Consider the following 214,476-nt stretch of genomic DNA (forward strand, 5'->3'; position numbering starts at 1 on the left):
GTTATGCTGGATGAACCCCAAGCTAGCTCAAATCAGAAGATCAAAGGAACAATTGGGACCTAATCACCAATTACATGTAAGCATCATAAGTGACATAATTGAGTTTGCAAATCATGGAGTGCCAGCAAAACAGTATTCATGCTGGAGAATAGCTCCATGGATGCCAGTCGTTCTCTGGTACCTTATTCAAGTGGTTATCCTTCACTTGTAAGCCTGGATAGCAAGTATCTGACTGTGACGACTATCATAAAATAGCCTGAAATAAAAACAGAAAATGCTGGAAAAGCTCAGCAAGTGAGACAGCATCTGTGGAGAAAGAAACAGAGTTAACCTTTCAGGTCAAAGACCTTTCGTCAGAACTGCCTAGCCTGATCCCATCTTCTCTTGACATCCAGAAATGTACTTTCAACACTAGTCACTAGATAGTGATCAGGAGTGGGAACATTGGCTGATTTTTGCCCATGTATGCTGAGTCAAATTATGGTATCTCGGATACCCTTTTGATTCATAAAACTCTTAAGTTGACTAAGAGAATTGTGTATATCCAATGCTGTTGCCTTGAAAATCTGCCAGCCGATCTCTATATCCACCTGTACCTGAAGCCTTTGATGCCTCCAACCTAAAATCTTGTTCCTCCATTATACTCTATGTGCCAGATAAGTACTTATATGGTGGTGATACAGTAGAAAGTGTTGATACAGATGCCACAATCTTTGTGGTGCTGTTTGCAATAGTAGTGGTTGTGCATTGTAGCGCTGAGTTGTGTGGTGTGTGTTTGAACTCCAGATGGTACAGGTTTACATGCAGTAAAATATCAAATTAGGATTGTATCACACCACCTACATAACCATATGCACAGCGAAGATAATTTATGTTTATTGGCAGGAAGTTACTGTATCAAATAATGAGCAACACATGCAGTCTCTACTTTTTGAATTTTGTTAATAGATCACAACTATCAAATGTTGATATATGTTCTGCACGCATCCTTTGCATACATTTTTTCCCCGTCATGCGCATATTTAAAGAACTTATGCATTTTTGTTTGTTCTGGAGATACCATTCATTCACCACAGAGCCTTCTCCAGGCCTTCTTCCCTAAGTAAGGATTTGGTTTCAAATCTGAAGTGCTCCTGATCATTGCTTCCTCCATCATGAGGCTAATCTCCCATAATGCTGATCTCATGTTCGTTAAATCAGAGCTTTCTTGATTTTTTTTGCTCTTCATTCTATGAGCTTTGCTATCAGTATTATTGTGGGGTTACATATAGTGGCCATGACTCTTATTTCTATCCCATTCAGGTGTTTAATTGTGATGATTACTAAAGTATGATAATTGAATAGTTTAAGTTATTGATTGTGATATATTAAAGCAATGAATTTGAATTTTGTTAATAGCTCAGTAGCTGTTGAATATGATTCAGGTCAAATTGCCACCCAAAGAGGACTATGTTGGTCTCCATTATGCTCTGGAAATGGGAGCCATTAGGGTGTAACAAAGAGAAATTGGAGGGAGATCAGTCTTAAATGATCTCCGCCCATTTAGCCTATTGTTTCATTTCCAATAGGGCCTGGGGAGGATAGCAGAAGCTCCTGGTCAAAACAGTTGGGAGCTCCATAAATGTGTTACAATTAGCAGGAAGTGATGATATTTAGATGTCAATGTAATTTTGCAATATTTAACATACCCAGATAACTTGGGAATCCACAATCCAAGGCTATTGTTTCAATACAAAACCAGGAGCATTTGGATTGGGTTCTTTTTTTGCTATTCTGAATAAATTTTAGTAACTGTTCTGCACTGTGTGTGTGAAAGGAGTTGGCAGAAGGGATTTTTGAAAGCATCCCAGTACTTTGATCTTTGGCTGTCCCTTTGAGAATCCATCTTGGAGGAAGAAGAGAAAGAAGGATAATTCAATGATGCTAATGGAGAAACACACTTACTCTTTCAACTGAGTATATAGGTCAACTTGCATCATCAGAAGAGGTTATGCTTCATCAGGATGGCAGTGACAGAATTGTGTTGTATGCTGAATGAAGACCTGCAGCCAATCTGTATGGCAAGCATGGCATTCCTGCACTGCAGCCAGGTCATTGGAACAATACTGTTAGCATATATATAGTTCGCTATCTCTGCTGGGTATCCTGATTAACTCTCCATGAGATACAGCAACCCACCGACAGGGAAGAGGGCTTGCCTACTCTGTCGAACTTGCTCTAATAAAATGTCCACTGGCCCTTTGGTGATAAGAATACCAATGCCCCTTTAAGTTGCAGTTGGTCTTTAAGACCTACAGCCCTACGTAAAGGGAAAAAAATGTCAGCATGAATGGGGGAAGGGGAGTTGGGGGGGGGAGGGAAGATAATGGGGCAGCATTTTGATGGAATGTGTACACTTTTAATTTGTTGCCTACAGCCTTGACCAGAATGATCCAGCGGTCATCAAAACCGTCTTCAATTCCCCAATTTGCTATTAAGCATACTTTTTTAAAAAAGAAAGTTACTTAAAACCCTTTTCTCCTAGTAATAGATTATTTGCTGTAACTGGAAGAAAAAAAGTATTAAAATATGCAGACAAATAATTACTGTCCAAATGGTAAATAGAGACATTTTCATTAAAATTAATCAAATGTCCATCCTTTTTAGATTTAAAAAAAAATGCCCATGTTCATTGTATACTCAGAAATGTTCAAAAATACACTCAGTAACGTCAGAAATCAGAATTTTCTTGGCGGCATGTATCTAGATACACCATTGAAAGACAAATCTTGTGCCTTCAACACTTGTATCATCCTTCAGGTCCCATGTACTTTTGGGGGCCAATAGTACCACGGTGGAGTGGCCTCTCTAAAAATTGGGCATGCAGGCATGAGGTCCACAACGTGCCTGAGATGCTCAGTGCACCCCAGTTCAGGCAGTAAATACAAATTGGGCTGGAAGCCAAGCTCATTAGTTTTACATTGAGTTCATTAGACCTCTGAATTGTATTTAAATGAGACACTCCATAATATGTCTGGGGCAACTCAGCAGCTACACACTGCTTGTTTGAAACAGGCGTTGAAGAGGAAAACATCTTCAAATTAAAAAAATAATGTGGGGCCCTCTTAACTTTAATCCCCTGGCATCAGTGTCCCCTACACCCCCCACTTCCCCCTTCACTGGCAAAGTGCCTGATATATGTGCCCTTCACTGACTGCCACCGTTCCTGGTGCGTCATAGAGCAGATGAATGTGTGGCTGGAGAGATGGTGCAGGAGGGAGGACTTTAGATTCCTGGGACATCGGGAACAGTTCTGGGGGAGGTGGGACCTGTACAGGCCGGATGGGTTGCACCTCAACGGAGCTGGGACCAATATCCTCGCAGGGAAGTTTGTTAGCACTGTGGGGGAAGGTTTAAACTAATTTGGCAGGGGGATTGGGCACAAGGATGTAGCAATGGAAAGGACAAACAAGGTGCACAAGGGATTGGGAGAGATAGATAGCACTAGAGTAAGAAATAGTATGGTATTAGATGGGAACGGACTAAGAGAGAATACAAGAAGGTGTAAGATAGGTTTACAGTGCATGTGTGTTAACACACGCAGCGTAAACAAGTGAGCTGCAGGCGCAATTAGCCACATGGGAATATGATGTTGTGGCTCAACGGAGACCTGGCTCAAAAAAGGGCAGGATTGGGTACTAAATATTCCTGGATACAAGGTGTCCAGGAAAGACAGGGAAGGAAAGAAAGTGGGGGGGGGGGGGTGCGGGGGTGGCAGTATTGATTAAGTAAAATATTGCAGTGCTGGAGAGAGGGAATGTTCTGGAGGGGTCAATGACAGAATCTATTTGGTTAGAGTTAAGAAACAATAGAGGTGCCATTACACTACTGGGTGTATTCTATAATCCACCAACTAGTGTGAAGGATATAGAGGAACAAATTTGCAGGGAAATTACAGAGAGGTGCAAGAGCCATAGAGGAGTGATAATGGGGGACTTCAACTATCCTAATATAGACTGGGATAGTAGTAGTGCAAGGGGCAAAGAGGGGGAGAAATTTTTGAAGTGTGTTCAGGAGAACTTTATTGACAAGTACGTTTCCGGCCCAACGAGGAAGGAGGCATTGCTGGACTTGGTTCTGGGGAATGAGGTGGGTCAAGTGGAGCAAGTGTCAGTAGGGGAACATTTAGGGAACAGCGATCATAGTATCATAAGGTTTAGATTAGCTATGGAAAAGGACAAGGAGCACTCTAGAGTAAAAATACTCAATTGGAGGAGGGCCAATTTCAGTGGGTTGAGAACAGATCTGGCCCGGGTAAAATGGAATCAAAGATTGGCAGGTAAAACTGTAATCGAACAATGGCTGGCCTTTAAAGAGGAGATAGTTCAGGTACAGTCTAGGTACATTCACACGAGGGGGAAAGGTAGGACAACTAAAGCTCTCTGGATGGCGAAAGAGATAGACATGTCAGGTTGTTAATACAAGTGAGAACCAGGCTGAATATAGAAAGTTCAGAGGGGAAGTGAAAAAGGAAATAAGAGAGGCAAAGAGAGAGTATGAGACTAGACTGGCGGCCAACATAAAAGGGAATCCAAAAGTCTTCTACAGGCATGTAAACAGTAAACAGATAGTAAGAGGAGGGGTGGGACCGATTAGGCACCAAAAAATGAGATCATGGAGGCAGAGGGCACGGCTGAGGTACTAAATGAGTACTTTGCATCTGTCTTTACCAAGGAAGAAGATGCTGCCAAAGTCACAGTAACAGAAGAGGTAGTTGAGATACTGGATGGACTAAAAATTGAAAAAGAGGATGTACTAGAAAGGCTAACTGTACTTAAAGTAGATAAATCACCCAGTCCGGATGGGATGCATCCAAGGTTGCTGAGGAAAGGATGGAAATTGTGGAGATACTGGCCATAATCTTCCAATCATCCTTGGATACGGGGGTGGTGCCAGAGGACTGGAGAATTGCAAATGTTACATCATTGTTCAAAAAAGGGTGTAAGGATAAACCTTTTAACTCAGTGATGGGGATACTTTGAGAAACGATAATCCGGGACAAAATTAACAGTCATTTGGACAAGTGGGGATTAATTAAGGAAACCCAACACGGATTTGTTAAAGGCAAATCGTGTTTAACCATCTTGATTGAGTTTTTTGATGAGGTGACAGAGAGGGTCAATAAAGGTAATGTGGCTGATGTGGTGTATATGGACTTCCAAAAGATGTTTCATAAAGTGCCATATAATAGGCTTGTCATTAAAGTTGAAGCCCTTGGAATAGAAGGGACAATGGCAGCATGGATACAAAATTGCCTAAGTGACAGGAAACAGAGAGTAGTGTGAACAGTTGCTTTTCAGACTGGAGGGAGGTATACAGTGTTGTTCCCCAGGGGTCAGTACTAGGACCAATGCTTTTTTTGATATATAGTAATGACATGGACTTGGGTGTACAGGGCATAATTTCAAAATGTGCAGATGACACAAAACTTGGAAGTGTAGTGAACAGTGAGGAGGATTGTGATAGACTTCAAGGGGACATAGACAGACTGGTGGATGAAATTTAATGTAGAAAAGTGGTACATTTTGGTAGGAAGAATGAGGAAAGGCAATATAAACTAAAGGGTACAATTCTAAAAGGGGTGCAGGAACAGAGAGATCTGGGGGTATATGTGCACAAATCATTGAAGGTGGCAGGGCAGGTTGAGAAAGCGGTTAAAAAAGCACACGGAATCATGGGCTTTATAAATAGAGGCATAGAGTACAAAAGTAAGGATGTCATGATGAACCTTTATAAAACACTGGTTCGGTCACAACTGGAGTATTGTGTCCAGTTCTGGGCACTGCATTTTAGGAAAGATATAGGAACATAGGAACAGGAGTAGGCCATTCAGCCCCTCGTGCCTGCTCCGCCATTTGATAAGATCATGGCTGATCTGTGATCTAACTCCATAAACCCTCCTTTGGCCCATATTCCTTAATACCTTTGATTGCCAAAAAGCTATCTATCTCACATTTAAATTTAGCAATTGAGCTAGTATCAATTGCCGTTTGCGGAAGAGAGTTCCAAACTTCTACAACCTTTGTGTGTAGAAATGTTTTTTAATCTCGCTCCTGAAAGGTCTGGCTCTAATTTTTAGACTGTGCCCCCTACTCCTAGAATCCCCAACCAACGGAAATAGTTTCTCTCTATCCACCCTATCCGTTCCCCTTAATATCTTCTAAACTTCGATCAGATCACCCCTTAACCTTAGAGAGCATGCAGAAGAGGTTTACTAGACTGGTTCCAGGGATGAAGGACTTCAGTTACATGGATAGACTGGAGAAGCTGGGGTTGTTCTCCTTAGAGCAGAGAAGGTTGAGATGAGATTTGATAGAAGTATTCAAAATCATGAAAGGTCTAGACAGAGAGCAACTGTTCCGATTGGCGGAGGGTCAAGAACTAGAAGATATAGATTTAAGGTGGTTGGCAAAAGAACCAAAGGCGACATGAGGAAAAACTTTTTTACACAGTGAGTGGTTATGACCTGGAATGCACTGCCTGAGGGGATGGTGGTGGTGGCAGATTCAATCATGGCCTTCAAAAGGGAATTGGAAAAGTACTTGAAGGGGGAAAATTTGCAGGGCTACGGGAAAGGGCAGGGGAGTGGGACCATCTGGATTGCTCTTGCAGAGAGCTGGCATGGACTCGACAGGCCAAATGGCCTCCTTCCGTACTGTAACAATTCTATGATTCTCTGAGACATATCCAGCGCATCAGTAAATTATGCACATGGACCAACTTTGGATTATATGGACTGACCTATGGTGATGAAAGCCCATTTGCACTGGTGGTGTGGTGATTGGGTCACTTTATCAGTCCCCTGGTTTATTTATTCCAACAGCAGTGAAAGAAGGTTGAGTATACCTACAACTCAAGTTACAAGCCCAAGTTCTATTGTACTTTCAGTGTAATTACGCCCTACCCCTAGTCAGGGCCGTTTTTTGAGTTGTCAGCTTTTGCTCATGCTCCAAGTTGGAATGTCATTTTTCAAATTTATTTCCAGGAGAAACGTTCCAAGCTCTACACTGTACATTTGCATACTGACCTCGAGAATATTAGAGCATTTAATGTAAGACCAGAGCCGGTAACCAATGCCGCCCTTCACCTTGAACAGCCCCACTCCAACTACAATCCGACACGATCAGTGCGCGCCGAGGCTGCGTGGGTCCTTGCGTCACCCGCTTTACGTGTTACGTACCGTACTGGGAAAACAATTACGAAACGGGGATCGCAGCAATGTCTGAGAACGTGGATCAGCTCGCTGTCGTGGGAGAGGATCCGGAAAGGACCATCTCCAGGTCAGACAGGTATTAACGAAGAGCACGGTGTCCGATGGAAGGGACTGTGTACTCGACAACAGTTGTCGGAGTTACGGGAACCTGGCGGCTTTTCATTCCTACCCTGGGTAGGGAGCACGGCGAATGATGGAAATAAGCAGGCCTGGAGCCGTTACCATGGGTAACCCGGTTACCAGGGGCAGCCGGGGAACGGGACGTCTCGTTCTTCCAGGGACAATGCGCGCACGTGGGGGGCGGGGGTGGATGGATGGGGGATGGATGGATGGGGGTGCAGTGCACCCCTTTGTTGCAGTAGAAGTATTTCTCCCCCCCCCCCCCCAGCGGTGCTTTGGGGAGTGGCAGTAAACCTGAACTCCACTGTTAAACCCTTAAATTGCTGCAGTTTATTCCTGGATATGGATTTATGTAATTCATCTTGCCTGAAGAAAAATTGTGCGTTGTACAGTTTGTTTTCCAAATGCACCTGTCTGCATGATAGGCTGGCACTATTTCAGTCAACCAAAAGCTGGGGAAGGTCCGTCAATGTGAACGGTAAAACGCATGACATTGGAAGTCGCACGGATTCTGCTGCTTAAAGCGATTACAAGTAAAATAAGCAAGTTGAATCATCGGTTTATATTGGGAAAATTCGTTTTCTTCTTAAGGGAAATATTGGAGCTTTTCTCCTGAAAATGAAGTTGAAATTGAGCCGCGATGCCGGAAGTGCTTACAAAATGCTAGGGACCTTTTGCATCGCTCATTTTTAGACATTCTCTTTTTACTTTTTAATGCACATACCAATATGAAATTAGTTAAATCAAAAATATATGTTTTTTTTAAATCAAACGCATTAAAGCATTCTGAACCGTAAAGCAGCCCTTGAGTTAGTTTGTCTACAGATCGGCCTTCGCTTGGCCGACACTTCACTTTCGTAAAATGCTCACGAGGTTGGAGAGACTGTAATAAGTTTTTAACAAGTCTTTAAAGGTGCGATGAGGTGACTCACCCAGAATTGGAAAAATCTTTCTAAAATCATTTTCATTAAGGGACGTGATGTTTAAGTAGGGAACTGGCCCTTATGATCTAACTTTAATTTGTGTTGTGACCCTCGGCCTGCAGTTTGGACACCATGCTCTACAACATATACTCCACTAAGCAGAGGGAGTAGCTACCTTGATCCACAAAATAAGAACATAAGAAATAGGAGCAGGGGTAGGCCTTAAGGCCCCTTGAGCCTGCTCCCCCATTCAATCAGATCATGACTGATCTTTGACCTCAACTCCACTTTCCCGCCCAATCCCTATATCCCTTGATTCCCGCCCAATCCCGATATCCCTTGATTCCCCTAGAGTCCAAAAATCTATCTATCTCAGCCTTGAATATATTCAATGACTCAGTATCCACAGCCCTCTCGTAGAGAATTCCAAAGATTCACAACCATCTGCGTGAAGAAATTCCTCCTCATCTCAGTCTTAAATGGCCGACCCCTTATGCTGCGACTATACCCCCTAGTTCTAGACTCTCTAGTCAGGGGAAACAATCTCTCAGCATCTACCCTGTCAAGCCCCCTTATAATCTTATATGTTTAAATGAGATTGCTGCTTCTTCTTCTAAACTCCAGAGAATATAGGCCCATTCTACTCAACCTCTCTGCATAGGACAACCCTCTCATCCCAGGAATTAATCTAGTGAACCTTTGTTGCACCGCCTCTAAGGCAAGTATATCCTTCCTTAGATAAGGAGACCAAAACCGTATGCAGTACTCCAGGTGAGGACTCACTAAAGCCCTGTGCAACTGTAGTAAGACTTTCTTACTGTTGTACTTCAACCTCCTTGTGATAAAGGCCAACATGCCATTTGCCTTCCTAATTGCCTGTAGTACCTGCATACTAACTTTTTGTGTTTCTTGTACGAGGAAACCCAAGTCTCTCTGAACACCAACATTGAATAGTTTCTCACCATTTAAAAAAATTCTGTTTTTCTATTCTACTTTTCTATTCCTACCAAAGTGAATAACCTCACATTTCCCCACATTGTACTCCATCTGCCACCTTCTTGCCCACTCACTTAACCAGTTTAAATCCCTTTGCAGACTCTTCATGACCTCACTGCTTACTTTCCCACCTAGTTTTGTATCATCAGCAAACTTGGATACATTACACTCGGTCCCTTCATCTAAGTCATTAATATAGATTGTAAATAGCTGAGGTCCAAACACCTCTAACTTCTGATCCGCCACGCACACTGGTTGAAGTACATTAAAAAAAATACCCCACCTAGATGCAGAAGAAGTCATCTTCCCTGGTACATTTACTCCAAATGTGGACACCCCAGCTTTAATCACCAATCTGTTACTCATTATCACACACCTTGCTTCTGATGCAACAACTGGGGTCTGGGACTTTTAACTAAAAACTCCCTGAAATTGCATATAGACAGAATTCCTGCATCTGGAACTTAAATCACCACGACTACTGAGCCAGCAAAATTCTAAAATTTCCCCCCACCCTCCTTTAGAGAGGGATTGAAGCGGTGCTTAGAAGGAACATCTAACAATTTGCCTACATAATAGTCATTGCAATCTGAAACTAATTTACTTTACGAAGCACTTTGAGACATTTTGATGATCAGATGAGGCACTATATAAATGCAAGAATTTTCTGTGCACAGCGGAAGAGAGAAGCCTTACCCAAAAAAATACTAGAAGAGTTAACTGAAAAGTAAAGTAACAATGAATTCCTTGCACAAGTCAAAGTCCTTCACAGCCAACACAGGGGTATCTCTGTTTTATAAAGCATGATACTAAATCTCAGCAGGCAGACTGCACCTCTTGACTTTAAAGTCCCTGATTTTTTTTAAAAAAGGAAAATTAAGATGTTCTATTAAAAACCTTTGTCAGTCTGAATTTATTGTATTGCCTGAAGTGGTACAGGAATACGTCCACAGCTAAGCAATGAAAACATTTTTCCATGAATGAAGTGAGTTGAGGAAATCGGTGCTGTCTGAGGAAGACATCCTGGCATGTCAGAAAGGAGGGAATGGAGAAAAATGATGCAGCTTGCCTCCTTACAGCTCAGGCCAAGCACCATCTTGCTCTTAACATTTTGTCCATCTTCTCTCCTACTCACACAGGTATACGTATAAACACACAAACACTGCACTTGCAAGGTACCATACCTAATATCTGTTTGAAGTGTGTTAGCGAGTCAGAATTCTGTCACTGTAAGCCTGGAAAAGCAGCCTGTGAGCACTGTCTGTGGCCTAGAGCAAGGCAGGACCACACAGTGTCCTCTCTCCCATGCAAGTATCAACACAGCTGTGCACATCACAGGGTGCAGTTACTGAGCAGGAAGAGCAAGTGGTAATGCCAGAAATGGAACAAGAACCTGCACTCTTGTGCAAATTTGCCACCTGGGAAAAGTACTGTGCCCTGTCGAGCTGATGCCTCCTTTAATAGAAGGAAAGTGATTACTGTGTTGTGCCTTGCAACAAAAAGACCTGTGTCACTTGCTTGATACATCTGTGGATAGCCAACTGACTGATTTGGCTTATGTCGCGGGTAATGGCTTGGCCGCATTCAGTGGTGTAACGTTTAGTGCAGTAGTGAAGTTTACAACCACAGGAAGAGCTGTCTCTGAACCAGATCGTGCAAAACTTGACATCCTGCTTGATGCAGAGCTGAGCTTGAAATATCACCTCCTTTCGATCACCAAGTCCACTTCCACAAAATTGCCTGGCTATGCCCATTCACCGCTGAAACCCACATCCATGCTTTTCTCACCTCCAGACTTGAATTCTTCTACGTCCTTCTTGCTGGCCTCCCAATCGACAACCTCCAAAAAGTCTAAATTTCGGCTATCCATATTGTGTCTGCACTATTCCCACCTTGCCCTGGCCTTGCTTATTCACACTGGATCCCTGTCCCCATTGCATTAAATTTAAAATCCTCCACCTCCTCCTCTTCATATCTCTCAATCTCATATCTGCAATCTCGAACAGTATTACTGCAGTCTTCTGACTCCGGCCTCCTGTGCCTCCGTCACTCCTTCCCCCTCCCTTTCTCAAATCAAGTTTGATACCTAAAAAAACATAATTAACGTTCGAACAAAACTTTTCTAAAGTATGAGAAAAAAATGATTTTAGTAAGAATGAACTGTACAACATTTTTATAACAATTTTTTAAAATATTGATTGAACAACATACAAAGATCTGTAATGGGAAGTTGACATTTAAACCTCAACTTTCTTTTTGCCAAATTCAGGACACTTCTTGGAATGACATTGGTGCAAGTTGTGTGTGCCTAAATTTCCTAACAGAATGGTCTTCTTTTGCTTCATTTATCTGATTTATTCATGCAAAGTTGTGAGGCTTTCAACTAAAAACCAGTCCCTTTAACTGCCGCCACTCTATTCTGGAAATCCTTCCCTAAATGCCTCAGTCTCTACTTTTCTCTCCACCTTTTAAAAAAATTTCCTACCTTTTCGACCAATCTTTTGGATACCTATCCTAATCTCTTTCACCACCCCCTCCATCCAATCGTTTGATCTGTTTTTTTTCCTCCTCTGTGTAAAGTGCCTTGGGATGTTTGCTATATTAAACATGCTGTGTAAATGCAAGTCCATTTTTTCTTTCCTTTTCAATGGTCAAGATCTCCTTACATTGCAGCTTAGGTAGTTGGTATGGTTGTTTCAAGTCAGTTGAAACCACTATGCTGAATTGTGACGCACCCTTAACATCAGAGAGAATTAAAAGATGGTGTTTGATGCCAAGGATAAGCTACACCATTTTATCCAGTTGAGTCTACCTTTTCAGCAAATATACTTCATGCCCAAAGCCTTTTCTGCAAATAATTTTGGACTGATCTCATCAACCAGCTGTTTGAAGATTGCTTTATATAATTCTTCAATACTGTGCTCTTTAATTCAAAAACTAGGAAGCACCAACAGAAACAGCATGATATAAATTATGGTACTTGGCTTTTGCTTAAGATCTTGGGCTCGATTTTAGGGTCGGGTTTCCTGCGGGTTTCCAGCGGGGGGGCCCCGAAAATCCCGATATGCGGTCACGTGACCAGATCGCGCCGCGATCCCGACCACTTCCGGGTTCCCCGATGACATGCGGGGCTGTGTGCGTGGCCCCCGCTGGTGGGAATCCCGCAGGCAATTAAAGCCAGCGGGGTTCCACTTGAGAGTACTTACCTTGCTTGTTGAGGTCAGTTAATGAGCTGAATCAGCTGTCAAAAGAGGAAGTGTGGGATTTCACCTGCATTGCAGAGTGTTTCCCACACTGGGGGAAACAGTCTCTCTCCAACCAGGTGTGTTGCAGCCAGCAGCCTGTGGCAGGTGCCAAGGTGCACCCCACGGGGGAGAGCCCTCACCCACGCAGGAGGCCACCGCGTCACATAGGGCAACCCCTGCCCCCACCACCCCCCGCCAAGCCAGAGGACAGACCGACACGAAACTGCAGCCCCAGTCCGAGGACCCACCCACCTACCCTGCACAACCCCTCAGACCAACACCTGCCAGATGGGTGGTGCGTGGACACCCTCGGAGGACGAACAGCATGACCAGCCTCGCAGTCCACGCCGTCCGCCGCAGAGACGTGGAGCCCCCCAACACGGTGTTGTTGCACGCCCACCTGCACAGCAGGAGGGAGGGCTACCGCAGAGAGAGACGCATCGCAGAGGGCACTACCCTCGCCACAGGGTCCACAGACCGAGGCGCAGCTCCCCGGACCTCTCCGAGCAGCAGTGCACACGGAGGCGCAGATTCGCTCGACATGTAGTCGTGGAGACCTGCAGGCTCTTTCATGCCGAGCGGCTCCTGGCTGGCCCCAGCACCAACTGCTTACCTGTCGCTGTCAAAGTCACCACTGCCCTCCACAACTTCTCCTCCGCACCCTTCCAGGGTGCAGCCGGCTACACCTCGGATGTCTCTCAGTCGTCTGCGCGGAAGAGCCCTGCAAATACACCTGCACCTACTCTGCAGTAACACGATGGGTGGCATCAGTGGTGGGTCCTCATAGTGATACCCAGGAGCGGGCATTATTGGACACAACAGACAGGATTCGCGGAGACATGGCAGTGGTGGTGCCAATATAATGTGTGCTGTTTGTTGCTCTGAAATTCAATATAGGTAACACCCATGGCAAACCCTCCGACACCCTTGTGCACCCCCTTCATGCTCACGAAACATTTGCCTTACGCTGCCTACTGCACATATGTGATGCATGCCCTGTGGCTGCAGCACAGGTGGTGGCAGGTTGAGTGAGGCTGGCCGTGAGGGAGATGCACGAGAGGGTGAGTATGGGATAGAGCCATGAGATTGTATGAGGATTGGGTCGCGTGTTAGTGGCAGGATGAGTACTGGCGAGGTGAGTAGGTGGAGGTAAGATGAGGATGGGGTTTGAGTGGGTATGAGGGGTGATGTGACAGAGTAGTGTTGGCGGTGCCGAAGGAGATGTGGGGTTGGGGCAGTGTTGTGGCAGATGGAGTGTAGGGGAAAGACTTCGTGTTCTCACTGTGGCTGATCTACTGAGGTCATTGCAGCGCCTCCTGCACTGTATGCAGGTGGGCGATATGTTGGTTGCGCAGGTGACCCCCTCTGCCACCTCGAGCCAGGCCTTCTTGGTGGCAGAGGCTGACTGCTTCCTCCCGCCCGCCAGGTGCAAGATCTCTGTCTTCGCCCTCCTCCTCACCCCATCTGATGATACCTGGGGTGAGGCATCATTAACCTGGGAGCAGCCTTCCCCCTGGGCTGCTCCATGCTGTAATTTGTTCCATTGGTTGCAGCATCTGTCAGTGGAGGACTGCCCCTTTAACTAGAGAGCCTCCAGCTGACAGATCGTACTGCGCATGCGCAGCCCGCCCGACGCGCAGACCAGCAGCGCGGACCCCGGAGGAGCAGGTAATTGATTCCTATTAGTGTGTTGCCTGCTACGATCGCGCGGGCAACCCACTAATTTCACCGAGCGTGTTGACCACGCTCCCGAAACCCAACCCGCCGGAAACCCGCAGGCCTGGTAAAATCGAGCCCCTTCTGTCTGAATGAGAAGCAATATAGTATTATCTCTCCTGTTCACAATCTCTTCGAATGGCCCTTTTAACATTGAAAGTAGTAACATTGAGCTTAATACCATCCTTTTTACTTTTTCCCTTTTAGCAAAAAGTATACAGTCACAAACACAGAATTGGTAAAATTTTACAGCACGGAAGGTTCTGAAAGAGCTATCAATTCAGCCTCTTTCCCCTGCTGTTTCCTATACTATTTAAAATTTTAGTTTTCAAATACTTATTCACTTCCCCCTTTAAAAACATATAATGGATTCTGCTTTCACTACTGTTTCTAGTAGAACATTCCATGTTCTAACAACCTGTGTGTGTGGGGGGAAAAAAAACCCCAGATATCTGCTACAACTCCCTTCATTTTTTTGGTGTTCTTAAACTTGTGCACTCTAGTTACTGACTATTGACCAATGTAAATAACTTTTTCTCATTTACCTTATCAAAACTTTGTATAATTTTAAACACAACTATTCGATCTCCCCTTAACCTTCTTTGTTCTAACAAAAAGAATCCCAGTTTTTCTAGCCTCTTATTCCTGGTATGATCTTGGTGAATCTCTTATCCACCCTCTCCTTGGCATGATGTCTTTCCTGAAGTAAGGTGCTCAAAACTGAACACAGTAATCAATGGCTCATGGTCTCTTTAATTGCCCTTTTAAAATTGAAACTAGTATCATTGAGCTTAATACCATAATTTTTATGTTTTCCCTTTTGGCAAAAAAAATACACAGTCACAGACTTGGAGTCATACAATTTTACAGCACAGAAAGCTTAACAAATATTTTGTATAGGTTTAATATTACCCCTTAGCTTTTGTACTCTATACTGCTAATGATAAAACTTAGGAATCCCGGAGCTTTTATAATGGCTTTATCAACATGTCCTTCCACTTTTAAAGATGTGTATCAGAACCCCTAAGTCTGCCTGGTCCTCTACTCCTTTTAAAGTGTTACCATTTAGTGCACATATCCTCCCCTCCTTCTCAAAATGCATCCCCTCCCATTTCCCTGCATTAAATTTCATTTGCCAAGGCTATTAACCTATCTGTCCTCCTGAGTCCTCTTTACAGTTAACCATGCTCCTATTTTTTGTCATCTGCAAATTGCGCTCTCTGCACCCAAGTTTAGATCATTTACATATATATGACAAGAGCCATGGTTCCAACACTGATCCCTGGGGGACAGCACTGTATACATCCCACTAGTCTGTAAAACATCCATTATTCATTACTCTCTGTTTTCTGTCCTTTAACTTCCTATCCATACTGCCATACACTCTTTAATATCATTGAATGGTTACAGCACAGAAGGAGGCCATTTGGCCCGTTGAGCCCGTGGCGGCTCTCTGCAGGAGCAATCCAGCTAGTCCCCCCCCCCCCCCCCACTCCCCCTCCCCCTCCGCCCTTTCCCTGTAGCCCGTCAAATTTTTTTCCCTTCAAGTACTTATCCAATTCCCTTTTGAAAGCCATGATTGAATCTGCCTCCACCACCCTTTCAGGCAGTGCGTTCCAGATCATAATCACTCGCTGCGTTTAAAAAAAAAAAAATTTCCTCATGTCACCTTGGGCTTTTTTGCCAAACACCTTAAACCTGTGTCCTCTGGCTCTCAACCCTTCTGCCAATGGGAACAGTTTTTCTCTTATCTACAGTGTCTAGACCCCTCATGCTTTTGAACACCTCTATCAAATCTCCTCTCAACCTTCTCTGCTTTAAGGAGAACAACCCCAACTTCTCCAGTCTATCCACGTAACTGAAGTCCCTCATCCCTGGAACCATTCTAGTACACCTCTTCTGCACCCTCTCTAAGGCCTTCACATCCTTCTTAGAGTGTGGTGCCCAGAATTAGACAAAATACTTCAGTTGTGACCGAACCAGTGTTTTATAAAGGTTCATCATAACCTCCTTGCTTTTGTACTCTATGCCCCTATTTATAAAGCCAGGATCCTGTATGCTTTTTTAACCGCTTTCTCAACCTGCCCTACCACCTTCAACAATTTGTGCACATATACCCCCAGGTCGCTCTGTCCCTGCACCCCTTGTAGAATTGTACCCTTTACTTTATATTGCCTCTCCTTGTTCTTCCTACCAAAATATATCACTTTGCGCTTCTCTGCGTTAAATTTCATTTGCCATATATCCGCCCATTCCACCAGACTGTTTTATATCCACTTGAAGTCTATCGCTATCCTCCTCACTGTTCAGTGTACTTCCAAGTTTTGTGTCACCTGCAAATTTTGAAACTGTGCCCTGTACACCCAAGTCCAAGTCATTAATATATATCAAGAAAAGTTTTGGTCCTAGTACCTACCCCTGGGGAACACCACTGTATACCTTCCTCCAGTCCAAAAAACAATCATTCACCACTATTCCCTGTTTCCTGTCACTTAGCCAATTTCGTATCCATGCTGCCACTGCCCCTTTTATTCCATGGGCTTCAACTTTGCTGACAAGCCTATTATGTGGCACTTTATCAAACGCCTTTTGGAAGTGTGCCTTAATTTTATCAACAAGGCTCTTGCAGGGCATTCTTATCAAAAGCCTTTTGAAAATCCATATACATAACATCCACTGCCTTTCCTTTATCAGTCAATTAGTATTTCCTTAAAGAACTCTTGTTAAATTTTGAACTCCACTTCAGACAAACCACATTTTAAAGGGATCAGATATATGATTCTGGAGCCTGATATTCCAGGCCAGCTGTTGTCAATTTTTATTTTACTGATAGCAGATTCCTTTGGTATAGGAAGTATAGCACTGCCTGCAGCATAGCACAGAGTTCACATGCAGCTCAGTACGACAGTAAACACTATCTTTTTCTAATTTCAGTGACTTTTATTTTCTATTTAGACTCATCCCTAGTTGCCCTGAGTGGAGGGGGCCACCTTCTTGAGATGCTGAAGTCCTTGAGGTGACGGTGATCCCACAGTGCTGTTAGTTAGGGACTTCCAGGACTTTTAACAGTGACGATGAAGCAACCACGATATATGTCCCAAGTCAGGATGGTGTGTGACTTAGAGAGGAATTTTGAGGTGATGGTATTCTAATGCACCTGATGTCTTGCCTTCTTTGTGGTGGAGATCGTGGGTTTGGGAGGTGCTGCCGAAGAAGCCTTGGCAAGGTGCGGCAGTGCATCCTCCTGAAGTATACAATGCAGCGATGATATGCCGGTGGTGGATGTTTAGGCTGGTGGAGTTCTAAAATAGTTCTAAAAGTAGTGGTGTATTATAAACATCAATTTTTCCTAAAATTCTTGATCCAGAATGCAATAGCATGATACAAACTGGAATATATTATAAAGTTTAGAGTAATTACAATTCCATCATTAGTTAGGCATAATAAGACTTTTAATCTTGTGGAAATCAGTATGTAGTGGACAAGGGGTCAAGGTAGATGGCACTTCAAATATTGACCAAAATGTTTTAAAATTTGAAAACTTGGATAGACAGCTAAGATCCATAGTGCAGGATATTATTAAGGTTGAAAAGAGTAGAAAAGATGGGTGGGAGTCAATAGGATAACAGGGAGAGAGTAAAAAAAAAAGTTTGAGTACCAACTCATAACACTGGAACATCCCTATGGGACTTAACAGCTTTTGTGAGGTGATGAGGGTTCTACCTCGGATGATCCATGAACCACTTAACTCTGTGGAACATAGGAACAGGAGTAGGCCAATCAGCCCCTTGTGCCTGCTCCGCCATTTGATAAGATCATGGCTGATCTGCGATCTAACTCCATATACCTGCCTTTGGCCCATATCCCTTAATACCTTTGCTTGGCAAAAAGCTATCTATCTCAGATTTAAATTTAGCAATTGAGCTAGTATCAATTGCCGTATGCGGAAGAGAGTTCCAAACTTCTACCATCCTTTGTGTGTAGAAATGTTTTCTAATCTCACTCCTGAAAGGTCTGGCTCTAATTTTTAGACTGTGCCCCCTACTTCTAAAATGCCCAACCAGCGGAAATAGTTTCTCTCTATCCACCCTATCTGTTCCCCTTAATATCTTATAAACTTTGATCAGATCACCCCTTAACCTTCGAAACTCTAGAGAATACAACCCCAATTTGTGTAATCTCTCCTCATAACTTAACCCTTGAAGTCCGGGTATCATTCTAGTAAACCTACGCTGCACTCCCTCCAAGGCCAATATGTCCTTCTGAAGGTGCGGTGCCCAGAACTGCTCACAGTACTCCAGGTGCGGTCCAACCTGGGTTTTGTATAGCTGCAGCATAACTTCTGCCCCCTTGTACTCTAGAAAATTCTGTCTTTCTCGGGACTGGGAAAGGATGGTCCTATGCCTGGCTTACAGTGGCCAGACACAGGACTTTCGATGCAATCCAGAATGTTTGCCTTAAAGAAATTGTAATGAGGGAAGAATATTGAAGGCTTGACTGTTTTCTACACCGCAGTCCGTGGCATACATGGAGTTGAAGTTCACATTAACTGATAATCCTTGCTTGTGTGTCACAGCTATTGCAATCCGAATATCTTGGAACTGTTATATCATTCATTCTTAATGTGAGTTAAGTGTAGGAATCATCAGTGTTGGGGTATAAAAAAGCACGCAGGGTCTGGTAAAATGATATTGGGTCCAGTAAAATGGTATTGTTTACAAAGAGGATATTGCAATAAAATATTCATGTATATCCCTGGTTATTGGTATTGCAGCAATAAACTGTACTCTTTAGCTCAATCGAGTATGTAAAATTATTGCTCTTTGAAAGAAGCACAAACATGTTTGGGTGTTTAGCCAGACTATAAGTGTTATGCGTTTCTAAGACTACATTAAGATAAAGGATTGTGTATGTAATTCTTAAAAAGCATGTGTCTAACATAGTATGTATTCTATCCTAGTGGCAGTGGTGAGGATTCCTTGGATAGTTTGTTCTCCAGACTGCCATTAACTCCATCTCTTTCTCCACGGAAGAGAACAACAAGCCAAAGTAAGTCTGAGCCACCACTTCTGAGGACTAGCAAGCGCACCATCTACACTGCAGGGCGACCTCCCTGGTACACTGAGTCAGGAACTCCATTTAAAGAAGCCTTTGTCATTGGTAAGTGATACTTCTGTTTTACACGGCATTAATGGTAAGTACAATGAAACGTGCATTGAAACTTGCCAGCAGTAATGCACAATGTAATGGAACATAGGAACAGGAGTGGGCCTTTCAGCCCCTCAAGCTTGTTTCGCCATTCAATTAGATCATGGCTTATCTGTATCTCAACTCCATTTACCTGCCTTGGTTCCATACCCCTTAATACCCATACCTAACAAAAATCTTAGCAATCTCCGTTTTGAAATTTTTAATTGGCCTAGTCTCAACAGCTTTATGGGGTGAGGGAGTTCCAGATTTCCACTACCCTTTGTGTGACTAAGTGTGTCCTGACATTATCCCTGAACAACTTAGCTCTAATTTTAATGTTATGCCCCCTTGTTCTGGACTCCCCCACCAGAGGAAATAGTTTCTCTCTATCTACCCTATCAAATCCTTTAATCATCTTAAACACCTCAATTAGATCACCCCTTAATCTTCTATACAAGCCTGGTCTATGCAAACTGTCCTCATAATTTAACCTTTTTAGCCCCGGTATCATTCTGGTGAATCTGTGCTGTACCCCATCCAAGGCAAATGTATTCTTCCTGAGGTGCGGTGCCTAGAACTGAACACACTCTCGTCTAACCAGAGCTTTATACAACTGTAGCATGACTTCCACCATTTTGTATTCCAGCCCCCTTGATTAACATTCCATTAGCCATTTAAATTATTTTTTTTACATGTCTGTTAGCTTTTAGTGATTTCTGTACTTGGACCCCTAAATCTCTGTTCCTCCACAGTTCCTAGCTTCTTACCATTTAGAAAATACTCTGATCTATCTTTCTTCGGTCCAAAGTAAATGGCCTCACACTTCCTCACAATAAACTCCATCTGCCACAGTGGCAGGTTACTTTGCAAGTTAGGTCAATACGGTTATTATATCTAACTAGTTAGCACAAGTCTTTGTTCCTCGGGTACATAGAAAAATGTTACTTCAGTTGTACGAGTCATATTATACACAACTAATTAGGTGCTGTGGCTTCCTTTTGAACATTTTTCATAACACTGTGGCAGTCATGTCTGTCTGCGCATGTGCTTCAACTTTGAGTAAGCCAGTATGCCAAGTTGCATACCACATTTATTTTCTTTGCAGCTATCTTGATGACTTGGGTGAGGGGAGGGGGAAATATTAATAGCCCCAAATTTCCCTTTAGATCAAAAGAAAATATTCCTGTAAAAGTAAGTAGAGATTGATTCATACTGAGAGAACTTTTAATCTTGGCCACAAAAAATCTAAACAAAGTGGCTTGACAAGTTTTATTTCACTTTTTTGTAGTTACTGGCTATAAGGAGGCCCTACAGGAAAAGAGGGAAAATCAATGGGGAGTTAGTCCTAGTCCATGCTTGCTCACCTCTTAGTACCAGACTCTGAGCACTGTTAAGGCTTTTGGTGGGTTGGCCATAATTAGGGTGGGGAAATGAGAGAAAGGAATAGAATGTAACCCCTTTTTTTAAAAAAATGCTAAAAATGAAAGAACCAAAAATGGGAAAATTGGATGAGAATAATTATGAAGACTTAGGGGGAGTGAGAAAGTTGCTCACTCCAGCATTACAGCCAACTAGTTTATCTTTTTGTGATTACAGCATCTGAGCCAGATGGCCTGAATGTTTAAATGGTCCAGTAACCTAGATAAATAGCTTTTGACCCCTAACTGTTGGCAAAAGATGATCATGCAGTTAAGCAAATTACAGTAAATGAAGCCCTTTAAATAAATGCAAGTACTCCTCAAAACTAATGCTGTGAATGATTTGTACTCATTGCCTCTGACTTAAAAATGACAAACAAGAATCATCGCTGAGTGCTTGGGCCAGTCTGAGCATAATTTCACAATCCTTTTGGCCTGATGGAGTTACTGTGCATACATATCTTTAGTAAAGACTATGCTTTGGACTCTAGACGAAAAGGCTAGCCATTTGAATGTGAAAAGCAATAGGAAACATGATTTAGGACAACTTCTTGTAAATCAACACCATTGTATGATGTTGAGAAAGGATATTGTGTACTTCTTGTCAAGTTTTCAACTCCATAATGTGCTCACGGATGATTTTTTTCAGGTTTGTGTGGAGGAAGTTCTTCTGGCAAAACTACAGTGGCTAACAAGATCATTGAGGCTTTGGATGTTCCCTGGGTGGTCCTGCTTTCTATGGATTCCTTCTATAAGGTAGAGTAGTTTTGCTTGCAGTGATGGTTTTAAAAATAAAAGGTATTTTGTATGTTCGAAACAAACATCCAAGTCTTGAAATTACATTGTGGGATACTAATCTACCCGACAATGTGGAAAATTGCCCAGGTATGTCCTGTCCACAAAAAGCAAGACAAATCCAATCCGGCTAATTACCGCCCCATCAGTCTACTCTCAATCATCAGCAAAGTGATGGAAGGTGTCGTCGACTTACTCACCAATAACCTGCTCACCGATGCTCAGTTTGGGTTCCGCCAGGACCACTCGGCTCCAGACCTCATTACAGCCTTGGTCCAAACATGGACAAAAGAGCTGAATTCCAGAAGTGAGGTGAGAGTGACTGCCCTTGACATCAAGGCAGCATTTGACCGAGTGTGGCACCAAGGAGCCCCAGTAAAATTGAAGTCAATGGGAATCAGGGGGAAAACTCTCCAGTGGCTGGAGTCATACCTAACACAAAGGAAGATGGTAGTGGTTGTTGGAGGCCAATCATCTCAGCCGCAGGACATTGCTGCAGGAGTTCCTCAGGGCAGTGTCCTAGGCCCAAACATCTTCAGCTGCTTCATCAATGACCTTCCCTCCATCATAAAGTCAGAAATGGGGATGTTCGCTGATGACTGCACAGTGTTCAGTTCCATTCGCAACCCCTCAAATAATGAAGCAGTCCGAGCCCGCATGCAGCAAGACCTGGACAAAATCCAGGCTTGGGCTCATAGTAACATTCGTGCCAGATAAGTGCCAGGCAATGACCATCTCCAACAAGAGAGAGTCTAACCACCTCCCCTTGACATTCAACAGCATTATCATCGCCGAATCCCCCACCATCAACATCCTGGGGGTCACCATTGACCAGAAACCTAACTGGACCAGCCATATAAATACTGTGGCTACAAAAGCAGGTCAGAGGCTGGGTATTTTGCGGCGAGTGACTCACCTCCTGACTCCCCAAAGCCTTTCCACCATCTACAAGGCACAAGTCAGGAGTGTGATGGAATACTCTCCACTTGCTTGGATGAGTGCAGCTCCAACAACACTCAAGAAGCTCGACACCATCCAAGATAAAGCAGCCCGCTTGATTGGCACCCCATCCACCACCCTAAACATTCACTCCCTTCATCACCGGTGCACTGTGGCTGCAGTGTGTACCATCCACAGGATGCATTGCAGCAACTCGCCAAGGCTTCTTCGACAGCGCCTCCCAAACCCGCGACCTCTACCATCTAGAAGGACAGGAGCAGCAGGCGCATGGGAACAACACCACCTGCACGTTCCCCTCCAAGTCACACACCATCCCTTTCTTGGAAATATATCGCTGTTCCTTCATTGTCGCTGGGTCAAAATCCTGGAACTCCCTTCCTAACGGCACTGTGGGAGAACCGTCACCACACGGACTGCAGCGGTTCAAGAAGGTGGCTCACCACCACCTTCTCGAGGGCAATTAGGGATGGGCAATAAATGCTGGCCTTGCCAGCGACGCCCACATCCCGTGAAAGAATTAAAAAAAACTAATGTATTAGTATGAAATTCTTTCCTTTGCTATTTTGATGGAGCTGATAATGTGTTAATGGCTTCATTAAAATGGCAAACAGAGGAATTTCATAATTGTCTAAGTGTTTGTATGGTTATGTTACTTGGTATAATTTCAAGAACATAGATCTATCACTTCATCCAAAAATCTGGGAGTGGGAGAGGAGTGAAAATGTTGTGCAAATTTCATTATAAAAATTTGTTCATTTGTTGCCCATAATGGATATAGAATTTTACATCATTACACAGTTTCTGCATTTGCCTAGATCTGAAACGATTTTGAAGTGAGTCTGAATTTGCCACTCCAACAACACTGACAGGACAATACAATCCTGTTGTGACGATAACTTTCCAAAGTGCGCTGTATCTGTCCAGGTCTTCGTATGTCCAAATTTAGTGGGCAGGTCATTCCTGTGGTCTGGTTGTACCTGCGGCAGGACCTAGAGCCCAAGAATAGGGAGGGAAAGTCAACTGTTGCTGCAGATCACTTGGGCCTGCATTAACAACAATGGCTGCCATGGTCAGGGCCTTCAGGCCGCTGTCCAAAAACATCAGCCAGAAGGCCCCTACATGGTGCCTGGTCTGATGCTCCTAAAGGGAAAAGAAGGGACTTGCCTGCAGAACCTTTGCCTGTAGCACTCTGATCCTGAAATCAGAGGGGGCTGGTGTCCGGGCGCAAGATCTTAAGGCCTGCTTCTTCTAGCATCTTGTTGGTGAAACTACAAGAAAATGAGGCGGGAGGAGTGGGAATGCTCCTGCCTCATTTTACATGGCAACACAATGCCTACGCCTGTTGCAGGTGCAGGCGCTCTGCATCCACTCACCCTTGGGGAATCCTGAGAATCCAGGACTCCACCCCATTTACGTAGGCCTGAAGTCCCAGATCTCTACCCCATTCCCTGTTGTGAGCAGCCATGAAATAAGCCTTCCAAGGGTACTAATGAAAGGAAAACTCTCTATATGTTTAAAATAAAATTATATAGATCCAGTATTGTTTTTTTATTATGACTACAAATACTTTGAATCAGTAGTGCTACTTTGAAATTTGTAGTACTTCTGAAATGATCTAGAAAAATATGAGCTGAATTTTTAGGAAGCTATTTTGTTTTCAGGAGTGTTATTACAATTTGTGAGATTGTAATGTTTCTTTCATACTGATGTTGGAGACCAGTATTTGTTTGGGGGGGGGGGCGGTGGGTGGGAGGGGAGGAGGAGAATGGATTGACGATTGTGGAAGGGTTGTAGTGCTCATTAGAAATTTCCCATTTTATTGAGTCCCTAATCAACTAGATCTATTGGGGATTCTTAGGGAGTGTTCTAATTGTAGTATTGCATTTTGATGCTACTGCATTCTGTAATTACACGGTTATAGGAAGCTTTTAACGTTATAAGAAATGGATACCCAGCAAACTTGTCCCTTTTTGGTTGATCTCAATGTGAGCTGTCCCCACATGTATCCCTCTTCCTTTCAAAACATATCAAGTTGTCTCTTACTGTTTTATGCTATTGGCTATTCCTGGTAACTTATTCCATATATTGTCTTCCCTTTTGAATGAAAAATTTAGCTGAAATTGCCCTAAGTTTTGAACCTGTCATCAGGATGAACAATTTGGCTGGTTCAACTTTATCATCCACTTAATTTGTAAAGTTTCCATTAGATCACATCAAAGTTTTTTCTGAAACAAGCCCAACTTCCTAAACTTTCCTTAATTTAGATTCCTGAGACCTGCTAGCATATTGGTTGTCCTAATATTCCTGGTCTGGTCTCCAGTACTGCATTCCAGACAGGGGCCCAATTAATGTCTTAATGTCTTAAGAGTAACAAACATCACCTCTTTTGGTTTGTTTTCTGTCTTTCTGCTAATGCAACCTAGTACCTGCTTTGCTCTTTTCATTGCAGTTGTAAGCTGGGCTAATGATTTGCATAATATTTTTCCACAACCTCCAAATTCCTTTCCTGATCATTATGCTACAAACTGATACACATATTTTAGTTCATTTGCTTTCATATTAATTTGACTTCTCAACTGTGTTTGCCATTTTCTGGCCCAGCTTTCTAATATATTCAAATCCTTCTTAATTTGGTTGCATCATGCCTCACTTTGTTATTTGTGATCTTAATGATCTTGTTTTGACCCCTTTATCCAAGTTTTATTTGTATAAATTGTAATTAACAGAGATCCCAGGAGCTTTGGTGCCCAACTCATTACTACTTTCCAACTTGAAAAGTTGTTACTAATGGCTGCCCTATGTTTCTTGTTTTTATAATTTTTGTATCTGAGCACTACAGTCATTCCTTTCTGAATCCATGACTGTACCTTAGCCATTATCTCCAATATGGAATCTTGTCAAATGCTTTTTCAACATCTAAGTATATAACATCTATTGTGTTTCCCTGGCTTTAAGAAACTTCAAATTAATCATGACCACCCCTGCTCCATACAATGTTGTCTGTACTTTGCCAAGTTGTGAATCAAGACTGAGGCTCTGATTTTATTACTTGTAATCATAAGTATAGTAATGGCTTAGTTGTGTTCTTTCCACCATCAGGTCTTAAACAAGGATGAGCAAGAACTAGCTGCCAAAAATGAATACAACTTTGACCACCCTGATGCCTTTGATTTTGACCTGATTATACATACATTGAGGAAGCTGAAGAAAGGAAAAAGTGTGAAGGTTCCAGTTTATGACTTCACCACACACAGTCGACGAAAGGATTGGGTATGCTTAAGAGTTTTGATTCCTTATTTTTCAAGAAACTTCAGCTTGGAATTACAATATACCTAGCTATTAATACAGCATTTTGGCTAATAAAACAACTTTGGTGTCAGGAATCAAATACCCATTTTTTTTTTAGTTAATTGTCAGATGTATGGAGTTGCCCAGAAGGCTCAAAGGGTAAATGTTATTTGTACTGAGCCATACAAACCCAAGCAAATGCTATAATTCCTGGCCTGTGATCTTGACGTGGCATCCCTCGGCAAAAAAATGAAAAAATCACTGCCTATTCTTTGTTGAGTTCTGGTAGCTACTGCTGGAAAGAGTGGGTGTAAAGGCAGGCTGAGGCTCAGCTGCAATACCCCCCCTGGTTAAATAACAACTTGCATTTATATTGTGTCTTTAACGTAGGAAAAATCCCAAGGTACTTTTCAGCGCAGGGAGAAAAAAAATAATGGAAGGGATCAAGCAGTGGGAAAAAGTGGGTGACTGAAAGTTTGTCCAAAAAGATGGGCTCCAAGAAGTTTTGGAAAGGTGGAGGGTTTAGGGAGGGAATTCCAGAGAGTAGGACTGAGAGTGCTGAAAGCTCTGCCTCCGAAGGCGGGGCAAAGGAAGGGGCGAATTCATAAAACCAGTGCCTGAGGCCCGAAGTGTGCAGGAGGGAATGTAAGGTAGGAGGCAGTTGCAAAGGTACTTTGGGGCGAGGACATGGAGAGATTTGCGGATGATGATTTTAAATTCGATACGTTGGGAGATACGGAACTAATGCTGCTGCCTTAGCAGATATATCCCAGCATGAGAGAGGCCCTATTGAGAGAAGGGGGTAGGGGATATACAATAACGTTTTTACAATGACGGTGTAAAAAAAAAACACTTTTTTATGTAAGCTATTGCACATCAATGATGGATGTTTTAGAAGACATAAAGGAATGCATTAGAATATAGAGAATAAAAATTCTAATATGCATGAATGGTCCTGTCTGCACTAGACGTGAGAGCAAGGATGGAAAAATGTTCAATTGTGAAATCGCTGGGTCCATGTCCCAAATTTGTTCCATACTATTTCTAAGACGGCATTTTACACTGGTAGGTACAGCGCTCTCATACGATGCGCAAGACTTTCATTATGCATGCTTAATGCATGTTTCTGTTTGTACATTCTATGTAATTTAAATGAGAGCATTGATATTCAGCCCTCCATTTTCTGTGCTTTGGGCAGAAGTGCTACCCAACATTAAGTCCATCTATTCAAAGTAGACATTAAAGTCAATCTGCCGATCTGCTGCCCACAGGTGAACGTAAAAGAGTCCATGGCACTATTTCAAAGAAGCAAAGGGGAATTTTCCCCAGTGTCCTGGCCAATATTTACCTTAACAAACATCACTTTTTTTAGGGGGAAAAAAAATTGTCTGATCATTTTCACTTTGCTGTTTGTGAGACCTTGCTGTGCACAAGTTGGCTGCTGTGTTTCCTACGTTACAACAGTGACTACACTTCAAAAGAGTCCATTGGCTTTAAAATGCTTTGGGATGTCCTGAGATCGTGAAAGCTGCTATATAAATGCAAGTTCTTTCTTCACAGTTACATAAAACAAGTGACTCATGCATTATTAATCAAGACCAACAGTTGCAACTCCTTTCTTACTGAATAGCAACAACAGTCTCATTTTGTAGCATTGCTGGATTCCACAAAGCCCAGGCAGTCATTGATGGCACCCAGATGGCCAACCAGACCCTAATGATGACTTGCATAAACCGAAAGGCAGTCCACACTATCGATATTTAGCTGGTCAGTGATCAGGAACACCGCATCATACATGCTTCCCAGGCAGCAATCAGAATTCTTTTATTCTAAGGCAATCCTCTGTGCCTCCCTTAATTGAGGTCAGCACAGCCTATGAGGATGGCTTCTTAACAGACTAAGGGCTCGATTTTCGCACCCGCGATCGGGTGCGTTGGTGGCGGGGGGGCTGCGAAAATAGGGGATTCCCGGGGCGGGTCGGGAGCCCGGCTCCAACCTGCCCACTTCCGGGTTTCCCACTGACGCGCTAACATGTGCGCGCAGGCCCCGCATGTGGGACTCCCGCCAGCAATTAAAGCCAGCGGGGTGCCACTTAAAGTAATTGAACAGGTACTTCAGGTTGTTTACAGACCTGATTGACCTGTTATTTTAGCAGGGATGGGATTTTGCAACTGACTGGGATTGTTTCCCGTACTGGGGGAGGCACTCCCAGTTGAAATGGATGTGTTGCAGCCATCAGCCTGTGGCAGCTGCAAAGGTCCATTTGACAGGTGAGGGGTGGGGGAGACCCTCACTCATTGCAGGAGGCCACTCTGTCACTTTGGACAAAGTTTGGCCTCCACCACCCTCCTCCTAACAATAAAATTCACCAACTTGCACACTTACCCCGGCGTCCAGACACATGTACCTATCTTGCGGACCCCCTCAGATGTACATTTTCCGGATGGGGACCGCCGTAGCTGCAGTCATGACCTCCTCGGAGGATGAACAGCATCACCAGCCACGCCGTCCACCTCTGACACGTGGAGCTCCACAACACAGTGCTGTGACACATCCACCTGCACAGCAGGAGGGAGGGCAACCGCAGAGAGAGATGCGTCACAGAGGGCACTACCCTCGCCACAGGGTCCACAGACCAAGGCTCAGCTTCCTGGACCTCTCTGAGCAGCAGTGCACACGGAGACTCAGAGTCACTCGACATGTAGTCGTGGACATCTGCAGCCTCCTTCATGCTGAGCTGCTCCCGGCTGGCCCGAGCACCATCTTCTTACCTGTCGCTGTCAGTCACCACTGCCGTCAACAACTTCTCCTCCGCATCCTTCCAGGGTGCCACCGGGGACATCGCCGACATCTCTGTCGTCTGCACAAAAGAGCCCTGCAAATACACCTACACCCACTCTGCAGTGACACAATGGGTGGCATCAGTTGTGGGTCTTCATTGTGATCCTCCGGAAAGGGCATTATTGCACAAACCAGACAAGATTCGTAAAGACGTGGCAGTAGTGGTGCCAATTTAATATGTAATGTGAGTTGATCAGAAATTAAAAATAAGTAAAAACCATGACCAACCCTCAAACACCCTTGTGCATCCCCTTCATGCTCACGACACGTTTGCCTTACGCTTCCTACGGCACATATGTGATGCATGCCCTGTGGCTGCAGCACAGGTAGTGGCAGGGTGAGTGAGGCTGACCGTGAAAGAGATGCATGAGAGAGTGAGTATATGATAGAGCCATGAGATTGTATGAGGATTGGGTTGAGTGCTAGTGGCGGGATGAGTACTGACGAGGTGAGTAAGTGCAGGTAAGATGAGGATGAGGTTTGAGTGGGTGTGAGGAGTGATGTGACAGAGTAGTGTTGGCTGTGCAGAAGGAGATGTGGGGTGGGGGCGGTGATGTAGCAGACTGAGTGTAGGGGAATGAGTAAGTGCACTCACTTTGGCTGATGTACTTAGGTCATTGCAGCGCCTCCTGCACTGTGTGCAGGTGGGCGATATGTTGGTGGTGGAGGTGACCTCTGCCACCTTGAGCCAGGCCTTGGTGGCAGAGGCAGGCCGCTTCCTCCCGCCCGCCAGGGGGAAGATCTCTGTCCTCCCCCTCCTCCTCACCCCATCCACTAAGAGCTGGAGTGAGGCATCATTAAACCTGGCAGCAGCCTTCCACCTGGGCTGCTCCATGCTGTAATTTTTCCAATTTCTTGCAGCATCAGTCAGTGGAGGACTGCCCCTTTAAATAGAGCTCCTCCAGCTGACCGACCTTAATGCACAGCTTAGCAGCGGGGAACCCGGAAGAACAGGTAAGTGGATCCAATCAGCCTGTGATTGCGTTCGGGGCAGACTGATTTCACCGGCCGCGTTACCCACGCGCCCAATCTACCCCCCCGCCGCGAACCCGCCACCATGGTAATATCAGGCCCTAAGTCTACTCTCTTCTGGCTGATCACATCTTTTGGTCAGCCACATACAGAAGCAGAATGCAGATACAATGAGGCCAATGCAGCCACCAAGATTGTTATAGAACATACATTGGTATGATGAAGCAAAGTTTCAGGTTTCTTGATACATCATGGGGAACCTTTTTAAGTCACCCTACCCACCACAGTCTCCAAGACCACTGACTTCTGCATGTTTCACAACTTTGCACTGCAAAAAGCCCTAACCATGAGGGATGGGAACACCCTGCAAGCAAGGTTAGAATGATGCAGGCAGTGATCAGGAGGATATTGTTGCAAAAGTGCCACTTCAGCCAGGAAGATTATAATGTCAATTGCTCGTATAAAGCATATTCAGCCAAGTAACAGGACTGGTAGTTTGAACCCTCCTGTTCATATGTATTTAATCAAGTTGCCCAAAATATTGTCCCTGGCATTGCCCTCTGCATTACCTCAATTGCCATCCATATTTATCCTTTGCAGTAGCCCATTGTTATACTGCACCTTCTGAAGAAAACTCTGAGCAAAGGTCAAATGAAGTGTTCATAATTTATTTCTTCACTGCGTATATGATGGTTACTTTTTTTGGGGGCCTGGTGCTTCCCTGTAAGGAAAGCGTTTTGTGGGCCTCTTCTAAGTGACTCCCCAGTGGAAGGAATAAATGTTTTTGCTAACATTTTTTTATTCATTCATTCATGGGATGTAGGCATCGCTGGCAAGGCCAGCATTTATTGCCCACCCCTAATTGCTGATGGTGAGCAGCCTTCTTGAATCGCATTTGTCGTGGGATTGTACAACTGAGTGGCTTGCTGGGCCATTTCAGAGGGCAGTTAAGAATCAAACACATTGCTGTGGGTCTGGAGTCACGTATAAGCCCGGCCGGATAAGGACGGCAGATTTCCTTCGCTAAAGGACATTAGTGAACCAGATGGGTTTTTATGACAATCTGGTAATTTCATGGTCACCATTACTGATACTAGCTTTTTTTATTCCAGATTTTATTTAATTAACTGAATTTAAATTTCTCAGCTGCCGTGGCAAGATTTGAACTCATGTCTCTGGATTATTAGTCCAGGCCTCTGGATTACTAGTCCGGTAACATAACCACTATGTTACCGTACCCACTGTTGGCTGTCATAAGAAGCCTCTTGGGATTGAGGTGGCCTTGTACCTTCATGCGCTGGTTCTTGAGATGGTGCTGCTACTTTGTCGGCCGCATCTGCTGCTATGATATCATTTGGGTGCGAGGGAAACTGGGTGGATGAGACAACAGTCTCATCTGCGCCTATTGCAGTCATTGCCCTGCTGCTGGGCACTCCATTAGCATAACTATGTATGTGTGGGAGTGGACCTGAAGTAGCAAAGTGGTCTGTGGAACTCTGTCATTATTCTGTCCATTTGATGTCCCTGCATGTTGAATCCAGAAAAGAGAGCCTGTTGTAGATTGGAGCCTAAGTCCTCTGGAGGGGGGGGGGCTTGCCCTGCCGTGCCAAACAGGGCAGCTCTTGAACCCACCCCATGCACATTCCTCCAGTTCTGCCATCTTAAAATGGGAGTTTGATTGCTATGATGCTTCATTAGAGACTGCTGGCGGAAAATTTTCTCTGGTTTGCAGTGGCTATTTCTCTTTAAATTGCTGCTGCGGCCCTTTAAAGAGCACATTAAATGCTGGTTGTTTTTGTATCTTCACGCTCTTCACTTGGAGAATAGTGTGAAGTAGTGGAAGGATTTGCAGGCTGATTAACAGTCTGACAGGCCGTGACATGAATGCTCCATCCATAGCCACAACCATCTTTATACCAGCCAAGAGGGTGATTGGTCCTATATGGCGGGAGGGTTTTATGGGTTCACACAACCTATACGATGAGGGAGGGGGCACCCACACCCACCAGGCGCGAGTATCCCACTGGAAGTCAACCTCGCTGGGACTGTCTGGAGTGGGGTTTGCACCCTACACTTTCTGACTGTGACGGGAATGATTCCAGAGGATATTGATATCCAGACTCAGGAAAGAATAAGGTACAAACTAGGAAACCAAGTTTTGAAGAGGTTGCCAAAGAAGCAAGAGCATGCAGCGATTGATGACAAAGTGGTGAGGATTTTGAAATTGATGTGCTGAAACTAAGGAGCCAGCAGAAGTCAGCAAGGAGCGGGGTAATGGTTGAATGGGACTTTGTTCGGGATAGGATGTAGGCAACAGATTTCTGGATCAGTTGGGAGTTCAATCAGTTAAAACTACTTTCATCTGATTCTCATTTTAATTACTTGTTTTGTGGTGTACAAGAAATGTGCTCAGATGTAGGATATGATTTAAATCCCACAGCTCTTCATCATGCATGCTCTTATGTGTAAGGCAGGAGTACTCTGTAAGATTTGGCTACAGGCCAGAATTCCAAGCAGCTACTTGCTCAAGGGTCATTCTCTCAAACTCATCACAGAATTATTTTTAACAATGGGGCCAATGTCCTTTCCTTCCCCAAATGCACCCATGCTTTTCCTCTTCTTCCTCAAGTATGACCACATACCATACTATCCCTAAATCTGACCATATATTTTGTGGTGTTCTAATGATGAAAAATTCACAAAATATAGGGCTCAATTTTGCACCCCCAATCGGGTGCGTTCATGGCGGTGGGCGGGGGCTGCGAAAATCGAGGATTCCCGGGGCGGGTCTGGAGTCTGGCTCCAACCCGCCCACTTCCTGGTTCTCCAGTGATGCGCTGATATGCACGCGCAGCCCCCGCATGTGGGACTCCCGCAGGCAATTAAAGCCAGCGAGGTGCCACTTAAAGTACTTTAATAGGTACTTCAGGTCGTTTACAGACCTGATTTACCTGATATTTTAGGAGGGCTGGGATTTTGAAATGAACTGAGACTGTTTCCCGTACTAGGGGAAACACTCCCAGTTGAAATGGACGTGTTGCAGCCATCAGCCTGTGGCAGCTGCAAAGGTCCATTTGACAGGTGGTGGGGGGGGGAGACCCTCACTCATTGCAGGAGGCCACTCTGTCACTTTGGACAAAGTTTGGCCTCCACCACCCTCCTCCTAACAATAAAATGCATAAACTTGCACACTTACCCCGGTGTCCAGACACATGTACCTACCTTGCGGACCCCCTCAGATGTACATCTTGCGGATGGGGGCTGCCGTAGCTACAGTCATGACCTCGGAGGGCGAACAGCATCACCAGCCTCGCCGGCCACGCTGTCCACATCTGACACGTGGAGCCCCACAACACAGTGCTGTGACACATCCACCTGCACAGCAGGAGGGAGGGCAACCGCAGAGAGAGATGCGTCGCAGAAGGCATTACCCTCGCCACAGGGTCTACAGACCGAGGCTCAGCTTCCTGGACCTCTCTGAGCAGCAGTGCACATGGAGGCTCAGAGTCACTTGACATGTAGTCGTGGACATCTGCCGCCTCCTTCATGCTGAGCTGCTCCCGGCTGGCCCGAGCACCATCTTCTTACCTGTTGCTGTCAAAGTCACCACTGCCCTCAACAACTTCTTCTCCGCATCCTTCCAGGGTGCCGCCGGTGACATCGTCGACATCTCTCAGTCGTCTGCACAAAAGAGCCCTGCAAATACACCTGCACCCACTCTGCAGTGACACAGTGGGTGGCATCATTTGTGGGTCCTCATGGTGATCCTCAGGAAAGGGCATTATTGCACAAACCAGACAAGATTCGCAAAGACGTGGCAGTAGTGGTGACAATATAATATGTTATGTCAGTTGATCAGAAATTAAATATAGGTAAACACCATGACAAATCCTCAAACACCCTTGTGCATCCCCTTCATGCTCATGACACGTTTGCCGTACGCTTCCAACTGCATATATGTGATGCATGCCCTGTGGCTGCAGCACAGGTAGTGGCAGGTTGAGTGAGGCTGAGTGTGAAAGAGATGCACGAGAGGGTGAGTATGAGATAGAGCCATGAGATTGTATGAGGATTGGGTTGAGTGGTAGTGGCGGGATGAGTACTGGCGAGGTGAGTAAGTGCAGGCAAGATGAGGATGAGCTTTGAGTGGGTGTGAGGGGTGATGTGATAGAGTAGTGTTGGCTGTGCAGAAGGAGATGTGGGGTGGGGGCGGTGATGTGGCAGACGGAGTGTAGGGGAATGAGTAAGTATACTCGCTTCGGCTGACCTACTTCGGTGATTGAAGCGCCTCCTGCAATGTATGCAGGTGGGCGATATGTTGGTGGTGGAGGTGACCTCCTCTGCCACCTCGAGCCAGACCTTCTTGGTGGCAGAGGCAGGCCGCTTCCTCCCGCCCGCCGGGGGGAAGATCTCTGTCCTCCCGCTCCTCCTCACCCCATCCAATGATACCTGGAGTGAGGCATCATTAAACCTGGGAGCAGCCTTCCCCCTGGGCTGCTCCATGCTGTAATTTTCCTATTTCTTGCAGCATCAGTCAGTGGAGGACTGCCCCTTTAAATAGGGCTCCTCCAGCTGACAGACCTTCCTGTGCATGCGCAGCCCGCCCGCCGCGCAGCTTACCAGCGGGAAACCCGGAAGCACAGGTAAGTGGCTCCAATTAGCCTGCGATTCCGTGCGGAGCACACTGATTTCACCGGGCGCGTTACCCACGCGACCAGTCGACCCCACGCTGAGAACCCGCCGCCCTGCTAATATTGAGCCCCTGGTGTCTGTTTCCATTTGAAAAATATCAGAAAGCAAGTGGCTGTTTCAGTTTCAAATGATCAAACACAGGCACCTGCTTTTTGATTGACTTTTGAGCAGCTCTGTACAGACATGCATGGCATTTCACACCAGGTTGCAGAAACACAATACAACTGCGTAGACTTGTAATTAATAGCAGTCAAATGACTGCGTATGAACAGACATCCACCATTATTTTAAGCTTCTGCTTATTCCTCTCTGCATATAAGTAGTTTTTTTTTCTCTGAAAAGGTTTGCATTTAAATTTGATCTTACACAGCCAAAGCACGAATCTTGTGGGTGTAGGATTGGGACTTACGACAGAAAAGTGTTACTGCCTTGAATTTTGCCATTAACAAGGGCTGCAACAGATGCTTGTGAGGGCTGCATTTGGCCCTCAGGCTGTATTACAAATACCCCTGCTGTGATTTTTTTTCCTTGTTCAGATTTATTGGTCTAAGACATAACTATGACATTGTTAAATGTACTCAAATCGAGTTTTTGTTATGACCCAAATTCAGCAGAATTTGGTTTACAGTGATTGAATAAGTCAAATTCTGTTTTCATTGCACAGGAAATCTGGAATTTATACAAATATTTTGAGGATTGCATTCTGAATTCCAGCTGAGCAAAGGGCACCACCTCTTTGCCAGTGTGACTTTACCTTTTCCCAATTTGCTTATCCTTGTGGCTTTGGTGAGAATGATTTATTCCCATTTTGTCCAAACCCCATGGTATGCTGTGAGTTACAGTCTGCTGATAATAGAATTGAAATTGCTCTATGTCCTTTCACTAATAATTTTTTTTGAAGAAAATGCTGTCTGAACTTGACTTTAACATCATAGGCTACTAAATGGGATTTTAATGCTCTTTGCCAGCAAATTCAACTGAAATCCCACCGGTGAATGGAAAAACAACTTGCTAAGTTTTACACTCGCGGGTGGCGATTGGATTAAGCACAGTGACGCTTGTATTAATCTGCCATGCAATAAGCAATATTAACATGCCTATATTCTATGCTCTAAATTTATCCCAGCAAAAGGAACTCTTGGGTTTCGTGGTGAGGTTTAATTTTGATGAATTGTAAAACTAATTGTTGATTTGTTGCTGAATTTGAGGTATTTTATTCTGAGGATCTTATTTTTCAACTTTCTGTAGCATTAGAAAATCCTGAAGCTTGGTAGCATGTTTTTAGTTGTTGCTAATGCCTAAACAATAACATACTAACTCTAATTTTTTTTATGTATGCGGGGGTAAGGGATCAACCACTAATGACAACAATAATTGTGTCTAACAATTTAAATTGTTTGTTTAGTGTTTAGTACATAATGTTACTGTATATACCAATAAACCTTTATGTAGATTTTAATTGTTCATATGTGTGAGCATAAGGGAAATTAACAGTATTTGTAAAGGTGGTCTGATACTTTATGATATACATTTTTTTCCACATTTGGCAACTTTATTGACCTTTTTAGATTTCAAATGGCCCTGCTGAACAGAATGATTTTCATGATTGATTCTATGTCAACAAATTTTTCAAGCAGTGGCTAGATCTATTCTGGCTGCACAATGTTAGCATTAATATCAGGTCTGTAGTTCATAGTTTTCTTTTTGTGTATTTTAATAAAGCAGTTTGTGCTTTAATAGTAGAAAATAATTTAGTATTCTATTTAAATCTTAACTTGTTAAATTCTCATTTGTGGATTCTGGAATATTGGATCAAATGAGGATAAATTCTTATGAAATTTTCTGACTCTAAGAGGAAACAGGTTTGGAAGGGAATGGCTTTTTTGACTACAGTAGTATTTAGCTTAGAAGGAAGCATCACAAACATTAAAGCAATATCCTGTATAATGACATTTGTATTTATACGTGGTTAGCATGGCAGAGATTGGAATTTCAGTCATTGTTTAATATTTTAAGTAACAAAACATTTTCAATTTTATTTAGTAAAAATTGCATGCTTACAGGTTTAGTGTAATGGGCGTTTAGCCTAGAATCAGAAAAACCATCAACATAGAACAATTTATCCTTTGTGGATTAATGTGAATGAATTATAGTGGGATACTTTTTCCATTTTCTTGAACCCAGTTTTAGATGCAGGGCAAAGAACCTTCTACTCTGTCACAATAATATGCCTTAATCTCTGAAGTCACACTAGTGCATTAATGTAGATTCATTTCTGTTTCCCATACTGACCATCTCTCTGGTCCCTCAGTCCTACTGTAAACTGTGGGTAGTTTTGTGTTATGCATTCATGTTCAATGGAAAATGAGTACAAACTAAGTAAAATAATTTTGTGCAAGACCCTTGCAGCCAATAAAGCAAGCAGATTTTCTTGTCCCTCATTTTACATTAGATTTGATTCCATGTCAGAGGTAGAAAGGTGATGTTCTAACCCCCCATGACAGCCAGTGCTTGCCAGTCTTTTTTTAAAATAGGTACATCAGCATTTATGGTAGAATTATGGTAGTATTGAACAGAATCTATAATGTTGCAATATGTTAATTTTGCATGTTGTTGATTACCTTTGTTTGATTTACAGAAAACTGTGTATGGAGCAAATGTTGTGATCTTTGAAGGAATTCTTGCGTTTGCCAACAAGGAACTTCTAAAGGTGCACGACTGTTTTTTTGTTACAGTATTTGAACAAAAACTGTTTAAGCAGCCCATTAAAAGCTACTGAGTCTATTTATGGTAGCAAGTTGGATTTAATAATACAGATTTTTTTTAATAAGTTGTCTGGAACTTAATGCAATGAATTCCTTAAGTAGATATGTAATACTTGATGGAGATCTGTTGAATACAGAATTGATTCCACATGAGGCAGACCTAGTAATTGATGATACATTGGGAAGTATGTAAATTCTGTATTTCAGACACAGGTTACAGTTGTCAACATGAAATATCTTTCCACTGAGCTCTTTGTCATCCCACTTGAGTAGTGAAGGGCTTCTTCAGTCATAACAGTCTTTAATACAAAACAAAAAGGTAAAATAAAAAAACTTCCAATTTGATCACTGCATCGAAGCATATTGCTGTTTCAGTTCTGCACAGGAGCTGAATTCTTATTTTTAAAAGTAGTCTGCAGTCTTTTTTTGTCACAGAGTTGAAACTCTGTTATATCTTTGTGACTTAATGGCGGAATATGATCCAATACTGCCCAAGAACATTGTGAATTGTGTTATTGATCCTCACTGAGAATTTTTATGCTGATAACCAAAGAATTGCTGAGGAAGATGGGCAGTAACGGGTATTATGGGCAATAAAATACATTGTAATTTAAATGACTGAATCTTTTTCAAATCAAATCTGTCAGATTTCTTTTTCACAGTGTCTAATTGTGTGTTTGTGGTATAATGTAGTTTCATATTTCCATTGGCATTGAAACATGTTCACCATAGTCGCCAAAGATGAAGCGTACACCAGTGATACATCACTGTGACCGATTATTTTTTGCAATATTAATAATAATGGGAAAGTGAAATCACTTGGCATGTACATATTATGACATATCAGGTACTAGAAAACATACAGAAATGAAACAGGAGTGCTATCCATTGTGTATAATTGATTAACATAAGTAGTAGGTGCTTTAGGTGAAATATACTGTTATTTTACTGGGGCGATAGCCAACAAGGATTTTAAAAGTGAGAGGGTTGGAACAAGGTTAGATGCTTGATGTAGGAGAAAATATCAGAAGACTAGGGGGAGAGATGAAGATGTGACTTGGTGATAAGGGTCATACCACCATTGTGGCGGTTTAGGCGGGGAATGTAGTGAAAAGTATAGCCAGGTGGGGAGACACTAGTAAGGGGCAAGGTGTCTGCACCCGTGGACCAAGTTTAAGTCAGAACCAGAGAGTCAGTGCAGTCATTCACAATAACGTCAAGGATGGTAAGGGCTTTATTCATGAATGAATGGACATTTTAGGGGGAAGTGCGGAGATAGATGATGATTGGCATAGTCCAAAGGGGTAGTGGTTGATTGGGTGAACCAGATGGGAAGGGGATTGCCGAGGTCAGCCCCCAGAAGGCTTGCTGAATGGAAAGGTCGGGGAGAGAGGAGGATGGGGGATTTGGGGTTACTGCTCATAAAGAGGGAGCAACAGGTGCCTTGATGAGCCCTTTGGAGAATGCTGAGGGGCACAAAGGGTAGCTGTGGGCTTATTGAAGGAATCCGAAGATTAGGAAGGCAGTCAAAAGCAAAATACTGCGGATGCTGGAAATCTGAACTAAAAACAGAAGATGCTGGAAATACTCAGCAAGTCAGGCAGCATCTGTGGAGAAAGAAAGAGTTAATGTTTCAGGTTGATGACCCTTCATCAGAACTGGAAGAAGTTGAAGATTAGACAGTTTTTAAGCAAGTACAGAGCCAGGGAAAGGGGGGAGAAAGGGGAGGGGAGGGAAGGTCTCTGATAGGGTGGAGGGCAGGAGTGATTAAATGACAAAAAGGATGATGTGCAAGGCAAGGAGGGTGGTAATGGGACAAGTAAAGAAATAAAAGATTGGCCTAGAGGAGCCATAAATGGCAATATCGCTTCTATCACCAGCACTTACTGTCTGAAAAAATGGGAGCAGTGGTTATGATCTGAAGTCATTGAAATCATTGTTGAGTCCAGAATGTTGTAAAGTGCCTAATCGAAAGATGAGGTGCTGTTCCTCGAGCTTCCGTTGAGCTTCGTTGGAACAGTGCAAGAGGCCGAGGACAGAGTGGGAGTGGGACGGGGAATTAAAATGGCAAGCAACTGGCAGGTCAGGGTCACGCTTCCACTCTGACCTCTCTGTCCTCAGCCTCTTCCACTGTTCCAATGATGCTCAACATAAGCTCGAGGAACAGCACCTCATCTTTCGATCTTCCTATTTTTTCAGACAGCAAGTGCTGGTAATAGTTCCGATGTTGCCATTTATGGCTCCTCTAGACCAATCTTTTGTTTCTTTACTTGTCCCATTATTACTCTCTTTGCCTTGCTCCATCATCCCTTTTGTCATTTAATCACTCCTGCACTCCACCCTATCAGAGACCTTCCCTCCCCTCCCCTTTCTCCCCCCTTTCCCTGGCTCTGTACTTGCTTAAAAACTGTTTAATCTTCAACTTCTCCCAGTTCTGACGCAGGGTCATTGACCTGAAACGTTAACTCTGTTTCTTTCTCCACAGATGCCGCCTGACTTGCTGAGCATTTCCAGCATTTTCTGTTTTTTAACAAATTATTATACCAAGGAAGGCAGTGGTGGGTTGGGGGGTGGATTTTGGGAGGCACGGGGGTCAAAGTACCTGTTGGGGGGGGGGGGGGGTGGAGAAATGAAAGGTGGCGTGATTGGCAACAGGAAGGGGAGAGGACAGGAGAGAATGGCCTGAGAGGGGCTGTAAGAGAAATAAAAGGGAGATAGAAGTAATGGGCTCAGATATGGAGTGGCAGCCAAAATGTGTACATGATTGGACATCGGGAATTTTGCTTACGTCAAAAGACATCAATTTCTTTACGATATCAAAATAGCTGCATATGACAAAGTTATTACTTTAAACCTGGTTAACTTAACCGATGATGGTTAAGTAAAATGCCTGAGTTTGTATTTTAACGTTAAACACCGTTCTGAGGACGTTTACTTCTCAGTTCTCTTAAAATGAAATAATTTTCACGAGGGAAGCACTCCTTTCACACATTGCGGGTGATTTTAGGAGGCAAATGCGGGCGCGTTGGAGGCAGGGGGGGTTCCGAAAATCGGGGAAATCCAGTTCGGGTTCGGAAGCCGGCTCCAACTCGCCGGTTTCCGAGTTTCCCAGGGACCCACCTGTGTGCGCGTGGACAGCCTGAAACTGGAAGTCCCGCCAGCAATTAAAGCCGGCAGGATGACAGTTAAAAAGCTAAATGTAGTTAATGGACTTAAGGCACTTTACCTGTGATAGAGTCAATCAATCACATTGCTGTGGGTCTGGAGTCACATAAAGGCCAGTCTGGGTAAGGATGGCAGGTTTCCTTCCCTAAAAGGCATTAGTGAACCAGATGGATTTTTACAACAATCTGGTAGTTTTATGGCCACCGTTACTGATACTAGTTTTTTTTAATTCCAGATTTTTAAATTTAATTAATTGAATTTAATTTCCCCAGCTGCCGTGGCTGGATCTGAACTCGTGAGTCCGGATTATTAGTCCTGGCCTCTGGATTACTAGTCCAGTAACATAACCACTATGCTACCGTACCTGGTATTGATGCTAGTTGCCTCAACTACACCTTGTGGTGGCGAGTTCCACATTCTAACCACTCTCTGGATAAAGCAGTTTCTCCTGAATTTCCTGTTGTGTTTATTAGTGACTGTCTTACACCATAACCCTAATCCTAACCCTAGTTCTGGTTTCCCCCACAAGTGGAAATATCTTCTCTACGTCGACCCTACCGAACCCTTTCATAATCTTAAAGACCTCTATCAGGTCACCCCTCCGTCTTCTGTTTTCCAGAGAAAAGAGCCCCAGCCTGTTCAGTCTTTCCTGATGGGTATAAACTCTCAGTTCAGGTATCATCCTAGTAAATCTTTTTTGCACCTTCTGCAGTGCCTTTGTATTCTTTTTATAATATGGAGTCCTGAACTGTTCACAGTACTGTAAGTGTGGTCTAACCAAGGTTCTATACAAGTTTAACATAACTTCCCTGCTTTTCAGTTCTATCCATTTAGAAATGAATCCCAGTGCTTTTATTGCCTTTTTTATGACCTTATAACCTGCTTATAGTGATTTGTGTATCTGTACCCCCAGATCCTTGTGCTCCTGTAACCCATTTAGACTCTTATTTTCCAAGGAGTATGTGGCCTCCTTACCCTATCTACCAAAATGTACCACCTCACACTATTGTATATTGAAATTCATTTGCCAATTACACGCCCATTCTGCAAGTTTATTAATGTCTTCCTGTATTTTTTAAACAGTCCTCCTCTATATTAATTATATCCCCCAATTTGGTGTCATCCCCAAATTTTGAAATTGTACTTCGGATTCCCGAGTCCACATCATTTATATAAATGGTGAACAACAGTGGTCCCAGCACAGATCCTTGTGGAACACCACTTCCCACTTTTTGCCAATCTGAGTAACTACCTTTAACCCCTACTCTCTGTTTTCTGTTTTGTAGCCAGCTTGCTATCCATTCTGCTACTTGTCCCCTGACTTTGCATGCTCTGACCTTAGTCATGAGTAAACTATGCGGTACCATATCGAAGACCATTAGAAAAATCCAAATATATTATATCTACTGCATACTCTTGTCTAACCTTTCTGTTATTACTTCTAAGAATTCAGTAAAGTTGGTCAAGCATGACCTTCCCTTTTGAAATCCATGCTGATTATTGTTTATTATATTTTCAGTTTTAGATGTTTTTCTATTACATCTTTGAATAAGGATTCCATTATCTTTCCTACCACCGACGTTGAGCTAATTGGTCTATATTTCCCTGGACTTGTTCTATCTTCCTTTTTAAATATGGGAATCACATTAGCTGTCCACCAGTCCTCTGTCACTATTCCCTTATCTAATGAATTTTTATAGACACGTAATAGTGCCACTGCTTTCTCTTCCCTAACTTCTTTTAATATGCGGTGATGAAATCCATCCAGACCAGGGGTTTTATCCTTGCTAAATTTGATTAATTTATCAATTATCTTTCTCCCCCCCCCTTTCCATCTTTAAATGTCTTTTTTATAATCTCTTCTTCCAATGTCATGCCCTCCATGTTAATCTCCCTGGTAATCACTGAGGCAAAGTAATTATTTAATATTTCTGCCATTTTGCTGTTATTACCTGTGAGTTTATATTGTGTATAGGACGGGAAAGTGGAGTTGAGGTTGAAGATCAGCCATGATCTTATTGAATGGCTGACCAAGCTCGAGGGGCCCTATGGCCTACTTCTGCTCCTATTTCTTATGTTCTTATGTATCCCTTTCAAGGGATTCTTTCAAAGGAAGAATTTCAAGACAAGGGCAAGAATTCATGATATTTGGGGGTCCAGAAGCCTATGTAGGTCAGCAAAGATGAGGATAATGGGCTAGCGGGACATAATCTGGGAGAGGATACAAGCATCAGAGCTTTGGATGAGCTGGAGTTCGTGGAGGGTGGAGGATAGAATATTGACAAGGAAAGTGTTGAAGGAATTGAATCTGGAACTGACGTTGGCATGTATGAAAGTTTCAGCGGTGGATGGGTTGAGATAGAAGTGGAGGCAGATGATGTTATGGGGGTAGTCTTTCTGATGCAGAGGACATGAGGTCATAAAGTTAGCTTGAAGTCAAACAAGACCCCGAGTTTGTGAACTGTTTGATTTAGCTTCGCGACAATGACTGGGGAAAGAATCAGAGGTAGTTGAGTGGAGTATGTGGTGGTGGTTGAAGATCTATGGCTTTGGTACTCCCAATGTTTTGCTGGAGAAAATGAGAATCATTAAAGAGTGGATGTTTGACAAGCAATCTGAAGGCACAGAGCAGTAGAAGGGCTGAGAGCCATGGTGGAGAAGTAGAGCTGGGTGTCATTGGCATATTTATAAAACTGACCAGGTGTCTGCAGATGATGTCGCCAAGGGGCAATGTGTAAAGGAGGGGGCCAACCTCCCAACCTCCACACATGGCGGTGTGGAGGTTGGGAAGAGATCCCTGTTTATGGTAAAAGTAGAGCTAAGTAAGGGTACTCCGACAGAGATGGACAACGGGGGAGAGGCATTGGAGAGTAATGTTGTGGTTGACCGTGCCAAAGGCCGCAGAGAGGTTGAGGAGGTCTAGGGTCACAGTCAGAGAATGTAATTTGAGACTGGTTAGGACCATTTTGGTGGCGGGGGAGGGGTGGAAGCCAAATTGGAGTGATTCAAACAGACATGTGGCAGAGTTGGCCATGGAGCTGGCAGGCCACATCCTGTTGAAGAGCCTCGGAGGGGAAAGGAGGTTGGAGATGAGGCAGTAGTTGGAGGAGTCTAGGGTGGGTTGTTTGAGGAGGGGGTTGATCATGGTGGTTATGGTGGGTACAGTGCTTGGAGAGGGAGCCATTTGAAATGTTAGCTAGCATGGGGCTAGGAAGGGAAGTTGGGTGGTCATGTTTAGTGGGAATGGGGTCGAGGGAGGGTCTTATTAATGAGATGAACTTGAAGAGCGTAGGGGAGAAAGTAGAGAGAAACTGGTTTAGGGTTAAAATGGGAGGGGTCTGGGGCTTTGGCTTCAGGGACACGGGGAAACATTGAAGACAGCTGACTAGATGGCCTTATCTTGATGACAAAAAAATCCATGCGCTTCTTGTACTTGTTAGAAGTAAGGAGAGGGGTGTCAGGAGTCCCTTCAGTCGTAGAGAAAAGAAGCTTTGCATTATCTTTGTTGTCCAAAATGGTCCTAGAGTAATGGATAGTTATAAGAGGGCATTGAGGCCTGGTAGAGCTTGTAATGGCCAAGCCAGACCTGGCAATGAATGGCTAACCAGTTGTGCAGTGCGTATGCTCAAGTTTGCACCCCTTGGACTTGAGGGCGCAAAGATGGCAGCCAAACCAGGAGAAGCATTAGCGATGGGAGACGGTGAAGGTTTTGCTGTGGACGAGGGCATTAAAAATAGAGCGAGTAGTTGAGCAAATCAACAGCTACAGAAGTATCATGAATAGAGAGCTCACAGCTAGGAAGTGGGAGTTTCAAAGTGCAGTTTTAAGTGACCTGGGGGAAAGTTTTTTTTTCCACTCATGGGTAGGACGCTGAAATAAGTGAGATTGAAGGGGATGTGGGAGGTGAGGGCTACAAAGATGGTTGGAAATTTTGCCAGAACCACTCTGCTCCAGACCTCATTCCAGCCTCGGTCCAAACATGGACAAAAGAGCTGAATTCCAGAGGTGAGGTGAGAGTGACTGCCCTTGACATCAAGGCAGCATTTGACCGAATGTGGCACCAAGGAGCCCTAGTAAAATTGAAGTCAATGGGAATCAGAGGGAAAATTGTTCAGTGGCTGGAGTCATACCTAACACAAAGGAAGATGGTAGTGGTTGTTGGAGGCCAATCATCTCAGCCCCAGGTCATTGCTGCAGGGGTTCCTCAGGGCAGTCTCCTAGACCCAACCATCTTCAGCTGCTTCATCAATGACCTTCCCTCCATCATAAGGTCAGAAATGGGGATGTTCGCTGATGATTGCACAATGTTCAGTTCCATTTGCAATCCCTCAGTTAATGAAGCAGTCCGTGCCCGCATGCAGCAAGACCTGGACAACATCCAGGCTTGGGCTGATAAGTGGCAAGTAACATTCGCGCCAGACAAGTTCCAGGCAATGACTATCTCCAACAAGAGAGAGTCTAACCACTTCCCCTTGACATTCAACAGCATTACCATGGCTGAATCCCCCACCATCAACATCCTGGGGGTCACCATTGACCAGAAACTTAACTGGACTAGCCACATAAATACTGTGGCTACAAGAGCAGGTCAGAGGCTGGGTATTCTGCGGCGAGTGACTCACCTCCTGATTCCCCAAAGCCTTTCCACCATCTACAAGGCACAAGTCAGGAGTGTGATGGAATGCTCTCCACTTGCCTGGATGAGTGCAGCTCCAGCAACACTCAAGAAGCTCGACAACATCCAGGACAAAGCAGCCCGCTTGATTGGCACCCCATCCACCACCCTAAACATTCAATCCTTTCACCACTGGTGCACGTGGCTGCAGTGTGTACCATTTGCAGGATGCACTGCAGCAACTCGCCAAGGCTTCTTCGACAGCACCTACCAAACCCGCGACCTCTACCACCTAGAAAGACAAGGGTAGCAGGCACATGGGAACACCACCACCTGCATGTTCCCCTCCAAGTCACAAACCATCCCGACTTGGAAATATATCGCCGTTCCTTCATCGTCACTGGGTCAAAACTCTGTAACTCCCTACCTAACAGCACTGTGGGAGAACCTTCACCACACAGACTGCAGCGGTTCAAGAAGGCACCACCACCTTCTCGAGGGCAATTAGGGATAGGCAATGAATGCTAGCCTTGCCAGCGACGCCCACATCCCATGAACGAATAAAAAAAAATAGCCTTGTCAGTGATCGGAACCACAAGAGTAGAGAGTGTCTGATTGATTGTGAGGTCAAAAGGATGGCTGTAAATATGGATAGTAGAGTTCATATGGTGAGAGAGGTTTAGATAGGACCAGAGGGCAGTGAATTCAAATGAGTGGCCAAGCGGAGCTGAGGTGAAAATTGAAATCGCCGATGATGGGTAATCACAATGTAGAGGCTATGGGAGAACAAAAGGGAGGTATCTCGGGGAGGAACTTGGGGTAGGGCAGAGAGGTCGACAAGAGTGGAGGATGGGGAGATTGGTGTTGCTGCTCCTAAGGCCATGACAAATGATACAATGGGTCTATCAGAATAGCGCCTTTAACATCTTAAGCGCCTTGGGACGTTTTACTGAGGGACATAGAAGGTAACCATGGGCTCTTTCAAAGGGAATTCAAGTCGGAGACGGCAGCAGGAGAAAAAGTAGGCGGTGTCTGTGTCAGTAGAAACAATAATAGTGGTAATGTAAAATAAAACGTATGACTTTTTTTCACTTGTTTAGAATGATGGAACTTCTTTTTGAATTATATATTTAAATTTTTGTCTTTGTCTAGCTTTTGGATATGAAAGTTTTTGTGGATACTGACTCTGACATAAGACTTGTCCGACGCTTAAAGAGAGATATATCTGAGAGGGGTCGTGATATTGTTGGTGTCATCAAACAGTACAACAAGTTTGTCAAACCTGCCTTTGAGCAGTACATAGAGCCGACCGTACAGCTGTCAGACATTGTAGTTCCTCGAGGTAAGAATCGCCTTTACAATTATCTGGGCTTTAGTTGTTTAAATGGCTGAACTGAAAAATATAAGAATTTTAAAAATCTACCTGGTTTCTTTTACGTAGTGTTTATCTTTTCTTTAAAGTTAGTGTGCTCTACATATGTAAGTTATAATTGGGGATCAGGGAAAGGGAGTAGAGAACAGATCAGAATTTTAACCATGACATGTGTGAACTCTGGGTCATAAAATTAAAAACTGATGACATCTGGCAAATGGACCACCTTCAACTTCAGGGGCAATCAAACATCTGCATGGAGACCTTTTGTTAAGTTAGTTTTTCTGTGATGACTTGCCTGCTTCTGGTTATTGGGGATGCCACTGATAATGGATCTACCCTGTCATAGTAACTACTACTTTGGTGATGCATGGGCAAAATTGTGGACTGTGATCTCCAAAGCACTATTAAAAAATCACACAATTCCATGTTACAAAAATAGAATTTGACTTTATTCATTCACCATAAATTAGTGGTCTTGAAGTTAAAAACAGAGAATTCCTTTCAGCTTTGTTTAAGCATTTCTGGGTCAGTTCTTTTGTCCCAAAAGAGGGATCAATTGTTACTATCTCCACAGTGCTGCTTTCGCAGTTGGCAGGAAGCTTTAACCCAGTGACTTTTCAGAGTATTATGCTAGTTGTAGTGTATACAACTTCTCCTTAGGGTAACATTGTGTTGGAAGATTGTTAGCGATGGAAAATCTCCTTCAAGGCTACAAGAGAAACTGACTTTATTCTTGATACTTCATAGGAGACAGGAGGGACCCATCTTTGACCTCATAAAATTGTTCTGTGAATTATAAATGCGATTTCATTTCGAGGATTTCATTTTCACATCGTTCACCTGACGAAGGAGGAAGCCTCCGAAAGCTTGTGAATTTAAAATAAAATTGCTGGACTATAACTTGGTGTTGTAAAATTGTTTACAAAACTCATAAAATCAAACAAGCTTTCAAAAGAGAAAAATTGTCTGCCTTCCCCACTGTCCCTTGCACTACAGCTGACAGTTACATTGTTGTCTATTTTAAAGTTGACCAATAGAGAGTACAGCAGAATTTACAGTATTTTTAAGTGTCAGGTAGTTACCCTTTGACCTCCTCTTTACACTCCATTTCTTTACCAAGTGCCCATTGACACTAGAAATGATATAATACCCTAAAATCTTGGAGAGTTCATTTAGAAATGAAGATCATGATCCCAGTCTGAATCTATGTGGCACTACGTCAGCAACTGATCTTTCTGGGCAAGTTGATAAGAGAATCACTAGAGTAGTTTCTTAGTTAGTGTAAATACTTATTAAGCTATATTTAATAAATCTGTAAAAGTTTCACGACTGACCTCCTTTCTGCACCTTTCACACACTGGTGGAGTATGGACTAGCTTGATTGATTCTAGAAAAAGCATGCACTGGGCAAGCACAGAAAGTGGCCTTGTAGACAGGTAGTACTGCAAGTGGTCTTTTACTCCTGTATCACATAAAGCCCTAGTATAAGCCACTGTGCTAGTTCATTTTCCCCCCCACCTAAAGTTTCTTTGTTCCTCGTGTCAGATTTCTGTTGCCAAGCTTTCTTTAGGAATTGAGTATCAAAACATTCTATCTGGTTGTTGCATTTTCTTTTTGGATTACTCAGGAGTTTCATGGTGCTGATACTGGAAGACAAACCTCCAGGAAATATGCTATCTTTTAGGACAAGCATACAAAAAAAAATCTATTGTCTATGGGTTGTATGTTAACACCATCAATTCGATGGCCATAGAGTGCAAATAAAGCACAAAAAATGAGCAAAAGCATTGGTGTACAAGAGCTAAGGCAGCTATTCAAATTTTACACTCAGCACTGGGAGGGTGCCCCAGTTGGGGTTTGGTGTGCACTAGTTCTCCCTTTGGCAGTGTCTTGTGCAAAATATGTCCTGCTTTGGAAACAGTGTTTTGATAGTTGGATTAGCATGTATGCTCTAATATCTGCCAAAGGCTTTATGTACTGTACAAATGAAATAGTACATCCGTAATTGCTGACCCTCGTGATCATTGCCTAAAATGATTACCAGCTAAATATAATACTGTGACATAACAAATTTTTCAGAACACACTTATAAGGAATGGCTGCACCCTGTTTCCTGCATTATTCAGAGCAAGATAAAGCACAGTAGTCTAAGAAATCCAGACATGCCCACCCAGTTGGGCGTCAGCCATGGCTCAGTGGGAAGCACTTTCTCCTCTAAGTAAGAAGGTTGTGGGTTCAAGTCCTACTGTAGGGACTTGAGCACAGAATCTAGGCTGACACTCCAGTGCAGTACTGAGGGAGTACTGCACTGTCTGAGGTGCTGCCTTTCAGATGAAACGTTAAACCGAGCCCCATCTGCCCTTTCATGTGGACGTAAAATATCCCACGGCACTTATTTCGAAGAAGAGCAGGGAAGTTCTACCTGATCATCACATTTTTAGTGATGTTGGTTATCCCTCAACCAACATCACTAAAAACAGAGGATCAGGTCATTATTACATTGCTGTTTGTGGAACCTTGCTGTGTGCAAATTGGCTGCTGCGTTTCCTACATTACAACAGTGACTACACTTCAAAAATACTTCATTGGCTGTAAAGCGCTTTGGGTCGTCCTGAGATTGTGAAAGGCGCTATATAAATGTAAGTCTTCTTTCTTTATTGTTAAATGTACATCAGGGGTCATTTCAGTCAGCAGCGGGGATACACCAAATTACATCCTGTTACACCCATACAGTGCTGCGAGATCATTGGTACAAACCAATACCAAATGTTAGCACTGAGGTGTCATTGGCACTTAATGCTACTGAATTCTGTATAAAACAAAACGAAAACACAGTTACTCATCCATATAGGTATAATATCTATCCAATAACACTGTACTCTCAGGGACATTTCATGTTGACGGTCCCGATATGCCTTGGTCTTTCTCCCTGAAACAGCCTTGATGGTAGTCCAAAGGGTACCCGGTGACCATTATCATCCCATAAGGATAATCAAAACAAAAGGTATTTTCCTAAGGGACATTGGATGACCTTGCAAATGATAATTTTGAAAAAGTACCTCAGAACAAGTCCAGCATTGTACTCCAAACCCTCTGTTGTGGGGGTGGATAACCCACATCTACATGCAGGGCATGATCCCTGTCTGCACTGTTTGTATTCTCAATAACGCTTCCTCTGATGACACAGAGAAGCTGGCAAATTTGCCCAGACAATATACTGGGAAATCACTGGGTATACTGGATGACTGATTTGACTCCCTGGGGAGAATTTTAACCCACGCTGCCTGGTGGGAATGGGACATGCGAGGGGTTAAAATCGGGTGAGTGTACTTGTCGTTCTGATCCCGTTCCACTCCTGTCTGGCGCCACTTTAACCAACCGGACTTTCCAGGTGGCCGAGGCTCCCACTACAAGCAGGCGGGAGCCTCACGACTCTTGTGCAAATCAGGGTTCTATGATGCAAGTAGGACCTTGACGCAATTCTAACCAGAACAGAGTTAGGCTGCCAATCAGAGGCTGGTCATTTGCACATGAAAGGCTTATCTATAGTGGTTGAGGTTTTGCAGTTGACTGAAGCTGTAATTACTTGTGGTTCATGAAGGGGTACAAGTCGAGCAGTCACTCTGCTCTGATAAGCTGCCCGCCTCTCCACCTCCAGTGATAGATGAAAAGAATTATGAACTCAGTGAATGCAAGCTCCCTTTAGAGATGCATTTTCCCTTTAAATATCCTAACTCGTTAGTGCTGCTAAAACTCGCATGGTACAATGGAGCTGGCAGCCTGCTGCCGTCACAATCAGCCAGCGAGCCCACCAATCATATAACGAGGCCTGGCTGTTAAAATCAGCTTAATTTAATGATTTGGCTGAACCAGACCATTCGCAACCTTAGCATCCTGTTTGACCCTGAGATGAGCTTCCGACCACATATCTGCTCCTTCACCAAGACCGCCTACTTCCACCTCCGTAACCTTGCCCGTCTCCGCCCCTGCCTCAACTCATCTGCTGCTGAAACCCTCATCCATGCCTTTGCTATCTCCTAGACTCGACTATTCCAATGCTGTCTTGACTGGCGTCCCATCTTCACCCTCCATAAACTTGAGCTCATCCAAAACTCTGCTGCCCATATCATAACTCGCACCAAGTCCCGTTCACCCATCACTCCTGTGCTCGCTGACCTACATTGGCTCCTGGTCCGGGAATGCCTTAATTTTAAAATTCTCACCCTCGTCTTCAAATCCTTCCATGGCCTCGCTTCTGCCTGTCTCTGCAACTCTCTCCAGCCCTACAACCCTCTGAGATCTCTACGCTCCTCCAATTCTTGCCTCCTGCGCATCCCTGATTTTAATTGCTCCTGCATTGACAGCCTTGCCTTCATCTGTCTAGGCCCTAAGTTCTGGAATTCCCTCCCCAAACTGCTCCCCTCACTACCCCTCTCTCCTTTAAGACGTTCCTTAAAACCTACCTCTTTGACCAAGCTTTTGGTTACCAGTCCTAATGCCTCCTTATGTGGCTCGGTGTCAAATTTTGTTTGATAATCGGTCCTGTGAAGCGCCTTGCGATGTTTTACTACATTAAAGGCGCTATAAAAATGCAAGTTGTTATTGTTTTTGGCAGAATCGAAAAGCGTCATAATCTTTCCCCAGAGCTCCACAGCTAGCAGAGACTAACGAGCCCACCTTCCTACGGCAATTTATTCCAGAATACTGTGAGAGACGAGGGAGGCGATTTGTGAGATTCTGACAACCATTATGAGGTGGCAGTAAATACTAGGCAGGTTCCAGTGGATTCGAAATGGGCCAATATGGTGACCATATTCAAAAAGGGTGAAACAACAGACACAAGCATTTCGATTTCTTCTAAAAATAATGGAATCGATTATTGGGAGTAAACATCAGTATTATCTGTACAAAATAAGTAGTAGCTGATGTGGATTCAGAAGGGGGCGATCCTCTCTGGCCAACTTCCCCAATTTCTTTGAGGAAGTGATGTGGGAAAAAGCAGATTTTCCCACTGAACAGTGTGGCACAGCTGCTCAATATAATCACACTGGTGCATTTCCCAAAGTATATAGAGTCATTGATGACTGCTGTACGACCAACTTGAAGGCCATCTTCAGTGTTTGTGTTGAAATGGTTTGATTGAATCGTAGAAATTTACGGCACAAAAGGAGGTCATTCGATCCACCGTGTCAGTGCTGGCCGAAAAAGAGCCATCCAGCCTAATCCCACGTAGCCTTGTAGGTTACAGCACTTCAAGTGCATATCCAAATACTTTTTAAATGCAATGAGGGTTTCTGCCTCTACTACCCTTTCAGGCAGTGAGTTCCAGACCCCCACCACCCTCTGAGTGAAAACATTTCTCCTCAGCTCCCTAACCCTTTTACCAATTACTTTAAATCTATGACCCCCTGGTTATTGACCTGTCTGCTATGGGAAATAGGTCCTTCCTATCCACTCTATCTAGGCCCCTCATAATTTTATACACCTCAATTAAATCTCCCCTCAGCCTCCTCTGTTCCAAAGAAAACAACTCCAGCCTATCCAATCTTTCCCCATAGCTAAAATTCTCCAGTCCTGGCAACATCCTCGTAAATCTCCTCTGTACCCTCTCTAGTGCAATCACATCTTTCCTGTAATGTGGTGACCGGAACTGTACGCAGGACTCTAGCTGTGGCCTAACTAGTGTTTTATACCATTCTAGCATAATCTCCCTGCTCTTGTATGCCTTGGCTAAGAAAGGAAAGTATCCCGTATGTCGTCTTAACCACCTTATCTACCTGTCCTGCTACCTTCAGGGATCTGTGGACATGCACTGTAAGGTTCCTCTGTTCCTCTACATTACTCAGTATACTCCCATTTATTATGTATTCCCTTGCCTTGTTTGCCCTTCCCAAATGCATTACCTCACACTTCTCTGGATTGAGTTCTATTTGCCACTTTTCTGCCCACCTGACCAGTCCATTGATATCTTCCTGCAGTCTACAACTTTCTTCCTCACTATCCACCACACGGCCAATTTTTGTATCATCTGCAAACTTCTTAATTATGCCCCTTGCATTTAAGTCTAAACCATTGATATATACCACAAAAAGCATGTGTGAAATGAAGTGTGAAACTCTTGGAAGATGCGTGTGGTAACACTTTCAATTGCAAGTTCTAATTTAAATGTGTGCCCTGTCAAAGTATGATTTATGCATGAGATGCGATGAAAGTTCTGTAAAGTTGTGTGAAGGCTGTGCTTGGGCAAGCAGTAAATGTGGATTAGGTTTGAAGGCAGCATTTTGTGGTATGTAATCTTGGGCTGTTTACCTGGTACATGGTACAGTTAGGTAATCTTGCCCTACCAGGTTCCTTAAAGTGTGCTATTTTCTCCTGTATCAGTTACTGGATCCTACAGGTACTGTATACAGTGCTAGACATGGTGTACTGCTGCCTTGTCAGGAGAATGCCCCATAGTGCCAAACAGGGCAACCACTCCTTGTATCCACTTCATACAACAGTATGTCCCCTTTATCAGTAATCAGACTGTGTACCACTCCACTACTTGCCTAGACTCAGATTTGTGTTTCTATGAGTTTGCCTTCTCTTGCTTTTTGACTGACATTTCTTTCCCTTCTCCTCCATATTGCCCTTGGAAAGGTGCCAAATACTTAAAAACGATTTTCAGTGTTTCTGAAGGCTGGAAGGGCTTTTGTCTCCCTATGAGGCTACTTGCATAAAGTGTCTGAGACTCTTAAACTATCTCAGCAATCCTTAGTGCTACTCACACTTTAGATACACTCTGCACTCGGCCAGTGTGTGCAGGGAGTATATTCTAACAATTTAAATTAATTGTCCTTGTAAAGTCAGGTCACCATGTTACTTGTGTTCAAAATGCAGCTGGCCTGCTGCCAGTGTGATAGGACCACATTAAGAGCCCCCACACATGGTATCGCCTATCTGCAATATCATAATAATGTGTTTTTGTGTAGTCAGCACATGGGTTCCTTCATACTTATCGAGCTAGGCTATACTTTTGTGTGCATGTAGAGGATGCATATCATTCCAAGAATGAAGATCCACGAGCCATGTAATTAATTTTTTCTAGAATCTTGCTGTTATTCCTAACAGTTGAACTGGATCTACCCGTTGGAAGACCAGGCTCATGAACATCTGTTATCAACCAAATTGCAACATATTTGCGCACCATATTTTTTTGATTCAGTTCCAAAAAGGTTGCTGTAGTGATCACTAGATTAGTTGCAACTTTGTAGCTTAAAAATAAAATTTAATGAGCTGACCTGTCACTGACTGCTTATGTTTGTAAAATTTTCACATTTGAATCTCTCTCTTGTCAGGTGGAGAAAATTTTGTTGCCCTTGACCTGATTGTCCAGCATGTCCATAGTCAGCTGGAAAAGGTAGGTATGGCTCATGACTATTCTAAAATGGTAACCATATCAGATTTTTTTTCCTTTCCATAATGTGCTTATTCTTAATAAAAATGCTGTTTTCTTGCATGTTTACTTTTTTATTTTGAAAAATTCCAGTAATGTTTTGCATTATTAGTTGTTCATAATTATATTGTTACATTGACTAATATGTTTGCCATGAGTGTACGCTCTTCTCTCACTAATGGTACAAATCTAGCCCACCAAGATCTGAGATTACAAAGGAGGCCCATTTCATATCACAAAATGAGTAACTGAGATGCCAATTAATCAAGAGATACAAGAATAGATTTTATGCATTTGTGCTCTTGACATGGAGCTTCACAGGCTGGGAATACACATTGGGAATTTGGGCTTTGAGGTCACAGGATTTTTCCATCCACAACGGTAAGCTGACCTCTCTGCTCAATTTCCCCATGTGCATTTCTGGCATATGAAGCTCTGCACTGGGAGCGCCAATTTGGAAAATCTATCCTATAAATTTATTTCCATCAGTGCATAATTCTGACAACAGCATTTTTCTCATTTCTCAATTTCTTCTGGTTTAGTCTTTCCTTCTGTGTATACTTATGGTTATAAGGAACATTTTGTGCATCCCAGCTTATTACCTGCAACAGATTTGGTCTTTGAGAAATACATTTTTGACATCTATAATATGTTGTTAAGTGGAAAGCAATCCATTAGGTATAAGAAGCCTGGAGCAAATTGAATTCTCATCTAAAGCGAAGCTTTGGGAATTGTTGAGTAGTATTGTAATAATTTCTGTTGCTAAAACGGTTGGTATAAATGTCATTTCTTCATTCAGCATCCTCCACACATTGTTAAAGTGGGCTGGCAGGTGATCAGGTTTTCTTGAGATTAAAATCACATAAGAACGACCTCCTTTAAGATGTTTTTGAAGTTATTAGGTAAAATTTAACTTCGGGGCGCAAAATGGGAATAGTGTATCAGATGCCTGTGATATACATGTAGTTTTCCTTCCATTGACTTTTGAGGGTTGCAGCTCTCTTCTTACCCAGCCCTGACCCAAGGTCACTATGCTGCTTCTCTCCCATTTTTCTCCCCACAAGCCCTTATCGGGCTTGTTTTGAGACTTGCCTCCTATGTCCTCAACCCAACTCCTGGAAACATAGTGAGTTTTCCTTGACTCACCGACACCATCAGTGGCTCCTTCTTTCCTGCCTTCAGAAACTGCCATCGTTATCCTGCTCCTTAAAAAGCCTACCCCTTCGTCTTCTGGCCCATCTTTAAGCTCTTTTCCCTGCCTAAGATTTTTAAATGTACCATTGCTATCAAGATCCACGTCCACCTTTCCCATTATTCCCTTTTTAAATCCCTTCATTCTGGTTTCTGACCCACTGAGACAGTCTTGGTCAAAGTCACCAATGACATCCTTTGTGACTGTAACTGTAATGTGCTATTCCTCAGTTCCTTGAACTTCTTCACATCATTCGACACAATTGACCATTCCATCCTTCTCCATCATCTCTTCCCCATGGTGCAACTCTGTGGCATGGCACCTCGCTTGGATCCACCTTTAACTGACCTAATGCAGCCAGCACATCTCCCACAATGGTTTCTCTTCATGCTTTGCATTGTAACCTTTGGCCCCCACTATTCCTTGTCTACATGCTATCTCTTGGTGACTTCAGTAGTAAGCATGGAATGGGTTTCCAGATGCGTAACAGGGCTCTACCCCTTTGCCATGATTCTCAGCTCCAAAGTGACTTGTTGTGGATGAACCAGAATGTTTTCCAAGAAACTTCGACTTCTTGCCCAAAACTCCATACTGCAGCTCCTGATCTATCTCCCTCCTTGGCTGCTTGTCAGGTTGCACCTGATGGTGTACAACCTTAAGAGATCTGTTTGACCCTCAGCTGAGCTTCAAACCTCATGTCCTTTCCATCTCCAAAAATGCTTATTTTTACCTCCACAGCAGTGCTCAACTCTAACCTTGCTTCACTCCCCCATTGCAGTTGAAACACGCATTCCCACCGTAGTCATCTCCAGATTCAACCTCTACACTGCAATCATTGCTAGTTTCCCTGAGTTAACTGATCTTCACACTCTCTCCATCCCCAATGCATGGAATTTGAAATCCTCATTTATATATCCCTCCAGTAACTTGTCCCACCATATCTCTGCAACCTCCTCTAGCCCTATGTCAGTCTGCAACCTCCACTCTTCCAATTCTGTCCTTCTTTGTTTCTCCATTGCACCTTCAGTTGCAGAGCCATCAGCTGTCTTTGCTTATACTCTGGAACACTGTTAAACCCCTCTGGCTTGCTACTATTCCCCGCCTTCAAAAGCCTCTACCAAAACTACTACTTCAACCATCTCTCCAGCTACCTCCACTACTTTTCTCTGATGCTTGGTTTAATTCTCACTTCTACGAAGCGTTTTGAGACATTTTACTACAGTAAAGGCACTATATAAATGCAAGTGGTTATTAAGTTTCTTCCTTCAGAGAGCATAAGAACATAAGAGATAGGAGCAGGAGTAGGCCATTTGACCCTTCGAGCCTACTCTGTCAGTCAGTGAGATCATGGCTGATCTGATTCTGGCCTCAACTCCACTTTCCCGCCTGTTCCCCATATCCTTTGACTCCCTTGCTGATCAAAAATTTGTCTAACTCAGCCTTGAATATATTCAATGACTCAGTCTCCACCACTCTTTGGGGCAAAGAATTCCAAAGGTTCACAACCCTCAGAGAAGAAATTTCTCCTCATCTCTGTCTTAAATGGACGACCCCTTATTCTGAGACTATGCCCCCTAGTTCTAGATTCCCCCATGAGGGGAAACATCCTCTCAGCATTTACCCTGTCAAGCCCCCTCAGAATCTTATGTTTCAATAAGATCTCCTCTCATTCTTCTAAACTCCAGTGAGTATAGGCCCAACCTGCTCAATCTTTCCTCATAAGAAAACCATTCCATACCCGGAATCAACCCAGTGAACCATCTCTGAACTACCTCCAATGCAAGTATATCCTTCCTTTAAATAAGGGGACCAAAACTGTATGCAGTATTCTAGCTGTGGTTTAATCAGCACCCTGTACAGTTGTAGCAAGACTTCCCTGCTTTTATACTCCATCCCCCTTGAAATAAAGGCCAATATTCCATTTGCCTTCCCAATTACTTGTTGCACCTGTATGCTAACTTTTTGTGTTTCATGTACGAGGACACCCAAATCCCTCTATACCGTAGCATTCTGTAGTCTTTCTCCATTTATATAATATTTTGCTTTTTTATTCTTCCTCCCAAAGTGGATGACTTCACATTTTCCCACATTATACTCCATCTGCCAAATTTTTGCCCATTAACTTAACCTATCAGTATCCCTTTGCAGACGCTTTGGGGCCAATTTTCGGATGGCCGAGCGGGTGCGTTGGGGGCGGGGGGCTCCTAAAATGGCAGAATCCCAGAGCGGGTTCGGAGCCCGGCTCCAACCTGCAGACTTCCGGGATCCCCAATGAAGCGTTCGGGTGCGCGTGCAGCTCCCGAATGCGGGACTGCCGGTGGGATGTTGCTTTACATAGTTAGGTAAATAGTTGAGGTACTTGATAGACCTCATTGAGTGGAGATTTAGGCAGGGGTGCAATTTTGAGAGATCCTCAGTGTGTTTCCCGTGCTGTGGGAAACACTCCCTGTTGGAGCAGACATGTTTCAACCAGCAGCCAGTGGGAGATGCAAAGGATTATTTGACAGGTGGGGGGGTAACCTCCTTTATTGCAGCAGGGCACTCTTGTCACTTCAGACAAATTTTTGGCTGCAACACCTTTGTCTTTGCACTCAAAATTCTTAATTTAAACCCTAAACTCTGCTGTGCAAACACATTTACCTACTTTGCGGACCCCCTCAAACTCACACTGTCAGAATGGGGGCCGCCATAGCTGCATTCATCGCTTCATCCGAGGACGAGCAACATCACCAGCCTCGCCAGGCACGCCGTCCACCTCCACCACGTGGAGCTCCACAACACAGTGCTGCGCCACAGGCACCTGCACAACAGCATGGAGGGCAACAACAGAGAGAGCGACGTCGCAGGAAGCACTACCCATGCAACAGGGTCTACAGACCGAGGCTCAGCTTTCTGAGGAGCAGTGCAAACGGAGGCTCAGAGTCAGTCGCCAGGTAGTCGCGGACATCTGCAGCCTCCTTCATGCCAAGCTGCTCCCGGCTGGCCCGAGCAGCATCTTCTTACCTATCGCTGTCAAAGTCACCACTGCCCTCAACTTCTTCACCTCCAGATTGTTCCAGGGTGCCACTGAGGACATCGCCGGGGTCTCTGTCGTCTGCACACAAATGCATACGGCAGGTCACCAACGGCTTGTTTCGCAGGGCCTTGCACTATGTTAGCTTCCCCATGGATGACCTCAGCAAGACAGAGAGGGCAGTGGGATTCCACGCTGTGGCTGGCTTCCCACGGGTGCAGGGTGTAATCGATTGCACCCATATAGCAATACGAGCACCTTCACATGAGCCAGGACTGTTCATCAACAGGAAGGGCTATCACCCCATCAGCTCATAGCTCATCTGTGACTACCGCAAGAGATTCCTTCCTTCACGTGTGCGCCGGGTACCCTGGCAGCTGCCACGATTCCTTCATCCTCCGGGAGTCCAACATCCCGCCCCTCTTCCATACACCGAACACCCGCAAGGGCCGGCTCCTCGGGGACTAGGGATAGCCCCTGCACACGTGGCTCATGACACCTCTGAGGAACCCCACCAACAGCGTCGATATAACGACAGCCACATCGCTACCAGTTCTACAATTGAGCATGCTATAGGGCTGCTCACGATGTGCTTCAGGTGCCTTGATCATTCTGGGGGAGCGCTTTAATACGCATCAGACAGTGGGACGCATTATAGTCGTGTGTTGCGCCCTGCGCAACAGAGAGGGGTGCAGCTGGAGGAGGCCCCGTCCACTTCTGCCACCCATATTGAGGAGGAGGAGGAGGAGGAGGAGCAACCCATGGGCAGAACAGCAGCTCACCTGGCTGCTCGTGAGGCCAGGGAGTCACTGATATGTGAATGGTTCTCCTAACATCAGACCATGTGAAGAGTCCAGTCCTCACCACCTGGACAGAGTAGCGGCCACACCAGCCCCCACCCCCTGCACAAAATAGTCGTGCAACTACACATACACCCACTGGAGAGTGACCCAATGGGTGGCATCAAGTGTTGGTGTTCATGGTGAACCTCTTGAAAGGGACTTATTACACAAGCCAGTCAAGAATGGCCAAGATGTGGCAGTAATGGTGACAATAATAATATTTAATGTGCCATTAACAAAAATCAAATATAAATAAAAAACATGACAAACCGTCAAACACCCTTGTGCATCTCCTTTATGCTCACAAAACCTTTGCCTTATGCTTACGAGTACTCCTATGTGGTGCCTTCCCTGTGGCTGCAGCAGAGGTAGTGGCAGGTTACTCTTGTTCATCCCCTGACCGATTAGATGCTTTGGGCATACGCCCTCTGCATTTCGGTGCCCGTGAGGGTCCCTCCAAAGACTGCTCCACCTGCACCTGTGCATGGGCAGATTTGACCACCTGGAGAGGAGGCAGCGTTGGGGGTACTGGTTGAGAGGGGGCAATGGGTGAGACATGGGGGCGCTTTGAGTGGCGTCACCACTTCCATGTCCCCTTTCCCCATCTTCCCTCCGCTGGGCCAGGGCCACACCACTCCTGCCACTCTGCTGGACGACAGTTTGGAGGACATGTGTGAAGTCTTGTAAGAGTATCTGCCTGCCTGTTTAAGGCGGCAGAATGTCATTCACCCTGAGTCCAAAGGGCCGTTGTCAGGGCCTCAATGGACTCATCAGTGAACCGTGCTTGAAGCTCCATGGAGGCTAGCCTTCCCTCCATCGCAGACATTCCCACACTTACCTGGAATTATCTCAGAGATGCCCTCACATCCCTATGACAGTATCTCAGAGATTCCCTCCTGTCCCTGTGCCACCATTCCACTCATGCAGGAGTTGGACTCCTCCATCTTCTGCGCAATTGTGGAGAGTGCGTGTGGCACCTGTTCCAGCACCTCGCAAATGTGCCGCTGCCCCTCGATCATTCTCCTTTTAAAGGATGGCCCCAAGGGTTCAGCATCTGTGTCTAGCTGAGCAGAGCCTGGAGAAGAGTGCTCCCACCGACGCAGACTCTCCACAGCTGCCCCTGCCACCAGTGTCTACTCGTGCTTACGTGTGTGGTGACTCACCATGTGCGACCCCAACTAAGTGAGGACGGGGACCCACCGAGGTGTGTGTACCCGCGCTGGTGGATGTCTCGCTCAGATGTGACGGAGCCCCCTCAGAGGCCGGCAGGTCCTCTGAGGAATTGCCCTCCGAAGTCACGGCGGTCGCTGAAGACCCTGTAAGAGAACAGAAGGCAATATTAAGCGTGATGACAGATGTTGAGGTGCTGAAGATGGCAAGGCAAGTTAACATCATTTGCTATTGTGAGCGCTGAATGTTAAAGTTCTGTCACCCGACGTTGTCGGGTGCCAGTCTCAGCATCCCTGATGGACAGGCACTCGAGGGTGCATTCCAGAACCTCCTGCTCCGCGTGTGTGAGGACGACCAGATGTTGCGCAACCCCCCCCCGGTCTTCGCCCTCTCCTGTTCATTCTGGGCTCTCTTCTCCTATGAGGGGAGAAAGTAGAGAGGTGTGAGTGAGGGATGGTGACGTGGCCAACCGCTGAATGCATTAGTTTGGGTGAGGCCGACCGTGAAAGAGATGCATCAGAGGGTGAGTATGAGACAGAGCCATGACATTGTATGAGGATTGGGTTGAGTGGTAGTTGTGGGATGAGTACTGGGAGGTGAGGAAGTTGTGAGTAAGTGCAGGTAAGTTGAGGATGAGGTTTGAATGGGTGTGAGGAGTGATGTGATAGAGTAGTGTTGGCAGTGCAGAATGAGTTGTGGGGTAGGGGCGGTGATGTGGAAGACGGAGTGTAGGATGACGAGTAAGTGTACTCACTTTGGCTGACCTAGTTAGGTCATTGAAGCGCTTCTTGCACTGTATTCATGTGCGGGAGACGTTGCTGCTGCTGGTGACCTCCTCTGCCACCTCAAGCCAGGCCTTCTTGGTGGCAGAGGCAGGCCACTTCCTCCCGTCCACTGGATAAAAAATATCCCTCCTCCTCCTCACCCCATCCAGTAGGACCTGGAGTGAGGCATCAGTAAATCTGGGAGCAGCCTTTCCCTTGGACTGCTCCATTGTGTAATTTTGGTTGTTTGCTGCAGGAGCAGCATTGGAGGACTGCCCCTTTAAATAGGGCTCCTCCAGCTGACAGCCTGTGATGCGGGTGCGCAGTCCGCCCGCTGCGCAGGTGAAGCCACGGTAAGTGGCTTCAATTTACCTGCGATCGTGTGGGGAACGGACGGATTTCACTGGGCGGGTTACCCATGCGCCCAGCCCCCTCCCCCGCCTGCCATCCCGCCACCCTGCTAATATCGGGGCCCTTGTGTCCTCCTCAGAACTTACTTTTCCACCTATCTTTGCATCATCAGCAAATTTGGCCACAGTTCACTCACTTCCTTCATCCAAGTCATTGATATAGATTTGAAATAGTTGAGGCCCCAGCACTGATCCCTGCGGCACCCCACTAGTTACAGATTGCCATCCTGAAAATGACACCTTTATCCCGACTCTGTTTTCTGTTAGTTAGCCAATCTTCTATCCATGCCAATATATTATTCCCAACACCATGAGCTTTTACCTTGTGCAGTAACCTTTTATGTGGCACCTTATCGAATGCCTTTTGGAAATCCAAATACACTACATCTACAGGTTCCCCTTTATCTACCCTGCTAGTTACATCCTCAAAGAGCTTTAATAAATTTGTCAGACATGATTTCCCTTTCATAAAACCATATTGATTTTATTTTGAGTCTCTAAATGCCCTGCTACTACTTCCTTAATAATCAATTCTAGCATTTTCCCAATGACAGATGTTAGGCTAATTGTCTTATAGTTACCTGCTTTCTGTCTCCCTCTCTTGAACAGGGGCGTTATATTTGCGGTTTTCCAATCCGCTTGGACCTTTCCAGAATCTAATGAATTTTGGAAGATTACAACCAATGCATCCACTATCTCTGTAGCCACTTCTTTTAAGACCTTTGGATGCAAGCCATTGGGTCCAGGGGACTTGTCAGCCTGCAAACCCATTAATTTGCCCAGTACTTTCTAGTGTTAGTGATTGTTCTTAGATCCTCCCTCCCCTTTGACCCTTGATTATCTATTATTATTGGTATGCTTTTAGTGTCTTCTACTGCGAAGACAGAAACAATATATCTGTTTAATGCCTCTGCCATTTCCTTGTTTTCCATTATTATTTCCCCAGTCTCATCCTCTAAGGGACCTATACTTACTTTAGCTACTCTCTTCCTTTTTATATACTTGTAAAAGGTCTTACTGTCAGTTTTTATATTTCTTGTTAATTTTCTCCCTCTTTATTTTTTTTTAGTCCTCCTTTGGTGGTTTCTAAAGTTTTCCCAATTTTCGGGCATACCACTAATCTTTGCCACGTTGTATGCTTTTTCTGTTAACTTGATACCATCCTTAACTTCCTTAGTTAGCCGCGGTTCGTACACCCTTCTTGCGGAGTCTTTCCTCCTTACTGGGATATATTTTTGTTGAGAGTCATAAAATATCTTTTTAAATGTCTGCCACTGCTTATGCACCGTCATACCTTCTAATTTGTTTTCCCAGTCCACTTTAGCCAACTCTGTCCTCATGCCATTGTAATTGTCCTTATTTAGGTTTAATACAATAGTTTCAGACCCAAGAACCTCACTCTCAAACTGGATGTGAAATTCTATCATATTATGATCGCTGTTTCCTAAGGGATCCTTTACTTTGAGGTCATTAATTAATACTGTCTCATTACCCGCTACCAGATCTAAAATGGCTGGTTCCCTGGTTGGCTCCACAATGTATTGTTCTAAGAAACAGTCCGGAATACACTCTATGAATTCACCCTCAGGGCTACTTTTGCCAATTTGATTTGTCTAATCTATATGAAAGTTAAAATCACCCATGATTATTGCATTACCTTTTTTTTACAAGCCCCCATTATTTCTTGATTTATATTTTCCCCTACAGTGTAGCTACCGTTAGGGGACCTATAGATTACTCCCAACAGTGATTTCTTACCCTTGCTATTTCTTACCTCCACCCAAATTGATTCTACATCTTGATCTTCTGAGCCAATATCATTTCTCACTACTGTACTAATTTCATCCTTTATACAGAGTTACCCCACCACTTTTTCCTTTCTTCCTATCCTTCCAAAATGTTGGATACCCTTGAATATTCAGTTCCCAACCATGGTCACCTTGCAACCACATCTTTGTAATGGCAACAAAATCATACCCATTTGTTTCTGTTTGTGCTGTCAATTCATCTATCTTATTAGGAATGCTGCGCGCATTCAGATAAAGAAACTTTAATTTTGTCTTGTTACTATTTTTTCCTACTCTGACCCCATTTGCTGGTGCACTCTTATGTTTGTTCGCCCTGTCCCTTCCTGTCACAATCTGGTTATCATTGCTCCTATCTCTTCCCTGGACTACTTCCTTGTCCTTTCTCTTAAACATTCTAAATTTCCCCCCCCCCCCTACCCCACCCCACCCCATTTAGTTTAAAGCCTTTTCTACAGCCTTAGTTATTCAATTTGCCAGAACACTGGTCCCAGCATGGTTCAGGTGAAGCCCATCTTGACGGAACAGCTTTTTCTTTCCCCAGTACTGGTGCCAGTGCCCCATGAATCGAAACCCACTTCTCCCACACCAATCTTTGAGCCACGCATTGATCTCTCTGATCTGATTTACCCTGTGCCAATTTGCTCGTGGCTCAGATAATAATCCAGAACCTTTGTGGTTCTGCTTTTTAATTTAGTCCCTAGCTGCTCATACTCCCTCAGCAGAACCTCTTTCTTAGTCTTACCTATGTCGTTGGTACCTACGTGGACCACGACAACTGGATCCTCCCCCTCCCACTCCAAGTTCCTCTCCAGCCCGGAGGAGATGTCCTTAACCCTGGCACCAGGTAGGCAACACATCCTTCGGGACTCACACTCTTGGCTGCAGAGAACAGTATCTATCTCCCTAACTATACTGTCGCCTACTACTACCACCTTTCTTTTTACTTCCCCCACTTGAATGGCCTCCTGTACCACGGTGCTGTGGTCAAATTGCTCATCCTCCCTGCAGTCCTTGCTCTCGTCCACATAGCTTGCAAGAACCTCGTAACTGTTAGACAAGTGCAAGGGCTGAGGCTGCTGCAATGCTACCTCCTGGATCCCCGTTCCTGCCTCCCTCGCAGTCATGCTCTCCTGTCCCTGACCATGGGCCAAATCTAAAGAATTTAGTCTATGGGGTGTGACTGCCTCCTGGAACAAAGTGTCCAGGTAACTTTCTCCCTCCCTGATGTATCACAAAGTCTGCAGCTCGGACTCCAGCTCCTCAACTCTGAGCCAAAGTGCAGACACTTACTGCAGATGTGGTTGCCCCGGGCAAGACTGTCCAGTAGCTTCCACATGTTGCAGTTGCAACACATCTCCTGCCCTGCCATATCTATAGTATTTAATTAATTACGTCACTGTCAATCAAATTATTTATAATTTTGATATAAATACTAACCTCGTTTAATTTATTTAATTAAGTTTAGTTGATTAGTTAATTATAAATGTGGTTATGTTACACGGTTTTATTGTAACTTAGCCCACAGTTCTAAGAAAAAGAAATACTCACCACCAACCACCCACCTGCTTTACCTGTGACGTCACTCTTTGATTTTTTTTTATCAGAACCCGGTTGGTCCGCTCTCGCTCTCCGCTCTTTTTATCCCCGCTCTGCTCTCGCTGTTTCCCGCCGCTCTGGTGAGCTCTCGCTCTGCGCTGTTTTTATCCCCGCTCCGCTCTTGCTGTTTCCCGCCGCTCTGGTGAGCTCTCGCTCTCCGCTGTTTTTATCCCCGCTCCGCTCTCGCTGTTTCCCGCCGCTCTGGTGAGCTCTCGCTCTGCGCTGTTTTTATCCCCGCTCCGCTCTCGCTGTTTCCCACCGCTCTGGTGAGCTCTCGCTCTCCGCTCTTTTTATCCCCGCTCTGCTCTCGCTGTTTCCCGCCGCTCTGGTGAGCTCTCGCTCTCCGCTGTTTTTATCCCCGCTCCGCTCTCGCTGTTTCCCGCCGCTCTGGTGAGCTCTCGCTCTCCGCTGTTTTTATCCCCGCTCCGCTCTCGCTGTTTCCCGCCGCTCTGGTGAGCTCTCGCTCTGCGCTGTTTTTATCCCCGCTCCGCTCTCGCTGTTTCCCGCCGCTCTGGTGAGCTCTCGCTCTCCGCTGTTTTTATCCCCGCTCCGCTCTCGCTGTTTCCCGCCGCTCTGGTGAGCTCTCGCTCTGCGCTGTTTTTATCCCCGCTCCGCTCTCGCTGTTTCCCGCCGCTCTGGTGAGCTCTCGCTCTGCGCTGTTTTTATCCCCGCTCCGCTCTCGCTGTTTCCCGCCGCTCTGGTGAGCTCTCGCTCTGTGCTGTTTTTATCCCCGCTCCGCTCTCGCTGTTTCCCGCCGCTCCTCTCTCTTGAAGTACCATTTGAATTAGTCTCCAACAGTGTGCGAGGAACACCGAATTAAGATGGACAACCCAGCTTGTAGGGTCATCTTCATTCCACAAAGTAGGCATTCTTCATATACTGCACTGCCACTCTGCCAACCCCTCAGGCCTTGTATGGAGGGTATTTTGTTAATTTTTTTTCCCTATATATGACTTGTGGCAAAAATGAACTGGCACATCTATTGAGACTAGCTCGTTTATACTGCACAAAAGCAAGGTTGGTCACATGGCCATGCTTCCAGTGACCTACATTAAAAACATCTTAAAGGAAGGTATTTCCTTGTATGATTTTAATCCTGGATGAATTACTCTTCATTCTTCTAAGAAGAAATATCCTACCAGATAGGTGATCCTACTATCTTTGAATATACTATTACACCAGATGTTGTCTAGGAGCCACTGTTTAGATAAAACTGTTGCTTTTTTTTAAACACCCGAAGCCACATTTCACTCAACTTTTTCCTTTTATTAATATTTGAGTTTTTTAATGGCATCTTCTTACAATGCTTAGCATGGCATTTGGGATATTTATTTGAAACCATTGATCATTGAATGCTCTTTGCATTTTTTAAATGCACGTTTTCTACTGTGTAAAAATGAATCGTAAAAATCTATAATAAATGCTATAAAGTAGAATTGAAAGAAATATAAATAATCACAGACTATATTACAATTTGTATTTCAGTTAAAAACATTTATTTAGGACATGTATATTCAGATGCCATTCAAATCAATATGAAGTAATAGATGATAACATAACATCAATCAAAAAAAGAAGTGAAGATGGGTTTCATTCATGGCAAAATGCATACAGAATGCTTTTTTGTACTTGAACAGTTGCAGCTTGATATTAAATGATCCCGCTAATGAGAATGACTTTCATTTTTATTTCTTTCCTCCCATGTGTGGTAATGAAATACTTGCTAAATCCTGAACGAATTTACTGTAATCACCACAGCGTGAAATCACTGTAAGGTATGACAAGCAGAGTAATGTTTTCAGCCTGCAAAAAGGGAGAAGGAACACGATGAAGCTATAGGCACCACTGATGGCCTTTCAAAAAGAACAAAATTTCATCTATGTGCCTCAGTCTGTCTTTGTTTCATACACGTCCTCCTTCCTTTTTAATAACATGTCAAGATGTTTAGATGCATAGAGCCAACTACAGAAACTGGTTATTTCAGTGGTATGTTTTCAGCCATAAATAAATACATAGTGCTTTCTGTGCTCAAATGTAATTAGTTGGCTATGCTATGTATCTTTAAAAAGCTGCATTCTGCCCAAACTGACTCAAAAATACATTGAAGCTGATCTTTTGATTATTAGATCTGTTTTGCTATCAAAAAATTCAAGTTTTATTTAATATAACTGAAAATTTTTCAAATTTATATTGAATATTATAAATTAGAATTGTACAGAACATTTAAATTTACAGTATTTGTGCAGTAAAATAGAATGGATTTATACTTTGACTCTGGTGCAGAAATACCGCAGTATTCCTCAAATGTAGATTATAAACATAATTTGGTTGGAATAATATACATAATTTATAAGCAGTACCTACGGAATTGCAAAATACCATCTAAATAACTAGCACTTGGGTTGTGTCCAAAAATCATTTAGATAAATAAATGTAATATTGTTCCTCTCTAGAATACTAGGGGTGGGCAATAAATGCAGCCTTATGAGTATTGCCCACATCCCAGGAACAATTTTAAAAAAAAACTTAAAGATTGAGAGATTGTGAAGAAACGTGTAATTTTTTTATAGCTCTTGCATTTGATAAGGAACTATGTAAAACACTCTCTTTATAACTAACATCATTTTTGGTATGGTTTCCAAGGATAGAGTTTTAGTGAAGCCAATTGTATATGAAAGAATCTAGCTCCTGAAGGATTTTGTGATTGGTTTTCCTGAAACTGATTCCTGGGGGGAAGGGGAAGAGAAGTAATATAATTTATTTTCTGATTTCTTTACAACATTTAATGGACTATTGCCAGGAAAGTCCTCTTTCTCTTTTCAGAAATACCCACATTGTTTCAAAAATGAATTTTGGACAGCTCCCTATTGCTTTCTTGGTACATATGTGCTTTTCTTTGTGCTAGCACCTAATATAGATGTCTTCTCTTTCTGTCCATGACTATTTCATCAATTGTCTCGCATTGAATAATTCTGAACTGAACAGAGGAAACTTCGCTGGGATATGTGAGGACAACTTGTGTATTTTGAGTTTTGTTTTCAACTCTTAATGTTAATTTGCAGTTAGTTTTCTTTTTCTTGCTGTGTGGCTTATTTGCATCTTAAGTTGTTTCTTGTCTTGGCTTTCCTCACAAGTAGTTTTAAAAAGTTGGAAGTATTTTGAATATTAAAAAGCTGGGTGAACAAAGAAGTTTGGTATTTAGATGTGTGTGCACTGGATTTTGAAGATATTCTATATTTATCTTGTTTTGTGTTTATAATATTCATTTAAATAGAGGTAGTTTTCATCGTCTTTTTTAATTTGGAACAGTGCAGTATAAATATGTTAATTCTATTATTTGGGTGTTATGAATACTGAAAAGGCCTGAGCGTTTTCAGGATACAACTGAGAATGCTCAGCATATTATAAAGGTGTTCTTCGATGTTTGGTTGTTGATGGAGAAACTAGCCCTGGCTTAGCATTTGCAGATTGCATGGAGCTCCCTCGTTTTACACCAGTTTTCAGGTGTACAAATTAATGAGAGATGATGGCCAATTTTCATATGTTATTGAACAATGGACGCCCAATGGCTAAATATTATTAAAGGGAAACTAGAAATTAGTACTTGGGAATGTCAAAGAGAAAGTTTCGCCAACTTGTCAAACAGGCAGTCAGCCAGCATGGAGGCAGTCATTAAGGTGATAACGTATTAAGGGATATGGGGCTAAGGCGGCTATATGGAGTTAGGTTACAGATCCGCCATGATCTCATTGAATGGCGGAACAGGCTCGAGGGGCTAAACTCCTGTTCCTATGAGATCAAAGCAGGGTTGGAGATGTGCAACTTTATGTCCTGAGTATACATGTGGATGTGTACATCTGTGCCTATGGATAATGTTACAGAGGAGATGCATGTAAATTAGGATTACTAGGAGGCCAAGGATGAACCCTTGGCAAACTCCAGTGGTGACCGAGGAGAAGCCATTTATGGAGATATGCTTGCTGTGTTGGGACATAGCAGTAGAAACAAGCAAGGGCAATTCCACATGCTGGACCACAAATAAGAGGTGGTAGAGGGAAATCGTGTGAACAGCACATTGAACGTTGTGGAGAGATCGAGGAGGACTAGGAGGGATAGCGTATCAGTCACAGTAGACTTTGGGCTGCAAAGTCAACTAAAGGAGTGAGTTTAGATGGAGTTGTGGGAGACTGAGCAGGGAGCTGGAAGGCAATGGTTTTGGAGAGAAAAGGGAGGCTAGACATGAAGCAGCAGTTGAAGAGGATGAGCTAAGGGTGACATTTTTGGGAATGGGATGATGGTAGTAGGGAACTGTATTGGGAAATGAAGGGTGTTGGAAGATGGTGAGTGACTTGGTGGGGACAAGGGTACCAATGACAGAAGTGAGGGAGCTGTCTACCTCCTGAATACATCAGTTTGCCAGTTACAATTGTTGACTGTCAGATACCTTTGAAATGTGTTCCAGTAGTTTTTTTTTCTCTGGATTACTATATATAGGAGCCCATCTTTGAGATGTGTCATTCTGTAGTTTAGCTTTAGCTGATGGATTAAAGTAAGTGATATTCAGGATTCAAAAAATAAAATCTATTGAGGCTCACCATTAACTGCATTCCTGCCTTTAAAAAAATTCTGTACATTTCAAATATAGTCAAAGGATTCCATTTAATGATGCTTTTGTTGCAGTGGAGCAGTAGAATAACTTCTATATAACTAGGTATTTCCATTTATTACTTCAGCAGTTCATTTTAGTGAGTCATCCCAACTCAGGTTGTCCTCCAATGGAGAAACAAATCGGAAGGAATCAAAAATACACATATTACACAAACTGATTTGATCGGGACAGATCATGCTTCAGAGGGCAGAGGGACTTATTAAAAATATTTCCCATCAAGACCAGGGAATTGTCAACTCAAGCGATTACCGGTACCAACAAACCCTTTTTAGAAAAAGGGTCATATGGTCTGAAATTTAGCTTACTGTAGGCATATGGCATATGTAGTTTTTTTTTCTATTAGGACATTTTAACTGTGTGTGTTTTCTGCAGAATGCGATTAGCTCTGTAACTGATTAACATGTTGAGCGGTTACCCCCCTCCCCCCACCATGCTTATCAAAGCAACAATTAATGCTTGTTGAAATTGTTGGCAAAAGGAGAATCATGCTACAAACTATATTAAGAAAGAAAATTTTGCAAGTACAATTGCATTTGTTACCATTTATACTCATTTGGATATAAAACAATCTATGTGTAAGACAGCTATGCAACAAGTTGCATTTATATGGCACCCTTAACATAGAAAAACATCTCGGTGTTTCGGAGGTAGAAGGGGAAAAGATGAGATGCCAAAGAAAGAGATGTTGGTGATGACCAAAACTTGGTCAAAGAAGTATGTTTTAAGGAGGATCTTAAAGGAGAAGAGGAACGTGGAGGGTATAAGGAGGGATTTCTAAAGTGTGGGGCCTCGGTGGCTGGATGCACGGCTGCCAGGAGTGGAGGGAAGGGAAAGAGGATGCATAAGAGGCAGGAGTCAGTGGAAAGGAGAATTCAAGGGGAAGGGAATTGTAGAGCTGGAGGAAGTTAGAGATTGAGATGGTCGAGGCCACGAAGGGAAATAAACACAAGAATAAGAATTTTATATATGAGGCATTGGGGGACCAAGAGCCGATGTAACTCAGCAAGAACAGGGATGATGGTGTGGGATTAAGGCGGGCAACCCTCCTGGTTTGTTTGGGAGTCTCCTGGACACTGTTGCTCGCAGACTGAGAGAACTTTGCCCTTTAAATTTCCTGCCGCAGCAGCAGCCACCCTCCCCTCTCCATGACGTCACCGGCTGCCACTGCAAAGAATCCTCCGGCTCAGTGACGTTATCCCCCCAACCCCTACCCCCCTCTCGCCACTTCAGAGTTGGCTCCCATTTAGGGGGTCCAGAAATGGACTGGCTCGCTTCCGGGAGTCTGGGGGGTTGGAAGGGGCGAAGGAAGCGACAGACGGAGTCAGGAGAGGTGCAGGGTTAGAGTGAACAATGACTAGGGGTCAGGGGATTGAGGTTTGGGTTGGAGGAAGTGAGTGACTGGACTGGGGGAGGCGGGGTGGAGAGAGAGGGAGACTGGGGAATGGGTGTTGGGGGAGAGAGGGAGACTGGGGATTCGGCGTCGGGGAGAGAGAGAGATGGGAATGGACATCGGGGGGAGAGGTAGAGACTGGGGAATGGCCATTGTGGGGAGAGTGAGAGACTGGGGAATGAGCTTCGGGGGAGACTGGGGAATGGCATCGGGGGGGAAAAGAGATGGGGAATGGGGTTCGGGGGGAAGAGATGGGGAATGGGGTTCGGGGGGAAGAGATGGGGAATGGGGTTCGGGGGAAGAGATGGGGAATGGGGTTCGGGGGGAAGAGATGGGGAATGGGGTTCGGGGGGAAGAGATGGGGAATGGGGTTCGGGGGGAAGAGATGGGGAATGGGTTGGGGGGGAGAGATGGGGGAATGGGGTTGGGGGGAAGAGATGGGGTTTGGGGGGAAGAGATGGGGGAATGGGGGTTGGGGGGAAGAGGTGGGGGAATGGGGGTTGGGGGGAAGAGGTGGGGGAATGGGGGTTGGGGGGGAAGAGGTGGGGGAATGGGGGTTGGGGGGAAGAGGTGGGGGAATGGGGGTTGGGGGGAAGAGGTGGGGGAATGGGGGTTGGGGGGAAGAGGTGGGGGAATGGGGGTTGGGGGGAAGAGGTGGGGGAATGGGGGTTGGGGGGAAGAGGTGGGGGAATGGGGGTTGGGGGGGAAGAGGTGGGGGAATGGGGGTTGGGGGGAAGAGGTGGGGGAATGGGGGTTGGGGGGAAGAGGTGGGGGAATGGGGGTTGGGGGGGAAGAGGTGGGGGAATGGGGGTTGGGGGGAAGAGGTGGGGGAATGGGGGTTGGGGGGAAGAGGTGGGGGAATGGGGGTTGGGGGGAAGAGATGGGGGTTGGGGGGAAGAGGTGGGGGAATGGGGGTTGGGGGGAAGAGGTGGGGGAATGGGGGTTGGGGGGAAGAGGTGGGGGAATGGGGTTTGGGGGGAAGAGATGGGGGAATGGGGTTGGGGGGAAGAGATGGGGGTTGGGGGAATGGGTGTTGGGGGGAAGAGATGGGGGAATGGGGTTGGGGGGAAGAGATGGGGGTTGGGGGAATGGGTGTTGGGGGGAAGAGATGGGGGAATGGGGTTGGGGGAATGGGGGTTGGGGGAATGGGGGGAAGAGATGGGGGAATGGGGGTTCGGGTGGGGAGAGGGGATATGGGGTTGGGAGAATTAGGGTTCAGGCGTGGGGAGAGAGTGAGAGACTGGGGAATGGGCATTGGGAGGAAAGAGGGAGGCTGAAGAATTGGGACTCGGGAGAGAGGGCGACTGGGGAATGGGGTGGGCATGGGGTCCAGCATTTCCTGCAGATCGGGGAGCTGCAGCAACACAGAGTGGGAGTGGCACTGAGAGGAGCAGCCAGTAAACGGGTGGGTGAAACCTGGGGAATTTATTGTGGGTCTTGCGTTTGGAACTATACAATGTATTGAAAGGAAAGAAAAACAGAAAATGGTCATCCAAATCTGAAAAAAGAAGACAGATTGGTGTTTTGGGTTGCGATGCTTTGTCAGATATTTTCACCTTCATATTAAGAGAAAAATCTATTAATCCTCTTGAAAAATGTGTTAGGACCATTTTTATCAAAAAGAAAATTTATTATTTTCTCTGTTCAGAAAATGGCTTTAATACCTGTGATTAGTCAGATAAAGTAGGTAGCGTACAAAGCAAAATCAAGGGATTACCACTGAGTATAGGTTTATAGCGCCCTCTGCCGACAGCTTAAAATAAGTCAATCAATTTTCTGTCACGAAAATAAAATCTAAAATTTAAAAAAGAATAATTTCATTAGTATATGTAGTTGCTACACTTTCAGCATTAGTTTTAATTTCTCCCATCTCCTTTCCTGAAGGCATTGTCTCTTTGCTGGAATACAGTTCCCCATGCACCGTGCATCCTCTGATACTTCACCCAAGTGGCCATTATTTGTGCATCAACCTTGACAGTGAGTGTCTGTCTAGAGAGGCTGTTGTACCATGGAAGCATCATGCCTGAGCCCAATTCTGCACGTGGACGCTTCCTGGAGGTGTTACTGGAAAATGGATCAAGAGTGGCAATCCTGGCCAATGCTCCCCTTTCTCACGAAGGGTTGATGAGACCAGTTATAGCACCACTCCCTCGGCCCTGGTTGAGATCAGTTAACTCAGCACAGGTTTAGGGAAGAGCTTCGGACCTTCTTGGTCTGTAACACTTACTTTTTATAACTAGGACTCCCATTCGCTATTGTGTTAATAAAGTTTATAGAATCAGACTTTTTTTACCTGAAAATTTAATTGATGTAAGATAATAATTGAATTTAAAAGCTTGTGCAAGCCTTTACTGACAATTTTAGGGAAATAATCTAATTTGAACGATCACATCGAAGATAAAAAGTAGAGAGTGCCAACCAAAAGGAATGGTGCCTCTTTAAAAGTACAGAACCGCAGTTTTGCTAGCTGTTACTTGTCGGTTCAAGTAGTTTGTGACAAAGGAGAGAATGGTCTTGCAGCATTCTCTAACAGCTCTGCTAACTGAAAGATGACTTGATTTTGCGCTTGTTGGAAGTGTTGTTTGACAAGTTTTTTAAAAAATATTTCACCCGTGCTAACGTTTTTTCATTTCTACAGAGCAGCTCTGGCATCTGCCCACCAAGGACAACCACTGCCAGACAAGCTAAGTGTCCTTGAAAGCACCCCACAGGTTAGAGGAATGCACACAATTATCAGGTAATTTTAGACATGCTTCAGTATATTTAAGAAAAAATGTACAATTACAGGAGCAGAGCACCTTACTAAGAGGGGAGGAAATCTGATGTGTTATCAAATTCATGTAGCTGATAGATACACTTGATGGAGGAATAGTCTTGCCACTACAGCCATTGTCAAGTCTGGGGGGCTAGTTACCTACCACCTGCGTGTGTATGGAAGGTCCAAACCCATAAATAAGAGGATTTTCTTTATTTTCAAAAATCCTTCCAGCTGCTACTTCTAGCACAGCTATTTGATCAGATAAATGGAAGCTATATGTCTACCCCTTGCAATGTGAGGCACTTGTCTCTATCTTTATACTGCAGTGTAACTCTCAATATGAGATTAGTGTTCTGACCTGTTACTGAATTCCATGGAGGGGGAAGCTAGTGTCACAACAGGCATGCCTCTTTGCCAAGGACCTGGATAAAGCAGTTGATGATGAGTAAATCTGGTATGTGGCATTGGCTTTTGATGCCTAGAACCATCAAGGGGTTGGCCAGTGTAGGTCCTCCCACTGTGCTGAAAGCAGATGCCTGTCATATAGCTGATGAGGAACAGCTGAGACTTGCAATGATAGCTGCTGGAAAATGTTACCTGGGTGTCAGGTTTGAGATCACATGCTCATATGTCCAGGTCTTGGTGCTTACCATGATTTGGGTTGAAGAGAGACAAGTAATTGCTGCTGAAGCTCTGCACTTCTAACTGGTGGAACCACCTTTCAGTGGATATGGTGTTTGTTCACGTTTGGTGAGGAGGATGGTTGCAACGTTATGGTGAGTCGTGCTGCTCATCATGTCACGTGTGAGGAGATCCTGGTATCTGCTGTTAACCAGTAAGGCTTATCAGTTTCCTTACAACCTTGGGAAGGAGGGGGCTTCAAGATGACATGTCTGATAGAAACTCAGAACCAACTCAACCTCTGGTTGGTTTGGTAATCCAATACCTGAACCAGCCAGATCAACTGTAGTCCAGGGCACTGTTAATGATTGACCAGTCAACCTGGCTCACTAAAGGAACCTGGAGGAAGCAGACAAATCACTGGGCGGGGGGGTCAGGATCCTTGCTGCTAGAATCCAGATAATCCTGCAAATCAATACCCTAATAGTTATGGTGATTTTAGCTGGACGAGCAATGAAAGTTTACCAGTGTTCTGTTCTGATGAGCTGCTTGTACTCCAGCAGTACCCCTGCATACACCTGGGGATTTGTATACCTTGGATCCGCCAACCTGCACTTGAGCTCTCTGGATTTAGACATGTGGGATGTGTCCTGACAAGGAGGGTGTGCACACTCCATATTGGGCAAACAGAAATTAATAGTGGCTGTAGATTTCTCTGTAGCTTTATTTGGAAACTCTTAAATGTGCGAATGGGCTGGCTTCTACTTTTGTAAGACATCCAGCTGATCTAAAATATATTGAAGCAATTACTTAGCAGTAATCTAACCTAGTATGAATGCATGTTCAGATCACTTGAAAGAAAGAAAGAAAGAAAGAACTTGCATATAGCACCTTTCACATTCTCGGGACTTCCCAAAACACTTTACAGCCAATTAAGTACTTTTGAAATGTAGTCACTGTTGTAATGAGGGCACACTGCATTAATTTGCACACATCAAGGGGGTAATTTTAACCCCCAATAACGGGTGGGGTGGGAGCGGGACCGCGTCCAGGCTCCAACATGCCCACTTCTGGGTTTAACTTGGGCAGGTTTGTATGCGATTACACAGCAGATACCAGGAAGTCTCGCCATCACTTAAAGCTGGCAGGCCAATACTTAAAGGGGCAATGTATCGCATTGAAATACTTGAGGTACTTAATATTTTGTGTAATAGAAAACTTAAATGAATTTAAGCTTACCTGTTCGGGTTTCCCATCGCTTCCGATTCACGTCAGGTAGGCAGGCGGGAAGGGCCGGATCCATGAGGTGAGTGCCTTAATTGTACTGCTTGTGGTCCTGGAGGAGTGCTTCATTCAGGTCCAACAAGCTCACCTGGCCGACAGGACCTCCATGATTTGCGAGCCCCTCCCCGTCCCCCGATTGCTGGACCCCCCACCCCAGGTCTCTGATGCTGGCTGGACCCCATGATGTTGTCCAAGTCCCCTCAGTTAATGTATGGTACATAGTTTTAATTAGTATTTTCAAAAATATCCTGTTTATTTTAATCTTTGATCTTTTAATTAAAACTGACAAACTGCAATTGATGTTTCAGAAATGTTATTGCATATATTTTATTTTTTAAATTATTTCTTGCCTGTTGCATAGAAATAAAGACACGAGCCGAGATGAGTTCATCTTCTACTCAAAGAGATTAATGAGGTTGCTGATTGAACACGCCCTTTCCTTCTTGCCACTCAAGGTAAGTTTTTCTACTGTGCTTGTCATTAAAGTAATTGAGGGTTTTAGGCCTGACGTGCAAAAAATAACATTGCATTTAGCCTGATATGGTGTGATTTAGTTTCATAATGAGGGAAGCAGAGTTTAACCATTCTTGGCAAAAATGAAACCACTGGGGTTGTTTTCCTTAGAACAAAGAATATTAAGGGGTGATTTGGTAGGTGTTTAAAATTATGAAGGGATGGGATAGAGATGGAAATTTTGGGCACTAAATTGGGCCGTGTAGTGCCCGTTTCGGCGCTACAAGGCCTCTCTGACATCCAAGATGGCGTTTCCAGCGTGACGTGCGCCGGACGCCATCTTGGTATAGGAGTTAGCGCATGCGCAAATACCGAACGCCAGAAGCATGTAAAGTAAGGAGAAAATGCGTGCAATCAGTGTGGAATGCTGATTTAAAGTGATAGACACCTTTTTTGACCTTAACGTTCAACTCAACGCACAGTCTTAACCCCGACCATCTGAACGTGTCTTACAGTGCCTGAAGGAACCCCCCACCAACGCTATTTAAAGGGGCCATGCAGGTGTTGCTGGATTATTGCTTCTGGCTGCTTTTTTTTTATTCGTTCATGGGATGTGGGCGTCGCTGGCGAGGCCGGCATTTATTGTCCATCCCTCATTGCCCTTGAGAAGGTGGTGGTGAGCCGCCTTCTTGAACCACTGCAGTCCATGTAGTGAAGGTTCTCCCACAGTGCTGTTAGGAAGGGAGTTCCAGGATTTTGACCCAGCGACGATGAAGGAACAACGATATATTTCCAAGTCGGGATGGTGTGTGACTTGGAGGGGAACGTGCAGGTGGTGTTGTTCCCATGTACCTGCTGCCCTTGTCCTTCTAGGTGGCAGAGGTCGCGGGTTTGGGAGGTGCTGTCGAAGAAGCCTTGGCAAGTTGCTGAAGTGCATCCTGTGGATGGTACACACTGCAGCCACTGTGCGCTGGTGGTGAAAGGAGTGAATGTTTAGGGTGGTGGATGGGGTGCCAATCAACCGGGCTGCTTTGTCCTGGATAGTGTCGAGCTTCTTGAGTGTTGTTGGAGCTGCACTCATCCAGGCAAGTGGAGCGTATTCCATCACACTCCTGACTTGTGCCTTTTAGATGGTGGAAAGGCTTTGGGGAGTCAGGAGGTGAGTCACTCACCACAGAATACCCAGCCTCTGACCTGCTCTTGTAGCCACAGTATTTATATGGCTGGTTCAGTTAGGTTTCAGGTCAATGGTGACCCCCATGATGTTGACGGTGGGGGATTCGGCGATGGTAATGCCATTGAATGTCAAGGGGAGGTGGTTAGACTCTCTCTTGTTGGTGATGGTCATTGCCTGGCACTTATGTGGCGCGAATGTTACTTCCCACTTATGAGCCCAAGCCTGGATGTTGACCAGGTCTTGCTGCATGCGGACACGGACTACTTCATTATCTGAGGGGTTGTGAATGCAACTGAACACTGTGCAATCATCAGCAAACATCCCCATTTCTGACTTTATGATGGAGGGAAGGTCATTGATGAAGCAGCTGAAGATGGTTGGGCCTAGGACACTGCCCTGAGGAACTCCTGCAGCAATGTCCTGGGGCTGAGATGATTGGCCTCCAACAACCACTACCATCTTCCTTTGTGCTAGGTATGACTCCAGCCATTGGAGAGTTTTCCCCCTGATTCCCATTGACTTCAATTTTAGTAGGGCTCCTTGGTGCCACACTCGGCCAAATGCTGCCTTGATATCAAGGACAGTCACTCTCACCTCACCTCTGGAATTCAGCTCTTTTGTCCATGTTTGGACCAAAGCTGTAATGAGGTCTGGAGCCGAGTGGTCCTGGCAGAACCCAAACTGAGCATCGGTGAGCAGGTTATTGGTGAGTAAGTGTCGCTTGATAGCACTGTCGATTACACCTTCCATCACTTTGCTGATGATTGAGAGTAGACTGATGGGGCGGTAATTGGCCAGATTGGATTTGTCCTTTTTGTGAACAGGACAGACCTGGGCAATTTTCCACATTGTCGGGTAGATGCCAGTGTTGTAGCTGTACTGGAACAGCTTGGCTGGAGGCGCAGCTAGTTCTGGAGCACAAGTCTTCAGCGCTACAGCCGGGATGTTGTTGGGGCCCATAGCCTCTGTTGTATCCAGTACACTCGGCCGTTTTTTGATATCACGTGGAGTGAATCGAATTGGCTGAAGACTGGCTTCTGTGATGGTGGGGATATCGGGAGGAGGCCGAGATGGATCATCGACTGGCTGAAGATGGTTGCAAATGCTTCAGCCTTGCCTTTTGCACTCACGTGCTGGACTCTGCCATCATTGAGGATGGCGATGTTTACAGAACCTCCTCCTCTCATTAGTTGTTTAATTGTCCACCACCATTCACGACTGGATGTGGCAGGACTGCAAAGCTTTGATCTGATCCGTTGGTTGTGGAATCGCTTAGCTCTGTTTATAGGATGAGGCTTCTGCTGTTTAGCATGCATGTAGTCCTGAGTTGTAGCTTCACCAGGTTGGCACCTCATTTTTAGGTACGCCTGGTGCTGCTCCTGGCATGCTTTTCTGCACTCCTCATTGAACCAGAGTTGATCCCCTCGCTTGTTGGTAATGGTACAGTGAGGAATAGGCTGGGCCATTAGGTCACAGAACGTGCTGGAATACAATTCTGTTGCTGCTGATGGCCCACAGCGCCTCATGGATGCCCAGTTTTGAGCTGCTCGATCTGTTCTGAATCTGTCCCATTTAGCATGGTGATAGTGCCACACAACTCGTCGGATGGTGTCCTCAATGCGAAGACGGGACTTCGTCTCCACGATGATTGTGCGGTGGTCACTCCTACCAATACTTGCATTTGCGACAGGTAGATTTGGTGAGGACATGGTCACGTAAGTTTTTCCCTCGTGTTGGTTCGCTCACCACCTGCTGCAGGCTCAGCCTGGAAGCTATGTCCATTAGGACTCGGCCAGCAGTGATGCTATCGAGCCACTCTTGGTGATGAACTTTGAAGTCCCCCACCCAGAGTACATTCTGTGCCCTTGCTACCCTCAGTGCTTCCTCCAAGTGGTGTTCAACATGGAGGAGGACTGATTCATCAGCTCAGGGAGGGCAGTAGGTGGTAATCAGCAGGAGGTTTCCTTGCCCATGTTTGACCTGATGCCATGAGATTTCATGGGGTCCAGAGTCAATGTTGACGACTCCCAGGGCCACTCCCTCCTGACTGTATATCACTGTACCGCCATCTCTGGTGGGTCTGTCCTGCCGGGTGGGACAGGACATACCCGGGGATGGTGATGGAAGAGTCTGGGACGTTGGCTGAAATTTATGATTCTGAGTATGGCTGTGTCAGGCTGTTGCTTGACTGGTCTGTGGGACAACTTTCCCAATTTTGGCACAAGTCCCCAGATGTTAGTGAGGAGGACTTTGCAGGATCGACTGGGCTTGGTTTGCCTTTAGTCGTGTCCGGTGCCTAGTGGTCTGTCCGGTTTTATTCTTCTTATGACTTTTTTTTAGCGAGATTGTACAACTGAGTGGCTAGCTAGGCCATTTCAGAGGGCAGTTAAGAATCAAGCACATTGCTGTGGGTCTGGAGTCACATATAGGCCAGACCGGATAAGGACGGCGGGTTTCCTTCCCTAAAGGACATTAGTGAACCAGATGGGTTTTTACGACAATCCGGTCGTTTCATGGCTACCATTACTGATACTAGTATTTTAATTCTAGATTTTATTTGATTAATTGCATTTAAATTCCCCAGCTGCCGAGGTGGGATTTGAACTCATGATTCCGGATTATTAGTCTCGGCTTCTGGATTAGTAGTCCAATAACATAACCACTATGCTACCGTGGAAGTATGGAAGTGTTTTTTGAAGCTCTCTATTCTTATTGAGAGTTCCTTGACTACATTTGAGAGTGCTTTGGCAGGTACTGCTTTACGGGTCGGAAAGTTACAACCGTGGTTGAACAACATCCCTGCCAACCATGGGCAGACTGCGAGGGCTCCCACTGGCATTGAGCATAACTGGGAGCATGCAGAGAGGCTACGTGTAGCAGGTCAAGCTGCGAGGAGACGGAGGACGAGGAGGTGTAGGGCACCGAGCAGAAGGCCCTACCCAATGAGGGCCTTCTGGGACCAATTCTCTTACCTCAACATGACCGAGGAGGATTGCATCCAACGCCCGAGGTTCACCAAGGAAGCCGTGACCGAGATCTGTCAACTGGTGCGGCCACAACTGCAACCTCTTAGCAGGGCAAGGACAGCATTGCCTGTGGCTGTGAAAGTCACCGTGACGCTGAATTTCTCCGGCTCGGGAGCATTTCAGGCCTCTGCTGGCGACATGCGCAACATCTCGCGGTGTGCAGTGCACTGCTGCATAAGGGAGGCCACAGACACATTGTACCAGATGAGGAACAGGTTCATCACCTTCCCTCTCCACAGAGACAAGCAGAACGAGCGAGCACGGGGGTTCGCTCGCATTGCTGGCTTCCCCACGGTGCAGGGTGCCATTGACTGCATGCGTTTTGCCCTGCCCCGCATATCAACCCAGCCGTCTTCGTCAAACGAAAGGGTTTCCACTCCCTCCACGTGCAGCTGGTGTGCGACCACACGCATCGAATTATGGAGTTCGATGCCCGCTACCCTGGGAGCAGTCACGACGCCTTCGTTATGCGGCAGTCCAACGTGCCAGCTATCTTTCACCTGACTCGGCAAGTCAAAGGCTGGCTACTGGACAACAAGGGCTATCCCCTCACGCCGTGGCTCATGACACCGGTCAGGAACCCACACACAAGTGCACAGCAGGCCTATAATGAGAGCCCTGCTGCCACACGCAACATTGTGGAGCACACCAGAGGCCTCCTCAAACAACGTTTCCGCTGCCTGGACCGGTCTGGAGGAGCCCTGCAGTACTCCCCTGAGCTGGTGGGCAGATTTGTGGTGGTATGCTGCATGTTGCACAACCTTGCTATCATGAGGGACCAGCCTTTGCCATCAGTGATTGGAGAAGACCTTGAGCCGGAGGAGGAGGCAGAGGAGGAGGAGGGGGTAGAGCCGGAACAGGAAGTGGAGGAAGAGGCAACGGTGCAATAGGAACCACACACCTTGTCTGCCAGGGCTCTGCGTGCTCGCCTGATCTATGCCCGCTATCAATAATTTGAACTACATGCCCCAACTCACCAACAGTCCTACACTACCCACCTTTCCAATCCCACAAGACAATCAAATCGCCCTCCATCTGATTACACATTGGTGTCCCTCTCAGCTCAATGCATAAATAAAAACCACCACCAAATGCAAAATCAAAGTCTCATTTATCAATGAATAAATGAAATTATGCAAACGTAACAGAACTATTCACCCTTGTGCATTCCCTTAGTGCCTTTTGTTAGTGTGCCTTTACCTATCCTTATGCTCCTACGAGGTGCTTCCCCAGTGGCTGGAGCATGGGTTGTGGGAGGCTGCTGGCCTTCAAGGGAGGAGCGTGCAGATGGCCTTGGAGGATGACCTCAAGCAGTTCTGGACCGGGAGGGCCCGGCTTCAGACTGCACCATCCCAGCATGGGCTGCAGCAGTCTGGCCTGGCTGGCCGATAGACATCAACAGGGCACTGGCAGAGTGGCAGGGTTGGGAGCAGGAATGCTGTTGTCCTGAGAGAGGACAGCAGGTCCAGCTGTCATGGTGCCACTGCCACTTTCCCGGGGCAGTTCCTCAGCAATCCTGCTGCAGTGCTCTGACGCCCTGGAAGCCCCATTCCACAGTGGTCCCTAGATCCACGATAGCAACTGTCTGAGCTTCAAATGCGGCAGTCAGACCTTGGATGGCAGATGTTTGTGCTGCAATGGAAGCTGTAACATCAGTCATCGGACGCTGCATCATGGTGGGTTCCACAGGTGCGCTGATGGAGGTGACCACCCGTTCCATGTTGGAAAGAATGGGCTCCAAGCTCTGCGCAAAGCTCTGTGCCAAGTTGGAGCTGGACTCCTCCTTGCCCCTTCTCATTGTGCGCAGGCTTTCTGGCAGGCTTTCTGGTGCCCCAAGCATTTGGTGGTGTACGCCCATCAACCGTCTACTGTAGCCTGGCCCATCGAAGTCCTCATCTGACTCCTGCAGCAGAACTAGTGAGCGACCTCACCCTCCGGCGAGCTGGCACCTGTGGTATCCATTCCCCCCGCCTTGGCTCCTGCGCACTTGTGCTCGGTGTCTCATCATGTGCAGATCTCTCCTCTAACCTAGCCCCTTAAGGACGCGCAGTGTCAGTCTTTTTGCTGGTGGAAGCAAGTGTCAGATCGAGTGACGGTGTGGCTTCAGTGTCCTCCTCCTCCTCCACGGATGGTGCCGCCACATGTTCTTGGGTATCTGCAATGACAAAGGGAAACAGGTTGAGTTGTGGAGTGGGAAGAGGAGCAAGTAAGACGTGCGTGCTGACAGCATCTGCAGCACATGAGTCAGGAAAGATTATGGGAGGAGGGAGATGTGAAAAAGGAGAAGGAGCATTAGATATGCAGAGACCCCCTTCATCGGGACCTCCAGCGCGGTATGTTGTGACTGCTTCAGCGACGGCCCGCCCAATGATCCTAAGCACCGTTTCCTCTAGGGGAGTGAGAACCCTCAGGTCCCTCCTACTGCCAGCTGTTATGCGCTACCTTCTTCTGCAAGACAGAGGACAGCGTGTCAATGAGTCTCCTGCAAGGTGTGTGGTTGAATAGCTGCCAGTTTGTGTGACTTGAGTGGTGGTTGTGTGGCCTGCAAGTGTGGTACTACCTGCGGGTGAGATGCAGCTTGCCGGGTGCAGCATTGTGTATGGATGGACAGTGTTTGTTGGTGGGTGGGTGACGGGGAGTGTGATGCGTGGAGCAGTGGTGCAGTTGGTAGGATGTGCCACTTGACACTTGCCTTGACTCACCTTGACCACTCATGTCAAATCATTGAACTTCTTTCGGTACGTGCGTGGTGCAATACTCCTGGCATTTGCTTCCTGCGCCACAGCCTGCCAATGCCTGCGGTGCTGCAGTCTGGAGGGTCTCCAGCCACCCTGCAGGTACATGTTGGCCCTCCTTTCGTCATCGCCTTCCACCAGGGCCTCCAGAGCATCATCGGAGAAGCATGGAGCCCTCTCTCGTGCCGGTGCTGATTTGCTCATGGCCATCTTTCCCTCCAAGTAAGCTGTGTACCTGCCATTTGAAATGTGCACCTGCACCTTTAAGAGGTGCAGGCTGCTGGTGACATGCGCTGTGCATGCCCCATTTCCAATTTCCTCATTCTCTGCTGAGAGGCTGCACAGAGATATCATAGTAAATAGCAGGCAACACGGAGTTCACGTGCTGCCTGCGTAGGGGCCATCGGGCGCGGGGTACTAGCGCATCACGCTACCCCCACCCGAAAACGGCCCTTAACGCATTTTTCCCCCATTTTCTTTCCAGTTGTTGGGGAATCTAGAACAAGGGGACATAGATATAAGATTAAATGTAAGAAATTTAGGACAGAGTGCAAGAAAATCTTTTTTACAGAGGCTTGTGAGGCTGTGGAATGCATTACCAAAGTTAGTGATTGAAGCAAAGACCTTCTCAATATTTAAGAATAGATTAGATGGCTGATTGAAGGAAAGGGGAATAAAGGATATATGGGAACGGAACGGGCATATGGAATCAGGACTACTGCTATGTGGAGGACAAATACCAGCATGGTCTCTTTGGGCAGAGTGGCCTGTTTCTGTGTTGTAACCTCCTCCATGTATTTCTTTGTAAGACGACAAGGGGACTGAAACAAGGGGACAGAATGAGTCTCACATCTTGAGCTGTGTTATAGTCTGGCGCAAGTCCAGCATTTATTGTATTGGTTTTTGCTGTCAGAAATAACTGAAAGCAAAATGATTCTTTGACTGATTACTAATTTTCCTTTTTGATGAATATTTTCAGCCAGTTACAGTGGAAACACCTCAAGGAGAACTGTATGAAGGAAAGCGATTTGGTGGAAAAAGGGTGAGCATCTTGCCATTGTTGTCCAGGAGGTCTTCAGCAATTTAAAATGAACACTAATAACCAATAAATTATAGAATAAAATGTCACTGTAGAATCAAAAGAGAGAGTGTTTGTTAAAGGGTACACTGGCACAACACACTAATCGATCTACAGATTATAGCGTATAAACTTGAAATCATCAGCACAGTGCATTAGTTATAATAAAAAAGGCACATAAGGTACTGAGTTACAATAGCAGAGGGGTTGAACAAATCAAGTGAGATATAAAAACCAATACAATAAGGCCTCGGTCAGACCCCACCATGAGTATTGTGTGATTTTTTTTCATCAGCTATTTTCAGGATAAATATTTGAGAGGATAAGGAGGTGAACAGCGATGATCAGGAATTTATGAGGAAAGGGCAGGGGAAAAGGTGAGCTCTTTGGAAAATAGGAGGATTTCATGTTGATCCAATTACAAGGTTATGAAGGAAGCTGACAGAATAAATCCAGACAAATTGTTCACCATGGCAAAGGTCCCAAATAACACAGGACATGGGTTTTAAAATTTAGAAACTAGGATTAAGAAAGGAAGTTAGAAGGATTTATTTTATCCAGAGAGTAATAGTTGTGGAATTAGTTACCCGGGAAAGCCGTTGAAGAGGTCATTATAACTGGCCAATTAGATGTATTTCTGGGGAGAAGTGATAAAGGGATATGGTAAGCAGCCAGACATATTTGGTTAATCTATGTAAATAGGACAAGCTTGTTTGGCTTAATGGTCTTTTTCAATAAAAACTTTAACATCAACAACAACTTGCATTTATATAGCGACTTTCACGATCTCAGGACAACCCAAAGCCCTTTACAGCCAATGAAGTACTTTTTAGAAGTGTAGTCACTGTTGTAATGTAGGAAACACGGCAACTAATTTGTGCACAACAATGTGATAATGACCAGATAATCTGTTTTTAGGTGTTAGTTGAGGGATAAATATTGGCCAAGACACCAGGGAGAACCATCCCGCTCTTCTTCGAAATAGTACCTTGGGATCTTTTACATCCATCTGAGAGGGCAGACGGTTTAACGCCTCATCCGAATGACGGCTTCTCCGACAGTGCAGCACTCCCGCAGTATTTCACTGGAGCGTTAGCCTAGATTTTGTGCCCAAGTCTCTCGAGTCCTTGTAACGTGCTTTTCACATACAAAAAAAGAGCCTTTCTGTTCAAATCGGTGGTGGGGGGGCGGTGGGGGGAGGGTTGGAAAATCTTATGAGGAAGATTCACTTTAAACAAAATCTCAGAAAGGCAACCAGGAGACGTTTGAGAAGAACTGGCAGTGATATTCCTAAAAGACCAGAAGTATTGTGTGTATTCAAAAGTTATCTAAGAAGATTTTTAGTTTATAGTTCTGAGTTGCAATCTTTATTATTTTATTTACACAAAGTTAGATGACACCTTTTGAAAGCAGTAGACCATGTCAACAGACCTCATTTAAAGATTAAAATTTGAAATTTTTATTACACAAATAATATAAGCTAAATAATGTACAGTTACATACTTCTACTGCATATATGTAACTATTGCACCACTGTTAGATTATTGACTTGTTGATAGCCTAGTGGATAAAAGCACCACCGTGTGTCACAATAAGCTGATAGACCAGAAACTCCCTGGTTTGATTCCTGGTGTATGCCAAGTTAGCTGACCTTGGTGCTAGAAACTCACCTTCGTATATTTGGGCGAGGGAGGGGAAACACAGCCAGGGTTCCTGCTACTGGATACTGTCCAGTGACCTCTGCTGGAAAGTGATGTGTGTGAATGTTGGGTGAAAATATGATTGTATTTGGATGTGATGCTCTCCATTGTGAACAGCTTGCTAAAACTCATAGTCACTGTTTACATGTCAAGGATGGTGATTTGAGAATGAAGTGGAGGGCTGATAGTGCCCATGAAGATGTACCCTAGCAAGATTCAGCCTCTTCAGGAGAAGAGGGTAGAAAAATAAGAGAAATGTCTAATTAATGTAGCAGTTTTTTCTGTAAGTTCGGTATTGCAATAATAAATTATTCCTTATTCTTTAGATAACTGGGGTCTCCATCCTTCGTGCTGGTGAAACAATGGAGCAGGCACTAACTGCAGTTTGCAAGGATATAAGACTAGGAAAGATTCTTATCCAGACCAACCATGACACAGGAGAGCCTGAGGTACATAATAGATATTGTTAATTAACCAGTGCTTGGTGGGGTGGCGGGGGAGGGGTTCTAGCTTAATTAATCTTGTAACAATTATCTTGCCTTGAATAATTTATTTATGATCTATAAAATACGGTGGAACTTTTCTATGTTGTAGCTGAAATAACAGTCTGGTTAACCTCTTAAACCAGCCGCATGTTCAACAATATAGGTTCTCTCCATCAGTAATCTGTATTAGAGCTACCAGTAAGTCAGTATTTTTGAAAAATAAAGTTGATTCCAAATATGTATTATGTAATCTATTCGTTCAAGGCTTTTGTGCAAATAGCAGTACCCCTGATGGTTTTACCTACCTTTTTAAGCCTGTAATTGCTTTGTAATTCATTTCAAGCTATATCTTGGTGTTAACTCCATTCCTAGACAGTCTAGAAATTAGATACTCTTGGGAAGCAGCCTGTTGGCATTACATGTTTGTGAACTTAACTGTGTGTAAACAGGTAAAATGGGTTTGTGCTTGCCAATTTTCCCTGGGTTTTCTTGGGAGAGAGAAACAGAGGGGAGGTGCTTCCCCATAGAGGGAAAGTCAGTATGTGTTGCTTCTCATCTCCTCCTCTTTCCTCTTCCTGCTGCCCTAGTTTTCTGCTTGTCCTTTCTTTCCTGTAGGTGTTAGCTCATGCTAGGATTTGATTCCAGCAACTCTCTGATGCCTTATCCAAGTGTCTATTCTTCATGTATGAGCCAACGTAGTGAGTGTTTGCAGGCTGGAGTCAGTAGATAATGATCAGGAACCTACCCCACTCTCCTTGGCTCAGTGACACCAAGACCAATTTTGGTATCTTTACTGCAGCTCTGGATAACATTAAACAACTGAGCATGCATCAGTAATAAGATCTGGGATCTTATGGATCTGTATGGCTCAGTGCCAACCTGCATTGCTTTTGTGGGCTTTCTACCCGAAGAGTAAAAACAAACTAAATTTGCTTACCTACCTTCTTGGCTTCATAAAAAATCATGTCAAGGTAGGGCCTTGAGAGGAAGAAAATATTTTAAATGGGACACTATTTGTCCACTGGGAGATTTCTTAGTTCTTTTGAAATTAAATACCAAATTCTCGATATTCAAAGGAAAGTAGAGAAAATTGGTAAATCTATAGAAAGATCATGACTTTCAAGCTTCAACACCTATAAGCAAATTGCTGATTGATAATTCTTCAGTATACTGGCATCTCTTTGTAGTTCTCCTAGCCTATTCACGTAGGATTCAGAACCTGGAATTATGTAACCTTTTTCCAGGATCTAATATACTGTATATCACAGTTATTATGAGATTAACCATTTTCAATGTGGACAATTTTCTGGTTGGTTAATTTAGAAAAACAATATTTCCGGTTTGCAGAACAAGAATTAATTTAGAAGTTTCAAAAAATGAAAAAGATGGAAATGGTTGTTTTCTTTGGTGGCTTTGGATTAATTCATTTATCTTACTTTTGTATAGCTACATTATCTTCGATTACCTAAGGATATCAGTGAAGATTATGTCATTCTGATGGACAGTACGGTGTCAACAGGAGCTGCTGCTATGATGGCAGTTCGAGTCCTTCTGGTGAGTAATCAGTTGCTTAAAAACGGTATAGATTGCTTTTTTTTTTAGGCACTCCACTACATCTCTGAAGATTTGAATTAAAATCTCTGGTTGGTAAATGGTGAATATGAGAAAGAGCTCATGAGGGGAGGGTGCTCCATCATACTGTACATCCATTTACAGATGTCCTCCTTTGTCTATGTTCATAAGTCAGTTACATCAGGAATCGCTTCGCGGCTTTGAAATAGTGAATGCATGAGACAAATGCAGACCCTTGTCAGATATTAATTATTCACTAAGCCAAGCTGCCTTTTTGAGAGAAGCCAAGCTGGTTGACATGTAAGGGAAGTGTCAAAAGCAAACAAAACCACCAGAATGGCTGGGAGATTGTAGCACAAACTCCATTTAACAACGGGTTTGTCTTCCCAGTTGGAAAGAACTTCTTTGATCTGGTATACTGAAGGTTTCTTTTGAATTATACAATTTACAGAAGAAATAAGCCTACAGTTCAGTGTGTAGATAAGTATTAAAGTGCAGACTGTCTCCCAACCCTTTAAACTTTGGTTCACAATAAGATGTATAGTTAATGCTGGTTTTCCCAGTATCTCCAGGTCTCTATTAGCCTACTTGTTTGCTCATTTTAGCAGGGTGGGGGTTTGGTGGACTCTGGTACCCACGTAATGTTCATCAGAGGCTCTGTTGAAAGTTTCTTGGTGGAACTGCCAAATTGAGGATTAATTATATTCTCGAGCCACTCATGCAATCTCTGGATTGAAATACCGAAGTAAAAAGGTAGTCATTAATGCAACGACATGCTATTCAACTTGCACATAATAGAGTAAGTTTCAGTTCAGAGGGGCTGTGAGTCTAACTATCTTTTCTGCTGTGAACCCAAGTTTGAAGTGTTGGGAAAGAACCTGCACTGTAACCCTTGTCTGCACTGTGAATTGTACACTTATTTCTTCTGTTATGTGTAGTGGAACTATTCTTTTGATCAATGTGGATTTACACATACAATGTGTTGTATCAGAGAAAAGTTGAGTCCCATTGTTAGATGTACTTAAGAAGGACTCTGATATTTAACTTCCCTCTCCCCAAAATGAGGGTGGTCTAAATACTGATTTGTCTGGACTCCGTTCTTTGTCCTGCTCTAAGCAAAGGGCTTAGAAGAACTAAATTACATTAGGCGACACTGCAGAATATAATGTCTGGTAGATCTTGCACTGTGGATGGGTCTGTGAAATATTGAGTATAATTTTATTGTGTTATGTAATGGATCATTGTCATTTGCAGCTTTGTAGATTCTCATGTGGAGCAAAATATTTCTTGTGAAAATATTTTAAAATTACATCTGTTTGAGTTTTGTCACCTTTTATAATAGTTGGAATTTAATTGTATGATTTCCATTACTTTGAACAGACTCTATCGTAATTTCACGAAATAATTTTAGTTTGCATATGTAATCTTAATTTTGATATAATTTGTTTATAGTTAATACCAATTTTAATGTTGTAACTGATGAAAACCATACTGCATCTTTAAAACTTTTCTGACTTATTTCAGGATCATGATGTGCAAGAAGATAAAATCTTCCTGCTGTCATTGTTGATGGCTGAAATGGGAGTGCACTCGGTGGCTTATGCCTTTCCTAAGGTTAACATCATCACCACTGCTGTAGACAAGAAAGTAAATGATGAATTCCACATTATTCCTGGAATAGGTAGGGTTATATGTCAATTTAAATGTAACCAAACAGCATTCTTTTTATTCCCCACTGTAAGTAAAAGTGTGTGTGTATATATATATATATATATATATATACATACATACACACCAATATGCCTTTTACTTCAGCTTGTCTTTGAATGAAGGCTGTGAGGCTGTTTGTGCCAAAGTAAAATAACTTTATTAAGAAGTTATAACAAGTAGCAAAGATGTTTAAAATACACTGATTCAATTAAGTGTGCTGGTCAGATTGATACAACCTGGCTTATTGTTCACCAAACTACAGACCCCAGAATGCAACACCGAAGGGGAAAACTCACCAGTGGCAGGAGTCATACCTTGCACAAAGGAAGATGGTGGTGACTGTTGGAGGCCAATCATCTCAGCCCCAGGACATTGCTGCAGGAGTTCCTCAGGGCAGTGTCCTAGGCCCAACCATCTTCAGCTGCTTCATCAATGACCTTTCCTCCATCAAAAGGTCAGAAATGGGGATGTTCACTGATGATTGCACAGTGTTCAGTTCCATTCGCAACCCCTCCGATAATGAAGCAGTCCGTGCCCGCATGCAGCAAGACCTGGACAACATCCAGGCTTGGGCAGATAAGTGGCAAGTAACATTCGCGCCAGACAAGTGCCAGGCAATGTCGATCTCCAACAAGAGTGAGTCTAACCGCCTCCCCTTGACATTCAACGGCATTACCATCGCCGAATCCCCCACAATCAACATCCTGGGGGTCATCATTGACCAGAAACTTAACTGGACCAGCCATATAAATACTGTGGCTACAAGAGCAGGTCAGAGGCTGGGTATTCTGTGGCGAGTGACTCACCTCCTGATTCCCCAAAGCCTTTCCACCATCTACAAGGCACAAGTCAGGAGTGTGATGGAATACTCTCCACTTGCCTGGATGAGTGCAGCTCCAACATCACTCAAGAAGCTCGACACCATCCAGGGCAAAGCAGCCCGCTTGATTGGCACCCCATCCACCACCTTAAACATTCACTCCCTTCACCACTGGCGCACTGTGGCTGCAGTGTGTACCGTCGACAGGATGCACTGTAGCAACTCGCCAAGGCTTCTTCAACAGCACCTCCCAAACCTCTACCACCTAGAAGGACAAGGGCAGCAGGCACCTGGGAACAACACCACATGCCGTTCCCCCCCAAGCCTCATATCATCCCAACTTGGAAATATATCGCCGTTCCTTCGTTGTTGCTGGGTCAAAATCCTGGAAAACTCTACCTAACAGCACTGTGGGAGAACCTTCACCACACAGACTGCAGCAGTTCAAGAAGGGCAATTCTGAAGGGCAATTAGGGATGGACAACAAATGCTGGCCTTGCCAGCGACGCCCACATCCCATGAATGAATAAAAAAAAATTAATGGACGTCCAGCCTTGCCCCGAGAACATTCTGGTTAGTTACCGGAAAGCACCTCACTTATATATGTTTTAAACGTAAAAGCTGTGTATGTCTGAGCTTCCCATCAGTCACCCTTTCTGTCTGGAAAGGGGGCCATCAGTCTTACTCCCTTACTCCCAACATTTGGCATAGCAACACTCCTATGATTCCCACAGCCCTATCTTAACTCCCTTTTGCATTCCTCCATTGATATCACCATCTCCCTTTTCACAAACAAGGCCATTAAGATGGCCTTGTTTGTGTCCAACAGCTTTATTTGAAATCACAAGCTTTCGGAGCTTTGCTCCTTCGTCTCCACTCACCTGACGAAGGAGCAAAGCTCCGAAAACTTATGATTTCAAATAAAGCTGTTGGACTATAACTTGGTGTTGTGCAACTTCTTACATTTGTCCACCCCAGTCCATCACCGGCATCTCCACATCATCAATATACATTGCCAGTTTAGCTTAAAGTAAAATTTAACTGGTAAATGACCATATCCTCTGAGACTGTCAATTCAGTTTGAATACTAGTGTGTATGTGGAATACAACTTTCTTGATATTACTTTCTGTGACCTGGTGGAGCATTCAGCTCTCCTAGAAGGATTTGGGCTCAAGTCCCAGTAGAATTAGTTTTTTCCCACAGGCTGAGAACAACCGATTTACCAGTTACCCACCAGGTCACTAGATGTAATGTTGCATGACAGTAAATATATTCTTACTGGTTTTTTTGGGGGGGTTGTCGTGGTGGGGGGAGCCTGGTTATTGGCATGGAGTTTATTTTTTACTACACATTTCAATAGAACCATATGACTGAACTGCTGATGTGCGATCCAAGACAATTTAGAGTTACTGGTCAAGACCAATACATATAGGACCTAATGGTCCTGGTTTCCAAGACACTGATCCAGAAATTATATTGGCAAAGCAGCACTTTTTTCCCTTGTGATATTTTGAAATGCATTTTACCCCAATTTTTAACATTTTTGTTCTATTTTTTGATAGGAAGATGTTTTCATCTCTACTGTACATTTTCAATTTCTTCCTTTTCCACTTGATTTCTGTTTCAATTTATTTGTTCATATTGCCAATGTCATTTTATTTTTAAACACAAAGATAAATTTTTCCAGAGTCTGAATCTCTACATTCATTCCTTGGGCTGCTCAGGAAAATCATCTTGTTCTCAAATTTTGACTTGTTAGCTTCATTGCAGTTTGGGACATCCTGAGGTTGTGAAAGGTGCTATGTAAATGCAAGTCCTTTTGTTTACATTTATCTTTGTATTTAATAACTTGTATTTACATTATGTACTTTCCCTTTGAAATCTGAGTTTTGCGTTTATTAAAGAAATCAGTATGTTTACTTTTTTTTAAAAAGAGAGGGAAAAGAGTGGGAAACGAGATAAAATACAGATTGGAGTGTGGAGCGGGAAGGGCAGGAGCTTGGAGTTGAGCATGGGAGAGTGGTGAAAGGAGGATTGATATCAAAAGGGAGTACGAGGGTGAGCAAGAGAAGATTCAGCAGGGTGTGTAAATCAGAATTGGGAAGCAGTCAGATTGGGGGTTTCAATCAGGAGGGAACAGCGAAGTGTGGGTCATGGGGCTGCTGTAGTGCTGGGGGGAAGGAGGGGGGGCAATGGTTTGGAGCCTTGGGTTGTCAAGGCTTCCAAGAATTTTAGTTTGGTTGCTTGGTTATTTTTCAGCAACCTCATAGTACAATTGTGCTCTTTGTCCGTACATTGTGATGGATGCTGGGGCGTGCAGTTTTTCACTGAGTTAATGTAATGCCGTTATTTGTCTGAGGGAAAATGGCTTCAGCTGGGCAGTGAAAGAGCGAGAGGTTGTGCTTGAGGTCAAGGATGTACATGAGCCCTGGCAGGCTGCATCAGGCAATATGTGAGGAGAGGGAGTGATTGGAAATTGGGATTGGCTGTTTTGTGATTTTTTTTTTTCTCTGAACTGTTGAATTTGTTGTGTGTTTTCATAAATTTTATTTTTATGGCTGAGTGGGTGGAAACTGTCATGTTGAAGAGAATTTTCTTTGTTGTAATGTGATTGATGTTAGCAGATTTTTATGCTACTGTCGCAACAAAGAGTTGTTAATCCTTCAACAGTAACTCCAGCTTGATTCTGGCCCGAGTGGTTATTTAGAAACAAAAGCTTTGAAAGATTGACTCACAACACTATTATAGTTATAACAGAATTGTCTTCAGATTACATTAAATGACAAGCAAGTAACACAACCTGATTTCCCATGGACTCAAGTTGATCAGACTTGGCCTTTGTAGGCTGCCTCTGGCTGGACTTCTGAACGTCCTGAGAGCTCTAACTTTTGGAAGGGAGCATACCTTATCTTTATACTATTCGGCTGCATTGTTCTGTACATAAGCATCTTTGTCCTTAACTCCTGGTTGTAAATCTTCCCACTATGCTGACTTTATATAAAACAACCAAGGATGAGTCACATCAGGTTAGCGTGGCTACCTTATCCCTTTTTTCTGCTGCATAAACAGTTTCTTCCACTTCATCCTTGCATGGCTCCCACCATGTCTACTGTTTACGTAGCCTTTCACTGTTATCAGGTCTTAGGGTATGTGGTTTATTAGCAACTGTCTCCTGACTTTGGTTGTTTTCGTCATTCTAATGCCTCAGCATTTTTTCAATGACCTCTTGAGTTTCTTTCTCAGAGATGCTGAATTTCGCCCCTCCCTTTAACATCTGCCCTCTTGCTGAGATGCTTGGCGCAATGTGAGCCAGTATTGTCGTCCATGCTTGTTTCAAACCATAGTCTTGCATCTCCCTCCTCTTGAACCTGAGTGAAACCACTCTGGGTCAATTTTCACTTTATCCCTCAAGTATCTTCTTGGTCTTGCCTAAGATCATCTTGAGTTTATATTTTATTACCATTAGGTTTGCATAAGCACACATAGACATATACATATTGCTTCTAAGTTTTATTTGGTTACTACAGAAACCTACAGTGTATCATATTATCAAGAAATCATAGACTTAAAAAAATTCTCCAGCTATCCATCTTGTGGATATTTTTGCAAAGTATTATTTCTCCCTAGCCCAATTTCATTGTTAACGCAAAGGAACCTAACCCTGAATTTTTGGAAATCCAAATTTCTATGTCCCTCTTTAGTTTCAATCCCTCTGATAGGTGCCAGTATTTCCTGATTGTTTCATTTATACCAGCTTGATATCGTAATCGCCCAGGGTAATGACTTTAGAGAAATTCCCATTTGGTGGTGTAATTTCTCTGTTTCTATCTTATATTCTCAATCACTTCCTTTCATCCAATTTTACACATCCCATTATATTACCATTTCATCTCATTCATGCGCCCTTGAAGAACTTTACAGGCCAATACAATATTTACAATTTGGTCTAATAACTTAATACACTTTTTGTTTATTTTACTTAAATTCTTCTTGGACCACTTTTCATTATCTCAATTCAAGATCAGTATTGTTAGACTGACAGGACTTGTCTATGTACAATTTTATTTCCCCCCGAAAATACTTTATTCCTTGATACACAGCATTGAACAGGAACCATTTAGACTGGACTCCTTTTTCTTTTCAAATATAACTTGATTATCCCCTTAAACTACAGGTAAATTTTCCCTTCTCGAGTGCTTGAACCGCAACTCGAATCAATTTATCTTATTAATTCCGATTTCAGAAACAAATTAAGTCCGGGCTTTGTGGTTTTACAGTACAGACAGAAGTGCTTGTAACTTTTGGATATATGCCCCTTCCCCCCCACCCCCACTATAAGCACCCTGTCTCGGAAAATAAATAGGTTAAAGCAAAACAAATCAAAACATTTTCAAAAGAGGAAAAGCAACTTGTTATATTCTTAGTTAAGTATAGAAGAGATTTGATGATTGCTTTTCCTTCTCTATATTATTTTGAATTTTCGAAATCAAAGTCTTAAGTCTTGGACTTAAGTCTTCGTCCAAAACATCACTTTTCTGTGACATTTGATATTTGTTGATGTCTGAACACATCACCAGCAAAGGTTGTGAAGCCACTTTTATATCAAAGAACTACTCTTGGTAATCCTGCGCAATCAACACTCACGCGGCCCCGAAAACCATGGTCCCCTGTTTAGAAAGAAACAGAAAATCCATTGTCGCTCTTCTTGAGCCCAAGGGGTTAATTTGTCATTTCATTCTGTCACTGTGAGGAAATATCCAATTAAATTATGCCAATTATTTTAAATAAATCCAAAGGTTGTTGCTTGGTGGATTTAAAAACAGATGTCAGTGTCCTTGGAAAGAGTCAACTTCTTTGCAGAACGACTGAGCCAGATATCATTAGACTCAAACAGCGTATGTCAGCTTGCGTCAATGCAGCTTTCGCGTAAATTTTTAAAAAATCTTTATTAAAGAGTTCGTTCATGTCAGTTTTTTTTAAAAAGCATACTTGTGCCTGGCCCCTTAATCTACAAACATTGCAGATTAAATTCCAATTGTTGTTAAAGCATTTAGCATTTATTTAAGAGGTGTCCAAAATTTATTGGGGGCGAAATTGGGCCATGTAGCGCCCATTTTGAGGGCGCTAATGGTCACATAAGTCCCAAAAATGGCGGCCAAGATGCATGCGCACACTTCCAATGGGAAGTGTGCAGGACGCCATCTTGTTAAAGGTGTTTGTGTGCACCTAACGACCGCCAGCAGCATGTAGAGTAGGGAGATTATGACATGAATCAGTGTGTAATGCTGATTTGAAGCAGCCAGTGAAATTTTGGGACTCCACGCTTCAGCCAAGCCCTGTCTTAACCTCGCAGAGCTGAACAGATTTTAAACAGCATGAAGGACCATCCTCCCCGCCCCAACGAGAGCTATTTAAAGAGATCATGACGTACTTACAGGTTAGTTGCTGGATTATTTCTTCTGGCTGCTGGTGCAATTCCATGTGTTTCTGAAAGTTTCCTATACTTGGCTAAAGTCTCAATATTCTACAGAGTAGTTTGGCTGATCTTGCAGTACTTTTAGTGGCATGTAAAATATAGTGCTGAAAAAAGTTACCTCCAGACATGGGTGGCTTGCTAGGGCTTCCTCTGGGAATTGAACATAACTGGGAGAATGAAGAGAGGCCACGCAGAGCAGGACAAGCTGCTAGAAGAGGAGGAGGAACAGGGCATTCAGCATGAGGCCATATCCAAGGAGGGTCTTCAGGGACTAATTCTCTTATCTCAACTTCAGTGACGGCTGCTGTTCACTAAAGAGGTCGTGACTGAAATTTGTCAACTGTTGCAGACTCCATTGCAGCCTCAAAGCAGGGCAAGGACAGCATTGCCTGTGACTGTCAAGGTAATTGGCTCTTAATTTTTATGTTTCTGGCTCCTTTCAGGCTGCTGCTGGAGATATAAACAACACCTCGCAGTTTACAGTGCGCTGCTGTATAAGGGAGGTCACTGAGGCTCTGTATGCAATGAGAAACAGATTCATCTCATTCCCTCTTGCCAGAGACGAGCAGCGGGAGTGAGCACAAGGGTTTGCCTGCTTTGCAGGTTTCTCCATGGTGTAGTATGTCATTGACTGCATACATATTGCCGTGCATGCTCCACATCTGAACTTGCCGTGTTCATGAAGAGAAAGGGGTTTTGCTCCCTCAGTATGCAGCTGGTGTGCGACCACACCCAGCACATCATGCAGGTGATCCTGGCAGCAGTCACGATTCTTTCCTTCTGCGGCAGTCCTCTGATCCACCTATATTTTAACCAGCACGGCAAATCAAAGGCTGGCTACTGGGCGACAAGGGTTATACGCTCATGAAATGGCTCATAACTCCAGTCAGGAACCCACGCACACGTGCTCAGCAGGCCAATAATGAGAGCCATGCTGCCATATGGAACATCATAGAGCTTGCCATAGGTGTCCTCAAGCAATGCTTCCACTGCCTGGACTGCTCTGGAGGAGCCCTGCAATACTCAGCTTTGTGGGTATCAAGATTTGTCGTTGTATACTGCACTACCTGGTCATTACTAGGAAACATCCCTTGCCACTGCCTATCAAGCAAGAACCTGAGGAAGAGGTAGGGAGGCAACAAGGTAGACTGGCCCTGTCATCAGGGCTCTACTTGATCAGATTATTAATGAGTGATACCAGTAACCTCAATGACACCTCCCCATTCACCAACAATCCCACTCGTTACCTTTCCTCTTTCACATGACCATCAAATCGTCCTCTTTATGATCACACATTGGTTCCTCCCTCAGCTCATTGCAGAAAAAAAACCGCCACCAAATGCAAATTCAAATCCACATTTATAAATTAACACATTAAATGATGCAAACAAAATGAGACTATTCACCCTTGTGCATTCCCTTAGTGCCTGTCCTATCCTAGTGCTCCTACGAGGTGCATCCCCAGAGGCTGGAGCATGGGTGGTAGAAGGCTGCTGACATTCAATGAGGAGAGTGCAGATGGCCTTGGAGGACGACCTCGAGCAGCTCGGGGCCGAGAGGCCCCGGCTTCAGACTGCACCATCTCGGCCTGGGCTGCAGCAGTCTGGCCTGGCTGGCAACTGCAAGGGGACTGACAGATTGGCAGGGGCGGGAGCAAGAATGCAGTCATCCTGAGAGAGGACAGCAGGTTCGTCCTCCATGGCACCACTGCCACTCTTCCGGGGTGGTGCCTCAGCAATCCTGGTAATCTGTTGGAGGACAGATTGCTGGACTGCTGTGATGCCCTGGAAGCCTCTTTCAACCATGGTACCCAGAGCCATGATAGCAGCAGTCTGAGCTCCAAAAGCAGCAGTCAGACCTTGGATGGCAGATGTTTGTGCTGCAGTGGAAGCTGTGACATCGGTCATCAGACGCTGCATCATGGTGGGTTCCACAGGGTGGAGGTGACCACCCATTCCATGTGGGAAAGGATGGGCTCTAAGATCTGAGCAAAGCCCTGTGCCAAGTTGGAGCTGGACTCCTCCATGCTCCTTGACATTGTGCGCAGGCTTTCCAGTGCACCAAGCATTTGGTTGTGCACACCCATCAGCCTTCTTCTGTAGCCTGGACCATTGAAGTCATCATCTGACTCCTCTGCAGCAGAACTAGTGTGCGACCTCGCCCTCCGGCGAGCTGGCACCTGTGGTATCCTTTCCCCCGGCCTGGCTCCTGCACACTTCTGCCCGGTATCTCATCGTGTGCAGCTCCCTCCTCTATCCTAGCCTCTAAACTACGCGCAATGTCAGTCTCTGAGCTGGTGGCTGCAAGTGTAAGATCGAGTGGCAGTGTGCCTTCATCATCCTTGTCTTCTTCCTCTGCCTCCTCTGACTGGGCAGGTTCCAGTTCTTGGGTATCTGAAATGACGAAGGGACACGGCTTGATTTGTGGTGAGGGGAGAGGAGAAAGTAAGAAGTGTGTGCTTATACCATCTGCCGCACATGAGTCAGAAAAGATTTTGGGATGAGGGAGAAGTGGGAAGCGAGAAGTAGGATTAGGTATGCAGAGACCCTCATCATCCCTGTCTCCAGCATCGCCAGTGGCCACGGCCTCAGCGATGGCCCTTTCAATGATGGCCAACACTATTTCCTCCATGGGAGTTAAGATGGGTAGGCGCGCTTGTCCTCCTCCAGTTCTTTCTTGCTGCATCCTGTCATACGCCGCCAGTCTGCAGGACGATATAGATGGGTTGGTCAGATGGGCGGAACAGTGGCAAATGGAATTTAACCCAGAAAAGTGCGAGGTGATGCACTTTGGAGGGACTAACAAGGCAAGGGAATACACAATGAATGGGAGGACCCTAGGCAAGACAGAGGGTCAGAGGGATCTTGGTGTGCAAGTTCACAGATCCCTGAAGGCGGCGGAACAGGTAGATAAGGTGGTAAAGAAGGCATATGGGATACTTGCCTTTATTAGCCGAGGCATAGAATATAAGAGCAAGGAGGTTATGATGGAGCTGTATAAAACACTGGTTAGGCCACAGCTGGAGTACTGTGTGCAGTTCTGGTCGCCACACTACAGGAAGGATGTGATCGCTTTGGAGAGGGTGCAGAGGAGATTCACCAGGATGTTACCAGGGCTGGAGCGCTTCAGCTATGAAGAGAGACTGGGAAGATTGGGTTTGTTTTCCTTGGAGCAGAGGAGGCTGAGGGGGGACATGATTGAGGTGTACAAAATTATGAGGGGCACAGATAGGATGGATACTAAGGAGCTTTTTCCCTTCGTTGAGGGTTCTATAACAAGGGGACATAGATTCAAGGTAAAAGGCAGGAGGTTTAGAGGGGATTTGAGAAAGAACTTTTTCACCCAGAGGGTGGTTGGAGTCTGGAACTCACTGCCTGAAAGGGTTGTGGAGGCAGGAACCCTCACAACATTCAAGAAGCATTTGGATGAGCACTTGAAATGCCATAGCATACAAGGCTACGGACCAAATGCTGGAATATGGGATTAGATTAGACAGGGCTTGATGGCCGGCGCGGACACGATGGGCCGAAGGGCCTCTATCCGTGCTGTATGACTCTATGACTCTATGACTCTCTATGACTCTATGACCTCCTGTAAGAAAGAGGGAAGTGTGTCACTGAGTGTCCTGCAAAATGTTTGGGTGATGTGGCTGTCATGGTTGAATAGCTGCCAGTGTGTGTGACCTGTGAGTTGTGGCTTGCATCAGTGGTAATGTGTGAGGGTGAGATGAAGCATCTGATTTGAACGGTGGAGTACTGATTGAAAGAGTTTGTTGGTAGGTGGGTGATGGGGGGTGTAGTGCATTGAGCAGTGGATGAGGCCAGAGGTTCCGTTGGTAGGATATGCCACTTGAAATTTGAACTCACTCACCTTGACAACTCGTGTCAAATCATTCAACTTTTTCCTACACTGCATCCATGTTCTTGGCGCTATGCTCCTGGCATCAACCTCGTCTGCTACTTCCTCCCACTGCCTCTTGCCCTCCTGCAGATACAGGATGCTTTTCCTTCCCACCATCTCTTGCGTCATCAGAGAACCTTGGTGTACACTGTCTCGCAGGCGCAGCCATTCATCAAAGTATCACAACCCAGGAATCACTTCTCAAACGACTCCCACTACTTCTTGCAGCCATAATGCACCTCCTGTTTAAGAGATGCATGCTGCCTTTAAGTAGCGCTAGCCACTCGTGATATCAGAGCCCCCTGCTGATGCATGCAGTCAATCAACATCGCAGGTAGCGCTGGCTGCATGCAGCAATCATTTAAAACAGCTGGCAGCATGAATTTTACTCGCGTACCGCGATCCCAGCGCCCATTTTCGGGGGTTATCCAATTTAACCCCCATTAACTCTGAGATAGTCCAATGACATGACATTTCCTAATTCTTGTCATAGAGATACGTGATATCCTTTATTTAATCTGTTCTTTTTTCAGTCACTTTTTTTCTGACCACAGCCATTCACAAGATAACAGGTGCTGTCAGTTTGCTAACCGCTATCACCTAATTTCAGTACAACCAAGATGATTATCTCAAAATTTTCAAAATTGATGCCCTGTACTAGATACCATTCTTTGATTACAGTTACACACATTAACTCCTTACACATCAATTCACACTCACCAATACTCCATTCAGATCAATTCACACTCTCCGATTCTCATCACAACTCCAAATACGTTAATTCATGCTCACCAATACTCAACACATTAAGCATTTAAAAAATTAGAAATGCCAATTTTCATATGTGATAATCTCATGTCTGGAATATGAGACTCTCACATTAAAATTTTTAAGAACCGAATTTCAATGTGGCCCCAATAAAAGTCTGGTTTCCACAATTTGATAAGTTAATTAACCTCAATAACTCAAATTTTAATTCAGCAATATCAAAATTCAACACCAAACAGAACAGCTAAAATTATCAATATAGCACGTTCTTATTAAAACCCAGTAAATTACTTTTGTTTCATTCGTTCTTCCGGCGCGCCTTTCCAAAAACTGTAAAAATACTGGAAATAACTGCTTTCACACCTAAACAAAATCTTTGTAACAGGAGAAACACACATAACAAGCATTAAAAAGGGGTGTAGCCCACAACAGCGAAAAGAAAACACTCACAATGAGGACAGGCTTTTTAAAAGAGACTGTACACTGAAAACAAAAGAACACATTCTGTAGCTTGTGACACTCTCCCTTTCTCTTCCTTTGTTCCATCATAGACTACCCTTTTTTACTTAAACCAAATTTCAACTTCTGATGTTTGTGACTGAACCCCATTTGCTACTGAGTCAAAGTCTCAAGCTCAGTCTGTGTCCTCACCCAAGCCTGGTATGGTGAAGGTCCCACCATCTTTTTGTTCTTCTTTCTTCCCCATCTTTCAACTTAACCGTCTGAATTTCAACTTCCTCTCTCAACCTCCCTAACTCTTGTGGCTGAAACAAGAAGATTCCTGCTTTCCAATCCTCCTCTTTCATTTTCTTCTCCTTTACCAGTTTCTTCACCTTAGTCTCCACCTCACACAAAGTCTGACAAGATTTTAACTAATACAGTACAAGTTCCTATGTTCTCCTGGATATACTTTGCATCTGATTTTTACTTAATTTCTTTACAGCCTGTCGGCTGTGAAAGGACTCCTTTTAACTCCTTGTCCTCCTCAACAATTTCTTTCCTCTTCTCCTGCTCAGAAAAACCATCATGGTGCACTTAGAATAGAATCATAGAAGTTTACAACATGGAAACAGGCCCTTCGGCCCAACATGTCCATGTCGCCCAGTTTATACCACTAAGCTAGTCCCAATTGCTTGCACTTGGCCCATATCCCTCTATACCCATCTTACCCATGTAACTGTCCAAATGCTTTTTAAAAGACAAAATTGTACCTGCCTCTACTACTGCCTCTGGCAGCTCGTTCCAGACACTCACCACCCTTTGAGTGAAAAAATTGCCCCTCTGGACCCTTTTGTATCTCTCCCCTCTCACCTTAAATCTATGCCCCCTCGTTATAGACTCCCCTACCTTTGGGAAAAGATTTTGACTATCGACCTTATCTATGCCCCTCATTATTTTATAGACTTCTATAAGATCACTCCTAAACCTCCTACTCTCCAGGGAAAAAAGTCTCAGTCTATCCAACCTCTCCCTATAAGTCAAACCATCAAGTCCCGGTAGCATCCTAGTAAATCTTTTCTGCACTCTTTCTAGTTTAATAATATCCTTTCTATAATAGGGTGACCAGAACTGTACACAGTATTCCAAGTGTGGCCTTACTAATGTCTTGTACAACTTCAACAAGACATCCCAACTCCTGTATTCAATGTTCTGACCAATGAAACCAAGCATGCCGAATGCCTTCTTCACCACCCTATCCACCTGTGACTCCACTTTCAAGGAGCTATGAACCTGTACTCCTAGATCTCTTTGTTCTATAACTCTCCCCAACGCCCTACCATTAACGGAGTAGGTCCTGGCCCGATTCGATCTACCAAAATGCATCACCTCACATTTATCTAAATTAAACTCCATCTGCCATTCATCGGCCCACTGGCCCAATTTATCAAGATCCCGTTGCAATCCTAGATAACCTTCTTCACTGTCCACAATGCCACCAATCTTGGTGTCATCTGCAAACTTACTAACCATGCCTCCTAAATTCTCATCCAAATCATTAATATAAATAACAAATAACAGCGGACCCAGCACCGATCCCTGAGGCACACCGCTGGTCACAGGCCTCCAGTTTGAAAAACAACCCTCTACAACCACCCTCTGTCTTCTGTCGTCAATCCAATTTTGTATCCAATTGGCTACCTCACCTTGGATCCCGTGAGATTTAACCTTATTTAACTTGCCATGGTTTATTCTCTCACTGGCTTGAGGAGTTAGCTACCTTTCCGCGGCATCCAACTACTTATTCCTCCTCCCTGCCTTGTCTGAATTACTTCTTTCATGGGCTTGAGGGGTCGGCTACCTTTCCTCCACTGCCAACTACTTATTCCTCCTCCCCATCTACTCAGTCACTCTCAACACCAGCTATTCTTAAACCATTAAAACTCGGGCCCACCCAGGGACGCCATTTGTTAGCGGATTTTTCCATTACTGTCGCAACAAAGGTTTGTTAATCCTTCAGTAATAACTTCTGCTTGATTCTGGCCCTGAGTGGTTGTTAAACAACAAGTTTTAATAGATTGACTCACAACAATACAACTGTCTTCAGATTACATTAAATGACAAGCAAGTAACATAACCTGATTTCCCGTGGACTCAAGTTGATCAGACTCGGCCTCTGTGGTGATGGAGAGGATATGGGGTCGGAAGCTCAGCACAGGGTCAAATAGGATGCCAAGGTTCCGAATGGTCGTGCCTCAGACAGTGGCCAGGGAGAGTGATGCGGTGTGGCTAGAGAACAAAGTTTGTGGCGGGGACTCTGACTGGACTTCCAACTGTTCCAAGAGCTCTAGCTTTTGGGAGGGAGTATACCCTATCTTTATACTACTTGGCTGTGTTGTTCGGCACGTAAGCATCTCTGTCCTTATCTCCTGGTTATAAATCATCCCACTGTGCTGACTCTGCATAAAACAGGTCAGCGTGATCAATTAAGTGAATGAGTCCAAAGTAAGAGCAAGCAAAGTAAAAGTATCTGCCTTCCTAGTCTTTGCATTTGCAATTATTTGCAAGCTGGACCAGCGGCTGTCAGTACTTTGGGTCGGGTATATCTTAACCTATGCACCAGTGCAAATTTAAAATAGTACAGATTAAAACACAAGGTCTGGATATTCATACATGTTCTCAGGTTCACATTGAGAACATGCATTTGAACCTTATCATTAGCAATAAGAAACATTTGACAGTAAATATTGGGAAGACCAAAGCCATTGTCTTCGGTCCCCGCCACAAACTTTGTTCTCTTGCCACACTGCATCGCTCTCCCTGGCCACTGTCTGAGGCACGCCCATTCGGAACCTTGGCATCCTATTTGACCCTGTGCTGCGCTTCCGACCCCTTTTCCTCTCCATCACCAAGACCGCATACTTCCACCTCCATCACACCACCCATCTCCACCTCTGCCTCAGCTCGTCTGCTGCTGAAACCCTCATTCATGTCTTTACTACTTCCTAGATTCGACTATTCCAATACTCTCCTGGCCGGCCTCCCACTTTACACCCTCCGTAAACTTGAGCTCATCCAAAACTCTGCTGCCCGTATTCTAATTTGCACCAAGTCCCATTCACCCATCACCACTGTGCTCGCTGACCTACATTGCCTCCTGATCTGGCAATGCCTCAATTTTAAAATTCTCATCTTTGTCTTCAAATCCCTCCATGGCCTTGCCCCTCCCTGTCTCTGTAACCTCCTCCAGCCCTCTGAGATCTCAGTGCTCCTCCAATTCTGGCCACTTGCGCATTCCCGATTTTCATCACTCCACCATTGGTGTCCATGCCTTCAGATGTATAGGACCTAAGCTATGGAATTCCTCTCCACCTCTCAATCTCTCTCCCCTCCCTTTAAGATGCACCTTGAAACCTATATCTTTGACCTGTCCTAATATCTCCTTATGTGGCACTGTGTCAAATTTTGATTGATAACGCTCCTGTGAAGTACCTTGGGATATTTTACTACGTTAAAGATGCTATATAAATGCAAATTTTTGTTGTAAAATTGTTTCTTCAAGCTCAATTTTTGTAGGCTTTTCTGTATCCCACAAATGCAACCTCCAATTGGATTAGGTAGGAAGTTAGGGCTGCCAGCATTTATTGTAATTGGAGGAGTTAAATTTGGTGGGGGGTGGGGGGGTGTTGATTATCTACTAATGTTGATTGCCTAGTAGTGAGATCTTCTCCATCATTGACGTCCACTGGACTGTAACTATGATACTTATAATATCTGCTTGATGTTCCACCTAAGCAGCATCTGAAATGGATATGGCCATGAAAAAAGCTAATGGAATTCTGAGTTTTATGGTGAGGTGCAGAAAATCAAAGTGGAGATGCAACGGTGAATTGATATGAAACTTTAGTAAGAGCATAGTTGGGGTAGTGTGCGCAGTTCTGGGCTCCATGCAATAGGAAGGGTGTTGAAGCAATAGAGGGTACAGTGCAGATTTGCTAGGATGCTGCCTGGTATAAGACTGCAATGTCCTCCATAAATGGATAACCTGTCAGCAGTCACCTTCAAGGCTCATAGTTGAATAATGGCCACTTGGGCAAGGTACTGAGCTAAAATTGAAGAAAAAAAAGTAAAGCTTAATTCTAAAGGATATTGAGGCAATAGAGAGAGTATAGTGAAGATTCACTACGATGTTGCCTGGCATAAGGACATAGAAATATGAAGAAATACTTGAAAAATGAGAGCTGTTTTCATTAGAACAGAGAAGCTTATGAGATGATTTGATGCAAGTGTTTAAAATTATGAGCGGTGCCTGAGTACCTGGAAACAGTATATTTCTAGCTGTTGAGGGGTCTAGAACAAGTGAACGTAGATATAAGATTAAATGTAAGAGATTTAAGACTTTTTTTACACAGAGCCTTGTGAGGCTGTGGAATGAACTACCAGAGTTAGTGATTGAAGAAACCATCTCAACATTTAAGAATAAGTTAAATAGGTGGTTGAAAGAAAGGGGAATAAAAAGATATGGGAACAGAATGGGCAAATGGAATTCGGAGCTCCTGCTCACGTGGAGGATAAACACCAATATGTACTGATTGGGCAGAGCGGCCTGTTTCCATGTTGTAACCGCCTCTATGTCTGCCATATTTTGTTTTTACTATTGGGATTATATGGAGAATCCTGGGCAGAAAAACAATTACTACTGTAAAATAAACTGTGTAACTAATTTGAACAATAACTGGTTGGTAACAGTATATTTAGTGTTTTAATATTTTATTTTCCAATAGTAGAAGAACTTGAACCAGGTTTTAAAATTTCTCCATTCAGGTTTCTACACCTACATAGCACCGAATTGGCCCTAACCAAAGTCACCAACAATGTTATCTGCGACTGTGGCTGTGGTGCATTTTCCCTCCTCAACCTCCCTGCAGCATTTGATAAATCCACCATCTTCCTGTAATACCCCTTCTCTGTTGTCCAGCTTGGCTTTGCTCTTACCTATTTGTTCATAATTGTAAACAATTTTACAACACCAAGTTATAGTCCAGCAATTTTATTTTAAATTCGCAAGCTTTCGGAGGCTTCCTCCTTCCTCAGGTAAATGTTTGAAATATTTGTTCATAGCCAGAGGATGTCTACCAATGGCTTCTCCTACTATTCCTGCACTGTTACTTTGGGAGCCCCCTCAAGAATTCATCCTTGGTCTCGTCATCTACTTGCTTCCCCAGAGCAATATCATCTGCAGACACTAGGTCAGTTTCCATGTGTATGCTGATGACACTCAACTTTACCTCCCGACCCCTCCACTGGCTCTGTGCTGTCAGACTGCTTATCTGACATCTAGTCTAGCTAAACATTGGGAAGATCAAAGCCATGGTCTTTAGCCACTGCCACAAACTCCGTAACCTTGCCACAGACTCAAACCTCGTCCACTGCAACGCATGCAGATTGAACCAGATTTTTTGCGACCTCTGCATCCTACTCAACTCTGAGTTGACCCTCCAGCCCTAAATCCACTCCCATCACAAAGACCATCTACTTCCACCAAATAAAATTGCCTGCCTCCACCCCCTACCTCTGACGCTGAAACCTGCAATCATGCCTTTGTCACCACCAGACTTGACCATACCAGTTCCCACCTGGCTGGTCTCCCATCTTTCACCCTCTGTAACCTTCAGCTCATTCAAAACTCTGCCATCTTTATCCTATCCCCTTCCAAGTCCTGTTTGCCCATTATCCCTGTCCCTGATGACCTACATTTGACTCCTGGTTCCCCAATACCTAAAATTAAAAATTCTTATCTTTGTGTTTAAATCATTCCATAGCCTTGGCCCTCCCTATTTCTGTAACCACTTGCAATGCTACCCTCTGCCTGAACTGTCATTCCTCTGACTCCAGCCTCGTGCTCCCCTCCCCACCCATGGACCATCATAGACAGCTGTGCCTTCAACCTAGCCCCCACACTCTGGAATGAACTCGCTAAAGCCCTCTGCCTTTACACCTTCCTCTCCTCCTTATAAGACCCTCATTAAAACCAACCTCTTTGACCAAGCTTTTGATCACACCTCCTAATAGCTCTTTGGTTTGGTGTCCATATTTCTTCCACCTCCATGAATCACCTTGGGATGTTTTTCTACATTAAAAACATTATATTTGTGCAATCTGTTTATATATAGGCATTAGAATTATTTTACATTGTTCTTAATGAAAAGGTTAGAAAGGTGGAAATAAGAATAGAGACTAAAGTCTTATGTTTAGTGTTTGAATAAACTTAAACGTGCAACAAAAACATTTTATATTAATGTACATCAATTTTAATATTGGTCATTATTGGTTTATACTGAGAATTAATCCAATAAATGTTATTGATGTGCAGGTAACTTTGGAGATCGATACTTTGGCACCGATGCACCATCTGATTGGTATGAAAGTGATGAGGGCATGGACTACTGAGCATCATTCTGAGGGACCCAAGAGAAATCTGCATGGAAGCAAAAAGATTGCACTTGATGTATATGAACATATTTTTGACTGTATCTAAGAACAAACTGAACAGTCCTTTCTGAATTCAAATTGTCAATTCAGATTTATTTTGAATTTTTCCACATTTGTCATGAATGTGGGTATCAGATGTTCTAAAACAGAACGTTTTTTTATGTTAGAATTTTTAGATCCAGAATTCACATTTGGCATACCAAATATTTCCAAACTTCATCTGATTCCAAATAATCTGATCATCCTTGCAGTATATCATAGTAGGCACAGCACAGGAGGAGGCCATTCGGCCCATCGTGCCTGTGCCAGCTCTTTGAAAGAGCTATCCAATTAGTCCCATTCCCCTGCTATAGTATCATAGAAGTTACAGGAGGAGAACTGGAACTGTTTGAGTAACTAACTTCAGTTTGAAAAGTTAAAACTTGAACTTTTTTTTAAAAACAGGGCTGGAAAGCTCAAATTGCTCCAATTTTAGTAGTTGTGTGGCTTTACTTCAAGTAGGAGGTGAAGGTATATAAATTATTTATAAAACTCTGGACAGTACTTCACTTAAGTTTTATTACAGATTGGCATGCTATTAAGGTTACTGTCACTTTTATATATGAACCTTTCAGTTGGCAAGCCAACTACTTGAGATTTTGGCCATAAATAATGTTATTCCCAGGCAATATATTTCCAGCATCGATTATTTCAGTCTAAACCTGGAATCTTCAACCCAAAAAGTTCCATGTTCACCTTAATTTGTCATAATTATATTTAGGTCTTCATTTACAGAGGCTTCACTTAGGATCTCCTTCAGCTGAGGCAATACCCCTAATGATGCCAGCATCATCCCTCTGTTATCTTAAGATGCTAACTATAGGTAATGTGACTTTTTACTGTTCTGCCTCCATTGTGGAAATAGCACAGGAAAAGGGTTCAATATCTTTTATTTTTTAAAAAACTGTATGAGATGGGAAACTAATCATTTAATCACTCATGAGGATGATTTCTTTTATGAGTTAATTACACATCATTTACTCAGTGATATTCCATCAATTATCCTCTGTATTAGAGAGAACACTTTAACACCTGGCGATTGCTTAATTTAACTACGTTTTCAATTCCACATGTTATATGGTCTGCTATTGTGAATAGGGACTATTTATTAAGAGTTAGTTAGAGAAAATATATATCATTCCAGTTAAAGAGTAAACAGAATAAGTAGGTGTAAACGGTTTCCCCTCTTCGTGGTTACATTAAGACACAAATCAATTTTGACAGGTTAGTATGAAGTTGTCGAAAAATGTCCTGGAACAGTAGAAGTAATGTAGGACTCTCTAGGAAGCTTGACTCTTCAAAATTATACACCATCTTCTTAAATTGTAAGAAAGAAGGAAAGAACTTGCATTTATATACTGCCTTTCATGTCCTCTGGACATGCCAAAGTTCTTTATAGCCAATGAACTACTTTTGAAGTGTAGTCACTGTTGTTCTGTAGGCAACTTGTATGTTTAATAAATTGTTGTTGAATTTTGCAGAATCAGACCTCTAATCATTATTTTTAACCATCTCGATTTGTTTAAAGGAAACTTAGTTCTTGTTTTCTTTTGGAAATAGGTATGAATCTGTCAAGACTCAACTGTACTTGAAAATAAATGGGACCTGAAGTGTTGTGCACTATTATTTATTATTGCTTAACTGGTTATTCATGTGTACTAATACAATTTGTACATTTGAATTTGATACATTTTATGTGTAGAGTATTTGGTATTAACTGTATAAGTGCTGGAATGCTGCTGTTTAAGTGATGTATAAAAATATGCTTGGACCCAAAAGGCAACAATAGCAGGATTAGATTTTTTTGGGGGGGTTGTGGGGGGGAAACAAGAGATCATATGTTAAACTTACTAACTGTAGATGCAAAATCCCCAAAATGTTTATTATGTCTTTAAGATTTTTTTAATATGAAAATGTTCAAATGTCACCAGTCATGTTGTGCACATGAAATGCATAAACATTATGCAACCTATGCTGTCTTAACTGTACACTTTCTTGCATAACATGAAGTTTATATTATATTGTGCAAGACATTGAATGAATAATGGATATAACTCATTTTTATTCCAATTGGGAAACCTTCACAGCATATAGATGGATGAGCACAGCAGCATAAGTTAAAGAAAATCTGTATTAAGGCTTGAGCTGACTCTTGTAATTATACCTGTATCTGTACAGTATTATGCTTTTAAAACACCTATGAACAATTTATAATGGTTTATGGCTGTACAACAAGAAAGATTAAATGATCAGATTATGATTGAACTCCTTGCTACTTTTGACCTAGGCCATTTACAAAACAAGAAGGTGCAGTAATTTAAGTGTTTTCATTTTCATGGAATCATAGAAGATTTATGGCACAGAAGGAGGCCATTCGGCCCATCATGTCCACTCCAGCTGAGAAACGAGCCATCCAGTCTAATCCCACTTTCCTGCATTTGGTCCGTAGCCCTGCAGGTCACTGCTCTTCAGGTGCACGTCCAGGTATTTTTTAGATGAGTTGAGAGTTTCTGCCTCTACCACCCTCTCAGGCAGTGAGTTCCAGGCCCCCACCAACTTCTGGGTGAAAAAATTTGTCCTCATTTCTGCTCTAATCCTTCTACCAATCACTTTAAATCTATGCCTCCTGGCTATTGACCCCTCCGCTAAGGGAAATAGGTCCTTCCTATCCACTCTATCTAGAGCTCTATTTTGACTGAGGTTCATGCATTTATCTTCTGTGGAACTGATGAGCACACATTAATATATTCCTTTTTGTTAAAGCATTGTTACATAAGATTTTGAATGTCACAAATTTACTTTTTGGTCAAATTGTATTACTTTGTTATCCTGCACATTCTGTGAGTATGCCTGCCAGTTCAGTGGGGAAAATCACTGGAACACTTGGCTTTTTTTAAAGAAATTGTCCATTGTGTGATTTGCACCCCCCCCCCCACACTAACTTGAGATCTTGTTTCTTTTGATCATTGGTCACATTCATACTGCAATACGAGGGAAAAGTTTCCAATGTTGTATCTCTGTTTGATCTGGAGCTGTTTTCAGTGTGATGAGTTCCAGTGCAGTACACATTCTAAGTTGCATTTTATACCAACCAGTTTACAAAATCTCTATGTCAGGAAAGCCTTTACTGCTACCAACCATCATGACAAATTCCCTTGTGTAGTCAACCCCGAGATTATCTCTACATCTTCCTTTTCCCATGCAGGAAAGTAATGAAGCATCACAAAGGAGATTACTAAGAACATTTTGATTTCAGAAAGCCAGGTGCATCCACTGCATAGTCCTGCAATTGATCTTTGCCTGGAATATGAGTGGTGCAGTTGATCTAACTACCATCCACCTAGCTCAGACTCCCTAATGCTTGTACCTTTCCTTTTAGGAGTGTATCGTGGTACCATTGAATTATTTTGCTGGAGTCACTGCACAGTTCCTTTGCGTACTATTTTGCCATAAACATGGACAAATCTTGTTTGTTGCCTTTTTGCAGTATTGTCAAGGAAGAGGATAACTTGTGATTTGCATCCTGGAGGGATGGTTTTCACAGAAGCTTCAGTGATTCTTGTAAGGGTAGACCTTCAGTTCTGTTGCATCCTGTGAGTGTGCATAATCGGGCTGTAAGTGAATGGAAATGTAGATTGAGATCAGTTGCGATCATTCTCCACTCATACTAAGTACTTCCAGGCAGATTTGTGTCGGACACAAAAAGCTTCCAGACATAGCAAGAGCTTCATCATGATATAATATGGTGGGAGTAAAGTCTTTAGATGTAATTTCCCCACTTTTGCGTTAGAACTGCATTGCTTCTTAATTTTGGGTATCCAAAGCTGCTAGGCTGTGTATTTGAATACAAGGTTAAACATTACTTTTTTAAAATCATTGTCTTTTCATTCCTTTTGGCCAGTTCACTGTATACAGAGAATTTTTTGCCACAAGTTTTGGGTCAACCGTTTCTTGGCATCTAGAAATTGGACAATGGGTGTTTTATGAGAATTCATATTTTTAATGTGATTTGGGGGAGGGAGAGGATAATCATAATCAGGTATGTTAAATTGCACTAATGTACTAAGCCCATATACTGTTTCCTTCCAAACTGCATCTCCACACGATGGTGAATTTAACAACTTGTCCAAGAAACAGTGTATACATAGGCTAAGATTACGCAGGGAGGTTGTGAAATGAGTTATGCTGCATAGCTAACCAGCCATTCTCCAGGAAAAGCAGGCTACATCTCTTCAGCTCAAAACTTTTATCGCTCAGGCACATTGCAGGACATTAGCCATTCTGCAATGCACAGATTCAAATAGATGATTGATGCATTGTTGGCCAGAGCTAGCAATTTAAGCAATTTCTCCAAGGGCAACCTGCATTAATCAATTGCTTTTTTGCAACTAGCAGGATTCCCTATAAAGTCCTATTGCTCCTATCCACAACAGCTGCTTTTTTGAACTAACGTCTCGCTGCATTGATGTGCAGCTTCTTTGTGTCTGTCTTCACTGGATAATGTAGGTGCATGCTGGCCGCCCTGATAGCAACTGTGATCGCTTTATTTTAAAGCATTCCATTGTGCCTCATTATTTGACCCATAAAGAACAGTATAATGTTGGTCCTATGAGACCCAGGCAACCTCCTATAGCCCTGGCTCATGACAACTAACCACAGATATAATGAGGTGTGTCTACCAGAGTAAGACTGAACATCCCATAGATGTGTTAAAGCAGAGATTAGAGGGATTTACTACAATCAACTGTGGTCAACCTCTTCTCCAGGTCTAATAACAGCAGATGGAAAGGGAGAAACCAAACCAGGCAAAGGCAAGCAAGAAACAGTTTATGTGGAACACCATCCACCTCTTGTTGCACCCTTTTTCTGCTTTTTGAATTGTTGATGTTAATTTATAATCGCCTCCTTGTCTCATTTGTTTTAAGGAGCTCCTCCTTTCTTTTGAAGATCATCTTTTTCTCTAAATGCTGTTCTATCTTACTCCTTGTTCTTCTCTACCTTGTCCTTAGCCAACTCCAACAATCTAGCTGGCGTCAACCCTAGTGAAAGTCTGAATCATTGTATGTTCTTCAACTTTGCCACCTAACAAGACATCAATACTGAACATCTGGAGGAACACAATGAGGAGATAGGAGGCTGAAGGTGCAGCTACTAAAACATCCGTTTTCCAGGTTCTCATTGAGGAGTTTTTTCCTACGAACCCTATCCACCCATTGCATCTTCACCATTCCCTCAACAACTATGCCTTTATCTACATTCACTTCACCTCCTAAACTGCCAAGATACCATTCTTGTCAACCGCTGATGTATTATCGAATGTCATAATGACATTCTTTGGACCCAGTACAACTTGTAGAATAAAAATTATTTACACTAAAAGAGGTGTTACATTGGCTGCCTTCTGAGCTCCTGGCACAATTCACATATGTAAGGATTGAAAAATTATGGTCAGAGCCTCTTCTATCTCCTGTCAGACTTCATTCAACAACCTATGTGCTTACGAATAGGTCCTGGTGACTTATCCACTGAGTTGCATTTTTTTTCAGAATCAATTTATTTTCTAGAGTGCAGGACAATCACCATATGCAGGAAAATCCAGGCATGTGTTGACACCAGCTGAGGACAAGTAAGCTAGGCTGCAATATCATCCATGAGTGGATAATCTGCCAGCAGTCACATGCAAGGCTCATGACTGGATAATGGCCACTTGGGCAAGGTATAAGGTTGCCAACTCTGGTTGGACATATTCTTGGAGGTTTCATCACATGATCTCCCACCTCCAACAGTCAAACAGCCTTTTTTCCCCATTTCCAGTATTTTTACAACAAATTAATCAAAGTGTTCAAAGAAAGTGAAAGACACCATTTTTCCAATGCCCCTATGATTTTTCTCCCTGGTTGCTTGCAACAGGCTCCAGATTATTAATCTTTAATTCCTGGAGATGCCAGGACAATCCTGGAGGGTTAGCAACCCTAGTAAGGCACTGGAGCAAAAATTGGGTGGGGGGATGGGACTATTTCTAAACGAGAGAGGCAATAGCAAAGATTCACTAGAGTGCTGTCTGGTATAAGGTGGTAGAAATATGAGGAACGATTTGAAAAATTGGGACTGTTTTTGTTATTACAGAGATTAAACGTGTTTAAAATAATGATGGGATGGGACAAAGCAGATAGAAAAACTGTTTCCAGTGGTCCACAGCGGGGACATAAGTACAAAATTAAATGTAAAATTTAGGACAGAGCAAGATAAACTTTTTTTTTAAACACAAAGACTAGTGAAGTTGTGGAATGCACGACCAGAGTTAATGATTGAAGCAGAGACCGTGTAGACACTTAAGACTAGGTTAGATAGGTGGATGAAGGATAAGCTGGAACCGAGTAGACACGTGGAATTAGGACTGCTGCTGGCGTGGATGATACAAAGTCCGAGTAATATAGTTGGTGTTTGGAAGGAAGCGGGTTTGCTGTAAATAATTCTGAACGTTTTAATGATTGGGAATGAACTCTGGAAGCAACAAAAGTTACTTTAGCAGCTCGGTCACGTGGCGCCAGCGGAAGTGACGTGAGGCCGCTGTCCATCATTTGCTACAAGAGGTTCTGAGAGTGGCGCCGCCTGAGGTTCTCAGTCCAGGTTTGTAGCATTTTGCTGCTCTAATACCCCGAGCTGATGGGCGGAACCGCCGCTTTGTTGTAGATCCTATGGTCACATATTGAGGGCTGTCCGGCGCTCGATGCCTTGAAATAAATAGCCAGGAATACTGATCGATGTCTTTTTGCATTATTACTAATCTCAGTGACGAGTGGGATGTTGCAGATGACGAGCCGACTTGCATAACGAGGAAACGTTCACTTTAATATATTAATGCAATCAGCGGATTTCCCCCCTCGCCTTTGCCATAAAAGTGTTTGGGGAACCATGTGAGGTTTCACTGTCTTATGCGTTTTAAAAAACAATCACGTTTCCCTGACCTGGAAGTTACATTACAGAACTGATTTAAGCGAGTGTGTGTAGTTGCATATCATTTCTTACTATGAATGAGTCTTTGATTTAGATTAAACGAATGTTGTGTTATGGAAAGATATGTTGATCGGGTTAGATGAAGTAGGTAGGGAGGGGCTCGCCTGGAGTATAAACACCGGCATAGACTAGTTGGGCCGAATGGCCTGTTTCTGTGCTGTATCTTCTATGTAATTCTATGTTGTACTTTGATCTAGCTTTAGTTGTGCTCAATGAAAAGTTGATTTTTTTTCGATTGGCTCTAACTATCAAGGAATGGATCAGAAAAAAACATTTTTTGTGCTATGGTCATATTCAAAGAATAGCAAGAACTACATGCAAGACTTTAAAGATAGATAGATTTGCAATGCCAGCTTCTGAAATGGAGCCATTTGACCTCTGTGCGTTGCTCTTCTTAGTTGATGATTGTTGCTGCTCTTGAAAAAGTCTTCCATTACAAGTGGAGACTGAAGGTTATTCAAGGTACCCGCAAAAATGCATCTCTGATCCCAGCAGGTCTCTCTTATATTTGTTAGTACACAGCACTCTTCATCTTGAACTGTCTGGTGTTTGACAGACTTTTTAAAGAAGTTTACCAAACACAATGCATGGTGTGCCAACATCATTGTGTCATTCATTGTTTGAGTTGCTAATGTTTGAGGCAACTAGAATAAAAGTGATGCCTCTCTTCTAGTTCTTCCTCTCAACCAACAAAATTTAGCGGAATGTTTTTATGCCCTGTTTAATGTGACAAATAGAAGTAACATACAAGTTGAAAGTCTGTATTACTCCCAATTTGGATAATTAACCTTATTTGTTATTTTCAAAATTGCAGTTTGACCAAAAAAGGCCACCACCCATCCCTCCAAATCTAACGTTAACCCAACTTTCCCCTCTCCACAGATGCTGCCTTAGTGTTTCCAGTATTTTCTGTGTTTATTTCAAATTTCTTGAATCTGCAGTATTTTGCTTTTTGTTTTAATGTAGTAAACTTGTACATGGCTAAACTCACCTCCAGCAATCCTGTTTTACCATGTGGGAAATGGTGTAAAAATCTGGGGAAAATAAAATTTAATATTTTTTAAATAATTGAATCATATCTAATAATGCATAATCTGTGTTGAACTCTGACATATTTACATTTGTACGTTAATGTACTAAGAATTGTTCTACCGTCACACACACACACATTGAGAACCACCTTTCAGTCGAGGTAGGTACACTAAGCTATTGCTGCATTTTATCTTGTAATTTTCCCCATCTTGTAATTATCCATTGCATATACCGTTTCCCATTCCAGAGTCTGCAGCTTAAATGGCTGGTGAGATTGAGACTGGGTCAGAGTGCCTTGTCCTCTGCACTTCACTTTTCTCTTCCCCTCATGGACATCCCCATACTCTCTGTGGCACAACTATGATTTGAACATGTATGTAAGGTGGCAAGTGTGAATTTAACCATTCATGACAAACCTTGTCTAATTACCAATATGTTTAACACCACGAGTGCTACGTTTGTAGAATTGGAATGCAAATTCTAGATCTTCGAGGTCTGATATTTGTGGGGAATACAGCTGGCTTGTCCCAACTGATGTGTTGCTGCTGAGGAGTGCGTTTCAACCGTTGTTGCTTCTAATTTTTTCACAGATGAGAATTTTGTAAAGTGGCAGTTTTGTGATTTATTTAGAAACCAGGAGGCTACTGTGCTAAATATAATGTTGAATTATACTTTGTTCAAAGCTTATTAATCTTTTGTTTATAATTCTTTATAGAAGCTGGTGAGTAGAGGCTTGTTGTACAGCTACTGTGGTGTTTTGTGTTTATTTTAGGAAGAAATGCCCCTCAGTTATGGTCAGCGTTATGATATTGACAAGTGCCTCATGATTATTTTTTCTGTACAGATTGGAAAGAATGGCAGGTCCATGGAGAGCCTATCAGAGGTTGTTGTCTAAACACCCTTGGAAAGTCCAAATACTGACTTCTGGTAAGAAATTTTGGTAAATAATGCCAGAGTAGATTCAGCTGAAATTCCTTTGACCTAAGTATCAAAATTAGTAAAACAGGTTGTCCAAAATCCCAATGTCAACGATTGTTTAATTTTTTTCACGTAGATTGCCTCTATTGTTGGAACAGTTTTGCATTTTGAGGATACACAATAGTGATCGGTGGAACACACAGTATTTGCACAAATGAGAGAGAGCTGATCATGTTAGAGCCATAATAGAATAAAACTTTAAAAATATTAGTTGATCTCCTGTGATATTGCACGTGGGGAGTCAATACTGAGTTCAGTATTCAGGCTAAGCAGAGTTAGAGGGCAGACAAAGGGGAAGCAGATGGGAGAGGTTGAGGGAAAAGGGGAGAAGAAAGAGGGAGGGAGGGAAGGAAGGAAGGAAGGGGGTGGTGGGGGAAAAGAAGGGGAACAGGAAGAGGAGACATAGGTTGGGGGAGCACCAATGAGGAAACTACCTCAGTGAGAGGTACTGGCACTATATCGAGCTGCACTCCAACTCTAAATTATTCTCAGGAGGGAGGGAGGGTGGTAACCTAAAGGGGGGAGGGTGGATTGGGGGAGGAGGAGGAGTGTGGGATCTTTCTGCTAGTACTACCAGATCGCAAGTCATGGGCCATTGTTCGTCCCTTTGCTGCAAAAATTCCCCTGTACGCATCGGCACTGATGTAATATGCCAGAATAGTGTTCAGGGGCAGCCAATAATGGTAGTTTTTGGGAAGGGAAATTTTGACAATCGCAAACTCCAGAATTGGGGACAAAACTTTCTGCTCGAGTTGTTTGGTGGAGGTCAAGGTTCTGTGAACGGGGATTGGGTTGGGAGGGAAGAGAGAAGTACATTTAGTTTTGCTGGAATGAGCTGCCAGGCTTCCTGAGTTCGAGGAAGTACCAGGCTGCTGCAGAGCCATCAAGTGGCCAATGTGTGAAAGTTCAGGCCGATTCACAAAAGTTGAATTGCAATGGTTGGCAATATACATAAACTGCTGCTTTTCTACCTAACATTGCCGTGACACAATTACAGTGGAAATTGCCCACTTACAGTGCCTCCTACAGGCATAACTGGTACTGCAGGTACACGTTGACAGTTTTGTAATTTTTTTTGCATGGACGCAACTTAACATGGGGATTTTCAACAGCACTTTTGATACATCAGATGCTGTGGGTACTTGATGGTCTTTTCTCTCTCCATGCTTTTTTAAGTCAAGATTGCATGATGTTATGTGAAATAAATGTAAGTGACAGATATATTTATCATTCTTAATCTGTGAAATGAGTTATCAGTTACCTAATTAATATTTAAGGATTAACGTTATTTTTACTGATTTTCACCAGAGATTCCCAAATTCTTTTGGATTGGTTATTGGCAAAAATCATTTATCTCCCTGTTTTTAAAATAAAAAAGGAAATCCCAATTCTTGATCCCAATTCTTGATCCCAATTCTTGATCCCAATTCTTGATCCCAAAAAGAACCAAGAATTGTCTTGAGGTGAATTGAATTCTGTGCTTGCGGCACAGTAGTGTTAAGGATTTAAGTTTTTTTTTAGGGGGAGAAAGTGAAAATTGAAAAAAATGCTGTTAGTTTTCGTTCTCCTGAATCTGTTGCACTCCCTTGTCCTGACTGTTCTTTACCTCGGACTGGGCGCTTGTGGCATTGTTGTGAGCTCTACCTGTATTTTGTGCTACTGCTGGAACTGTTCTGGATTGCTGCATAACAAACTTCAACTCTATTTAAGTAATTGCGAACATTTCCTTTGCACTGTCAAGAATATATAAACGGTCAAAATGACACCATCTGCATCAAAGTACCCCGAGTAAGCAGCTTCACCAAAATTATACGCAACCAAGCTTCTACTATACTTTTTAAGGGGTGCTTCAAATATTGTGGTGTTTATTTTTTTTCTTGAGATTTTAAATTGTTGTACTCCTGACTGTTGATCTCTGAAGGTTACTTACAAGGCACCAGAATCGACTGCGATTGCATTGATGTCTAAGAGTGAAGGAGTTTGAAGCATTAAATTGTGCTGTAAAGGTAATTTTGTAATAATTTTATGGTCTCTCGCTATCATACGCATATGTTATGTGTCAGAGAACAAAGGTGCTTTTGAAGTCAGCCGCTGAAAGCAACAGAGGGTTGTGAGGTGGGGTGTTTACACTGCAAATTTTTGTGCAGTTGAGGTGGATGCTCATAGTCTGCATAAAGGAGCACCTGGTCAGCAAAAAGCAAGCAAGGCTCCCGAGATGAGCATTCGCGCATAGTCATCAGAAATATTGGACTGCGCGTGGCATGAGTGAATTTATCTATTCTGTGTTTGTCAGACCAGCCAGCCTTGCTGATGGCTTGCTTGGTGACAGTGTAACAACATTTTGCCCAGCACCAAAAATCATGCCTCGTGCCATCAACCTCACCAGAAAATATTTGAGAATGATGACAATCTGAATGACAAAATTAAGGACAGGTCCGTCGGAAATGCTATGAGCTCTTTAACTTGCGATGAATCATCTGATGTTCTTGGGTGACCAACGGTGATCGTTTTATTTGCTATCTTTGGCTTTTGTTACGGAGAAGCCCGCACTTAGGTTGGCAGATTTGGATTTTAAGCAAATAGGGAGACAGCTAATACATGCGTTAGGCATTAAAACAGCACGATGTTCTGTGGCAAGAAGTAGCAACTGTGAAATCAAACTCGGCTGCTTACTGTACAAAGTTTGCTCGCAATGTAAAGATAAATGACATCCCATGCTCGCTTCCCATTTCATGTTCAGCCTGTCTCCTGCATGTTGCTAATTCTTATGCAACAAATAATCCAGAAAAGGGTACTGTGAAGCAGTTTGTTATTACTACCTAATGTGAACAGAATGAGAAAGCATATTTTATGATATTTGTGGAAAGACCTATGTGGAATTCAGCCTGCGGACTATTGTGGTTCCCACAAGATAGTTCAGTTTGTGTTTAGCTGCAATGATTATTCAAAAGGCATAGAGTATGTTTATGCACATTTTTAGATGAGAGTTTGACAGTAAAAAAGCCTTATATTTGAAAAGACTACATGATGCTCAAGAATCGTGACAAATTCTGCAAATAAAACTGGAATTTATAATTGAGACTTTTAGGCCACTGGAAGTTACCAGAATCCCCTCCTTCTGCAGATACAAAGTTCATGAATACTGCCATTTATTGCAATATGGCTGTTAAAAATCTTGACTGAATTTGGATACAGAGCAGAATTACAATTTTTAGAACTTTCTCCCACTTTCACAATGGATGGTTGGAGTTAGTAAAGATTTCCAAACAAATTAGAAACACATTTCTCTATAGAAATGATCACTATAAGTATAGCCTCAAACTTAATTTCAGAGCTAGAATGATTAATTGTTAGAGTAAAGGAGTGATGCCCAACAGAAATCGCTGACAAGCGACAGGTGTAGCTACGGTGATACTGTTTTAGCCACATGCACTAATTTTAGTGGAAAATGCATTACATGGACTCATACAATGCAAGTAAATGTACTTCACATGTACTTAACAAACATCTACCACCATTCAGTAACCAAGGAAGTAAAGCACTCAACGATCAAAAAACACTCGCACACTTTATTTACATCTTACCATTTTACCAATAAATGCACAAAAAGGTTAAAGTACACATGCATACACTGTGCAAATTTGAGCATTGAGATCACATGCCCAATATGGCTAATGTATTGGATAACATTCGACTAGAAAGGAAAACAGTTAAATAAAACTGGGTGAGAGTGGAGAAGAATAGAAAGGGAAAAGAAGGGATGAGAGGGTGAGCAGAAATAAATGTCTACTTTTTCTTATGGTTTAATGTAAATATTACAGTAACCAACTTCTGATGTTTGAATAGTTTTGTTACTGCAATACTGTTTCAGCATTACAGTGTGTGAACTTAAGGAACCAGCTGGTGTATGAAGATGTTCATTTCTGTAGAGCTGCTGGTAGTGCAAGAGTTGAAAGCAGTGTACCTTCTTATTTATCACATTCTACTTATTTCTGTCTGTCTTCCTTTCTCCCTTGTTTCTCATTTGCACGGCATAACAGATCTCTGAGGGAATGAAAAGAAACGGAGAAGGTATGTAGTCAAGGCTCCGACTTCAGTTGGATGCTGCTAATTACATGCTTATCAGGAAGGGATTCTTCACTGTCCTGATTGTCTCACTATTTTAAATGGAACTAAAATGAAAATAAACGCCACGGCATTCTATTTTCAACTAGTGAGTAGGGAAAACGTGGCAGTCCTTACAAAAGAGTGGTGAGAATTACCCTGTACTGTACATCACAATAAGATAATGTGTGGACAACACTGCAGATTTGATACAGGCACAAACGCACACTTGTCGCAGTACATCTGAGTGTAAATTTATTACTAATTTGGAAATTTGTCACTTAAGCAGAGATAATGTGTGACATCCACCCACAGTCTGTTACTATGTTTTGATGTTTTGCAAGCAGCAGCAGCTGCTGCAATTACACCCTCAACATGGTTAGCCAAACATGTTAACTTAATAGAAGTAGAAAAACAGCTGGGCCTAGACAATCCAGATTGCAATATCATCCGTCGTTTGAAGTTTTCTTTTTGTCTCCCTCTTTCCCCAGCCAGCCTTGGCTCAATGGTAGCACTCTTGCCTCTGAGTCAGAAGGTCGTGGGTTCAAGCCCTAATCCAGAGACATAAACACATAATCTAGGTGACAGTTCATTGCAGTTCTGAGGGAGTGCTGCACTTTGGAGGTGCCACCTTTTAGGATGATGTGTCTGCCCTCTCAGGTGAACATAAAAGATCCCATGACACTATTTAAAGAGGAGCAAGGAGCTCTCCCTCTGTCCTGAACAACATTTATCCCTCAACCAACACCACCAAAAACAGATTTTCTGGTCATTTATCTCATTGCTGTACACATTGGCTGCTATGTTTTCTTACATTACAACAATGACTACACTTCAAAAATGCTTAATTGGCTGTAAATCGCTTTGGGTCGTCCTGAGGGCATGAATGGTGCTATATAAATGCAAGTTCTTTTTCTTTCAGTGGGGCAATAGGGCATATAGAATTTATGGTGTGGGCACTGCTAGGGGGACAGCACAATCACCGTATTAGAATCAGGGAGAGGAGCAGCGACATATTGGTTGGGGCACAGAAATTTGGTAGGTCAGTGGATAGGTGCTGTCACTTGAATGGAGGTACCGCAGGCAAGATTAAGGAAAATCACAGAAAACGCTGTACAATAAACCAAAATTATTAAGAAACTATCTGCAGGCCTACAGTAAAGTTTAAAAAATAACTTTGGACCAAGTTATTCCACGACTGAATATCAGGAAAAAAGATAATTGCAAATGACTTCACTCAGATCAGTAGTTTCACAGTGATATTTTAAGTTCCTACAGAAACAAAATGTAATCAAATAGATATGATCGCAATGCTTTACTTAATAGCTGCAAGAAAAATAGGGTGGTAATAGTAGGGGACTTTAACTTTCCCAACATTGACTGGGACAGCCATAGCATTAGGGGCTTGGATGGAGAGAAATTTGTTGAGTGTATTCAGGAGGAATTTCTCATTCAGTATGTGGATGGCCCGACTAGAGAGGGGGCAAAACTTGACCTCCTCTCGGGAAATAAGGAAGGGCAGGTGACAGAAGTGTTAGTGAGGGATCACTTTGGGACCAGTGATCATAATTCCATTAGTTTTAAGATAGCTATGGAGAAGGATAGGTCTGGCCCAAAAGTTAAAATTCTAAATTGGGGAAAGGCCAATTTTGATGGTATTAGACAGGAACTTTCAGAAGTTGATTGGGAGAGTCTGTTGGCAGGCAAAGGGACGTCTGGTAAGTGGGAGGCTTTCAAAAGTGTGTTAACCAGGGTTCAGGGTAAGCACATTCCTTATAAAGTGAAGGGCAAGGCTGGTAGAAGTAGGGAACCTTGGATGACTCGGGAGATTGAGGCCCTAGTCAAAAAGAAGAAGGAGGCATATGACATGCATAGGCAGCTGGGATCAAGTGGATCCCTTGAAGAGTATAGAGATTGCCGGAGTAGAGTTAAGAGAGAAATCAGGAGGGCAAAAAGGGGATATGAGATTGCTTTGGCAGATCAGGCAAAGGTGAATCCAAAGAGCTTCTACAAATACATAAAGGGCAAAAGGGTAACTAGGGAGAGAGTAGGGCCTCTTAAGGATCAACAAGGTCATCTATGTGCGGAACCACAAGAGATGGGTGAGATCCTGAATGAATATTTCACATCGGTATTTACGGTTGAGAAAGGCATGGATGTTAGGGAACTTGGGGAAATAAATAGTGATGTCTTGAGGAGTGTACATATTACAGAGAGGGAGGTGCTGGAAGTCTTAACGCGCATCAAGGTAGATAAATCTGCGGGACCTGATGAAATGTATCCCAGGACGTTATGGGAGGTTAGGGAGGAAATTGCGGGTCCCCTAGCAGAGATATTTGAATCATCCACCGCTACAGGTGAGGTGCCTGAAGATTGGAGGGTAGCAAATGTTGTGCCTTTGTTTAAGAAGGGCGGCAGGGAAAAGCCTGGGAACTACAGACCAGTGAGCCTGACATCTGTAGTGGGTAAGTTGTTAGAGGGTATTCTGAGGGACAGAATCTACAGGCATTTGGAGAGGCAGGGACTAATTAGGAACAGTCAGCATGGTTTTGTGAGAGGAAAATCATGTCTCACGAATTTGATTGAGTTTTTTGAAGGGGTAACCAAGAAGATAGATGAGGGCTGTGCAGTAGACGTGGTCTACATGGACTTCAGCAAAGCATTTGACAAGGTACCGCATGGTAGGTTGTTACATAAGGTTAAATCTCATGGGATCCAAGGTGAGGCAGCCAATTGGATACAAAATTGGCTTGACGACAGAAGACAGAGGGTGGTTGTCGAGGGTTGTTTTTCAAACTGGATGCCTGTGTCCAGCGGTGTGCCTCAGGGATCGGTGCTGGGTCCGCTGTTATTTGTTATTTATATTAATGATTTGGATGAGAATTTAGGAGGCATGGTTAGTAAGTTTGCAGATGACACCAAGATTGGTGGCATTGTGGACAGTGAAGAAGGTTATCTAGGATTGCAACGGGATCTTGATAAATTGGGCCAGTGGGCCGATGAATGGCAGATGGAGTTTAATTTAGATAAATGTGAGGTGATGCATTTTGGTAGATCGAATCGGGCCAGGACCTACTCCGTTAATGGTAGGGCGTTGGGGAGAGTTATAGAACAAAGAGATCTAGGAGTACAGATTCATAGCTCCTTGAAAGTGGAGTCACAGGTGGATAGGGTGGTGAAGAAGGCATTCAGCATGCTTGGTTTCATTGGTCAGAACATTGAATGCAGGAGTTGGGATGTCTTGTTGAAGTTGTACAGGGCATTGGTGAGGCCACACTTGGAGTACTGTGTACAGTTCTGGTCACCCTATTATAGAAAGGATATTATTAAACTAGAAAGAGTGCAGAAAAGATTTACTAGGATGCTACCGGGACTTGATGGTTTGACTTACAGGGAGAGGTTAGACAGACTGGGACTTTATTCCCTGGAGAGTAGGAGGTTAAGGGGTGATCTTATAGAAGTCTATAAAATAATGAGGGGCATAGATAAGGTCGATAGTCAAAATCTTTTCCCAAAGGTAGGGGAGTCTATAACGAGGGGGCACAGATTTAAGGTGAGAGGGGAGAGATACAAAACGATCCAGAGGGGCAATTTTTTCACTCAAAGGGTGGTGAGTGTCTGGAACGAGCTGCCAGAGGCAGTAGTAGAGGCGGGTACAATTTTGTCTTTTAAAAAGCATTTGGACAGTTACATGGGGAAGATGGGTATCGAGGGATATGGGCCAAGTGCAGGCAATTGGGACTAGCTTAGTGGTATAAACTGGGCGACATGGACATGTTGGGCCGAAGGGCCTGTTTCCATGTTGTAACTTCTATGATTCTATGAATAACAGCAACAACGTTGCCGCCTTTTAGACTCGCTCTCAAAGCTGTAGTCTTCCTAGTGCTTATGTGTGTGCTGGAAGAAGATAAACATCAATTCAGGGCTGCCACGATGACTTAGTGTGAAGTGGAGCAGTTGTGATCCTAGATTTTGATCTCTGGACTGTATTGAATTAATTGATTGATTTCAGCTAGAACACTGGTTGTGGTACTGCAGATAACCTCATTTGTGGGCCAGGGTTCCTCTTCCTGATTGCTATCCAATGACTCCTATTAGAAAGTACTCATCTGTGGACACTGGGTTAAGACACGATTGGCTTGGTACTGATGCCTGCAGTGTTGTTAATTGATTGAGGCCTGAGTTTGTTTCTGGATTTTTTTTTTAGTTGTGATGCCTGATTTACTAATTAAGTCATCTATAATCTCCAAGATTTTTCATCATCTTTTAACTTTAGCTTTCACATAGTTATACTATATTTGACTGCTCTCTGAACTGTTTGAAAACAGTCTAACACACCTACTTATAGACTTCTGACTCTTGAAATCAAGGGCAAGAGCCTTCCTGTTTTAGCTTATCAAAGTTGAAACATTACTTCAGGAAAACTGATGCTTCAATCATTCTTCAAGTTCGGAGTTTCTACTAAAACTAAGAAGACACACTTATCTAAATCTTTAAAATTTGGTGTTAGAAATGAGCCACAGTTTGCTTTTGTCAATAAACTTTACTGCTTTCAGAAGGATTATTTTTAGTGGCAAAATTTCAGGCCCAAGACCATGTGCCAAATTATTTGTAGAGAAATTAAACCTATAATATGAGTTTAGCTATAGCTTTTCTTTGTTGCATATGCTGTCAACAATCACTGTCTGGCCTCACTCATGAAGAATGGCCTCTTGGGTGCAGTACAGGAAGGTAGCCTGTACCTGCAGACCTCTATCCCAGCACCATTGTATTTTTGGAGTATGTTCGTGAAGGTGGTGGATGCTTATGCTGGGGAATGGAACATTTTGAGCAACCAGTGTCACCAGTAGGAACAGGAGAAGGCCATTCAGCCCCTCGAGCCTGTTCCACCATTCAGTTAGATCATGACTGATTTGTTTCTTAACTCTATCTACCCGCCTTGGTTTCGTAACCCTTAATACCCTTGCCTAACAAAAATCTATTAATCTCAGTTTTGAAACTTTCAATTGACCTAGCCTTAACAGCTTTTTGGGGGAGGGAGTTACAGATTTCCACTACCCTTTGTGAAGAAGTACTTCCTGACATCACCCCTGAACTGTCTAGCTCTAATTTTAAGGTTATGCCCCCTTGTTCTGGACTCTCCCGCCAGAGGAAATAGTTTCTCTCTATCTACCCTATCAACTCCTGTAATCATCTTAAACACCTCAATTAGATCACCCCTTAATCTTCTTTACTCAAGGGAATACAAGGTTAGTCAATGCAACCTGTCCTCATAATTTAACTCTCTTAGCCCCGATATCATTCCAATGAATCTGCGCTGCACGCCCTCCAAGGCCAATATATCCTTCCTAAGATGCGGTGCCCAGAATTAAATGCAGTACTCCAGATGGGGTCTAACCAGAGCTCTGTACAGCTGTAAGATAACTTCCATCCCTTTGTATTCCAGTCCCCTTGAAATAAAGGCCAACATTCCATTAGCCTTTTAAATTATTTTTTTGTACCTGTCCACTAGTTTTTATTGATTTCTGTACTTGAACCCCGAAATCTCTGCTCCTTCATTAATCATTCCTAGGTCAGGAATAGCACAGCCAGATTAAGAGTAAAAGCCTTTGAAATCTGGCTCAGCAACTGCTGCATGAGAAAGATGGTTACCTTTTTGATTGAAACAGCCATTGTAGTGCACATTTATGTCATTCTTTCACACCCAATTTTGCTCTCGTACTTTCTCCCTTTAATGCGCTGCTTCAATTGTAATGCTTAGATTATCCTTATTCTTAACCGTTATTAATGGTTTGGGTGAAGAGGCAGCTATTAAATTGTTAGTTTAACTGTTGCACAAATAAATGTCTATTTCAATATTTACTTTTGCTGCCACTTTCTGGACATCCCAGGATAAGGGGTTGGCCATTTAGGACTGAGATGAGGAGGAACTTTTTCTGAGGGTTGTGAATCTTTGGAATTCTCTACCCCAGAGGCTGCGGATACCGAGCCATTGAATATATTCAAGGCTGAGATCGATAGATTTTTGGAATCTAAGGGAATCAAAGGATATGGGGATCGGGCAGGAAAGTGGTCGAAGATCAGCCATGATCTTATTGAATGGCAGAGCAAGCTTGAGGGGCCTTATGGCCTATTTGTGCTCCTATTTCTTATGTTCTTATGTTGTTGTTATATGTGAGATTAGCACAGTGTTGGAAGTTGAATTAGCATTGTTTTGTGGATGGTAAGTTGGCCTGATCAATTCATGTGATTTCATGAATGTTTCTATCAATAACAGGTGTCATGTGTATACAGCCAGAATCATCACTGTAAAGTGATGGGTGAACTGAAATTATTTTATTCAGGTGTTAACACTAGAGGGCAGCCAGACTCAAGTGCTTTTGTTGAAAATAGATAGTCTAGTTGCAAACATTCTCCACTGATTATTTCCTGAGGCATGAGGAGAAGGAAGAAAACCACTGTTTGGTTTGCACACTTTGAATCGGTACTTTATTACAGAGTGGTGGTGCTGCTACCTGTGCCGATACTTGCAGTAGGGTGCAGTGGAGGAGATGAAAAGCAAACCTATGTTTGGTTAAGATAAATTTTTATTGCCTGCAAGGACTGCTTGCTAAAAATTATCATCCTTTAGTTGAAAAGGAATGGCAATCCAGACTGTGGATTTCTCTTCTGATCACTGCTAATAGAACTCTGTGATTGATTGGGGTAGGGAGGAGAACATTTGCTGCTGTTGAGGCAGAAGCAGCTGTACTGTTGTAAAGTTGGCTGTGAGCCTTGCTTTTTATTTTTACTTGTTTTGATATCAGTTTTGTAGCAGATACATTTGTTTAGTTGTCATCCTAGTTGAAACCATTCAATCCATCAAGCCTATTTCACAAACTGTATGGCATTTGTCACTTGTGGATTTTACCCAATTTATGTAATCTTCCGTGGCAAGATTCTGCAAAGTTTTTCCCTGCTACCTTCAAGATAATCCTACAAAACTCCAAATTATCTAACCACACAACCTGATTTTCTTCAACCTTGTACAGTTGTTTTCCATGGCCCCCGTAGATAATGAACCATCATATTCAATGAAGTATTTTACAAGATCGTAAGATAATTATGGATGAGGTAGGCCATTCGGCCTGTCTTAATTCATTCATCCATCCAAAGAGATTGAGGATTGAACCTTAACAGCTACTCAGTGGATAATCTCGCTAATCCATCTCCATGACTGAGTTCTGGAATTGGCATTGATACTGTTTTCCTAATCTTCTCCAACATATTAATGTCCTTTTGAAGTTAGGGTGCCCATAATTTCTCAATGTGGCTCACCAATGATCTACACAAACTGTCTTATATACTTTTATTATAGCTAGTTAAATCTTTAAATCATGCTGCTTGTTACATAAAGTAACTAATCACGTTAATGATGACCAGAGATTCTGGTGAGATCATCCTCTAATTTGCTAACCCCCAGATATTTGAAGCCTGCCAGGGACCATTTGAAAGGGCATACATTTATAATAGCTCGGAGAACATTATGTACTTATTGACATGGCTATCATTTTCATACTTTTTAATATCCTAGAAAATTACTGAATCTTTCAATGTACTTGGTTGGGCACTGAAGTATACAGGAGAATATCGTTGGCATAGAGCTAAATTTTATGCTGCACCCTGACACAACCCATGAATCTAGTTGCCCCGGATTTCTATTGCAAGTGGTTCTGTGGTCAGTGAAAGAATGGCTGGGGCATATCTGTGTTTTAGAACCATATTGGTACACTAAACAGAAAATGCTGGAATACATAGCAGGTCAGTCAGTGGGAGAGAAAAGATTGTTTATATTGGTACACAAAATGCGCTGCTTTCTTATGTCACCAGAAGCAAGTATGAAAAGTTTACTTGGTACATAGTATAGTACAAAGCCATATGTATCAGAGAAAAGATCTAAATTCAATCCCTGGTGTATGTTGAGTTGATTTTACCTCGGGCAGCAGTTGTTGGCCCCAGCATCTTGGCAAAGGAACATGAAAAATCAGCCAGGATTCCTGCTCCTCATTTCTATCGAGTTATCTTTCCTGAAATTGCACCCACCTGGGCCAGGTAGCAGAGGGCTGCCCATGGAACCATAAACATGTTTTAAGAGGGGAATGATAGAATTATAGCAAGGTTACACATGGAAGGAGATCATACGGCCCATCGAGTCCACGCCAGCTCTATGCAAGAGCAATCCAGCCAATCCCACTCCCTCGCCCCATCCCTGTAGCACAGCAAATTTTTTACTTTCAAGTACTTATGCAGTTCCCTTTTGAAGGCCATGATTGAATCTGCCTCCACCACCCCCTCAGGCAGTGCATTCCAAATCCTAACCACTCATTGTGTTTTTAAGAAAAAAGTTTTTCCTCATGTCACCATTGGTTCTTTTGCCAATCACCTTAAATCTATGTCCTCTGGTTCTTGACCTTTCCACCAATGGGAACAGTTTCTCTCTAGATATTCTGTCTAGACCCTTCATGATTTTGAATACCTCTATCAAATCTCCTCTCCACCTTCTCTGTTCCAAGGAGAACAACCCCAGCTTCTCCTGTCTATCTACATAACTTAAGTCCCTCATCCCTGGAATCATTCTAGTAAATCTCTTCTGCACCCTCTCTAAGGCCTTCACATCTATCCTAAAATGTAGTGCCCAGAACTGGACACAATACTCCAGTTGTGGCCGAACCAGTGTTTTATAAAGGTTCAACATAACTTCCTTGCTTTTGTACTCTATGCCTCTATTTGTAAAGTCCAGGATCCCGTATGCTTTTTTATCTGCTTTCTCAACCTGCCCTGCCACCTTCAATGATTTGTGCACATGTTTCCCCCAGATCTCTCTGTTCCTGTACCCTTTTAGAATTGTGCCCTCTAGTTTATATTGCCTCCCCTCGTTCTTCCTGCCATAATGAATCACTGCGCATTTTTCTGCGTTAAATTTCATCGGCCACGTGTCCACCCATTCCACCAGCCTGTCTATATCCTCTTGAAGTCTATCACTATCCTCCTCACTGTTCACTACCCTTCCAAGTTTCGTGTCATCTGCAAATTTTGAAATTGTGCCTTGTACACCCAAGTCATTAATATGCATCAAGAAAAGCAGTGGTCCCAGCATCGACCCCTGGGGAACACCACTGTACACCTCCCTCCAGTCCGAAAAACACCCGTTCACACTACTCTCTGTTTCCTGTCAATTAGCCAATTCTGTATCCAAGTTGTTACTGCTCCCTTTATTCCATGGGCCACAATCCTGATGACAAGTCCACCATGCAGTACTTTATCAAACGCCTTTTGAAAATCCATCTACACGTCATCAACTGCATTGCCCTGATCTGCCCTTTCTGTTACCTCATCAAAAAACACTCAGGTTAGTTAAACATGATTTGCCTTTAACAAATCTGTGCTGGCTTTCCCTAATCAATCCACACTCCTCCAAGTGACTGTTAATTCTGTCACGGATTACCGTTTCTAAAAGTTTCCCCACCACCGAGGTTAAACTGACCTATAGTTTGCTGGGTATATCCTTACACATTTTTGAACAAGGGTGTAACATTTGCACTACCCCCCCCCCCCCGTATCTAAGGATGTTTGGAAGATTATGACCAGTCCCTATTCAATTTCCACCCTTCTCTCAGTAACCTAGGATGCATCCCATCTGGACCGGGTGACTTATCTGCTTTAAGTACAGCGAGCCTTTCTAGTACCCCTTCTTGATCCATTTTTAACCCATCCAGTATCTCAACTGTATCTTCCTTTACTGAGACTGTGGCAGCATCACCTTCCTTGGTAAAAGCAGATACAAAGTACTTATTTAGTACCTCGGCCATGCCCTCTGCCTCCATGAGTAGATTTCCTTTATGGTCCCTAATCAGCCCCACCCCTCCTTTTACTACCTGTTTACTTCTAATATGCCTGTAGAAGACTTTTGGATTACCTTTTATGTTTGTCACCAGTTTATTCTCATACTCTCCCTTTGCCCCTCTTACTTCCTTTTTCACTTCCCCTCTGAACTTTCTATATTCTGCCTGGTTCTCACTTGTGTTAGTAACCTGACATCTGTCATACGCCCCTTTTTTCTGCTTCATCTTACTCTCCATCTCTTTTGTCATCCAGGGAGCTCTGGCTTTAGTTGCCCTACCTTTCTCCCTCATGGGGCTATACCTAGACTATACCCAAACCATCTTCTCTTTAAAGACCGCCCACTGATCGATAACAGTTTTGCCTGCCAATCTTTGATTCCAATTTACCCGGGCCAGATCTGTTCTAATCCCATTGAAATTGGCCCTCCTCTAATTGAGTGTTTTTACTCGAGTGGTTCGTGTCCTTTTCCACAGTTATTCTAAACATTATGATACTATGATTGCTGTTCCCTAAATGTTCCCCCCACTGTCACTTGTTCCACTTGGCCTGTCTCATTCCCTAGAACCAAGTCCAGCAATGCCTCCTTCCTCGTTGGGATGGAAACGTACTGGTCAAGAAAGTTCTCCTGAACACATTTCAAAAATTCCTCCCCCTCTTTGCCCCTTATTATTATCCGAGTCTATATTAGGATAGTTAAAGTCCCCCGTTATCACTACTCTATAGCTTTTGCACCTCTGTAATTTCCTTGCAAATTTGCTCCTCTATATCCTTCCCACTAGTTGGTGGCTATAGAATACACCCAGTAGTGTAATGGCACCTCTATTGTTTCTTAACTCTAACCAAATAGATTATGTCCTTGACCCCTCCAGAACATCCTCTCTCTCCAACACTGAAATATTTTCCTTAATCAATACTGCCACCTCCCTCCTTTCTTTCCTTCCCTATCTTTCCTGAACATCTTGTATCCAGGAATATTTAGTAGCCAATCCTGCCCTTTTTTGAGCTAGGTCTCCATTATCACCCCAACATTGTATTCCCTTGTGGCTATTTGCGCCTGCAGCTCACCAACCTTGTTTACCACTTTTTGTGCGTTTACACACATGCACTGCAAACCAGGCTTAGACTTTCTTGTACTCTCTCTTAGTCTGATCCCACCTAATACCATACTATTTCTTATTCTAGTGCTATCTGTCTCTCCCGATCCTTTGAGCCCCTTGTTTCTCCTTTCAATGCTACATCAGGGGAAAAATAAGAAGTCTTACTGGGAAAGTAGAAGAGTTTCTCAGTTTCGGTTCACTCAAGGGGGAACGTAACTTATGCTCTTTGAGCAGAGGTTTCCAGTATGAGAATGAATTATAAACTGTTCCCATACTGATAATAGGTGTTAAAAATCTCACTCAAATATTGTAAACAGTCAAACAACTTCGCTAACCAGATGTTGCCTGAAGGGAAAATTCATTTGTTTTACTATTAATAGCTTACTGTATTAAACATTGAATACAAGTAGGAGGGCATGAAAGCCCCCATTTTAGGATTCAGATTTAATATTTAAACTCAGTAAAATCAGTTTCTTCCAAAAAGCAATATACAATTTTCCCACAAGTTGATGTATGATAATGACTTTTATGACCTTGTCTGCAATGCATTTTTTATTGGTGTATTCATCTGTAGCCATCATATGATATTTATTTCACTGATGGGATAAAATACATCTTATGAAACATTCCACTGGTTGACTGGTTCTTACAGAAGTCAGACTGTAGTGTAAAGGGTTTAAATTCATTTATATGTAAAATACAGCAGAGGTGGAGCACTTAATGTTGTTGTGCTTTTTAAATAAGTCACTTGTGGTGTACTGTCATAGCAAAGTTATGGCACAGAAGGCGGCCATTTGGGCCATCGTGTCCGTGCCGGCCGAGAAAGAGCTATCTATCTTAATCCCACTTTCCAGCTCTTGGCCATAGCCCTGAAGGTTATGGCACTTCAAGTGCACATCAAGTACTTTTTAAATGAGCTGAGAGTTTCTGCCTCTACCATCCTTTCAAGCACTGAATTCCGGACCCCCACCACCCTCGGTGAAAAAAATTCTCCTCAGCTCCCCTCTAATCCTTCTACCAATTACTTTAAATCTATGCCCCCTGGTCACTGACCCCTTTGCTAAGGGAAATAGGTCCTCCCTATTCACTCTAGGCCCCTCATAATTTTATACACCTCAATTAAATCACCCCTCAGCCTCCTTTGTTCCAAAGAAAACCACCCCAATGTAGCCAATCTTTTCGCATAGCTAAAATTCTCCAGCACTGGCAACATCCTCATAAATCTCCTCTGTACCCTCTAGTGCAATCACATCTTTCTTGTAATGTGGTGACCAGAACTGTATGCCGTACTCAAGCTGTGGCCTAACCAAGATTTTATACATCTCTAGCATAACCTCCCTGCTCTTATATTCTATGCCTCGGCTAATAATGGAAAGTATCCCATATGCCTTTTTAACCACCTTTTCTATCTGTCTGGCTACCTTCAGGGACCGATGGACATGCACTCCAAGATCCCCTTGTTCCTCTACACCTCTCAGTATCCTCCCATTTTATTGTGTACTCCCTTGCCTTGTTTGCCCTCCCCAAATGCATTACCTCATATTTCTCTGGATTGAATTCCATTTGCCACTTTTCTGCCCACCTGACCAGTCCATTGATATCTTCCTGCAGTCTACAGCTTTCCTCCTCACTATCAACCACACGGCCAATTTTTGTATCATCTGCAAACTTCTTGATCAAGCCCCCCACATTCAAGTGCAAATCGTTAATATATACCACAAAAAGCAAGGGACCTAGTACTGAGCCCAGCGGAACCCCACTGGAAACAGCCTTCCAGTCACAAAAACACTTGTGAACCATTTCCCTTTGCTTCCTGCCACTGAGCCAGTTTTGGATCCAACTAGCCACTTTCCCTCAGATCCCATGGGCTTTTACTTTTGGGGCACAAAAATATGTTATGGAGTGGATGAAAGTAGGCTTGATGTTCCCTCCCCCATTGAATTCCAGATTTCAGCAATACTGCCATAGGGAGGTACCAAGTAGACCTCAGGTGCTTCTCAACGAGGAAGGAAATTCAAGGGGAGAATTTTTGCGAGGCTGCTGCCGTACACCTCAAGTGTAGGAAGATGTCTAAGTGAACCTGACGTTAAGGAGGAAAAAAAAGTAACAGTTACTGAGAACAATTTAGCACTGTGCACAAATAGAATAAAAGGAAATTGAGGTAATTAATATCCCTTGGATTTACTACTCCCACCACAGCCTTACATCAAGTCTTTTCAAGAGGAGAAAGAACATTGTTTAGCTGATAATCTCACACCCACTTTCCTGCAGTGCTCAGTTAACAGCAATCTGAAGCAGGAGCACTGGCTGATGTCCACCCTATACCCACCCATCTCAGGGGTGTTAATTCCAATTGTAGCCTCCCCACTGCTGGTTAAGGTGAGATTGCTGAACTCAGCACAAAGCTGGGATTACACTTGAGACTGTCCCAATCTTATGGTTCAGCACTGTTTATGACCGCACCTAGTGGTACATTTACTTGTGTTTACCCATAAGTCTCTGTTTTATTTGTGCATGTGTAATATATATTTTACATTTGGTTTGGTCCGGTCTAACTCTGGTAGATAGGTGAAAGTTTGGGCGTGGAAATCAAAAACAAAACTGACTGAGGGACGTAGTTTCACTTGTTCAGAATACTTCTAAAAGGGTTATTGTGTAAAATCTTATTTTTATGATGAGGGGTGCACTTAATATTTAATTTTGTCTCAATATTTGTAGTTTTGCTGACATATTTGTCTCTGACTAGTGAACAATGCACACGAGATGCATTTGGCAGAAGAGATGCAGTATCATTGAATGATACTTTATAAATGAACATGAATCACCATGCTGTTGAAGAATGATAGAAGCATTGCATCAGAGTGTCAGAATTATATGACAATAGGATTTATCTTATCAGGGCAGAATGACTTTGAGACAACTCTTAAATGTTTTAGATTTGAATATCCAAACTACACCCTATGAATACAGACAATCCAGTCAATGAGACTCAGCTCTATTTGCAGTTAGTTGCATTACTCACTAGTTTTCCGATTAGAATTTTGTGGATTTGGAAGTTTTGAACAGGCTCTCGTTTCATTAGTGGATGAATGCTAAATGAGAACAACAAGATCCATGAGTATTTTGAGATATACACGCAAAATAAATGCGAACTTAAACAACCCATGAAGACAAAAAGCTTGGACATTTCTGGTATTCCTGGTAGTCATACAGATGCAGAAGGGTCTTTGCACCAAACTGTCATACAGATATCGCATTATTGTTTTCCTACAATTTTTATTTCTGCACATCTTGTGTGTAATTATTATACACAGCATTCTCATTAAGAGCTAGTCAGATTGCTCTTCAGTTGAATGTAAGTCTCATCCTCCTGGAGAGTTCTGAAAGTTTAGCTAATCCTTACTTTGTTTTCTTAGTTGGTCTTTGCATTATTCAGTCTGGGTAAAACATTAGCAAAACAGGCTGATAATAGAGCCTTTAACTTTCAGTGACTATTGTAATGGTAAAAATTGTTTTTATTTGTACACTGATATGTCTACTTTACATTGTGCCGTAGATAAAACTTTGTTTCTGACTACCGTTCTTTTGAGTAAAAAAATACATTGTACAATAGTTTACTTTAATAGCTTACTTTTTTAAAGTAGCTATGCTCCAGCTATATTTTATAGTTGGGGAGGGCGAGGGAGTAGCCAGGGATTGGCAAATGATCTCAGTGGGGTGAGGTTGGCTGAGTGGCGGAAAATTGTCTCAGTGAACAGAGGATTCAGTCAGTAAATTATTTTGAAGAGAGGGATGATAAATGATCTCAGCGATGAGAGGGAAGGTTAGAGAGATCTCAGTGGGGATCTGTGTGAAATAATGCCAGTGGTGTCATTACAGGACACTTCGGACACAATTGCTTACGCACATAACAGGGTTGGGAGGCTGAGGCTTCTCGCTGCACTGTTGAAATGTGCACTGAGAAACAGCACATGGAAAATGGATTTACCAGGGGTGGCTAGACATCAAATTTAGATGTACAGCAGCTGGTAACAGAGGAGCAGGAAGAAAAATCTGTTTCATGGAGTGGGGGGGGGAGGAACTGCGCACTGACGGAGCCAAAACATAGTACCTATGATTGACTTTGCACCTACCATTACAATGACATGCATGACATGACAACACTGTAATTGCCAACAACCACAGCAACATTGACTGATGTAACAGGTACTGCAGGTTAATGTTGACACTTTTTTAAAATAGGTTTTTCCATTGACACAGAAGTTTTCAATGCTTTTTGAAATGGAATGATTGTGACCTACACATTGTCTTTAATATATAATAGGTCTGTCTGTGTTTTAAAATGATTAGAATTTATTTATGATTTAGACTATTTTAACTATAGGTCCGTTTTAAACTTTTAATACTATGTGTATATTAGCATACAATTAATGAAACACTGGAGATCAAGTGAGCACGGCCATTCAGCTATCCTTGCTCATCTATCTAGAAAAAACCTAAATCATTCCCCATTATAGCATCCAACTGTTTCTTAAATGATTCCAGGATTTCCGAACCCATCACCGTAAAAAGAAGTTAATCATACTTTGTGTAAAGAACTTCCTGATATCGGTCCTAAATTTGCCGTTCAGGAGTTCTTCTGTCATGGTTAAACTTGTAGTATTCTGGATTTACCTTTTTGTATACCATTTATTTTCCTATCTTATTATGACACCCCCTGACCTGTAGTTATTAATTTGACAATAGAGTTTAACATTTTATGTGTTTTGATTGTTGCTGCGCCTTATCTGCACTGGTTAAGTGTTGTCTACCAAGACTCCGAGATCTCTTTCAACTTTACCAGTAGCAATTTCAACTCTATTCATGGCGTGTAGCACCCACTTCTAATGCACAATATCTTACACAACCATATTGAATTTCATCTTCCACTGGTCTTCCCAGTTAGCGATTTTATACATGCATTTTGTATAGCATTTATCTACTCATTTTGAAGATTCCTGGCTGTTTGGACACAACTGCCCCCAATGTTGAATAACCTGCAGACACTTGCGGTCTAGACTCCTGCATGAAGAATGGCCAGATGAGCCAGGTACTAAAGGGTTGCCAGCATCTATGGAACATACCCTGACATTAGCCAATGTTTCAACTGAAGAAGGAAGGGGGGGGGATGCTCCTGTGGAGATAAACTGTCAGTATCATAAGAATATAAGAAATAGGAGCAGGAGTAAGCCATACGTCCCCTCGCGCCTGCTCCGCCATTCAGTAAGGTCATGGCTGATCTTCGACCTCAACTCCGCTTTCCTGCCTGATCCTCATATCCCTTGTTTTCCCCTAGAGATCAAAAATCTGTTTATCCCAGCCTTGAATATAGTCAATAACTCAGCATCCACAGCCCTTTGGGGTAGAGAATTCCAAATAGTCACAACCCTCTGAGTGAAGAAATTCCTCATCTGGTTCGGCCACAACTGGAGAATTGTATCCAGTTCTGGGCACAGCACTTTAAGAAAGATGGGAAGGCCTTAGAGAGGGTGCAGAAGAGATTTATTGGGATGATTCCAGGGTGAGGGACTTTAGTTACGTGGGTAGACTGGAGAAGCTGGAGTTGTTCTCCTTGGAACAGAGAAGGTTGTGAGGCGATTTGATAGAGGTATTTAAAATCATGAAGGGCCGAGACAGAGTAGATAGAGAGAAACTGTTCCCATTGGTGGAAGGGTCAAGAACCAGAGGGCATAGATTTAAGGTGATTGGCAAAAGAACCAAAGGTGACATGAGGAAAAGCTTTTTACACAGCGAGTGGTTAGGATCTGGAATGCACTGCCTGAGCGGGTGTTGGAGGCAGATTGAATCATGGCCTTCAAAAGGGAACTGGATAAATACTTGAAAGGAAAAAAAAAATTCAGGACTACAGGGATAGGGTGGGAGAGTGGGACTAGCTGGATTGCTGTTGCATAGAGCCTGCATGGGACTCGATGGGCCGAATGGCCTCCTTCCGTGCTGCAACCTTTCTATGATTCTATGATCTCAGTCTTTAATGGCCGACCCCTTATTCTGAGACTATGCCCCCTAGTTCTAGACTGTCCAGCCAGAGGAAACAACCAATCTTCCCTGTTGAGCCCCCTCAGAATCTTATGTTTCAATGAGATCACCTCTCATTCTTCGAAACTCCAGAGAATATAGGCCCATTCGACTCAATCTCTCATCATAGAACAATAATAATGGATTCCAGCATTTTCCTGACGACTGATGGCAGGCGAACTAGCCTGCAGGTCCCTGTTTTCTCTCTCTCCTTTCTTGAATAGCGGGGTCACATTTGCTACCTTCCAATCCACTGGGACTGTTCTAGAATCTAGGGAATTTTGGAAGATCACAACCAGTGCATCCACTATCTCTGCAGCCACCTCTTTTAGAACCCTAGGAGGTAGGCCATCAGGTCCGGGGATTTGTCTGCTTTTAGTCCCATTGGTTTCTCTAGTACTTTTTCTCTACTGAGATTAATTATTTTAAGTTCCTCACTCTCGTTAGCCCCTTGGCTCCCCACTATTTTTGGTATGTTTTTTGTGTCTTCTACTGTGAAGACAAAGACAAAATATTTGTTTAATGTCTCTGCCATCTCTATTCCCTATTATAATTTCTCCTGTCTCAGCCTCTAAGGGACCAAAGTTTACTTTCACTAATCTTTTTATATACTTGTAGAAGCTCATACAATCTGTTTTTATATTTCTTGCTAGTTTGCTCTCATATTCCATTTTCTCCTTCCTTATCAATTTTTTGATCATCCTTTGCTGGTTTCTAAAACTCTCCCAATCCTCAGGCTTACTACTATTCTTTGCAACATTATACGCCTCTTCTTTTAATCTAATACTATCCTTAACTTCTTTAGTTAACCACGGATGGATCACTTTTCTCATGGAGCTTTTATTTCTCAATGGAATATATATTCGTTGAGAATTTTGAAGTATTTTTAAATGTCTGCCACTGCTTTTCAACCATCATACCCTTTAATCTAATTTCCCAATCGAAGCCAACTTGCCCGTCATACCTATGTAATTGACTTTATTTAAGTTTAAGATTCTAGTTTCAGACTTGAGTATGTCACACTCAAACGCTATGAAATTCTATCATATTATGGTCAGTCTTCCCCAGAGGATCCTTTACTATGAGATTACTAATTAATTCTGTTTCATTACACATTACAAGATCTAAAATAGCCTGTTCCCTGGTTGCTTCTATGATGACATGAGGACAGTAGCGAGAAAGGATCTTGGCTCGGAAGTTCAGGAAGTAGAATCAGTATGGGTACAGATAAGAAATAAATAGGGGCAGAAACTGTCTCGAATGCATTCCATGAACTCGTCCTCCAGACTACCTTTGCTGGTTTGATTTGCCCAGTCTACCTGAAGATTAAAGTCCTCCACGATTATTGCATTACCTTTGTTACTAGCTCCTGTTATTTCTTGATTAATACTCTGTCCAACTGTATAGTTATTGTTAGAGGGCCTATAAACTACTCCCACCAGTGCTTTCTGCCCCTATTTATTTCTTATCTGTACCCATACTGATCCTCATGTCATCGTTTATTATCAAGGCTACCCTGCCTCCTTTTCCATTCTACCTGTCTTTTCGAAACGTCAAGTACCCTGGAATATTTAGTTCCCAACCCTGCTCACCTTGCAACCACATCTCTGTATTGGCTATTAGATTTTTTTTTATTCATTCATGGGATGTGGGCGCCACTGGCAAGGCCAGCATTTATTGCCCTTGAGAAGGTGGTGGTGAGCCGCCGCCTTGAACCATTGCAGTCCACGTGGTGACGGTTCTCCCACAGTGCTGTTAGGTAGGGAGTTCCAGGATTTTGACCCAGCGACGATGAAGGAACGGCGATATATTTCCAAGTCGGGATGGTGTGTGACTTGGAGGGGAACGTGTATGTGGTGTTGTTCCCATGTGCCTGCTGTCCTTGTCCTTCTAGGTGGTAGAGGTCGCGGGTTTGGGAGGTGCTGTCGAAGAAGCCATGGTGAGTTGCTGCAGTGCATCTTGTAGATGGTACACACTGCAGCCACGGTGCGCTGGTGGTGGAGGGAGTGAATGTTTAAGGTGGTGGATGGGGTGCCAATCAAGCGGGCTGCTTTGTCCTGGGTGGTGTCGAGCTTCTTGAGTGTTGTTGGAGCTGCACTCGTCCAGGCAAGTGGAGAGTATTCCATCACACTCCTGACTTGTGCCTTGTAGATAGTGGAAAGGCTTTGGGGAGTCAGGAGGTGAGTCACTCGCCGCAGAATGCCCGGCCTCTCACCTGCTCTTGTAGCCACAGTATTTATATGGCTGGTCCAGTTAAGTTTCTGGTCAATGGTGACCCTCGGGATGTTGATGGTGGGGGATTTGGCGATGGTAATGCTGTTGAATGTCGGGGAGGTGGTTAGACTCTCTCTTGTTGGAGATGGTCATTGCCTGGCACTTGTGTGGCGCAAATGTTACTTGCTACTTATCAGTCCATTTATCTCTCTGTGCCACTAATCTGTCTATCTTGTTACTAAAGCTTTTGAAAATACTTTTCTATATCATTTCCCTACTTAATAGTTTTAAGATTCAGCTTATTTGGCCTGGAAATGGGATACTGTTTCTTTATAGCCAACCTAGCCTTGATTTCTACAGTGAGGTGTTTATTGATGAAACCCTCTCTAAATGAACAACAGGTGTTCCTCTCAGCTCATCACTTATAATAAACCATAAACTATGTACAGCATATGGGCTTTTCTTCAGTTCAGATGTAATCTAAAACTATTACATGCCCTAATAAAACTCTTTGTGGCACAATTGGCTGTAAAATATTCATAATGCAGCATCGATGCTGACTGAACTCATTTTAAGAAGCCAAGGTAAAGGATACAATTTAATTCAGTCTTGTATAAATCCAAATGCCAGATGCTGGCACTACAGCTCTTGGAAGAATCACACATAAACTGTTTTAAACAAAGGTTGCAAGGCTTCAAATTATAAATTTTGTTGGTCAACCAATAAGTAAAGGTATCCAAACCCTCAATGCAATGCGAATGATATGACACATTTCCAGCATTGCCCAAAAGCTTTGCTGACTGGGATGAGAAATTAAACAACCAGTTGCTGCACAAAATACCAATTGATAATTTTTTTTTATTACTTCATGGGATGTGGGCGTCGCTGGCAAGGCCAACATTTATTGCCCATCCCTAATTGCCCTTGAGAAGGTGGTGAGCCGCCTTCTTGAACCACTGCAGTCCGTGTGGTGAAGGTTCTCCCACAATGCTGTTAGGTAGGGAGTTCCAGGATTTTGACCCAGCAACGATGAAGGAACAGCGATATATTTCCGAGTCGGGATGGTGTGTGACTTGGAGGGGAACGTGCAGGTGGTGGTGTTCCAATGTGCCTGCTGCCCTTGTCCTTCTAGGTGGTAGAGGTCGCGGGTTTGGGAGGTGCTGTCGAAGAAGCCTTGGCGAGTTACTGCCGTGCATGCTGTGGATGGTACACACTGCAGCCACAGTGCGCCAGTGGTGAAGGGAGTGAATGTTTTGGGTGGTGGATGGGGTGCCAATCAAGCGGGCTGCTTTGTCCTGGATTGTGTCGAGCTTCTTGAGTGTTGTTGGAGCTGCACTCATCCAGCCCAGTGGAGAGTATTCCATCACACTCCTGACTTGTGCCTTGTAGATGGTGGCAAGGCTTTAGGGAGCCAGGAGGTGAGTGACTTGCCGCAGAATACTCAGCCTCTGACCTGCTCTTGTAGCCACGGTATTTATATGGCTGGTCCAGTTAAGCTTCTGGTCAATGGTGACCCCCAGGATGTTGATGGTGGGAGATTTGGTGGTGATAATGCAGTTGAATGTCAAGAGGAGGTGGTTAGATTCTCTTGTTGGAGATGGTCATTGCCTGGCACTTAGGTGGCAAGTAACATTCATGCCACTTATGAGCCCAAGCCTGGATGTTGTTCACGTCTGGCTGCATGCGGGCACGGACTGCTTCGTTATGAGGGATTACGAATGGAACTGAACACTGCAATCATCAGCGAACATCCCCATTTCTGACCTTATGGAGAGAAGGTCATTGATGAAGCAGCTGAAAATGGTTGGGCCTAGGACACTGACCTGAGGAACTCGTGCAGCAATGTCCTGCGGCTGAGATGATTGGCCTCCAACAACCACAACCATCTTCCTTTGTGCTAGGTATGACTCCAGCCACTCGAGAGTTTTCCCTCTGATTCCCATTGACATCAATTTTACTAGGGCTCCTTGGTGCCACACTCAGTTAAATGCTGCCTTGATGGCAAGGGCAGTTACTCTCACCTCACCTCTGGAATTCAGCTCTTTTGTCCATGTTTGGACCAAGGCTGTAATGAGGTCTGGAACCGAGTGGTCCTGGCGGAACCCAAACTGAGCATCGGTGAGCAGGTTATTGGTGAGTAAGTGGCGCTCGATAGCATTGTCGACGACACCTTCCATCACTTTGCTGATGATAGAGAGTAGACTGATGGGATGGTAATTAGCCGGATTAGATTTGACCTGCTTTTTGTGGACAGGACATACCTGGGCAATTTTCCACATTGTCGGGTAGATCAGTGTTGTGGCTGTATTGGAACAGTTTGGCTAGAGGCGCGGCTAGTTCTGGAGCACAAGTCTTCAGCTCTACAGCCGGGAAGTTGTCGGGGCCCATAGCCTTTGCTGTATCCAGTGCACTCAGCAGTTTCTTGATATCACATGGAGTGAATCGAATTGGCTAAAGACTGGCTTCTGTGATGGTGGGGATATCAGGAGGAGGCTGAGATGGATCATCCTCTCGGCACTTCTGGCTGAAGATGGTTGCAAATGCTTCAGCCTTGTCTTTTGCACTCACATGCTGGGCTCTGCCATCGCTAAGGATGGGGATGTTTACGGAGCCTCCTCCTCCAGTTAGTTGTTTAATTGTCCACCACCATTCACGACTGGATGTGGCAGGACTGCAGAGCTTTGATCTGATCTGTTGGTTGTGGAATCGCTTAGCTCTGTCTTTAGCATGTTGCTTCTGCTGTTTAGCATGCATGTAGTCCTGTGTTGTAGCTTCAACAGGTTGGCACCTTATGTTTAGGTACACCTGGTGCTGCTCCTGGCATGCTCTTCTACACTCCTCATTGAACCAGAGTTGATCCCCATGCTTGGTAATGGTAGAGTGAGGAATATGGGGTTACAGATTGTGCTGGAACACAATTCTGTTGCTGCTGATGGCCCACAGCGCCTCATGGATGCCCAGTTTTGAGCTGCTAGATCAGTTCTGAATCTATCCCATTTAGCACGGTGATAGTGCCACACAACACGTTGGATGGTGTCCTCAGTATGAAGACGGGACTTCGTCTCCACGAGAACTGTGCGGTGGTCACTCCTACCAATACTGTCGTGGACAGATGCATTTGTGACAGGTAGATTGGTGAGGACGAGGTCAAGTAGGTTTTTCCCTCGTGTTGGTTCGCTCACCACCTGCCGCAGGCCCAGTCTGGCAGCTGTGTCCTTCAGGACTCGGCTAGCTCGGTCAGTAGTGGTGCTACCGAGCCACTCTTGGTGATGGACATTGAAGTCCCCCACCCAGAGTACATTCTGGGTGTACCCTTGCTACCCTCAGTGCTTCCTTCAAGTGGTGCTCAACATGGAGGAGGACTGATTCATCAGCTCAGGGAGGGCAGTAGGTGGTAATCAGCAGGAGGTTTCCTTGCCCATGTTTGACCTGATGCCATGAGATTTCATGTGGTCCAGAGTCAATGTTGAGGACTCGCAGGGCCACTCCCTCCTCACTGTATATCACTGTACCACCACCTCTGGTGGGTCTGTCCTGCCGGTGGAACAGGACATACCCAGGGATAGTGATGGAAGAATCTGGGACGTTGGCTGAAAGAAATGATTCTGTGAGTATGGCTGTGTCAGGCTGTTGCTTGACTCGTCTGTGGAGCAGCTCTCCCAATTTTGGCGCAAGTCCCCAGATATTAGTGAGGAGGACTTTGCAGGGTTGACTGGGCTTGGTTTGCCTTCGTCATGTCCGGCACCTGGCGGTCTGTCCGGTTTTATTCTTATGACTTTTCGTAGCGATATTTTACAACTGAGTGGCTTGCTAGGCCATTTCAGAGGGCGGTTAAGAACCAGCCACATTGCTGTGGGTCTGGAGTCACATATGGGCCAGACTGGGTAAGGGTGGCATGTTTCCTTCCCTAAAGGACGTTTGTGAACCAGATGGGTTTTTACAATAATCCAGTAGTTTCATGGCCACCATTACTGATACTAGTTTTTTTATTCCAGAGTTTTATTTAATTAATTGAATTTAAATTCGCCAGCTGCCGTGCCGTCCCAAATATTTGCTAATCTAGGGAAGAATGGTGCTGTACATTCAGATTATTTTCCTTTTAGTTAGCATAGCGGGTATAAATTAGTTTGGGTAATTTTGTTGCGTAGAATAAATATAAATATTTCTTTTTTTTTAAAAATCTGGGAATGGAGTGTTTTGGTGAGGACCTTGCAATGCTGTAACATTTTTGGAAATTGTAAGCCTCACATGTAAGCAAACTGATCATCCTTTCAAAACTTTTCATAATTGTGAAAACCTCTTGGATTCCCCTTCATCTTCTATGTTACAGTGAAACATTTTGATCTTTTGACAATCAAAACCTCTCATTTCTGATATCATTCTACTGAATCTTCACTTGACCCTTTCCATGGCTCCAATATATTTCTATAATGGGACACTGCATGTAATACTCCAAACATGACCTAACCATCTTCTAGAAATTCAACATAACTTTCTTGCTTTTATATTCATTGGCCCTACCCATGCAGAGATAGTTCTTCATATATCATGAGTAAAATAATGGAATGGATTATCAGGAGCAAACTTGAAAATTAGCTGAATAATAAAATAAAACATTGTCAGCATAGCTTCAGAAGGGGAAGATCATTTCTGAACAAGCTCTTTGACATTAGGCGGACCTATAATTCTGGAAACCCTGTGGCAAAGTTCTGTTTGAAAGGCTGATACACAAACTTAAAGCTTTGGGAAGTCAAGGATAGGAAATTGGCTGAAGGGTAGAAAGTAGCTGGTTCTTTTACATAGAATGTACACCGTAAAAACAGGACATTCGGCCCAACTGGTCTATACCAGTGTTTATGCTCCAAATGAGGCTCCCCCCGACCCTGCTTCATCTAACCCTATCAGCATATTCTTCTATTCCTTTCTCCCTCTTGTGCTTATCTAGCTTCCCCTTAAATGTATCTATGCTATTTGCCTCGACTACTACAAGTAGCAGTAAGTTCCACATTCTAGCTGCTCTCTGGGTAAAGAAGTTTCTCCTGAATTCCTTATTGGCTTTATTATGTTTTCTATATCTTATATTTATGACCCCTAGTTTTGGACTTCCCCACAAGTGGAAACATTTTCTCCACATCTACCCTATCAAACCCCTTCATAATTTTAAAGACCTCTATTAGGTCACCCCTCAGCCTTCTCTTTCTTTTTAAACAGAAAAGAGCCCCAGCCTGCTCAATCTTTCCTGATGGTTATAACCTTTCTGTTCTGGCATCATCCTTGTAAATCTTTTTTGCACCTTCTCCAGTGCCATTATATTCTTTCTGTGGAACTGTGCACAGTTTAAGAGAGTGATGTCGGAGAAGAGAGGAGTAATAAGTGTAGTGTTCCATGGATTCGTGTTCAGACCACTTTTGTTTATAATTTACACTGATGACCTGGTTTCAGAAACTTAATGCAAACTAGTCAGATTGACGAACAATACCAAACTGGTATTGACAACACCAAACGCACTATTCTCCTCATCCAGTATGCACAACCATGTACTTTCCAGCAGGGATTACTGAATGGCAAAGGGGAGCAAGAACACTGGCTGATCTTTCTTCTCCTTAACACACGGGCACCAACTGACGGCAGGCTGAAATCATCTAACTCAGCATTGAACTTGGGACCATCTGGTGTGTATGACTTCGTACAATGATGGCAGTCCTTTTACCCATTAACCCATTGGAGTACTCTAAGGCACTTCTTAACAAATCTGTTGTGTGTTATGAAATTTGTAAAGCACATGGATGGCAGCAGGCAATTATTGATTCCTGTGAAGTGTATTGCAGGAGATGGAAATGGTCTGTGAACGGAAACGTAGTTTTGTATTAAAAGTAGCTTTTGAATTGAAACGGTACTTGTTTAAAACAAAAGTAGATCCCACATTGCATAGATCACATTGGAGGCAACATTAGAAATGTTGGGGTGGATTTTCCTGACCCCTGCCCCAGGAAAACACTCAGCTCCCCACATGCAAATGTCAAGAAAAAGAAGTGGAGACCCAGATCACCTTGCCTCACAGGACCCCTGTTAGCCTAGGTTTTTAAAAAAAAAATACAAAGAAAGTTTAAATTATACTAAATAAGACACAGAATTGTTCTTGTGAGACAGATCGGCTTTAAAGACTCAGTCTTGCATCAAGATAGTCTACGTAATTGAGCTCAGTGCAGTGGTAGTAAGTATAGATCAGCCGTGTTAGTAAATTCTAACACACGATGACAATGTTATTTTGCTTGTGAACTTTTTAATTGTAACTTTCTGCTGGAAAACATTTTGATTTATGATTTCAGAGGAAAATGTTGAGTCTGATTGCTGCTTATTTTCAAAAGGCTTTCGATAAGGTACCGCATTGTAGACTCGTGGCGAAGATCAGAGCATGTGGAGTCGGGACAGGTAGCATAATGGATAGCAAGTTGGCTACAAAACAGAAAACAGAGAGTAGGGGTTAAGGGTAGCTACTCAGACTGGCAAAAGGTGGGAAGTGGTGTTCCACAGGATCAGTGCTGGGACCACTGTTCACAATTTACATTAATGATTTGGACTCGGGAATCTGAAGTATACTTTCAAAATTTGTGGACGACACCAAATTGGGGGGGTGTAGTTATTACAAAGGAAGAATGTCAAAATGCAAGAAGACATTAATAAACTTGCAGAATGGGTGTGTAATTGGCAAATGAATTTCAATGTAGATAAGTGTGAGATGGGGCATTTTGGTAGGAAGAATAAGAAGGCCACATACTGCTTGGATAATATAAGTCTAAATGGGGTAGAGGAGCAAAGGGATCTTGGGGTACAGATACATAAGTCACTAAAAGTAGCGATGCAGGTTAATAAGGCCATAAAAAAGGAAAACCAAGCACTGGGATTCATTTCTAGAGGGATAGAATTGAAAAGCAGAGAAGTTATGCTGAACTTGTACAGAACGTTGGTTAGACCACACCTGAAGTACTTTGAACAGTTCTGGTCTCCATATTATAAAAAGGATAAAGAGGCATTGGAGAAGGTGAAAAGAGAAGATTCACAAGGATGATACCAGAACTGAGAGGATGTACTTACCAGGAAAGACTAAACAGGCTGGGGCACTTTTCACTAGAAAAGAGCAGGCTGAAGGATGACCCAATAGAGGCCTTTAATATAATGAAAGGGTTTGATAGGGTAGATGTCGAGAAAATATGGGGGAGTCCAAAACTAGAGGTCATCAATATAAGATAGTCACTAATAAATCCAATAGGGAATTCAGGACAAACTTCTTTACCCAAAGATTGGTAAGAATGTAGAATGCGCTACCACAGGAGTGGTTGAGGTAAATAGCATAGATTCATTCAAGGGGAAGCTAGATAAGCAGTCGAAGCATAACCAAATGGGCCGAATGGTCTGTTTCTGTGCTGTTGACTCGATGTAACTTATTAGTACTTGGGGCTAGAAGATACAAAAGGAGTATGGATTAGCTGTGTCTATTTTTAAATATTTTTCTGCCAGTCCAGATGCAATGATGAAGGGTTAAAGGGTTGATAGAGACTGTGGGAATTCATTACTCATCTTCATTCAGTCACTGCTCTTTTGATCATGATTTGTAATTTTGTCACACTCAGTCCTCATGGGAAAAGCCGTTATTTTGAATCCATCTCCTGTCCGCTAATGCTCCTTTGCAGTTCGTGCACTTTGTACAGTATCCAACTGCAGTGTTAATTAAGCAGTGCTGTTGCTGGCCCTTTCTCATATCCTTTCAATTACCCGCAGCAACGGAAATCATACTTTTCATTTAATTTCTTTCACTCTCAAACTCTCACTTTTGTTTGATAGCTGGAGAAGATCTAGTTAACATTTTTCATTACTGAAGATTTAAGCAGCTCCAGTTGAAAATTAGCACAAAGGACCGGTACATATATTTCTCTTGGTAGTTAACCTGTAGAGTATTTGTCACAGCTTTTCTTATGCTGCATCTTCCAGACCCAGTTTAGTCAGTGGGGTATAGGTGATGGAAATGCAAAACTGTGGATTCTTGTATTTGTAAATTTTGATTTTTGTTTCATCGAAATAGCCACATAGTGAGTGACCAGAATAGATAACTGAAAGACCATCATTGTTCCTGGTTGAGAGCTTTGGTGTTTTAGACATCAGATATTGCTTCCATTATGCCCTCTGATCTTGAATGCAAAATTTGATTATTGGAGAGAGATACTATAATCAAAACAGGGCCTCATGGCCACAAGAGATTATTGATTTTAAGGTCAGAACTTTTTTTTTAAAAAAAACTGTACAAATTGGATCAAGAGTTTAAAACTCTTCAATATTTATCATTGACATTTTCTTTTCGGCACCCAGGTTTATATTAAATGGAAATGGAATGGAAATTGCGCCATTTCCATTCCATCTGAATCTTCAGAAATTTCTTCAGAAGTTGTACGAAAACACAGTTTAATTCAATAAATGTAATTTCTAAATGAAATGTGACCGAACAAGAATCAGAACAATAACAACAACTTGCATTTAAGTAGCACCTTTAATGCAGTAAAATGTCCCAAGGTGCTTTACAGGAGCCTTATCAAACAAAATTTGACACAGAGCCACATGAGATATTAGGACAGGTCAAAGAGGTAGGTTTTAAGGAGCATCTTAAAGGTGGAGAGTCATAGAGGTTACAGAGATGGGGAGGGGCGAGGCCATGGAGGGATTTGAAAACAAGGATGAGAATTTTAAAATCGAGGCATTGCCAGACCGGGAGCCAGTGTAAGTCAGTGAGTACAGGAGTGATGGGTGAACAGGACTTGGTGTGAGTTAGAATATGGGCAGTAGAGTTTTGGATGAACTCAAGTATGTGCAGCATTCTGTGAAGTACAAAGATTAAAATGTAAAATAATGTCCCAAGGTAACTACTGTTGACAGGAGCTGTGACGATGATACTTAATTTTGTCTGTATGTTTTGACCACTGTATTGGACCATTATCAATTCTACCAGTATTTAACATGATCTAACAAGACACCACCATTTTGATAGAGAACACAAGGATTAAATGTCATATATTTACATGGCAATTGCTTTGATAGATGATTGCCATTTGCCCTGATAGGATGCAAGCTTCTCCTGTCAAAAATAGCACTGCTAGCGTCAGACACATCCCGTATGTCACTGACAAACTGCAGCTTGAGCCAATGTCAGCAGGGGCATTTGCCTGTTTGTTTAATAGTTGGATATCATAGTATACGTCATCAGTGGACTATGTGAAATAGATATAACAATTCTAGCAAATATGGGTAGGATATTAAATATTACATTGACCTTACTTACTTTAGGTAATGAATTTGATGACAGAGGGGCATAATCTTGTCATTTTGTTTATGGGAAGCTCAAAAAGACATGCTTACTTAATCAAATTGTCATACAGATGAATAGGAAACAGTTTTTGTTTTTAAAATATAAACACATGCATGAGCTATACTATGCAGCATGTGAAGTTGCCTCACTGTTCATTATTTCAGAGGATGATGCATTATATAACCCTTGTTAAATTTATATTTCATGCAGCTTTTCTATCATTTCACTAAAAACAGTTTTCATGATTGAGTGAATGTCACCTAAGATCAGTGAACTGTACAATGAGGTCTGATATTTAGTTACTAAAATATTCATTTGCCACAACTCTCTCATTAGTTGTACCCTTGTTAAGCTTCCTCGTCAATGCTTTTTGCTTTTCACAGCTATTTTACAAACTTTTCTGTGAGTAAATTTGTCAGTCATTTTTTAAAAAATCTTCTTTATGTAAGATGGCTGTTCATTGCATATATAAAATGTGCATTCATTCAACTGCTTTTCAGAAGCAAGTGCGTAGCTTTTGTGCATTAAGGTTATTTCCTAACACAAAGTAACAATTATGTATTAAAGTAATGAATGTACAAAGATTAGAAATTTGAAAAATTAATTTAGAATTTTGGGGTAGAGTGGCATACTGTCCTTTCGTCCCTGGGATCTGGGCTCAAATTTAACCCAGACTAGTGGGGACTCTGTAAAAGGAAATAGGACAGACTTTATCCTGTGTATATTACACATCGGTCCCCAGCACAAGGCTGTTTATGGCATACCACTGTTGGGACTAAATTCGTAATCTTATTAAAGCAGTAATAAGGATGGTTGGTGTGTAAAATAGAATAAAGTTCATTCTGCTGCAAATTAATCTGAAGCTAAGGTACATTGTTGGGACAGAGCAAAGGGAGCTTTAATCGCATCTGGACCTTGCATGCATGACCTACAAGTATTTGAAATTACAGTGGGTGTCAAGTGGAAAATTGTTCCACTCCCTAAAAATATGACTCTCCCTGATGATGATTTTTTTTTTAAAAAAGGATTGTGAAGAAGTGCGTTGTGCACTTGGGTGGCATTGTGGTCTGGGGATATGGTGGGTGGGGGGGGTAGAAATGTAAGAAACCTGGTTCAGTTGTACTGTGCTGAGTTGCTGATCTCAGTTGTACTCCTGTATGAAGTACTGATTGCAAAGCTACGCCCCAACCTCCTGCCCAGAGGAAGGAGGAATAATGAGAGAAATTCGTCCCCGGGTGCCTCTTGCAGCTGGCTCAAGTGGGATTGATACGAGCCCTATTTATATTAAAAAAAAAAGGTCATGTGTGCCTGGTCCCAAATGGCGCATTACTGGAAGGACCTCCTAAGATATAAAACATTTAACATTATCACAAAAATAAGTTCTGCGGCGCTTTTTAAAAAATAAGTAAATAAGTAATCACTACAGTCTGAATAAAGTTGTGTATCAACTACGTTTTTATGGTGATGAGATCAAAAGAATATAAATCTTTTTAAAAACAGGTCCATGGCCATGTGCAACATTTGTGTGTATATGTAGTTATTAAATATCTACGCACATAATTGGAACAGCTTAACTAATTTACCTACGTGGATTAAATTGCTGAACTCTGATTAGAGCATAAAGTTTTTATTCTGAAATGGTTTTAGGTGCCATTAATGATTGATGATCTCCAATTTTGCAGGTGCTTTGATTGGATTTAGTGACATAATTTCACAACAGCTGATTGAACAGCAAGGATTAGCAAATCACAACATAATGAGGACAGTAAAGATGACCACTGTAGGGTTAATTTATGTGGTAAGTCTGCAAATTGCGAAGTGGGTGTTAGAAAGTGCAACAAATATGTTGCTAGATGAAGATAGGATTACAGTTTGTGTTTAAAGCTTAATGTCACGCAACAACAACAATTTTTTGTTGCTCCTTTAACAGAAAAATGTCCCAAAGTGCTTTATAGATCATATCATAGTAGATACAGCACAGGAGGCCGCCATTTGGCCCATTGTGCCTGTGCCAGCTCTTTGAAAGAACTATCCAATTAGTCCCATTCCCCTGCTCTTTCCCCACAGCCCTGTAAACTTTTTCCCTTCAAGTATTTATCTAATTCCCTTTTGAAAGTTAACCTCTGGCCGTTTTACCGATCACCTTAAATCTGTGTCCTCTGGTTACCGACCCTTCTGCCACTAGAAAGAGTTTCTCCTTATTTACTCTATCAAAACCGTTCATGATTTTGAACACCTTTATCAAATCTCCCCTTAACCTTCTCTGTTCTAAGGAGAACAACCAGTCTCTTCACATAACTGAAGTCCCTCAACCCTGGTACCATTCTACTAAATCTCTTCTGTACCCTCTCTAAGGCCCTGACATCACTCCCAGAATTGAATATAATACTCCAGCTGAGGCCTAACCAGTGTTTTATAAATTTTGGCATAACTTCCTTGCTTTTATACTCTATGCCTCTATTAATAAAGCCCAGGATTGCGTATGCTTTTTGAACAGCCTTCTCAACTTGTCCTGCCACCTTCAAAGATTTGTGTATGTGCACTCACAGGTCTCTGATCCTGCACTCCCTTTAGAATTGGATCATTCAGTTTATATTGCCTCTCCTCATTCTTCCTACCAAAATGTATCACTTCACACTTCTCTGTGTTAAATTGCATCTGCTATTTGTCTGCCCATTTCACCAGTCTATGTCCTCCTGAGGTCTGTTACTATTTTCCACATGATTTACTACATTTGAGTTTCATGTCATCTGCAAACTTTGAAATTATACCCTGTCTATCCAAGTCCATTGTAAACAATTTTACAACACCAAGTTATAGTCCAGCAATTTTATTTTAAATTCACAAGCTTTCGGAGGCTTCCTCCTTCGTCAGGTGAACGATGTGACATCGTTCACCTGACTAAGGAGGAAGCCTCCGAAAGCTTGTGAATTTAAAATAAAATTGCTGGACTATAACTTGGTGTTGTAAAATTGTTTACAATTGTCAACCCCAGTCCATCACCGGCATCTCCACATCATGACTACCCAAGTCCAGGTCATTAATATATATCAAAAAGAGCAGTGACCCCTGGGGATCATCACTGTATACTTCCTTCCAGTCTGAAAAACAACCGTTTACCAGTACTCTCTGCTTTCTGTCCCTTAGCCAATTTTGTATCCACGCTGCCACTGTCCCTTTAATCCCATGGGCTTTAATTGGGAATGAAGGCTGTGCCAGTAGTGCAGAGATTTGGAAATGGGGTGGAGAGTTTGATTGAAGAGATGGATTCTGAAAAGATTTTTGTAGGTGGTAAAAGAGGTGGAGAGACAGAGGTCTAGAGAGAGACCGCCAGAAATCAGAAACAATGCAACTGAAAGCTCTGCCACTAGTGGTGGGGAATGAATAGGAGATCAGAATTTGAGGAGTGGTTATAGGGCTGGAGGAGCTTGCAGATGTAGGGTGGGGCAAGGATGTGGACAGATTTACAGATAAGAACAAACATCTTCAACTTACTACGTATTGGGACGAGGAGGCAGTGGAGGTAAGCAAGGATATGCATGATGGGTGGAGGAGACTTACTGGGCACAAGACACAAGTTTTGAGCAAGTTGGAGTTTATGATGGGAAGCTATCAAGGTGGGATTGGAGTAGTTGAGTCTAGAAGCTTCTGTTCACTGTGTATACCAATGTATTCCCTGGAATTTTGAAGATTAAGGGTTGATTGGATCGAAGTTTTCAAGATATTAAAGGTTACTGATAGTTTCTCTCTATTTACCCTATTTCTGCTGCTTAGGGAGTCTAGGACCATGGAACATAACCAAAAAATTAGAGCCAGGACTTTCAGGAGTAAAGTAAGGAAACACTTCTACACGCAAAGGGTGGTAGAAGTTTGGAACTCTCTTCCGCAAATGGCAGTTGATGTTAGCTCAATAATTCATTTTAAATCTGAGACTGATAGATTTTTGTTAACCAAAGGTATTAAGGGATATGGGGCTAAGGTGGGTATATGGAGTTAGGTCATGGATCATCCATGATCTCATTGACTGAGGGAACAGGCTCGAGGGGCTAAATGGCCTCCTGCTGTTCCTATATGTCTAGAGGAACTGCAACGGGATATTGATATGGTGGAATGGACAAAAAAGTGGCAGATGGAATTCAAGCCAGTGAGGTGTTACATTTTAGTGTTTTAAAAAAAATAATAATTATACTTTGGCAGAAAGCTGGGTGATGTGGAAGAGCAGATGGATTTGGGGGGTTGGTTCACAAGACAAAGGCAGCACCTCAAGTGGATAAGGCCATAAAAAATCTAATGGATACTGATTTTTATTATAAAAGGTCTAGAATATAAAAGTGGAGATGTAATGGTGAATCTATATAAAACCTTTAGTAAGGATATAGTTGTGGACTATTGCGTGCAGTTTTGGGCTTCACTCTATCGGAAGGATGTCAAGGCAATAGAGAGGATACAGCACAGTTTCACTATCCTTGATCGCTCCTCTTCCTCATCTGCATGCTGCCTCTTGGCGACATCATCCTGAGACATGGCGCCAGATTCCACATCGAAAGAAAGAACTTGGATTTATATAGTGCTTTACAGCTAATGAAGTACTTTTGAAGTGTAGTCACTGTTGTAACGTAGGAAACAGGACAGCCAATTTGCACACAGCAAGGTCTCACAAACAGCAATGTGATAATCTGTTTTAGTGATGTTGGTTGAGGGATAAATATTGGCCAGGAGAACTCCCCTGCTCTTTTTCGAATAGTATCATTGGATCTTTTACATTCGCTTGAGAGGACAGGCGGGGCCTTGGTTTAACGTCTCATCCGAAAGGCGACAGTGCAGCTGTCCTTCAGTACTTCACTGGACTTCAGCTTAGATTTTGGGCTTCTGACTCCGAGGCGAGAGCCATGACTCAGTGTTGGTAGCACTAACACCTAACACATGTCTGCTGACAACATCCAGCTCTACCTCTCTGCGACGTCTCTCGGTCCCTCCACTCCCAGTGTTATCAGACTGTATGTCTACCTTCCAGTCCTGGATGGGCTGCAATTTCCTTCAGTTAAACATCAGGAAGACCATTCAACCTTGCCACAAACTCCGTGTTCTTTCCACTGATTTCTTCACTTTTGTCATTTAATCACTCTAGCCCTCCAGTCTATCACAGACTTTTGTACTTTTAGGGACCTAGGAACAGGAGAAGGCCATTCAGCCCCTCAAGACTGTTCCGTCATTCAATCATGGCTGATCTATATCTGAACTCACATCTACCCGCCCTGGTTCCGTAACCCTTGCATAACACACATCTATCAATCTCGGTTTTGAAATTTTCAGTTGACCTATCCTCAACAGCTTTTTGGGAGGAGAGAGTTCCAGATTTCCAATACCCTTTGTGTGAAGAAGTGCTTACTGACATCACCCCTGAACTGCCTAGCTCTAATTTTAATGTTATGCCCTTTTGTTCTGGACTCTCCCACCAGAGGAAATAGTTTCTCTCTATCAAACCTATCAAATCCTTTAATCATCTTAAACACCTCAATTAGATCACCCCTTAATCTTCTATATTCAAGGGAATACAAGCCTAGTCTATGCAACCTGTCCTCGTAATTTAACCCCTTTAGCCCCGCTATCATTCTGGTGAAACTGTGCTGCGCCCCCTCCAAGGCCAGTATATCCTTCCTGAGGTGCCCAGAACGGAATGCAGTACTCCAGATGGAGTCTAACCAGAGCTCTGAACAGCTGTAACAAAACTTTCATCCCTTTGTATTCCAGCCCTCTTGAGATAAAGACCAACATTCCATTAACCTTGTTAAATTATTTTTTGTACCTGTCCGCTAACTTTATTTCTGTACTCGGCCCCCTAAATATTCCTCCACAGTTCCTAGCTTCTTACCATTTAGAAGTACTCTGATCTATCTTTCTTCGGTCCAAAGTGGATGACCTCACACTTCCCCACATTGAATTACATCTGCTATAGTTTTGCCCACTCACTTAATCTATCAATGTGCTGTTGCAACTTTCTGCTCCCATCTACACTACTTGCTGTGCCAGCTAACTTAGTGTTGTCAGCAAACTTGGATGTACGGCTCTTTAGTACATCACCTAAGTCATTGATAAATATAGTGTAAAGCTATATACAGATTCCTGGGGGACACCAAGTCACATCCTACCAATTGGAGCCCATACCCATTATCCCTACTCTCTGTCTGCTACCTCCGAACCAATTCCATACCCATGTCACTAGGTTGCTTTTAATTCCATGCGCTTTCATTTTTCCTAGCAGTCACTTGTTTGGAACCATGTCGAATGTCTTCTGGAAGTCCGTATAAATAACATCCATAGACACTCCCTTATCAACCACGTTAGTAATCTCTTCAAAAAATTCAACCAGGTTAGATAAACATGTCTTACCCATTACAAATCCATACTGGCTCTCTCTGATCATTTCATATTTGTCCAAGTGCTCAGTCACTCTGTCCCTAATAAACAGATTCTAGTAACTTCCCCACAGCAGATGTTAGACTAATAGGTCTATAATTTCTTGGTGTTCTCTCCCACCCTTCTTAAATAGTGGAGTGACATTGGCAATTTTCCAATTCAACGGTACAGTTCCTGAATCAAGATAGTTTTGGAAAATCATGACTAAAACATCAGCAATTTCCTCACCACCTTTTAATACCCTGCGGTGGAAACCATCAGGCCCTGGAGATTTGTCAATCTTCAGTCTCATTATTTTCTCCAGTACCATTATTTTACTTATATTAAATCTAGTAAGTTCCTCCCCTTAATTTAATTTAATTTTTCCTCGTATCTCTGGTGCTTTATTCTCTTCCTCCACTGTGAAGCCCTGTTCCTCGGGCTTGTTTTGAGTTTCATTGGAAATGTAGGAGGCCAAGGACAGAGAGGTCAGAGCGGGTTGGAGAATTAAAGTTGCAAGCGACCAGAAATTCAGGGTCATGCTTGCAGATTGAACTGAGGTGTTCAGGAAAGCGATCACCCATTCTGCGTTTGTAATCATCTGATGGCATGTCTGCTCTCTTTTGAGAGAAATGGAAAGTGTGGGGAGAAAGATCAGCTGAAAATATCGCAAAGGGAACAATTATAACCTGGGTGCAAAGGTGTTTTTGATGTTGATTTGCCATTATCCCTTTTAAAATTGCAATACTCAGTCATATATGTAATGTAATTGTGTGTTTATTTTAATCCCTTACCATAGGCTCCTGTTCTTGGAGTATGGTATAGGGGTCTAGATCGACTGGTCGTTGGACAGAGCAAAACTGCGGCATTTAAGAAAATGTTACTTGATCAGGTCAGTCTGTGAAAATGAATTATCAAGAACTGATAACCTTGCATTTCTGTAGCATCTTTTTTAAAGTAGAAAAATATCAGAATTTCACAGGAGAAAAATGAACACTGAACATAAATGAGGACTTAGCAGAGTGATCAACGACATGGTGAAAAAGATAGGATGTGAGAAAACGTTAAAGGCACAGAGATGGGAAGTAAGGCAGAAGGTTTAGCACAGGGAACACAGAGACTACAATCTAGACAGCCAAATGTTGCTGGAGTGAAGAGGAGAGGGGGTAGGGGGTGGAGGATCCACAGGACACCAGATTTGGAGGAAAGGATTTAAGATATAAGGGTGGAAGAAGGTACAACGGGATGAGCTTGTGAAGGAACTTTTAGATGAGGATGAAGAAACACCACAAATCGGGTGAGATGACTTTCAGGCCTGAGTCCACAATTTGCACTCCTGGTGAGCGAGACTCCACTCCAGGAGTTTTGCCTCACAAAATATACTGTTACGTATTTTTTTTTAAAGAAAATATGGCTTTACCTACAAGTACACTCAGAACTTCAGTCTCAACTAGTATTGGCTTATCAAAATAACATACAAAGAACCTCATTTAAAGTTCATTTTACTCTAATCTTGAAAAATAAAAATATCAGGAAGTGAATCCTGGTTGTGTATCTGTCTTAAAGGAGTACCCAAGGAAGGTTCATGGAACACACACTTGAAAGCCTTTGCTGCTATCTGGCCTTTTTTGAGTCAAAAGTTAAATGTAAAGTTACCCAGCAACATAAAAATATTTTTAATTCTTCATAATTTGTCTTGCAGAGCAGGGTGAATGTCATCACTACAGGATTCCTGTACTTATTTTCAAAGGGCTAATGTGCCCAAAGATGACACAAATAGCACAAGAATAGTCCAGCACCACACAAGATTTTTATCGTACGATTATTAGTTTTCCCAGCAGAGAAGTAAAATTTCAAGATTTTTTTATTGTGTTAAAGTTAGGAAATGCAAGACTTGTTGCTCAATGCTGTTTAGCTGTGTGGTTTTTCTTAAAGCATTTTTTAAAAAATTATTTGTGAATTTTTCATTATTAGGATTTGAATTAAGTGTTAAATTTTATTACAAACAGTACTTTTGTGGGCATGATTAGTTAAACCTGCCTTTGAATAAGGGGTTGTGTTGGCAAAGGATCAGCACCTGCTGATTTTAAGGTTTGCCACAAGAGTTGCTGCACTTGAGGAATAAAAACCTTGCAATGGATCTATAAACACTTGTCCTGGCGTAGATCTCTGTAAGAAGCAATATTTGCCACAATGACCATATAATAACTGTGTACATGTGGATTTTCTTACACTGCCTTAGCCGCTTACACAAAACGTACTCAGTTCTACACTCAGTTCTCAGATCAAGCATATACGTTTTTGTGTTTATCGACAGTCAGCGTTCTGACGTGCCACTTGTACTTGTTAAGTCACTTTGGAAAACTGTAGGAAGAAGGAATCAACTATTTGATATTTTCTTTCTTTCCAGTTTGCACTTGCTCCTTGTTTCTTGGCCTGTTTCTTTTCAGTAACTGGACTCCTACGCGGCCTTTCGCGAGAGGAAATATGGGCAAAGATACAGAAGGTGAGTAGCATTTACATTATACATAAAAAGCTACAGTATGGTTTTCATTGGTATGCTGCATGGAGATTAGGTTCCAAGTACATAACAAACTTAACCAGGCTAGGTGGTATACTTGTCTATGTTGTGACGCTCCAATTTTCCTTTTCTTCCTCAGTGTAAATCCAGCACATGGATAGCAGACTGACATCCGTTCGGAGTTGACATGCAATTTCATTTGCTGCAGTGTCTGTTTAGTCCACAGTGGACAAACATTCTAAACACAGTACACTTTAATAGCATATAATGAGGGGGATTTTCACTTTGGGCATGTGCAGGAAAACTGGCAGCTGCTGATCGCCCACCTCGCCTGATTTTCCACCAGTTCTCCACCTGCACCAAAACTAAAAATGACCACCGTCTGCCTTTTGAATAGTCAAGGATTCAGAGAGTGCTGGTACGACAGTGTCTGTTCTTTTCTGACCTGGTATATTTTGATAAGTTTGCACAGAAATTGAATTCTCTAACTGTATTGTGTTCACCTTTTAATAATACTTTCTTCATACAATCAGTGCTAATTTCCATGTTGACTCCATTATGATAGTTTCGGTAATAGTTCCAGGTGAGATATTTTGACATTTGGACTGAGACACACAGCAGTTGTGCTTTTTTAGTTTGGCTGGTACCTGACACACATGGAAACTCATTACCATGTTGAAGATTCTCCAAATCATCTATCGCTCTGGTTTTTTTTGATGGACATAGAGTGCAGAGAGCTTAGGTGCAGGTCAAGCCTTGGGGACCACCAAGTGACAGAGTGTGCTGCAATTTATCACTTTAGATTGCCAATATGCTTTCTGCAGTTAAAACCACCCTATCTGTTAGAACATTGGCCTCCAGGATTATCAAGAGCTGAGTGAGAGAGGATCTAGCCTCCAATGACAAGTCTACCTCTCCAGGTCTCATTAGTGAGCCAGACTGTCTGGTGAATCATCAACAGTAACCTGGACTAGCACAGGCCGATTTAGTCGAGATATCGGATTACCAAAAGTACAAAGGTTTGACTTGGTTCATTGCAATGTGAAGTGCTTTGGGATGTATCTGAGAGAGATTATCAGCGTCATATAAAGGTAACTCTTTCAAAAATATTAAAGGAAATTAATCAGTAATAGACACTCAAGTTTCACTCTGGTCAATTGTACAGGACCTGTAAACAGCTAAAATAAAGAGGCTATGTAGAATTGTCAGAGGGTGAGATGACACACTTAGGATTGATAGTTGGCACCAGTGGAATGTGGCTGGAATGCTGAGGGTGATATGGAGCTGAAAAAGAGGGTAACCTGAGAGAACAGGAGGTGCACGACTTGTAATAGGCACTACCCCAGGCAGTGAAGAATCACAAATGGAATCTAATTGGTCATCTGGAAGCTCGGGCTTATTAGGGATTAATGTGTGCCGCGTAGTCCATAAAGACCTGCAGGGGCAATCAACCAACTGTAATGCACTGCCAGTGGCAATAAAGGCCACCTATGCTATAGGGACCCAAAGGGTACACCTCAGGAGCCAGCCACTGCCCTGTACTGTCCATTAAGGAAGTACGTGAACCTCTGCATTGCCATATACCTTGCTTCTTACACTTCAGCAAGAACCAGGAGTAGACCAGCCCCTGCAGACAGAGAAGCAGGAGCATTAGGGTCTCATTGCTCATGAATAATGGCTACTTAGATGAGCCACTGGAAGGTGGCTGCCACCCAACAAACCATACCCCAGTGAGGGAGTCAACGACTTCAGGAGAGATGGGGAGAAAATAGGTGCAGAAAATCAGCAAGAAAAAAAAGTTCAATTAATTTCAAGTTGTGCTTTGCCATTGTATATGTTTCAAAAATATGTTTTGCCCCTAATGTGTTGTGAACCTCCCTGTGGTCTTTGTGGATGTGCCTACTACTAAATACTGCAATATTGTTGTATTGCTGCCTAGCCAATTGATGAGCTCCAGTTTGTGTACTTCACAAGAATTATTATAATAATCAGCCAGATTATTTAACTTTTTAATATTTATCACGGTTAAGTAGCTTGTTAGCTGCTTGAGAATTGTTAAATGATTGTTGTAACATCATGATTTCCTGCTACTTTTCCTTTAGCACTAATGAAAATCACATTCTCACATCCATGAATTTGAAAGCCTTGCATGACCACAATTTTTTTTATATACTGAAAAGATGACTTTTTCTTATTTGTAGCAAACAGAGTCGTTGGGAGGACCGGGGTGGGGGCAATGTAAGTCAGTGAGCACAGTGGTGATGGGTGAGCGGGGCTTGATGCAGGTTTATGGAGGTTGGGAGGCCGGTCACGAGAGCATTGGAATAGACTGGTGATGACTAAAGGTATGGATGAGGGTTTCGATGGGAGATGGGTGGAGATCGGCAATGTTACGGAGATAAAAGTAGGCCATCTTTGTGATGAAGAGGATTTGTGATTGGAAGCTCAACTTGGGTTAAAATAGGAAATTGAGGCTGCAAACTGTCAACTTCAACCTGAGACAGTGGCTGGGGTGGTGGGGGGGGATGGAATCAGTGGTAAGGGTACAGAGTTTGTGGTGGGGCCTAAGAAGATGGCTTCAGTCTTCCCAATAAGCTTAACTGGATGAAATTGCAGCCCATCCAGGACTAGATGTCAGACAAGCAAGTTGACAACACCGAGGCAGTGGAGGGGTCGAGAGAGGTAGAGCTGGGTATTGTCAGCGTCCACGTGGAACCTGTCTTCGGATGATGTCACCAAGGGCAGCTTGTAGATGAGGAAATGGAGGTGGACCCCAGAGGCAATGGTGTGGGGGTGGGAAGAAAAATCTTTGCTGGAGATACTCTGGCTATGTGCAGATAGGTAGGATTGGAACCATGCAAGGGCAGTCCACTCAGCTGGGCAACAGAGGCGAGGATGATGTGGTCGACCATGTCAATAGCAGCAGAGAGGTAAAGGAGAATGAGGGATAGTGCACCGTGGTCACAGTCACAGAATGTCATCTGTGATTTATTTTACAGCCCTGCTAAGAAACAGGATCCTGGTTGCTGTTGAACTCATTAATTGAATTTGAATGTCACAAACAAGAAGGAACCATTGGCTATGTGTCCGAGCAGATCTTTTCCAGCCAGGAGACCCAACATGACTGGTTTTCAGTGGACTTTCTTTTCACTGCAGAATGGTCAATTTCACCAGAGGTGGAAATTTTAAAACACTGAATTGAGAGTCTCTCTGAGGAGTACTTTAGATTGAAAGTACCATTAGCTCAACATTATTGTTACTACCTCGTGCCTCTGCTTGGCTATCGTCCATATGTAAAAGCATCTTTCTCAATAAGATGGGAGTAGAGGTGTGTAGTAATCCAGAAAAATAAGTGATGCCTATTTAGCCTCATTTACTCTGCAAGCTGTGGGGGGATAACTGTCAACTTTGGCAGCGGCGGAAAGCCGGCAGTACCAGATTGACCGCCCACTATACACCCTGCCTGATTCCATTCAAGTCAGTGGAAAGTAAAATCTGACAAGGTGTATAATGAGAAGCCAATCCGCTAACCTCCGTTTTCCAACCCCAGCATAGTTGAAAATTACCCCCAGTGTGTCCATATTCTAGCTGATATAGTCTAATTAATTAACAACTCTTTAAAGCACTGTCAATTCTGCATGCTTAGTTTCCTTAGCAGAAATCTAAGGGTTTCAAATACAATTTTTGAAATTTGGTAATGATTTTTGGGGTGAATCAAGAAAAGAAAAGGTAATAATTAATATTAACATCATATGCAGATTTCATTATTAACAACAATGTGCATCAGAGAATTTGTTCCCCATAAACATTGCTTTTACATACAGAAATTGGAAAGTTGCCTGGCAGTTCTGACAAAGTCATGGTGAGCAGTGCATAATGTTCATGCTGTGACATTTATTGACCAGGAAAATCAGTGTCACACTTGAGTAGATTTTGCTATTTAATTACTGAAACAGTTCAAGGATTCAAGCACCTTTGGGTCTGATCCTAATGATTACAGTTCTAAAGTGAGAGGAGCAAAGCTTTATATTGGTTTATAAGTAGTTATTTTTCCAGGAAAAGACAGACAGCTTTAGATGGAAATTTGACAGCATCTATATTGATTTCAGAGAGAAACTCTGGACTGCTCACTAAGAGTGATTAATTGTCTCAGTTAGCCTGCAAGGTCTACAGGCAGCATAGGAGACTGATGAATATCCCAAACTGGAGATTATCTGGCAGTCTATAAAGGACTTCATCCTTGAGCTGATAATGTAATTTGATACTTTGGCTCCTGTGGGCATAACTCATTCAATGCAGATATGAGACTATCCTGTTAGGATTGATTGTTAGTGAAGTCTGTGCTTGCAACATTATAGAAAGCATAGCTTAAAAGTTGCCTTTTATGATCTCACTTTTCCAGTTTGGCTTATGTTTTGATTCAAACTTAATTCCTGGTATCTTCATAGAAGCAGCTATGGACACCCTGAAAACCCATTCACACGAGCTCCTGGAGACTGTTTTAGTTTTTCCTTTTAGGTTATTCTTAATGTTGTATAAATTGCAGTTTTGTTGTTTACAGTAGTGTATAAGTGTCATTAAACTAAACCATCAGTTTTTTTTGACAACAGATACATAGATTAAAAATTCTGTCCCATACTCTCATCGTAGAAATACTGTTAATACTGGACATGGAGCCAATACGTCACAGAAGAAACAACTGAGGACTGAAAAGTACGATTTGTATGTTGTGTTTGTGTTGAAGATAGTCAACTACAGGATAGAATTTCCATTTGACAAACTTCATGTACGAAAGTTTAACACATTCTTGTGTGTTACTTTATGCAGATGTTAACCTGTTTATTTATCATGGGTTAATGGTAAAAATAATAATGAAATATAGCACAAGCACATTAAGTATTCAGGATGTGAACATCACCAATCGAATGTTCTACCTTTATATATTTCTTTAAGTTTTTTTTGAAGAGATTTTTATACAATTTTACACAATTCTGCAATGACTTGATTTTGATATTGCTGTTTTGTACCTGCCCACTTTAAAACAAAAGGCAAAGAATGCATTTGGTGCTATCTCAAGACGCATGGGTCACCTTGTTTCTTGTAAAATGTACTACAAATACAAGTATCAAACTATGTACAAAACATTATCACAGTTGTGTAGAAATGGATAATATCTGAAGAATGTAAAATGTCAGAGCAGGAAGCATTCCAATCTTCCAAGACACAGCTGATCAAAATTTGGTGCTAAGTATTTTTAAAGTTTAAAATACTTAACCTTTTCTATATATTTCATTTAATTTTCTGAATAGAAAACCAAAGCCACTGCGATAAGTAGAGCAGAAAATATGTGTAAGTGCCTCTGGGTGTTTCTTTTCCGCCTCTGTAACTTGTGTTGAGTTATGGTAATGGCAGCACTCCAGTACCTTGCCCAACTGGCTTCCTTTTAGGTGTTATTTTGACAGAGTGGAGGGAGGCTTTGTGACCAAAGGATATCATAGCTGAACTGGAACTATATTCAGCCAATATCCACGTGCGCTTTCCAGCAGAGTTCACTGGGTAATATCAAGATTGGGAACCCTAGCTGTTTTTTCCCATCTTTAGCCCAGGGAAGCAGAGTGTCCTGGTTTGAGATTAGCTAACTCGGCAAAGACTGAGTAAACCTGGGATATTCCAGCCTGCATGGTTAGTGCTAGGAAAGGCTGTGCTTTCACCCATTGGTTCATCAGGAGATCTTTACAGGTTTGTTAAAAATTTTGGCTCATAGTGAGATAAATGAAAAATTGTAGGGGCACGTGTGTCCACTTCTTCATATGTGATCCAGGAGCGCCGAAGACAAAATGTTACCCCAGCGTGTTTGAGTGAGCGAAATTTGATCTGTCTACTGCTCAGTGCTTTTGTTTTCAGTCTGGTTACGACTGATTTTTGGAAGCTATTTTTGTTCACACAAGTGAAATCAGAAAGAAAAATGAAAGATTGATTTGTCTTTATATAGTGCCTTTCACATCCTCAATGTCCCAAAATGCTTCACAGTCAATTACTTTTTGAATTGTAGTCACTAGGCAAATGCGGCAGTCAATTTGCACACAGCATGGTCTCATATACACCAGTGAGATTTTAATAACTAATGAGTCTGTTTCGGTGATGTTGGCCAGGACACCGAGAACTTCCTGCTCTTCTTCGAAAAATTGCATTGGGACCTTTTTCATCCACCCGAAGAGGCAGATAGTGCCACGGTTTAATGTGTAATCTGAAAGACGGAGGGGGAAAAAAGGAAAAATGAGGGTAATACATAACAGTGAAGAGCTGAGAAAGAGACACAGTTAAGCAGGCAGAGGAGGAGGGAGAAATACACTGACACAAAATAAATAAAACAAAAAAGCAATTCTTTTCTTTTGTTGTTTTAAATAAATGTGCCACTTTTTATAGAAGGATCTCAAAACCTTTTTCAGAAGACGTGAAGCTACCGAAACTTCTCGGAAGTGCCAATGTGTTTTTATGTGGCCTTGTTACTGCCAGTTAGCTTTGCAATCCTAATTGGTTGCTTGTTACAGGTCTAAGTTAAGACCATTGCTGCATGTATATGAAAGTGTTGTATGGATGGTAAAGTCTTGTTTTAGCTTTCCTAAGTGTCTTTAATTGCATTTCCCTTCCTGAGTTTACAGTAAATGTGGTAATTCAGGAATGGGATTTATCATGCCATTACCAATTAGTACTAAATGGAGAAATTGGACTCTATTAAGTGTCAGTGAGGCTAACATACCAGTTTTGGATCCAAGATAATTTTAATGTGGCACAGATGAAAAGAATAACATTTCAATTAGGGACACAAATAAGCAACTGAGGCCAGTCCACATCATATTATTCCTGCATTCTCCTAAATTTCATCATGATGTTTCAAAACTTCATTTGCAAAAATAGTGGTCCTCCCTGGGACTATACATTTTGTACACTTCCATAAATTGTTCCAGTACTTTACCTTTGATCTGAAATCCATCTAGGCCAATATAGATGGATATAAATATAGATGGCTGTCATATTTAGAGTCTGAGTGTTTATGAAGATTTTATGGCCAATGACGGTAATTCAGTGAATCAGCAGCCTTGACTTCCGTTTAGTTACATTTTACTTCCTTTTTGTAACACATTTTAATTATGAGTCCATCATTTGTGTTTTGCTTTAGTGTCCTGTAAATGCCATCAACTGAGACACTACAGTTTTAAGAGAACTGGACAAACATTTGGTGAGAAAATCAGTTGAAGGGTAATAAGTAGTGAATTGTGTATTCTGTTTTAGGATTCTGGAGTTGGCCAGATGGGTCAAAATGGTCTTTTCTGGTCTTGTATGTTCCTGTTTTCCTATGTCTTTTAGATTAGCAAGCTGCAGTTTGATGGTAGGCTGGACAGAACATATTGGGTAGTCAGTCAGTTGTTTGGTGCTAAACAATAAGCAGTATCAAAACAGTGTATTTGTACCTAAACTGACGAGCTTATTTTTTTATATATACTAGCAGATGCCCCGTGGCATTGTTCACGGTGAGTTGGAGGATAGGTTGTTTTATAACAATGGTAGTGTTTCACCATGTAACATGCAAAGTATCACCACAACCACTGATTCATGAAGACTGATTGTCGAATTCTGTTTTTATTACATGACGTTTTGGGTTTTTTATTGGTTTGGGGATTGAATTCTGTAGCTATTCGTTTTTCTGTGAAAACAGTAAGTCAGGGGCCCTCATTGTTTTATTTATAAATTATTGTTTAGCTTTTTTAAAGCTGAGGATAGAAAGCAAGATGTTATGCACGATGTAGCAGGTTGGGGTAGGTGTTTAGCAATAATGATGAGAGGACAGGGGGCTTAGCAATACTGGGAGGTGATTCTGGGCTTTAGCCATCCTGGGATTTGGCAGCAGTTGGGTAGGGACATGTCAAACCCATCTCTCCTCACCTCCAACGACAAATACAAGGAGCTCATGAACTCCTTCATCACTGAAATCAAAGCCATCTGTTCAGCTGCCCCTGCTGCTCACCTCCCCCCAGGCTTCTCCATGTCTTATCCCTGAACCCGGATCTTTCGCTCCCAACTCTTCCCATGCCCTCCCTGAGCTCATCTCATCCCCAAGACCCACCTTTTGCTCCCTTCATCCCATTTTCACTAAACTGCTGACCACCCAACTTCCCATCCTGGCCTCCATGCTAGCTGATATTGTAAATAATTCCCTCTCCTCGGGTACTGTCCCCCTCGCTTTCAAAACTGTTAATAGCACTTCCCACTCAAAAACCCCACCCTCGACCCCTCTGTCCTTGCAAACTACCACCTCATCTTTAAATCTCCCTTTTCTCCTTGATGTGTTAATTGCCCTCCTCTCCCCCACAGATCCGTGCCCATCTTTCCTGCACTTCCCTGTTTGAATTTCTCCAGTCAGGTTTCTATCCCTGCCACAGCACTGAAACAGCCCCATATAACACTTTCCGTGATTGTGACCATGATGCGCTATCCCTCTTCACCCTCCTTGATCTCTGTGCAACCTTTGACATGATCGACCACACCATCCTCATTCAACACTCTCCATAAACTTCAGCTCATCCAAAATTCTGAAGCTAATGTCCACTTCGCACCAGTCCTGCTAGCCCTTCACCCTATTGACCTACATTGGCTCCTGGTCTCCCAATGCCTCAAATTTAAAATTTTCATCCTCATTCTCTATTTTTGGGTCTCTCTTTTTCTGTCTCTGTTTTTATTATTATTTATAGTTAAATAACAAAACATACCCAATTTAGGAACCAGTGAAGTAGAGTTGGTTGAAGCATAGTAGTTTGTCTGCAGTACAAGCTTAGGAGGTAGGAGAAGCAGAACTGAATCAATATAGCACCACCACTAGTGTGACAAGTTTATATCGATACTTTCCATTATAAATGTAGACATAAGAATTTGGAGTGGATAAAGTTGCTGGGAAGTGTATGCAGTGTCATTTTTAAAAATATATTATAGATATCTATCTGGCAATATTCATTTTTCATTTCAAAAAGGAATTGGATATATACTTGAAAAGGAAAAATTTGCTATAGGGTAAGATCAGGGGAGCGGGACTAATTGGATAGCTCTTTTTCAAAGAGTCGCCACAGGCGCGATGGCACGAATTGCTTCCTTCTGTACTATATCATCCTATGATTTGTTCATGGTCCACAAACAAACAAAATGTTGCCATCATCTCACAGGAGCAAAGTCAACTAGGAATTGTGTTTAAGAAATTGATGCCATTTGCTGCCATTTTGAGTTAGGTGATTTTCCTTCACTTTGTTATATATAAGAACCCTTTGTGAACCACATCCCTAGTATTTTTCTTTTATTGTCAACGACTTGTCACCCTTGCATACCAAGAAAAAAAAGTTACTTGTGGTGATGGCCCTTTTTTTAAAAAACCAATGCAGTTTAAAAATCAGTGTAATTTTTTTTACTTCTGTTAGTACTTCCATTTTCTAATTAATTCAGTTCCGGTTGATGCAGCCTAGGTGTCTGGTCAATGCCAGCTCCTGGTTTAAAATTTTATGTCAAACATCATTGTCCACTGCCTTTTCCCCGTGTTTCCCAGTGCTCACGCTATCTTCAGATATTGCATTACATTTGAGCCTGTCTTTCACAGCAGTAGTCACTGACCTTGGTTAGATTGTCTATAGAGGGGGGTAGGGGTGAGGCTGATTCCTTCCAGCAATACTCAAAACATGTCTCTTGGCAGGTCAACAAGTGTTTATTGTGGACAGATGCTGGCATCCTAAATAAAAAAGAAAATGTGGGTGATAAATTTGATTTTGTCTGCATTTTATCACTTGTGTGTCACTGTTCTCTGATATGTTTTTGTGATCTGTGCTTTACTTTTATAAAAATTAGTTGGGGTAGGAAATGGTTTTTTTTTTAAAAAATGGAACAGTGAGAGGGTAAGGAAGAAAAAGGCCTCGCACCACAGAAAAAGCTGGAGGAGACAGGAATATGGGAAAAATAAAATTGAACAGTGTTAAGAGGAGGTCAGGAATGGCTGAGCGGGGCAGAGAAGAAGGTTGGAAATGGCGATAAGTGACCGGGAGATCACACAGCATTATAAAAGCTGAAGATTGACCATGAAATTGCAGGGCAAAACAGGAGGCTGTGAACAGCTGAGTGGTGCACAGGAGTTGGCTGCAAAGGGTGGAAGAGATGAGCGATTGCAGGGCACAGAAGAAGGTTGCAAATGGCTGAAAAACACAGGCCAAAGCTGAGCATGACAGAAAAAAATGGGGGGGGGAGCGGGGGGAGTAGGAGACATAGGCAGTCTGGTACCAGAGGCTGAGGAGTGGGCAAAGGAACAGGACTAGAGGGTGAGGAGGCCAAAGGACGGGAGCTGGGAGAGGGGAATAAGGAGGCCGACAACTACAGTAACAGCTGAATACTTGTGTTGAAAATTTCGATAAGAAATGTTTACATATGCAGTTTCAATTCGAAATGTTATAAAGGCATTATGAAAAACTCTGACAACAGGATGTCTGCTCATAAAAAAAGACTTTAATAGTGTACTAGTTGATCATCCATCTTGCTGCACATGGGAGTAGCTTCAGGTGAAACAGGATAATTGAACCACGGTGCACAGGTAATTTAGTCCCCATTTTAAAGTCATACATTCTGTCCTTTATTTTTATTTAATATTGTAATAGGAAGGATAGGGAAACTGGTAGAGGGGGAGGAGTAGCCTTCGTGATTAAGGATAAAATTACTTCAATGATGAGAGGATATAACGAGCGGTAAGCAGGCAGTGGAGACTTTATGGGTAGAATTAAGAAATAGAAAAGGATTCAAGACTGTAGTGGGAGTTGTGTATAGGCCCTCTGGTAGCAGCTGTGAAGTGGCAGAATGTATAAATAGAGATTAGACAAGCATGTAGCAAAGGCAGAGTGGTTTTAATGGGAGATTTTAACTTTCATATTGATTGGGATAAGCAGACGAGCTCATGTCAGAAAGGTAGCGAATTTCTTGTGTGTTCAGGACAGCTTTCTGCAATACGTCCTAGAACCAATAAGGGGGCAGGCCATATTAGATTTAATAATGAGCAATGAGCCAGATTTAGTTAACAGCCTAACGGTGCGTGAACATTTATCTAATAACAATCATAATATGATCGGGTTCAACTTTGTTTGAAAGGGAGAAACCCGTATCAGCTACTAAGGTTCTAAATTTAGGTAAGACCGACTTCAGTGGGATGAGACAGAGACTGTCTACAGTAAACTGGGCAAATCTGTTAATGAGTAAAACAACAGAAGTTCAGTGGGAGGTGTTCAAAAAAGAATTTAACGTGCCTCAGAACCAGTTTATACCCCTAAGGGGCAAGAGCTCTACTTGCCAAAAAAACAGCCATGAATGACGAGGTAAAGAAAAACATACAAAAATGCAAAAAATAGCACAGATCCTGGCGACTGGGAGAGATACATTGAAAAGCAAAGGATGACATAACAGATAGTGAGAGCTACAAAAAGGGTGTATGAAAAGAAACTTGCAAGGAATATCAACCCCAACACATTTTTACAATTCTATTAGGAAAAAGGGGATGGTCAAGAGTAATTTGGGCCCCTTAAAAACTGATAATTGTGATATTGTAAATGAAAATAAGGAAATGGCGGACACGTTAAATAATTACTTTTGCCTCAGTATGTACAGTAGAGGAAGAGGATAGCATGCTGGACACCCCAAAGAAATTAATTTTGAATCAGGGATTGGGAATCACCATAATTGACGTAAGCAAATTAACAGTAATGAAGAAAATAATGGCACTAACAGAGTAGCAAATTCCCAGGACCAGATAGTTTCCATCCCAGGGTTTTAAAGGAAATAGGTGAGAACATTGCAGATGCCCTAACTATCATCTTCCAAAGTTCTCTCGATTCAGGAACTGTTCCTTTTAGATTTTAAAGTTGCACAGGTCACTCTGCTATTTAACAAAGGTGAGAGGGGGAAATGACGGAATTATAGACCAGTTAGCCTAATATCTGTTGTTGGGAAATTACTAGTGTCTATAATTAAGGATAGAGTGACTGAACATCTTGAAAATTTTCAGCTGATCAGAGAGAGCCAGTATGGATCTGTAAAGGGTAGGTCACGCCTGATGAACCTGATTGAATTTTTTGAAGAGGTGACAAAAGTAGTGGACAGGGGAATGTCTATGAATGTCATAAGAGACTAAGCTAAAGTTGAAGCTCTTGGAATTGAGGACAAATTATTGACCTGATTAGGAAATTGGCTGAGCGGCAGGAGAGAGAAAGTAGGGATAATGGGCAGGTACTCAAATTGACAGGATGTGACTAGTGGGATCTATGTTGGGGCCTCAACTATTCACTATTTATTAACGACTTAGATGACGGGATAGAGGGCCACATGTTCAAGTTTGCCGATGACACAAAGATAGGCGGCGTTGCAAGCAGTGTAGATGGAAGCATAAAATTAGAGATATTAATAGATTACGTGAATGGGCAAAACTGTGGTAAATGGATTTCAAAGTAGGGAAGTGTGAGCTCATCCACTTTGGACCTTAAAAAGGATAGATCAGAGTATTTTCTAAATGGTGAAAAGCTTGAAAATTTGGAGATCCAAAGAGAATTAGGGGTCCATGTCGATAGATCATTAAAATGTCATGGACTGGTACAGAAAATAATCAAAAAGGCTAATGGAATGCTGACCTTTATATCTAGAGGACTAGAATACAAGGGGGTAGAAGTTATGCTGCAGCTATACAAAGCCCTGGTTAGACCGAACCTGGAGTACTGTGTTCAGTTCTGGGCACCGCACCTTAGGAAGGATATATTGGCCTTGGAGGGAGTGCAGCATAGATTTACTAGAATGATACCTGGACTCCAAGGACTAAATTACGAGGAGAGATTACACAAACTAGGGTTGTATTCCCTGGAATTTAGAAGATTAAGGGGTGATTTGATCGAAGTTTTCAAGATATTAAGGGGAACTGATAGGGTAGATAGAGAGAAACTATTTCTGCTGGTTTGGGAGTCTAGGACTAGGGAACATAGCCTAAAAATTAGAGCCAGGACTTTCAGGAGTGAAGTTAGGAAACACTTCAACATGTAAAGGGTGGTAGAAGTTTGAAACTCTTCCGCAAATGGCAGTTGATGTTAGCTCAATTGTTAATTTTAAATCTGAGTTTGATAGATTTTTGTTAACCAAAGGTATTGAGGGATATCGGGCTAAAGCGGATATATGGAGTTAGGTCACAGATCAGCCATGATCTCACTGAATAGCGGAACAGGCTCGAGGGGCTAAATGGCTTACTCCTGTTCCTATGTTCCCTATTTTGATTTAATATAGTTAAATAGCAAAAATTATGGCAATTTGAGAAGTAGAGTGGGTTGCAATATAGGCATTTCCCTGCAGGACAGGCTGAGTAGCTGGGGGATGTGAAACTGAGGTGCTGTGGTGCCACTACTGGTGGAAGAGTACAATTACAAAATGATACATTTGCATAAGTTGTTTCCCTAATAAATGTGAACATAGGAAATTATAATGGAAAGAGATGACAGGAAGTGAGATAAATGACCAGATAATCTGTTTTAGTGATGTTGGTTGAGGGATAAATATTGGCCAGGACATTGGGAGAACTCCCCTCCTCTTCGAAGAGTGTTGTGGAATCTTTTGTATCCACCTGAGAGGGCAAACAGACCTTGGTTTAAAGTCTCATATGAAAGATGGCACCTCCAACAGTGCAGCATTCCCTCAGCACTGCACTGTCAGCCTAGGTTATATGCTCAAGTCTCTTGGAGTGGGGCATGAACCCATGACTTGTGGTGAGAGTTCTACCACTAAGCCACGGCTGACACAGCAGTTCAAAGTCTGCTTGTTCTCTATAGATTTTCATAACACTAGTGTGCACATGTACAGTTAATGAATTTTCTTACAGCAATGTGTGTTCCACTTGTAGAGAGGTACCTAAGTTAGCATTAATGTTCAACTAAATGTCTTTTTGCTTTCATTTCATATGTATCAACTTTTATTAATGTTTGCCTTTTATGATTATACCCAAAGGTTTGCACAATTTAATGAATAAGTTATGGTAACTAAGATTTAATCTGAAATCTTACCGATTGACTTAGACTATATTTATTTGTTCTCTTTTCAGGATTATAAAAATGCATTGATAACAAACTATTATGTAAGTAATAGTATCCATTTATATTATTGTGTTGGGTATTTAAGTGGTAGTATGATCAACTCAGCAATGTAGCTCAAAACAGTGCCAGCCTCAGTCACTACCTTTTCATCCTTGAATCTGGAATTTCAGTTCTGCTTGGAAATGATAGAGTCTCAGGGTAGACCATTGAGTATCTGAGCAATTCTGGATTCAGAATGCTATACGTCTGCATCTAGCCACAATAATAGACCCAAGTCCACTACATCACATAACAACAAAAATGTACCAACCATGAACATCAGCCTAATCCTAGAAAGATGTCTTGTTGGAAGCATAAAGCTCCCCTTTTGAAGAAGGGTGCGACACTTGAAACATTGACTTGAGTTCTTTCAATAGATACAGCCTAACTTGCTGAGTGTTTACAACGTTTTCTGTTTTTGTTCCATCTGGTTAAGGTCCCCTTTCATCTAACTGAAATTAGCTAAATTCCAGTTCAACACCTTTTATGAATTTAATTTGATAATGGCCACTATTTCTCAAGTATTCACCTATCTATAGGGGCATAGGAAAAGAGGAACAGAAGTAGGCCATTTAGCCCCTCGAGTCTGTCACAGGACATCCAATGAGATCATGGCTAATTCCATATACCCGCCTTAGCCCCATATCCCTTAATACTTTTAGTTAACAAGAATCTATCACACTCAGATTTAAAATTAACAATTGAGCTAGCATCAACTGCTGTTTGTTGAAGAGAGATCCAAACTTCTACCACCCTTTGCGTGTAGAAATGTTTCCTAACTTCACTCCTGAAAGTCCTGGCTCTAATTTTTAAGCTATGTTCCCCAGTCCTGGACTCGCCAACCAGTGGAAATAGTTTCTCTCTATCAGTTCCCCTTGAATATCTTAAACTTTGACCAAATCACCACTTAATCTTCTAAATTCCAGGGAATACAACCCTAGTTTGTGTAATCTCTTGTAATTTAATCCTTGGAGTCCAGTTATCATTCTAGTAAATCTATCCTGCACTCTCTCCAAGGCCAATATATCCTTCCTAAGGTGTGGTGCCCAGAACTGAATACAGTACCCCAGGTGTGGCCTAACCAGGGCTTTGTATAGCTGTAGCATAACTTCTATTCCCTTGTATTCTAGTCCTCTAGATATAAGGGCCAACATACAGGTTGCTTTCTTGTCCTCCTTCATTTCCCACAACCGGATCTAACACTGTATCTCCTTGGTGGACATGCAGTCTACTCATTAAGGAACCTGTCCTGGATGCATTCCAAGAACCCCATTCCATTTAACCACAGCATGTATCTTATTCCAGTCTACGTTATGATAATTAAAGTCTCCCATCATTATAATACTGTTACCACTGCGAATCTCTCAATTGCATACAGACCTCATCCTCAATTCTTTCCCACTTTTTGGTGATCTATAATGTACTTCCAGAATGGTAACAAATTCCAGACCCAGACAGACTCTTTCTGAACACCACCATTAATAAAAATTATCTTTTATTTGGCTGTAATGTTTTCCTTAATTTATACGATTCCCCTTTTTTCCTTCTTTATCTCTCCTGCCTATTATAGCTGTTTATTTCCCAGTTTTGCACTGGCTGAAGCCAAATTTCTGTCAAAGCTTTGTTAATATTCTCTCCTTTTACTGAAGTTTGAGAAAAATGTTGATATAAGTATGGTGTCATGCATGTCATTTTATTATTCTTTACAGTGTGTAAAACCTCAATATATAATAGATATTGAAAATAAACTGAGATGATCCTACTTTTTTCAGAAATCTTAGTCCAAGTCTTAACTTATTTTGCAGATAATTCTGTAGAGGAGGCCCTGCCCAGTACTTTGATCTCTGCTATACTTTTTTAAAAACTGGACTTGAAAAGTATAGGTGGTAATTTCTGTTTGGTTGGCGGCCATTAGCTGACTTTGCCAATTAGTGTGATGGAATCAGGCCCTCCTCTGGCCATAACGTAAGCTTGAGTTTTCATTGTTTCTTTGAATTTTGTTTTTTTTAACCTAGAAATCCAATGTCAGCATCAAACACTCCCAGAGCAGGTATATCACGGTAGATGCAGAACAAAACTACTCTACCCAGAAAATGTACCTCAGCTCCAACTTCAGTACAGTACCACCCCATTGCATCAGTCTGACATTTGTCAATTTCCCCCACAAGCCATCCTGTGGCCTTTTGAGTGAGATTGTCAATCAGTGTCAAATTAAGGCCAATTTTATGCTATAGACCCATGCCCAGTACAGAATTGAAATTCGTTACTGCATCTAAATATATTTCTTCCAATAAAATCCAATGTAAGGCTTCTGTTCATACAAAGACTACTGCTGTTAAGGTCAACTCAAATATCTCTACTTTGAAATTGTTACAGTTGAAAAGGGCAAGATATTGTATAATCATCATATTGCATAATAATTTGATAATTTTCTCAACAGAAGACATCCACATGATTTTGTTTTCAGCTATACAAGTTAAAATCTAGTCTTGTTACTTTTTTGTAAAAGTTGTAAAACTAACTTTTTCTTCTGCTCTTTTAAAGATCTGGCCAGCTGCACAAATGTTAAATTTCTACTTTATACCACTTGCACACAGGTAAAAAAAAGTGTTAATTATTTTTTGAGTTTATTCATCAAACAAAAAAAATGTAAGTTCTGCCGAGGTAGCAAGAGGCAATGGTGATGATTTTCTGGTCTGAGTGAGCCCCTGATGTAAAGGATGCCTGCTGCTAGGAGCTGACTGGTTGTCAGGCAGGATTTGCTGTGCTGCTGTAGGTTTTGAAAATCCTGCAGCTGCACTTTAAATGGGAAGGTGCACTCTGCTGGTATATCTGGGTTCTAGGATAACAACGGATGTGGGCTGTCTACCTCTGGTGCAACCTCCCCCGCCTGGCATCGTTCCTTTGCTCCTCTACCTCTTCTTCCTCCCCCTAATAACAAATAGAAAAGTATTTCCTTAGGAATAGCCATGGTCCAAATGGTAATGGTAATCAGGCAGCTGGGCACAGACAGTTGGCAGAATTCTGCCCCTCAATTTAATTTCCATGGCATAAACTACTGGAAAATTGCCTTTAAACAAAATCTCACTGAAGCACAGGGAGAATATTTTCAACCCAGCTAGATGCTGATCTACAGGATTTTCTGTTGATTGTTCTACACTAGTGCAACTGCAGTCATTTCTGGGTCTGAGAACTTCTACCCAACTGAACATTTTTTTTAACAGTAGAAACCAGAAAATACACGGCATAAGATGCACAAATAATTTTTTGCGCCTTCCCTGGAATATTCCTCAAGATCACTAAAATTATTTATAATAGTAACCAGGATTTTCTCTAACTTGCCCAATCAGCCAGGAAAAATGCACAGTGCAGCAAGACACTGAAAGAAAAGTTAGGCTCTCATCTCCAGAGATAATTACAATGTTCTTTGACAATCTATTGTTAAAAGGTTTTTCTGTAATACTCTAATATTGTGGAGTTTTCACAGTGTTGCTCATTGGTCCATCCCGACTGAGTGACACCCTGAACCAATCAGATCTATACAGTCAACTCCACAAAAGCACAAGGGCAGCCATATATATCAGAAATTCTCTTCATCCTGTTCTTTGATTTTATTTTACTCTCTGCCTACGCTTCTCATTATTTTTGCCCTACTTCCACATTTTTTTAATGATTTACTTCACTATTCACTATTTGTAAATTATTTTTCCCCTCCCCTCCATTTCAGATTCTGCTGGCACCATTTTTCATTGACACAATGGGTTCTCTCTTCTGTCCCACTTTATCCTATTTAATTTATTCTTTCTAACTTTTTTATAACTAAAACTAAATTTAAGATATTTTATTTGTCCTTTTTTTCCTTTCGTCTGGCTTGTACACTCTATTTTGGAAGCGGCAGCAACTTTCAAAATGGAGAATTTTTATTGTTTGACCAGTTGTACTTTGGGCAATCTTTGTTGCAGTTTTACACACAAAGCACAGAATGGGGTCTGTCAACAAATAGTTCATTACAAACCTGAGAAGCCAACATCATCCCTACAAGTAAGCTTTCCCACAATCCGGGAGGGTTAATATATCAAGAGCATGGATTCGGCTCCTTCATACTGTCTGGGGCAGTAACCCTTTGAAGCCATCCTAGATTTGGTTCTTTAAATCAACTTAAATTGGCAGAACAGAATTTAAAAAATTGCAATTCTTAAAAAATCAAAAACTCAGATGATCCAGGTTTTGAAAATCCCTCCAACAGGACAGATCATTGATTCTACCTGTTTGCCTTCTTTAGCATTATACATTTTTTAATGTTGAAGTTACATCCTGTAATGATGAAGATAACTATTCACATTAACAGTTCACATTTAGAGGAAATTGTTCTCCATAACTATATTACATCTAAAGGTCTTGTTTCTCTTCACTGATGTAATGTTCAGAACTGCTTGAACTGATTTGTGAGAGATGAATCATTGAAGTGAGGCCCTAACGATTATTATATAAAGTTAACCGAGCGTCCTGATTAACATGTCTTTCCCTTTAGCTGACACAAGCTGTGTATATTTTGGAGATTCCAATAGTAGTTCTAAGCTACAAGTGAAAGGAATCCATAAAATATACAAAATGTAACTGGAAAGTATTTCAGTAAGTAAGAACTCATTTTAATGCATCTCAAAATATCCATAAAAGGAATGAAGGTTAGGTTGGGAGCAGTGTGCAATGAATGTTTAGTCTTGCATAACTATGAAAATGTTATTAAACTAATTAATCGTAGAATTGTTTTTCATATTGTCACTTTCTGGAAGATACATTTTTTTTAATGTTTTTCTTTGTTTCATCTATTGACCATTCACCAAGATTATCGATGGACAGCGACATTCCATGACTCCACTGGTCCCACTGTGGACTAGCCACAGGGAGATGTGCAAGAACAGCCTAGGGATGGCACTCGTGAGAGGTGGCATCTTGCTCTGCTTGGTGTACACAGCACCCATGAATTCAAAAGCTCATTAGCACAGGAAATTAAACCTTTATCCGCCATTGCTGCGATGCTGCATGTTGGCGCACTTATGCACCCTGCACCGCTGGGCCCATCTGTCAGATCTAAAATATTTAGTATGTGTATAATTCTAAGTGAAGGGCATACGAAGAAACCAGTTTACATTGTCCTTCCTCGCTGCTATAGAAGTAAAGAATTGCTTTCACAGATATAAATTACACTGGCACAATGTGTTCAGTTCCTGTGTATCATAGAATAACCACTGTGGTCCAGCAAGTTACTATTTGATAGCAAATTAATTTCCCAGGCACCTTTTTTATATTACCTGAATGATTTTTGACTTGACTAATTGAAGCAAAAATTTTAAAAAACTAAAATTTGTTTCGTGATGAATAACAGCTAACAAATACAAATGACATAAATTGTTAAGTATTTCCGTCACTCACAATTGTTTTTTTTATTTTAACACAGGTTGGCTGTTGTTCAGATTGTTGCTCTGATGTGGAATACCTACCTTTCATGGATGGCAAACAAAGTGTGATAGATTTATCTGAGTAATCGCTGTACTTCAGTTCTGTGGCAAAAGACTGATGGATTTTCTGAACCATTTGACATGACCTTTCTATATACTGAAACTCTAACATTATAGTGTAATTCTGTTATAATTGTTAGGCTATGTTGGGAGATTCACATTGCCGTGTCATTGGATTTAGCTTTGTTTACATTATGCCATCAATGTCCTACGATGAAATAGCAATTCCTCTCTTCCCCACCGCCACCCCCCCCCCCCCCCCCCACCAACCAACCTCAGACGTCAGGAAAGCAGTTACTAATATGAATGAAACTGTTAACAGTTGGTAAGGAAAAAGCTGGCAAACTTTACTGAGACCTGAACTTCCTGAAAAACTTCTGCAGAAGTTTATCACGGCAAAAAATATTGAAAGTGCACCAAATAATTCTGTGAAACTAGGTTTCAGTTCAGTTTACATATATCTGCATTGTGGGTTGAACTACAAGTTTTATATACTCACATCTGTTTTGGACCAATTTGAAAAATTAACTGAGTATTCATAGTCATTCATTGTTTTATGCAATATTTTCAATATGCTTTTTTCCTTTCTTGCCCCCATTTATGAAAAATAGCTAGCATCGGATTAAAAGTAGTTGGTTACCCAGGGTAGTAGGATGTTGGCAATTAGTAACTGGTGTTTTATAATAGATGCAACATCACTGAGGACATTTTAAAAGAGGGGCAAAATTATACTAACATAATGCACATATTTTGAAGAATACAAATAGAGGAATAAAGTATATTGGATAGTTATATTAAAATAATTTTTAATCTCTGATAAAATTGAAAACTGACATCAATGAAACGTTTGGATTTTTTAAAGAAATATTTGGTTTAACCATTTATGCTTAACAGCTATTTTAAATTGTAAAGTCTGTGCTCCTCATTTTCTTAATTTTACTTCTTTTCTGTAAACACCCTTTGTTCAAGCTATCTATCCATGCTATTGTTGCAGAACTTCCCAGCCAATGGATAACTTCATTTGATAGCATCAACACCACACCTTGGTTAGCGTTATTAGAGTCACTCTTGAACATCGTGGACCATATTCCTTCCCAGGAGAAACATAAGGAAAATATGAATTGGCCAGGGTTTGAATGGTTAAGAGGTTCTAATTAAGAGTCAAACATACTTTAACGATGTAACTACTGGATCAGCACAACCATGTGAAGATTCTAATAGCCAAGCACAATAGCTCATCTTAAAGAAAAGGATTTAAAACAAAACTAATGCTTGAAGTAAAATGCTACCTCATTTAAAAGAAACTAGTATAATATCAGTTTATAGTGAGGCCTTAATGAGTGTTAAGCTATACGTCATAATGTACAGAATTTTCACTGTTGCATTTGGTTATTCAGTACTGGAATTAATCGCACAATTGTCATTCCTTGTTACTAATCTAAAATTATGTCTTGAAGTCCATTATTGAACTTGGTTTGGCTGCTGCACTGACATTGTAATTTTATTGAACTGTGGCAAATATTACAGGCTAATTTTTGGCTATTCCTGAAATGAGAATTTCACTAACGTTTTACTTCTATCAATACATTCATCTCAGTGAATGGACTCTTAACATTTCAGAATGCTGGAGTACTAATAAATTAGTCAGTACGTTTAAGCTGGGACAAAACACAGGCAAGTGTTGTAAAACTGCTTATACTTATCTGGACCTATTAATAATCTATTTTTGTTCATGTACTTAAAGTAAAGATTTTAGTTTACTTCAAAGTATTATATTGATGCAACTAGATAATTAGCTTATGATGAAGATAAAAAGGAAAAACTGAATCCTGGAAAGTGTGGAATAAAAACAGAAAATATTGGAAATGCACATCATATCTATAAAGATTTAAAAAGAGAAAAAGGGTTCTCGACCCAAATTATTAACCCACTTTTTCTCTTTTCGGATGCTGTCAGACCTGCTGTAGTTGTCAAACATTTTCTGTTTTTAAGCTCGTTTATGGTGGGCCACCAATTAAGGGGCAAAGGGAGTGGATGCACCAAAGGCCAGTGTTGAAGGAACGCAGAGTTCTCAGGATTGTAGGGCTGGAGGAGGTTACAGAGACGGGAAGGGACAAGGCCATGGAGGGATTTGAATACCAGGATGAGAATTTTAAATTGCAGGGGTTGGGGGTCCAGAAGCCAATGTAAGTCTGCGAGCATGGGAAAGATGGACAAGCGGGACTTGGTGTGGGATAGGAAACAGGCAGCAGTGTTTTGGATGAGTGGAAGGCAGGTTTTGGATGAGTGGAAGGCAGGTTTTGAAAGATTGTATTGAAGGCTACAGAGAGAACAAGGAGGATGAAGAGGAATAATGCACCACAGTCAGTCAGTTTTGTTTTGATTGTAGTTAGATCTATTTCAGTGCTGTGGTAGGGTCAAACTCTGGAGGGATTCAAACGGAGTTGTGGGAGAGATGGGCACAGATCTGGGAGGTGACCAGAAGCTTCAGGACTTTGGAGCAGAAATAGAGGTCAGGGACAGGGTGGTAGTTTCCAAGGACAGAGGGGTTGAGGGTAAGTTTTGTTGGGGTGGTCGGGTATGACGATGGTTTGGAAAGGGAGGGGGATGATGTTTGAGGAGGCGGATACAATATCGGCTAAGAAGTTAGGTGCTCAAGAGTTTATTGGGTAAGGGGTCAAAGGAGCAGAAGGTAGGACTCTGATGAGAAGGGGGGGTGGTGGGAGATGGGAAGAAACTAGAAAGAGACTAGGATTCAGGGCTAGAGTGGGAGGAGAACTGACGGGGGGGTGGGGGGGGTGCTTGGCTTAATGCACAAGGGGAACATGAAATTACAAAAATCAGCCTTCAGGAATACTCAAGATTCATGTTATGGTCCTATTTTCTTAAACCTAGAGTTGCGTTGTTCATATGATCTTATAATTTTCCTCGGGGATCACAATTTGTCTCAAGTTTGAGGATGTCTAGTTTAACTTAATAGCACTAAGTTACAGGATTGATGCAGTGCTATTCCACAACTATACTTTGGCCGTGTTAATTTTGTAATGAATGTGGTGAGTCTGCATCACAAAATTGAACAAAATGCATATAGTTAAATAAATAAGAAAAAGTTGCTGTTTTTATATAGTTTTGTTTTCTTAATCACTACACATATTAAATGTCTTTAATGTTTTTAAAACCTCAATAATAGATGTCATTGCTTTCAGCAGACCTGGGTTTGTTAAATTTAACCCTTATTTGTATCTCTAATGACTCTTGATCATTTTACTTAACAACATTTTATTTACTGTATTTCTATTGTTTTGCCAATTTTCTCTCCTCCTACTCCTCTCCTAAAGTCATTGACTCAATGCCAGGTCACAGTGCCACAGGTGACTGCTGCCCTCCTGTGTCACACCCATGTGTCCTTTCTTCCTGTATGAGCCTCAGGCAGATTATCGCTGATGTCCAGAAACATCCACCTTCCAGCCGAGGTCACTGGATGTGATCAGGAACTGGAACCCTGCCTGATATTTCCTCTCGGGCCTAGATGTCCCTTTCATAAAGCATCTATTGCCATAGAGTGAGATCGGCTAACTCATTGTAGATCAGAGACTGAAACTGGGACCATTTACTAAACATTTTATTCTTAACAGTAATCATTTTATTACAGTTTGGAAAGCAATAAAGAAGTTTAAATGATTTTACATTCAGTTAGTTAGCGTGATCTATTTTAATTTGAAATATACCAAGCCAGTTTGGATTGTGATGTTCAGAGGATATTTTTGGGGCTGTTTGGTTACAAATCAACATGTCACTGTCAAATAAAAACAACCTTTTATGGTAAAAGCCAGAGATTGAATCGTTAATTTCCACCTGATAGTATTTGAGCTTTAAAACACATTTATCTTTCTTTAAGCACTTCGGGAAAGTGAGACCATCTGCTAAATGTTCACTTAACGTTACTGTTCTCTGTCAGTGGTGACTTTTTAGAAAATTATTTTCTGAAATTTACTGGTACAATATGTACAGAAATGGCAATCTAATGGTTTGTGTTTTTCACTGTGAATACTACAACAAAACTGAGCTAAAAGTCTTAATTGAGAGCCAACCGGGCCTCTGAAGGCACGACTGTTCCCACATGAATTATCTGACACTGTCTTTATCTTTATATTCATCTGACAAAAAGCATAACTTCTGGGGCCTGATTTTGAATGTTAGTCATTTCTACTGCTTTGGGAGTGGCAAAACCATTGCAACCATCAACTTTTTTTTGCTATTTTCTCTTCCTGGGTGCCTTTCAGGAGTTATGTAGGCAATAGTCTATCCATCATATTGAAATGCATACAGTAGGTTGCAATTACATAAGTTTCCCAAAAACATGATGGCATCAAATGCAAACAGAAAAATGGTTTGTTATTGTTTGAGGTCCAAGTAACCTCATTATTATTTGCACATATTTAGAGACATATAACTTCTGCTGTGCCCCTCAGTACCTATTGTAAAAAAGATTTCATTCAGAAAACATCTGTGTAAATTTTGTTGCCAAAAATATAATCAATAATTTGCATGCAAATTATGCAGAAAATTTGATTCTTGGCAACTTAAAATATAGGTTATTGTGCAACATCAGTTAAAGCCCCATGGCATAGCTGATTAATTCAAACATTGCTGGATCAGGAATAGTGCAGGTCAGATTCGGAGTAGAACTTCCTATTATTTCAAAGCAATATATCTTTACCCCAGCCACAGAGGAGCACTCTTTATTGTACAAGTGTGAATTTTCAATTTCCCACACCACCCATCAAACTAACAATGCCGGTTTGTTATCAGCTTTGTGCTGTGGACTTAATGCCACTAAGAACTGGAATGAAATTACCCAAACTCATTATTCTTGAGACCTACACACCCAGCAGAGAGACTTCAGTTTGAGTTACATTCAATTCCCTGTTCCAGAGTGAGAAGAACTGTTAGTCTATCACACCATCCAGTCCAGAGGCATGGTCTTGGTTTTCTTCCTCTTTCCTGCCAATTTTATCCTCTCCAGAACACTGGCCCAGAATTTGCTATAGCTGGTGATCAATGATGCCTGCCATTAGTTAGACTTACCCTTGCCTGTTTCATTTCCATGAGATTTTGCACTGCTATTGCTGGGTGAGAGAGATGGAAATGGTGCAGCATCTACAGGGCATCTAGGGTCTGAGTGAACAGGACAAGCAACTGTGTAGCTCCTTAACCAATCAGATTGAAAGATTGTTAAATCAACAGTGCGGAGTCTGAACCAGGAAGTGTAAGTTAGAATAGTGAATTCAATGTTAAATCAGGTACAGAAAGAGAAGTAGAGAGGGAAAGAAAGATTGGATTAAGAGAGAGAAAAGAAACAAAAAAAGTTTTTAAAATTTTAATTTAATATTTTTCAATGTCCCACAACGATTAAAACCTGATGGAATGAGACTCCACACTTGTAATAGTTCATTTTCAGTGCCAGAGGTGATGTTTGGCAGTAATTAACACATCATGCTGTTTAAAAAGGGTAATTAGACTGAAATGACAAGCCCAAACTTTCTGTGGTGAGTTTAGTTTGTATATAGTATGCAAGGGTACGGTAGCATTGTGGTTATGTTACTGGAATAGTAATCCAGAGTCATGAGTTCAAATCCTGTCACGGCAGCTGGGGAATTTAAATTCAATTAAATAAAACCTGGAATTAAAAAAAAACTAGTGGTAGCCATGAAACTAACCGGTCATCGTAAAAACCCATCTGGTTCACGAATGTCCTTCCTTTAGGGAAGGGAACCTGCTGTCCTTACCTGCTCTGGCCTATATGTGACTCCAGACCCACGGCAATGTGGTTGATTCTTAATCGCCCTCTCAAATGGCCCAGCAAGTCACTCAGTTGGACGGACCAGTCAACCCTACAAAGTCCTTCTCATAGACTCCTCCTCACCATCCCTGTCTGTCCTGCTGGTGGGACAGGACATACCCACCAGAGGTGGCGGCACAGTGGTATACAGTCAGGAGGGAGTGGCCTTGGGAGTCCTCAACATTGACTCAGGAAACCATGAAATCTCATGGCTTCAAGTCAAACATGGGCAAGGAAACCTTCTGCTGATTACCATCTACAGTCCTCCTCCATGTTGAGCACCACTTGGAGGAAGCACTGGAGGGTAGCAAGGGCACAGAATGGACTCTGGGTGGGGGACATCAATGTCCATCACCAAGAGTGGCTTGGTAGCACCACTACTGACTGAGCTGGCCGAGTCCTAAAGGACATAGCTGCCAGACTGGGCCTGCGGCAGGTGGTGAGCAAACTAACGCGAGGGAAAATCTTACTTGACCTCATCCTCACCAATCTACCTGTCACAAATGCATCTGTCCGTGACAGTATTGGTAGGAGTGACAACTGCACAGTCCTCGTGGAGACAAAGTCCCATCTTCGCACTGAGGACACCATCCAACGTGTTGATTGGCACTACCACCGTGCTAAATGGGATAGATTCAGACAGATCTCGCGGCTCAAAACTGGGCTTCCATGAGGCGCTGTGGGCCATTAGCAGCAGCAGAATTGTATTCCAGCACAATCTGTAACCTCATGGCACGGCATATTCCTCACACTACCACTACGAACAAACAAGAGGATCAACCCTGGTTCAATGAGGAGTGTAGAAGAGCATACCAAGAGCAAGATAGTACCTAAAAATGAGATACATTGGTGAAGCTACAACACAGGACTACATGCATGCTAAACAGCGGAAGCAACGTCCTATAGACAGAGCTAAGTGATTACACAACCAATGGATCAGATTCAAGCTCTGTAGTCCTGCCACATCTGGTTGTGAATGGTGGTGCACAATTAAACAACTAACGGGAGGAGGAGGCTCCGTGAACATCCCCATCCTCAATGATGGCGGAGTCCAGCACGTGAGTGCAAAAGACAAGGCTGAAGCGTTTGCAACCATCTTCAGCCAGAAGTGCCGAGTGGATGATCCATCCTGGCCTCCTCCCGATATCCCCACCATCACAGAAGCCAGTCTTCAGCCAATTCAATTCACTCTAAGTGATATCAACAAACGGCTGAGTGCACTGGATATAGCAAAGGCTATGGGCCCCGACAACATCCCAGCTGTAGTGCTGAAGACTTGTGCTCCAGAACTAGCCAAGCTGTTCCAGTACAGCTACACACTGGTATCTACCCAACAATGTGGAAAATTGACCAGCAATGTCCTGTCCACAAAAAGCAGGACAAATCCAATCCGGCCAATTACCGCCCCATCAGTCTACTCTCAATCATCAGCAAAGTGACGGAAGGTGTCGTCAACAATGCTATCAAGCGGCACTTATTCAACAATAGCCTGCTCATCGATGCTCAGTTTGGGTTCCGCCAGGACCACTCGGCTCCAGACCTCATTACAGCCTTGGTCCAAACATGGACAAAAGAACTGAATTCCAGAGGTGAGGTGAGAGTGACTGCCCTTGACATCAAGGCAGCATTTGACCAAGTGTGGCACCAAGGAGCCCTAGTAAAATTGAAGTCAATGGGAATCGGGGAAAACTCTCCAGTGGCTGGAGTCATACTTAGCACAAAGGAAGGTGGTAGTGGTTGTTGTAGGCCAATCATCTCAACGCCAGGACATTAGGGAAGGGCAATAAATGATGGCCTTGCCAGCGATGCCCACATCCCATAAACGAATAAAAAAAATACAGGAACTTAAAGCCGTTCAATTCATTTGAATGGTGAGTCAGTGGCGAGATGCCGTTTTTTGTGAAGCTAACGGCGGAGCGGTGCATCTCGAAAAACAACTTCTAGATTTTCGCATTTAGCTGCGCATCTGCCCTCGACTGAAGTTGCTGTGCGATTTGCAAATAAATAATGGTGAACGTCGTTAGCCTCACTGTTATTTTGATAGCAAATTCTGGGCCATTGACTTCTTGTTAAAGTAAGGTTTCATGGGTGCCAGATTCCCTCCAGCACATGACCAAAGTGCCCATTCTTCATGTATAAACTTGGATTGTGAGTTTTGGTGGGCTATTCAACTTGGGGGGAGGGGTGGTTATCACAGCTGAGCTCAATCCTGTCCTCGCATGACATCCACACAGACAGACGAGTCATTGGATAGCAATCAAGAGTAGGAACCCTGGACAATTCTTCCTTCCCTAACACCAAGGAAAATTAGGCCATTTTTTGGACTCCAACTACAAACTAAACAAAGACTAATCGAGTCTGCGATCTTCATGGTCTGTATGACGCAGCTCAGCTGGTTAAGTTACTAAGTAGCTATCAGGGAGCTGGTAGGGAGGATACTGTTCTGCTAGCACCTTTGCAGCAATGTAGAAGGAACTTTTTTAAAAATTCGTTCATGGGATGTGGGCGTCGCTGGCGAGGCCAGCATTTATTGCCCATCCCTGATTTCCCTTGAGAAGGTGGTGGTGAGTCGCCTTCTTGAACCGCTGCAGTCCACGTGGTGAAGGTTCTCCCACAGTGCTGTTAGAAAGGGAGTTCCAGGATTTTGACCCAGCGACGATGAAGGAACGGCGATATATTTCCAAGTCGGGATGGTATGTGACTTGGAGGGGAACGTGCAGGTGGTGTTGTTCCCATGTGCCTGCTGCCCTTGTCCTTCGAGGTGATAGAGGTCGTGGGTTTGGTAGGTGCTGTCGAAGATGCCTTGGTGAGTTGCTGCAACGCGTCCTGTGGATGGTACACACTGCAGCCACAGTGCGCCGATGGTGAAGGGAGTGAATGTTTAAGGTGGTGGATTGGGTGCCAATCAAGCGGGCTGCTTTGTCCTGGATGGTGTCAAGCTTCTTGAGTGTTCTTGGAGCTGCACTCATCCAGGCAAGTGGAGAGTATTCCATTATACTCCTGACTTGTGCCTTGTAGATGGTGGAAAGGCTTTGAGGAGTCAGGCGGTGAGTCACTCACCGCAGAATACCCAGCATCTGACCTGCTCTTGTAGCCACAGTATTTATATGGCTGGTCCAGTTAAGTTTCTGGTCAATGGTGACCCCAGGATGTTGATGGTGGGGGATTCGGCCATGGTAATGCTATTGAATGTCAAGGGGAGGTGGTTAGACTCTCTCTTGTTGCAGATAGTCATTGCCTGGCACTTGTCTGGCATGAATGTTACTTCCCACTTATCAGCCCGAGCCTGGATGTTGTCCAGGTCTTGCTGCATGTGGGCATGGACTGCTTCATTATCTGAGAGGTTGCGAATGGAATTGAACACTGCAATCATCAGTGCACATCCCATTTCTGACCTTATGATGGAGGGAAGGTCATTGATGAAGCAGCTGAAGATGGTTGGGCCTAGGACACTGCCCTGAGGAACTCCTGCAGCAATCTCCTAGGGCTGAGATGATTGGCCTCCAACAGCCACTACCATCTTTCTTTATGCTAGATATGACTCCAGCCACTGGAGTGTTTTCCCCGATTCCCATTGACTTCAATTTTACTAGGGCTCCTTGGTGCCACACTCGGTCAAATGCTGCCTTGATGTCAAGAGCAGTCACTCTCACCTCACCTCTGGAATTCAGTTCTTTTGTCCATGTTTGGACCAAGGCTGTAATGAGGTCTGGAGCCAAGTGGTCCTGGCGGAACCCAAACTGAGCATCGATGAGCAGGTTATTGGTGAGTAAGTGGCGCTTGATAGCACTGTCGACGACACCTTCCATCACTTTGCTGATGACTGAGAGTAGAATGATGGGGCAGTAATTGGCCGGATTGGATTTGTCCTACTTTTTGTGGACAGGACATACCTGGGCAATTTTCCACATTGTTGGGTAGATGCCAGTGTTGTAGCTGTACTGGAACTCTGACCTGAATGTATCACATGCTATACTTGATCTCAATGTCAAATTGGGTGGACAAATTTTCAAAATATTTGATTCTCCCAGAACTTTAATTCCTCATCTTCGAAGAACTGAATAACGTCAGCAAATCAGTGTGGATAATGCAAATGTTTAACTTACAATGAAAATACAAACACGAGTGTGGACATTCTGATTTACACACAACACAGTTGTGAAATAGGACTATGAATAATGTGATGGATTATAGCTTTTAAAATGAGAGAATGATTCAGCACCATCTGAATATTTGTTAAAGAAAAATAAAATTTAATTAGTAGATGAGATAAGAGCCTTAAAATCCCAGCCCATTTCTGACTCAGAAATAGAGCAAACTGGGTGGGATGAGAAATTTAGGGCAATAAACAGTTTTCTCCGGATATCTGATCCTTTCTGCTCACATTCAAAATTTCCAATGGACTCTTCTTCTGCCTGCCTCCCCTTCATTGTGATGTCACAGCAAGAGGCAGGACTGGTGGGATAACTCCCCACTGGAAATCCCATCAGTTCTGGTAAGTATATGGCCATTGTAAAATATATCTGCAGGAAGCAGGCATGCTTGCCAAACAATTGCCATAAGTGAGGTCCATAGTGCTATTTCCCAATTATAGGAAAGCAGCACCAGCAAGGAACAGTTCAAGATTCAAACTTTTGTTGTCAGTCACACTGGCCTGGCCCCACTCTGGAATTCTGTCCTTTTATGCAAATGACCCTGATCATTTCTCTTGTTTGCTGTTTGTGGGATCTTGCCATGTGTACACTGGCTATTGCGTTTGTCTACAAAACAACAGTGACTATACTATGTGTAATTCAATGGTTGTGAAGCACTTCAGAACTTTTGAGTATGTGATAAGGTGTAATATAAATGCAAGTTTGTGCACTGTGTGTCTGAACTCCCTCATATATTTCTCTCAATTTCTCTCATTCCATAGCCCCTATTTTAACTCGGTGAGTGGCGAGCATGGGGCTGACTCGCCCAGGCTCACCAACATGAGGCCTTGGCCATTTTAACTCCAAGGCCTTATTTTAATGTTTGAGATTTGTCTCTTGGCCGAAGTCAGTGGGAATATGTGTAGGGCCATGTTAAGGTACCAAGTGATGGTAGGAAGGTGTAAGATGGCAGTTTAGGTTGCGTAGCTGGAAACGTACAGCATATTGTTTCTGTGAACACTTTCATTCATCTGCAATACTTATGCAGGGGCTATACCTGTGAATTACTGGGAGCAGTTGTCAATCTTTCTGGCTACACCTTTGCTCTTCCATTTCCTTCTTATCTTCCTCCTTTGCCACCGCTGCTCCACGGGCTCCGCATGGTTACTCCTGTTTGTGTTGTGATGTTATGATTTTTTGGACCTCTTTCTTGGGTTATAGATGGGTACCATGCCTGAGCAGTCCAAATGGCACAATCTTTGCTTTAACATCCCAGTGGTGTGCTACAGTATTTCTAGTTGAGGCGTGTGCTTCATTGTATTTATGTTCTCCTGCTGTTTGGGGTTCTCAATGGGGTCATCAGCTATGGCTGCAGAGGATTGCCCTGTCTCCCAGCAACTATCCATTCAGTTATGCGAGTCTTCAAATATTGCAGGCATTGCAAAAGGCATCATGGGTACTTCATGGATATTGAGCCTTTAGATACATCATAACGTTTCTGTGGTCAGACACCACCTGAACAAGAAGTGAACGGAACCCCTTTCTGTTCATTTAGTCAGTTGGGTTGATGTGAAGAGCCCTGATGGTCACATGCCTTCCATCTACCAAACCTGCCACCTGGTGAAATTTCTGTGCTTCGATAGCTCTCTTCCATAAAGAAAATCATGAAAGTACTGACCCTTACAAATATAGCGCTGTAATAACAAACGCTTGATGCATCTCTGGACTATGGACTGGCTGATCTGACAGATGTCCCCTGCAGTGGTTAGAAGAATCCAGTAGTGTAAAAGCTCAATGTTGTGGTAACCTTCAAAGCTATAGGAAGAGCTGTCCATGTGTTAAAAGTTGTCTGCAGGTCAGCCTGGAGTAGATGGTATAGCTCTGTGATATCTTCTGCAGTGAAGACAGTTCTTCTCTCATGTACATTTTGGTATTTTGGGGTCTATTAATGTGGGGCCTGGGGTACTGCTGGGAAGAGACATAATACCTCAGATGTCAGTGTACCTTAATCTAACATCATCTTTCTCATTTAAATTCTACAGCATTAGAGGAATGCCTATTATCAGCACTTTTTTTCTTACAACTTTAATTGCAACAGTAATCAACAGTGCTGGTGAAAAGTCTTTGGGGGAAAAAGCTTCTTATGGAGCAATGGTGCCCTCCACAGCAAAAGAAACTAATGCAGGGAGCAAAATTGCAATGCTAGTCTCACCTCTTTTTATTTAGATACTGCTGATTTAATTTGTGCCATGTGGTTTTATGATCTACTTTGCAATTGTAAATCATGCCTTCACACTTACTGATGAGAGTGCCATCAGGAAGTGAATTAGATTTTTTTGATTAAGTGTTGGATTATCTGATCCTATGAGAACAAAAGGCTTTGGTATTTTCAAAAAACTTCCCTTTCCAGAATGTAATACTAAACACCATGGAACACAAGAACAATGTGTAAAAGCACCAAACCTGTTTTTATGTATTTAAAATGTGCTCTGATGACAATGAAAAAAAAAATTAAATGCCAATAGTGCTGCTCATAAGGATTTTCTGTTTTATGAGGACAGGAACATTATACCATGTAAGATATGATGTAGATGTGTGTCCCTTTTAAGGGTTAATTGTTCTACATTCTCGAAATTAATGGTTTCAGTTACAGGTGGAATTGCAGATGAGAACCCGGGTTTGTTTGATTGACAGGTCAATTCACAAGTTGGTAATAGTATGGAACTGTTATGATCTTTGAAAGAAGGAGTTTGAAAGCATTTTAAGATTGCCTTGCATTATCAGAAAGAGAGCCAAGTGTAGCAGGTAAGAAGTGTAATTCATTCTCATTATAAGATTCTTTTTTTAAAGTTTAAACTTTCCTACATATGCATGTAGCTTGGTACGGTGTTTTTATTTTGTTTTAACTCATCCAATGTCTGCTTCAGCTTTTAAAAATCTGAAAGTCAGCTGGGAGTCAGTCATGTGGGAAGAGAAACCCAATCAGATGTGGTATGATAAAGTTGGCTATGATTAAGAGTGAAGTATTAAAGAAAATGGTACAGGAAATGTTATAGGAAGTTTGCAAAGTTGTGTGCTATACACAAAACCTTTAATAATGTACTAGCCAATCTCTCATGGAGTTGTATATGAAGAATCAAGACCAAGTGCAGCATTGAGGTCAAGCAGGGTTAGAGAGTAGGGAAAGATAATTAGACTCAGTGTGGGGGTGGAGAGTAGAGGAGGGATGTGTGTTGGGGGAGGGTAAGAGGAGGAGGATGAGGGAATGTGGATGGGGACAGAGCAAGTGAGAGCGGGTGGGGAATGGAAGGGTAATAGGAGCAGGATTGGGAAGCAGGAGAGGAGGTAATGGGGGCGAGGGGGGAGGAGGTGAGCAGGTGAGCAGAGAAAAGATTCCCAGACCTGTACTTGCTACATAGTGGGAGTGAGGGAGGAGGAGAGATGATTTGCCATTCTCTGAGGTCCTGACTTTCTGTTCATTGGGGAGGGGAGGAGCTACTTTGCAATACTCCCAAGTCCCAATTGTCTGTTTGGAGGGGTGAGGGAGTTTGCTATACTCCCATGCCCTGACATTGGGCTCACTCATGCTTGAATTTCCTGCCAAGGGTCCCACTTGCCTGCTCAATATAGGTATGATGTGCTGTATGATCTGTGATTTGCTACAATCAGCTTCTCAAATTATTTTAAAGGGGGAACAATGCGAACTGGTGGAGAATTCTTTGATAAATATCAATTTCTATCCAAAAGTGAGAAAGAATTGATGTCTATGCTAGGACATAACATAATTCACAGTGTAGGCCAGGAATTGTCTCATGGAGGTGAATGCAATTTCAGAATTATCTACAATTTCAGTTCTGGCCAATTAAGATAACTTTTTTTTTACATAATTGTTAGACTTACCAAAATAAAGAGCTTGCAAAAACAATTCAATGTCACAACGTAATTTAAAACCCAATGCCTTTGTACGGGAACTGCATGCCCAGTCTCACTGCCAAAAAACTGCCAGTTGAGGGCTTTGAACCTAAGTTAAGTGACACACATTTAACACTGTAAATGCCAATCACAGCACCAAATTCAGACATAATAAATACTGTAGGTAAACGTGGACAATTTTTAAATGTTTTTTCCTATTAACAAAGCCTGACATAGGAGTTTTCACTGCATTTTGAAATAGATTATTGGGACCCTGCATTTTTAATATATAATAGATAGATAACCTAAGCTACGCCTGTAGTTATGGTTCTGCAATTGTCAAAAGCACCATACTGATCCAAATTCAAGAAAGTTTGCATAACTTGACTATCTAATCAGTGCAGGTATAATATTGAAAATGATTTTCATGACAATGTACTATATAGCCATCCCACGACATATGTAGTGATGTTTGTTCTGTACAATTTGTTTCCAAATAATGGTTGTAAAACTGCCTGTGTGCAGTAAATTGGTAATGCTTCTAACCCATTCTTACTTGAATCAATGTTGATTGAACTGTGAAAGGGCTGTTGTGAGTTATGGATATTATGTCATTTTTGAAGCTTTGGATATTCAGGTAATAAAAATGGCTGGTAAACTATGATAAATGTTACAACAAACAAGTACGTCAGGATTTGCGTAGACCAGAACTGATGTATACAGGTAGAACGGTTTAGATTGTACCCAAAATAGACTTTCAAAGCCTATCATCTATTCCTTCCGAAGATTTTCTTGCATTGAAGAGGACAATTAAACCTAATGCATTAAGGGCTAGATCGTTTTAATTTGTTGAATTACGAGGATATCATAATCTTTCCAAAACGACATTAATTGGGATAAATGTGATTTGAAAACAGAAGTGGTTAAGACATTAGACACGAGCTATATAATTATTTTAAATTTGTTTATCAGTCCCACAAGCGAAACCTATTATACTTTGATTACTGAATAAATGTGGTGACAGATAACGTCTTTTATATATTCATACTTTAAATCTGCAAACCAAATGATGCTTACCCGATAAAAAGCAAATAGGGCAGTTGTTTTAACAAGTGTTTTTTTTAATGACTATGAAAACCTAAATGAAAAGCATATTAGAATTAACTGACTTTTAAAGCTGTAGGATCATTCCTTCTCGATTCCACGCGCAGTTCTGAACGGTGTTTAACCCAAACGTAGACTTGCTGATAAGCGTCTTCAGACTGTTTCAGCACCACGGAGCTGTCCATCCGAACAAGTGCTTTTTGCACAGCGGCGAGCTCAGGCTGTCAGTGGAGCCTGTGACATCTTCATGAAAAATCGAAATCGTTCCAATTTGACTAAAATAAGGGATGACTCAATGTACAGTTAATTGCAGAGTGAAAGTACATTAAAAGATTAACACTTCTGAAAAAAATACTATGAAGAGAGATTTTGAAGGGGCATTAGCTTCATGAATAAGTTCCTGGTAAAGTCCGGTTTTATTTGGGGATGGAGAAGAGCAGCAGGAACCCTCAAGGTCTTGCATGAAAGTGATGCCATAATGTGCGAAACACAATTATGTTGCTTGCATACTTACCGTTTTAAATTTTTTTAATAAGGTTCAGGTAAATAACATAACTCGAAAATAGTTCTTGGTAATCTTAAAATGACTTTTTTTTATTCGTTCATGGGATGTGGGCATCACTGGCAAGGCCGGCATTTATTCTCCATCCCTAATTGCCCTTGAGAAGGTGGTGGTGAGCCGCCTTCTTAAACCGCTGCAGTCCGTGTGGTGAAGGTTCTCCCACAGTGCTGTTAGGAAGGGAGTTCCAGGATTTTGACCCAGCGACGATGAAGGAACGGCGATATATTTCCAAGTCGGAAGTCGGGATGGTGTGTGACTTGGAGGGGAACGTGCAGGTGGTGTTATATGAGGGGTTGTGAATGGAGCTGAACACTGTGCAATCATCCGTGAACATCCCCATTTCTGACCTTATGATGGAGGGAAGGTCATTGATGAAGCAGCTGAAGATGGTTGGGCCTACAACACTGCCCTGAGGAACTCCTGCAGCAATGTCCTGGGGCTGATATGAATGGCCTCCAACAACCACTACCATCTTCATTTATGCTAGGTATGACTCCAACCATGAAGAGTTTTCCCCTGATTCCCATTGACTTCAATTTTGCTAGGGATCCTTGATGCCACACTCTGACAAATACTGCCTTGATATCAAGGGCAGTCACTCTCACCTCACCTCTGGAATTCAGCTGTTTTGTCCATGTTTGGACCAAGGCTGTCATAGAGTCATAGAGTTATACAGCACGGATAGAGGCCCTTCGGCCCATCGTGTCCGTGCCGGCCATCAAGCCCTGTCTACTCTAATCCCATATTCCAGCATTTGGTCCGTAGCCTTGTATGCTATGGCATTTCAAGTGCTCATCCAAATGCTTCTTGCTGTAATGAGGTCTGGAGCCGAGTGGTCCTGGCGGAACCCAAACTGAGCATCAGTGAGGAGGTTATTGGTGACTAAATGCCACTTGATAGCACAGTCAACGACACCTTCCATCACTTTGCTGATGATTGAGAGTAGACTGATGGGGTGGTAATTGGCTGGATTGGATTTGTGATTATTTTGTGGACAGGACACACCTGGGCAAATTTCTACATTGTCGGGTAGATGCTAGTGTTGTAGCTGTACTGGAACAGCTTGGCTAGAGGCAGGGCTAGTTCTGGAGCACAAGTCTTCAGCACTACAGCCGGGATGTTGTCCGGACCCAAACCTTTGCTGTATCCAGTGCACTCAGCCATTTCTTGATATCACGTGGAGTGAATCGAATTGGCTGAAGACTGGCTTTTGTGATAATGGGGATCTCGGGAGGAGGCCGAGATGGATCATCCACTCGGCACTTCTGCCTGAAAATGATTGCAAAAGCCTTGTCATTTGCACTTGTGCTGGGCTCTGCCATCATTGAGGATGGGGATTTTCACGGAACCTCCTCCTCCTGTTCATTTTTTAATTGTCCACCACCATTCATGACTGGATATGGCAGGACTATAGAGTTTTTATCTGATCCATTGGTTGTGGGATCGCTTAGCTCTGTCTATAGCATGCTGCTTCAGCTGTTTAGCATGCATGTAGTCCTGCATTGTAGCTTCACCAGGTTAGCACCTCATTTTTAAGTACACCTGTTGCTGCTCCTGGCATGCTCTTCTACACTCCTCATTGAACCAGGGTTGATCCCCTGGCTTGATGGTACTGGTAGAGTGAGGAATATGCCAGGCCATGAGGTTACAGATTGTGCTGGAATATAATTCTGCTGCTGCTGATGGCCCACAGCTCATCATGGATGCCCAGTTTTGAGCTGCTAGATCTGTTCTGAATCTATTCTATTTAGCATGGTGGTAGTGCCACACAACACAATGGATAGTGTCCTCAGTATGAAGACAGGACTTCATCTCCACAAGGACTGTGCAGTGATCACTGCCATAAATACTGTCATGGACAGATGCATCTGCGACAGGCAGATTGGTGAGGACGAGGTCAAGTAGGTTTTTCCCTCGTGATCTCTCACCACCTGCCGCAGGCCCAGTCTGGCAGCTATGTCCTTCAGGACTCAGCCAGCTCGGTCAGTAGTGGTGCTACCGAGCCACTCTTGGTGATGGACATTGAAGTCTCCCACCCAGAGTCCATTCTGTGCACTTGCTACTAGTGGTGCTCAACATGGAGGAAGAATGATTCTTCAGCTGAGGGAGGGCGGTAGGTGGTAATTAGCAGGAGGTTTCCTTGCCCATGTTTGACCTGATGCCATGCGACTTCATGGGTCTGGAGTCAATGTTGAGGACTTCCAGGGCCTCTCCCTCCTGACTGTATATCACTGTACCACCACCTCTGGTGGGTGTGTCCTGCTGGTGGGTCAGGACATCGCCAGGGATGGTGATGGAAGAGTCTGGGACGTTGGCTGAAAGGTATGATTCTGTGAGTATGGCTATGTCAGGCTGTCACTTGACTAGTCTGTGGGACAGCTCTCCCAATTTTGGCACAATTCCCCAGATGTTAGTGAGGAGGACTTTGCAGGGTCGACTGGGTGTGGTTTGCCTTTGTTGTGTCCGGTGCCTAGTGGTCCGATGCCGGGTGGTCCGTCCAGTTTTATTCTTTTTATAACTTTTTGTAGCGAGATTGTAAAACTGAGTGGCTTATTAGGCCGTTTCAGAGGGCAGTTAAGAATCAATCACATTGCTGTGGATCCGGAGTCACATATGGGCCAGACCGGGTAAGGATGGCAGGTTTCCTTCCCTAAAGGACATTAGAACCACATAAATGGTCTAGATAGATGAAGAGGGCCAATTATTTACAAAGATTGCAATATTGACAAATTAAAACTGTAGTAGAAATGGATGAGACATTTCTCTGCAAGAGGCTTAACTTATTTACATTTAATTGGGACAGCTAGAAAAGCTATTAAATTATTAGTAAGGTTTCTAATTTCCTCTGTATCCTGTGTGCAACAAAGTCATAAATTTGTTTATAAAGAATTAAATTTACAATTTGTTTGGCAAACAATCCAAAATATCTTATAGTTTGCATTTTTAAACTGTTTTAATCCCAGATTTATAGACCATCATTTTATACAAACTGGCAGTGGGAAGCAAACAGTTATATACTCTGGTAAGCTGTGTGCTTTCAGCTGGTCAAACTTAGTAATATTCATGCACACATTCAGGAACATTGGAACTGCTGGATGAAAAAACTGGCCCATCTAATTTGCCATCTACTACCCCAGTAGTCACATGATACAACAATAATGGAGTTGATGACTAATTATGGCAATCAATCTCTATCAAATAGTTGTAAGGAATCTTACAACACCAGGTTATAGTCCAACAGTTTTATTTGAAAATCACAAGCTTTCGGAGGCTTTCTCCTTCGTCAGGTGAAGACACACTTCACCTAAAGAAGGAGAAAGCCTCCGAAAGCTTGTGATTTTTCAAATAAAACTGTTGGACTATAACCTGGTGTTGTAAGATTCCTTACATTTGTCAACCCCAGTCCATCACTGGCATCTCCACATCATATCAAATAGTTGACAACAGACCCAGACATGAGGCCAGGAAACCCCCAGTGGTGGAAAGCTTTGGGAACCATAGGTCCAGAGATGCCTGCTCCTCCCAAGCACTTACCATATGTTATCTCTCAAATTACTCATATACTGTATCCCATTTTCTGAAATAAATCTATCTAATTTGCATTTGAATGAGTCAACACTATCTGCTTCCACCTTCTCCCAGAGAGTCTGTTCCATAAATTTACCACTGGCTCACTGTTTCCGTAGATTCGTTTTGAATTCCGTGTATTTAGAGTCATAGAGTCATACAGCACGGATAGAGGCCCTTCGGCCCATCGTGTCCGCGCCGGCCATCAGCCCTGTCTACTCTAATCCCATATTCCAGCATTTGGTCCGTAGCCTTGTATGCTATGGCATTTCAAGTGCTCATCCAAATGCTTCTTGAATGTTGTGAGGGTTCCTGCCTCCACAACCCTTTCAGGCAGTGAGTTCCAGACTCCAACCACCCTCTGGGTGAAAAAGTTCTTTCTCAAATCCCCTCTAAACCTCCCGCCTTTTACCATGAATCTATGTCCCCTTGTTATAGAACCCTCAACGAAGGGAAAAAGCTCCTTAGTATCCATCCTATCTGTGCCCCTCATAATTTTGTACACCTCAATCATGTCCCCCCTCAGCCTCCTCTGCTCCAAGGAAAACAAACCCAATCTTCCCAGTCTCTCTTCATAGCTGAAGCGCTCCAGCCCTGGTAACATCCTGGTGAATCTCCTCTGCACCCTCTCCAAAGCGATCACATCCTTCCTGTAGTGTGGCGACCAGAACTGCACACAGTACTCCAGCTGTGGCCTAACCAGTGTTTTATACAGCTCCATCATAACCTCCTTGCTCTTATATTCTATGCCTCGGCTAATAAAGGCAAGTATCCCATATGCCTTCTTTACCACCTTATCTACCTGTTCCGCCGCCTTCAGGGATCTGTGAACTTGCACACCAAGATCCCTCTGACCCTCTGTCTTGCCTAGGGTCCTCCCATTCATTGTGTATTCCCTTGCCTTGTTAGTCCCTCCAAAGTGCATCACCTCGCACTTTTCCGGGTTAAATTCCATTTGCCACTGTTCCGCCCATCTGACCAACCCATCTATATCGTCCTGCAGACTGAGGCTATCCTCCTCACTATTTACCACCCTACCAATCTTTGTATCATCAGCGAATTTGTTTTGAGAGGGGCTGCCAAACTTTTGATTTGCCACCCTGCACCTAATCTGTCTGGTTTTAGGTAAGTGTCGGGAGGAAGAGAGTATGCACTCCATATTGAACAAACAGAAATCCTACAGGTGGGTATAGATTACTCAGTAGCTTGAATTGGAGACCCTTAAACACGGGGATGGGTTTCCACGTGTGTCAAGCATCAGGCTGATTAAAAACAAACGTGAAGCATTGACACAATGGGTATGGAATAACTTGTGAGTGAAGTCACTGGGACTGCTACCATCTCGCTGCTTGTATTGCTGGTGCAAAGTAAACTTCAAAAACTTTGAAAACTTTCTTTTTGACATTCTTAATGTTGGTACAGAGCTAGCTTATCTGGTGATTGAAGGTCATGTTTACACGCATTGACTGTTGCCGGGGCAGAATTCCACAGATGCACATGGAGAATCCTCACTTGGGCACTTCACTCGGGTGACCATTCCTCACGTATGAGCCAAGACACTGAGTTATTGACAGTCTATTTGATAGCAACGATGCTTAGCCCAATTCTCCCCTCAGCACATGCTTATCAACGGGGACCATTGAAAGTGATCGGCCATGGGTACGTCATCTGATTTCTCCCTCCCTAGCCCAGGTCCATTGTTACAACCCTACGACCCCACCCCTGAGATCAGTAACTGGGCTCAGACCCAGAATTGAGCTCCGGAATGCCTAATCCGCATCACTTGGCTGCTCACTCGTTTAACCAACTGAGCCATTGCGAGCTCGGTTATATTGTTATTAGCATTAAAACATCAAGAACGTTAGTTGAAATTCACATTTGTGTATTAGATGTAAGTTTTAGCGACCAATTTGATCAAACATTACACAAATTATACTCCCCAAAAACAGACGAATCATTGGTTTCCAAATAACGCTCTTAAATCAGTGCACCCAGGCCAGTTTTTGGCTTGTTAAATTTTAATAGATATGCTGCACAGAGAAAGTGTGCCGTCTCCGGCTGCACTATATTTTTATGTGCCAGTTCTAGGTGACAGACCATTGCTGTTTTGTGGAACATCTCCATCCATTTACAAGCAATGCCTGCGGTGACACTGACGTCAGACCAGTCCTTTGGATGTTATATAAACCCTGTGGCGATCCCATGGAGTTAAAGCTCCAGCAGACAACCGGGGCCAATGATCGATTCTCTCCAACTTTAAGCACATTTTCCAGCCCAAGGACAAGCAGGTAAGTGAGGAAACATCTACTCCGCTCCTGGTCTCGTTGTATCAGCAAGACTGTTTTATCTGAATTTCAAAAATAGCGTTTAAGGCTAAGGAAGCAGCTCGATGGTGAAACACGTTCCGGGTTATTTAAGTGGCATTTAGCAATGAGGATGGGTGTCATTGTTTTAAATTTAAATTATAACCGTTTTGAATTCGTGCTTTTTTACGTTCGGGTAGTTGGTCCCTTACTTTGACTACTTTTATTTACTTATCAAGTGTGAGTTTATTTCAAAATTGGTTATGCCGAAATTGACCAGCAGCTGACAGGCGTCCAAACAACTCCTTAGGTGTGTGGCCAAACACCCTGTTAGTGGCGTTCCACAAGTTCAATGTCAGGCTTGCACAAACATATAACTTTCCCTTTCCTTCAGCCCACGCAAAGGTCCATCAACAAACTTCCAAATGTCTTCTGTGGTCTTGACCACCTGTTGATCGCCTTTACCGATGCAGGAAACCTTTCCATTAGGACACTAGGCAGAATTAAGGCAAAGTCCCAGAACCATCTCCTGACGCCTTTTCCCAGTGTTAGATACCAGCTAAGCAGCCACAACAGTAAGCCATGTTTAATAGTTGGAGCTATGTAATGGCTTCTCATTCGTTTGGTGGACTTGTTTGAAATGGCTAGTCAAAGGTTTGCTAGTGTAGTATCTCGTCCTTCAGAGAAATATTAGTTGTAGTTCTTCCACAAGTTCATTGGCAAAGGAAACCCGAAAAAAAAACAGACGGCACTGGGAGAGAACTATAAATCTAACACGTGGCGATCTGGTTCAAAAGTAGCATATTACAATCAAATCGCTCTGTAAAATATTATTTTAATCTATACGAGTGATTAAAAAGCCGTGTAACCATATATGACATTGGTGGTGTACATGAGGATACTATCTATTCTGGAGGTTGAGGGTATAAATTGGTCTGAGCACTGTAGTTTACATCTGTACTGGACTCTAGATTTCAATGAATATATATAGAGAGGAAAACTGGGCAATCGAAAGTTTAAGATCTGAATTTGTGCAGTAGTCCGGAGCAAGTTTTTAAAATCAACTTTAATAAATGCCCTTTAGACATTTCCTAAAGGTTTCAGCTATTTTACGCGTTCATGGGAAATGAAGCTTCAAAATGAGCTGCACCGTCGATACTTGTCTTTCAAAATCTCGTTCGGTGTTATTTCACATAATTATGTTTTCCCCAATAATGATCAGCTTCAACACATGAATCAAAATCTGCAAAATCTAAATCTAGATATTCAGATAGAACATAAGAAATAGGAGCAGGAGTAGGACATATAACCCCTAGAGCCTACTCTGCCATTTAATAAGATCATGGCTGATCTTTGGCCTCAACTTCACTTTCCCAACCTATCCCCATATCCCTTGATTCCCCTAGAGTCCAAAAATCTCAACCTTGAATATACTCAACAACTGAGCATCTAAAGCCCTCTGGGGTAGTGAATGCCAAAGATTCACAACCCTCTGAGTGAAGAAATTCCTCCTTATCTCAGTCTTAAATGGCCGACCCCTTATCCTGAGATTGTACCCCCTAGTTCTAGACTCTCCAGCCAGGGGAAACAACCTCGCAGCAGCTACCCTGTCAAGCCCCCTCAGAATCTTATATGTTTCAATGCGATCACCTCACATTCTTCAAAACTCCAAAGAATATAAGCCCATTCTACTTAATCTCTCCTCATAGGACAACACTCTCATCCCAGAAATCAACCTAGTGAACCTTCATTGCACTGCCTCCAAGGCAAGTACATCCCTGTATAGATAAGGAGATCAAAACTGTACTCCTGATGTGGTTTCATCAAAGCCCTGTACAGTTACACAAGACTTCCTTACTCTTGTACTCCACCCCCTTGCAATAAAGGCCAACTTTCCCTTTGCCTTCCTAATTGCTTGCTGTACCTGCATGCTAGCTTTGAGTTTCTGTACAAGGACACCAAAATCTCCCTGAACACCAACATTTAATAGTTTTGCACCATTTAAAAAAAATTCTGTTTTTCTATTCTTCCTACCAAAGTAAATAACTTCACATTTCCCCACATTATACTCCACCTGCCACCTTCTTGCCTACTCACTTAATCTGTCTATATCCCTTTGCAGACTCTTTACGTCCTCCTCACAGCTTACTTTCCCACTTAGCTTTGTATCATCAGCAAACTTGGATACATTACACTTGGTCCCTTCATCTAAGTCATTGATATAGATTGTAAACAGCTGAGGCCCAAACACCGATCCTTGGGGCACCCCACTAGTTACAGCCTGCCAACCTGAGAATGACCCGTTAATCCCTACTTTCTGTTTTCTGTCGGTTAACCAATCCTCTATCCGTGCTAATATATTACCCCCAACCTTATGAGCCCCTATCTTGCGTAGCAACCTTTTATGTGGCACCTTATCGAATGCCTTTTGGAAATCCAAATATACTACATCCACTTGTTCTTCTTTATCTACCCTGCTAGTTACATCCTCAAAGAACTTTATTAAATTTGTTAAATACGATTTCCCTTTCACAAAACCACTTTGACTCTGCCTAATCATATTATGATTTTCTAAGTGCCCTGTTACTACTTCCTTAATAATGGATTCCAGCATTTTCCCAATGACTGATGTCTGCCTAACTGGCCTGTAGTTTCCTGTTTTCTCTCTCCCTCCTTTCTTGAATAGCGGTGTTACGTTTGCTACCTTCCAATCCACTGAGACCATTCTAGAATCTAGGGAATTTTGGAAGATCACAACCAATGCATCCACTATCTCTGCAGCCACCTATTTTAGAACCCTAGGATGTAGGCCATCAGGTCCAGGGGATTTGTCGGCTTTAGTCCCATTAGTTTGTCTAGTACTTTTTCTCTACTGATATTAATTGTTTTAAGTTCCTCCCTCTCATTTGCTCCTTGGTTCCCCACTATTTTTGGTATGCTTTTTGTGTCTTCTGACTATGGCAAACCACATTAATTTGAATAAGGTTTCATTTCTGTTACGTTCTCCCAAACTCATTTTTAAAACCTTTGCTCTCTAACCAAGTAACTTTAAGAATATACTTTTTTAAGTGATGGGCTACAACTTGCAAAGTGTATTACATATAAATACATTGGTGTGGTTAATTTGAAAGGCTACATATTTTAACTTTTTTAAAACAAAATTTATTGATGGGCTACCTAAATCTTTTGGTTGAATAATTAACTGCACTTTAGAGCATCCCTTGTAATATTCTAGATATTTTATGCCAATGTTTTCTATTCTTAATTGTATTATTGATTAAGGACATCAGTGTATTTAATTTTAAAACATGCAAAATATTTTATTTTCCCATGTGTGTACAGTTTAGTAGTTTGCAAAATCTAGACAATAAAACTAGATGAATCCAAATAGATTTTATTTGGCTGATTATAAACTCACAGTTTAGAAGATTTATTTTTGACCTTTAAGAAGACTTTGGATTCCGTGTAGAAACAGTGACATTTTGCCAGGTTTTTCATGATTTCACTAGGATTCTGTGGTTACATCATTTCACCATCATAAGTCTGCCAAGGGCAAAATAGCACCTACAGAGAGGAAACTTAGTGAAAAGAAGCCTGAAGGCCATGCAAGGGAAGTCTGCAGGTAGCAGCCATTTAATTAATCCTAGAGCATCTCTCTGGTAATTCTTGACAAACAAAGTATAAGAGCTGTGAAGTGTCAGTTAGGCAAAGCTTTCAGTGAGAAGGTGTTACCAGAGGAGAATTATGAATGGAACCTGCCACTAGGGTAGGGTACCTGTATACTTTTACCTGTTGCTATTAACATTAGTTTTATTTGGAAATAGATAATGCTGTTAGGGTTTCCTGTTGTAAATTAGATGTTTTGCTGTGTCACGTTAAAGTTAATGGTAGAAATTTTAAGATGGGAAGAAGTTCAAGCTTTACAGTCTAGAAGGAAGGTGATTAAAGCAGAGGACCCCATCAAGGTAAATAAAATATTATCAAGTAAACCCAGACTATTACTTAATAGTGAGTCAGCAAAGAAGGAAGCTGTGGAACAGTGCAAGGGCACTCCATACTGTCCATTCACATTATGCCAGAAGTGTTACAAGTATACATTAATGGTACAACTAGGGCATAATTCATATTACAATGGCACTAAGTATACAGATAAATCATATATGTCAATTTTCATTTCATTATCTACATTTGCGAAATCCAAATTTAAATAATTCAATACAAGAACGTCTGAGTACCTTTTTAAATACAGCAAGTCAGAGCTGCACAAATGGTTGGTTTGGTACTGAGCCATAGAGATCAGGAAGTTGAATTCCTGGTCAGTATTGAGTTTGATCATCTCTGCTGAGGTACCAGAGGGTTAATGCTGCTGTGAGTCAACATCTTTTAGAGAAAACTGGAAAAATAAGTGTCTAGTTTTTAGGATGGGAGGAGACAGTGAAATTCAACCTCTCCAAAGATGTCAATACAATAGACAGACCTAAGGTCCATTTGGATAACTTTTAGAAGACAGAGTACTTAAAGTGTATGGATGGGTAGATTTTGGAAAACTTAAAAATAGTTAATTTAAATGTGAATTGAGTGATACTGGCCTTTTTCTCATTTTCTAGTTTTTCTTTTCACAGTCTTGGCATCAGCCGTGGCTCATAAGAACAGAAGAAATAGGAGTAGGAGTAGGCCATACATCCCCTTGAGCCTGCTCCACTATTCAATACGATCATGGCTGATCTTTGGCCTCAACTCCACTTTCCCGCTCAATCTCCATATCCCTTGATTCCCCTAGAGTCCAAAAATCTATCTATCTCAGCCTTGAATATACTTTAAAGGCTCAGTGCTAACGCTCTCACCTCTGAGTCAGAAGATCATGGGTTCAAGCTCCACCCCAGAAACTTGAGCACATAATCTAGGCTGACACTTCAGTGCTTTCTCCTGATGACCTGGCCAACATTTATCCCTCAACCAACACCACCAAAACAAAAAATCTGGACATTTATCTCATTGCTGTTTATGAGATCTTCCTGTGCTCAAATTGTCTGTGTTGTTACCCTAAAGTGACTACACTCTGAAAGTACTTCTTTAGCTGTGAAGCACTTTGGGATGTCCTGAGGTTGTGAAAGGTGTTATATAAATGCAAATTCTTTTTTTTTCCTGTATACTCTCATTTTCTTGCTTTTTATCTCTTTTCTGTCTCCAGCTGGTTGGGGTGCAGTGCCACTATTATACTTTTCTGTTGCTTTTTTGGCTGGAGACCATGAGAAAGCAAAACAATGCAATGGAACAGGTTATCCCACAATCTCTAGTAAGATGAAATTGCCCTATTAAAACTACAAGGGCTGTAGTGTCTATAGATTACTTTCACTATCACAATGAATTCTGGGTTAGCCCCACCTCCAAATCTAAAACAATATTTACAAATGAAATGTAGCTTTGTTGATGAACAAAATGATCAACATAATAGTACAATATGGAACTTCCAAGAATTAATTTAAAATAATTATAAAATTATAAATTGGCCAAGCCCAAGATATAACAACCCTAGAAGTGCAGCACTAGTGAACATGTTCAGATTGTAACAGATTTCTTGTTGTTAGTGCCTATTGAATGTGATTATTTTGAGCAGATTGTTCAATGTGGAAGGTAAATGGCAGATCACAGTGCTGTATAGCAATGCCTCTTACCACTGCACGTTTACTTAATAACTACCAAGGAAAATTCAAATACATTTACAACACATCATGATATTTTCTTCAAGAAAACTAAGAGTTTGAAAAAAAATCAGTGCATTTCTTACCCTTAATAAGTAAACTCTTGAGAGTGTCACTGTCTTTCATATGATATTCTTTGGCATTATTTTGCTTTGGAGATTAACAATCATGAAAATAAATTCTTCAATTTTCTAATCTCAAACATCCAATGACAGTCTCCATTGAATGGTTAATTCAGCAATGCTGATTAAGCCCATTCTTCGCTGAAATACATTGAATTTCAATTGGCAGAGTTGGGTGCAACAAGGCATAACTAGACTCCTATATACACAGTATATGCAGATGAAATATTCTCTGAATAAAATCTGTGAAGAAAATATTCAGTAATCTTTGAAGAAGCATTTTGATAGAGAAGCACAAGATACAGTAATAATATCCCTATGCAGAGTATCGTTATGATTAAAATCAAATACACAGTGGAAATATTTTTCTGCTATTTTATGTTTTCTCTTGAGTATGAGTAGAGCCTGCAAGACTGATCAGTTTTGTCATATAGAAATACATGAATCCTAGAAGTGCAAGACAAACTGGAAAAAGGAAGTATGTCTTGGGAAGGAAAGTGATGTACGACTTGGAAAGCAGTTCCTGTATGGGTGCTTGTGGTAAGCCAGTGACTTGTACCAATTCAGACTCATTAGAGTTGAGCATCTAGAGGTATTGAAATAAGACAATTTTAGAGAAATTATTGTTGGGTTAATAATGAGGCAATTTAGAGTGTGCTTTACAAAGCAGTATACCTGGTTCTGTCATTGAATGTAAAGCCATGATGTGGAGATGCCGGTGATGGACTGGGGTTGACAATTGTAAACAATTTTACAACACCAAGTTATAGTCCAGCAATTTTATTTTAAATTCACAAGCTTTCGGAGGCTTCCTCCTTCCTCAGGTGAACGTTGTTGGAAATGAAATCCTTGAAATGAAATCGTATTTATAAATCACAGAACAATGCATTGTTCTGATTTATAAATGCGATTTCATTTCGAGGATTTCATTTCCAACAACGTTCACCTGAGGAAGGAGGAAGCCTCCGAAAGCTTGTGAATTTAAAATAAAATTGCTGGACTATAACTTGGTGTTGTAAAATTGTTTACAATTGAATGTAAAGAGGAAGTATTTCATTATTGATGGAAAGGTAATAGATGTTTGAGAAACTGCTGGGTTTTATGATTCCCTTTCAAATAGGATACTGAATACAATTTCCTAGACTCTCTTCAAACAGGCTCTTTCTAGACTTAGTTGCAGCTTGTAATGTTTTATGCAAACGTTTTTAAATGTGCTATGCTTAGGTGTGATTTGACAAACCTCAAGCTGGTACTAACATCCAAAGTAAAAGTGAGAATAAAGAAAATGTGAAGTTGTCATTTATATTAGTTAGTTTGAATCCTTCAGCAGTATATCTAAATGTGGGTGGGCATGTCATAAATTATTAAGGAATGGAAATGAGACTTGTTGATTTTGAAAATGTTTTCGGTCCACCTGTCTCTTAGATTCATGTGAGCTAATAAATCCCAAGTCTGTACTGATATACTCAGAGTATTGTTTCTACATGTAAATGGACCAACATAGTTTCCATTAAGAAGTCCATTACTGAGTTTTTGATGCATGCATCACTTGCTTTTCAAGCAACATTCCTAATTGCTGATGGAAGTCCTAAAAATATAATTCTATTTTGCTAATTTTCACATGAATATCTGATTGAAAATTAAAAGATGTCGGTTCTTTACAAAAATATCAGTGAGCCTAAGTAGAAACATATGTTTTCATGCAAAATAAAAGTTAATGTATGAGCCAGGACAGAAAATAATATAGAATTGATATGATGTACATCACCAACACACCTTTTGACAGGAACTTACTGATTCTATCTATCTTTCCTCTACTGAATCTGAACACAAACCTAATTGATCAAAAAGGAGTCAAAATTAGGTTTCATTCACTGAGGTCCAATTTGCTGGACACTAGTCAATAGATAAAGCATAACACCGAATACTAAGCTACAAAATATGTGCAAAGTTTTGAGATTTTTTTCTTTTTTTCTTCACAAAAACTATTTGGGAATGCGTTATGTTTAAGTGCTGTGTTTTACAACAAAATGAATTCTCATGGATTTAAAAAAATGTCACAAGCATTGAACATGTATGTTAAAACTAAACAAGACAGTTTGTGGAATGTCACAGCTCACAGTCCACTTCAGACACAATGACACAGTTGTCTTAAGCTAGGCCCCTTAAGCTTCTGTTTATTTTGAGAACAGCAGAAGATGGTTTCTTGAGACCCACGCCCCAAGGGAGATGGAGAGGGGGTTAGTTTTATTGACAGGCCTACTGCCTAATCATTGAGCGGGGAGGAAATAAGAGGGACTGGTCTTCTACTTCCTGTGAATATGCAGAGAGGAAAGCACAAAGAGACACTGGGCAGACAGTCAGCCGGCCAACTGGTTCTGGGGAGAAAGCCTGGCCTAGCCAGGGGAAGCTCAGTCATCTCACACCCAGAACTGGTTAGAATCAGAAGGCTGACTAGGAAAAGATAAGCAAGCCCTCTAATAGGAATAGTGTGGTGTACTTACATTATTTCTCTTGTTGTCGGAGAATTCTGTAGTTAGGTGAATCAATATGAGATTTGATTACATCTGTTACTCTGTGTGTTCACTTGCTGTCTGAATATAACAAAGAAGCAGCTTAATGTTTTATATCTGGTCTCCTCTTACTAAAGGGTTTCAGTCTGTCTTCAGTAAGGTTGGAGAAGCGCAAGTGAAAGCACGTGTGAAAGACATGATATTTATTTCAAATCACAAGGGTTATATCTCTGGATTAGGCTATCGTATAATTAAGATTTTGGGCAGTATGGACATACTCCTGAAAGTAAGATGCTCAGACTGCTTACGAGAGTAAGCTAAAAGTCAACTAAATGCTTGGTGCACTGGAAAGCCCGCCAAAAAGCCTGCGCACAATGTCAAGGGGCATGGAAGAGTCCAGCTCCAACTTAGCACAGGGCTTTGCACAGAACTTGAAGTCCATCCTTTCCCACATGGAACGGGTGGTCACCTCCATCAGTGCACCTGTGGAACCCACCATGAAGCAGTGTCTGATGGCTGATGTTGCAGCTTCCATTGCAGCACAGACCAAAGTGATCAAAGGTCTGCAAGCTGTGGTTGCTGCTCAAACTGCTGCAATGGAAGCTCAGACTGCTGCTATCGTGACTTTGGGGACAACTGTGGAACGGGGCTTCCAGGGCATCACAGCACTCCAGCAATCTGTTCTCCAGCTGATCACCAGGATTGCTGAGGCGCCGCCCCGGGAGAGTGGCAGTGGCGCCATGGCAATCGGACCTGCTGTCCTTTCTCAGGACGACAGCATTCCTGCTCCCACCCCTGCCACTCTGCCAGTGCCCTTGTAGTTGCCTATCAGCCAACTAGGTCCATGCTGAGATGGTGCAGTCTGAAGACGGGCCCTCCCGGCCCAGAGCTGCTCAAGGTCGTCCTCCAAGGCCATCTGCACACTCCTCTATTGAAGGCCAGCAGCCTCCCACCACCCATGCTCCAGCCACTGGGGATGCACCTCGTAGGGGCACTAATATAGGTAAAGGCACAAGAACAACAGGCACTGAGGCAATGCACAAGGGTGAATAGTTCTGTTCTTTACTTTATTTGTTAATTGATAAATGTGACTTTGAATTTGCATTTGGTGGTCGTTTTTATTTGTGTGTTGAGCTGAAGGGGAAACCAAAGTGTAATCACATGGAGAGCAATTTGATAGCCATGTGGGAGCGGACAGGTGGGGAGTGTAGGACTGTTGGTGAGCTCGGGGATGTATTTGACATTATTGATAGTGGGCACGGATCAGGGGAGCACACAGAGCCCTTGCAGACAAGGCGTGTGTTCCCTTTTGCACCCTTGTGTCTTCCTCCACTTCCACCTCAGCCTCCTCTTCCTCAGCCTCAGCCTCTTCCTCCTCCACCTCCTGGTTCAGGGTCTTCTCCTATCATCGCTGGCAAGGGCTGGTCCCTCATGATGGCGAGGTTGTGCAGCATGCAGCATATCACCACGAATCTTCCCACCTGCTCAGCGGGGTACTGGAGGGCTCCTCCAGAACGGTCCAGGTAGCGGAAGCGTTGTTCGAGGAGGCCTATGGTGTGCTCCACGACGTTGCGTGTGGCAGCATGGCTCTCATTATAGGCCTGTTGTGCACATGTGCGTGGGTTCCTGACCGGAGTAATGAGCCACAGTGTGAGGGAATAGCCCTTGTCAACCAGTAGCCAGCCTTTGACTTGCCGAGCTGGGTGAAAGATAGCTGGCACATTGGACTGCCGCATAACAAAGGCGTTGTGACTGCTCCCAGGGTAGCGGATATTGACCTCCATGATTCGATGTGTGTGGTCGCACACCAGCTGCACGTTCAGGGACCGGAAACCCTTTTGGTTGATGAAGACGGCCGAGTTAATATTTAGGGCACTCGGCAATGTGCGAGCACTCAATAGCACCCTGCACCGTGGGGAAGCCAACAATGTGAGTGAACCCTTGTACTCGCTCGTTCTGCTTGCCTCTGTCAAGAGGGAAGGTGATGAACCTCTTCCTTATCTCGTACAGTGCATCTGTGACCTCCCTTATACAGCATTGCACTGCATACTGTGAGATGTTGCACATGTCGCCCGCAGAGGCCTGAAATGTTCCTGAGCCGTAGAAGTTCAGTGCCATAGTTACCTTCACAGCCACAGGCAATGCTGTCCTTGCCCTGTTCTGAGGCTGCGGTTGTGGCCGCACCAGTTGGCAAATCTCCGTCACGGCCTCCTTGGTGAACCTCAGGCGTCGGATGCCCTGATCTTCGCTTATGTTGAGGTAACAGAATTGGTCCTGGAAGGCTCTCATTGGATATGGCCTCCTGCTCAGTGTCCTGCGCCGCCGCCTCCTCCTCCTCCTCCTTCTCCCCACAGCATGACCCACTCTGCGTAGCTTCACTGCATGCTCCCAGTCGTGTTCTATGCCCAGCGGTAGCCCTAGGAGGCCAGGAATGTTGTTCAATCATGGTTGTAACTTTCCGAACCATAGGGCAGTATCTGCCAAACCACTCTCAAATGTGCTGTAGCAACTCTCAGTAAGTATAGGGAGCTTCAAAAAACATTTCCTATTCCACCAGCAGTCAGAAGCAATAATCCAGCAACTAACCTGTAACACCTGCATGGTCCCTTTAAATAGCACTAGTGGGGGGTTCTCCAGGCACTATAAGACATGTTCAGGTGTGCATGGTTAAGACTGTACGTTGAGTTGAGTGTTAGACACCATTTTGGATCTTATCACTTTAAATTAGCATTGAACACTGCACTCATTTTCTCCCTACTTTACATGCTGCCGGCGTTCGGTATTTGCGCATGCGCTAATACCTATGCCAAGATGGCGAAATCTTGGCATTTCGGGAGGTCGCGTAGCATCCGAAACAATGGGCGGTACACAGCCCAATTTCTAGCCCATAATTCCTTGAAAGTGCAAAAGCAAATTGAAGAAGTTAAAAGGAAAGACATTTTTAGGATTTATGAATAGGGACATAGAGTGCAAGAGCAAAGAGGTAATACATTATATAAGGCAATGATTAGGCCACAGTTAGAATATGGTGTGCAGTTTTTGGTGACCCATTATAGAAAAGGCATAAAGCCATAGATCACATACAGCATAGATTCACCTGAATGATACCAGGGATGAAAAGCTATTGTTAGGAGGAGAGACTTGAGATACTAGGACTATTTCCACTGATACAGAGCAGGCTAAATGGAGATTTAAAGAGATTTTTAAAATTATGAAGAATTTTGATAGGTTGAATCAGGAAAGACTTCCTTCTGATTCGGCAGACAGTGATGAGGGGTCATCAACTTAAAATTGTCACTAAAAGTGAGGGGAAAGAGTAGGAGAAATTTCTTTACAGAGGATTGATGGAACATGGAAGGCTTTGCCACAAGAAGTGGTTGAGGCATCTTTTAAGGGAAAAGTGGATAAATATTTGAAAGAGGATGATATGGGCTATGGAGAGAGAGTAGGGGAGTGGGATTAGTTTTGGATTGCTCTAGCACAGAAACATTGAGCTAAATGGCCTCTTCTGTACTGTGGGCTTTGAAAATTCTACCTGTCCTGCTCCCCTTCCCACTTACAGGTCTCTAGTTTAATACACATACACTTTCTGTCAGACAGCATCCACATTAATGACCTTTACTTAGTAAATACCCAATATTGAGAAACACAAATTAACACTGAGCCCCATATAAAATCTTTATTCATAATTCTTTTGAGAAACTAAAAGTGGTACACTTATAAGATTTGGTGCAGAAAAATGACTTTAGTCGTCAATGGGTCAATGTGAGTTGGTAATTATATTTAAAATGAGTTAATCCAGTGACATTAACAGTCAATATCTCAAAGAGTCTGTGATGAGGAGATAAATGTCTCCATAGGTCAGACAATTTGACATAGTACTCTGCCTGGATCACTACTGCCTGAACTGGATCTTCTTAACTGCTCCCAGAATTCTGGAGGATAACAATCTTGAGGCTGACATTCCTATGTTTCCAGAAAAAAAATGTTATTTATAGTGAACTGATCCATTGATGAAACTTTCAGTGTGCAGCAGGCCTACATGGCAACTATGAGAAATGCAAATTCATAAACAGTAATGAAAAAGTAGCAGCCAATCACAACATACCTGTAATAATATTTTTTTTCACATGTTTGAAGTAGCTGATGAACTATCTGACACCTATAAATGCTAAAAAGTTTGAGAATCTAGCTGTAGAGTGTGGAATTGTGGTAGAAAATTGCTCAGAAACAAAAGTGCAAAACCAGTTTCAGTGAGAACACTCTGCTGCAAGAAATGTTGAAAAATGGGAGGACAATTTTAGGGGAAGGACAGCCCCAATTGGTAAAGAAGGCACCAAGTGCAGCAACTTGTCTGACCATATCAACGTTGTCTCTTCCACTGAGGGTCCAGCAAGAGGTGCAGATGAAAGTGTATGATTTAAAGAGAAGCATGAAGGTAAGGGATGAATATTACTGTAATTAGAAGCACACGACATATATGCATAGGTGGAAAAGTTGTCTTAAAATATATGGAAAAAATACTGTATTTGATTGAGAATGTTAGTAAAAATTTAACAAGATAGTGGAAAAAATATCTAAATTACACAAATTCCATGGGATTTATAATGATGTGGAGATGCTGGTGATGGACTGGGGTTGACAAATGTGAGGAATCTTACAACACCAGGTTATAGTCCAACTGTTTTATTTAAAAATCACAAGCTTTCGGAGGCTTTCTCCTTCGTCAGGTGAGCGAGTGTGGATTTATAATGTTCACGTGAAACAATGGAGCAGACATTATGGGGCCTTTGGTTTAATGTCTTATCCAAAGGATGGCACTCCCTCAGTACTGCATTGTAGTGCCAGCCTTGTTAATGAACTCAAACCTGACATGGGGCTCAAACCACAAACCTTCTGACCCAGAGGCAGGAGTGCAACCAATTGAGTCAAATTGATACACAATAAAACAGTTATTAAATTCATAACAACAGTTACAATATTTGAACTTAGCCAAGAATCAAATGCCAAGAGGAGTGAATGCATTGTAGAAAAGGGTTTTGACAGGCCAAGTCACTATTTCTCAAAACCCACTGCTCTTATGTTTAAAGGCAAAATTCTCATGTAGACAGTCATGCCATATGAGCAAAGAAGAGGATTTGTTCATCAGGGAGAATCTGGAAGGAAATGAGCCTGTGGAGATTAGAATATCACACAGAATTTTTGGTACGTATCATATTAATTGGATATTCTATGATCTAAATAATATATCACATTACACTGTTTCAAACAGTTTGTTAATAAAGCATGCAATCAAATATAATACCCAAATAAAATGGATGTGTCCTTTGTACTCAATGTATTACTTGCTTTCTTCACAGATCAAGTAGACTACTAGACACACCTGAACACTGACTGTTATTTCCCCTATTTGAAGCACGCACTGACACAAAGCGGGAGATATTGATACTGATGCAATAAGGAAGCACAGGGTGAGGCATCACTAACAGGAAAGAATAACAGTGATGGTTGTTGATAACAGGGAATTTGGTCCAGGGCTGAGGTCTAGCTTCCTGCATGCCTCTACTCGGTTGTATGGGAATACAGATCTCATTGGGCTTGCTTTCTTATGAATGCTGTTATAGAGGAGGTCTATATTGAGCAATCACTTGTCGTCTTGTGCACAACATTGGAAGGTGATTTTGGTAGTATGTAGACATCCAACACCTACATATGTGCAGCCACCTTCCATACAAAACCTGTCATTGAGCAATGGTTGTCTGTACTGCAGCCTGCCATTGGGCTAGCATTAACACCTGTGGCATTTACAGTAGAGGATCTCAATTCCACCAATTCCATGCACATTAACAACATCTCAAGAATACTTAAACCTGCTATGGAGACCTTGGGCTCAAAATGTCATTACATAGGTCAGTTTCAACTCACTTTGAGAATGGTTACAAGATCACAAGATGGATATAGATAATGGAGGTAATCAACCCAATTTAGCTCATCCATTCAGAATAAAGAAAAACCTTTAATTGTCTCTTCAATAAATCTATGATGTTTCTCTCCACTATTCTTCCCTGAAGACTCTTTGCATGAAAAAGTTCTTTTTGATATCTGCCCTACATTGTCCTTTTGCCACTTTTAATCTGATCCCCCTTGTTCCTCAGTATCCTGATTAACCTCATCAATGCCATTTTGAGCAGGAGAAGGTCATTGGTGCATCTAGCCCACCCTTCCAAACCACCCACCTAATGTCATTCTAGAACTAGTAATCCCCTGTCCTAATAGAAATTTATCCAGTCCTTTCTGTTCCACAATTGTATCAACCTCTTTATAAACAAAAACTTACCTAAACTTTCTATTTTCTTTTGACAGCATGAACTCTAAATTGTATTCTCCATTTCTCAAATCCTCTGCCCAATAGAAAAACTTTCTTGGATCCAAATTCTTCATACTATGTAAATCTTAGCCTCGATCAAGTACCCTCTCATCCTCCTTCAGAGAATAAAATCCAAGGGTAGATGATCATTCCTCAAAATTTCAGTTCAGGGCTCAGTCTTGTGGCTCTCTTTCTGGACTTCTACCCCCCAGAAGTTCTATACATTTACTGTAATACTGAGACCCAGTTGAACACAGTATTCTGGATGTAGTCTCACCAAGGGCAGATACAACTTCGAAATCATCTCCTTAGATCTATAAGTCACACCCTTACCCAAACATTTTAACATTTTATTTGCTTTCTTCATTGTGTACAGACACTGAACTGATGGTTTTAACACCTCTTCACCAAAACCCTCAGATGCTATGTAGAAAGCTGTTAGAGCACAGAATGCTTCAGCACAAGAAATAGATGAGGCTGAGACCATTGAATTTTTAAAGGGAAAAGTAGATAAAATCTGAAGCAGAGGAAGGTAGTGGGATTAGTTTGAATTCTTCTAGGAAAGAGCTGGTACAGAGACAAAAGGCTTAATGGCCCCCTTCGGTGAAGTAAACATCCAGGGTTCTGTCTTTATTCTGTTACCTTAAGTATGTTGGTATTTAACATGTAATCCACATACTCACTTCTACCTAATCTCATTGCTTTATGTTAATCCATGTTGAACTCCATTTCTCACCTTTCTTCTGATTGACATAATCTATTCACAATCCCTTTGGATTATTACATATTCGGTAACATCATTAGCTACTGGTGTCACTCTCACCTCTGAGTCAGA

At 42.6% G+C, this 214,476-nt stretch overlaps 2 protein-coding genes across 4 annotated transcripts; both read left to right on the top strand.

The window, feature by feature from the left end:
• The first annotated feature begins 7,221 nt into the window (after window positions 1–7,221).
• Window positions 7,222–109,415, top strand: si:ch211-243j20.2 (uridine-cytidine kinase-like 1). 3 transcript variants are annotated; one of them, XM_067984441.1, is made up of 15 exons: window positions 7,222–7,328; window positions 19,213–19,412; window positions 21,510–21,616; window positions 25,715–25,885; window positions 37,047–37,118; window positions 46,106–46,295; window positions 53,666–53,727; window positions 66,317–66,333; window positions 73,256–73,354; window positions 75,642–75,735; window positions 83,651–83,713; window positions 85,776–85,898; window positions 87,381–87,488; window positions 89,031–89,187; window positions 106,993–109,415. In XM_067984441.1, exons 1-15 carry the CDS (start codon window positions 7,258–7,260, stop codon window positions 107,067–107,069), a joined length of 1,611 nt encoding a protein of 536 aa, XP_067840542.1. In that variant the 5' UTR covers window positions 7,222–7,257; the 3' UTR covers window positions 107,070–109,415. The 3 variants fall into 3 exon arrangements, with proteins under 3 accessions (XP_067840542.1, XP_067840541.1, XP_067840543.1); XM_067984440.1 differs by lacking the exon at window positions 66,317–66,333 and adding an exon at window positions 67,544–67,563; XM_067984442.1 differs by lacking the exon at window positions 66,317–66,333 and adding an exon at window positions 67,544–67,563 and having other exon boundaries at window positions 7,222–7,319.
• Window positions 109,416–113,699: 4,284 nt separating this feature from the next.
• mpv17 (mitochondrial inner membrane protein MPV17) lies at window positions 113,700–181,320 on the top strand. The gene is made up of 8 exons (XM_067983776.1): window positions 113,700–113,780; window positions 116,044–116,126; window positions 150,587–150,702; window positions 156,100–156,192; window positions 157,711–157,806; window positions 171,965–171,997; window positions 174,540–174,592; window positions 177,454–181,320. Exons 2-8 carry the CDS (start codon window positions 116,054–116,056, stop codon window positions 177,521–177,523), a joined length of 534 nt encoding a protein of 177 aa, XP_067839877.1. The 5' UTR covers window positions 113,700–113,780; window positions 116,044–116,053; the 3' UTR covers window positions 177,524–181,320.
• The last annotated feature ends 33,156 nt before the right edge of the window (window positions 181,321–214,476 follow it).

The sequence above is a fragment of the Heptranchias perlo genome, chromosome 5 (genome assembly GCF_035084215.1).
Source record: "Heptranchias perlo isolate sHepPer1 chromosome 5, sHepPer1.hap1, whole genome shotgun sequence".
In the NCBI taxonomy this organism is placed as follows: domain Eukaryota; kingdom Metazoa; phylum Chordata; class Chondrichthyes; order Hexanchiformes; family Hexanchidae; genus Heptranchias; species Heptranchias perlo.

Bases quoted from the DNA above. Each gene is read 5' to 3' on its own strand.
- si:ch211-243j20.2 (XM_067984440.1), top strand. From the start codon at position 7,258: ATGTCTGAGAACGTGGATCAGCTCGCTGTCGTGGGAGAGGATCCGGAA. The intron at 19,413-21,509 runs GTAAGTGATACT...GATTTTTTTCAG, and splicing joins TAAAGAAGCCTTTGTCATTG to GTTTGTGTGGAGGAAGTTCT. The intron at 87,489-89,030 runs GTGAGTAATCAG...GACTTATTTCAG, and splicing joins TGGCAGTTCGAGTCCTTCTG to GATCATGATGTGCAAGAAGA.
- mpv17 (XM_067983776.1), top strand. From the start codon at position 116,054: ATGGCAGGTCCATGGAGAGCCTATCAGAGGTTGTTGTCTAAACACCCT. The intron at 150,703-156,099 runs GTAAGTCTGCAA...CCCTTACCATAG, and splicing joins CTGTAGGGTTAATTTATGTG to GCTCCTGTTCTTGGAGTATG. The intron at 156,193-157,710 runs GTCAGTCTGTGA...CTTTCTTTCCAG, and splicing joins AGAAAATGTTACTTGATCAG to TTTGCACTTGCTCCTTGTTT.